General features: G+C 44.8%; 3 protein-coding genes across 12 annotated transcripts; 2 read left to right on the plus strand and 1 right to left on the minus strand.

Annotated features, from left to right (window-relative positions):
* Positions 1 to 14669: 14669 nt before the first annotated feature.
* ADAMTS7 (ADAM metallopeptidase with thrombospondin type 1 motif 7) lies at positions 14670 to 141937 on the minus strand. Of its 6 annotated transcripts, none has more exons than XM_067555458.1 (24): positions 141709 to 141937; positions 135791 to 136146; positions 127816 to 128014; positions 123311 to 123507; positions 120709 to 120792; positions 119657 to 119781; positions 118025 to 118174; positions 115036 to 115179; positions 105431 to 105575; positions 104860 to 104952; positions 103230 to 103375; positions 95231 to 95400; positions 94639 to 94772; positions 91958 to 92078; positions 90035 to 90279; positions 79469 to 79610; positions 68438 to 68564; positions 67332 to 67545; positions 60100 to 61983; positions 57895 to 58047; positions 56924 to 57097; positions 55267 to 55413; positions 54087 to 54246; positions 14670 to 16795 (listed from the first exon to the last, which is right to left on the minus strand). In XM_067555458.1, the coding sequence occupies exons 1-24, from the start codon at positions 141797 to 141799 to the stop codon at positions 16632 to 16634; spliced, it is 5565 nt and encodes a 1854-aa protein (XP_067411559.1). In that variant the 5' UTR covers positions 141800 to 141937; the 3' UTR covers positions 14670 to 16631. The 6 variants fall into 6 exon arrangements, with proteins under 6 accessions (XP_067411559.1, XP_067411561.1, XP_067411558.1 ...); XM_067555459.1 differs by lacking the exon at positions 14670 to 16795 and adding an exon at positions 38513 to 38712; XM_067555460.1 differs by lacking the exon at positions 56924 to 57097.
* Positions 141938 to 153386: 11449 nt separating this feature from the next.
* Positions 153387 to 184114, plus strand: MORF4L1 (mortality factor 4 like 1). Of its 3 annotated transcripts, none has more exons than XM_067555465.1 (13): positions 153387 to 153481; positions 158614 to 158660; positions 161600 to 161667; positions 164435 to 164521; positions 165365 to 165445; positions 168186 to 168248; positions 173185 to 173210; positions 173982 to 174070; positions 175225 to 175326; positions 176766 to 176854; positions 180655 to 180827; positions 181190 to 181274; positions 183411 to 184114. In XM_067555465.1, exons 1-13 carry the CDS (start codon positions 153442 to 153444, stop codon positions 183493 to 183495), a joined length of 1035 nt encoding a protein of 344 aa, XP_067411566.1. In that variant the 5' UTR covers positions 153387 to 153441; the 3' UTR covers positions 183496 to 184114. The 3 variants fall into 3 exon arrangements, with proteins under 3 accessions (XP_067411566.1, XP_067411567.1, XP_067411568.1); XM_067555466.1 differs by lacking the exon at positions 153387 to 153481 and adding an exon at positions 154380 to 154475; XM_067555467.1 differs by lacking the exons at positions 153387 to 153481; positions 158614 to 158660; positions 161600 to 161667 and adding an exon at positions 164272 to 164290.
* A 42322-nt stretch (positions 184115 to 226436) lies between these two features.
* UACA (uveal autoantigen with coiled-coil domains and ankyrin repeats) lies at positions 226437 to 283421 on the plus strand. 3 transcript variants are annotated; one of them, XM_067555468.1, is made up of 19 exons: positions 226437 to 226570; positions 257301 to 257434; positions 260205 to 260293; positions 261064 to 261128; positions 261574 to 261631; positions 262818 to 262888; positions 262999 to 263105; positions 264271 to 264452; positions 265094 to 265131; positions 266606 to 266689; positions 268445 to 268552; positions 270225 to 270257; positions 270927 to 271025; positions 271254 to 271290; positions 272462 to 272514; positions 275339 to 278086; positions 279230 to 279382; positions 280601 to 280666; positions 281384 to 283421. In XM_067555468.1, the coding sequence occupies exons 1-19, from the start codon at positions 226514 to 226516 to the stop codon at positions 281453 to 281455; spliced, it is 4254 nt and encodes a 1417-aa protein (XP_067411569.1). In that variant the 5' UTR covers positions 226437 to 226513; the 3' UTR covers positions 281456 to 283421. The 3 variants fall into 3 exon arrangements, with proteins under 3 accessions (XP_067411569.1, XP_067411570.1, XP_067411571.1); XM_067555469.1 differs by having other exon boundaries at positions 275372 to 278086; XM_067555470.1 differs by having other exon boundaries at positions 266609 to 266689; positions 275372 to 278086.
* The last annotated feature ends 4937 nt before the right edge of the window (positions 283422 to 288358 follow it).

Genomic DNA, 288358 nt, shown 5'->3' on the forward strand with positions numbered 1-288358 from the left:
TTGTTTTATAGCGAGAGGCTGGAGGCAGCAGTGCTGTCGTCCGTCAGACCATTCCGGAGAGGATGGTTCCCTGGGCTGCCTCTGTTCCTGCTCCATTATGTAAGGGTCACGGGATTCATTTCCAATCAGGAAACAAAGAGCGTGTCCCATCCCTTCCCTACCATGTGTAAGACATTGACATAACCGCCACTGGCTCCCGGTACACTGCCAAACTCCTGCCTTAGAAGAGAGGGACTACTCTCCATTCACGTACAGTGGAAAACGTTAATGAAAGCGTAATCCAAGCAAGAATACGCCAAACATATTCACGGTATTTTCAAGTGACGCGTGTGTAGATACTAAGAAAGATCTTCCACCCTCAGCCTATATTACAGCCTAAGCTCAGCTGCTGCAAATGGAATCGTACACTTTAGGAGAGGGAGGTTGGAAGGCGAAAGAATGAAGTGAGAACTTCTTAGTGCCAGTTAGACTACTGATGGCAATGGAAGCCGGATCACGCCCATTAGTGAGGCAGGGATTCTGTGGGCAATGGCTGCTGGAGAACTTCCCTTGTCCTCTGCCCTTTAAGATCAGTGGAAGTTTTGCTACTGATTTAAATGGTAACAGGTTTGCGCCAATATCATTGTTGTATGGATGGGTCAGACCCAACCTTCCCCACCCCTCATCTTTGGGGATTAGTATAAAAGGGATCCAGTATCTGAATCAACCTGGTTTTTTGCCACCCAGTTTTGCCCATTATAGAGAGGACAAAAGTGAACCTTTTATCCAACCCAAAGCCTCTTTCCCCATAAACTGTGATTGTCTGGGATAAAATCAAACCATACCTAGACTTGAATTTGCAAAACCCAACCTCCAGGGCTCATCTCTAATGACTTTCCTTGTGGACTTTGTATCTCACCTAACGTATAAAGATGCTGCAGCTGCATAGTGATTTCCCTTCCCTTTCTGATTCTCATGGGGGACTTCAATCACCCTGACATCTGCTGGAAGAGCAATACAGCAGAGCACAAACAATCCAGGAAGTTTTTGGATAGTGTCACAGACAATTTCCTGGTGCAAGTGCTGGAGCAACCAACTAGGGGTTGTGCTTCTCTTGACCTGCTGCTCACAAACAGGGAAGATTTGGTAGGGGAAGTAGAAGTGGGTGGCAACCTAGGCAGCAGTGACCAAGAGATGGTCGAGTTCAGAATCCTGACAAAAGGAAGAAAGGAGAACAACAGGATACAGACCATGGACTTCAGAAAAGTAGACTTTGACTCCCACAGGGAGCTAATGGGCAGGGTCCCCTGGGAGGCTAATATGAGGGGGAAAGGAACTCAAGAGAGCTGGCTGTATTTTAAAGAAACCTTATTGAGGGCACAGGAACAAACCATCCTGATGTGCAGAAAGAATAGCAAATATGGTAGGCGTCCAGCTTTGCTTAACAAAGAAGTCTTTGGTGAACTTAAACACAAAAAAGAAGCTTACAAGAAGTGGAAGCTTGGTCAGATGACTAGGGAGGATTATAAAAACACTGCTCGAACATGCAGGAATGAAATCAGGAAGGCCAAAGCACAATTGGAATTGCATCTAGCAAGGGACGTGAAGGGGAACAAGAAGGGTTTCTACAAGTGTGTTACCAACAAGAGGAAGATTAGGGAAAGTGTGGGCCCCTTACAGAATGGGGGAGGCAACCCAGTGACAGAGGATGTGGAGAAAGCTGAGGTACTCAATGCCTTTTTTGCCTCTGTCTTCACAGACAAGGTCAGCTCCCAGACTGCTGCACTGGGCAGCACAGAATGGGAAGGAGGTGAACATCATGCAGTGCTGAAGGAACGGGTTCAAGACTATTTGGAAAGATTGGACATACACAAGTCCATGGGGCCGGATGCAATGCACCCGAGGGTGCTGAGGGAGTTGGCTGATGTGATTTCAGAGCCATTGGCTATTATCTTTGAAAGCTCGTGGCAATTGGGGGAGGTCCCTGATGACTGGAAAAAAGCAAATATAGTGCCCATCTTCAAGAAAGGGAGGAACGAGGATCCAGGGAACCACAGACCTGTCAGCCTCATCTCAATCCCTGGAAAAATCATGGAGCAGGTCCTCAAGGAATCCATTTTAAGGCACTTGGAAGAGAGGAAGGTGATCAGGAACAGTCAACATGGATTCACCAAGGGAAAGTCATGCCTGACCAACCTGATTGCTTTCTATGAAGAGGTGACTGGCTCTGTGGATGTGGAGAAAGCAGTGGACATGATATACCTTGACTTTAGCAAAGCTTTTGATACGGTCTCTCACAGTATTCTTATCAGCAAGTTAACGAAGTATGGGTTGGATGAATGGACTATAAAATGGATAGAGAACTGGCTAGAGCATAGGGCTTAATGAGTAGTGATCAGTGGCTCCATGTCTAGCTGGCAGCCGGTCACAAGCGGAGTGCCCCAGGGGTCGGTGCTGGGGCTGGTTTTGTTCAACATCTTCATTAATGATCTGGAGGATGGGGTAGATTGCACCCTCAGCAAGTCTGCAGATGACACTAAGCTAGGGGGAGTGGTACTTGAAGGTAGGGTTAGGATACAGAAGGACCTAAACAAACTGGAGGATTGGGCCAAAAGAAATCTGATGAGGTTCAACAAGGACAAGTGCAGAGTCCTGCACTTAGGATGGAAGAATCCCATACACAGCTAGAGACTTGGGACCAATGAGCTAGGCAGCAGTTCTGCAGAAAAGGACCTGAGGGTTACAGTGGATAAGAAGCTGGAGATGAGTCAGCAGTGTGCCCTGGTTGCCAAGAAGGCTAATAGCATATTGGGCTGCATTAGTAGGAGCATTGCCAGCAGATCGCGGGAAGTGATTATTCCCCTCTATTCGGCATTGGTGAGGCCGCATTTGGAGTATTGTGTCCAGTTTTGGGCCCCCCACTACAAAAAGGATGTGGGGAAGTTAGAGAGAGTCCAGCAGAGGGCAACAAAAATGATTAGGGGGCTGGAGCACAAGACTTTTGAGGAGATGCTGAGGGAACTAGGCTTGTTTAGTCTGCAGAAGAGAAGAATGAGGGGGGATTAGCAGCCTTCAACTACCTGAAAGGGGGTTCCAGGGGGGATGGAGCTAGACTGTTCTCAGTGGTGGCTGATGACAGAACAAGGAGCAATGGTCTCAAGTTGCAGTGGGGAGGTCTAGGTTGGACATTAGGAAAAAGTTTTTCCCTAGGAGGGTGGTGATGCACTGGAATGGGTTACCTAGGGAGGTGGTGGAATCTCCATCTTGAGGTTTTTAAGCTGCGGCTTGACAAAACCCTGGCTGGGATTATTTAGCTGAGGTTAGTCCTGCTTTGAGCAGGGGGTTGGACTAGATACCTCCTGAGGTCTCTTCCAAATCTATGATTCTATTTGCCCAGTGAACTGTTTGTTCTTCTCTGTCTGTGTTCTATCCAGGTCACACCTTTTCCTGTTAGCTCCTACTGATCCGTTATTCTTACCAAATATTTATACTGAACTAGTGCCCAGAGACGCAGAGGTTCAGGGTTCCATTGTGCTAAGTGCTGGACACGTGCATTTGAAGACACAGTCTTGGTCAACATTACAAATTTAGGTCGATATAACTACGTTGCTCAGGGGTGTGGAAAATCTTCACCCCTGAGCAATGTAGTTATACCAACCTAACCCCAGTGTAGACAGCACTATGTCAATAGGCAAGCTTTTCCTGTTGACAGAGCTACTGCCTCTCGGGGAGATTGATTACCTACGCTGATGGGAAAAGCTCGCCCATGGGCTTAGGTAGCATCTTCACTAAGCGCTACAGACACAAACATAGACAATGGTTTATACTCTGTGCATATTCACACAGTCTGTAGCTTGTTACTGTGCTCTGCACCCAGGGACAGTGATAGATTTATATCTTCATGAGTGTAGAGTGAAAATACATCTCACCTACAGTCTGATCACTGGGAGCTGTTGGATAACACATCCTCAGCTAAGAACACCGGTGCCTCACTAGTCAGCACTCCCTTTCATGGGTGACAGGAAGTGTTTCTTCCCAAGATGGCCAGTGAATAAGGGGAAAAAACAGGCAGTATGAGAGATGTTTTCAAAATTGTTAGAACAGAGCAGAAATTATTTCTACAATATCTGAATTTTTCATTCTCTCCTTGGGATTTCTTCTGCTATTAGAGCCTGTCCAACTTCCAAAACTCCCATTGACATCAATGGGCATCAGATCAGGCTCTTCACACCTACAAGGTTCTCTTGGAGTTGGTCTGTTTGGGCAAGGCTCTTTAAGTCTCTCATCTCAATATGAACTGTTCTTACCCAGCTCTTCCAAAAGGACGTGTCCTATTAATAGACTATAAAAACTAAAGGCCAAGCGAGCACTTAGTTTCATTAAAGATTCAAGCCATGGGGTTACAAGGACACATTCAATTTGGTATTATAAGATACTTTTGGTTCATTACTTCAGAAAGGCTCATTCGAAGACCAGCTGCAAAATGTGTACGCATCAGCTACCACATAGTGGAGATGAATATTCCCACTAATTGAGAATCAGCTAATTCATCCCAGCAAGCATCTAGGAAGTCCATTCTGCAGACCTTTGGCCACTCAGTTTTAGTTAGCAATTCTAAAAATGTTTGGTTTTCCTGCCAAATGGTGGGAGGCCGCAGGAGAATTTGTTCTGAGATCCCAGCATTATAATTGCCTTCCTATGTTAGGGGCTATGAATAATGTATGTAACCATTGACAATGTGCTACAATGCTAAAATACCCTTTTTACAGTATGTTTACAATAGTCAATTTCCACCTCGTTTGCAGCTATGGCCTTGGATAAGATGAGTAGGGACCATGCCGCTATGTTCTGGTAACCTGTGAGCCATGGTAATTTTCTCAGAACCTAAGCAAAGCTGCAGTTTCACTTTTCCCCAATGTAAAAACAACATGAATAAGGCCAAGGAAGTGAGATAAGACTGCTAAGAATCGTGGCAAAATAATTAGTAATTAGGTGTGTTGGCCAAATCATTGAGAGGAAACTCTATATTCAGTGGAGTCATATTCAAGGATCGTAACCTATAGATTTCCTAACAGCACAGGACTGTACGATGAAGACAAAATATAATGCAAGCTATTTCATTTTAACATTTAATTGAACAAAATTAATTTTACTGTGAATTACAAATAATTGATTAATTAGCTTTTGTTTTTGTGTAGTAATCTGTTTTTTAATAAATAAAGGTAAACCGGCTTTCTTTTAAAGTAGCCCTTAAACACTTTCTGAGAGACCATCTTTGTTATTTCTGAGACTTTTTCAATTTATAATTATTTTCATGTATGTATTTGCAGACTTGCTGTAGCTATTCTTACTATAATAATGTCCCTCTAGCATCTGTGTACTGATAAAAGAAGGTCAGAAAACAAGAGAAATTTAATACAGTTGTTTGGCTACAAGGGGCAATTCAGAATGTGGCTATTTAACTGAGCAAAGCAAGTTAATACATTTATAAAGTTAGTTTCCAATAAACATTTGGCTTCTCTTCAACAGGAAATGATGAACTTTGAACTCAGAATGCATGGAAATGTTTACATTTCAATTTATTTTTTATTCTTGTTTAGATAGAAAAGTCTCCTTCATTACAACAGAAACTTAAGACCTGATTCAGCAAAATGCTCATCGTTTACTGGAGAAAATCTCTTCCTTAAAATCTTTCATTAGAATTATATTACCAACCAAAAAAAAGAAACAAAGAAAAGAGTCGTGCCCTGTAAAACTCCGACGAAGTGGGTTGCAGCCCACGAAAGCTTATCCCTGCAGAAATTAAATTGGTTAGTCTTTAAAGTGCTACAGGACTCCCGTTGGTTTTGCTGTATACAGACTAACACGGCTACCCCTCTGGAACTCTTCACAATTAGGAATTGTTACTGATAAATCTTACATCTTTCGCAGATGATTAATCTTTAGAAATGTAGAGATGGGGCCAAATCAAATTCTCTGCTTCTGTAAATGGATAAAACTCTATCAACTTTGATGGAGTTTGGCCTGTTTATATCAGTAAAGAATTTGGGCCACAATGTTTAGCTGTTATGGGTCAACTGCAATAAGCTTCATTTGTTTCTTACCATGGCAAAGGGGGTGACAGCAGGAGCCTTCCCGTGGCCATCTCTGCTGACCTTAAAGTGTGCAAATCCTGCTAAACACCTCGTACTACAACTTTCTCACTTCTCATTACTGCGATGCTACAAAGCAAAGGAAGACATGACATGACATTAGCATGTCTTAATGATAAGAACTTGCATCTAAGTCTGGACACCTGGGGTCCTTCCTGGGACCAGCACTGACTGTTCTTTCCAGAAACATCCAAGGACTGTCCTCTCCTAAACAGGAAATAATCACTGATATTTGCGCAAGACGCAGGCGCCATGTTCGCTGTCTACCGCAGATGCACCGAGAATTACAGGACAAACGACCCAATATTCTACGAATGGTGTTGGCTGTTGGGAGACTACACAGCCAGTATGTCCGTGCTATATTTGTTAAGCCAGGCATCAGGACTGCATCCACCTATAAAATGGAAGAGAATAATATGGAGCTTCTCACTTCTGAGCTCGACAAGATCTCCATAACATCCATCTACAAGCCACCAGAGATACTTCTCAATTTTGTCAATCTGCCGGTACCATGACAAAGTGTACCATGCTTCATAACGGATGATTCCGACAGCCATAGCACCACACAGAGAATAACGATCATGAAAGCTTGGATGAGACCTGGGCAGTCACTCCTCAGCTGAGTTGGAGTCATGGTCCAAAGCTACCAAGTTCTTTTAACAAGAGCTGGTGGGAGCATGGGTATGACCCTGACCTAGCCTTTGTTAGTGCTACATGAGCTCACATGTGTAGCGACATGGTGCTCAACCCAGGTCTGAGATCACAACACCGCACTATTGGAACAGAGATAAATGCTGCTGCTCTTCCTGTCTCTGTGTTGTTCGGACATCGCGTCAATTTCAAATGAGCAAAGTGGTTGGCAATCTCCAAAGATGTTGACCTAACAAATCAATTGAACCAATACCCAAGAACGCTGGCTACCTAAACTTCTGGCAGAAGTTGATAGAATCCATGGATGTGACCCATAACAGCATAAAAGCATGGTCAACCACATGTAGACTCTCCAACAATACAAAGATGGGCAGACATTTCAATATCTTGGCTGAGCAGATTGCCCATCAAATGCTACTCAATGGGAAGATTAAGTGGACCACTACCAACTGGTCAGCTCTTTGGCAAATACCCCGGATACATGCAGCAATCTAGATCTTACAACACCCTTCTCAATAGAGGAGCAAGATTCCAGAATCAGTGCTCTGAAAACAGGGAAAGCAGCAGGCCTAGATGACATAAAAAATGTTGGCCCACACAAGGAGAAGTTGCTCCTGAGTATGTTCAATATCTGTCTCATTCAGTTCAAGATACCAATAATCTGGCAACATGCCAATATAGTGGTCCTTTTGAAGCCTGGTAAGGAACCATCGGACCCAAAAAAGTTTTGGCCTATCTCACTGCTGTGTGATACTTTAAACTTTTTGAACAACTACTGTTTCATTGCCTTACACCAGTTATTGAACCACTTCTAATCAATGAACAGATGGGCTTGCACCTGAATCGGTCACGCACTGGACAGCTTCTGAATTTGACACAATAAATCCAATCTGGGTACGAAAGAGGACTGATATAGGAGCAGTGTTTGTTGATCTCTTAGCTGCCTATCATACATCAGTCATTGTGGGCCCCTTGCCATGGCACTAACGGTAATGAAGAACCACCACTTCATGAAGCTAATACAGACCATATCGGAGAACAAAAAATACTTCATGAACTTTTGTGGCAAATGGAGCTGATGGCGACAACCAAAGAATGGCCTCCCACAGAATCATGTCTTAGCACCTACTTTATTCAGCATCTACACAACCAACTAGCCATGCTGCCCTGGCACAAAGTGCTTTATCTGTGTAGATGATCTCTGTGTCAACACACAGCGCAAAGCGTTCGGCATGTTAGATAGTACTCTGGTTAATGCACTTACCACCTTACACAAGTACTATGCAGCCAACCAATTGCGTGCAAACCCAGCAAAGATGCAGGTCAGTGTGTTCCAGCTCAAACACTGAGAGGCCAAATGCAAACTCAACATCACCTGGCTTCGGATGAAATTACCTAGTTTAATAAATCCCGTGTACTTTGATGTTACTCTGGACCACATACTCACCTTTAGAGCCCCCACTGAGAAAACTAAAGACAAGTTAGCACATGAAACAACATTCTCAGCAACCTGGTTCCATCCAAGTGGGGTGCAGACCTGTCTACTCCTCTGCTGAATATGCCTGTGCCAGTGTGGGAATGAGCCCCTCACGCAAAGATGCCCAACCCTGTTCTTAATACCACCTGCTGCTATATTGCAGGATGCCTTAAGTCCACCCATGTCAACAGCCTCTACATCCCTGCAGGTATTGCTCCTCCTGATCTATACTGGGAAGTTGCTAGTAGAGGCCAGTGTACAAGGCAATCACAGATCCAGACCTCCCCTATATGCTATAACACCAACGCTGAGTTGACTGAAGTCCCAACCAAGTTTTATTTCCACCATTAAGCCCCGAACATTGTCACCCAGACAGACAAGGGCTCAGTTATGGCAAACAAGGGCAGAGAATGACTCTGTAGCCTGTGTACTCCAGCTCCGACCAGTCGAACACCTGGTGCAGATCAGCCCTGGACTACCTGCTAGTCTGTGGTATATAACATCACCCATGAGAATGGTACTTACTAGAATGACTGACTTGAGCTCTGAGGTCATTCTAAGGCATACCACCGGCCCAGGGCTTTTTGAGTGTCTCATGAAAAAAGCTCCCGTTCATTTTGACAGCACTCAGTTGCTGTCAAAGCTCACGGGGAGGGGGGGGGGGGGGAAGTTTCTATAGTGCAGGCTTATCAGAGCCACATGCCAAGTGTCTGGATTTGTTTCAATTTCATGCCAAGTTGAGGTGAGGCATGATCTATTGGCTTTCAAAAACAAAACTAGTGAGTGAGTAATTGCTTCATGGATGAATACATTGTTGCGAGGCTAGAATTTCATGAAACAAACTCATAATCATAATAAAAAATTCCTGCTATTGATTCTCAATGGGCAACCTGAATTTATGCCCCGGGGGGAGGGTTTGGTTAACTTTCACTCCTGAAACAATTTTCTTACACCATTGTATTTAGCAAAAGACACGAATGTATCGTTCTGCTCTGAAAAATGACTCTGTGAGCGGCGTCATGGAGTGGTGTCAGTGACGGCCAGTTCTGATATAGTAGGTTTACAATGCAGGTTATGGCGTCTCTACCTATCACTGCTGCAAGCTCATCCTGCGCTCTGAGAGTCATCCCGTCTTCAGCACCTGAAAAAAGGGGTCTGGAGGCAAAACGGTGCTGTCTCCTTTGTTCAGCCACGTTGCCTCAGTGACACCTGTGCACTGAAAGGATTTGCACAGGTGTTGTTGATTTGTCCTGTAATCTGGATCTCAGTAAACAATTCTGTTGCTGATGCACGAAAGCAGCTTATTTCCTCAGCTGTGTTTGCTCTGCAGAGCTAACATGGATAAAAAGTAGTAAAAAACCTTATTTTTGTTCCTAAAATCAATTGAAGTAACACTACACACAGGGAACAGGTCTGTCAACTAGAAAGGTGCCCTTCTTCGAGTCACTTTTCAGAGCAGGGATGAAAACGCTTGTCATGGTAGATTGGAGAAAAAGCTTTTCATGTTAGGCTGTGGAACACTATGTGTAATAGGGCTGCTGGTGTTTAAAACGGTAGAGCTGTTTCAGTAAATGACAGTCCCTTATGTTATACAAAGGCTGCAAATTAAATATATTTCTTAAGGACTATCATGCTTAGACAGATTATTTCCATGTGCAGAATGAAATGAAATGACATTTCAGCATGTGGAAATGGCTGCATGTGTGGTGCCCTGTACAATGATGGATTCGCATGACCACAATGGAGCTGGAACATTACAAACCCTTCCCCTGTAATAGATTATTATAAATGGCCAGGCAGCTTTGATGACTGGGTGGGAAAGAAGATACAGTAATAACGATGTAGTGATGGAAGGGCTCGCACGCTCTACCAAAGACTTATGAATGGGAATTTGCCGGCGTTTAGAACTCCGAATCGAGCACATAACAAATCTATTGTAATTTTGGTATCACGAAGATCAAAGGGAATAATTAGGAAAGCAGATTCTTTGGTTTTTCTTTGTTCTATTAAAATAATGCTGGTTAACGAGGAAGCAAACAATTTTGTGATAAGCTGTCTAGTTTTCAATGCAAAATATGCCACCAAAGAGTTTAATTTCACTTCTTTTGCTCTCCTGGGACATTTGAATAACTTTTGCTGTTTCCTAAAGAGACTTTACAATGCTGCTCCCCAGAATGTAAGAGTCAGGCTCCAGCCCAGCTCCTACTGAAGAGAAGTGAAACACTCCTGTTGACTTCAATGGGATGTGACTCAGACCCATAAAGTAATTAGGGACTTGATTCAGCAAAGCACTCAAGCAGATGCTTCACTTTTAAACTCCGAGTTAGCAGGGAAACTATCATTCTTCAGTCAGTATCACACTTTTTCAAAATGGATACTGATATTCTACATTTCCAGAGTCAGTGAGGACAGGCTTCTAAGAGACAGGAGTTGAATAAATTACATACTGAGTTTTCCTGTCAAGAATTGCAGTTTATCTCAGTTTCTTCAGATCACTACAAAATACCTTCTATTATTACTTTTGTTACCATCCATTTCTATTTGAATGTTTCTGGGAAGTCTGCCTTGCCATGTAGTTGGAAATCAAATGCAAGGCCTTTATGTTATGGATTCCCCATACAGCAGTTTAAAGCAGATAAACTCCCTTGCAGCATTTTAAGTAACCACAATGAATCTCTTCTGGGTTTCTGGCATGGTTTTGATATGTGAAGCTAGATTTGTTGCTGTGCTTTTGGTTTAAATTAGTCCCAACTGCTCACAATTTGAGTGCTTGGAATTTGCCTTCACCGGTTTTTTTCCCCCCCAAAACCATCTAGCATTCTCCTCCAAGTTGAGTATTGGGACACGTGGAAACAGTTGTATTTCTGAGGCGCCCAGCTCTGAGCTGGATATACTGAGCCGCTGAGACATTTTGTGGTTTGCAACTCTTGAAATATTCCGTTAACTCAGCTTGGAACAGGTCCCACAGGAGGGAACTGGCTCTCCTCTTTTGAGCTAGGCAGGAGCAACGTTTGATTGGAGCATCAGGGAGTATTTGGATGGGCTGAGATTACTAGAGTGAGATGACAGCGAAGCAGAGGCCAGAGGCTAATTCCCTTGCAGAGAGAAAAGGTGGGTGAGGTAATAGCTTTGATTGGATCCAACTCCCTTTTAGAGTCATTCCTCATTTCACCTCTCATGTCTGTGGAATGTAGAAATAATACCCCATGGGGGGGGGGGGGAGTGGGAAGGGGGAAGGGCGCTGGTGCTGGTTGCTTTATGCTGAAAGTTTGGATCTCAAAATGGTTCTTGATTTAGCGAGGCCCGTGCCATAATGCCATCGACGTCTGTAAGGCTGCAGGGCAGGGCTGGGGCTAGCTGAGTGGTCAGCAGTATTTATTCAGTGGTGCTATGCGTCCATTCGCTCCCTACTCCCACTGGTTGCTGGAGAAGAGCAGGGTCTGTCTTCTCTTGGCCCCAGCTTTCGGCTGCTGGGGAAGAAGTGTTTTTCCTACTGCTCCCTTCCTCCACTTCCCGGGTATTTGGAAACACCTGATTCTTTCCCCTCCTTCCAGTCTGTTTTCCCACCCTCTTCTCTTGTGCAGTTTGGCTGACTTCCCAGGGGTCAGCACCGGGAGAGGGGGTGTGTGTCTGAATGAGGCAGGAAGGTGGCCCTGCCCCTCACCCCCCTTAACGCCTGATGGCACCTGATGGGCTGTGCCGGGGGCGGGGTGCATGCTGCATCTTGTTCTAAACCGAAGCATAACAAGGGCCTCTGGGGAGTTCACCTGCTCCACCTTGCCTGGTGGCATCTTCCCAGCCCATTGCTCCCCCAGGCATAGTGCCTCCTGCCACGCTCGCATGGGCCGTGCACCAGTACCGCTCCTGCCTGCATCATCCCTCCAACCTGAAGAGGCGCCCGTCGTTTGGACCAGAGGATGTAAGTGGAAATCTAAAACCGTATTGCTTCCAGGTGCTCATTCATCCCTCCTCCCCCACATCCCCAGGCAGCTGTAGCTGGTGAAGGCGGTGCAAGGTGGGGATTCACCTTTACGGCTAGCGAACTGCATCCAGAGGCGGTGCTAACCCACTGGGGGCTCTAAGCAGAAATATTCCCCCGCCCAATACATAATAAAAACTGAACTGGGGGGAAACCCCTTGAGCTGCTCGAGGCCCTAAGCAATGGCTTAATCTGCTTATTCCTAGGGCCGGCTATGCTGCACCCACATATTTTCTAGCTGCCTTCGCTGATGTAACTCTAGTCTAATTGTTTAGCAGGTTCTCACTGGAAAGATTGCCAATAGACACTTGATTTCCCCCTCCATGGCTTCCCTCTGTGACCGGTTGGAAAGCAGAGATCGTTAGACTTTGGCTCCATTAACAGCTTTGTGAAATTCTGCCAGGATGTTATCCCACTGGAGTGTATGGTGCTCAAAACTCTCACATGTAACCTGCGTCGTCGGCTGTTGGGATACGTTTCATCATTATATCCCCCAAAGGTTTAAACGCCGCAAGGCTGAAGCATTTGTATGACTTCACGTCAACAGCTAGAGTGTTTCTGTAGTGACGCCGTCCAGACAGTTCCCCAGGTCTGCCTGGTTTCCATGCATGAAAAACTCATCTCTATCTGTACTGCAAACTTCATTGGAAATGCAGCGTGTTAATCAAAGCAAAGTCGTTGGAGAGGCTTTTGAGTCTTTTGCACTGGGTTTCTCTTTTAGCAGGCTGGCTGAAAGAGGCACTGGTTTCATGAGAGCACAGCATGAATGTTTCCTGTATAAAAGCACTATGATCTTGGTAATGCTTGGTCCAGAGGTACATCCACCATTGGATTTGTAGCTAACATTATCTCCACGAAAGGGTTCCCAGGGCCTGCTTACTCAGCTGAGTAATAGACATGTTTGGCAGCTGTAGTTCCTACACTAAGCATTATTTTGTGGTGAAGAGGTTATTCTTGGCACAGGCTATTTTCAGGCAGCTGAATCCCTCTGGATAGCTACAGGCTAGCACCTGAGTTCTTGGGCTAAGCACGCGGATACCACTGTCTCTTTTGAGCTATATAAGGTAAGGTATATACAGCTGGGCTTGGCGGAGGCGCTATCTGTATGCTACCAAGAGACACCAAACTGCTCTAGAAGTCTGATCTACTTTGTCAAGAATGTGAACTGGCCTCCAAAAGCCAACAACGAAGGGAAATAATTAAGACCTACCCCCGCTAGTGAATCTATGATTTGACAGGGAGTTCCGAACTGTCCTTGCACAAACATAATCCCGACAGCAGAATACAGCACTCGGTCAGAAACATTCCTGATGCTGTTGGTTTCATTCTGAATTAGAGGATGTAGAAAAACCCAGTGGTGGTTTCTCTACATCGCTGTTGAATTGGGAAGTGCTGCAGGAATATTTTTGTAGGGTGTATACAACCGCTTCTGCTGTAACTCGGTGTGCCAGTGTTGGTTGGTTTGATACTACGCTTGAATGAAATGGACTTGAATGAATACTTCTGTTGCGCTATTTCTTGTATGATGTCCTTGTCGATTCAAAAACAACGAGAGTCCTGTAGCACTTTAAAGACTAACAAATTTAATTTCTGCAGGGATAAGCTTTCGTGGGCTGTAACCCACTTGTCACTTCAGTTAGCTCAGAGTTTTGAAGGCTGCCACGTCCTTCTTGATGAAACGTGGCTAGTGCCACTGTAGCTGCTCACAGATGAATTAAAATAAAAGGCTTGTCCAATGATTATTTAACAGAGGGTTAGGTATTAAAAGGCAAGTTTTATAACTCTCATGCTAGGGAGGGTCACTACCGCTATGTGAGAATTCTCCATGCTGAGCAAAACCAGAATGGCTGGGAAGAAGCCATTATGACTGTTCCTTCAGTGTGCACCACGGAAAATAATTCTTTTTTACTCTTGATTTCTCTTCTTCAGCAGCAACTTACCAATATAAGTTTCACAGCATCTTGATGATTACCTGGACCAGTAGTAACAGCTATCAAACCTTCCTTTCACATTAAAATATATGGAAATACATCTATTTTAAAGGAGAATTTCAATAATTCTGGTGAAGTGTGACCATCTAGATTTCCAAGTAAGGTTCTTTGATTTGTCAAAGTGGCCAATTTTGACAAACATTAGTCATCTGTGTTTTCGACATCCTGGGCCACTTTGAAATTTGGACTATCATTGAAAATAATCCATATGGAACAAGGGGAAAACTTGCAAAAGCATCTAAGTGGCTTTGAAGTCAAAAAGAGTCCTAAGCTACCTTGACATTTAATTTTTTTACCCCCAATCATACTTCATAATTTAATCATAAAATTAATGATAATTTCCATCAGCAGCCTCAAAGGATTTTCAGAAGCATCCTGATTGCCGGTTTCTGCTATAGGTCAGAGGAAAGTCATGGTGCATAAACTTTTTCTATAGGGTTTTTAATGAAAAATTATTTGAATTTCCACAGAGAACAGAAAATCTGCAAACATTACATTTCTTTTGGTAACAGTTTAATTTAACACGCTTGTGAGTTACAGCCATTTAAAAAACAACAAACTTGGAAACTATTTCTTAGTAAAATCTTAGAGCCCTGATGAATGCAACGAAATGTTGCATGGGACGGCACTGTTGCTGGGAAATAAAACAGGAACGTTCACAATTTCTTTAAATATAAAAAATGTACATCAGATTGTAAAGAAACAACATACAGGTGGTAAAGTGATGGGTTGCATTTTACATACAAATTATACATAGGAATTTCCCTTGTCATCTTGGCGATTGGACTGAAAGTGACTTCACACAGTACAAATCAGTGTGGCACTAAAAAGTTTACTTACTCTGAACTGTACAATTGTATTGCACAACATCATTTAACTGATACTGGGCTCAATCCTACTTCAATTAAAATCAATAGCAAAATCCTACTTTCTTCAAAGCAAGTAGGATTTTATTCATTGTCTCCAATTACTTGATCATTTTTTATATCCCAGAGAGTAACATACAAATGAAGTTTTATCCAAACGTTTTGGACCTTCTTCCAGGGACCATACAATAAGTCCTTCCTTAATAAACTGAGGGATTAACATATAGTCACTATTGGACTCCTGACAAATGAGGACAATGCCTGCCTTGGTAATTATGTACCCTTTCCTTGTACAATATCAGACAGTCTAGTTAAAAGAATCAACTAACTTTAACAAAAGTAAAGCTATATAAGCAGAAAGAAGATTTTTAAATTTGTAGAAACAAAGACAAAACCTTCACCAACCACCAAACTTATACAAAATATTGTAATCACATGCAGAAATCCAGTTGTGCGATTAATAATCCAATTGGTCATGAGTGCCTTCCAGAGGAACAATGTAGAGAAGGTAAAATAGCAGTCGATGCAGTTTTAATACATCATTCATGAATTAGACTAGGATAGTAAACTGGGCTCTTTACAAATATATGCCAGGAACAATGTAATTTTTCCTCCAACATGAATTTGTCTCTTCATTCATGGTTTGAGGTCCTCTCCCCTCTACCTTCCATCAAAACACACTCATATGTACAATAACTTTTACACAGAAAACCAGCAGCAGTATTAAAAGGGTAAGGAATACTCACACGTACTGGAGGATCTGCAAGCTTAATACTCTTGGTGATAATGACTAATGCAGGTTTTTTTCTTCCCTGCTCACGCTAATCTGTCTCAGTTTCTTAAATTATGTGTAGTTAACTTCAATTTGTAAACATTCTTAAGTAAATTACAAAAGTGGGTTACCAACTTTGAGTCCCTCAAGAAAAAAAGGCAAAAGCTACACTGTTTGGAATGATAGATGCTCACTTATATATAATAATAATTAATAATAAAAAGTCACTTGGTCGGAGTTTTGTGCTGGCCTGCCAACACCAATCAGAAGCTGAAAATGCCAAATGATAGCACCAAAAACCTTTCAGAGCGATCTCCCCAAAATGTTTGCTATTCTGTTTTAAGTTTCTCTTTCCTAAAATATTCTCTCGTAGATTGTCTAACATTAGGCGGGACATGAGATATGGAAAATTGGATCTGTTTTCAACTAGGAAACAGTACATTTCTCCATGGTAACTAGCAGGGATTTCAGTGCTGTCTAGTGAGAGCGAGGTTCTGGTTTCAGACCGATCATTTGAGCACCATGTACTGTAGTTTAAAAAAAAAAAAAAAAAAAAAAGTCTTCCCTGTGTTTTTAAAGAGCACCATACAAAATCCCCAGTGGAGGAACTTGTAGCAACCTTCTGCATTGCTATATGAACAGACCATGTGGCAAAACCTACTTTTAAGGAGCTTCTTTGTTCACTGCATAATGTACATTCTCTTGACGCTTCTACAGCTCTGTTTCCCCCCATCTCCATGAATGTTTCTTCTACCCAAGCGGATTCACCTCCTGGAGGCACGTTCGTTCCCGCGGTCCCGAGTACTGTGACCGTGCTGGCGACAGGTGCGGCAGCACTGCACGCTGACAGTCGGAAGGTGGCATCGTCCCAGTACCCGTAGGGTTTGACAGAAACTGAAGGTGAGGCGGTCCCGCTCACAGACGAAGCCTGAAGGAGAGAGAGGGAAGAAACGGAAATAATGTTACCGTTTAATACAAGGTTGGTGCAAAAGTTTCTCTTCAGCTGACAGTGAGGTAAATACAGGAACAAAGAGAAGTGGAGTCCTGGAAAGCAGAATCCTCTTTTCCCCTAAGGCTGAATGTTCGTATTTGTTCTGATCTAATCTAAGTGCCAATGGACACTCGTTCATCGCAGAGAAGGTGATGGCACAGGTCTTATCACAATTAAGTGATGAGGGTTATTGTATTTATTCATTATTTATCAGTCTAGAGGCCATAAACCTTGAGTAAGCAGGATTTGCATAGATGGGGGGGCGGGGCTCTGTGCTGACATCCGAATCCTCCCGCACAGCTGCCTGTCTTTGGGAGCAGGGCCCCAGCATACTTTTTTTCGAGCCCAGTACAAACTTGTAACACAAGCCCCCTCCCATAATGGGGGTTGCAGCCTCAGCCAGGCCCCCCAGGGCCTCCGGGCCCTGGTAAAGTGTACCCTTCCCCCCCCACTCCCGCCCATGGGGGGGGCCCTGTTTGGGAGCTAACAGGCACAGGGTGGGGTTGAGTTTTGCCACGTTTGAGTTTCGCAGCAGGCTCTTCAATCAGACGAGTACTGCTGCGGTTCCCACTGAAGCCACTCGGAGTGGATGTCATTCAGCTCCTTGCGGGGATTAATTACTTAATGCCTGGAAGTGGCTTTGAAGTATTCAAGTGCTCTATAAATGCTAATTATTACCGTTAGTGGGACTGACGGAAGGTCTGTACCAACGTTTTTATCTGCCTGAGTCTCTCTCTTAACTGTTCTCTTATTTTTATGTCCAGATCAGTGAATTATACGATAACGGTCAATAATATCATAAGCATGTGGCCTGGTGCAGCGTTATGGATGCCAGACTAATGCTGCCAAGTGACTTCTGGGTACGCGGGTTCTGTCTCCAGCATGCCCTGTCTGTGTGGCACATTATTTTCACAGGCGAGTGTTGCGTTGTTTTACATTCTCACACGAGCACTGTGAAATAACTGGATGGCTTTTGATCAGACTAACATCAGCTTTCTGGCTATGGTTTAAGATGCTGTCCATTATGGATTACCTCATCACAAGAGCATTCCTTGACAATATAGTCACAAAACCCCCCTCTGAGCTAACTATGATCTTCCTCTAATCCTCTCATCTTCAAGCCCTAATTTAAACGCAGGAGTATTCCCCAGCTCTTGTTTGAGTCATGGGTCAGCTGTTAACAAATGCAAACAATGTCCCTTCTTGCATTTGTATACTAATACTTTGCCTGTCTCAGTGTGAACATTCGATTTATGCTGCACTGGAATCAATCAGCTCAGGGAGCAAGGTAGCCTGTGAATTCATGTCAGCCTCGCCAGATGGATGCTCCTCTCGCTGAACTGAAATACATCAAGCTCTCATGAAACTTCAACTAGCCAGGGGCAAACCTCAAAAGGCTCAGCGCTCTGGTTTGATTCAGTGAATACATAAAGCACTGCACTTCTATAGTGCCTTCACACTGGCAATCACAGAGTACTTTACAGGTTAACAAATGGAGCCTCGCAATAACCCTCTGAGGTGTGTGCATTTTACAGATGAAGAAACCGAGGCAAGGAAGAAACTTTCCTGCAGCTCATACAAAGTACAAAGTGGAAATCAGAAGCAGACAGGTGTTAGTCCCGTTGTTTATTTTTAGCTCTGGAAGGTGCTTAGATATAATGGTGACGAGTCTGGTGTAAGATCCTGAACAGCAGAGAATTAGTCAGAATCAAAACAAGGTTACAATGGGAAGCAAATATGAGCATTAGAAGATGGGTCTTGCGGCTAACGGGGGACTCAGCAGCTCTGTTTTCAATTCCCGGAATTGCCCAGACTGCCTGTGTCTAATTTTCCTGTGCCTAAGTCCCCATCTGACAAGTGGGGAGAGAACTACTCACCTACGACTGTATGTGTGGAGCTCAGATACCGTGGTGATGAACAGCACAGATAAACAAGAGATGAAGAAAAGCACCTTCCCCACACTAGGGACCGAGAGGGCATTCCGATTCGGAGGGAACTGACTTCTGACACTATTCTGATGGTCATTTTGAACACAATCCAGTTGAAATTATTGGTAACCCCTGCCACACTGTACCTCATTTCACGTCCCCAAGCTATTAGCTTTACCACCATCCACTGGCACTGGAAAAGGGTTAAATAATTTTGTTTTGGGTTGTGTGTGGATGATAAAAAAAACAACAACCCAGTTCATTTCCTGCAGGTGTCTTGCAATCAAAACAACAAAACTGAATTCTGCTTCACAGAGAGTCCTAGCTTTGGGAAATATTACTCAGCCTGCGTATTTTTAGACTTCTGCAGGGGGGGAAGAGGACTGGCCAGCTACAATGATGATGCGGAAAGTTACAGATCTCAGCACAGGACGTGGCTGAGTTACTCAGAGATGGATGAAGCTGCCTGAAGAAGCCATTTCCTTAAGCAAACAGTCTGGGAGTCAAAATGCCTGCAGAGAGAGAACAGTGAAGGAGGCATGAAAAGCTGGTGTATTCCGCTAAATGTTTGTCCAGCGAGACGCTTGCTCTCCTAAGGATTGCAAGGCAATATTGAACCCCTGCCCCGTACACTTTGGTCTGTGTGATTGTGGTGGTGGGGAGGGAATGCTTAATGGATGCTTAAAACAACATCTAGCCATTGCAGCTTTAATAAGTGTGGTGCCATCTAATGTCAGCAATGTTATGGAATTCTCTGACTTGCTAATCAGGGTCCAGCGACATCTTAGCAAAGGCCATACATGGACAGGGATCTGAAGGGTCTGCTAGGGAAGGGAGGAAAGGAGCCAAGAAACTAGCCGTGCAATGTGTCCATGGCTGCCAGATGTTTCTCGGGCCTGAAGGGGGATCTAACTCTGTGGCTCCACAACGTGGGTGTAGATACCTAGTCGCTCTGTGGCTTGGAATGGACACAGCCAATCTATTGCTGGACTGGGGTAAGAGAAGTGGGGATTTGTCAGTGACTGACTGAAAGCATTTGGGAGCCCCGATTGCTGCAGCTATTTTCAGGGACCAGAACCAATTCACCACAGAACTGGCAGGGCGTGCCTGTTGCGTTTACAGCATGGGAAGCCCTTCTGTGGTAATATAAGCAAAGGCAAAAATAAAAGCCTGAGTCCATTAACTTTACCCTGTTGCCTGAACATGCAAAACTGAATTTCTGGGGCTTAGTTCTATCAGCATGTGAGATGCAGATCCAAATAGCTGATGTCAAATAAGCCGGCTCCTTTCACCTAACAGCAGCAGTAGCTCTGATTAGTTAAGTGGGTGGCAGCGATCAACAAATAGACATGGTTTGGTAGTTGGTTTAGTTTTTGAGTCTTCCTAATACTACTTAAATGTATGTAAAAACAAGCACATGCCACTGGTAGCCTCCTACATCATACATGGCTACTTTAAACACCATTAAATCACATCACCTCTGTCTAGTTTGACTCCCTCCCATAACCTGTAGGAATGATTAAAGTAAATTGTGACTCTTACTTAAAGAAGGACAAATTAGACCTTCCCAAAGTCTGTCTCAGGTGTGGTACTGGTAATCTGCCAATTCTCTCTGGATTGTCTACTCTTGGGAAACACCTCTTATAAACTCACAGACTTTTAGGTCAGATGGGACCATCATGATCATCTAGTCTGACCTCCTGCACAGTGCAGGCAACAGAACCTCACCCGCCCACTCCTGTAATAGACCCTAATCTCTGACTGAGTTACTGAACTCCTCAAATCATGATTTAAAGAATTCTGGTTACAGAGACTCCACCATTTACACTCATTTAAACCTGTAAGCGACCCCATGCTGCAGAAGAAGGTGAAATCCCTCCAGGGTCTCTGCCGGTCTGACCTGGGGAAAATTCCTTCCCGACCCCAAACATGACGATTATTTAGATGTGGGCAAGACCCACCAGCCAGACACCTGGGAAAGAATTCTCTGTAGTAACTCAGAGCTCTCCCCATCTAGTGTCCCATCACCAGCCGTTAGAGATGTTTGCTGCTACCCATCACAGATTGGCTACATGCCACTGTGGGCAGACTCATCATACCATCCCCTTATCAAGCTCAGTCTTGAAGCCAGTTAGGTATTTTGCCCTGACTGCTCTCCTTGGAAGGCTGTTCCAGAACTTCACTCCTTTGATGGTTAGAAACCTTTGCCTAATTTCAAGCCTAAACTTGTTGATGGCCAGTTTATATCCATTTGTGCCGGTGTCCACATTGACGCTTATCTTAACTCCTCTCCCTCCATGGTGTTTATTTATCGAGAGCAATCATATCTCCCCTCAGCCTTCTTTTGGTTTGGCTAAACAAGCCAAGCTCTTTGAGTCTCCTCTCATAAGGCAGGTTTTCCATTCCTGGGATCATCCTCGTAGCCCTTCTCTGCACCTGTTCCAGTTTGAATTCATCTTTCTTAAACATGGGAAACTAGAATTGCACACAGTATTCCAGAGGAGGTCTCACCAGTGCCTTGTATAACGGTACTAACATGTCCCTGACTCTACTGCAAATACCTCTCCTGATGCATCCTAGGACTGCATCAGCCTTTTTCACGGATGCATCACATTGGTGACTCACAGTCATCCTGTGATAGACCTGGGACTATTGGTCGTTCTTCTCCTCTCTCACTTCCAACTGATACGTCCCCAGCTTAGAGCAAAAATTCTTGTTGTTAGTCCCTAAATGCATGACCTTGCATTTTGCACTATTAAATTTCATCCCATTTCTATTATTCCAGTTTACAAGGTCATCCAGATCTTCCTGAATGATAGTCTGGTCCTCCTCCACATTGGCAACACTCCCAACTTTGTGTCATCCGTAATGTTATTAGTGCACTCCTACTTTTTGTTGCAAGATCAGTAATAAAACTGTTAAATAATATTGGTCCCAAGACTGATCCTTCAAGAACTCCCTCCACCAGTCATCTCCCTCCAGCCTGCAGGATTAAATGTTTGGACAAGTCTGATCGTCTCGGCAGAAGTATGCTTACTAAACACAAGTCTGTTGGTTATTTACACTGTTCTTGATAGCAAATCTAGGCTACTGGGACCGAGTTGGAGGGACACAGTTCACTGACCATCATTTCACGTTGCCTTACCTCAGCGGACAAAAGGTTTTGTTTAGGGAAAGGCCAGTGCGACTTCCCATGAGAGAAAACGTGATGGCCAGTAGTTAATGGAAAGAATGTTGTGAAATGTGGAACACAGACACTGCTGTGCTCATTTCAGACTCCTCGCTCACCAGCCTGTCGCTAACAAAGCCAATCTGTTTTTTAAAATGAATTTCCTATTTCAGTGGAGATATTTCCTCTCTCTCTGGCTGTCCCTCAGCTATTCCTGCTTGGCAATAATTCTTTGTGGCTTGAAAAAACTGTTTACAATAGACTAAGCCCCTAAATGCCAGCCATTATCCATTAATTCATTTTGCTGGCTCACTCGTGAAAAGCTGTTTAAACACCCTCTCTCTAGTGTTCCTCCCCTCAGGGCGTCTGCTGAAAGGGTGCCCCCATGAGCCAAAAGCTGGCTGATTTGCATGGTTCCCATTTCCAGCCCCGTCAGCAGAGCTGTGGAATCCATTCAAACTCCTTGAAAGCTGAGATGTACTAAAATCACGGGCTGCTGGGAGGGAGAATTTGGACGCCGAGGCTGGGGTTTTCAGGAACGCTGTGTCAGTGTGTGTGAACTGGCTCAAGACCTTAATGAGCATCTGCGCCCCTCTTGTTTCTCTATGCAAAGGGCTGGGTTGTGAGTGGCTCTTGCCTGGGTTTATAGGATACCCAGAGCTGTCCACGGCCCTCAACATTGCAATACCCATGCCAGGCAAGCATCATAGCCTTTGTGGTGCTGCCGGGCTGCTTCCAACCTGTCCCCTGGAAGTGGCCTGCATCTCCCTACAGAAACAGCTGTCAGAGTGTGATGGCATTCAGTGCCTGCCGATGAGCCCAGAGATGCTCCATCCCATAAGCTGGCCCCGGAGCCAGGGAGTACCTATTTGGCCTTTACTCGGAATGTCCTCAGTCTGATGGGTATGAAGTGGATCTTTAACATTGCTTTAACTGGCTTGTTCAGCAGATAATTTAAACTCCCGTACGTGCAGCAGAACTGATACTACAGGAGACGTTACAGGACGTTTTCTACTGGCTCAATAGTCAACATGGGTGTTTTTTTTAGTAGCCAACATGTATTCCCAGAGGGAACTACAGGCATTTAAGAAAGTGCAGTAACTTCACTGCGATTGCTGCTTCAATGGCCAGAGAGTCACAGAATTCAAGGCCAGACAGGACATTACGATCAGCTGGTCTGACCTCAGCACAGCACAGGCCAGAGAATTACACCCTGCAAACAGTGCATCAAAGGTTAAATTCCACTGAGCTGCAGAAAAACTTTCCGAAAGACATCCCGCCTGGATTGAAAGACTTCAAGTCATGGAGTCTCCACCATGTTCCTTAGCGAGTTGTTCCAATGGCTAGTTATCCTTACTGTGGGAAACCCAACACCTTATTTCCCTTCTGAATTCATCTCGCTCCAGATCCCAGACATTAGAGCTTGGTTGCCTGTTCTTAAACGTGTCCACATCACTAGGCATTTAATTCTGAAAGCACTGCCTGGGAATGAGGGTGTCACTCCGTCTCCCCTCCGCACGGCACTTACCACTGCACAGTCAAAAAAACCCCAAACTTGGCAAAACCACTAAAAATCAGGGACTGGAGAGAGAGACTGGATTTACGGCTTATTACAACAATCTAGAATCCACTAACAACCCCCTCACCCATCCCTCAGCTGCTTCCCCTCTCCCTTTTCTTCCGTAGGCCTGGAGAGCTGTGTTAATGGGCCACTTCATCTTGAAAGGTCCCTTGAAATACTTACACTAAACAATCGGTTCCACCTTGTATTTAGCAGGGACTCTCTGAAGTAGGGCTTGGCTTCACCTACAGTAATGCAGCGACGCTTTAGTGAAGCCGCCACTATGTCGACGAAAGAACTTCTCCCATTGGCGTAGTTAACTGACCTCCCCGAGAGGCGGTAGCTGTGGTGAGGGGTATTTTTCACACTCCTGAGCAATGTAATTGTACTAATCTAAGTTTGTAATGTAGAGCTGGCCTTAGTTTCTCAGATCTGAAGAGGAGCTCTGTGTAAACTCTGAAAGCTTCTCTCTCTCTCCAACAGAAGTTGGTCCAATAAAAGAGATTACCTCATCCACCTCGTCGCTCTAAAAATGTTGCCACATTTCAGCCTGGAGCAATCCCCGTGAAAGTAAAGGTGCATGATGGAAATGTTAACAGCTCATTGACTGGCAGGGTTATAAAACTGGTTAAAACTGTACATTTGAATGCACAAGCTCATAATCTCAGTCACTTAAGCAGGCAAAACCATTTTACCTCTACTGGGTTCAGTAATAATTTACTCTTCAACAAGAGGCATGACCTCAGGGTAACCTGTACCTGCTGAATCTCAGGTTCCTGTGCAATGTCTCAGCTTTGCCTCTAAAAATCTCAGCACTTGCAGAGCTTCTGCTTCGAAAGTGCCATTGAATGGGAGAGAGAAGGAGCAGAAGATGAGTCCTGTGTAGGCAGGTTGCAAAGATGAAAGTTCTTGAGCTCTCCATGCTGTTTATTAAGCTCTGAAGTTAAATAGATGGAAATGAAAAAAAAAAAATATCCCAAAGAGCTTAAACAGCTTGACTAAAAAATACCCTGTGGTGTAGCTGAGCAGCGCTCTACCTAGCCAGAATTCCTGTAAGGTTTGTATTGCAACCCTGGGTAACTAGCACCAAAGTACCGAGGGGCATACTGACGTTGACATCCATTGGACACTGTGTATTTCAAGGCCAGAAAGAACCATCATGATCATCTCGTCTGACTTCCTGCATAAGACAGGCCAGATAATTTCACCAGCTGATTCCTGTAACAAGCGTGTAACTTCTAATTGTGCTAGGCTAGATCTCTTAGAAAGCCTTCTAGTCTTGCTTAAAAGACTCCAAGTGAAGGAGATCCTATCACATCCCCTGATGAGCTGTTCCGATGATTAATTACCCTCATTGTTAGAGCTTGGATCTTGTTTATAGTGTGAATTTCTCTCGCTTCCAGTCATTGGGTCTCATTATGCCTATGTCTGTTACTAACAAACCCTCGCTGGAGCACAGCAATGTGATAGATCTGAGCATGAAATCACCAGCCCCCTGGAAACACCACCTAGTCCAAGAACATGGCAGTGCATCTTCTCAGCAATGGCTACCATGAGCACATCAAATCTGTTCGCTATTCTCTGCACTGGCTTCCCACAGAATAGAGAATTAAGTTCTAGGTTCTTATCCTCAAGGTTCTCAATGCCTTGGGTCCAGGATAGGCTAAAAAAGCCTAAAACTCCAGGATGAAGATTGTGGTTGTCAACTCTGCTCCTCAAGCAAAATGGACCTTCCTACCATAAGGTGAAAGCTTGTCTATGCAGCAGACTGAGCATCCCCAGGGTCCGGCCTCAGGCTGTGGTACAAACTACCACAGGAACTAAGGACCATTACAAACCTACCCCTTCCACGCCAGCGACCAGGCATGCTTCTTCGTCCTATTGTCCTATTGTCCAACTTGACCAAAATGAAACAGTGCATTGCACACACTTCTCCCCCTGGAGTTAGGATGAGACTAATGCTAGGCATGTTTCTTAGTGCATTACGGGAAGGTGCGCAGAAGCTACAGTGATGGGGCAAGACCAGATCCTATATGGACTAATACATAGAATTGACTGGGCAGTGTGGGGTGAAGCTGGTGCTATTCGTTCTGTACCTGTTCTGAGGGTAAACAAAGGGCTTCAGTCTCCAGTGCTATCAGTCCAGCAGCTTTTCCATGCCCTATGGGGCTGATCCTGCTCCCGTTGAGTCAGTGCTGCAGGGTGAGACCACGAGTTCACACGCTCGCAAAAACAAACCAGTTCCTGTAGCGGCTGAACTGCAGAACCATCCTGAATAACAAGAGTGGAGCTCAGCCTGCACCCACTGAACCTTAGTTAGTATATCCTAGTGTCAACGTTTTCAGAAGTAGGCACCTAAAGTTAGATTCCTAAAAAGTGGCCTGGTTTTCAAAAACGTCTTCCACTGGAGTCAATGGGAACTTCTGGGTGTTTAGCACCTTTAGAAAATCAGGGCACTTCTTTTGCTCTGATTTTGGTGTTTACCTGTGAATTTAGGTGCCTAACTCAGTTCTGAAAATCTCGGCTGGGTTTGTGATCCTTCCTTAAGAGCCCTGGAAAGGAAGATGCTTGTTCTTGTGCTGGGAAAAATGTTTGACCTTCCGCAGTCTCTAGAGAGCGGGGCCATCTGCTTGTGCCCTGATTTCACTTAACCCTTTGTATTTCTTTCTTTAGAAGCCTAACTAGTGATCTGGATGTAAATCCCAAATCCCAAGTTTACTCCAAGCTTTAGTCTAGAGCAATTGCTTAAAAAAAAATGGCTGGCTTGAGCCAGGGCTATGCTGACACGTTAGAAACAGAAAACAAACCTTATTTTGGGTTTGTTTTTTTAAGTTGACCTGAAAGTCACTTTAAAGTCATTTAAACTGCTGCCATTCAGACATAGGAATTACTTTCATGCTGGGGAGGAAAAAAACATCCTGGTCCAGGTTTTGTAAAAACAAGGACAAGTTTAGTTTGGAGCTGAGTTGGCAAAACCAAAGAATTAAGCTTCTGACCTCTGGCCTTTGTGATTTTCGGAGTACCAGTTCTGACTTTGAAAAGTATTATCCCAGTCTACTGCCTCTTATATATTCAAAATAAATCTGCCAGTGTTCTATATTTTCCAAGGAGACTTCCACAGTTTCAATTTGGTTACTCTAAAGAAAATAATTCGAAGAAGAAGAGATGATTAATGATGTTAGAATGCTAACTAGAGAGTGTGGGTCGGATTCGTTACTGAATGGACTTGGGGATATTTTTCCTCTGGGTTGGACCTTGTACAGAAAAAAGTCCTGATCCGGCAATTGTCTCTGGGTGGGCAGAGCCCTAGGCTTCCATGGAGACCTGTTGAGTTCAGAGCTCTGCTCTTGTGTGGAGTCAGCTGCGGGATGGGGGCCTGCTGTCATTGCTCAGCTCCGCTCAAGTGTTTGTGAAATGCTCCAAATGTCACAGCTGTTGTTTTAAGAATACGTTTATGAGAGATACATTTATCAGTATGGAGAAACACATCAGTTTAAGTGTGACGAAGCCTATGTTGGCTCTATATATCTGAGGTCACACTCATTGGCAGAACTCCATTTAAAATTTGACACCAGCCCCCCAGTATATCTTTCTTTAATCCAGCCTTTGATATTGTCTTTAGCTGAATATATACATATTGTTCATTTTGGCAAATGTATATTTCTGTATGAGATTGAGAGAGAGAGAAAACATGCACTTCTCTTTATAGTTTTCTGACCTTTTAAAATAAACTTTGTCCTTGGTCACTATATGAAGAGGGAGAAGACAAAGTAACTTGGAGCATGCACAGCCATGAAAAGAAACGTATAAATTAAGTGATATAAGCTTCATGCAGCTCTCCTTCCTCCTGCATTTAGCTCTTTGGCCTTGTCAGTCTAGAGTCTGATTAGACTGATTAGAAACCGAGTAAATACAGAGTAACAGGGCAGAGGCAGAGTGCACATGGTATGCATGGAACCAGGAAAGGAGCCGAGCCTCTCTCGTGGGCTGCCACTGAAGAAGATGGTTTAACACCTTTGCTATTGATTACTTTCAGTCCATCAGGACTGATAACGCAGGCCCCTCTCCGTCTGTCTGCCTTTCTAAAGGGACTGTCACCATAGCGTTTAGGCCCCATCTCACACATGGACTGTGGCAGGCTGAGATGATGGAGAGTAAATACAGTTCATTTGTATGTGCTACTCACATCAGATCCCTGGAACGGATAGAGAGAAAAATAAAGACACGGCTTCCATTTCTTTTTAGATTCTGGTCTTGTTGCTGAGCCTGTTGCTACTCTCCTTGAGGGGGACTTTTTACATGAGAGACCAAAACTAGTTGACATCTGTCCCTTATGGTGTATAAACAGCACCCTGGAGCCCAGATGTCACTGGAATTTCTATCAGCTAACTGTCCAAAAATACTAAGATCAGGTTTTTTTTCAGTGGCCTGTATACAATAAGTTGTGGGTCTCAGTTCAGTTCCTAGTGGATAATTAATCCAAATGCACCACACATCACCACTACAAGTGACACTATGTGGTACAGTGGTAGCAGTCTGGGCAGAGAAACTAAGACTGCTAGGTCTGGAGACAGAAGTACTCTCTCATCCCTAGATGTGGGCAAGTCACAGTGGGAGACTGCGCAGAGAAGTGGGGGAAACTTTCATTCCTGTTGATTTATTCAGTCATTCATCAGCACTCTACCTTTAAAAAAGCTGATTGCTGTAGATTATCTTGCAATGACGTTCACATTTTTGCAGGGTCAGGAATTGCTGCAATGGTATTATATTCATCACTTTTCTTATTTTGGTGCGTGTCCTCATGCAAGCCTCCATTGGCCAGACTTATAAATTGGAAAGCCAATTCATCTAAGCCATAAAGAGACACTTCTGACTTCCCTCATGCTTTCTACAAGCATCTTGGGCTGCATGCTGCATACAAGAGTCCAAAACATGACACATTCATAGGCGCTGCAGTGCAGTGAATATCCTGTACTAGGATTCCAATTTTTTTGCCTCTTTAAGACGTGCACGATTTCTTGCAAGGGAAGTGCACACGATACAAAAAGGGGTGGTTTGCAGCTAACTGTAGAGATCTGAGCACTTCTTACAAGGAACTGTAATATATGAATTGTTTTGGGAGAAGCGAAGCAAAGACTTTTAGAAAGACCAGATCATCTTCTGTGTGTGAGAGAGGTTTAACAGACAGACAGTTAGCAGAATCTCCTGAAGACTTTGTGGATTAAATGTATTTCTGATAATAACCAAGAGAGTTTCATCCATGGAAACATGGGCCAAGATTTCCAATACTGGGTGTCTAAAGTTAGATTTCTTAGAAACCCAAAGTAGTGGGCTGATTTTCACAAGAGCTGAACATTCATCTCAACTTGTTGATGCTCAGCACTTTTGAAAATCAGGCCAATTATGCTAAATATGGAATTAGAAGCCTCACTTTAGTGATTTATTTCTGAAAATCTTGGCCATGATGATGTTCTACAACTCAATACAACTACACAGGAGATCTGGCTCTTGTTAGTCCATGCTGCATTATTGCTTCATGCAACTTACCATGTAACATTTTTGTTTGATTTTGTCACATAGGTGTTAGACAGCTTTATCTTTTCCTTTCTGGAGATGATTTTGAAGGAGAAATGATAGCTGTAAAATTGCGGACAGCTCAGAGCTGTGAAAAGCTAATCCATCAAATGGTTAAAGAGAAGCATATTCTAGAGGTGCCATTGTAAATAGAGATCAGTAGGTCTGCTTTTAAATTGGGTTACACATTAAAAGGAACAGCACCTTTAAACCTTGGCAGTTTCTCCACTCACAGTGTTTTCTCCCTTTGGCTTCCAAATAACAGAGTGATGGGCGGGGAGGATGTCACACATTAGACTCCAGAGAGAATAGTGTTTTCATTCTGAATGCAAGTGCTCTGTTCCCATCTAGACCAAGTGATGACATCACCAGGTCAGAGGTGACGGCAGTCCCATTCTCCAGCTAGCGCTGAACTAGGCGCAGTCCAATTATACAGCCTACATCTAACGCTTTCTGTGTGTCTGACTTAGAGAATTATAGACAAAGAGAAAATAAATGCCTGTGCCTTTTGAGAGGTTGAGGGATTATCCATTTTTCAGAGTCTGCGGATCTAACGACAGAGAGAAATTCTCCTTTCCCAAGAGCTGAGGCCGAGCCAGAACTGAAGGACTTTTCTTAAACTCATGAAAAATGAATGCCCTTTCTTTCACTTCATTCTCTATGAACAATAGGGGGAGAAAGAGCCAACTATGTCTAAACGAGTCACTTAACACGACCCTGTGACTTGCTATCCAAAATAGGAAACCAATTTGAAAGCATGTATTAAAGGAGTCTCAAAACTCTTGCAAGTTGAATTAACTCCAAAATGAGCAAATAATCATATTCTTATTGCAGCAAATAAATCTTCATAGGCAATCATTCTGCATCAGTGACATTTTTTATAATACAAAGGTAAAAGGGATAGTGCTATTTAGGCATTCGTTATTGGTGGCATGTACTGATGATCTGTCTGTTTTGACATCAGCAGGAGTTGCACACACAGCTGGACTGCAGGGAGCAGGATTGTTTTAGAGGAGGGGGAAGTGTTAATTAAAATTGGCTGAGTTCACTGCAGTCTAAATCTTGGGCAAAGAATGATTTCTTAAAATCAGGGGATAGGAGGAGACATGCTTGACGGAACACGCCGCTGTCTCCTAGTTAAATGAAATGTTCAGTGATGGTGAGATTTATTCTATGATCACATTATTGGCCAATCTTCTGGTTCTTTACTTTAGCTTTTGAAGACTATTTTAATAGATAATTACCCAGCAGATGTAGATCTGAACACAGATTTGATAAGTGTTACTTTGGGGGTGCAGTACATATTTTTATTCTTTGCTACTGTCTTGAACTCAGGCCCCTTCACCGCAAAAGCCCCTCTATTGTTTCCCCACTTTTTCAGAATCAAGAAAGAATTAAAACTCTGTGTACCAGAAAAATCGATATTATTCCTTTCCTCTGCTGAACCAGTGTCCCGTGGAGGTGTCTGGCCTTCCAGTGGGTATCTGGGGAAGAAGCTACTCCCCATTGCACAGATCCAGGAATGTATATACTTTGTTAGACCAGATGGGAAATCTGGGGAGAGGATTAACCAGGAGCTGTGACTTCAGCTCTTCTCTTCTCTCCCAAAAACGCCACAAAATGGAGCAAGAAAAAATGACTTTGGTGTGTTTTGGAATGTTTTCAAAATAGTGAAGTAAGGGTTAATATTTTGTTGCTCAGATTAGGCCTCACTTCCTCACTGAAAGACCTTCTTATCACAGGGTTTCAAGAGAGGCTCCTTTACAGAGCTCTTTAAATAGCCGGCAAAGGAGCACTATCACTGTAACAACCGAGATTCCTTTTAGGATGGAACTCCGGAACACTAAAGCTCCTTATTCATTCATACCGCATAAGATCAACAGAGAGATGCTTTCAGCCTTCTAACGGGTTGCACTGGGCAGTACTGCCCACTGGGATTTAGTTTTTAAAATGTTATCTGCACAGAGATTGTTGGGGGGGAGGGAATCTACTGGCCAAGTTGGTCAAAAAGCCTGGTCATTTAAATAAAAACTACACAAGATTCACCTTGTGATATGAAAAATCTACTGTTCTCATTAGGAAATGAAATACCTCTTTGCAGTTGAATCTGAATGATCATTATTAGATTTATTCCCCCCCCGCCCACCAAATAAAAAAAAGCTTCCCAAAAAGTTTACATCTTGATTGGGACCCGGCTGTGCTACTTGAGGTCTGGGTTGGCAATTTCCTGGGAAAAGCTAGCGTCAGACAGAAGGCTGTTAAATACCAGTTTAAGCCCGGTTTAAACCAGGAAACTGGGAAAAATAATTGCATTAGTGTCTAGCAAGTTCAGTAAGCACAAAACACATATGTTGAAAAGCCATACAGCCATTCAAAACTGAGGGACAGGCTTGGTCCATCTGCTACATCAAAGTTCGTGTTCTGCTACAGAATTCTGCATGGCCAAACGGACCTGGACTGGTATCTGCAACTCTGTATGTTTCTGATTGCTTAATGCTTCCAGCCCACCACGCCACATTCTTGGTGTTTTCAGATGATTGACTGTCTTTGACTTTTGTTTATATAATATTGAAAACTGAAATATTAGTCATGACGTGTAACTTCCTTGAGAAAAAAACCAAACCAAAAAGTATACAGCCATTCTGATGTTCAGTATAATAATTACAACTATTAGTATTATGCCCACTGCAGTTTTACTTTTTATTTGTACAACCCTAAAGTAATCTCTGAATCTACTGCCTTATATAACCACAATTCAAATATGTAACTAAAACTAAGTAATGTGGTGTGTACTAACCAAACAGTTTTTAAAAGAGAAAATGCCTTAAACTGGGACTAACTAGTTTTTCCCGGGGCAGCAAAAACCATGATTTTACCTGGTAAAAACCACCTCTGGTAAATACCATGCCAACCCTGCTTGCTGTAGAAATATAGAGGAAGACAAAGTTGCTGTTTTGAGGATGTGCTGTAGTTAAAAGGGGGTGTGTATATTTTAAACAAAAAATGTAGAAGCATTTAGTATCCATGAAAGATGCTGGCTTGATAGCTATATTGAGCGAAGTCGTCTTCTCATCTACAGGTGTTCTCCTATACCCTTGCATCAATACACCTCACCGCTGCAGGAATGAGCAGCATTCCTAGTTCAGCTACCATGCTCATCATGTTACTGAGTACATTTATAAATAGTTCTGAAGTGTCCACCAGGTAGTGCTCCTAAAGTAAACCAATGACGACAAATCATTTGGGAATCCCAATTCCTGACTGCATATTATCGGTATTTAGCAAGAAATAAAGGAAACTCAGTGGCACGTTTATTGCTATTTCCCCTTGCATGGAATAGGACACAGACTTCCATGCACAAATGATACTGAAAATTAGAACGTGCTGCACTGACTTCTCAAGGGCCTTTCTCAAAGGACAAATTTAGCTTTGTAGAAAAGTCCTTCATTATTTCACTGCCCCACCCAAACCCTACATTCATTGCCTTAACTGCTAACAAGTAGCAAGTGCAACAAGGCATTGCCGACTGTAACTAGCCTGCGGTAGAGGAAGGAACTAAAAACAGAATTCTAACACTGCCTCCGTTGTGATTCCACTAGCCCCCTTTTTAGAGTAATAAGAAAAGTTTCAGTAGCGTATACACTCTGTTACACACGTGAGTAGAAGATAGACCCAAATCAACCAACACCCCCTGCCCCACAATCCAAACACACACACACATTCAGAGCTGGATCCTAACGCCTCCAGACTATAGGCAGGTCTAGATCTAAAGGCCACCAAACCAGAGTAGTAAATTGCACACCTGTTGTGCATTCGCTTTGCACAGGGGTACATGGCTACAAGGGTGCAGGGCAGTGGGAAATCAAGCCCTTTAAAACTCTGGGGTTCAGCTCCCCATCTGTAAAATGGGGCTAACGATACTTGCTTTCACACACTTTTTGTCTGGCTTGTCTATTGACACTGTAAATTTTCAGGGCGGGGACTATCTCCATGTGTTTGTCCAGCCCCTAGCACAATGGGGGTGGGGCCTTTTGGGACTACTGCAGTGTAACTTCATACCAGTAACCTCTGGCTGTTTTAAAGGCACGTCAGACACACCAGACACACTACAGGAAATGAAAATCGGGGGGGGGGGAGGGGGTGGAATTAAACAAAAATGGTGTGAAAATAACAATGCTGCACCAAACTCTCCATTTCCCGTGCGTTACCCACTGCACTGTAACGGAGGGCAGAATTGCCCCACTGCACTCACAAGCAGTATAGATTGGTACCAGCAAGGGTCTCCACTGATTCTACAACTCAAAGAGATTATCAGAGACAGGAAATGCAACTGGGAGAGCCATACAAACCTCTGAGCTTCAGGAAGGGTCGGTGAGTGCAGCACAATCAGGGGGAAGGGCATTTGAAAGACTATCATCAAACATCTGTCACTGCAGGTCAGGGGTGTCCCCATTGTAAGCACAAGTTTCCCTTGAAAGAGTTTTCCAGGCCAAGGCTTTAGGGTTAGAGGTGGACTAAAACTAAACTGTGAAGGTTGGATTTGAACTCCTTGATCTCAATCTGCCCCCATGTTTTTCAGAGGAGGGATGTTCCAAAGCCAGAAGGTGTCTATTTCCATTTTCAAACTACCCTGGCTAACAGTTGGTTTCATGAGATGTATTATGTAGAAAGCACTTAAAATGTGCCAGGCACTTTACAGACAAAACCAAAGATAAGTTTCCTGTCCCGCTTTCTGCCATTTGGGACTGAAATCCTGCTCTCAGGTTGGAGCCAGAATGCCAGCTCTGGTTCACCCTTAAACACCAGTCAGCTCTGAGCATGCTTCCTCAGCTCATGTCTAATTCTGAAAGCAGTTCTCAGGGCTCAGTACCTTCTAAAGAAAACCTTTCGTTTCTTTTGGGCACAGGATTTCAGGAATTGGCATGGCTGGCCATCCCCCTCAGCTCTAAGTGAGCTGATAGCACAGGTCTTCAACACCCCTGAATTAAACTAACTCCAGGAAGTGAAATTTGCTAGGAAAAAGGCAAGTGGCGGTGCTGGGGAGAATCAGGGAAAGGAACCCAGAAGTTGATGACAACCTATAGCGAATGAAGTGTTTGGTTTCAATGATAGAATAGTTGACAAGGTTTTTTAATGATACTCTCTCTGTCTACACTGCTCGTTAACCAACATGTTTATACTCCTGAACAGGGTAATAATGCTGAGAGATCCCAGCTGCTTAACTTAACCCTTGGGCAACAGCTGATCTTTTCCTCCTGAGGCTATTTGTTAATACTTTGTGCACCAGATCCTAATTAGCCTTCTGGCTCCAAAGGAGACGTGGTTTCACTAATAGGTCCCCTGAGCAGAAACTCCACCCCAGAGTTACATATAATATGTAGCTACACTTCGAAACTTGCATTTTAAAAACATGTTCTTAGCCAAGGAGTGCTGGCTAACCTGGGGAAATGTGCATCTCTCCAAGGTAAGACTGACTTTAATTAAATCCTGGGAGATGGGGGGAACTGTTCTGTTAGAAAGCAGCACTGCCTAGTGATTTTGTGTCTTTTCGTGTCGTATGAAAGACTTTTGATCATCTCTGCTGTGTGTCCCGTGCAATGCGTTCGCTTCTTTTTAGGCCTGAGCTTTACGTTTCAGAGCTTTTGGGATCTGTGTAGAAATAACATAATTCCCCCAAAGAGAAAATGTTAGTTTAAAACACATTAAGGGCACTGAAAAGGCAGCCCAACCCACGCAAACCCTTAAAGCAAGGAAGTGCCTAGGTGGGGGAATCCGTCTTTAACACGCCCTAGCCTCACACAGCACGTGCCCTCACTCCACCCCTCTATCACGAAGTCTCACACACTTTCAGCAGGTGTGGTGACACTGCCGCCCTCCCAGCAAATTCTCAGCATTGCGCTATACTGCAGTCCTTAACTCTGACCGCAGCACACCAACACGTCTGTCAGTCTGGTGTCCGGGCACTGCCAGACTAAAGGGTATGTTCTTTTTCGATGGGAATACAGGAGGGTGGAGTTATGGGGCTATAGACAGCCAGATGCAATCCCTAGAGCAGCTCTGAGGCTGCCCCCAGTTGTGGCATGAGCCAAAACGGCCCCAGGCCAGCTCAGGGTAGAGGTGGGAATGACCCAGACATGATACAAAGCCACCTCTGCACTCACCTCCCCGTTGGGTCTGGTGTGAACTGGGCCCCTCCTTTTTCGCAGTGCCAAAGGGCAGGGGCAGATTTCCATCTGACCAAGTTGCTGAGAGCAAACAGGACAGAAGCCCGCTTTTATCAGAAAAGTCGGGCGCAGAGGAACGTGCCGGAGGGCGGTGAGCAGCGGTGCCAGCCCTGCGCAGGAAGGGGGCGGGCAGGCAGAGCTTTGGCAAGCAGCGACGCCAGCCCCGCACAGGGGGAGGGATCGGGCCAGTGGCTCGGGCCAGCCTGATGCAGGCGTGGAGTGGGGAGGAGGGTGGTGAGGGTGACTCAGGCTAGCCCCACGTGGTGCCCCTTTTCCCTTTGGGAAAGATGGTCACCCTGCCTATGCCGCCTCACCAGCATGACTCGTCTCTGCCTCGGGACATGCCCCCGTCACTATGCAGAGTCAGTCCTCGGCGGCTCTGTGGGGCCGCCAGCAACGTGGCCGGTTGGTACCAGTTTCGATAGTGGTTTCAGTGATCTGGACACCAGCCTGTTCTGAATTGCACCAGCACGTCCACCTTCCCTCATCTAAGTCCCCAGACAGACTCGTGTGTCTGACTCGCCCGAACACCCCCGGGGGTTGCAGCCCATCATGGCCCTTTGTTCTCAGCTTTGAAAACTGAACCTTTCACTCAAATCTGCGCCCCTTCCGGCAGCCCCCCTCGTGGGGGTCTGGAACGCTTTACTGAAACCGGGTGTGCCCTGGTTCGGAACCTGTCCGCACAGCTGCAGTTTGGAGAGGCACTTTACATCCAGCTGCAGACTGGGGTGAGGAGATTTTAAAAAAGCAAGCCCATAAAACACTTAACTGAATGTAAACCCAAGTGTTCTGGATCAGTTTAAAACGCCAGCGTGTCCCGACTTCTCAGCGGCAAAACCCCTGAGTGTCCCCATCTGTAAAATGCTGGTCTCGGGCACAAATTGTGCCGTCTGGTGTCACCGCACAGCTCTGAGTGACACTGAAGGAGAGTGATTGAGGGTGGCAGGGCGGCCAGCGCTCCCGGAGAAATCACAGCTGGGTGGGGAGGGGAGCTGAGAAGTCAGAAGTGACCATGACATCTCTGCTCAGCAGTCTGGACTGACCAAGCCTGGGCCCTGGTCCAGTGCCCAGGGAAGTCAGTGGGACTCTGCACAAGCCCAGAGGTCTGGGCTAGCACACCGTTCGCAGGATCAGGGCCACAGCACTGCACCATGGACATTTAGTTGATATTGATCAGAAAGCCGTGGCCAGAACAGATGCTCACTGGTAGGAGTGAATGGGTTAATTCACAACCTCATCACTATGTGTGCTATATTCTTACTGCTCTAAGAAATCATAATAAAGGGTCATTTTATCCTTGACAGATGAGGGCTGAACAAAAGGAATCTCATAGACAGTGACTACGCAGCTCCTGGCATTCTCTGCGGCATGAGGACCATGCTCCTCTGTTTACCCACTGACATTTTGCTTTAATATAAAGTAGCTGCTGCCTTTGTGTTTCAATCAACTTTGTCTCCTAGATAAAAGGCCTCCTGTTACTTGGGTCTCCAGTTACTGCACTGGGATCTGTTCCTTAGTTTGCTTCCACGGCTGTTATAAAACTAGATGCACTGCAGAACTCTCTTCCAGTTTAGTGCTCAGAGGAATTCTTATCTGATGGCGGAGTGGCTGAGATAACACTCTGTATTGCTCCTGGGCGCCAAAGGGTAGGGCACAGAAACAAGCTTTCCTGAGACATTTGCTGGCTCTCTGATCTCTCTGGCAGCCTTGTCTATAGTCCAGCAAATCTGCTCCTGCTCTTATCTTCCAGGAATTGGTGTCAGGGAGAATGACATCCAGATAATGTTCTGAAGGGCAACAGGAATTTGTGGGTTTTTCAGATGAAGGCAATGCTCAGAGCTGAATGTAAGTTCCCATCAAGCTAAGCAATTGGAGAAGATGAACATCTCTGCACTCCCATAGACATAGGATTTTGGGGGGTAAGGAGTGGGGGCCGGGAGATGGATTTTCTGATTGGAAACTGAAAAGGCTTCCAGCATTTGCAAATCGAAATTTTCCATTTACCCATGGACAGCTGCATTGCAATGTTTTTTACACCGCCCTCTCCAAAAATTTAGCTCAATCTAAGGGTGAAAGGCTGTTGCAGTTCCAAGCATTCCTAAAGCGGACACTCCTCGTCACAGGAGATTACACTGAAACCGGGGTGTGTTTTGCCCAACAGTAACGCAGCTATAAGTGGACGATGGACTGAGCCACATAGTTCCAGAACTAGACTTTGACTTGGACGTTTGGGTAAATGACTCATGAATAGCCTCCCATGTGTCTCTATTGGTTTGTCTATTGCCTCTTTGGAAGAGAAGCTACACAATGTGCACAGCACACAATACTGATCATCCATAAATGAGTGGCAATCTCAGGATCTGGTATCCGTGATGGGTAAACCTCCGAAAGTTTTAGTGACTTAGTGTGACTTGGAGAAGGAACTGAAAATTCAGATACTTATTGGGCACTTTAGAGGTTCGTTCTCCTGCCTTCACTTCTCACAGTTCTCTAGCTGGCTCTGGTTGTGAGGTTGGTTTGCACTGGCATGGAGTGGTACACACTGAACCAGCAATTGCTGAGGGTGGCATCAGTTCCCACAGAACTTGAGCTTTCATTTAAAAATAAATTAAGCTTCTAGTCCTTATGGTCATGATGAAAACTTTCCGAGTGTGATTTGGTGCAGAGCTGTTAGACCAATATAGTGCTTTAAGGACTACATTTTTATCTCTAGAAGATACCCTGTGCCCACCATCGTAATATGTAGTCTTCAAACATCACAGGGGGCTGGGGGCAGAAACAAAGGGTATTCTTGTGAAGTCAATGGATTGAAACTCAAAAGATCTTGGTTCAGCTCCTAGCTCTGCCACAGACTTTGGACCAGTCACTTAATTTCTCTGTATCTCAGGTCCCCATCTGTAAAATGGGGTAATACATCTTTACTGCCTTAGAGGGGTGCTGTGAGTATTCCCTCATGAAAGTCTGTGTGGTTCTCCGATACGTCAGTTCTGTGGGCCATGTAAGGACACAGATAGATACTATCATTTTTGCCCGCAACTGGATGGGGATGTAAAATTAGAGGCTGGCTTAAAAATAACTTCTGTACAATCATTAATTAATTTATACCATGGAGACCAAATAGGATTCTGGCTTTAATTAGTTCTGACTGTCTTTAATTAGAGTAGAGCTGACTGAAAGTGAGATGTTCGTTTGCTTTTGATCTGCTTGACGCCTCTTTTAAAAAATTAAAATGATTATATTTTTAACTTTTAAACTCTGCTGAATTTATTTGCATAGTCACTTAAAGAGGAATAAATAATTTTGCTGGTCTCATGCTTATTTTACAGAAATGTTCTTTATGTTCTTCTAACACAAACCCAAATATTGCAGCTTTTATGAATCCTGTTCCATAAAGGCTCCTTAAAGACAAAAAAAAAAAAAGAGAATATACGTTTATATTTATGCCTTTTTCTGGGAGCTTTTGCCTGTGGAGTTACACACCTCTCACTTCCTGCCATGCAAAGGTTTTGTTACTCATAGTTCGGCAGGAAATGTTTGTATTTCCCATTGATGTTTCCTGCCCTGGGCTATATTGAACATTCATGCCATTTTTAATCAAGAACTTCAGGGTTTGTTTGATTAAAATAGACATTTGTGTGTTGAACATGTACCCAACTTGGTGTTTATATGGCCTGCATCCTAGTCGTTTCTGGGTAAGTCTAGGATATACATTTTCTCTTTGTTTGTTCAGTTAACAAACACATTTCCTTACTACCATTACTAATTGCATTTCATTGAGCCTTCCATAGATGTTAAAGAACTACAAGCTTGATACAGATAGGGATCACCTATCACTAAAACAGAGCCACCTGTGAGGTGGGAGAACGTGACAGCTATTCTAGCCCTGCCAGTGACATTACAGGACAGTTATGGGACAGGAAGTAGAGAATAATTATTTATGTGGTTGCGTTTAATTGAAGCAACACGGGAGTTTCAGAAAGCAGAATGGAGTTCTCATCCCTTCAGAAACTGGACAGAAAATCTCTGCTTTTGGAATGGAGATAATTAATGACAAGAAGTCGTCAGGGCCATTGGTTTATGTTTCATCTGAAAGATCTGATTCAAATACCAGTAGTCAGTGGAAAAACTCCCATTAACTTCAGTGGGTTTTGGATCCGGACTCAGGAAAACTGCTACCTAACTACATCACAAACATTACTTCTCCTGTATCTTGTTCTTTGGACTCCTCCAATCCAAATACTGTATTAACCAGGTCCAAAGGTACTTAGCTTAATTATAGATCTAAGGAGATTAAGCCTCAGGTAGCATACAGGCCATGACTTAATGACAAAACTAGTCTTAAAAGTATGACACTACTTTAGTTGCTCTTCTCTAGTCTACATTACATCTATGATGTAAACATAAATTTAAACGTACAATTACATGCAGCAGTAGTGAAACATCATTAGACTTTAAAAAAATATAGATGTTAATTTTCTAATACAAAAGTTATTGCATCCAACGTGAAATAACTTTACTTCAGACCTCGTCATGGTGGATAAAGATAAATTAATCACTGGACTGTGAATTGGAGGTTGCCTAGGAAGCAGTGATCATGACCTGATTACATTCACTATGGGCAAAGAGAGGATAGTCCCAACTAGTAATGTGTATATATACTTGGTGATTAAAAAGAGCTAATTTCCCAAAGATGAGGAAAATTATGAGTGCAATGGACTTGGAGGAAAAACTTAAACAGAAAAGAGTGAATGAACATTGGGAGTTTTTTAAGACGAGCTGATTAGATGGCCAAAAAGCCATGATTCTACAATCAAGAAAAAGGACCACTTTGGCTAAAAGCCTATCCTGGTTCAGTGGTGAAGTGGAGACAGCAATTAACAATAAAAAACAATATGTAACAAATGGAAAAAAGCGGAAAGAGAGAGCAATCGATATAAATTAGAAGTTTATTCAGTGAAGAAAATTGATAAGGAAAGTAAAAGACATCAAGAAAAAATCCCAGGCTAGCAGGACTAAGGACAATAAAAGGATTTTTTTAAAGTATATTAGGAACAAAACAAACAAACAAACAACAACAAAATCCTAGCATTGGTATACACCAATTACTAGATGGGAAGTGTAAAATTATTAATAATAATGCAAAGAAGGCAGAATTGTTCATTAAATATTTCTATTCTGTATTTGGAAAGAAGCAGGGTGAAATGCTTGTATCACATGAAGAGAATGAAGTACTTTCCAGTCTGTTAGTAACCAAGGAGAATGTTAAATAATATCTATCAGGGATAAAGATTTTTAAATACAACAGGCCTATATAACTTGCACTTGAGTCCTAAAAGAGCTAGATGAAGAGATCTCTGGCCCACTGATGCTCATTTTTAATAAATCTTGGAATATCAGGGAAATTCCAGAAAATCGGAAGAGTGCTAAAGTTGTGCCAGTATTTACGTAGGGCAAGCAGGCTGACCTGGGAACTGGTTAGCCTGACATCCATCAATGGAAAAGATTATATCTGATTCAATTAATAAAGAATTAAAGGATAGCAATATAATTAGTGCCAGTCAACATGGTTTTATGGAAAATAGGTCCTGTCAGAATAACCCGATTTCATTCTTTGATGAGATTACAAGTTTGGTTGATAAAGGTCATTGAGTAGAAGTAATATATTTAGGCATGTGTAAGGTATTTGATTGAGTACCAGGTAACATCCTGATTTTAAAAAATTAGCACTATACAATATCAGTAAAGCGCACTTTAAATGGATTAAGAACTGGCTAACTGACAGTTCTCGAAGTAGATGTCAGTGGGGAATCATCGCTGCATGGGGGTCTTTCTAGGCCCGATGCTATTCAACCTTTTCATCAATGATCTGGCAGTAAATATAAAATCACGGCTGATAACATTCGCGGATGACAGAAACGTTGGCAGAGTGGTAACTAATGATGACAGGGGAGTTGTACAGAATGCTCTAGATTGTTTTGTAAGCTGGGCCTACAAAATGTGTTTTAATACAGCCAATTGCAAAGTTACACATCTAGGGACAAGGAGTGCTGGCCATCCATACAGAGTGGGGGACTGTATCCTGGAAAGCAGTGACTCTGAAAAGGGTTAAGGGATCAGGGTGAACCAGCAACTCAACATGGGGTCCCAGTCTGATGCTGTGACAGGAAGGGATGATGTGATCCTTGGCTATCTCAGCAGGGGAGGCGTGAGTGGCAGTAGAAAGGTGACTTTACCTCTGCATACGGCATTGATGAGAGACGAGAATACTGTGTACAGTCCTTATTTTTAAAAGGAGGTTGAAAAATTGGAAGGGGTGCAGAAAAGAGCCATAAAAGTGATTTGAAGGCTGGAGAAAATGCCTGACAGTGAGAGACTTAAAGAGCTCAGTTTGTTTAGTTTATTAAAAAGGAGATTGCGAGGTGACATGATTACTGTGTGTAAGTACCGTCACAGGGAGAAACTACTGGGTACTAACGAGTTAATCTTAGAGAAAGGCATAAAAAGAATCCACAGCTGGAAGCTGAAATCAGACAATTCAATCTGAAATAAGACACACAATTTTAACAGGGAGGGCGATTAGCTATTGGAACAAACTAGGAAGGGCAGTGGTGGAGTCTCCATCTCTTCATGTCTTCAGATCAAGACTGGATGCTTTTCCGGAAGGATATGCTTTAGTCGTAAACAAGTTATTTGTCTCAGTGTAGGGGTAACTGAGTGAAATTGAAGGGTCTGTGATACACAGGAGGTCAGACTAGATGATCTAACGGTCTCTTGTAGCCTTAACTCTAGGGACATGAGGTTATTTTCATTTTGCAAGTAACTCTGACCTCAGCAAATAAAACAACTGGTGCACACTGCTTTGATTTACTTTCTTTGGATTGCATGTGAACGACTTCACCAATTAACTTCATTACTGAAAATGTAAAAATGGGCAAGGTTACTTTTCTGGTTGTCTACTTTCACCAGGTATTTTTTTTTGCTGAAGATATGATCAATATAGGGCTCGTGGAGCATAAGCCTCTTTGCATCTTTTATTTGATATTTCTAACTTGTGTGTGTGTGTGTGTGTGTGTGTGTGTGTGTGTGTGTGTGTGTGTGTGTGTGTGTGTGTGTGTGTGTGTGTGTGTGTGTGTGTGTGTGTGTGTGTGTGTGTGTGTGTGTGTGTGTGTGCGCGCGCCATCCCTTCTGCATCCCCAGAAATGGCAGCCTGTGAGCAGTCATTTAGACTGCAGGGTTAGCCTCCCATTACACAACGTAGGCTGAATGCATTGCTTCAGCTAAACTTCTCCGCTCTAGGCACAAGTAGCAGCTATCACTACAACCTGCACTGGATCTAGCTTGTAATACATTCTTTGTTAAACAAAACTCTGAAGGGTTTAATGTTTCTTTCTGGGCAGACAAAAAGCTCTTTTCCAGACACATTAAAGTGATAAGGATGACTAATATTTAACATGCTATTATCAGTGACATCTAATCCTCTCCTTATGTTGCTTTTGCTTTTCAGCAAAGTTAACCCTAGCAGCCCCGCAAAGATTTCCAGCAGTCAGGAGATTGTCTTTATTCCTTGCTCCTATATATATTTTGTCAGACAAAAATATATATAGGAGCGTGGACCAGACAGACAAAGTGCCTGTTCCATAAAGGCACATTACGCTGGCAGCCAAGGTATGTAAATAAAGCCAGTAAATAGTCTGCATTGTTCAGGGTAGAGACAGAAACGTCCGGATCATCTAGTTCAACATCTCGTCAGGACCTTTTCTAGTGCTTAGTCCAGGTTTGTTTTAACCAGTCCAAGTGATGGGACGTCACCACTAAATCGAAAGGCTGTTCCACAATCAAACATATCTTAGTGTCGTGTCAGAAAGGAGTCTGTTGATATTCAGTCCCAACTTCTCGGCTCTTAACTACATCCCATGACTTCTAGTTCTATCTCCTGGAATCACACTAAATAATTCCTCTCCATCCTTGGGGCTACATTCAGGCCAGTTTTACATTGCTGTAAGCAGGCCCACCGATTGCAATTCTGGGCCCCAGCACAGAGCAGTCCATGGCCCCCTAGAAAGGGAGGACTCGGGGCCGAGTGGGCCTCTGCTGGAAGTTCGCTGATTTACTATGCGCCATGCTGGTTCCAGAGCAGCAGAGGAGGTGGTATCTGGGCTTCCCGGGTCCCTTGGATTCCCCAGGGAGATGGCTGATGAACCTGGGAAGCTGAGTAGCAGATACCACCTCCTCAGCTGCCTGGGAACCTGCATGGCACATAATAAATAAGCTCAGCTCAAAGGAGGGGCAGAGCGGTGGGGGCCTCGGGGGAAGGGGGGATTTGGCGGAGAGGAGGATACGTATCTTTCCTCCCATCCACCTGGCCCTTTAAAATCACTGGCCCCCTGGGCACTTGCCCACCTTGTCTCTTCTGCCCCCCACCACCTCTCCCCCAGGGGCTTGGGTGTAACACTAGTTCCTTCAGTGGAGTACCTCCTGACCTGCATTGATGAGAAGACAATCAGCCCCTTGCTGTTTGCAACTTCAGAGATTTGTAGGTGATTTTCATGTTTCCACTTAATGGTTGATTAGCCAAGATATCTATTTAGCTGCTGTGTAAAGCACTCCTTCCAGCCTCCTAATAGTGTTTTAATGCTCGTCTCTGAACTCTCTCAAATTTCTCTACGTCTGTCTACCCAGATCTGAATGCGATGGTCCATGGTACTGTCTCCCAGATTATCCTAAAGAAAGGTTATCACTACCCTGTCTTGTGCTATTGATACCTTTATGCTATAGCCACAATTGGATTGGTCTCTTCTCTCACCATCCTGCATTGTAAATCCATAGCTAATGCATGGCCCACTATCACACTTAGGTCTCTTTGTGCATTACTGCTTTTCAGGTTTCTGGCTCCCACTGAATTTCAGCTTGTATTTCTCCAGATAGATTCACTGGATATTACCAAGATGACTATCATTCTGTTATTTCCTGCCTTTCTTTCTAACCCCTCTATTACGTCTCTGTCCTCACTTCTGTTTGTATCGCCTCCTGATTTGGTAACTTCCATGAATTTCATTAATACTCTGCTAGCTCTTCGAGCTGTACGCTTTGCTGTTTGTCATTACCCTTGTATTTGGCACAATGGCAAGTTTCAGTCTGTGACAGGGCTCCTCCTTTCTGAGCCAAATTGATTTAATGTTGCAAATAAGATTTAATGAGACATTGCAACAAAAGGTTTCTCAGTTTGTGTATCATATATCTAATGCATTCCTTTAATTTACTAATTCTGAATTTTTATCAGAAAAGCAATCAAATGTGTCTGGTCTGATTAGGTCTCTATAAGTTCATGCTGCTCACTGCTCATGTTTCTATTATCCTCTAATAATTCACACATGGTCTCCTAGTAGTCTGTTTGATGAAGAGTTGAAATGAGTTGTAATTGACAAGATAATTTCTTTCCTTTTTTCTTGAACATCAAAACCACATTTCTCTTTTTCCAAGTGTCTTGTACATCCCAAGTTTTCTAAAAAAATCATTATTTTTATTACTTATATTCCTGTACTGCAAGAAGGTTCCAATCAGTATCAAGATACTATTGTGTTCGGTGCAGTACAGACACAGATCTAAGGGCTAGAATCTGCTGCTGTTGCTTAGTGTGCGTAGCACCTTATCCCCCAAGTAGTCCCACTGAGTGAATGGTATTGCTTTGCTGGGACTGGCCCTCGGAAGACAAGTGATGTGCAAAGAGTAGGAAAGAAAACATTCACATATATGCAATGTGCTTGCACAATTCTTTATGTGCAAGTATAGAGCCAGATCTTCAGCTGCTATAAGCCAGTGCAGCTTCGTCAAAGCCATAAAGCTACACTGATTTACACCAGCTGAGGACCTGACCCCTACATTTTTCTTGTCATTGCATTCAGCCTGGCCATCGCATGTTGGCTGATTTCTGGACATTCATCGCAGCAGGAGTAACTCTTGAGCAGGGTTTTAAAGGAGGAGCGCGCCCTGCTGCCCTGGCTGATTAGCTCCATGCATGGTTCCACCATTGGCGTGGAGGAAGGCACAAAGCCAGCTGGGGACTATGGGCAGGCGCATGTTTGAGGCTGGGGTTGTTGGCAGTGCAGAGAGAAGAGCGACAGTAGTGAGGGAGGGGTAGGGCTGCGAAGGGCCTCGAAGGTGAGGAAAACAGCTTGCACTTGACGTGGTAGATGTGGAGGGAGGATTCTTTGGTCTTCTCTGCATATCTGGAGATAGTGCCATGTTTTGAGAGCCACCCACCAGATGCCAGCTACACACCCGCCCACAGTCATCATTGTTCAGCAACAGTCGTAATTGTTTTCCCTGCTTTCCCAGATTCCCTGTGTTATGGAGAGGCAGCTCAGTTCATCACCATGCCTCATCTTTTGTGGCAGAGCATCTCCATCTTCTGTCTCGTTTTCGTATGTTGGAAACATGCCACATGATTTTAGCTAAGCCAAAGCTCCTTGTCGTCCTCTGGCATCGAGTGATGTTTTGCTTGTAAGCAGAAGTGATGCAGAAGTTCCAGCAAACTCCCACATGCTTAAAGCTGCTGCTAAGTGAGCTGACCTTTCCTGGAGGGAACTATCCAGACACATTTCATAAGAAAGAAGTTCTACTCTGTTCTTTTTACTGCAAAACTCTCTGGTGAGCAATATTCTGAGTCAAATCTTTCTTCCTGAAAGCAGAGTTTATCTACAGGTTTAAAGACTTGGAAGATAAAGCCCTGATCTACAATCCAGGATAACAGAGAGAGTTGAAAGACATGGAATGCAAGCACATGCATTTGGCATCTATTCTCTGATTTCCCTCCTTCATATGCCAGGCTTCCTCAAATAAAAAAATCACCAAAAGAGCAAGATGAGAGATTTGCTAGAAAGGAAAACTGCAAAGGGTCTGGTGTTTCTGCTTCACTCTGTATTAGGATTAGGTGGTGTTAGCAAAGTTTTTTATTTGAAACATTTATCCCTATTCACACTGAAGAGCACCTTACTCTAAAAGCCACCCCATTGATTTCAGTGGCATTACTCATGCTGTTATCCATTATTCAGTATGAGTAAGAGGATCACAATCAGCACCTCACTGAGGGTCACTAGTCCAAAAAGTGATCATTACTTTAGGGTACTTCTGATGGTCCCCTTCCCATACGTGATATCCTTGTCAGAGATGTTGAGATCTTTGAAATGTAATAAATAATGCACAAGAGAACTTCTTGTTGTGATGCAGGGCACCCACGTAAAATAACGACAAGCCTACTAACTCTAGCAATTTTCTTGCAAATACAGATGTGTGTATGTTGACATGATACATTTCTTTGGAAGCAGCCAGTTCACATTTCCAGCTCTTCGGCGCTAAGATACCAACATTCCTCTTGTAAAAGGTGAAGTGCCGTCCCCTTATCTTTGAGAAGATCAGCCATGCAGTCCCTGTGGACTGATGCGGTCCTAATACGAGACGGTACTGGGAAAAGTGAGGAGAAAAGGATGCGAGGATGAGCCTCACTCCTGCTCGGCAACATGCAGCCTCAGCAGCTCACACAGGTGACCAGGTGAAGAAGATTTCGTAGAACACAAATTAGTTCTGAATTCTGGCAGCCGAAGGGACCCCCTGCCAGCGTTAAACTTCTACTTACGGGGGGTTGGGAGAATTTCATTTAAAGCCTTATAGGCATTTGCAATTATATTATTTGAAGTTTTTTAAAAGTTAACTCTATAAACATTTAAAACCAATGGTTTTGACCCATCTCGATGTGCTCGAACAGTGTAGCACCATTTTGGTGTGTGCGAAGTAGGAGAGAGGAGACTGTTCATTCCTTCAGGTCCAAGAAAGGTACAACGTTGCATCATAATGGCGATAAATAATCAAAGGAAATACACGAGATAAATGGCACGAGAATTCAAGAAGTGATTTCTTACATTGTAAATGTTCTGGAGAGAATTATTTCTATGACTTGCTGATCACACGGGCTGCTCATCACGCTACCTGGCTACAAAACACCTCGGAGGGAATCCAAGTATAACTACAAGCACTGGATAATGACACTACAAGCACAAAACTCTCCTGAAACTGAGTCCTTCTCTCTGTGGTTTGTGCTATTAGCATTCCTCCTGGAATGGCCATCATGCTTCTCTCTCAAGGTTTCTTCAAAATGCCCCTGGGAATTAAGACACCCTCCTACAGCGGCAGGACAAATATGCTTCCTCCAGAATTTAAAGAGGTCCATAGCTGCAATTGTGGTAGCCCAGCTGCAGGGTGATGAGGGGTGACTGCTCAGAGTGGCAGAGGAAAGGAATGTTACATTTTCATGTAACACCCCAGAAGACCAACTAGCCTTTTGCAACCAGCTCCCAAGTGGTTATTTTGGGGGGAAATCTTGCCGTTTCAGGGCTAGTTTTCTGATTTTGTGTGTTCCCAACTGTTGGTTACCTGCACGGTATGACTATCCTAGAAGGCACCCTTTGCAGCTGTCAGCTACGCAGCAGTTAGGATATAGGAATGGAGTAGCAGAACAGGCTAGCTTACTGGAAATACATACATTTCTGTCAGTCTGAAATCTTGGACTCATTCTACCACCGTAAGTACTTAGCTCTGCTGCAGAGGGCTATCATTTCCTCTAGGTTATTGTAGAACAAAGCGATTTGCATTCAGCCGCAGAAATGCTACTGAGTACATTCCCATCATCCAGGAAGTCTGGAGAGAGAGAGAGCAACGCAGCGCAAAGAGGAGGGTTAACAGTCAGAGCCACTTGAGGGATAAAAGCTCCTCTGCCTCTCTCCATCTGGCTCTTAAGAGGCACTAAGCAGCCCAGACTCTCCACAGCCGCAGCTTCCCCCTCCTTGGATACATAAACAGGGCGATGCTGGGTAGGAGCAGGGAGATTATATTCGCTCTGCATCTGGCACTGGAAACTGCGTCCCGTTCTGGTATCCACAATTCCAGATGGATGTTGATACACGGGAGAGGGCTCAGGCAAGATTGAAGAACTGGAAAACTTGCCTTTGAGTGAGGGACTCCAGGAGCTCAGTCTGTTCAGCTTAACAAAGAGAGAGTTCAGCCGTGACGTGATCCCGGTCTCTACCCACCTACCTGCGGAACAAATGTTTAAGAATAGAGGGCTCTTCACTTTAGCTGACAAAGGCATAACAAGAGCCAATGGTGGGAAGCTGAAACTAGACAAATTCGCTATAGAAACCAGGTGCAAATTGTTAACAGTGAAGGTAATTAGCCATTGGCTCAACTTACTAAGGGTCAGGGTGGAAGCTGCATTACTGGAAATTTGTAAATCAAGACGAGACGTTTTTCTAGCAGAGCTGTTCGCGTTCAAACAGGCATTATCGGAGGGCAGCCCTATGGCTGGTGTAATACAGCAGGTCAGATTGGATGATTGCAATGGTCCTTTCTGGCCTTAGGAGCTACAAACCCTTCCTCCCCGGGGCTTGCCATGGGCAGCCAGCAGCCGGCCCGTTTGGCTCCCTCCCACTGTAGCCAGCTGGGGACTGGGGAGGGCTGCAGGTTTGGGGTAACTCCCTCCAGTCCAAACAGCAATCCACACACCTCCATAACTGGCTCCTTGACGCAGCTGTGGGGCCCTGGCCTGCTCAGCTTCCTGTCTGTATGAAGCAGGGAGTGAAGGCAGGGGGCTGGGAAACCAAACCAGGGTCTAAAATTAAACTCTGCCAGAGAAGGTTTACAGAGCAGGCTGGGAGCCGGCTGGTCAGAAACACTCAAATACTTTGTGATTTAAAGGGGAGAGAGACAGGCACTTTAGATAACCTAGCTATAAATCTAGCTGCTGTTTTTCCTCCTTCTCCTTAATCCAAGAAACCCTTGAGCCTCCATTAGTCCTAGCCACATTCCATCTCCAATCAATCGTGGGTTCCTCTGAACGGTGTTGGTTCCGAGATTCAAAGAGAGTTCCCCAGGTTATTCACCTGGGAGCAAAAATAACTTCAGCCACTTTCTTTGCCCTTTGCTGCTGGTTACTGCTGAAACTGGTTTGGATCATTTTTAGATCAAGCAAAATAAGAGAGCAGGAGAAATCCCGATTAACAAAGCAGTGAGGGTTATACTGAAAAATCCCTAACATACCCTGTGATCAAGCACTGCAAGCACGGTACGTGATATTCCTCATTCCTCTGAGTCCGTCAAGAATGTGGGCAAAGATGTCCCACCTCCCTGTGGCAGGAGGGGTAACGGGGTTGTATAGCTTTCCCTTTCTGACCTAGTTTAAAACGGTCAGAATTTAAGGGTTTTTCTTGTTTGGGGGTGGGGGACGGATGACTGGGGATAGAAGGAAGGCAGAAGAATGTTGACTTTTTCATATGTATCCGTCACTCTGTGCAAACTCTACGAAACTGTCCCAGCACTCCTGCGTTCAGAGTAATGATTAATCCCAGTGGTTTTGGTTTTACTGCATTTCAAAACACATGGCCATGAACTGGAACTGTTCAGCATTAACCCAGCTCTTAGAGAAGCCTCTGATCATTCCTGGGCATTAACCTAACATTTCTGGGTTGAAGCTTCAAAAGGCGAGTTCAATCTACAATGCAGGTAACTCTCCTGGAATCAGTTGGCTCTGGAATATTGAAACGCCATCTAAATGCCTGTATTTTAACCAGGCCCCACTGAAATCCCATGAACTAGCTTTGCACACCATCTCGTTCCCTTGTTGCATCCCCAATCAGTGTGATCAACCCGTTCGTGGTTTGAATTCTGTCTGGGTGAAATAAGAACATGATGGGAATGAAGGAGCACCGCCACCAGCCTGGCCCAAGGACCCTGTAGATTGGCACAGTTGTTAACAGCTGTAGCCCACGCACAGCTCTAATGGTGGAGAGAAATAATTGTCAGGTAAAGGTTATTTTAAGGGGTTTGTCACGGTACAGGTAATGGTTACCAGATCCACAGTGGGCTGGATGCTGTGGGCTAGGTTATGGCATTTACACTACCGCTATCCTGGGCAAGGAGTATTGTGGACCAACCCTGAAGCATGAGAAGAGCAATTTTCCCCACCTTGCTATACATGAATCTGAACCATGCCAGGGTTAATAAAGAGTGCTTCTTGTGCAGGCCCCAGCCAGAATCACTGTGATCTGTCCGTTAGTCAAGGAAACACAGGTAGGTGGCCTTTTGTTAAAGGTCCCCTTGCACCTTTACGACCCTTTTGGCACACGTTTCTCACTCTCTGTCTCTGGCCTGAGGCTTTGCTCCGCTTACAGAACTAATCTCAGTAGAGCGGGGAAGCTACTCATCCACATATGTATCAGTGCAGAGATATTTTGAGCCTCTTTATCACTGCTATTCAGGATGAGAACAAAGAGAGGAAAAGGAAGAGAACAATCATTGTATATTGCTGTATGATTTTCCATCCACAAAGACGATCAAGTGCCTGAGGCTCCATGTTGGCAACGTTTCTCTCTCTGCTGTTTTCCTTTTTAATGAAATGAAACTCTGCTTTGGACCTGCTTGCCTGACCTTACCCACGCTAGATATTCCTCGGTGCCAATATAAAACAACTCCAGGCAAGGAACCCGCACGTTATACACCCATCTGCTAGGCTATTCAGACTTAGAGCTGAAAAACACATGCTGTCCACAAACTGTTGAGAAAACGTGCACCAAATAGCTATTCCGTTTCACATGGAGAGGACTAAAACTTAGCTGGAAACTCCTTTTATTAATGGGAGAAAACGGCCTTTAGTGACGGGTGGTGAAGCACTTAAAAGGGAGGATACCCGCAGCCCCAGCTTGCTGAGGAGGTGCCAGCAATCTGCCATCATCAGTGCTCTGCACTGTAGTATTAAAGGCAAAACTGTCCTCTCCTATGACATTAGCATCCTTCGGAAAGCTTTGTTAGTTTCACAGGTGACACTCCCTTGCCCCACATGTAAATACACAAACTGGGCAAAACGCCTCCATTCACACCACTTTCCTGGCCAGTGGAGGGATCTGAAAGGGGATTAACCATTTCCCACTAACATGAAATAGTTCAAGTAGCGCACTTGGAAGAAGGGTGCAGGGAAAGAGACTAAAATATCAGGGGTTAATGAAGGTCCTAAAAATACGTTAAAGCCCTGTGGCCTCTTTTCTAGGTAAATCTACATAAGTAGAGGTAGATTTTCCTCTGCACAAAAGGAATTATGGCTGCTGCTTATAAATGTAATAAAGGAACAGAATTTGGAAAGGGCCAAATTCTCAGCCCACCAACCTGCCAACGTAGCTGGGCTGGGTTCTGGGCAGCACCAATGGGGTGGGGGAAAGAAATAACCCCCTTCCTCTCCCCACTGCTGTTCTGCAGCTCTGATGCTGCAACTGCTGCCACCGTGCTAACATGTCCCCTTGGCAGCGGAGGAAGGTTGGTGCAGCTTCTGGTCCAACAGCCCTGTCCCATGCACATTACTATGCTGGCGGCCCCTGCTCTGCGTATGTACATGCCACAGGGTTGCGTGTTCCTCCCTCCTTATATTGCTCCCTTCCTACACAGCAGAGCTGCATTGGCTCCACTTTGCCGGGCAACTCTCTACGGAGCCATGTAGGAAGGTGCAGATAGAGGACAGGATTTGTCTTGAAAAGATTCATTAGGTTTTTTCCCATTGTCTTTGCGATTCCCAGCCACGATCTGCTCCCTCCAGTTCGCTAGCCAGAGGGGTTCACAAGTGAAATGTGAGGATGGGATAACACAAACAACAGGAGGGTTTAAGTTCTGCTAGAAAAAAATATTTATATTGACAGAATCCAGAAAATGCACAGTGTTCCTCTACGGTTTTCAGTCCTCTTCAGGGCTCCACTTAGTAAGGGGCAAAGAGAGCAGAAATCCAAGGAAGTGTATGCCATTTAAACAGCATTTACCAACAGGGTGTGAAATAATGCAGCATTATATTTCCCTATACCTATTATAGGAAATAGCTGTGGAATCTCCGACCCTGTGGGCGAACACTGAATTTTTATCTAGCTGCTGTTTCGGTAAATGTAACTGGCTGGCACTGTGTGGCTTTCGCAATGTTTCCAATCTCGATCGGTGATATGGCAATATCGTTATTGTGCAGATGTGCCGAGGCCTGCACTGGAAATCTGCAACTTACTTCACTCTTTCATAAAGCTCACGAGTGAGGGGACTTCTCCTGTATGGTCGGACAATTATGTAAATCGATATGGCAAGTTCACTGCACAGATGTTTAGGAGGCCTGAGAACCTGAAATTTCATGTTATCTTTTAAGACACACGCTGCGCATGATTCATATTTGAAGTGGCATAATAAATCTTCAACATGCAATGCTGGACCCCTTGCTCAGTGAGTGGAACTGAAGGCTGACAAATGTCTATAACACATGGACTAGCAGTGTGTGTGTTACACACTAGCTAGCCCCAAGGAGAGGATGAGGAAAGGGAATGAGCTGGCTGGGGGTGGGGTCACAGATGGTCGGGTCAAAAGGCGCAGTCTGATTTCCCACCCCCCCAAGTAAGTTCAGATTTCTTTGCTACATTTGCTCAGATTCAAATACTCCATGTCGGGAACAGAAAATAAGTGGCTGGATCCGAGACCCATTAATGTCAATGAGGGGCTTTCGCCTGGTGCGTGTCCCCACTGCAGTCCACGTGAAATGCATTTTGACTTCTTGCAGTCAGAGCAGAGTTAGTCCAATGCCGTGCCCGTTTGAAAACCCCACCTGCAGAGCACAGCACAATGTCTACCTAATATCTACGTAATGCGGTTGGGATGCAAGTGGGATAACCTCATGCATCATCTGCTTTTCAGCTAGCCACAAGTTTAATGTCCAGCAAAACCGTGTTTTCTTGTAAAGCGACTGTGTTGAATGCCGACTCTCGCTGGACACGATGCAAAGCAAAATGCCACATCATGAGAACCACCTTATCAAGGGCTCAGTTCTCCAAGGCACTCTGGCCTGATCCAGCCACACACACAGGCATGTGCTTAATTTTAAGCCTGTGAGCAGCGCCATTGATTTAAACGCTTTGCTGAGTTGGGCCAGAATGTTCAGCACCTTGAAGGACTAACCCTCCAAAGCCTAATTCCCCCTATACCAGACTGGAACAGCTGAGTGGTTCTTAAAACCATCCCTAGTGGGTCATATGATGTCATTGGCTCTAAGGGGGAACAGCAGCACTGACATTATCTGTGCTTAACTGGAAAAGCCAGAGCCACAGCTGGTGAAAAGCAGCATTGCTCCATTGAAGACAAGGAAACTACGGCTTTATACAAGCTGAAGATGTGGCCCAGCTTCTGTGTATTGTGGCTGCTAGGAGACCTTTACAGGAGTCTGAGCATGGTTAAAATGAAGATTGCTGTCACGCTTTAAGATTATTAATGATTCTAAGTCACGGTGACAAAATGTGTTTTATGGTAGCTTTCTGAAAGGGTCTCCAAATGGTATGTGATTCAGATTGGTTTTAGCTATGACATCATTACAGGCTTATAAACATGGCTGCACTATCCCAGAGAAATGACTTCATGCAAATATTCATTCTGAATGCAAACCCCCACCAGATAAACCGGGAGAGTAGAGTTTCTTAATTACAAGCAAAGTTGAACTGTCTACAGTCCCTTGAGATTATAACCAAACCTCAGCAGAGTTCATGAAATGCAGGATTTATACCCTGGAATGCCTTGCACAAGCCCTCGTGCAGTTTGACCAGCTTAAAGAGAAAAATGTTTAATGTTAAGTTCACTGGCAAGAAGTATGTTGGGTCCCTGACTTTTCTGAGCTACCTTTTGGAAGCCACACATGGCCTTGTCTGAGTTGTTAAACGCTTACTTGACTCGGTGTGGTCGCAGTCCTGGGGATTGCACTTCTGGGTGTTCTCTGGCCACTGTTCATGGTCGCACAGGCTACTGTCCTCTTCAGCTTCCCCAGTCTTTGTGTTCACGCACTTCACCTGTCGCCGCTGGATGCCACCGCCACAGGTAGCTGTGCACTGCAGAGTTAATTCGCTGGATTATAATCAGCTGCATCCAGAATTAAGGTTTATTCCATATATCTTGCGGCCGGATTTGAGAGTGCACGTAAATACCTATACGCTGCATCGCTATCCACACGGGGAACGTGGCACCTGAGCAACATTCCCACACTGTCTCTGTAGAACGTATTGCTCTTTTAGCCCTTGTCTGCTCCAGCTAGTTCTGTTTCTATGGGACACAAAGGCATTTGTGCTGTATTTATCTGGTGCTGCTGTGCACAGGGTTAGCGTCAGCTAAGTGAACAAACCTCTCTTCATTCTGCTGACAGAGGAGGTGGGAGGCTTCTTGTTTGGCTGGACATCAGGAACATTTAGCAAAAATGTCCATTAACCTTTATGGTCTTCATAGCTGGCCTGGCTTGGATTCTGCAAGTCCAGTTTTAACAATGTATCTGGTCAAAACAGGACTTCTTTAGGACCAGAATTTCTCTCAGTTCCTCTGCTCAGCATAGCTAGTCAATGAGAAACTTTTCAGTGTGGCCTTATTTTTAAAATGAGTCACTCTCACGCTATGGCTCCATTCACTTCTCAGATATGTGGGCATGGACTGGGACATTGGTCTGCGCCAAAAAGTTTTACCACCATAACCACCTCAGACTAGGGGGTGTGACTTTTTGCCAACATAACCCTCGTCCAGACACAGTTTATAGTGGTGTAAGGTGATTTACACCAGCATTGCTTAGTTCACTTTGCCAGACCAGAATAAGCTAGGCTGGTAGAAGCACTTTTATGCATCTCCAGCAGGGTTGCTTCTTTTTTCTGCTTTAACTAAGCTGGGATAGTTAAAGCAGCAAAACGTTTAAGTGTAGACAAGGCCTTATAAACTCTGCTCTCAATTGTGTGGCTTGACTACAGAAACCAATGTTACAGATCACACTCAGTCCCTGGAAAACCGCTGTACAAAAACAATACATGTGATTAATTCCCAAGAGAAATTCAGCTGCAGGAGACATTTATTTCCCATAAACATTTGCTTACCTCTCCCCATGATCCCACGACCCATTTGGTGCAGGGATGAGCATTGCAGGGTCTTGTGTTGTTTGGCTTTAACATTTCTTCACACCGTCCAAATTCCGGACATGTAACTAAACGCTCCTGCTCACCTTTGCCACATGACTCCGAGCACTAAGAAGAAACAAACAAGCCATCAAATCAGGGAATCAGTCTGGAGTAACAGAAAGGGAAAAACATTCCACTTATTCATTTCTTCTGAAATTACGGTATGTGGTAGCCCTAAAAAAATTGGCCTCCAGTATTGAATGCCCATTGTTGTGATTATAACCATTGCCTGTGGTTGCTGTCTGTGGAAGTGGAGACACTAAACCGATTTGAAGTTTGGCTGTTAGGCACTCACAGATTTGTCAGAACACAGGAGATCTCAGTTCATACGCATTTACTACTCCCTGTTCCCAAATACTTAGAGGGTCAGATTCTGCCCACAACGAAGCCCACACAGTACTCCTGCTGACTTCACATCGTCACACAAGCCGCAGCGCGTGTGGAATCCAGCCCACAAACTGTCTAGGGCTACTGTTACTTCTGCTATAAACAGCCGTCCTACACTGCACTATGAGGTTAAGCAAAAGTAAAATGTCAGCAAAATGTAATTGCGGGGAAGGAAACGAAAAATAAGTGCTACTGTGAAACATCACATCGCAAACCAGACAAAACTATATTTACCAAGCATGCAGCTAAGAAAATGGATGGGGTATCCAGTGATAAATGAATCCAAATGAGGGAGATATTTGACTGAGAGAGTGGAGAGTAACCACAGATTTCAAGGCCTTCAGATTCCTTTATTTAGCTGACAGGCCACTTTTAAAGCAGAAGGCAAAAATGAACATGGAATAAAATGTAATGGGCTAATCCAATGCTGCAGTATGAGCATGGGTGTTACGAAAGCAGAGCTGTATGTGATGACTATGCCACGCTCAGATGGGGGGATAGAGAAATCAGTGAACAAATAACATTTAATTCATCATTTAAACATTTTTTCATGGAATCTTCCAGCTGAAGGCACTCCAGGATGCATAATTACATGTCTTCACAAACACCAGAAGTCCCCTTGTAATCCCAGAATGCCTCATTCTGTGACATCTTCAGTAAATGAAGAGAAAAGAAGAAAGGAAAACAAATACGGTAAAAGCTATCTTGGGGCTATGTGCTCTCACCAGCCTGCTCAGGTGACGCCTGGTGGGACCTGCAGGTGGAAAGCTTCGGCTGGATTCTCCTAGTGCCAACCTCCAGCAGGGTTTTGGAGCACAGCACCAGATACATTAGTCTCCTCCTTTGTGGGGCTACTGATCCATCAGTGGAAACCTATGGGGGCAGGTGGAAGAGAACCCAGACCAGCAGCTGCCTACTGGAATTTCCACTAGGACATTCAACACGTGTCTGAGATGAACCCAGTTTGTATCGGAGTTTTGCAATTCATCATTTAATAAACACGTGATAGCATTTGGTTATTTGCGACCAGCTGTTCAAACATACTGAAAAGAACTTGGTCGATCTGTCCCTTCATTTACTCCTTGCAGACAGGTCTGCATCAAGGCCCTCTGACCTCTCGTGGAGTTTGGATCAGGCCCATCTACGATGAAATATTGCATGCACCTTCTCTCTCTGGAAAGCCCCTCACCTCTCTCCAGGACGAGGTATACCAGTCCAGGCAAGGATTGGTTTGACAGGGAGTCTGCACTGGCGGCTTGTAGAAAACAGCCTGGCAATGAAAGGGCCGCAGAAGTCTCTGATCTCTGGTGTCAACGCAGTGCACATCCCGAACCTTCAGTCCCTCTCCGCAGTTCTTGGAGCACTGGGTAAACAATAGAATGAGTCATGCTGCGGGAGCGGAGGCAATAACAATGTCCAGACATGAATCTAAACTGAGATTAGCCAGATATTAAAGAAATGAACTGTCGAATTCTGGCTTTCGTTAGCTCTCTCCATTTTTGCCATTGGGTTTCTCCAGGACTGTACCTAGTCTAAACTGAGGAGAGTCCTATGCACGGCTACAACCACCCCTACTTTCAACTCTGGAAGGATTTGGCTTGCATTTTGAATGGCGACGGGTTTTTAAGGTCATGCTCCACAGCCACAGACCTCGAAAGCGAAGGCCTATTAAAATCATCTGCACTAATCCTGCCATTCCAGGGGTGTTGCCTACCATTTATTCTCAGTGGGTTTGTCCCGTCTAGTTTTAAATGTCTCAAGCTATCGGGGATTCTCATGCAACCTTCCAAGAGCCTCACACTCCCAAGGTATTCCCCGGTGTCCTTTGCTTAGCTTTAGTCCATGCCTCTTTTCACCACCCGAAGTAATTCCCCGCCTATTTTTGCTGCTTCCCTTCCAATCAGGGCTGTTATGTTCCCCTCAGTTACTCTTTACACTCACAAGGTTTCATAGCCTGGACTCCAACCCGAATGGGAATGTTTACAAGGCTGGTTTTTGTCCCGCAGCCAGCGTACCTGAATCAGCTGCCCCAGGCTCTGAAACATGGTCCTAGGGAGGTTTCTTTGCAATGCAGACATACCCAGAAGCACCAATAAAGGGCAAGGAGGAGAGAAGCCCAGACACCCTCCATACGTTTGGTTTGAGTATATTTATGTTTACCTTACTCCAGTTTCCAACACGCCACGATGAACATGGTTTCAGGTAACACCTTCGAGCAGGGACAGGTTTATTTGCAGCAGCACAGTCTTCATCCTTGTCTGTGCTACACCGCACTGTTCTCCAGCTAGCTCCTAAACCACAGGTTGTGGAGCACTGGAACGCAGAAAATAACACAGATCAAAAACTAACCCCTGTCTTCACCACCAGAAACCAAAGCTCAGCAGTCAGGAAACACCAAGCTACACGGGCAGCAAAGCAAACCGCTTATCTTTATGGAAAAATCCTATGGAATCCAACAGGCATGAAAACCACAAGGTTGCAATATAAATTAAATGGGTTTCTGCAGAAAATGTGCCTTAAGACCTGCAGGGACCAGTTCACCATTGCATTACTCTGGATCAGGGGTGTTACATCACTGGCAAACCAGAGTAATGCAACAGCGAATTAGAAGTGCAGAATTTAACGGAGAATGAAAGCCTCTCTACAGAACATTTACATCGTCCTATAGAATGTAACAGAGAAACTCTATCCCTGCTGGAGAAGGCTGTGTGTTAGTTTAAAAATTCCCCAGCAAGATTCTCCTTCTCTAGTCAATTCCCACAGGACCGCAGGCTTCCTTGTGTTTTGCAAAGAAATTCCTCCCCATTTCCTTTAAGTCCAAGCTTCCCTTCATTTGTAGTTCATGTCCCAAGTCTCTTTATGTGATACACGTGCTGGTAAACTTCTCTCTCCTATCAGCCAGCTTCTGAAGTGTAGAGCCTGCATCTCATTCTCTTCTCTGGGCTCATTTCTTACGTCTTATTCTCCAGAGCACACATTATTAGTGTGCCTTTCTGCTCCCTCAGACTGATCTGAATTCCACTCTGCTGCACTCTGCCTAGCAGGAATGTCACAATGTGCCGTGGGTCATATGCTGCCCAGTTACATCTGTCTCACAGCAATGAAACAGAATGATGCTGGTTTAGTTGAGAGCACAGTTTAATTTGCATGTGGCTCATCCGTGTCTGATGCAGGGCTAGACTAATGCCTTGTTCAATGCCCTCTTTTTTCATTTGATAGGCTGGATTGTCTTTTACTGATAGTAAGTGTTGTATGCAAACTTCTCAAAAGAGTCTCCTGGTGATTTGTCTTCAATGCTGCAGAACCTGAGAATATATTCTTTCTTTATTACCATGCAATGAAGTGCATCAGCCGTTTGTCTGCCATTGCAAAGTCTATCCAAAGACGAGTCGCAGGAAGCTATGGCTATATCATAAAGCACCAGCTAATGATTACTGACAAACTCTCAGGGCAGTCTCAGTGGTGTCTTTTCTCTCGTAAGTTGTAGTCTTCATGCACACACAATTCCTGTGATTTTTATCACGTTAAGGCTCTCTCGTGCAAAGGCACAATTGAGCTTTCTGGGGCAGGGTCTGTGTGTTCCTGCCTATCTATACAGTGTCTAGCCCCATCGGGCCCTGATCCTGACTTGGGCCCTGTGTGCTCCAGTAATACAACTGTAGAAGTGATTTGGGGCCAGGAGCATGTTTTCTTGCCTGCTGGTGCACTGCTAGCGCTATATAAACAGGGCCATTTGGGGCAATTAGACATGGGTGAGGTAGGGGGCTGGGCCACATCACTGCTGTGGAACTTGTGGGGAGGGGCTGGCTCTCGGGGTGACATAATCCTTCCCCAGGAGGCTTGGTGCACAATGGGACGGTGAAGGCTGCTCCACGCTTCATCAGGCTGGGACTAAGTAGTGGTGAGGCCTCAGCTGCCTGCCCAGTGTGCTGGAGGGAGGGAGGGAGGGGTCTTCTCAACCTACGGGCTGGCCTAACCACAGCCTTTGTGCTTGGGGAGCCCAGGTGGACGCACAATGGCCCCCTTTAGGTGCAGAACTGGAGTGTGTGCAGGGGAGGCAGGCAGCGCCCCGCAGGAGCGTGAGAGGCCGTGTGCTCACCTATGCACTGGGAAGCTCTGCCCAGCTTCCTGCTCTTGATCTCCATCCCCGGACAGGGCAGCTCTGTGCTCGACCCCATACTCGCACCCTCTAGCACTTAATTGTTCCTGCTCACACGTGGAATTGGAGCTTGGCCGGAGGAAAGAACAGGTCTGTGAAACAAGCCCCTTTTCTGTAAGCCAAACGAGAGTGCCCTGCTACAGACACAGGCCCGTCGGACAGACAATGCCCGGGTTACTCTTTTCATGGGTGCCGACTATACTTGCCTCGCTCCAGCGCCCAACTTCCCAGCTGGTCACTACTGGGACTGCTCTGGTAACAGAGAGCAATAGGAAAGGCTCCTCCTTTGCTTCTACCTCCCCCTGCTGCTGCTGCTCTGGGAGGCTGGGCGTGGGGAGAGATGTTCCAAGTCCTCCGTCGCTGTTCGCAAATATCCCCTGGGTGCCCCGTGGCGAGTTCTCATCCGGGCCTGTGCTGGTGGCCCCATGTGCATCAGAAAATGTATCCTTTGTATAATAAATCATCTTGATTTCATTTGCTGTGGTCAACTCGGCTGGCAAGGAGGAAAACGTCTCTTCTGGACCAGCCGCGGTGCTCTGAGCTGAGGATATTTGCTCAGCTGGTGTCTGGGCACCCTGATGGGCTAGACTGTTTGATGCCAGCGTCCTGCTTCCTTGTGTGGATGGCTCGTGCACATGGGGAGGCATGGATCTCAGCAGGGGAACAGCTGTCGTGGCTGCTTGTGTGTCGTGCATCTGTGAGCCAGCCGAGAAATCGTCTCGCTGGTTCTGTACATCCTCTGCATGGCTTGTATGGTCGGCTGGTTCTGTGCTCTCTGAATGATATGAACCCACAGTGGGATCGGTGCCTTCACTGCTGCCGCCTGTCTCCTGTTTAGAGCTGCGTTCAGTGGAGAGGGAAGGGGTGGTTTTAGCTGCAGGACGTGGTGGCTCATCTGCCGTTGGCTGGGGAAGCAGGTTAAGTGGTGGCCCATTCACGTCTGTACTCTCCTCTGTTGCAGTTACACCTGCCTGCACGGCTTCCTCTTTGCTCTCAGAGGCAGCGTCACCATCATTGACGGCAACCGAATCCATTTCATTGACATCTGTCTGGCCTTTCCGTGCGTCACCAGCCAGGCCATCGTCGTCGCTGTCTTCGTTAACAGGAACCTCTGTGTTTTTCCCATCCTCTTGTCTGCTTCCAGGCTCTCCCGTGCCTCCCAGAACGTCATACATCTCTTCTCCACCAGCACTGCCCTTGGCAACAGGCGGTGGTGGCGTCGGGGTGGCCAAATAGGGATAAGTGATAGAGGGGATGGTGACTGTCGCATCCTCTTCAGAAAGGGTACTTGTCAGCCGGTCTCCTGGGGTTTTATCAGTGGGCAGATTATCATGGCTGTTGATAGAATAAGGTCTTGTTACATTCTGAGTGGATGGATGATCTTTGGAAAGAGGCGTCTGCATTTCCTCCTCCGCATCTCTAATGTAGGGGGAGGTTATGTAGTTGGCAATAGTTGTCCTGCTACCCTCATGTTCTTCAGTTAGGCTGAAGAGGGTTTTACTGTCTGGAACCCCAACATTTTCCTTTTCTTCATTACGCACATCAGCAGAAGCATTTGTTTCGCGACTTGCTGAGTTTCCTCCATTGGGTTCCCCTTCTGGTGTTACATTATATGGAATGTTAGGAGATCTTTCATCAGCATCCTCCAGGTTATTAGCTGCCTCACCCCCAGCATCACTCTTTACTTCTTTCTCACCAAGCGGATCATAGGACAGATCCTCGTGGAAATTGATAAAATTATAATCATAGTAAAAATCATCAACAAACACGTTTCCCTTTTTGTTACTGCTGCTTGAAAAATCCTCCTCGGTGATAACATTCTCATCACTGGATTTTGGATTATTCAGAATCGAGGGGCTAAACTGGGAAATGTGATGATTGGGAATGTAATTTATTTCATTAAACAGTTCTTTGCTTGAAGATCCGCTGCCAGACCAGTCAGTATTGGCATTTTCTATTTTCTTCTGGCATTGCTGTAGGGAGCAAGGAGTTTCTGACAGTGGTCTTTGTGTAGGATCACAAGTTGTTCTAGTATTGTTACCGCAATAAACAGGGCGTCTTTGTGTTCCATTCCCACAGGTTACTGAACACTAGAAAAGAAAAAGAAATGAAAATATCAGAAACAAGAGCATGAGAAACTGAAGTCAGTAACTCAGAGTAAGGATGTGCATTATCTTACTTTTGTGGGCGTGGCTATGCAAATGAGATGATTTAATATTAGCATGGGAGTGACTATGCTAATATCAGTGCTAGCCCACTGAACCTGCAAAGTATGAACTAGAACCTGCCAGAAGCCAGAAGAGACTTGAACTGAGCAGAGTGTGCATGCAATTAATAAAAGTTCTATACCTCCTCCAACCAACTTGACTCAGGAGTGCTTTACTAAATATTACGGCACTTAGTTCTGCTGCTTAGAGAGACACTACAGCATAATCTGTGTATTATAAAAAATGTCTGATAATGAGTCTATAATTAAGGGTCATTTCCATTTCCATTACAAACTGGTCTATTTCTCTCCCAGGCTCTTTTGCTTCAGGCTGAAATTTGGCCTACATGTCAGCCAGGAAAGTTTTCTTGGAGTTGGGGTTTATGGAGAGGAATAGATGAGATCGTCTAACAGTCCCAACTGCAGTTGCCATGAATTCTGGCCCTTCTTTGGAAGAGATTGTTAAATAAAGGGATGATAACGTGGGTGTGGGCCTGTTAAATGGCAAAACAAAGATAATAAGACATTTTGTTGAGGAAAAGCACATAATGGGCCCATTGACATTATTCAGTATAGAAGAGACCCACAGACTGGAAATAAGGTCAATGAACTTATTCTACACAATACGTAAGTCATAATTCCATCAACATCACAGTGGCTCTGAATGAGCCACAGATCATTATGCTTAATTAAAACTGATTTATGTAGCATTAGTCAAGTATAACTAAGTCCCTTACATCACCAAACTAGAAAAGCAAACCTAACCATAGGTTCTCCCGTGCTTTCAACAGAAATACCATGTATGTGGATGGAAAACATATCCGCTTTGGCAAGAGTTTACTTTAGAGTGACCAAATCAAGGCGATCAGAATTCAAGGTGAACGGCACAGAGTAAGTTCTCAGAATACTGGCAGAGTTTATAGGCAGGGTCTGGCCAAGCTGTGCTTGGGGGTGGACCCAAGGGGGTGGGAGTGGACACGTGCAAAGGTCATTCGGTGCCAACTTTGTGCTTGCGCAGTTCCCCAGGGTGCTAGGGGCTTAGCTAGCCCTCGGCACAAGTTTAATGCCTTACAGAAGTCTATGTATATTACAACAACACTGTCACCATTATCAGCCAAACTTGTAATTTCATCAAAAAACAATATCAAACTGGCTTGATAGGATCTATTTTCAATAAACCCATATTTGGCATTAATTATATTACCCTCATTTAATTCTTTATTAATTGAGTACTATATCAGCTGTTCCATTATTTTGCCCAGGATCAATGTTAGGGTGCCATGTCTATATAAGTTCATGGAGCATAGGTCCATCAACGGGTATTAGCCAGGATGGGCAGGGATTGATGTTTTCTAGAAGCTGGGAATGGGCAGCGGGACGGATCACTTGATTTCCTGCTCTGTTCATTCCCTCTGAAGCACCTGGCATTGGCCACTGTCAGAAGACAGGACACTGGGCTAGATGGACCATTGGTCTGACCCGGTATGGCCGTTCTTATGCTATAATTACCTGGCTCATTTAACTGACCCTTTTAAATATTGGCATAACTTAAGCTCTCTTCCTGTCCTCTGGAACATCCACAGTGTTCCAAGACTTATAGAAAATCACCATAAATGGTCCAGAGAGCCCTTCAGCTAGTCCTTTTAAAACTTTTGGATGCAAGTTATCCAGGCTTGTTGACCTGAGTCACTCTTGGAATGGAAAGTATTTCGTCATCATCTGATATGAACACTTCACCTGTTTTTCCCCCAGCAGAAATATTTATTGAATACTTCTGCTTTTTCTGTATTATTATGGACAATTCCACCATTTCCATCTAACAACAGAGCAGTATCACTGTTAGGATTTCTTTTGTTCCTAATACACTTTAAAAAAATCTCCTTTTTATTGTCCTTAACTCTGCTGGCCATAAAGGTCTTCTTGTGTTCTTTTGCTTCCCTTATCTATTTTATACAATTCATATTTCTAATTTACATTCATGGCTATAAATGTCCCTTTCTCCCATTTGTTTATATTTATAAATTTCTTATAGCTGCTTTTACTTCCACTCTAAGACAAGTTGTTTTTTTAACCAGTGCAGCCTTCTTTATTGATTGTGGAATTGTGACTTTTTGGGCAACTAGTAAAATGTTTTCTAAAACAGTTCCCAATTATCATTTACATTATTCTGTTCACACTTTTATATTTTCATTCTGTTGTGTTTTTGGTAACAAACTCATTTTTCATTTTCTGAGTTTTCTAATGAATTTTAAAAATCAAAACTTATTTTTAAACTGGATATTTTTTAAAATGATTTTTTTTCTATTTGAAACTGTGGGGTTTTTTTTGGTTAAAAACCCAACCTGTGATTAAAGTGACTCATCAAAGCTGGAAATACAAAAAAAATCCCAAAAGGTTATATTTTCATTTTAAAATATATTTTAATGTTTTATGGAAATTTTAATGAAAATGTAACTTTGTGGGAATTTATATACATAATGAAAATTTCCATTTTTGAAAAATAGCCACATTTCAAAGAAAAAATATTTTACAGAGAAGTTTTCCCCAATCCCACTCTTGCTTCTGCCACCAGCTTTGGCTGAACTAGCTCTTTGCCAACCTACCCCACCTACACCCTGCAGCCTCTTACTGCCAGTGGGGATGGAGGAAAAACCAGTGCATTTCCCTAAAAGGGATTGTCAGTGCTGCTCAAAGAATGCCCACAGGGAGCACTGAAGACCAAGTAAAAGAAAATCATTTTCTTGCAGGAGACCCCAGTCTTGGCACAGGCTGGGAAACGGACATGCTGAGAGTGGGTAGCTGTAAGGCTGACCACAGTGCTACCAGCTCCCTATGCCAGAAGATCAGCCTAAAATGGGACCTATCTAGGCTGGTCACACAGGTGCAAAACATCCACACTGAGCTGGCATCGTTGTAGATACATAGATGTAGCTGCATTAGTGCAAATATCCCCTGTATAGACAGGGCCCTAGTTTTTGGACAGAAAGAGGAATAACATTACAAAGAAGACAAAACTAACCCAGCTCCCCTCAGAATCTACATTTTCACAGGCCTTCGGAGAACAATGGTGTTAAATTCAATCTGCTAGAAGTACTGTAAATAGAGCCTGCTTAGAAAAATACCTGTGGGATTCCTGCTTTGTTATACTCCACTTTCTGTTTTATACTGGCAAACAATTACAGTAGAATCTCAAAGATATGACACCAGAGTTACGGACTGACTGGATAACCGAACACCATGTGAAACCGGAAGTAAGCAATCAGGCAGCAGTAGAAGGGGGTGGTGGTGGTGGTGGAAGCAAATACCTGTATTATACTGTGCCCATATTGCATCTTAAAGGTCGGCAAACTTGGCATGCAGAACAGAAGCAGCCTGTGGTCTGTGCTGTTTCACTCCCCCTGTCACCCTACCCCACTGGGAGAAGGAAGCTGTTTTCACTACCACCCCGTCAGGAGGGTCAGTCTGGCGCAGAGACAGAAGCTGCCACAGGGAGCTACTGAGCTGCTGCTGCTGCAGCCAAAATCTGCCTTGGAGCTGGAGAGGAGGAGCTGTGCTCTGGAAGTGTTTTAAATGGCCACAGCCTGTGCACCGATGTGGCCCAAGCTTTGCCCGTGGCTGGACTCCTGGATCCCGCCAGCACCGCTGGGAGTGCAAGGGGCAGGGGAGGGAGGGGCCCTGGCAGCAGGCTGGCTCCAACCCCCGCCACGTGCTGCCTCTGGAGCCTGGCAAGCCGTGCACTGAGCAGGGCGGGCCCGGGGAAGAGCAGCTGAGAGCTGGGGCTTGTAGTGCCAAGGGTGTGGGGCAGGCCCCCGCCCAGTTCAGCCCAAAGGCAAGAAACAGGAATAGGGCAGGGAGCTGCTTGCACACCAGGCAGAGCTCTCTCCCAGCCTCAGCTGGAGGACGTTGACTGCAGGGTGCTGTGCCATCACCTTCTGTTCAGAGTTACAAACAACCTCCAGTCCCGAGGGGTTCGTATCTTTAGGTTCTACTGTATCGTCGAGATGATTAGCATGAGGGTTGTGGGGTCAAGCTCAGCAAACCCCCCCAGTCTTATGAGAATTCCTCTGCTACCTCGGTTCAGTCGCCTGATTGATCTGTGTAAATAGCCATTGACAGCAGGGCCTGGTGTAAGCCGATTAGCGAACAGTCTGGGCTGCTCACTATCTGTATAGCCGTACACTCTCGTGAAGTGTCAATTTCCTCATGTCCATATATGACAGTACCTGTGCAGAGAAGCTAACCACGCGGGGATGATGTTATGTCTACACGCTACATCGGGCTTGCGGGGCTGTTTAACTGCAGTGTAGACATTTGGGCTGGGGCTGGAGTTGAGGCGCTAAGATCCTGTGACGTGAGGGGGTCCCAGAGCTTGGGCTGCCGCCTGAGCCCGAAGGTCTACACGGCAATTAACCAGCCCCTTAGCCGGGCCAGCTGCAGGTTTTTAACTGTAGTGTAGACATTCCCTCAGTCTGCGCACACGCATACAAACTCTCCTGGCTTCCCTAAAACACCTTGTTGCCATGTGCTCAACACATTTACAGGATTCGGCCAAAGTTTAGGGTGGAAATGTGTGGTGCTGGAAAACATTGTAAAGGCTTTAAAAGCTTTTATTTCTGTAAATCGAATTCTTTGCAGGAAGCACTGAGTATTTCCTACACCCTGATGGAGAAAACAGCCCAATTTGAAGAAGGAAAAAAGATTATAACAGCCTGGGGCTTATTCTTATTTGAAGATCTGTCGGCATCACAAACCCGCCTTTCACTGGAGCTGATTTTTATAATTGCAGCTCCGCCAAAAAAAAAAAAAAAAAGAGCGTTACAATGAATGTTCATGTTTAAATTGTCAGGCTTCCAACTATTTCAGGAATGTCTGACAGGTGGAGTTAGAATGCGAGCCAGACACCTCCCCCCTGCCCAAACCTGTGTTTTCTGTTTCAGTTCCTCTCCTTTCCCCCTCTTTAAAATGGTTTAATCGGAGATAGCCCCTGCGCTGAGTGTTTCACTGCTGAGGTTGTTCTAGGACGTAGCGATGTCCCAGAGAATTCTCAGTTGGGCCCCGCGCTTTGCTGGCGAGTGCAGTGATGAACAAGCCACCTGAATCAAGGATTAGTTCTCGGAGATTCACTGTGGTTGCAGCAGAGCCCAATGCTCCCTGAACACGTTTATCTAAGTGACCCTTCAAACTTCCCAAGGAACTGAGACTAATGTGCTCTTTACCCTTTGGCTTTCTCACCTCAGACCAGTTGCCTATGGTCCATTGCGCAGGACAGAGGATATCCCTATTACAAGCAGCAGTGGCGTCTGGCTTGGAGAGATGCTGACATTCTGTGGGTGGCAAAGCCCTCTGTTCATCCAGCCACACACTCTGGATGCAAAGGACTGTCCTCTTCATGTACCCAGCTTCGCCACAAGTGGTGGAACATTTCTGCCATTCGCCAACCCACCACCTACGCAAACGAAAGGGGGAAAGATTGGTGCCGAAGTGAGCATTTAGATTAGCAGGTTTATTGCAATGTCTTTCCTCCTGGTTACAGCACAACACTAACCGTTACAGAGACGGGCTCCAGGCTCCCAGTTCTGATCTGGATTTTACACACTCCAGTCTGCAAGGGTATTTAGATCCTGGAGTTTGGTTGAGTTGTAAAGACAGAAGCCAGCTGCAAAACTCAGAGGCTACTTGGGACTTCAGTGGCTGCTCCTACTCCTCTGTCTAAAGGTCAGGAGGGCCATTATAAAGGTACGGGGCACTAGGGAAATTTGGCTCCTGATCCGTTTTGGATTTCAATCTCCCCAGCAGATTCAGGATCTGTGCTTGAGATTACATGCAGCATTGTGTGGCATGAGTTATTGTTACCTACTCGGCAACAGGAGAGCTCATGACCCCTTCCAGCAAGATCTTTACACAGAGGAGCTCAGGCCCGGATCTTCCAAGGTATTCAGGTGCTTCCCTTTCATTGATTTCAATAAGAATTAGGCCCCTCAATACCTTTGAGGATCTGGGCCTTACCGTCTATGTTCCCCAGCAGCCAATTCCTGTTCACGTGGGCATCAGTGAGGCTCTGCGTAGGAGCAAAGGATCCCTCCCATGGATCCAGTCACAGGATTGGGGCCATGGTTCTTACCAGACGCAAGGGTGGAGGGGGTCAGATACAGAACTGTGGAGCCTAGTGGGCATTTGGATACAGACAGGACAGCCCACAGGCAGGTGTAGATCAGCGTCGCTCCACTGACTTCAGATGCTGATTTGCACCGGCTGAGGATCTGCCTTCCATCCACTCTGGGAGAGGAATGAGAGCATCCAGGATTGGATGAAAAATGGAAAAGCAAAGGAAAGCAAACCTGGCTGGGCACGGCTCGTCGCTACACGTCCTCCGCTTGTCGTCGGGTCGAGTTAATGAGTCACAGTACCGCTCCTCCACTATCCCAGCCAGCTTTTCAACACACTGCACAATCTGTCTCTGAACACCTGGCGACAGGGAGAGGCAGCAAACACAGGTTCATTTGGACAAGCTGGGCCCTATCTGAAAATTGCTTTGGCATGTCAAGAGCTGAGTGTTTGAGCTGCACACCTGCAGGCAGCTGTTACAATCAGCCCCCAGCACGGACTGTTGTAATGAAGTGACCTCGGAGTGAAATGATTTGGTACTGAGGGCAGCAGATGTCAGGTTCAGACTGCAGCACACATGTACAGCACATATCGTAAAGTATTAACAACCAGCGCCTTTGTCTGAGCGTTCCCTTTGTTAGCCAGTCTGCCGGCAGCTCCCCTGCTCAACTCCCTATTTTAAATCAACCAAAAAACACCCAAAAGTAGCCTATAAAAAGTAAAAAATAAAAGATAATAATGCTGACTGTGTAGGAGGAATACAATTAACTCCCCACAATAGATCCTTTAAAACAGTAAGCTACAAAAACATCAGCCGGGCACTGGCATAGTGTGGTTTTTGTCCTCTTGTTTCATTAACCCAAATGTGTTTTGGTCATCAAAAATCCATTGCTAACACGTTACAACAGGAGGCCCTCATATAAACCTGACTTACTAAGAAGAAAAGAAAAAAATCCTTAAAAGCAAAGCTACTTGAACAGTCTGTTTCTGCAGCGTTTGTCCAGGATGCCTGCAAGAATTATTCACACAGTTCATGAAACTCAGACGTCAACTTTCCGCGCAGCAGCCACTTAATTTTGCTCACTCATCGAGGCTAGCACAGATTGTTGGTGGAACAATGCTTGCATTGTCCATGGAGTGAAGGGGGAAGAAGGAAACCCAATATGCGATATGTTGTCACAATCAGATGTATGGAACTGCATAGTCCCGGAAAAGAATCCTGGGTACACATCACCCCCTGGTCGGTGCAGCTTAGAAGTGAAGGGTTAGGAATAGTACCAAGCCATCCAGGGTACAGACACCAAGTCTCTAAAATAAAAAACACAGGAGGCAATGCAAGATTTTCCCCAGGGAAGCAGGCAGTTTGCCTGGAAGGAGATAATCTCTTAGATTCTGACTTTAGATCCATTTTAGGGCAATCCACACAGAAAGCTATAGGTCAATGCTAAGAAGATTTTGTAAAGTTTATAGTTTTCAAAAACAAACAAAAAAGAAATGTCAGATTATACCTTGCCAGCTCACATAGATGGTCAGGAAATAACACAGAATAAGCAAGGACATTTAAGTTTTTTGGTCCCTTGAAGAATGTGATCTGTCTGTACAGTAGGTGTTCAAACAAATCAGTTAGCTCAATAATGTAAAATGCATAAAATTCACTTTGCTACAGTTTATCCTTCACCCTGAGTGACACTTCACACTCCGTGTGCTACCTTACTCCATTCCAAAGAGCGAAGCGTACATTTCGCCATCTAACTGACTTCTCCTAGAATCGTAGAAGAGTAGGACGGGAAGGGACCTCAATAGGTCATCTGGTCCAGTCCCCCTGCACTCAAGGCAGGACTGAGTATTTTATTTCAGTTTAAGGAACTCAAGGAAGAAAGAACAAATATAGTTTCCATGAGAGAATGAACCCAGTGGCTCACTGTTACAGTCTGCATCTGCACTCTCACCGTTGCCTTTGCAGCACTCATTCTACTTTAGAGTTCCAGCACACAAAGAAGTGGTCTGCGGCTCCCCTCACTGCGCAGTGCACAGGTTTAGCTAATGGAAAAACCGCCTGTCATGTGGTTTAGTAATCGTGTAAGTTACACACCGCCTCTTCTGTCTGTGGGTGTATAAACTGACCCTCAATATCGAGCTTTCCAGAACAGCAGAGACTGAGAAACAATGTAGTTAGCACAGTCTGTACCTGCCACCATCTCCGTGTGACCCCGGGGTAAGCTCCCCGTGTCATGCTTCTGGGGCAATAATGGTCTTTCTGGAATGTGGTGTAATTATGATAACAACTCCCGTGGGGGAGTGTGATCTTCCCTAGAGGAAATCCTGGCCCCACTGAAGTCAATGGGAGTTTTGCTGAATTTTTCAGCCTCTCTAGGTTATTTTAACCCAATTGTTTGTTTGAACAAACATGTATCTATCGACTTACTCATAACCTCGACTGTCTGAAATAGGAAGCATCTGGTGACGGGGTAAGAAAGATCCCCGGCCGACTCGTCCTACAATGCACATGTTGTTCATTATTACCTATGACAACATAGTGTATGACAAACTTTATTTCCGTTCAATTATAAACAGCTGAAACATAAAAAACAGCTGCGGACCAATCTCTCTGCAGGTGAAGGGAACAGCACCATGCAGGGAGCTGAAGGGTTTCTTAATCTGCAATCGGTGATGGTTTTTGATCCTTTATGCCTATTATTTAATTGCCAGCTAAGACTCTGCAGAAGTCTACATGACAGCAGTGGCTATCTCAGCTTTCTGCCAGTTACCTGCTTTCTCACAGCCTTGTTCAGTTAATCCATGCGATGGGTTTCGGTCGTCTGGTGCCACTCAGAGGTATTTAATGCGCAGGAATGGAATGGCTATTCATTCGGAATAGCTGACATGCTAAGCAGCATTCTCCCCTGCATCACAATACTGGGCAAGCTGCTGTCAGAGCCTCTGGCGGCATCTCTGTGGCCAGACAAAAGTGAAGCCTGTAGTCTGAATGACAGAGACGAGTGTCGGGATGCTCCAGATTTCATGAGGGGGGACCTGACGGTTGGCTCACTTCCTGTCCTTACCAGATACTGCTCCTTGAAGAAATCTTAAGGGCGCAGGCTGGGGCAGGAATACTGGATACCTAACACTGGAAATTGGCCAATCGGCTACTCCCACCCACACCCCAGGAAGTGGGGAGAGAGATCCCCCCTCATTCTCTCCAAAGCCAAGAGGCCCTGCCAGCGCACCCTAAATGTGACCAAGAAACACAAGACAGCCTTCAAGATCTTTATCGTCACCTCGTCAGGCAACAGTTCTGCCATCAGCATAGGAGCCGCTTGTGGCACCTCTATGCAAACTCACCTCATCCACGCTCAGCTAGGCTGATGTCAATCATTTTCCTCCTCCCTGCCACTGCCGGATCTGTGCCTAAGTACGTTTTCCAGCGTTTTCTCCACACTAGTTTAAAGAATCACAAGTGATTGGACTTCCCGCGCTCTATAGACTTTAAGACCAGACGGGAACATTATGACCATCTAGTCCAGCCTCCTGCAGGCCAGAGAACTTCACCTAGTGCTTCCTGCATCATCAAACCCATAACATCCGGGTGAGCCACAGCAGAACTTGAAGAAGGATATCGAATTCTGATACGAAGGCTTCAGCCTTGGGAGACCATTCCACAGCCTATTCCACTGTCAGGAAATGTTTCTAGTATGCAACCCACATTTTCTTCTCTTGCTTAGTTTCAACCTATTACAGTTCCAGCAGCTATAACCCCTACATACCACACTAGAGAATTCTTCCCCATCCTTGCTAACACCACCCTCTCAACAGTGATAGACTGTTATCATGGTCCCATACTCAGTTGTTTCGATTTTGCTCTTTAATGTTTCCTTGGTGGTCAGTCCCCTAAGACTCCTGCTTTCCCTGATCATTTTTGTTGTTGTTTCTCTGAACTCCCTCCAGTTTATCGATATCTTTGGGCTAATGTGGTATTCAGAAGGGAATACAATATTCCACTGCAACAGAATAATATAGAGGCTGTCATCTCCCTGGGTCATGAACATCTGCCTTTGTACACACAACACAAAACAGCACTGGCCTTTCTTCCACCCATATCCTATTTCAAACTCATCTCTGGTCATCTCTAACACTCACAGCACCTTGATTTTCTAGGTTTCTCCCTCCTATCAAGTAAAAGAGTTTGGGGTTATTTCCCTCTAAATGTACAGCTTGCATGTTTCCTAGTTGAGTTTCCATTTATAACTTTCTGCCAGTGCGTCTAATTCCTCAAAATGGGCTCACAGTCATTTTGACACTTCTATTTGTTTATGCAGGACTTGCACACGCAAGAACGTTCACCAGTAGAGTGTTTTTTTTCTTATGAAAAATGTTTGTGTTCAAACCTAGCTAAGAACCACGGTATCTGGCAGGTTAGCAGAGAGCTGAGTTTATCCTGGGAGTTGTGTGCCCACCACCCTGAGTACCCCTGGATTAGTTAATCTCACCAATAACTGTCTATCTACATAAGAGATGGTGTAAATCAGCACAGCTTCAGTGAGCTGACCTCTGCTGATTTACCCCAGATGAGCACGTCGCCCTCAGTCATACTACACTAGATTGTTCAGACAGCCTGGATCACCTCTGAAACGCAAAAGGCCCTTGCTCCCACCAGACCACAACTCCATAAAGTGCAGGTTGCAAAAAACCTAAATAAATTCCCCGGTTCAATACCTGCTCGCTTTGTCCCAGGGCATGCAGCTGGAGGTAACAAAACCTGGCCTGAAGTGCAGATTTCATTTCCTTGAGGTGGTGACCTTTGCCCTACAGAGCAGGACCAGTGAATTTAACAGGATCACAAGATGGTGTCACACTGTTTGCACAAGCAGTCTGAGTGATAGCATGGCAGGCTTAGCCGCTAACCCGAACCTCTTCCCTGAGGTGGGAAAAGGAGGAATTCATCAACACATGGGAACCAAACTAGCACGTACTGCAAGGCCCACGCGGCTGAAGTTCCCAGCAGATGAAGCTATTCTGTTTCTGAATACAAAGTACCTGTTCCTTCCAGCCCTTTTCCCTGAAGCGACTAGAACTAGAAAGGAACATGATCTCTGGCATAAAGACACTCCCCAAGTTTGGTGCAAAAGAATAAATAAATCAGCAGTTCAATGTCCTCAGTAAAACTGACCATGGCTTTTGAGTCTTTCTGAGAAAGGTCTGGATTGAAGAATAGCCAGGTGGGCAGGACAAAATACTGGTAAAAGTTGAAATGGTCAGTGGAATATTGTCTTGCCTTGAGAGTGACTGGTCATATTCTGCTGGGGTTAGCACCTATCTACAAGATGCCAAAAGCATCCAAGATTGCCTGCAAATAAAGAAGAGCTGTTGAGTATGTTTGTCATTTGATCATTTAAATGAGTTGCTGGGACCACTAGTCTGCAGCCTTGACATCTCCCAGTTAGCAGGCTGGTGGCCTGTGCCGGTGCTTGGATCTCGGTTTTTTACAGCTGTGCTTTTGGCAACAGTATATCCGGGCTGCCAACAACACACATTTTACAAGCGCCAAATACCCGCAGAAAATCCTCAGTGGCAAAGTTGAGCCGAGTGGCTTGTGAGTTTCCTCTCTTTGGCAGAATTCGGGAATTCACTCTGTCCACTTACTGCCCAGTGAATTGTTTTCGTTGTTATTGTTTGCAGCTCTCCACAGTCATGGCATAAGTAAACGCTGCACGAATTACAACAGAGGCGAACAAAGTGAGGTCATCCTGAGCATACACCAGCGCTGCGGAATGGATGCAGGAGGCTTTCTCCCAGGATTTATCCATTAGCTGAGATTGTGGGAGAAGGCTGCCCATAAAGCAAGAGCAGGTTTCTCGCCAGACAAACTTACAGAACAAGCCCAACACCTGCTTTCCCACACCGCCGTCCTTCAAACCTGGCCTGCAGGGGCCTTGTCCAGACGAGGGGAATTCTGCACAAATGTCTCATTGTTGCTCTCTGTCCCCTTCCCGCGTTGCAGAGGAGAGGGTGGCTGCCATCACTGCTACTCCCTCTTCTGTGCAGGTGGCTGGGGGTGGGGGTGAGCAGCCAGCGCAGCTGAGCTGGTGCGGAGTGGGAAATAAGCTGTGCTGGGACTATGACTGATGCAGCTTCCCCCTGGAGCCAGGGCAAGGGCGGGAGAGAACGGTAGCGCTGAGTCACGGCTTACTCCAGAGGTTCTCAAACTGGGGGGCGGGACCCCTCAAGGGCTGCAAGGTTATTTTGGGGAGGGGGGGTCGCGAGCTGTCAGCCCCTGCACATGCCATGGCTGTGACTGTCAGCTCTGTGCACGACTGACAGCCAGAGCCCTTCAGAGCTGGGTGGCCTGGCAAGGGGGGGGGTCATCACAGCCTGAAATATTTTCAAAGGGGGTCCCGGAAAAAAGAGTTTGAGACCCCCTGGCTTAATCCCTGCTCTGCTCTGGACAAGCACAACTAGATTATGCCACTTCCTCAGGGCAGAGGCTGATACCGCAGCCGAGCCTATGGCTTTAGGTGGTAGCTACAAATGCCCTCTCAGACACGGCCCCCCCACTTCCCACCGAAATCAATGGGCCCGATTCTCATCTCACACCTACATTCCACACCAGTGCATCTCCATTGACGTCAACAGAGTGACTCCTGATTCACTCTGGTGTAAAAAGGATCAGGATCAACTCAGTGGTGCCGGTTGGGTAGCTGTGAATCTGTCTCACCATCTTATTCCCTCTCCCATCTATTTTGAAACATGATAAATTAAAACAAATAAGCAAACGCTAAAGTGAAACTGGTTATAAATAAAAATCAATGAGTTACGTTCTCCCCCTCTCTCATCTCTCTCCTTTACTACTGAACGGTGAGAGATCCAGTGTTAAAATCTGAGAGTTTGAGACAGGCTAGAAACCCTCATGTTTCAGGGCATACGCTAACCTCTAACCAGAGAGGGCTAGGTGCAAACTTTCCCTGGGGATAAGTTCTTACATAACTACTCAGCGTAGCGTTTCTCTGGCTAACGCAGCTGGCACAGGCCACTCAGTTACATTAAGAGGTAGGAGTTGTTGGGATAACTTTCTCAGATGGCAAAAGCATCTTTAGACTGTAGGAAACGTAAGCTGCCTTATGGCTCTGTGTGTGTGTCTGTGCGTGAGTTTGTGTCTATATAACACACACACATTATTCACCAACCCTGCTCCAATTAAAGATAATGGCAAAAATCTCCCATGAACTTCAGTGGGAGCAAGGATTGGGCCCCTTTCTCTTCACATACTTGGATCAGATGCTTTGTATTTTTGACATGTATTTAAAAGAGAAATCGCCACTTGGAAGTTCCAAAACTCTTTACAAGATGTGTGCCTACAGCTCTGGGAGACAGCTGTCCATACGGCTCAAGGTACAGTCTCTGGGGAGCTATAAGAACTGGCTTTCAGGACTTTTTAAACATGCGCAATTGATCACAAGAACAATTCAGTTACAGACAGATTTCATAGACCCCACTGCAGGACAGGAAAAGGTTTTTCTCTGGAGAACCCAGGTGCCTCGGAGCATAAAACATAACGTTCAGTTAACAGAATGGATATGGTGAGCTCCCTGACAGCTGATCATTAAGGCAGGTTTTCATATGTCCTTTCAAATACCGAATGTGTGCGAGGCAGCGGTTCAGCTTCTAATGACTTTGCACAAGGATTAGTGGACACACAAATGCTTTGTGTGTGAAGGACAAAGAAGAAAACCATGCGAGATTTTCCACAAACCTTCCATGTAACCAGGTCACTGAAACTCTCTCTTTGAGCAGCGGGAAATGCTGAACATAATAATTCTGTCATATAATCCAGACTGGCTCCTGACTAAGGCACCAGCAGTGCAGCGGTGCGTGTGTGCAAGTGCTGGTGACAGTCCGGGGAATCTAGGCTCCTGCTTTTGCAAACTGTGCACTCAAGTGTGAGCCTCTGTGCAAGGCAGCTACACAAAAACCGAAGTTTTACATGCAGCTGCTAGCCCGAGGTTCTCACAATAGCCCCATGCTACCCTGCCACTCCCCCTCCAGACCAATGAGAGAGGGAAATAATATGCCATTATAGAGCCAAAACCAAAACAAGAGACAGATTCTTCTCATTTCTGTTTATGGAGTAAAATAAAAACAAAAGTGAGAAGCTGGCAATGAAATAAAGAGGACCACACACACACACACACACACACACAAAAGCTCCAACCTCCCTGCAGAGCTGTGGGGTCACAGGACAGAAATGGAAGGTTCAAAGACATGCAGCAATGGACATGCCTGTCTGCTGCATCTGCTACATTTCTGTAACACAGATTTGAAAGTTCAATCCTCCTCATTTTGGACAAGTGGTTCTGTAAAACACACAGGCAGCTGTACACCTCCCCCACCTCCGCTCTGCTAACTGTGGAATAAATTGTCTCCCTTATGCTGCCAGCTTGGAAATTCATTGGAACTTGTAGTTTACATACAGCCTGACCAAGTGTCCTGAACTAGCATGCCAAATGTATGCCTGCAGTGTTTGGCCCAGGAGGATACGAGAGAGACAAGGGAGGAGAGGTAGCATCTTTTGTTGGCCCTGCTTCTTTCGGTGGAAGGTACAAGCTTTTGAGCTTCAAAGAGATCTTTTTTCAGGTCTGGGGAAGGAAACCAGTGTCTGAGCTGAGGTGGCTCAGATTGCTAAGCATAAGGGGTTTCCAGGTGCTAAGGGGACCATTTCAAATGAAGAGGGCAGTTAAGGGTTAGCAGGCCGTGGGGTGTGTTCCAAAGTGTGTTAACGAGACATGAAACCTTTGAGTCCGTGGTTTTTAGTGTCTACCAGAGTTATGAATTTACGTTCCCAGGCTTGCCATTGGAAGGTGCTGGGCAGGTTCCCTGGTTGGACGAGCACTGAAAGGTCAGACTGGGGCGATGGCTTTGATCCGGTGATAGGGTGTTTATCATTGTCCTGTGTGACTTCACTGGAGAGCGTAGGGACTGTCTGATTTCACCCACAGAGCTGCTGTTGGGGCAGAACATGGCTTTGCATTCACGATTTACTGCCCCACGCTTCTGGGGCTCAATCTGCAGCGGGAAAAGCCACTCATTAATGGGATCTGTGCAGCCGTTGTGCTACGAAAAAGCACACAGCATCCCTCTTCATCACCTGAGCTGGGAGGAGAGCTTCCTTCATTCACTGATGTGACACGCAAGGGCCAGTGAACCTGGAGTTCAAACCAGCACGGGAACAGGTGTGACCAGGAGGCTCCTAGCCGATGTCTGGGTGAGAAGGTGCTTGCCAAGTGTGGATACCATGACACTTCCTTGGTAGAGGCCTTGACAGAAGGCACCTCCTCCACCAAAACCTGGGCAGAATCCAGCCTCCAGCCCCAGGCTTTACTGTCACAGTCACGGTCCCAAAGCCACGGGAACCACGTCTGCTCCTCAGCCTGGGTCCTCGGCCGCGCTGCAGGGCCCTGAGTCAGCAGGAGGAAAGCTCAGAGCAGGAAAGGAAGCTGCAGGGCAGAGAGTGAGGATGAAAAGCTCTCCAGACGGGGAGGCGTGGAAGACACGCTGACTTACAGGGAAGGGCCTAGGAGACCCAGAGAAGAGAGGCAGGAAGTGGCAAAATGCAGCACAGGTAAACGAGCGGGCCTCGCTCTTTGGTACAGAGACCTGGACTGGAAACCAGAGCAGAGGGTGGGGGCGGGGTCCCCTACCAGTTGCAAGGAAAGGAGCCTACAAGCCCCTTGTACGGGCTGTGCCGCCCAGCAGGATGAGCTGAAGACTGGCTGCGGAAAAGCTCCAGAGAGGGCGGAAGGATTTCTGTTTCCGTTAGAGACATTTTTAGACTTGTTGTTTGGGACAAGTGGGATCCTGGCAGGGGTGCACGACAGATGGCAACCCGAGTTAGCAGGGCCGAGTTACCAACCCGAGTTACCAGGGCCTGGTGCCGAGTTACCAGGGCCGAGTTACCAGGCCGAGAAACAGCCCTGGTGCAGGAGTGACCATCGACAGGCGGGTGCTAGCCCAGCGAGAGAGCCGTGCTGCCAGGCCTGGCTGCGAGGGGCACCTAATGGTGAGCAGACCATCACACGAACCCTGAAACACAGGCTCTGGGAGGAGGCAGGCTGCTCACAAGAGGGGGGAGGAATGCATGGGGGGGAGCCGAAGGGGATGGAAGGCAACCGGAGGGAAGAGGGAAGGGGGAAGTGACTGATGACCTGGTGTGTTGACTTTGGGGAGGGGATGGGTGAATCACAGAGACCAAGGAACCGCGTGAGCTCTGCCCTGTACGCCGTGTGGATCTGCTGGGCTGAGGCGTTTCCATGGAATCTCTCAAGTCTGACCCTCTGGGGGATGTTTGAAATTGTCTTTTTAAAGCAGTGCTGTGCAAATCCAAATACAGGCGATTTGGTGTTTGTTCAACTTCTCTAAAGCCCTTTTCTCTGCCTCAACCTGAAGCCTCCAGGCCAGCAGCCTGGTAACAGTACACCAAGTTAAGAGGAAAGAGCTGATAAAGTGCAGACTGCCTGCTCCTGAGGATATTTATGATCCCAGCCGCTGTTGCTGTGTTACAAACCCACAGAAATCTAAGGCCAAAGAGCTTCTAAGACAAATGTCAGCAAACGGTTCTGATGTGTGTTTCCGAGATTGTGATGTAAAATGGGGCACAAACGAATTATTTTGTTTTTTTCCCTTTAAACATGATGTTTATATAGATTTGGCCAGAACTGGCATGTCTCAGGCCTCTTTTACAGGGGAGGTCACACTGTACTCATGAGAACTGGACCTTGACAGAACTAGGAGCAACGGTCTCAAGTTGCAGTGGGGGAGTGGATATTAGGAAAAGCTTTTTCACTAGGAGGGTGGTGAAGCACTGGAATGGGTTACCTAGGGAGGTGGTGGAATCTCCATCCTTTAGAGGTTTTTAGGCTGCGGCTTGACAAAGCCCTGGCTGGGATGAGTTAGATGGGATTGGCCCTGCTTTGAGCAGGAGATTGGACTAGATACCTCCTGAGGTCCCTTTCAACTCTAATTTTCTATGATTCTATTCTGGGACCTTAACTGGGATGGTAACCCCCAGTGATTATACAAATATGTTGGGGTGACACAGATCTGATCAGTGGACTAGCTAATAAAACTGATTTCAGATGGGATGTGCTGTACCGGAATGTTTTGGTTTGCACGTGCAGAACTCACCTCTGTTCCACTGACTGTGTAAAGCAGCGTGTGAGAGCAAAGCTACTGGTTTTCACCCTAATGCTGCATGAGAAGGCTGACAAACGTACCTGTCCCGCATGTGGCAGTGCACTTAGTCCACGAGCCGTATTGCCAGAAAAACTCTGCAGGCTGAATTTCATTCTCATGATCAGACTCCCTGCGGATAGTGTACTGGTATCGGACCCCGGGGTTAGTCTCCTGAAACAACAGCTGTGAGGAGACAAACGAACAATCAAAGTCACAGCAAGTTCATTCAGCAAAGTCGCCATTTGCCGTTGGCATTCACTGGGCTCTTCCGTATCTCTTATACGTCAAGAAATTGCTGTGCAGCAGCAGCATCACACGCACAAACACACTTGTGTGCAACACAGCCAGACTGAAGAGAATCCAGTTCAATGAACCAGGCCCTTGGGGTCTGTCTACACAGCAAAGGAAAACCCGCAGCTGGCCCTGGCTGGCCGATTCAGGCTTGTGGGGCTCAGGCTAAGGGGCTGTTTCATTGCCCTGTAGACTTCTGAGCTTGGGCTGGCGCCTAGGCTCTAAGACCCTGCGGCATGGGAGGCTCCCAGAGCCATGGGCTCCAGCCTGAGCCGGGAAATCTAGCCAGCAATAAAACAGCCTCACACCTGGAGCACTGCAAGCCTGAGTCGGCTGGCACTGGCCTGCTGCGGGTTTTCCTTTGCTGTGCAGACTGTAGCCCATAGAACTGGCCTGCTTGCTTACCTGTATAACTTCCCTTATGCAGTTATGGGTTGTTATCAATTTAATTGCTTGTTTTATGATCGTAAATTTATATTAAAAGTATTTTGGCTGTAATGCAAAATGCCCACTGGCCCCATCCTGTATGATAAGCTAAGGCAAGTTCGCATACATGTGTTCGGAACCTTTAGCGTAAATAAGCAATAATAAGCTAAAGGATAATATATATATATGGTTATAACTTTTACCCTAAATAATTCAGAAGGCATTAAAATAGGTGTGTGTGTGGGGGGGGGGGCAACCTCAGCTTATGCCCTCAGTAAACTTAACAGGTACACCACAAAAGCGTGGTTTGGTCAAAAATAACAAAGGTAAAAATAAGCAAAGTGTCTAAAAATATATATATAAATATATAAATATGTCATTAATATACACAAACATGCCAGCCTGTAAAATACGTGCACCTAATATTCTGTGGGCAAAAAAGCAAAGTTTAAACATAAAAAGGGGCACCTAGTGTTCAGGTTATAAAAGGGGCAACCCACCATGTTAAGAAAGGGAGTCTCAGGCCTTGTGTCTTATGCTTCGTGTTATCTCAGCCCTAGTCTTAGAGTCTTGCTCTAGCTCTTAGCTCTTAAGCAGTTCTTAAGCTCTCCACCTTCCACTCAGAAACTGAAAAACCTAAACGTCAACATACAGCGGCAAGGCTGGTCCTTGTCTCTTACCACCAGGTTATCAAACAAGGGTGTAAGCACATTCATCCAAAAGCGTTATAGTCTGCCATAGCACATGTATCTCCAAAACAATATCATAGCCTTTGCCAGTCTAATGAATCATTATCCATTTAATTATCATTCTAGTTTATCTCAGTACAAGTCTGGGAGGCTCTATTTTGGTTCTTAGTGGAAGTGCCCTGGTCATACAGCCCAAGAGTCCTTGCAAAAGTCTGTGGAGCCTAATTCTGAAACAAAAACCTCATTAGCTTCTAATCAAATCAACGGGCAAGTGTACAACCCCATTCTATAAACATCATTATTAAAAACCTAAAATCAGGCAAAAAGACAAACCCTGCAGGTTTGACTTTAATTTGCACATTAGCCTATTGCTATCTTTAAATGCAGAAAAGCTCAGCCAGAACACGCCGATTCTGGGCCAATTTCAACGCCAATATCCTGAGCGGAGTTACTTCATTCACACTGGAGAACATGAACTCGGAATCTGGACTTTTGCCTCTGGGTCAGGGGACCACTGGCAACAAATCTGGCATTACCATAGAGATGTCAACCCCTGGCTATTCAACTGCAGCAGTAAAGGAAACGAGAAGGCGGGCTTGGATAATTCACATTTATAGATTCGAATGCTAGGAGGAACCATAGTGATCATCTGGTCCGACCTCCTCTATAGCACAGGCCACAGAATTTACTCAGCTGGCCAAGTGCAACAAAGTTGTTATTATACGCTGCTTCCCACAGCTTTCAAAAGCACAAAAATAAAGTGATTATAAGCTCACATCTCGTCACGCACAGCCATCACAATTACACCAGCAACGGCGCACAGTGATTTTAGAAGAAGAAGGGAAAATTAGCAAATCCAAGTGAAGCAACAGGGAAAGTCAGGTGGGTGCAATGTAATTCATCAAACTGAAACCTATTCACATCTATGGGGCTCCCACCGCTAGTTTTGCCCCCTTCCCAATGGTCAGACCTGTGGGGCTCCCAATGCTAGTTTTGTCTTTCCTCCTCCCCAAATAAAAGTGCCATAGGACCTTTGACAACCAGACTGTCAGGACCTTGGTTTTATGTCTCATCAGACAGACCTCACCCCCAGAAGCACAGTGCCCCACTGCACCACAACAACATGGTGAAGGTTGGTGGTATTAACACTGGGCATTGCAAGGATATTATGGTTCTGAAATAGTTAGCATCTTCCCCTTCTAACCAGAGATGAGTCCAAGCTGCCAAGTGCAGGCCAGATCAGGACTTCCCAAAAGTTGCTGGTTGTTTGGTTCAGTTCCTTCTATAACAGGCAAGCCATGAAGTTCAGAGCCAAACTTTCCCGAAGGGGAGAAGGATTTTGGATCCAGAGTGTGAATTCAAGTACATCTTTAGTTCTAACTTAATGAGAGACAAGGAGAATGGGCCTCAGCTCACACAGGCTGTGTTAACTGCAGATTCAGTAGATGAACCCTTCCTCACTCCGTGGATTCCAAACTTTGCTTGGGTCAGAGGGGATCCATTGTATGTCTGTGTGACTACCCTGCTCTCTGTTGCCTGGAGGACAGCCTGTGTACATTACTTTTCCTGAGATCTCCATCGAGGAATTTCTGAGGTTCTCACTTTTCCTGGCTCTACAGGTGAGCCTGACTGTTCTCAGCCCCAGTGAAAGACAGAGGAGAAATGCTGAGGCGGCAGACCATCCAGGAAAGCTCTGTTACCGTGTGAACCACTAAAAAGTGACTTGTCTTATGATGGCGTGAGAAGGAAGCAGTAAGGGAATGCAAGTACAGGCTCTATTTTAATAGGAGATGAGAGAGCGAGCGAGCGTGGGAACAAAATGTTCTAGCAGCAGCATGGTCTAGAAGTGTCTGGTTAGCAAATATGATCTGTTGAGGTTATAGCCCACGGTGATGTGGCATCAAGCAAAGCAGTCAGTCTGGTGTGCACGAGAGTCACACTGACTTGCAATGGTCTACGAATTGCTAACACAGATAGATGGAAAACAGCTGAGATGAAATAAGTCCCCAGAACAATCTTCAGTTAGCAAAAATATACTAGAAAAAATGTGATGAATTCCCCCATGTGGAGTGTGGGGCTCATTCTCCACGTGACTGAAACGGATTCCCTGGTTAACATAAATTCAGTCCAAACTGCCTCAAATACCGTCTGTAGGACCACAGTGCTCAGGAACGCTTGTGGGCTTAGCCTTGTTTTCTTAGCCTAAGTGTTTCCATTATCGCCAAAGCTCTGTTGTTCTTGGCACTCTGGTGGCGCAGAGGGCATCCTTCCAAGAACCTCGGGATGAATATCGAAACGGTTTTGTCAGAAGGTTTTAATTAGGTTCCAAATCCCAGAAAGCTTTCCAGAGAGTTTCTGGTGTAAGGCATTCTGAACGGTTCACATTAAGAGAGGAAAATGATACTGAAAATATTAGGACAAAGAAACTTTAGGATTTCTCTTATTTCTTTCTAAAAATGTATTAACGCATCTGCTCACTTGATATTTATCAAACTGCCCTTTCCTTCAAAGCAGAGAGCAAGACCCAAGTACCATAGGTTGCTGCTTATCTAACCACCACTGCTAATCCATCATGGCAGACTGGTAGCTCCACCACGCAGGAAGAGGCACCTGAAGGGAGTATGCGGTGCCATCACGAGCCGGACAGTACCGTATAAAGAGGTCTTGAACCATTTAGCAAACCTCTGTAAGGAACTGGGAGGGTCCAATAACATGGCAACAGTCTCAAGCACATCTTATAGTTAATACTTAAATAAAAATCACCTAAAGAAAGAAAAGCCACTGGCTGGATTGTTAGGTGGCTTTTTCCAGGGTCTTACGCTGCCTGAGATTTTTGGCAATTATGCAAAACCTCTTGTGTGCCATGAAGCGTAAGGCAGCCCCTTCGGCCAGCTCGGCTTGGGAATGCAGGACTTGCTCTCCAATTCTCTTCTGCAAGGAAAGGCTTGGCTTTGCAAGAGCATGAAGAAGGGCATCCCAGGCTGGGCTGAGATACTCTGCCTCCAGGAGCTTGTTTACGGAGTAGAGACAGAAGCTAGTAGTTAGCTCCTGGAACAGGACTGGCAAAAAGTGGTGGTGGCATGTTGCATGATGGGAAACGTATTCGTTGTAAAAAGACAGTGCCTGTCATAACACTGAAACAGGCCAGGGACAACGAAATCACCAGGTGTTGAGGCTGCTCAGCACGTCTCGGGTTCAAGCGCTATGGAATAAAGATAATTGAACCCATTCAGGTTTAAGAATATAAGGCCTGGTTGTCCACTGCTTTGCCCCTTCTGCTGCCACATGCACCTGTGCAAAGTGGGCATGAACCAGCATCCAACCCGAATTCCCCACTTATTTGCACCAGCTATAATTTCAAATAGCCACGTGGCACTGAGAGCATGATCCTGCAGCACTGACCTCAGCAGGCAGAGGATCAAGCCCTCACCTTGCACAGGTGTACATGACTACACAGAGGGCAAGGATCGGGCCCCAGGATCTCTCTTCTCCCTCTGCCCCGCTCGTGGAAGGGAATGTCCTAAGGCTATGGAGGGTGGGACACATACAGCAAAGCTCTGCAGCCCAGGGAAAGGTACAGGCAGGCTGCCCATGTCGGCTTTTACTCTCATGACCTTTTACTCAGGCAGTCTGCAAAGGACATAAACGCAGACAGAAGGGGAAATAATTAAGTAGGGAAATCTGTGGTCTATGTTTTCATCTGCAAAATTACAAAACCAAGAACTCCTAGGGAGTCCCTCCCCCCACCTCCCCCATTCAGGTATTTGAGAACAACTTGCATCCCACTGAGGGAATCTCTTATTTCCTTTTTCCTTTGCTTCCCCCCACTTGCATTAACACAGCTGACAAAGCAGATGCAATCTGTCTTTCCATGTATTAAGGGGCAGTAAAATGGAATAACACAGTTTAAAATGGTCAACCAATAAACCCAAATGCCCACATGTGATTCATTTGTTGGCTTCATTTCAAAGCGGCATCATCGTATGCTGCACTTCGTGTGAACCTTTGAGCAACAGATTGTTCAGATGTGTAACTGCAGTCGTTAGCAATGAGCGGACCCAGTATCGCAAGGGTGTAAAGACTGCTCCTGCTGACACTAAAGTCAATGGCAAAACTGTCATTGAAAGATCCGGTTCACAGTCCTAAAGAGAGCTGTGCTCAAGTAACTCCCATTCAAAAGCGTCGAGAGGTTCTGTCAAATGGGAGACTTTGTGTTAAATCAACCAGGGCTGTCGTCCACAGCAGTGAAATATGTGCAGTTGCACAGCCAGGTTGACAGCTGAAAATCGCACTGAGAATTGGCTTCCGTGAAATCCGCATAGAAATCATTGCTTTAAAATTATTCCATTTCCTTGTTACTTTGCAGACCATCTCTGCAGACAGACCAATATCCCCCACAAAACCAGGCACAGCGAAGTACAATAGAAAGCAGCGCTGAAAAATAATACCCCCAGCAATGCTTTTACATTGAACTGGGTGAAAAGTAAAACGGCCCAATTTGTTTGCAGAACAAGGCAATTTTCAAATAAGCCCCAGCGCTCCTGTTATTGCCATTGGGAAGGGATTTATGGGGATTCAAGTCTTGCTCTTATTCAGTGTTCCTCAGATGCATCAAACACTCCTGGGGGACTCTGGACAAGAAAAGTGTTGTCAGGCTCCCTAACTCAGTACCAGAGAGCTCAGGATACTTGGGAGCTTTTGTTTTAGAACCCGTGAGTAACATACCAGCTGGAGTACACCTCACATGCATTCCCATCAGTTGGGAAAAGAAAAAAAGACTTTCCTTGTCAGTCTGGGGGGTGCAGGGGAATGTTAAAGTAAACAGCTCACCATAGCAATAAATAAACTCTGAAATTCATTAACTGCTACCTCCGCTCTCCTGGTTGTTTGCTCGAAGCAAAGAAAAGAGCCTGCTGAAATTAACATTTGAAATAACCAGGCAGAGGACCTATATCCACTCCTCCCCCACCCCTGCCACCCAGCAGACATATGTTTGTGGAGTGGATTTCTTCAAAGTTACACTGACTTTCTAGGTACCTGCACCACTACTAATAACCTCTCCTTCCTGCGGTGAGGTTCCCCTCGCTCATTCCCAGGACCGGATTTCATTTTCTTTTATGTCCAGTGACATCAAATGCACAGCTACAAACTGGGGAATAACTGGTTGGCCAGCAGTACTGCTGCCAGGGATCTGGGAGTTGTCACAGATCGAATCTGAGCCAACAATATGATGCAGCTGTGAAAAAGGCTAATATTATTCTGGGGTGTCTGAACAGGAGAGTCGTGTGCAAGACACAAGAGGTCATTGTCTCACTCTGCTCAGCACTGGGGAGGCCTCAGCTGGAATACTGCCTCCAGTTCTGGGCCCCACACTTGAAGAAAGAAGTGGACAAACTGGAGAGACCCCAAAGGAGAGGAACCAAAATAATGAAAGGCTTAGAAAAGCTGACCTGTGAGGAAAGATTAAAAGAGCTGCACGTGGTTAGCCTTGAGGAAAGGAGACTGAGGGCAGACCTGATAACAGCCTTCAAATCTGTTACAGAGAGGATGGTGATCAGCTGTGCTCCATGGACAGGGAAGCCCTACATTGCTATGATTGCCATGAGTCAATGAGTTCTGTTGTTCTCCCCACCACCTCCCACACGCAAGAGCTGACAAAAGCCAACAAAATTCACAGTTGAGGCTGAGTGCTGTCCTTCGCTCCTGCCCTAGGGAGATCGGATGACGGCAGGTCAGGATGCGGGCAAGGGGGAAGCTCAGGCTTTATTCTGAATGTCCTGGGGTCTTGCTGGTTTGCATTGGAACTTGAAGGCCAAACTCTACATAAGCATGTCCTCACAGCCGGTCCCCAATCGCCTTTTTAGGGCCAGACACAAAGACACTCTGCACGGCCACTGTCGATAAGGGCTCCTTTCCCCTCACGCCGTTGTCTCTGGGTGGCATTTTATGGGCCTGCTTCTCCACTCACATTGGTGTATATCAATTGTAACTCGGTTGAAGTCGAACAGAGTTACACTGGTGTAAAAGCGGTGTAAAGCGAGAGGAGAATTCAGCCTCCTGATCTCTGAAAGACTCACTCCAGGGCTGGCAGTTAAACTGCCAGAGCTCCACCTGGCGTGACATTTTGAGCCTGCGTATTCCGCAACCTGTGAAAATTGAGTCGGTGACTGTAGATAGCGACACGGCCCTTCCTGCAAAGTAGCGTTGCTTGGAAAAGTATTTACACATGATGGAGAGGGGACGGCTGGCTGCTCCAGCCAGTGCTCATGTTTTAAAAGGAAAAATGATGAAAAAGTCATGAATAAAATGAGTCTGAGTCCCTGAAAGACACAAGCCTCCGTGCTAGTTAGTGTCAGGCAGGTTCACGTTGAGGGGAAGCGTGGGCAGGAGAAACTTTGTGCCCCTCGCTAAAAGTAAGTAATTACATTAATAGATAAAGAGAAAGGACAGAAGTGAAAAGGACCCACTGCCCCGCTCCACACAGCAGCCTGCTGGATTACACAGAGCTCCAATTCCTTCCCGGGGTTCTGGTGACCTGCTGAATGACAGGAGCAAATTCTGAGCGGTTTGGATGGTAAATAATAAGCTTTTATACAGCACTTTTCCTCAGGAGATCTCCAAGCACTTCACGCGCTTTAATGCATTTCTCCTTGCAATACCCTTGTGAGGGGGGAAGGGGAAGTGCTGTTAGCCCCATTGCACAGACAGACAACTGAGGCCTACAGAAGCTGAGGTCTTGCAGGAAGTCTGTGCCGGAGCAGGGAATTGAACTGAGGTCTCCAAACTCTCAGGCTGAGGATTTTGGGGGATTCCTGTTCTGGAATCCCAAACTGGACACTGAGACGAATAATTCAAGCTTCAGCTGATTCCCGTGTAAGATTACACTGAAAGGTGCTGACGGCTGCCAGCAGCAGGCCTGGGCTCTAAAGACCATCACAGACCTGGTGAAAGCCGATAGGCAAACCCTGTAGTAAAACCGGCTGGGGACTGGGACAACACCTGGGTGTTAGGCTGCCTGGATGGTCACAGCTAAACCCTGTGGGCTGAGAAATTTCCCTGGTGGCAAGTGCAGGGGCTGTGCGCGCTGGAGGCAGAAAGACAGGGGAAGGAGTTGTGAGTGTGACCCTTACAGGAAGCAGAGGGCAGGGCTTCTTGGGCACCAGAGCTCCCTGGAGACGCACACTTGGGGATTTCTGAGCAAGGAAACTGCCCGCCACTGTTTGTTTTCACTGTGTTCAGGGAACCAGGATTCTGGGTACATTTTGTGTAAATAAACGAGATTATCGCATCAATTGATTATTCTAACAGAAGCAACCCTGCAAGGCCCTGGACTTTGGCTACCTGCTCAGGCCAAACGGGGAACCATAACTCAACATAAGAGTGAGGCAAAATCTTTGTCTGTATTTGCCTCAGAAAGTTCTTCGGTGCTGTTGTCACAGAGCCGTGTTCATGAGAGAGGCTCTTTATAGCCTCGAAACATGCTGAGGGGAACAGACAAAAACAACGAGAATCCTGTAGCACATTTCATTTCTGCAGGCGTGAGCTTTCGTGGGTTGTCCTGATCAAGAAATTCTCAGAGTTTGTGGTGTCGCCCTCACTCCCGTGAGCTCCCCGGGCTGACATTATCTGCAGGCAGTAGGCTACGAGCCTTGAACGTTGCCTTCCAAGTGTTATATTTGTACACACATCCATCAGCCCCCACGCTCTGAACGTACCCTGGTGCAGGAAGGGAGCTGACTCTCAGACCAGGACCCTGGGTTACAGAATGGTCGAAGGGTTGGCGAGATGCCACCAGGTCATGATACTGCACTGTAATGGGATGATGACATTGCATCACTGTGTTATGGCATTGCATCGCAACGCAACACAACACAACAACACCATGGCTCAACATGGCTGCCGCGTTTGGGAAGAGGCCTGGCGGCCCAGGGTTCTTATGTCAAAGCCCTGTTTTGTCTTGAGGGCTCTGTGAGAAATGCAACCTCCTTCTGCTTTCCCCATGAGATAAGAAAAAGGCTTCAGGAAATGGACATTTCTTTCAGTATTCTCTCCCCTGTGTAAATATTGTGAGGAATGCTGCTAATTGGCTTAGTTTCACTTGGGCTGGATCCACCCACCAATTTGGAAATATGCGCGTCAGATCAAGAGTCAGATCCTGCAGGCTGCTAATTACAGCTGTTCCCAAAGGAACATGCCCAGTGACTAGTAGCAGTCAAAGCACCAGTTTGTGCTGAAATTGTGGCCCGCCCCGTGAGCAGAGCAAGCGAGGCGCACTCTTCTCTCCCACAGAGCAGTGCCACTGGCAGCTGGCAGCTCTGCTGCGAAAGGGATTTCCTGAGTCGAAAGTATTCGATTGCCAGCACAGTACATCCGAGTTCCACAACGGGGATTATAGCACTTGAGGTTTGGCTCTGCAGACCGTGAATGCAAGCGCTCCCTTTTCTCAGCTCAAGCAGCAGCGAGATGGTGTGATAAGCAGCCCGATGTTTTCCTTCCAGGAGACTTTTAACAGTCTGTTGCTCTGAGCTCCACCAGACGTATACAGTACTGCACTTCGGGATGATCTGGTGGTAGGGTTTGCCAGGTTATGTTCTGCATAGCTGTATGCATGGTGTCTAACCAGAGCAACTGTTTAAATTGGATTCAGAGAGGAAAAAATCCTGGCTGCAATTACCATGAATTGCTGATTTGAAATCACACTGGGAGAGAACGTCCTCAGTTTGGCATGCTAAAGCATTTGCTCTGCTTTAAAGCTTCCCTAATTGAGAGGAAGGATGGTCTTTTGGTTAAGGCTTTGGCTGCTCTGGGTTCAAACTCCAGCTCTGCCTCAGACTTCTTGTGTGACCTTTAGTATGTCACTTAATTCTCTATGTGTCCCTGTCCCCCCTCTGTAAAAGAAAGATACGTCCTTTCTCCCACCCTTTGTCCATCATGTCTATTTAGATTGTAAGCTCTCTGGACCAGGGACTGTCTCACGAGGTGTATGCACAGTGCCTAGCACAATCGGGCCCAGCTCTCGGTTGAGATTTCTAGGCAATATCATACTACTGCTACTAATAATCAGAACTATGTCATCAGGGGACAAGAACTAACTACCCTTTCTAGCTGCCGCATGGTAAAGAGCTTTGCCGCATGTTGATCTGACCCATACCTCTGCACCTGTCACATATGGCTACATGGCAAAAAAAAACATACAAGTACCTGGATCCAGACAGGCTCCCCCGTGGGCCCAGGAGATGTAAGGTTCTCCCAGTTTCCAGTCCTCTCATAGGTAAAGGTTGTCCCAGCCACTCTGTAATCTCCATTCCACTGGATGGTCCACCCGCCATTCAGAAAGTATTTCTCTGGATCCTCACTCCTCAAGGCCAGGAAATTTCCTGCTTCTGCCACTTCCTCGATTCTAATCTCCCGGGCTCCAGCTGGGATCATCCCAATGTCAACGTAACCTGGGAATTTCATTGACTGTCAGTCTCAGGCAGTCGGACAAACCAAAGAACCCCCATGCCAGATAAACCAATCACTTCCGGTCAAATCGCTAGCGCAATAACAGCAGCCAAGCTGATTTTGTCTTTTAGCTGGTGATTTCAGCATCCATAGGTATCGGGGGGGCTCAGATAAAATAGCTCTTTCTTTCCACCGTGCCGCTTGCGGTATCTTACACAGAGCCAGGCTGGTACGTTTGTTTAAAGTGTAGACAACGTCTTAACAGCAAAGGTCTGTAAATGGATATTTTTCCCCCGACCAGTAAACACTGGGATGATAATCAGTTTAACATGTCTCTCTTCCAAAGGCTAAATCTTTGTCCCATTGAAGTCAGCTGCAAAACTACCACTGATTGTAAAAGGACCAAGATTAAATAGCAGGGGTGATTTCAAGTTTTTGGTCTCTAACTGATACAAATGGGAATGAAATGAATGATATTGACGTAATATCTCCCTTAGCTTCCTAAATGTCACAGCCAGGGCCTTTACGAACAATTGCACAGGCAATAATTTACCATCTCTTTATTGCTGACCCCACTTTCCCACGTGGAATTTCCTAACAGTCCTGTTACTGAAGGGTTCCTGTTTGCAAACCAGTCCTGCCCCTCCCCCCACATTGCTGATAACGGGGAAAATGAAATCTACAGATCAAGGGTGTTTGTTTTAAGAAAATCGTTTAAAACAACCAGCCACAATCTCCCCCCCCCCCCTTTCTTATTCAAATAGGCGAGATCTTTGTCTTTGACCTAACCCCATTCTGTCAGCTTGCTCACTTTTCAGTGCAAGGGTTACTTATTAGGGAAGTTTAGTTATACTTTCCAAAGTCCTCCAGTCATGTTTTTTTTATTAAAGGAAGTGCTCTCGCTGTCTATACCACGGTATAAAAACCATCTTGGCATTTTAACATCTCAAGCATGGAACGTAAACAGAGCGTTCCTATTCAAAACAAGCTGTGAGGGAATTTGGTGCTCAAAGATACAATAATAACAATGGTGTCCTGCACTTCTACAGCACCTTCTGCCAAAGGATCTCAAAGCCCTTTATAAACTCTGATGAATTACAATCTGCCTGTGCGGTTGGAGTTGTCCCTATTTCACAGGCAAAGACGCTAAGTGACTCGGTCTCGGTACCCTGCGTTGTCCTGAGTCAGGCAGAGTACCTGGAAGAGTACCGCAAGGACTCTGAAAGACCTGGACCATCCACCACACTGGCCCATGCACGGTGTCCCCTAAGTGGCATGATGATCCACTGAGTAGAGGCTTATCTATCCCCCAGCAAGTTACTACACGTGCTGCCCCCGCCAGCGTGAACTAGACAGGAGTCCACATGCCACAGCACATCCTCTCCCTGCCAGTCCGGCAGACTCCTGCCTTGCCCTGTGGGGTTCCTGGAGAAAAGGATCTGTGTGGTGGATCTGTCCCTTCCACACGCAGCGGCACCGTGCACCTTTTATTGCTGTATCTTAGCAGTATTTGTTTAACCCTTCGTGACCCACTTCCCCTCCTAAACAAGCCACGGGAGGGAACGTGGTGAGTGCTGGGCAGCCTCACCAATTTGTGCCATCACAAATGTTCCCTTTCAAAACGGGAATCAGCGAACGTTCAGGGACAGGCTGGCAGGAAGTTGTGAGGGACAGCCTTACCCAGCCCCTCGCTCTCCTCAAACGTCCTTTTCACCGTCTGACAGGTGGATCCGTCCCCGTGGCACACCCCGCACCGGTCCTCCACTGCGTTGGAGTCGATTTCGTAGTCGCAGCCCACGTTCTGAAACACAAGAATTCTCGTCGCTCACGCTCAGCAGTGACACGTGATGAGAGCAGGGCAATTTCTGCCGGCTCCAACCACTGTATTGTAGATGGAAAGGGTTTACTTGCATGCCCAGAGAGGCAGAGCGTGCATGCCAGCCTGTGGTAATAATAGCAAAGGGTCTGTTTCTCCAGCTCACAGCACATAGGTGTCTCCCAGTGCCAGCAAGCTGTGCACGAGTCAGAGTGTCACCATGGGATCAGCAATCCTACACAGGAAATAATGACTATGACAAGGACCAGCCTCCTCGTCGGGGCACCATTTCTCGCTGGTAGGATGGGAAATAAGGCAGGCAGATACTAGGGATACCCGGGGAGATTAAGGGCTAAAGCCCTGGCATGGGGGAAAGAGAAGAAGACCCGCTAAGATTGGCCGGCAGCCTGCACGGGGTGCCAGAGGTGAGAAAAAGTCGGCAGTAGCACACCCAGCCACGTGGAGGCGCTCCAGAGGTGAATGCCCATTTACCCTGTGCCAACAGGCGAGGCGTCCCATCTGGGTGCAATGCTGTCCAGGAAAACAGTTTTGTCTGTGCGATGTTACTTTTTCCTACTGCACTGAGCCAAGGCGTTAGTTTTCGTTTCGGGGTCCGAGATGAACACAGCGCCCGCTTTGGTGTGTGCAGCAAGCTCTGGCTGACTAACGTCTCGTTGGAACAGGGCTGCTAAATCTCATTGTGCACTTGTATGTGTCGCATAAAGATTGCAACCCCTTTGAGCCTGTCCTAAAAGCGGAGCCCTCTCTGCAAGGGCAGCTCGGTGGAGCAGCTGGGACTGGGCTTTTGAATCTGGCTCTGCTGGCAACAAAAAGCTGAACGTCTGTCTGTAAGGAAGAGTGAGACTTTCCGTGAATGGTTTTGACATAAGCAGCTGCAAAGATACTTGCTTATTGATTATTTCCCCATCTCCTTTTCCTGCCCTCTGGAGTGCAAAGGCTCAGCCGCCCACACAGATCTGGGAAAGTCCTGTAGCAGTGATATCGTTCTGCAACCATCTTCTTCCCACACACAGTAAGGGGAACAGGCGGCACCGTGTTTCCTCTTTTGAGTCGCATAATTTCTCTCCCCGACTGGCAACAGCCGAGACTTCAGTATGTTCAAACGCATGGGCTCAGCGTCTAGCTGCCTTTCTGCTTTGAGAGATGCTGGTGAGTACATAGCAACCCACATGAGCGGAAAGAGAAGGACGTATCTTTCCCTGCTTGTCAAGTGGCTGTTTCTTTTTTCTCCATTTCCCCCTGTAGGAACTGTAGGTCGAGTTCACTGTGGGCACAAGCGGGCGTATGTGCAGGTGGCTTCCCAGCCTTCTCCCAGTCAAAGCCAGCACATGATGGATAGAGCCCAAAATCACCCTCCTCCCTGGGGCTTGTCTGTATTCACAGGTTAATACAAAATAAACAGCAGCAGCTCCCGCCTGCGCCCTTTCCCAGGCGCCTAGGGACAGCTCAGTGCCTGACCCTGCTTTCTGGTCTGCAGAGCCACTCCTGCCTCCCGTATATCCAGAGCGACCCACCTGCAACACTGACTCAGGAGGCTCAGCGCGGTGGGTGCAAAGAAGGATTGTCCTGTTAGAGGGCATAGCTCCCTCAAACCACAAGGACGCTGGTGGTGAATTTGGCCTGCGTCTTGCTAGTAATTGGTTAGGTTTGTTTTGATTAATTGTAATGTTTCATCTGGCGGTGAAAGCCCTCTTGGAACAAGAGAGATCTTGGCAAGTCACTGAAGGAGCAGGCTGCTGACACACAAGCCTGAGCACGGCTCTAGCCCAGCTCCCGTTTTGTATGCATGCTGCTATTACACAACAGCTAACTCAGGCTGTACAATGCCAGGCCACGGAGTAACAGTGAAATGGTTGTGATCCCTGCACGGTTCGTTGCACTTGGTGGAATGGAAAATCTGCTGCTCTGTGGTCTGCGAATGAAACCATGTGCTGCAACTGTGAGAAGGTCTGGACAATGGACCCACAAACAAACAGCATCCATGACCAGGAATCCCCTAGTGGGAGAATCACCTCTGTGCAGAGCTCTGGGTTCTGTATCAAGATGAAAATGTTCTTTTTTTCAGACCTGTCCATTTTTTAACTTCCATTCATGAAGGCCAAATCCCAACCACAACATGGGTCCAAATACTGCCACAATGTCTTATCTTCATGCAACCCCATCCATGTGAATCAGGAAAAGACACCGGCATTCCCAGCCATGAAAATAATAACGTTTGTCAATAAAATGTTTGTTTTGGTGCGAGCAGGCAAAGCCCTTACACCATTCCTTCACACACTCCACACAAACAGTGACACCTGTCCTGGATTTGCCTTTATTTAACCAATATCTAAAACTAGTCTTATGCTTACAACATAACAGGGCTTTTCTCAGCCAGATTCCTGTCCCTCCCTCTCAGTCTCTGAGTTGAAACTAAGGGAACTCGCTGGCCTGGCTTCTCGCCTGAGTCAGCCAAATAGCTTTGCACCTCCCCATGGGTTCTCAAAGACACATTTCACACAGAGAGACTACAGCCAAAGCATACCTTACAGATCCCATTGATGCACATATCCCGGCTTGTGTTCCCTTCGAAACATGGAGTCCCGTCAATGACAGCATCCCGGAGCTTTTCTGCAAAGGATTCATGCTCTGGGCGGCAGTGCAACTCACACGGATTAACTGAGGGTTCCAAACAGACTGTGAATAAACCTGCAAGGCCAAGAGTATCTGCACACTTCCACCCATGTCTTGTCTTCTCCCGCTTCTCTCTGCTACACAACCAGGACTTTCCTCTGCTCTAATTAACCAGCTTTTGACACACAAACTAAACCTGCAAGTGCGCCTATGACCCCCTCATTTAAAGTGCTGCCAACTTAGCATGTCAGCGCTTTGCGGCCGGGACCGTCTTTTTCCGTTCTGTGTTTGTCCCTAGCACAGTGGGTTCCCAGTCTATGCCTTGGTCTCCTAGATGCTACTCTAATGCAAATAATAAATTAATAATCCCATGCCTTCTTTATGACAGCACTGAAAGGTAAAACGTATTGGCCTTAGGCCAACGAAAACAGATCATTAGTAAAAACCAATTTAAAATAATTGTCTAGCTTTGCAAATAACGAGAGTCAGTGGGTTGGACTTACTGTTGTTCGGCACTGGCATCCACTTAAAGAGTTTCCCTTTATACAGCATGGCGTCGAACTGGCTGCACTGAAAGTGACGGAAGGATGGTTTGTCTGGGGGGCATGGCTTCATGTTACAAACCCGGAACCGCTTCCGTTCTCCAAGGCAGTATTTACCGCCGTACCTTGGTCTGTTAGCAAAAGCGGGAGAACAGAGAACACAGGCAGGTGCAGCACATTAGGATGACATTCACTACATTATCAGAGAGCATAAGGAGCACATTTTTCAGTGTTAGCCCCATTGCTTGCTAATCTTTTAATTTACTGCATTGGGTCAGGTTCCCTAGTCAAGCGAAACCCTGTCAAAAGTCAATGGAGATTTGCTCAGGTAAAGCCCACATAACTTTGACATCCCATGACTTCATTTTTATTTACATGGAGCCAAATTCTGCTTTTATTTACACCAATATAAATCCAGAACAACTGCACTGTATTCAGTGGGATTACTCCAGCAGAGCAGAGAGCAGAACGTAGCCAGCGGGCCTCGACAGTTAAATGGAATGGAAAGCGTTACCTGTGCGAGAGATGGCACAGAGCATCTGCATTCTGCATCTGCAATGTCAGGGTTTGTGTGTATCAGTTTCGAGTCAGCGGCTTGGCTAGAGAGAAGAGCCAGAACTGGAGTTGAACTGTGAGGTTCTGGTTTGTTTGGATCTGTGGTTTTGATTCAGACCTGTTGTTAGGTTTAATAAGTACGAGTTTCCTTCCTCAGACAGACGCACAGCTGCAGCACGAATGAGGAGCTCGCTTTTTTGCAGTTAATGTATCCAAATGGGAAGTGCCAAGAAAGAAAGCTCTGTGTGACACATCAGACGGATGGCTGGGGTCTCTGCATGTGATAACCTCTCTGTGTGTCACATCAGACGGATGGCTGGGGTCTCTGCATTTGATAACCATGCCCCTTCCTCCTTTCTGCTGATGATACATTGCCAGTTATTAGGAAATGTCTTTAGTCTGGGGCTGATCCTCACTGAGGCTGGTGAGAGCTTTGCCATTGAGTGCAGTGAGTGACCTACCAGACTCTTTGTTAGTAAATCTGTGAGAAATGGCTCCACAAAAGCAGCAAACATTCCAGGTTAAACCCAAATCCATCATAAAGCGAGCTCTCTGCAATGAAATAAGGAAAGCCCCGAGGCCCTGCTACACAACTTGTTTCTAGATTAATAACCTAGCTGATGAGGTAATTGGCAGACGTGTCAAGGGGACCCATTGGGATTAGAACTTGACCTGCTCACGGTTTATTAACACGGCAGCTCAAAGATGGCTTTTATTAAGTGAACATTGTCAAACTGCATTTCTGTACTGAAAGACCGAGCTCTCTTGTTGGCAGGGTACGTCATCCCCCCCCAAAAAAGAGGCACCATTGTTTGCCATCTCGGGGAAAGCCGCTTTGCTCGTCTTTCAACAGATTTTGTTAACAAACAAGCCCATAGACGTCTGAATTTCAAACAGAAATGAACTGACCACCAATTAAAATCTAATGAAGCTACGATGTAATGCAGGCTTCCCTCCTTCTCTCTCCCCCCTCCCAGCCTGAAACAATAGCTGCATTCAGAAGCAACTTTCCCAAACAGCCAGTCTGCACCGGCTGTGAGAGGAAGATCTGAGGTCCTCCCAGTGGCTGTGTCACATCAAAAGGTGTGAGTCCTGAGGCTCACTGCTGTCGCGCTGGCTCCGTTTTGGCTGAACCTGTCCATGGACTCTGTGCATTAGAGAGGAATATCCCACCACCAGGCAGCGGTGGCAAAACATCTAGCATGCAGTGCGGTAACACACTGTTGTACAGCACAGCAGGCCTCCGGGCTTTGTGGCATCAAAGAAAAATGTGTGGGATCTGAGCTCTTTTCTATAACCATTTCAGTTATTGAAAGTGACAGTTTTTAAAGTACAATTCACTTTCACCAGGGAAGCTGCTTGTTTACATTTTGCATTTCACTCCAGTAGGACAATGAAAAGTGACTCATTCCTTCTGGGTTTCTTTCTAGACAATTTTACTTTGGGGGTTTTCATGCAATAGCAGAACATTGCAATGTCTGGGCTACAACGCTGCTGGGGAATATTTAAAGCCAAATGGGAAGGGGGAAAACTATTTTCTTTTACGAAATTAGAATCCAATACACTAAAGCACAAGTTAAATAATGTCTATGAGTCTATGATTCTAAAGCACAAGTTAAATAATGTCTATGAGTCTATGATTCTAAAGCACAAGTTAAATAATGTCTATGAGTCTATGATTCTAAAGCACAAGTTAAATAATGTCTATGACGTCCTTGTGAGATTGTTTTGTAAAACTTTTAAAAATCAAATTGACGTTTTGGACCTACCCCGACAGTGCGACTTTACTTTACGAATATGGCCAGTTTTACACCCTGGATTGATGATGCTATAAAAATGGCTATTACAGTTAAGCGTCAATGGTAATGTTTGATGTTTGCAGCCTTTCTTTCCTGTAATTGTAGTCAAGAATCATTAGCAACATAGGAACCTATAGTCTCAGCCATCTCCTCATCACTGTTCTTGCTCTTTGCTTTCACTAACTGACAAATGATTGCCATTTCTCAAGATAAAACTGGCTGATTACATTCCACCGAAAATAAAGCCATCTGTTTTGCATCTTTGCAGTTATGCCCTGATGAGATTGCTTTGGCTAACAGCATGGATTACTGTAACCATAATATTCCCCTACTGGACACACATTTATTGAAAATGGCCCAGCTATTGGAAACAATTCAAGAGAGATCTTCTTTTGCCATTGTCTATTTCTGTATTAATAAAATAGAAGGCACAGGTCCTGTCCTCTTTTCACCCCGGTATAAACATGGAGTAGTTCTATCCTTGTAATGAAGCCCTCATTGGAGTTATTTCAGGTTTACACCAGTGTAACAGAGATCAGACTGTGGCCCATTTTGGCTCTGTCTTGGAGGGTGCTATTCTTCAGCTTTCCCAAGGATGGGTCGCCAACCCCGGGTCTGCTCCTGTTCTAACTTGAATCAATGGCAAACCTGCCATGGCCTTCCGTGGGTGCAGGACTGAGTTCTTCATGCTCCAAGTGCTGGGCAAGTAGCATCCACCGCTCAACTGCCTTGAACCTACTGTTCTCTGACGGGGCCAGAGCACATTGTACAACACAGTTATTCCATCTATAACATTACACTCAATGACAGCACGTGTTTAGTTAACCGTACTTCTACTGGTGCGTGCTTTAGAAGAGTGAACATCTCAAATGTGCTAACCAAACATTTTGACCATCACACTTGATTGTGTGCGTGATTATTATGTGCTAAGTGTTTGCACTAATATAACACTGGAGAGACTTTTTGCCAGCTAGGATACTTTGACCATGTTTTCTCTCCAATAGGTGGTTGCAAGTGAACTCTCATTTGTCTCCATATTTTTCACATCACCACAGAAGGCTCCATATTGCCTATACCTCTGCAGTTTGCCCTTGGTACGTTTTTTGGCCAACAACCCTAGTAGAACAATTGCTATGACTATTTACACCTCAGGGAGAGTGGAACAGGCCCAAGGATCAGACACACATGAAGAGGTGGCAAGGAGCAACACAACGTTTTACTAATTGAAACTTATTTAGAATTGCATAACCTGACTTGAATTCACATCAGCTGAATAGATCTGATTCTGATCTCACGTACACTAGTTTTGTACTCGTGTGGAGTTACTTGTCATTGGGGAAGTGGTCTGATGTGTAATATATCCCATCAAATCCTACACACAGTTTAGACAGAACATCCACACACTAGCTAGAACTACTTTCCATACCCTTCCCTTTATACAATACGGAAAAGAAATCTTCACCTGAAATGATTGTAAAGGCTTTGGGGACAGGAACTGTTTTTTATTTTATGTTCAGTGTCCAACACAAAAGGACTGTGACCCTAACTGGTGTTTGTTTATAGGTGTTACTTTAATCAGAGTTGGGTGAAAATTTTCAGCTCAAACTTTCTCCGGCAAAAAATGCAGTTTGGGGACACCAAAATGTTTCACAAATTAGTGTCCATTTGCCCAAATTGCTTGTTTGAAACAAAAATCTGAAAAATTAAAATGTTTTGATTTTTTGTTTGGTTTGAAACAACTTTTTGTTTCTAAATTTCCTTTAATTTTATTGTAAAAGTATTTAAAAATGTTTAAAAGTGGTCAAAATCAGAACATTTTGTTCAACCTGAAATTAATTTTTTTTTTCAACTTTTCAATTTGCTAAAAATTTCAAAAAAATAAATGGTTTTGGTCCAACCCAAAGCTATTTTTTCTTAACTTTTCAAAATTGCCAATAAACTGAAAAATCTGTTATTTGCCAAGCTCTAGCTCTAATATAATAAATACTGAAGAGCCTGATACCAGCAGCAGAATTGATTTCATAATAATCTATTCACATATACAACGCTGGAATTCCTCTGATGCAGAAGGAGTTCCCAAAAGTTATAACTGTTTGAAGATGTGTTTAGAGCTAGTGAAAGAGGCTGGATTGACCATGCTAGACATCCAAACACTGTCTACATTAGCTTCACAAGAAGTGGTTGGAATTTTTTGGCAAACTATCTTTGGGATGTATGGAACAGAGTTGGACAGTCACAAAAAAAGAATCAGGATGCTGTCCGCCCTGGAAATAAAGATGTCAAGATGGTCAAATGGTTGGACACTCCAGGATAGGAAACGAAATGAGGTTGTGAGGAGCCTAACGTGGGTTGTACCAATGGCAGACAAGTTGAGGGAGAGTAGGCTGCATTGGTATGGACATGTCCAAGGGAGACCGGCACGTTATCTTGATAGGAATGCCCTTGCAATCATCATGGATGGAAGATGATCAAAGGTAGGCCAAAGAATCAATACATGGACCAGATATCAATGGATCTGAGCGAGACCAATTTCATGACAGCCTGGTGTACAATCAAGAATTTTGGAAGGAGGCTATAAAAGTCATTAACCTCAAGCAGGGATGTGTTGAAGAAGAGGCGGAGGAGGATCTTTTTTGGGGGGAATTGTCAGCAGTTGCAACCAACTGTCCCCACCACCTTTCCCACACTGCTCCCAATAGACCTCAGACCTACTCTGAAGGAACAACTGGCCTACTTGGCAGTTTTGTCAGGAGTTCAGGTAGGGAGGCCAAAGGCGGAATGAGCTACAGGGACCGAGCTACTTGCCCATCACTGAAAGGTGATCAGTCAAACGTGGCCATTCAGCAGAACCAGAATGAGCTCAAAATTACTGTAATGCAAAAAGGTCTGGAGGGATATTAAAGAAATGGGAAATGGCTGCAGCTGGGCTGCTCATGTGAGCAAGGACTGTGGGGCTGGAACATAGACCAGACATGAACATGTGTCTGGTGTTGAAAGGCCCTCCACCCCCAGCCCCACACCAAGCATATAGCCGAAGGGCATTTCACGAAGGGAATTGTAGTGGGATGGCCTGCGCCTTTAAGGACTGGAGGCCTGTAGCTGGCCAGCTCCAGACAATTAACCTGTCTTCCTGGGGTGAGGTGTGGGGCTTAATTAGAACCAGCTGGGTGTGGATCAGGTGATGCCCCTGTAAAGGGCAGCAAGCCACTGCTAGAAGAAAGGAGAAGCTCAGGAAATTGTAGATTCCTGCAGGTAAGACCCTGAGGCCTGAGGTAAGACCCTGAGGAGTTGCCCTGGCTAGGAGGGGGCTGGGTCACACCTGCTGAAGGAAGAAATCCCTGCGACACCAGGGAAGTTTGGGACAAGGCCCAGCTTACGGCTGGAGGGAAGATTTTTCGTGTTTAAAATTGAACTTTGTTAATAAACTGGCTCCTAAGGAGGCTGTTACTGGACTTGTAAAAGCCTCTTCTTGAGTTTACTGTGCAAGGGGGAAGGGACACTGAGGGTGGGGGCTGAGGCTACCAGGGGGCACCTGGGAGTTGGAAGGGCCACTCGATGCCAGATATGATTCAAAGCTCAATGGAAATCTTTCAGTTGATTCCCACGGGTTTGGGATTAGGCCCTCAATGCTCCATGCTGGTAAGTGCTAAGTGATGGAAACAGTTTTCACTGTGTGGGTAGGAGGCTCCAAGTCCTGCCTGGTTTTCCAGGGGAGATTGGGAAGGTAGTTCAAAAAAACCCAAAAAACTCCTTTTCCCAGTCCTTTAAAAAGAGTAGAACCCTTCTGCAGTGAATCGAGTTATTCTCAGATGTCTGGAAGCTCCCAGCATATCTGGGCACTGTTTGTAGCTGTTTCCTGGTTCTTAACCCTCTTCCAGCGTGAGTGTGTCGCGACGTTTTCCAGGGCACATTGCCACATGACCATAAGAAAGTTACACTTTCCTTAATCAGTTTCTTCTGGGAAAACTGAATTAAAGGACATAAAATTAGTGGTTTATGGCTATGGAAACACCTAAAGTTTACCCTAAATTACCCTGTTCAGATATGTCTTTGCTCCATCGGAAAGGCAAGGCCAAAGAGATTTACCTACAGCAGCCAAAACAAATAATTTCCTCGGAGGAGCTTTGCCAGTTTGCAGTGTTTGCTTTCCCACATGCCTGTGGCTGCCTTTAAAACACTCTGTGAACGACAACTGCACTTCTCCAGCAAAACGCATGTCAGACATACATTTTGCTCTTGACCTAGAAACAAGATCACATACTCTTTTTTTTAACCAAGTTCCATTGCACATGCTAAAATTATGTACTTATGAAAGAGGTTAACCAGGGACTCCACTCTGGGTTCATTAGAGACCTTTCTTTATCTGAGTCTGAAACTCCTGAAGCCATGAAAGGCTGAAAGCCACCCGACAAATAAGTACCAACCATAAAATTGCTCTTGTGGTTGTGACTGATTGTGTACTCAAACGACCTCAGGAAAACCAGCAGTGTGTGTTAAAACACTTAGGGCGGGAGTGCTGTTGAGACATGCACCTAAATGGTGAGACCTGTGTTGTTCTGCAACCTGGAATGTCATTTCAGCCCTCAGTCAGGACAGACCATTGTGAAAATATTCCTCTGCAAGGAACATGGAGGCAGAGGCCCTTCCTACCTTTTGCTCAACTGGTGCCATTGCCTTCTAAGCAGAATTTGTCACAGACTTAATGGAAAGTTCTGCTTACAAACGGGCGGCATGACATAGCCCCATATCCTTTAAACCCACTGTGTTGCCACAGTTCATCATAACTCCGGCTCCTCACCGTAGTTCCCGGCCTCGGACACAGTTACCTTTGGGAAAGCTCTGTTTCTAACACAGTACACCACTTATCTGGCAGGGGAAGAAAGCGGCAGCTGGGTCGACCCAGAAGTCCTGGAATGGCCAATGCTACACCAGAGTCCGTTATTCAGATGCTTTGATAATAGGGCCACCTTTCTTAGAAAGTTACGTCAGATTTGGCTGCTGCCACATGAAAGTCTGACAGAAAGAAACCCTCTGCTTGTGGCTCACACACCTTGCTATAACCTGCATGCAAACTGCTCATTGAGAACAAAGGGCAGTAAATGACGCTGGAATATTCCCCAGTGATTCTGCATCTGCTTAAAGGGGCATTTTTCCTTTTTGGCATTAAAAAAGTCATTGAATATGTGTTACATTCACAAGTGCGTCAGAGACCCATCGACTCATCTTTACCGTTGCTTTGAATTGGATCTCAGGTGCTTTCTGCCTGGACTAATCACGAGCGATTTGTATGTAAAGATAGGCAAAGAAAACTCTAACCCTCAATCCACAGACCTTCCCCGGCACAGATTCCTAGATAACCCCCTCAGCTGAACTGCCTGTGTTGTTTCAAAGGAATGCTGTTTTAAAAGAGACCCTCTCCATGGGTCACCTCTTTGGCTCTGATGTAGTGAAGTTTTGTACAGTGAAACGGTAACCCGGTGGCAGGGTCATGCCTTCCTAGATGACAAGAAGATATTCAGATATGTGCTGTGAATTGGGTTTTCCTAATGCAGTCATCGATTTAAGGAACCTTACCACATCGGGACAGAGCAAGAGCCTTAACTTACGTGGGGTTCTTGCATTGCCTTTCTGCATTCTGCACCCCAGCACCGCATGTCCGAGAGCAAGCAGACCAAGAGCTCCAGCTTCCCCAGCCTCCATCAATAGGTTCTGGGCGGTAGCCCACCTGCACGCACTCTCCATTGAAGCACCACTGCAGAATAACACAAACAGGCGTGAGGCCTGCGGACGTTTAACAAGGCACTCACTGGCAATAGTTTATAAATCCCTAACCCGGTGAAAGTGCCGCAAAGGGGAAAAGGACTCTGTGCTAGAGTGGCGCCATGGGGAACCACGGGACACGCGGTTAGTGTGAGGTATGCGCATGGGAACCAAACTGCTTTGGTTTCACACACAGTGGTTTCACCACCACTCCCGCTGAAGCTTTCTGGCAATGTCTCGGCAGCTCACGTTTCCCGCAGTGAGATTTATGGCGCGGGTTTCACAGCAAAAGCTCCGTCAGCTGGTCACCCAGTGTAACATGGGGAATGGGTAAGAGGGCAGGTTTTACAGGTAAAGCCTAAGGGGTCCTTCATGATCAGTAGAATATAACTAAACTCTTAGTGCCGGGTTACTGGGACCAGCCTTTCTGCATCTAGCCTCACCCAGGAGGGAGGGACGTGGAAAGTTCTTATGTTACCATTATTCTGTTTTCTGATCCCTTGAACCTGAAGCCACTATCCTGGTCCCAAGACGCAATTTAGAACAGTCGCAGGGTTGCTCTGTAATGCGCTCGCTACGATAGTACACGAAGGGTCACTGTAGCAGACAGAGAATGGCTGGATGAGGCATCTCTCTAGCCAGGCCCCTTTGCCTTAGCCAGGCCCCCTACACCCGGGATGGGGACAGGAAAGCTACCCTAGGCCTGTGCCAGACAGGGATTTCTCTGCCTGCTTTGTGCTGCGAAAGCCAAAGAGCAGGTGGAACAGGGGCCTCGCTCTGGCTGTTAGTTCTCCTCTTTCGTTCCAGCTACACTACGCGGGGCGGGTCAGTGAGGCTGCCGCTGCGTACGCAATGCTTGGAACGTCAAGGGCTGCCATGTGAACACGTCACATGACTCCGACTCCTATGTTCCTTCAGTAAGCTGCGGGTCCAATGGATGTAGGGCCCAGTCCTGTCGTTCTTACCGAGGCCAATCTCTCACTGAAAGCCACTGGGGCCGTGCCGGAGTAAGGACTGCAGGACTGGGCCCATATTAAACATCCTGATTTAGGAGCGTATTTTTGCCTGTAAAATTTTGGATTTTACCCTTTACCTTTAAAGTCAAGCAGAGGGGGACAAATCCCCCCATTCGCTCCCCACGCCCCTCCCCACCCCCCGGGTTTGCTGATCCTTGTGCACAAATTTCACCCCGTGTACATGAAAGAATAGACATAGCCTCTAGACCTCACCTTGGCAAAGCTGATTTGGCAAACACTAGCACCTGGCTGCCTCTCTGATTTGAAGCATAAGCTGATTTCATACTCAGCACCACTGAACATTGAAGTAATCACCAGGAGCTGTCGTTCTGATGCTGTGGAAATATCTTTTGCAAGGTGTCCTATTTCTCGACTTCCATAATAAAGCGGTGTGATGAAAACTGTCCCTGACCTGCAGAATGAATCGACGGCAGCTGCAAACACAGTTTACGCTAATTACCTTGTTCTCGCCACACTTTGTGCCGTCAACGGCAGCGTCCAGCTTGGAGTGGCAGGTGTTCCCCACTGAGCACCACAGCGTATTGCAGACGTTCTGCGGAAAACAAGTGTGGACACAGCACGGGGATTACAGAGCACTGCAAAGCGCCAGCCCCGCTCTGAGCTGTTCAGAACGTGTCCACACACTGACTTATCCCACCCATCTGAACAGTCGGCAAAGAAAGCCGCTGTCACCTTGTTGTCTGTGGAACTCCCTTTCTGGCGGTTTGGAAGTTAGCTTTCTGATATTTAGCCCCTTCCCCTCATTTACAGCAACCCTTCCTTAAACCAGGAGGAGAGCATGGCTGTGTGTGCTGTCAGCTTGGCTGCCGGGACCTACTGGAAGGGGGGCTCCACAAACAAACAAACAAACCGCTCTCCTAATTCAGCCAAGATGACACCGGCCTTCTCTTCACATTGTGGGATCTCTTCCTTCCTCAGCAGGGAGCAGGCTTCTGTGCAAAGACTCTCACCGTTCACAAATTCTATAATTACATTCAGGAAAACTCCAGGAACGCCCCGCCCTGGCTTACATCCATGTCATCGCAGAAGGCCGAATATGCTCCATACTGCAGCCGGCACTGATGGCTGACGTCATAGAGGACTCCTGGTGGCACCAAGGGGAAGTCTACCACTTCTTTGGCAGGTGGGTCATCCAGACACAGCCCCCAGCCTCGACTGCAAACATGAAAAGACCGAGTCAGAATCAAGCAGATGGAAATCAGTGTCGGACACTGAAAGGAGCCAGCAAAGTAGCTTCTTGCAGAACGTTAGAATTGCTGTTAAAAACAAAGGAAGAGTCACGACTCTCGTGCACAAATGGCCGCCGTGGGTCACCATTCAGCTGCAGGAGGTGAACAGCAAGAACCCTTTGCTTTGATACCCTGTGATTTCCTGGGAGTCTGTTCTAATGGGCTTTCCAGACCCAGCACAGCTGGTGAAAGCGGGTGCACACTCCATAAAAGTCAATGGAGTTACATCCACTTACCCCAGGAATAAGGCCCCAGAGGTTTCAATGCGCTCCAAATGAACACCCAGCCCGCCAGGTACTCATCCGAGCCAGAGAAGCGGTGAGGGTTGCCAGCCCTTACTGCTTACCCCGGGGCATGTCCATGCAGCGTTCTGCGCTGGCTGTAGGAGAACAGCGGTTCCCAAGCGTTACCTCATTGCTCTATTGCTACCTGTAAAGTATTTCAGCATGCGGGACCCATTTCACTGTCACTGACGAAACTCCCAGGATGTGGTTCACTTTGCGTGCATGTCTCCATTTAAAACTTAACCAAAGGGATCCCGCCCCCATTTAACATTAACGTAAGAGAAGAAAAAGCGGATTCCACTCCTAGGTCTGACTAGCAATAACTGAAGAGCCCTCCAGCCTAAAACTTCATTGTCAGAGATGGAAAGACAGCCTGATTTTTACTGTGGGACCTTGAAAGCACTTGAGCACGTTATTACTGTGCTTAAAAGAGCTATCCCAAAGGGGAGAACAAAACACTGCCCGGCACATGCTTAACCTGCCACGATGCGAAATGTTCGCTATAAAACCCACCTCCCTGAGAGCAGCTGCCAGGCTGTTTCTTGCACCAGGTTAATGTGAGAGGAAAGCCTGAGTCTGCCGCCCCTTCCTCAAGCCTCGATGGATACCGAACTCGGCCCTGCGCTGTTTGTTAGTTTTGCTCCTCTAGCGTTTGATGAGGTGGCAGGTTTGACGCAGACGGCCTGCACTTTAAATTCTCTCCTTGCGAGAGCAGATTGAAGGATTGAGCCCCTGGCCTCGTTCCTGTTATGGGAGACACTTTTCCCTGTTCCCACCATCTAGCTTTGTGCCTGACACTTCTGAAGCCATGTCGATTAATCCCTCAGTCAAGAAACCTGCACTCGGTCCCGCCCCGCAGCACAGCCATTGAACGATAGTTCCTGTTATCTGTTTCATTTAGAGGTTTCTGAGAGGGGTCATTTGCAGAGCAACGGTGGTTATGAAATGGAAGAGACAGCACCAGCTCTGTAGGGCATTTAACATATAATAGCTCACAGGCTCCTTGTCACAACTACCCTGAAAAGGAGCAAAACCTAAGGTCAAGAGCTGCCAAATCAGGTCAGCTAGAGAGATGCTGTTGGTGCCGACATGGAGATAAACAACCAGGGTATCTTATTGCAAGACAGGGAGGGAATATAAAGGAAAATTACTGGCAGACCTGATCAATTTCCAGTTAAAGTTGGGATAGCAATTTGTGGGTGCTTCCTATGTGGTGTAGCACAAGGAAGGGCATCGCAAATGTGAGTGTGTGGAAAAGACTAAGCACTGCTGCATTCATTTCAGTTGTGAGGCATCGGAGTGTTTATGTTCTCGTTGCTTACTGTTCTTTAAGACAGGCCAGCTGCTGCGTTTGAGAGGATGCCAGTGGGCGTAGGAGACCAAGCAAGTTGTGACAATGTTTATGTCCATGGAACCACAGATGTAGACAAAACTAGCAGCAGCTTGATTAGATTCAAGAACAAAATCCCAGTGGTGTCTCAGAGCACCACAGCAGGAGGGGACAGAGGCAAAATATTTTTAAATGAATGTTTACCCTCAGTTGAAAGAAATCTTTAAGGATGTTTATGTTACGATGGAGTTTAACCCCGCAGAGGAGATAAAGTCAGAGACAAAAAAGACAAATAGAATGATTTCCGCTCCCCAGCAATTTTTTTCCTCCTGCCTTGTGCTTCGTGGATATCCAGAAAGTTAAGTATGCAGCCATGCCACTGTGCTTGCATTGCAAAATGAGCGGTGATGTAGTTTAACCATTAGAGCGCATTATTTTGGGGCAGAGGTGGTGCATTTAGAGGAGATGGATGGTATTTTTCAGCAACTATCTGGACGAACTTTAATTTCCTTTTAAGTGTTGTATTTTGGAGAAGGGGAAATTTTAGGGCACACCAGCAGTAGCACCTTCCTTTAGACAGTGCTTTCAGAACTGAAGGATCTCAGTGCAGTTCACATCTACGTTCAGCCCTGCTCAAACGCAGCAGCCTCCGAAGTGGAGGGCAGCAATGAGCCACCAGGCACCACAGGGAGCCAGGGGAGATTTAGGCCAAGGGCATGGGGACAAACCAGTGCCGTAAGAGTTTAAGGACCATGCAAAGCAGGCAGGAACTCGGCATGAAGGCCTGGTCCAAGAGACCCACGCATAGGAAAGTGCACTCAAGTCATTTCGTCTCCTCTCTGGGGAAGCAGCCCTGATCCAGGATTTAACTCTGTCATTCCAAGGAGCCCAGCTTACACCCAAACACTTTGTCGTACTGTTTAAACACATCTTGGCTAGTATTTATTTATTTAGAAAAAGCAAGTCAGAAGTATCCTGACTCTTCCAGAACAAAACAACCTGGAGCACAGAGCACGAGCTCAGATCTCCTTCCAGTTCTTTTAACAATAGCTTCTGGAAAAATGCCCCCACCCTCCCCCTTGGCCTGTCCTGGAGGTGTGAATACTCTTGGAAAGGCCTGGGGAGGGAAAATTTAGCAATTGGCTTTCCCCATGCAAACCGAAGCTCTGATACCCTCAGCATGGAAAGAAGCCGAAGCTCCTTGGCCAGCACACGTGATACATGCACTTGCTGGAAATGTTCATCCGCTGTCCCTGAAAAATATGCTAATTTACTGAATACATGGACAGGGCGCCTAGATGCCATGGGGGAGGGGGGTTTCTCAATGGGACAGATAAGGAAAGAAAGAATTAAACTTCGGTCATTTGAAATGGGCAGATGAGGGTGTGATGCCAGGGGATCCTACGGTTCTCTGATGTGTAACAAAACAAGGCAACAGCAAAGAAAAATCTTCCAATGAGTCTCGAACCTTGACATCAGTCCAAATCCTGCTGTCCTTGGGAAAGCGCAAAGGCCTCCCCGCAAAGGGACTATATGGACCAGAGGGTTCTGTGTGGGGTGTGAGGGGCAATTTGGCTACTTAAACCTAGTTTTGCTTCTCTGGGTAGCTCCTAGTTTGCTGGTAAGAGGGATGAGTCTGCAATATTCCTGCTGGAATCATGTTTGGTTGCACAATCCTCTCCAGCCTTATGACTTAGAATCAGCTATTAAGTGCAATAATAAAACAGACGCGTGTAGCAATCGCCTGACGAGACTCGAACGCCCAACTCCTAGTAACCTCCTTACCCAAGCCACAATATGAGCAAAGAGCTCTCCTGTGGGAGTTGTTATAATACTGCAACCACTTCTTGCTTCATCGTTAGGTTCGTAATTCATGTCGGTTTACAAAACCCTTGACTCCCCGCCTGATTAGCAGTCAACATGACAAGTACTATTCGCTTAACTGAGCATCATGCGTCTGTCTCAAGATGAACAAAATGAGAATCCCACTCCCAATCACAGAGCATCTCAGCAACTCCCTGAAGGAAGGCAGCCCATGTCACATTCACCAGGAACAAGCTGTACAATGAGGTCAGAATCAAGTTCCTCCCTCTGGGGAAGTCATGACCTCCATTTAATCACGTATGGGGAAAGGGTCTCATTGGAGCAAACCTGCTAAAGGCAGATGTCCTCGTGCTTCATACACCGTGGTGACCCCATAAATGTCGCTGCAAATATTCCACAGCTAATGTCAATGACCTACTAATACAGACAGACTAGGTTGTCAGCATTAAAGCTCCCTGTCCCATATCTCTGCATCTCCAAGCTACAACCGTCAGAAAGGAAGCTGACAGGAATGGTGGAGTATACCTTTAAAGGAGGTTGCAGGTTGGGGTTGGTCCTGCTGTGAGCAGGGGTTGGACTAGACGATTCCTGAGGTCCCTTCCAACCCCCATCTTCTATGATTCTACGATTCTATGATTTCCATGGCTACTGATGTATGCATTACATGATCTTTCTTGGTCCGCTAATGGTCCTCTCTGACCGCTTTCCCTGTCTCAAAGCTCATGTTTTTTACTTCTTGAAACCTCCAGGTCTTTCTATGGTTACTTAGGAAGCAAAGAGAACCAGGGTTGTTGACAGTGGATTTTCAGATGCTGAAGTCTTCAGACGTTAGTAAAAGTCAGTGAGGCATGAGGGGACGTTTATAGGATGTTGGTGGGCACTTAATTCTGGAATGTTCCTGATCCGCTTTCAGTGCCATCAAATGCTTTTGCTGTATTACCCAAGGGCTTGTCTATATGAGCAAGTGTCGCCGGTTTAACTTTAAGGAGCTTATTTAAACCAGCTTAGTTCAGCTGATGCAAACCCCTTTAAGGACATTCTGATTTCAGTGCATTATAGCAGTTTAGCTTAGGGTGACTGGGAACAGGTTTAAACTAACCCAGAATAAGACAGCCTTAAACCAAAATCAGAGCATCTGCACAGGGGTTTAATTATACTGATTTACATGAAACTGGCGAGCCTTTCTCATGGAAACAAGGTCTCCCACTAGCTGGGGTTACAGCCCATCACACAGTCAGATACACTTCTGCATGCTGTACATTTCCAAAGGGTGTAGCCGGGCCTGTCCCAGCCAGAACTCTCCCTCTGGCCAAACGCACAGTGTCTCTGTCCATCTCCTCACCCTTCCTACCGTAGCACCTTGGCTTTGCAGCCCCAGCCAGCTCGTCGGAAATCGAATGATTTAAAATGACATGGATCTTTTTCCACAAGCAGCTTCCCAGCGATTCTCTTCTTGGGAGAGGTGCCAAGCACGTTGCTTTTGCACAGACCGTAGGTTTGAAATGCGTTGTTTCTTTCCAGCACCATGTATCTACGTCTAATTCTAGCTAGAACACACTGTCATCTATGCCATGCTGGAGAGGACTGGCTTTCTGAGAGTACTACGGCGTTAAACTGCCATGAAATGCAGAGCTGATCACGTGACGGGAGGAAATATTGTATTCCTGCTGCAAGTCTTAAATTCATTTCTGAGTTCAGCAAAGTCGCTGCCTGGCAGCTCCAAGCTATTTGGTTTCCTTGCTTATGGAAAAACCTCAAACGAGTGTTTCTAGAAAGGGAAAGAATGCATTCTTTACAGCAGAACGTCAGGCACCCATGGCATGGCATTGCTGCTTCTCAAGACTGGTTTGTGTCTGACGTGAAACTTCAGTCAAAAGAAGAAGGGCAAAACACCCTGCTTCTGGATTTCCCCAGGGCATTTTGTACGGCCTCTCAGTCTGCAGAGCACACGGAAAAGGGGAATTTAGCTTTGCCATCCACTTTAGGTCTCTGAACTTTAATCTGTCTTTATCTTCTAGGCAACACTTCACAGCTGTCTGACAGGGACGGGTATTGGAGCAGCTCCAGGCTGGCCTCAAGGTTTTGCACACATGACTAACGGTGCCAGACAAAAGTTGACAAGCCTTTCACCCTGGCCTCCATGCATTCTGCATACGGAAGTTAGGTAATTGGTTGCCCAGGCGTCTTACTTGCATCCAAAGGTGGTCGATTCCAGGAGCAAAACATATGCAAACCTACCTTTGTATGAGCAGAAACGGAGCATGAGGCTACTGAGGCCTGGTGGGAAATGTCTCATCTTTCCCTTTTCCTGGCTCTGCACTGCATCTTGAGCCCAGCCTGCAGTTACCACCACCTTGACTCAGCACAGCTCTGGGCTACATTCCCCTCCCACAGCTAAGCTCTCTAAATGCCCAGTTGCTGTAGGAGACCAGGAGACGATAGCTGTGATTCATTCAGCCAGAGATGTGGCTGTAAGAAAGTCACACGATACCACGTGGGCCCAGGAAACACAACGCTAAGGAAATTGCACTCGGTCCACTTATCGACATCCTAGTTACTTACACCTCTGAGAAGGTGAAGTCAGAGGAGTGCAAAACTGGAAGGGACCCTGATAGCTCATCGAGTCTAGTCCCCTGCATGGAGGCAGGACTGAGGATTATCTAGACCATCCTTGACAGGTTTGTCTGACCTATTCTTAAAAACATCCAGTGGCGGATATTCCACAACCTCCCTCGGTAACGTGTTCCAGTGCTTAACTACCTTAGAGTTAGACCTTAGGAGAAACTTCCTACCCTCAATCTGCCTTGTTGCTATTTAAGGCCATTACTTCTTGTCCTGTCCCCAGTGGATAAGGAGAACAATTTTTTACTCTTCTTTTTATCACAACTTTTTATGTCTTGAAGACTGCTATCCTGTCCCCCCTCAGTCTTCTCTTCTCCAGACTAAATAAACCCATTTTTTTTTCAGTCTTTCCTGAAAGGACTTTTTTCTAGACTATAATAATTTGTGTTGCTCTCTGGCTGCATTACTAGCAGATGAGCGTGCAGCCACAGTTCCCCTATCATTCTTTCTTGCAGGCCCCCTCATTCCTTTCCAGTCTCCCTTCAATAATGAAGAGAAATGTCCCAGCAGCGCAAGGCACTAACTGATGGCTGCAAATCTCTAGGCCCTGTTCGTAAGAACCCAATGACGAGTCTGCAGTGTGGTGCTAAAAATAAACAGCCCTGCAAAAGAATGCGGCTCAGCCCAGTTTCAGCGTGTCAGACCGCTTGCCCATAGACAAACAGAATCCGTTTGCCTTGGAAAGTCACTCAGCGCAGAGCGGAGGGTAAAACCAGGAAGGCTTTGCTAGGAGCCCTGGCACGTGGAATACCAGGTCTCAAGAGCATGAAACAGGCAACCGGGCCAAACCCGGTGAGTGTGTTTCTCATCTCATCTTTTCAGTGGCGTTGGGAACGCCGGAGAGGCAGAAAAGAAGAGATCCCAGACACTCTATTCCTATCACTCGCCGTGCGCTGCTCTGGCCCCAGATTGCTGCCGGCCAAGGCAGTCTGGGGGTGGAAAGTTTCCGACTGAGGCATCCCCTTTTTCCCTTCTTACATTGTGCAGGGCTGGGGAGCACAGAGTGGCTACATGCCGCCCTTCAGAGGGGAGCAGGCAGGGCCTTGAATTTACTCCAAGCAGCCAGTCACAGCGTGAGCCCTCCCCAGAGCAGCAGGGAGACGGGAAGGAGCTTGTGACTTCCCACGTCATGATCTGCCTCCTGGGCTGCTCCCTGGGCAGCGCAACAACACGCTGCCCCGTACTCTGGGCTGCAGTGTGAGGATCTAGCCATGGTGAGTCATTCACTTCCATGCCTCTTAATGGGGAGACTCTCAAAGGTGCAATAGGACACTGGGCCTCGGCACCAAACCCCCCTTTGTGCCTTTGAACATGCCCCCCTTTGAACATGCCCTGGTGTAAATGAGGAGTGACTCCAGTGAAACCACTGGAATGACACTGGTGTGAGTGAGAGGAGAACCAGGGCCAGTATCTCTGGGCATGCACGCACGTGTGTCAGCTGCAAGCGTGCTGCACTTCTGAGTATCCAGACTACTAATTAACCAGAGAGAGCTGGACGGGTCTTAAGGCTGGAAAGCGAGAGGAGTAATCCAACACGTACATTCCAAAGGGCGTCTATTATTTTATAGTGCAGCGGGTTCTTTCGTGCAGGATCCGGCACGCCACCATGCGTTTATGGGTCAAGACAGCAGGACAGGTGATCCAGAACATACTGTGTGATTGAAATGGGCATTAGCCATTGGGGTTAGCAGCCAATGGCACAAGGCAATGACATTGATAAAAGGATGTAAGTGACATTTCACACAGCGCAGGAGCCCGCGAGTGAGTTTAGACCAGGTGGCTGGGTGGCAGTCATTGCTTGTGTGCTGCAGGGGGAAAGAAAATAGGAGGATCTGTAGCGAGGAGATCAGTGGCTTCGATCCAACGCTTTCCTTTCAGCGAGAGAAAGGAATAATCCGACAGTGAAATCCTGGCCCCAGGGACGTCAGTGGCAAAATTCCCATTGGTTTCAGTAGGGCCAGGATTCCACTGCTAGTGTCCAACCACCACGCCCTCTCCCCATACCGGGTTCGAATGTTCAGCCCTGGGAATGCCCTGACATTCTTGGCGGGCCTGATTCGGCAAGATGCTGAGATGCAAGGGGAACTGAGGGCAGCTTTCTGCATCTCAAGGTGGGGCCCAACAATTCAGAGGACTGGGCCCACGATGTTTGCTCTGCTTGTCTCCACAGTGCCCACGTCCCATCATTTAACTCCTCCTGTGGGAAAGCCCTTTGGGAATACACTGGCTCTGAAAGGCGCTGTACAAAAGCAAATTCGTTTCTACTCCACAAACTGTTCCCAGTCAGCTGTCAAAATTAGACACAAGAGGGCCCATTAACGATAAACGGAGGAAGAATGAGGTTGCACATTTCCACTCACCCACAGTTCCTGCACTCAGATCTCATTACATAGATTGATTTATGGTCATGTCAGCAAATTGGCCCCATATGAAAATCTCAGTGATTTGTGGTAACACTGGAACAGAGTTATGACTGAGGAGAACATTTGCTGAGGAGAAAGGAAATGCTTCAAGTGATGCATGTTCTAGAATATCAAAAACATCTGCCGCCAATTAAAGAAGATCCTAACCATCTGTCCCATCCTCTGCCTTGATCTTCCAATATCAAGACCATCTGCAGCTCATTGCTGAATGGTCCTTTGCACATGACCCACCCCCAAGACTGAAGCATTTGAGATCTGCCCTTCAGTGAGAAGCCGTGTTGCAAGAACTCCGATCCTGTTTCGAACAGAGGCTGGAGCGCTATCTCCAGAAGCTCGAGTGAAAAGGAATAAGCCTTTTGTCCATTAACAAAGTGTGTGCATTTCCCTTTTTAAGGCACCCAGAATACAGCACAATGCAGATTAAAAATGCATCCCGAGAATTTGAACCATGAGAGATCAGCAGATGAGAGAAGCCGTCCTGGAAGGCCTTACGTCCTTGCCAAGTCTTGGTGTCGCGTTGGTCTTGCTGTGGATGGATCAAGACTAAAGAGGCCTCAAGTCCATCCACAGTTCAGACCTGTTCTTCCTCCTCCCAGAAAATGCTTCCTCCCAGGCAAATCCACCCTCACTCCCACCTCACCCCTACATGGGAGCTTGTCCCCCGTCCACTCTCAAGTCCTTGATCTTCCTACCAACGACCGAGGCAGCCCAGCCAGCCCAAGCCCACACTGACGGTGGCCAGCCAGTAGCAATCAGATGTGTTCTGTACCAGCTGCTCTGAGACCAGCTCTTCCTTTCTTCAAGGCCCCCTCTGACTACTGTCCCTGCCTCCCGACTGACGGCCGAGCCCTGATGTGAGCAGAGATAGCGAAGGAAGGTAAGGAGAGAGGGTGGGGGACTTACTCGAGGAATCGTGTGACGTACTCCCTGCTGCAGCGGGACCAGGTGAGTGGAGAGGTGTCATACAGGAGCTGTGGAGACATGATGAAAGGTCTTTTCCCAACTGGCTCACAGTCATTGCCGCTTCCATCATGCTGAATCCCAAAACTGTGTAAGAGCACAGCCCCACAAAGGGGAGGTGAGCCACACGCCTGGACACAACCACACAGCTGCTTTGCGTTCTGCACATTTACATCAAGCCTTACATTACAACCGTCTAAGACAGCTTCCCCCAGAGACTCTGTAACGAACCCACCACTGCTCCGGACAGAGACTCTACCTCTTTGTAAACCCCAGTGAAGCCAGATCCAATGCAATAAAAATTATGTCACTGTCAATGTGCACCCACCTGGCTCAATGGACTGGGCCATGGACTGGGAACCAGGAGACCTGGGATCAATTCCTGGCTCTGCCATTGATCCACTGTGTGACCCGGGAAAAGGCTTCCCCTCTCTGCTATGTCTATTTAGATTGTGGGGTAGGGACTCCTGTGTGTATGTACAATGCCCAGAGGAAGGGGGCTCCAGCCTCAGTTAGGGCCTTCATGCATTATTGTCACTTAATGCATTATTGTCACACACACTCAATGTGTGGAGAGGAGTGGGTGGCTGGGTGATGGGGGAATCCCCTCGTTACTGCACTTTTATGCAAGGTCCCCAGGAGCTGGAGCAGGGTACGGAGACATGAGTTCCACTGCGGCAAGTGGGGGTGTGGACATGGATGGATTTCCTGCCTGTCCAGTCAGGGCCGGGTGGAGACCAGGCCAGCACGTACAGTAAGCCGAGCTGAGTGGATAATATGCAACAAATGCTGCGTCATTCAGTTAGCCTCTTTCTGAGTGCACAACACCTGTGAGCAGTTTGCAGTTTCCTCAGATGTTGTTAGAAATTTGATGCATTTTCCTGTGATTATTTATTTTGACCCCAGAGAAAGTATTTGATCCTTGCTGCACGTGAGTACGTTTGGTTAGTTCTGACTGGTCAGATAGGTCACGTGGTATGGTTCCTGTTCCTTGACTGGGCAAGCATGCTATACTCATAAGTGTCCATTTAACATTTGGTTTCCACAACTACTTGTGCATTCAACTGTGCAATTTATTTTCTGTGAATGCGGCTGCTGGTAAAACACGCCTGCACCAACGATCCTGAGAAGTGACTGACAAAGGGCAACGAGCGCAGACTAAGCAAAGTCGGATACAATTCCAGCAGGGATTTTGTTTTGCAGCAGTGCCCATCTCTCGCAGTGAAGCGGTGAGTGCACACTGGTAAGACTGCACAGCTCCTACTGTGTGGAGTCCCAAGAGGCGGGGTGCACTTAACACTGGCCCCGTGAGTTGTTCTCTGACATATGTAAAAACCGGAAAGTCCAGGGTGCAATTTTCTAAAGCGCCAAGCCCCACTGTCAGTCATTTAGGTGGTTTTGAAAATTTCGCCCACAAACAAACTAAAGAGGATTTATCCTTCCAGCCTCGAGGCCTGCTGCTCCTCTCACACTGGTGTAAGTCAGGAGTACTTCCACTGACGTCAGTCGAATTACACTGGCCTAAATCCAGTGCAAGCGAGATCAGAACGAGGCCCAGAGAATTCAGTGCAAGGCTGATTGGCTAAGCCTGAAGGTGAAAATGAGCTTGTTTCCAACTTGTTCTCTATGAACTAATATTTGCCTCATATAATCCCTGCGTATGCCAGAGCACAGGAACGTACTGTTCACAGTCTGAACCTTGGGGAGCCATGGCCTAGCTCCTTGTTCCCGCACAGGGGGCATTATGTGCTTTTCCAAATGCACAGCCTCCAAGTTTAAGAATTCCTTTATTGTTGCTTTCCCACTCATTAAAATGCATGGGCTCCGAGATGCATTTATTACGCACTTTCAGCAGTAACTACATCGAATATGGAAAGCTCCTGGGGGCAACTGATATAAAATACAATGAATCAAGGTGCTGAAAGGGACCACAGAACAGCAGTAAACGGTGTTGCTTAATTTAAAGGCTGAGGTTTACTACAGCTGTCGAGGCAGTCTGTAAGTTGCCAGTTTGACACATTACTCACATCTGTATATTTCTGAGGCATTCACTGAAAATGTAATGGAAATAACGTGCAAGAAATACTGCCTGCAAATCAGAATGTGCGTGGTGGTGTTGGTATCATACCCAATGGGAAATGTAGACAGGGGAAAATGTAAAGCAAACATTTAATGAATGGATCAATGAATCCAAAACGTAACGCAAGTCAGTGAATGTTGTGACATGGGCCTTTCCTTAAGGTACATTTTTTATGTAAATGTAGAAGAATTTTGAAGTAGTTTTTCTTACTGCAAACCCGAACAAGAAAAAGATGAGAATACTGAACAAAACTGATTGAATTGAACTTCAGGTAACATATACTTACCCAGAGAAAGATGATATACACAATATGAGATTAAATTAACATTTAAAATATATAATGGTTTCCTGGAACTGTATTAATCTTATATTTAAAAGATCTTTCCAAAGGTTAATTGCATTAAACAGATTGGGAGAACAAATAAAAAATTTGTCACCGATTCCAGAAATAAACTAAATTTGAATAATTCTTAATTAAAAAGCTTTGTTCAAAACATTTCACGAATTCTAGTTTGATCTTGGGCCAGACCATTTACAGAACACCATTTAGCTTCCCTTGAAGTCAGAGACATTGTGTTCTGTCAGACTGGATTTGTCATAGAAATATAACTGATCTGGGACTCCTGGGAGTGTGCAGAGACAGTTTAAACTCAGAAAATAATAGTCCTAAAAAGGAAACTCATGAGCAAATTCCTCCAGGTGAAGTCAGAACTGCCACTGACTTCAGAAAGAGTTTTGCCTGAGTAAGACAAGGGATATTTTCCCACCTGCACTTTTTAAAGTAATAACTGAGCTGTGAGTCTTTCCAGGAGAGGGGTCAGGAAAGAGATGAAAGAAACCCCTACAACGTACCAGTGTCCGAGTTCATGGGCCACGGTGAAAGCCAGGGGAAGTCCTGTATCCTCATTTATATTGCAGCTTCTGTGGGGCTGGCACATCCCTGACACGTGCGAGAGACCCAGAGTCTCACACGGCCTGTTCATCGCAGCACAGATGTCTTTCCTTTGCCAGTCAGGGAGGAAAATGAAACAAGCACACGGGACAAATCAGTGGTTTAAATTACAGCATCTTCCAAGGTGTCAACATGAAACTGGACACAACTGTTGTCTGAAAACTCTGGAGTGGGCTCAGCAATGACATTGAAAGGGAAACCCTGAATGTTGTAAGCAATGCAAGGTTTGTATTGAGTAGGAGACAGTATACATCTCCCGGAGTAGAAGGGACTCTGGTCTCACTTCAATACAGTAGACCAGGCCCTCTCCGCTGAGTACCTGATGAATACAACTTGCACAGTGCAATTGTATCTGCAGCCTATGGCTGACTGGGTGCTGGCATTCCATCATGTGACATGACATAAAATCTAACTAACCCAGCTGTAACATATATAGTGTGCATATAAAAGGTGACAACATATTAAGTGGCTAAACAGAAACAAAGAGCGGATACATCTGAATGTGAGAGGTTTATGAGCCTCTTTTTCCAGTTGCTCTCCCAGAAGCCTGGTTTACTAAGGAGCCTGATTAATTTAAAATCAAAAGCAGCTTGGTTACATTAAGTCCACTTTAAAAGTACAGCTGGGGCTGGGAATAATTAAGCAATGGGACAGGCCAGGCCAGTGCATTGCTTGGGAGATGGCTCCAGCCCCAGGTGTGCAGTTCTGTAGTCTAAGGCCAAGTGACCACAGCCACCCAGGAAGAACAATAACCCCACAGGCATGAGCTGCCCTGGAGTGTCTTATTTCTACTGCAGAATAAATTTCTAGAGAAAATAAGGGTGCCGGGAGAGATGCCATGCTTGTGAATGTATTGGCAATTACTGCAACAACTGAGATATCTGGGATGATTTAGCTGAAGTTAGTCCTGCTCTGAGCAGGAGGTTGGACTAGATGACCTCCTGAGGTCCCTTCCAACTCTATGATTCTACGATCACCAAAGACCAGACTGCAGTGGCTTAAAGCCAGCAGATTGTACACCTTACCCACTTGGGCTGGGATTCTCAAAGTAGCCTAAAGAATCCGGATGCCCAAATCCCACAGGATTTCACTGGGAATTAGGCACCCTCCCTGAGGCTCTTGGCCTTAATCCATAAAACAAAATGACAAATTTATACAAGTGACCATCCCCTATGGGAATCAGGAAACCTGGAGACTGGGTTAAACCAAAACCTTGCGTTTGAACAGCCACAGATGCTGGTTAATTTGAATCCATTGCCACGTTTAGATCTGAACTCTGTGGCTAGCTCCAACCTCAGGAATAGGCTAATCTCAGAATAGCGGCTGTATCTCTCATTACGTGTGTAAATGTCAAAACAGGACCCACCAGGAAAATGGAATTTAAATCGCTTTCTCTCTCTCTCTCTCTCTCTCATTAGGTCCTACTGTCTCTCTCTAGCCATCTATCTCCCAGTATTGTAGGTATTTCTAACTACCTGCTCAGCTGCTGAAATCAGAGAGGTAGCACAAGGATAAAGCACCAAGCAGGATACCTGGTGAGCAGGACAGCTACATCGTGATGCAATGGGTGGGCGTCCCCTTTCACATTGATGCTTTTCTGCCATTTGCAAAAACTTTTCAAGGTGTTGTCCGCATGGTGGGTAATTTTTAAATCCTCCTGCCAACAGAAGTAAATAAAAGTCTGCTGTAATGGCATTGTCCTTTTGGGGGGCAGATTCTGATCCCAGTTACACCACACTCAGATCAGAAGTAACTACACTGATTTAGATGGAATTACTCCACAGAGTTGACATCAGAATCCTCCTCTTTTTCGCTTTCATTTGACTGTGAGTGAGTTGAAATGTTAGACAGCCTAATGAAGGGAGTTAAAAAAAAAAAAAAAAAACCTGCAGGAAAATATTCCTCTTAGGCTGCTGAGTCTTTTACAAGGACACAGCTGTGGGAAACGGATCAAACAGCTGAGCAACTTCAGGCTTAGCTGAGAAGGCTAACTACAGCTGGGAAGCACAAACAACCAGCATGTCACATTCATCGTACAGTGCTGCTAGCTGGGATGCTCCTCTGGGACTAATCCAATCCTGGAAACAACAGTCAGAAAGAAGACTGCCACATCTGCTGGCATTACCCTAACTCACAGCTGTATCTCTGCCACCGTAGAGCCATCCCTCCCCTAATTTCAATGGAAAATGCTGCCAGAAGCAAAACTGCACGTCCAGCTGCCCGAGGCAGTCGGGTTAGTTCCCGTAGGTTGCAGGATGGGGAGGATAATGCTTGTATTTTGTTGGGAACCCTTTATGAATTGCTGAATAAGTGGCTACTTGTCAATATAAGGGCCAGATTCTAGAGCTTCTCTCCCTGTGGAACTCGCAGTGACTTCACAGAGAAATCCACCCATGCAGCAGTCACTGAGTCAAGCCTCTAGTGTCTGGGTTTATTCTGCACAAGATCTTTCTGGCCAGCTACATGAGGTAAAAGTGATAGTTTATGGGCTTTCATGGCCAGTTCCCAACTGACCATACAGAAGCAGAAGCTGAGCTGCCAAGATGGAAATGGACCAAAGACATTAGTCATGTTTTCTTTTTACCTCATCTTCTTCTAACAGGATAAGACGAACTATTGCAATGTTGATAGGGTTCCCAATGCTGGCATCATGGAATATACCTGCCACCTGCAGAAATAGAAAAGCCAATAAAACAATGGCCAGGAGAAAGCAACCACTCTGCTTGCAAACATATCCTATAGAGAAGCCTCGTCCTAAAAGACACCGCTGGGTAACGTAGCCCCAAATCAGAAGTTCCTTAGAATGAGGGGTGGGTCCAACTCTCGGGATGTTCAGACCAGAGCTGGACCTACACATTTATGCCATGGCTGTATCTCTATTGATAATCATTGAAGCTGTGGATTTCAACCAGTCACGTGCATGGGACCATGCTTACTCTGCATAACCAACGTATATGATTTCTCAAGGAGAATTTCCCTTCCAGCTTGGTCCCTATTGGAGATGGAGCAAATGGTGTTGCACCCGGGTCTTCTGCCCCCACCACCCTCTGCTCAAACCACTAGCCCTTTCTGAAATGCAGAACTGTGTTACTTCAGCCACAAAAGAGGAGCAGGTTAATCGTGCCAAACTGCCTTGTGGTTTTATGAGCTGAGCAAATATCACCAGGGGACTGGCCTGAGATCACTGCAGTTCATTTCACTGGTGACCTCAGGCAAAACTGAACCCCGGCCTCTGGCGGTGAAGGGCTCGCTCATTAACCCAAGACGCCACCTCCCTTCCAGTAAAATATGTCTCTGAGCTCCGAATGACTCGGCAGCAATGTGAGCCGGTGAGGAATTTGAACCCCATTACCGTAATTAACTTTTAGAGCCTGCATTTAACTTTTATTACAGCCCTTATGGTGCATAACATACACCCTCCTATTTCCAGGCCAGGGTTTTTATCAGCCGTTACTGGTTGTTTTACTTGACTCTTTCCTTTTAAGTGTTCACAGTGACATGTTCGCTTATGCAATGCTAGCCAGGCTAATGCTCCACTCTGCCCCAGGGCCGCCGGCACAGCTGAGGGTGAGAACATTGTCTGGGGGGCTGCAGGAAGCTGCTCCGAGCTCAGGTTGCTAAACACGCCTGTATCTTCTCTACAGCCCCCGTCTTACGTGTGGCATTGTCATTGGGATTGTCCTGTGCGCAAAGGGCTGGATCCAACGCTGTGCCACTCTGTGTCTGAAAACAACACGCCAAAAACCCCATGTTCACCAGTGTCCTGTAATGATGAGATGGTCTGCGCACGGCACGCCTTGTTTAGCATTATTTCAGAAGTCTTGATCTGCTAAATCCTGTTGGATTGTGTGTGCTCCACAGCATGGGAAGTTATCAAATGTTGTCGTAAGTGCTGCCAGAACATGTTGTGAGGTGGGAACCACCTAAACCAGCCTTTCAGGGACCCCAAGGAGTGGCCAGGCAGCGTTAATGGCTCTCTCGCACCCATTCAAGGACAGATTCCACTAACAGGGATTGTTTACAGGGAAGGCTTTGCTGTAGGAAGCACATTCGCAAGGGGGCTGGACTGACCGATGAGGACGACCCCACGGGCCACAAGCCTGATTGTTCTAGCAAGTTAGAACAGACGAATAAGGGGGAGCGTGACATCATCCTTGGCTTCTCTCTCCCCAGCTCAACACCTGAAGGGTCCCCGGGAAGACAAAAGGACTTTGAAAGGGGGGAGGGGAGTCCCAGGCAGGGAAGGTTGCACAGCCTGCGTTTAAGAAACTGCTTGTACCAGCCAAGAAGGGGTGAGACGTGGCTAATTCAAATCCTGTTAGCGTGTAAAACTTGCGCTGCCATCTTTTGTTTATTTCTTTTGGTAACTACTTTTAATCTCTTTACACTTGCCACTTCTAATCACTTACAAGCTATTTTCCTGTAGTCAATAAACTTGTCTAATGTTTTATCTCAACCAGTGTGGCCTTGAATTGGAGTGTGTAGAAATCTTAGCTCAGTAACAAAAGCTGCTGCCTGCCTTCCCCACAACAAGGGGGGAGTGGACCTATTAATATAGTTCTGGGGACAGACTCCTTTTGGTGCAGTTCTGACAAACTGCGGGGGAGAGGTAATTGGCTGGTGCCTCTCTGTTGCTGGTTTGTGAGTGGCTAGACAAGGCACTCATATAACTCAGATGGGTGTGTCTCTGCCTGTAATGGCTGTGTAAGTGCAGCTTGCTGACAGCATCACAGAGTTAACATTCATGCGATCTAGCTGGGCATGGTGCCCTGCATGCTGTTGGGCCAGGTGATAACAGCGCCTGGAGGAGCTTGCTGCTGGTTGCTAGCAAGGCATTGCAAGGGACGGCCCAGGCTGGAGTGTGAAGAGGGCCCGGCGCTCCCACAGTTTTCAGGTTGCACCCCGGGGGGACCCCATAACACAAGCTCTCTCAAGTCAATGGGAATCTCTGCATCGACACCAGTTGCCTAGGGTCAGGCCCAAAATGAGGGCAGGTTATAATCTTGCATTTACATATCAAGCATAGAATTGTCTGGTGCCTTACATGGCTGCATGGGGGAGTGAGGGAGACTTAGCCACAGCCTTTCTCCCCTGCACAAGCAACTGGCATGATTGGAAAAGTCGAATGACCTGTATATATGTCACTGGCCTGTATGAATCTCATGGCCATGGAACCCAGCACTCACCATGTTCATTACGGTCAGCACGTACTTTTCTATATTTTCACTTCCGTGATACTCCACCATCTTAGTGTCCGCTACCACCAAGGTCTCCACCCACTTCTCCTTGCTGATGGAGCGCTGCTTTATTCTTCGGTGCCTCTGCTGTTTCTGTTCCCATCTCTCTCTCCGTTTCTCAGACTGCTCCAGGCTTTGCTGAGATTCTGAAGAATGGAGAAGGGAAGAGGGTTTTGGAAGTGGCTGAAAGAATAATCCCATTGGTCTCAGGGAATATATGACCTATTCTGGTTTCAAAAGACCACTTAGAAAAAAAAGGAATAATCCCATCCAAGCAAGGGTCCTGAACCTACATTGCACAGTTAATAGTATTTATATGCAACCATCAAAGAGTATCTGGTCACAAAAATCTGAACTGAGCTGCCAGGGGAACACAGCTCCCTAATACAATAAATTCCCTGCCCCAGATGCTGGATTGATGGCTCACACCAAATCCTAATGGTCTCCAAGGGTCCTGGCCAAGTTTGAAAAATCACTGAGCCCTAACCGCAGGCTTTGTGGGGTGCACGGGAGATTGAATTCCCGTTCCACTGAGAATCTTGCAGTGCCTGCCAGTAGGAGCGTCACTGTAGGGAGAGGCAGCAAGAGCGTTCATGCAAAAAAACTGGGAGAAACGATGGCACGATGATGAAAGGAAGCTTGATGTGCCTAATGACATAGAGCAACTGTGCGTCTCATGCGGAGATTTCTCCTGTGATGCTGCCCCCGTGTCAGAGTCAGAGTCAATCACAGGCTGAATAAAAGCTTTACAAACCACATCATAAACAGCTGGGATTGCTTTTATGTCCAGTCTTTAAAAGTTCAGGATTACCTCATTAACAATAAACTTGTCCATGTTTACGGTCTGCATTGTGCTTTAAGTAATGAGAGAAAGTTTGCCCTCTAGTCCTAAAGAATCCCAAACATCCAGATAATTTGAAAAGTCTCCAGTGCTAAGATACCATCATGAAAGTTTAATGAAAATAACTTGGAACTCATTTTTGTTGCAACCTTTCCTTTAAGGCTTTGACTTACGTGGGTCTTATGATGTGGGGTGACTGGGAAGACATGGGTGCAGAGGAAGTTCTGGACACCAAAGAAAGTGTGTCTATAATTTTAACTGCAAACATCCTCTTAAACACTCACCCCGCTGTACGTATGTGTTCACTATATGTAGCAGAAAACAATATACATGGTGAATGTACCATCACCTGGCTGTGTATTGTTCTATAAATAAAACCAGTGCCTTTATAATACAAAGGGGTCAAAGCAGAGTAACGGAAATCCTACAGATTTTCTACATGTTCTTTCCCAAAGCATGACTGGGATTAAATCAGTAGTCCACACTCTAGTAGAAATTTACATGCATCATCATTTGGCCAAACTAGGCCCAGGGGGATTCACTCATTCATTCAGTATCATAAATGAACAGAGTTGGAACACCAAAAGGGAACATTTGGTTGTAATGATAGTCCAAAGATGCTCAGTTTATTTAGCTTAACAAAGAGAAGGCCAAGAGATAACTTGATCACAGTGTAGAAGTACCTACATGGGGAAAGACGTCTGACGGTAGAGACCTCTTTAATCGATCTGATAAAGGCTGAACAAGGTTCACTGGCTGGGAATTCAGTTTAAGGAGCAAATGTTTAATAGTGAGGGTAACTAATCATTGGAACAACTTTATCTAGGCACAGAGGGATTCTCCATCATTTGCACTTGAATGTCTTTCTAAAAGATGGTTTGTGGTGTGCTAGCCGTGTCAGTCCCAGGATATGAGAGAGACAAGGTAGTTGAGGGAATATCTTTTATTGGACCAACTTCTGCTGGATGCAAGATATAGTCTTCCAAACTACACAGAGTTCCCACAGATGTGCTCTGGATCACCCAGAGATTCTGGATTCCTAGAAGCAGAAGTCATGGGATGAGGTTTTCTGGCCAGCGTTATGAAGGTCAGACTAGATGATCATATTGGACCCTTTTGACCTTTAAATCGATGAATTATCTAGTCTCATCATCTCATCAGGCTATAGAATTTCACCCAGTGATTCCTGCCTCAAGCCCATAATATGTTCAAAATATGTTAAAAGCATCTTAGAGTTACACATCACCTACAGATTTACTGCGCCTCCGCCACCTACTGTACCTTGCACAGGGAACAAAATGCATCTCCTGTCCAGTGCTGCTCTGTTCTGTCCACTCTATGTCCCCTTGGAAAGAATTCTACCATGTTCCACAGTAGCAGGATGTGAACAATATTAGCTAATATTCTTAACCAACCCTTATCCCTCTCCTTCCATGTCAGAAGGACGTGTAATTGTGCTGATGATCCTTTCTGTGGCAGCAAGTGCTGAGAAGATATGAGCTCTGGACCAGGAGAGGTCTCGCCTCTTCTGCAGTTGCTCCACTATACAGATTTTCCAAATGAGCTAGTAGCCAATGAACTGTGCATTTACACCTTTCTGCCTTGGCGCACAAGGTAGATAATGTACCGTTTGCTTCCTGTCCTTGCAATTGAGATGTCTGTCTAAGAAACTACACAGCCCCCACTACCACAATAACTGAGCACCTCACAATCTTTGATGTATTTATCCTCACAACACCCCTGTAAGATAGAAAAGTACTATTTTATAGATGGGGCGCTGAGATACAGAGAAATAAGTGATATGCCCAAGGTTATACAAGAAGTCTGTGGCAAAGCAAGGAATTGAATATGGGTCTCTGAAATCCCAGGCTAGTGCCCTTATCATTGGGCTATCGTCTGCCTCTGAAGAGAGTGGCAGCATCTTTGTGAAGGGCCTCTGAATGTCATAAGGGACTAGATGCAGATATCCTTCTCTGAGGCTAGTGTAGTTTCATTACCAAGCCTGCGAAATCGAATCTGCTCTAGTTACTGCCCAATACAACAGGAAATATTTGAGGTAAAAAATGCCATTTGGAAAATCTTGGGTGATGCTCTAGTGATCATGCTGTGATAGTACCAGGTGGGGAGAACATGCGGATAGTAGAGGGCTATTTAATCTAGCAGACAAAGGCATAACAAGATGCAGTGGCTGGAAGTGAAGCTAGATAAATTCAGACTACCATTAAGAAGCGAAGTTTTAACAGTGAGGGTAACGGACTGTGGGGACCGTTTACTGAGAGATGGGGTGGATTCGTCATCGCTTGAAGTCTTTAAATCCAGACTGAACATCTTTCTAAAAGATATTTTCTAGCTCAGGCACGAAGTCTGGGCTTGATTTTGGAATAGCTGGCCCGTGCTATTCAGGAGGTCAGACTAGATGACCATAATGGTCTCTGCTGGCCTTAAAACATGAAATGTATTAAAACCATGGTCCCAATGGAGGGGACCACTGCTCCTTCCAGGCACGCTCAGTTCTTGGAAAGGAATGCTGCTGATTTGAGTCTTCACATCCCTCCTCTTGTAGATCAGCTATTCTAGAGCAAATCATCCCCACCTACATTCAGAAAGAATGTAGAAAGCCAGCTCTGGAGAACTGAACTGCCCTGGAGCCAGTATTTCATTCTGAAAGTCCAAGCAGCTGCAAAGTCCCAACAAACTGATATTTACACGTGAAGTGAAAACAAATCGTCACCACAAAGCAGAAAGTGCACATCGGAGCAAGAAGAAAAACAGGGCAATCAGTGGCTTGTGGTTTAGGGTTGCAACGACTGAGCACACATACATGAGAAGCTTCAGTAAATGCAGAAATATTGTCATATGACGAGAAAAATGCTGCACTCTAGAGTAACCCCTGGTACTTGTGGGACTCGAGTCGTGAATGCCACAAAATCATTGCCTGGTGCTGGGCAAGCAAATTCTTTAGCGGCTGTCGCTCACTCGCTCACTCGTGCAATTTGAAAAGTGATCACCCTTCCCTAATAAAAATGTCTGCGGAAATGATGTTTGTCTACAGTTCTGGAAACTGAGCGCTCTCTCTGTGCCTAACCACCAAGCTATTCATACATCCGTGTATCTATCACAGAGTTCACTGTGCTATCCAGACTGTAGTATCTGAGCATCTTCCACAGAAAAAATTCTTTAGCGTTAGTGGACTTCATGAAGTCTCTGGCTCGATCCCTTTTTGGGCATAGATGAATTTGCAGTTGGGGTGTATCTTTGCTGGCAATAGTTTGGGTGGCCTAAAAACTTTTTTTTAGCTAACCTATTGCTGATTGGTACACTTGACCTTCAGTACAATAAATTCCAGGAATAAACCCCCAAACTTTGAAGTATGATTTAGCATCGAATTAATGATCAATTTCTACCCCTCTTGCAGACAGAGTTGTGTGTGAGGATGCTAAATGCGTTAACGCAGGAGGTAGATACTAAGCTTTGATCTCAAAAGCACGCAGCACCTTGCAGGATTGGGCCCCAAGCGTCTATCTTTCATTGTCCTTGATTGACATTATTAAAATCCATTATCCTCTAGTTCTTTTTGACTCACTATGGACCTGCCATAAAGGAGATACAATACCTTGGACTCCACACGTTCCCAAGGTATTGGACTGTTTCCTGTCTTGCTTTCTGCTGGTTTCCACTGTTGATGCTTCTTCCTTATATTCTGGAGCATGACGTTTATAAATCCTGTGGGGATGGGCTGTACCGTCTTCATGCTTATTTGTAGCCAGAGGTTCAATGAAATAGTCTTCATTCGCAAGCCGAAATACACCTCTCTGGAGGGGGGAGAGAAAGCCAGTGTCATTTGTATGAAGCATTGCCTCGCAGGGAAGAAAATTACAGTAGGGTGGGTATGCAGAATTTTTCATGCAGAAATAGATGCCTTGTAAAAAAGTTGCTTTTGCCTCTCTAGCCGTGTTGAGAACTATCGGCTCCCAGGCACAGAAAAACAAACCAGCCTGGACTGAACATACTATCCCAGATCTGAGATTCAGAAAGCAAAAATTCATGCATGCACTGTACAGTTAGACTGCCTCCAATTAGAAACAAACTGAAGGGATGCTTGATACCGAGGTGCTCAATAACAGTAAGGATTTAGACAGAGACAGACGGAGAGCCTCTGAAGACACGCAGACACAGAAAACACCAAGAAAGAACAGTAAGGTCATGCGTGTGAGTCTGTTCTCTCCTATGTTAAAGTCCCTCTTTGCTTCTGCCCTTATTTTAAAAGTTCTCTGTTGTTCTTTTGTGACAGTCTAACCTGCTATGCTTTATCGTAGTGCTACTGCAGTATTTTGAGTGGTTATTGTGGAAAACTGACGTGTTTTGACATCCCTTGAAATTCAAGACAGTGCTGCTGCCCATTTACAGTCTAAGCCTCCATGGTTTTTAACCACCCTTAACCAAAGTTCCAGCCTCTGGCTTCTTATGGTCACTCATCAGAACATCTTTAGAGAAGCTGAGGAACAGAAAGTCTTAGGGGTGCAAGGTCACTGCAGGATCAAAGACGGGAAACTCAGAGCTACTCGCAGAGACAAACAATTGCACTGACGGTACAATGAGGATGTGCTATTGGCATCTTTCCTTTGGCAGGAAATGAAATCCTAATGCTTTCATTTGTTTAATGAATTCTCCCACTCCTGACCCCGCTGGGACACTGTGTTTGAGTCTCAAGTTCGCGATATCAAGCAATCTCATCACTAGTAACTACTATCTGGCAATGCTCCTATTCTCCTGGCTCGAACCTCGCTGAATTTGCTCTGCGTCTCCCTTTCATTCCTAGAAAGGGCGAGTTTTGGAGCAGGAGCTGGTAGGCTTTTCAGCAGTGGATGATCACTCAGCTGCGGGAGGGGAATGTGATTTGAATGTATCTTCATGTCCTAGCAGAACTCTGGGTTCTGAGCTGAGCTAATTGCCTGGAGTGGCCTTGCTCCCAGTCCGCCTTTCCTGACGTGGGCTGTTGTGCAGGATGCTTACATAAGAACCCATTTGTTTTCAGCTCTGTATGTTACGCTTTTGATCTGACATTTTCATTACTTTGGCATGCCACAAGCAGAAAAAAACCGAGGGAAGATTAAAATGTGGCACAATAAAGCCTTGTTAGACTCTCCCGTTTGTTCCAGGAGGCATTTCTAAGTGTGGTCATCCATTCACCATGCTTCACATGCCACTGAGGCCTGACTACGAGCAATTAGCCTCTCCTTGCCCCAGAGGGCTATTTCCACACTGCGGAAGTCTTCCAGCCACATGGCATGCACAGACAGACACGATGCAATTCACCTTCGCGGCGGCTTTCATAGCTCGTTCTGTGCTGTTTGCTCTTGTAACAAAGATGCTAAGACAGGGAATTTCCTGACACTTATGGCTCCTTGTTACAGGGCGGCTTGCCTCTTGAGGGCTGGAGACTTGGGGCCAGCCAACCCTGATTACTGAAGAAACGCGTCTGGGTATGGATCAGGTGATTTCCCTATGAAGAGCAGAAGGAGAGTGCAGCGAAGGGGTAGTTGTTACTGCAGGAGAGCAGGGACTGCTAGGTGTGGGCTGGCTGGCTCCGGCAGAAAGTCCTGGGCCTTGGCGCCAGCCAGGTCGGGCCTGGGAGCGGCAACCACGAGAGGAAGGCTGGAAGAAGGGTGACTATAGACTAGGAGTGCAGACTCCAGCAGAGAGTCCTGGAATAGGGGACTGAGACGACAGGCGGGAAAGGGCAGGGAGTGACCCGACAAGAGGGTGAGATGGACGGAGTTTATTTTATCTGAATAAATCCCGACTCCAAGAAGGGGTGTCGTGAACCGACAAAAAGGATGTGAAGCGTTTCCTTAAGGAGTGCCTTGGGGGGAAACTGAGGCAGGCGGCCTGTAGCATGACTCCGGGTGTAGGTCACTTGTTCACACTACTCTCTTTCTCCTGCTACCTCATCCCACAGGGAAGCCAAAATGCGACTCACCGTACTCCAACCTCACATGCCCGTGCTGGCTCTGGTGGAGTCCAAGAGGAGCTGCTCACCAGGCTTTCCCCCCAAAATTAGGCCCTGATCCTGCAACTGGACCCACAACGGCAGGTCCCTATGCACATGCAAGGCCTCATTGTCTTTAATGGGGCTTGGTGCAAGGGTCCAGCTGTATAGATCCAATTGCAGGGCTGCGGTCTTAATTAGCGGTGGTAACTCGGTGGTTTCCATGGAACTCACTATGAGGCTGTGATTTTCCACATGCTGAGAACCTACAGAATCCACTGACTTCAGCTGGGGCTTTGTAAATCAGGCTCAGGGTGCCGAAATTCATTTCTTACGGTGTCTCTTCTCTTCTCTCTGCAGCTAACACCAGCTTCTTGTCCTGGCTAGTGCTACCTCCAGGATGCCTCCTGCAAACAGAATGACCCCTCAGCCCTGGTCTGCCTGCTGCCTGCCTCCTATGACTCCTACCACCCTTGGGGCCCACAAACGTTCATCAAAAAATCAATCGTCCAAACTTTGGAGGTGTCTGTATTTGGACCACAGAGTCCCAGCTGGGCCCAGCTCTCTCAGACAGGCTAACAGGGGGGTTAATGTTGTCTATGCAGGAGAATGGTGGTTCCACTGCAAATTCGAAGGCTGGGACACCAATGACAGCTTGGCTGTCCGGCTCTTGTCCGCATGAGCCATGTTCTTTAATGGTAGCTCATGTGATCTTCCAGTTGGTACTTGCTTGGTTCCTTTTTTGTCGGTGTGATGACGTGTCCACCCCTCTCTGGCCCTGAAGGGATTAATGGAGGCCAGAGGAGCCAATTAACCTATTAGGCAGCAGGCTGGGAGAATTAATGCCGAAAGGAAGACCCTAATTAGGGGAAGCTCCCCTGTGCAGGAACAGGATGGGTTTCTGTAAAGCCAGGAAGCTGAGAGCAGAAAAGGGCTGCAGAGAGTAGGTTGCAGTCACTCCCTGGGAGGAGGGAGTTTTGAGGCTGGCAAACCCAGAGGGGCAGGGAGAGCCAGAAGGTATGGAAGAAGCTCCGGGAAAGGTAGTAAGGTCAAAGAGGGAACAAATCTTGGCTACTGAAAAAGGGTCCCTGAGCTGGAACCCGGAGTAGAGCTCCAGCCTGAGTTCTCCTCCCCGCTGCTGAGGAAGTGGCACCAGCTGGGCTGTGAACGGGAAGACTGCCTGAGCCCTTATGGTAGGAGAGCCTTTGGTACCACAGAAGGGGAAACACGGCCAGTGACCTGGACAGAGGGTCACATCACACAGCGGCGGCTGCAGCGCCCAGGGTGAGATGGGGACTGCAGAGAGAGAGTGGCAGCAGGGTGTGCACCAAGCAGCAGAAGGGGATCTTGGACCTGGAAAGAGCTGGTGCGGCCAGGAGGAGGCGCCGTCTGCCATGAGTGGCCCCTGTGATGGTCTGCAGCTATATTAACCAATGAAGGCCCAGAGGATTAGTTCTTAGCACTGCCAGTCTGACCTCACTTGTTTTCTCCTTCAGGAATGAAGCCATTCATTTGTCAGGTTTCTGTGTTTCCAAGATGTATCTTCTGGTTGAATGACGCATTCATGCTGTGCTTGTGTTGCGTGGCAGGGAAACAGACACAGGCAGTAAAGTGCAGCTAGCCTGTGGGGGTGTAAGGGAGGATTAGGACACCCCTAGAATGCGCTGTGAGGATTTCAGCTCTGGAACTGGGATGGCCCTCTGTGTTGACAGCACAACGTGCCGTTCCTGACGCTCCTGCAGTGCAGTGTGCAGGGAGGAACAGGAATGCCCCAAGTGCATTCCTTGCAAGTGTACCAAAGTGAATGAGAAACATGGGATATTAATGCTGTCTCTGGGAAGATTATTACAACACACCAGTGGCACAGCCACAGCGGTGCTGAGATGGGAGGTCCAGGAGGCATTGTACCATATGCAGTCCTATTCCTTATGGAGCTTTCAATTAGTTTTTTTATCTGTTTTATTCTGTCTCGCTCCGCAATGGGAGGTGGATGTGTATCACAGCCTCTGTCTAATAACTGCCCAGAATATCCTTCAAAAGGGACGTGTTTCATCACAAGGAGATTTTATCCTGGTAAAATATTTTAAATAAAAATTAGCAGTGAATGAGAGATGATCCTGGTGGGATTGTATGTTTCACTTCAATATTTACAATTTAATTAATGCTTTTCATATTGCATGCGATCACTCCTTGTTTTAGGTCAGTAATTCCTGTACAGTGCATAGGACAGATTCTATTGTCACTTACATTGGTGTAGACCAGAAGTAACTCCACTGAACGTAATGAAATTACACTGGTTTTCTGCCAGTGTAAGAGAGAACAGAATACAGCTCTTAACGGCAAAGGAATAAAGATTATTTTATTCTAATTTTCTGGACAGCAAGGATCTGAGGACGATGGTCTTTTTTTTTTAAAAACAGTCTGTTAAAGGTGAAACGTGGTCATAAAAACACAAGGTTAGAAAGGCAGGGGAAGGGTACTAAACGTGTAATTACTATAACTTACACAGAATAACCAGTGCTAGACCAGATGTTGATCAAAAGATAACAGAGGTATTTAGCCTTGAGGAATGCTAATTACACTTGATCTTGAAGTCAGGTCACATGTATATTACAAGTTGGAATTGCAGAGTGCTTTCAGTGGAAGCAGAGTTCGGTTTAGAATGGAAGGTATTACCATCCTATAGAAAAGTGAGCCACTGTGCCCTACCCCTGTAGCTCTAAGCGTCCGCAGAACAGTTCTGTCTTCCTTCTTTACATACTGTAATTCTTAGCATAATTCCAAATGATATGTGATTAATTCTTTATAATGAATCTACAGCTCATGCTGCATTACTTTCAACAATAATTCTATCTGACATTATATATCGTTAGTGTAGCATTGGGTGTTTTAACATCTGTCTGCTGAAAACTTTAGGTTTAGCTTTAAAATATATAGAGAAAGCCAAGCGGAAAAGCTCATTGATTTGGGAGCAATAAACTGTCTGTTCTCTTGTGATTCTAAATAGGTTAACAATATGAGAAATGGTTGTTCATCAGGCCTGCTAAACTACACGTTGTGAAGTTGTTGTTGTCTCTTCTGGTCTAAAACTGTTCCCCGTCAATCATTACTGTAGTAAATCTGCTTTTAAACAAATAATAATAATAATCCTTAACATTTACACTGCACTTCTCTTTGTCAAGATGCTTCACAAACTAGCTAGTTAGTCCTCTCTGCACCCCTGTGAAAGGAACTGAGCTGGCTGAGTTATTCACAGCAAACAATGCATTTGTTGATATTTGTCCCTTCTTCTGTTGGTGGATTATCTGCAAATAGACTTCAATTTTCACTCATCTGTTTCTTATTTGAATATTATTTGATGAATCATTCATGTGAACATAGTTCAGCCTATGAACTATTTACAGTTATTGCTTTGAGTATTTGTTTATGCCTAACTCCTGCTATGGGGCTGGTCATCTAAGTCACAAGGTATGTTTCTGTTTCCTGATTGGATAAATCCACCTATAAATTGCTTTCAAGATAGCCATGTGAACACTTCCAGTGTGCCTACATATTTGCACAGGGTATCCGTGTAGTTACATTCACATGAGTATTCAAGACACTTCATTTCCATGAACATTCTGGCAATCCATATTTCACTCATACAGACTCCTGCAAAGAAGTGACTCAAAGGATTATAGGTTCCTCTTAAAGGAATTCATCTCTTTTATCTGAATGAATGCTTGTGATGACTTCCCCCCTCCCGCTCCCGCATTTGTCCTACTCAAGTAGTGAGTAGTTATTACTACCTCAACTTCATAGGTTTGGAAACCAGTCGAGACCACAGAAAAAGTCAGTGTAAGAGACAGTGTCAGAACTCCAGAGACGTTGGTTCCCACTGGGGTGCTCAGGACACTAGACTGTATATCCACCCCACTCTCTTTACTCAGCAGGCTTACATCTAAAACCAGAAACTGGAAAGTTCAAACTAAAGGGCCTAATCCTGCAATGTAATGAGAGATGCTGAGCAGACTCAATGTAATGAGAGGTGCTGAACACTGATAGCTCCTGGTCCCTTCAGTAGGAACTTAAGACCCTCTGTACCTCTCAGCACCTTGCAGTATTCTCTCCATGATGTACCCCCTACATACTGTGATCAAATCTTTTCTGATCTCTGTAGTGATTCGCTGACACCTTAACCATCTCCCAGATTTTATTCTTAAAGTCCAAACAACAACATAATGTCATAGCTATAAATATTGGATCTTCGCTGTTAATACCTTCACCGTCTCCAACAGATGAACTGATGCTATGTGCAGAGTTCTGTCTGCTGCCCACTGCTTACTAATCTACAATATGGCTGTCAGGGCCAGAAACAATGAAGCTACACTGATTTGAACCAGCTGAGCATCTGACCCACAACCTCAGTGATTTTACCACAGAATTTCAGTGGCAAATGTCTAAATTTCAAGTTAAAAAAAAGATCTGTCACCTGTCCAGGTTATTGATTCTAAAAAAGCGTCACATTCCGAAAGGCCAATCCAATGCACAGATGCACATTGTTTTTGTTTAAATACATTAAGTTTAAAACATGCTGCAAGAAAACAGACATGATTACGAGATGAATCCCACATACACACAGAGCCTGTTGGGGAGCCATAGCTAGAACCCTTCTCATCTCCAAAACCACAGGATTTCCCCTTCTGTAGCAGTAGTCAGTCCCTTATTCTGTCTGTGGGCTAGGCACTAGAAGGCAAATTCCACTGCCTCCTGTAAGACAGTCTGAATATTTGTCACCCCAGGACATCTGCATGGAAACAGCAACGCTTGGCTATGATCATATTGATCAAGATGGAGGGTAATATTTTCAAAAGTGCCTAAGTCATGTGAGACTCTAAATACCATTTTCAAAAATGACGCAGGAGTTCACTGAGGCTTTCACATCAACTCCTAAGTGCCTGGGTCATTTCTGAAAATAGGATTTAGACTCAGTTAGGCATTTTTGAAGTTGAGTTGGTTAATCCTCCGCAAGCCAGCCAGGCTTGACTCTGTTTTAATAACTAATGGAAACAGCCTGGATTTATTGTCTCTTTTATCTTTCCTTCACTGGAAAGGTCATTTTATTTCAGACCCAAATTTAGCTGATTCTCACAAAAACCTAGTGTTTTCATTGACTTAAATTAGTTATAGTGGAGCGTGACTTTGACACTGATGTCCAGAAAATATGATGAGTTTCATCCATGAATTGTTTCACCATAAATATCGTTAAGCTTTCTGCACAGACTTTTTTAATGGTGTCCTTTGTAATCCCACATTTGGGCTATAGCAGACTAAGGAGGTACGAGATATGACAGTCTTCCGTGGGTCACACCTGAAATATGCTTTCTACAGACAAGAAAGCAGAGTCCCAAAATGATCCTGCACCACTGGAGTCAGTTGGAGCTTTGACATTAACATCAATGGATGCAGCACCAGATCTGCAGGGTGAAACCCGGGCCCTCCTGAAGTAAATGAGTTTTGCCATTGTCTTCAATGGAGCCAGGATTTCACCCATAGTTTCTAGTTTATTGATATCGCTGTGATTAAAGCCTTCTTTTTCTGGATTCAATGGAACACTTACCAGCCCATCACACGTGCTTAGAGCTGCTAAACCACCTTTCAGCGCCCAGTTCTGGACCTCTCCAATCATGTGACAAGAATTGTGATTGTAAGACCGGATCTTGGCACGGGTGATTCCTCCATATCGTCTCTCACTAACAAACCCAGGAGCAAGGAGGTTGTTGTTAACGCTTAAATTGAATTTGAGGTGCTGTCCTTTGTAATGCAGCTCATAAAAGGAGAGCAAATTGTTCCTTGAGGAAAGGGCCCTTTTGTGAATTGCGTGATGAGCCAGATCGTAGGACAGAAAAGATCCACTCTCGTCAACTCGGATTGGATGAACAACGTCATAGCCAGAATATTGCTGGCGGATCGTCTCTGCGAAGAAAACATTTGCAATGATCAGATATAACGATGACGATAATCTTTCGCCCCAAAGGATCCCAATGCACATTATGTTTATTGGTTCTACGAATTCCCAGTAGGAAGAGATCATTCTTCCCACCTCTGCCCAGGAGCCCCTATGGGATGATAGGTGTCAGCTGTCTACAAGAGCAAAGGAATACCCCACAGTAATTCAGAACAGCAAGTGACTCTGGTGAGAGAGAGAATTTAGGCAGGCTAAATTACATGAGCAGATATAATTATTCAAACTGGAATGATGTCAGGACACCTAAGTTAACACCCTTATTCTGACAAAAAATGCCAGAAGAAACAATCCCAAATCAATATAAAAATGTAATTAGACCAGTAGTGGTGAAGAGCAGACAGTCTCTCTCTGATATAAGAAAAAGTGTTTTCTGGGTGACTGGTTGTTTAACTTGAGTAAATTTTTAAATTCTCGTAAGCAATAGAAGCTCAAACCACAAATGTAAATAGTCAATCTTCAATAGATAAAGAAAGTGGCATTTGATTGTTTTAATTATAGCTGTTTGAAAACTACCACCCAAAAATTAATACAAATGTTCCTAAGCAAATTCTAGGGTTTTTTTCCAGAAAGAATAAAATTTTCAATTAAAGGTTTTGACAAAAATTCAGAAAATGTCACCCAGTCAATTGGAGAGGGACATTGAGCATGAAATTCATTCATATACATTCTTTGTCTTCCCTACAGCATTAGTGAAACACATGATGTCAGAGAGAGTATAGGAAACCAGCTGTATTAACACTATTTATGATGAGGAGAGTGAGGAAGAGAAAAGAATTTAAAATAGGAACCTAGATACAGATCTGAAATTTGCAAGTGGCTACTTTTTTTTATAATGGTCTGAGCCAAACCTCCAGATCTGAGCACCCATAAGAATGGCCATAATTCTGGGTTGGACCAGTGGTCCACCTAGTCCAGTATCCTTTCTTTTGACAGTGGCCAGTGCCAGATGCTTCAGAGGGAATGAACAGAACAGGACAATTATCGAGTTATCCATCTCCTGTCATCCAGTCCCAGCTTCTGGCTGTCAAAGGTTTAGGGACACCCAGCACATGGGGCTTTGTCTTTGACCATCTTGGCAAATAGCCATTGATGGACCTATCCTCCATGAACTCATCTAATTCTTTTTTGAACACAATTATACTTTTTGCCTTCACAACATCCTCTGGCAATGAGTTCCACAGGTTGACTGTGCATTATGTGAAGAAGTACATGCTTTGTTTTAAACCTGTTGCCTATTAATTTCATTGGGTGACACCTAGTTTTTGTGTTATGTGAAGAGGTAAATAACACTTTGCTATTCATTTTCTCCACACCAGTCATGATTTTATAGACCTCTATCACATCTCCCCTTAGTCATCTCTTTTCTAAGATGAACAGTCCAAGTCTTCTTAATCTCTCGTCATATGGAAGGTGTCCCACACCTAATCATTTTGTTGCCCTTCTCTGGACTATTTCCCATCCTAAAGCCAATTTGCCAGGTACTGAAGTTAGGCTTACCGGCCTGTAATTGCCAGGATCAGTCACACACTTTGAGGTGTCTGCCAAATTTTGCAGTTTGAACCCATCTCGGCATTTTATCTACTGTGGTAGCACACATTATAACACCAGCTCACTTGACATAATTCTTCTAGCTCGCAGCATGTTTTCACTAGCAACTTTTATTTTCAAATGACAGGTCACCAGGCTCTCTTACCCTTCCCTGAGACTTTGCAAGATGTCACACAAGTTCTGTATTTGGTCTCCAGTGAGGGTTATGTTAGCTCAATGCCTGCAAGCTGCATAGAAACTATTTAAAAACACCGTAATAGGGGCTCATATTAAACATATATCCCAAATAATAAATAAATAAAACAGTAAGAGAACCAGAAAAATGCCACCATGGCTAAACAGCAGAGTAAAAGAGGTGGTTACAGACAAAAACACATACTTTAAAAATTGGGAGTTAAATCCTACTGAGGGCTGGTCTACACTACAGAGTTTTGTTGACACAAGTCAGCTTTTGGTGACAAAACAGCGGAGGGGCACACACTACAATGTTCCCCCTGCCAACAAAACTCCCCTGCTTTGGTGACAAAAATCCACCTTGACGAGAGACGCAGAGCTTTTTGCAGCAAAGTTGGAGCGACAAAGCGACAGTGTAGATGCAGTGTGCCGTAACTGGGCTCCAGGAGCTATCCCACAATGCTCACCCTGACTGCTCTGCTCACTGGTCTGAACTCTGCTGCAGTGCCCTGCACTCCAGCTACACAGGCATGCGCCCCTCTCCTGTCAAAGCCCCGAAGTTTTGAAATGGCTCAGCCTGGAAAGCTCACACAGCTACTGCCCAGGCCGGCTCCTGGCAGCAAACATGCCCCTGCCTGGGTTGCTCCTACTTCAGTAACAGGCAAATTAAACTATAGTAAAGAATAGAATGATCAGGCCCATAGATTAACATGCTATTTTGGGGAAGAGTCAACACAGATTTTATAAAGGGAAATCATGCCTCACCAATCTATTAGAATTTGCTGAAGGGGTCAACAAGCATGTGGACAAGGATGATCCAGTTGATATTGAGTACTGGGACTTTCAGAAAGCCTTGGCAAGATCTCTCACTGAAGGCTCTTAAGCAAATTAAGTGGCATGAGATAAGAGGGAAGATCTTCTCATGGATCAATAACTGGTTACAAGATAGTAAACAAAAGGTAGGAATAAATGATCTGTTTTCAAAGTGGAGAGAGATAAATAGCAGGGTAACCCAACGAACTGTACTGGGACCAGTGCAGTTCAACATATTCATAAACCATCTGGAAAAGGGGGTAAACAGTGAGGTGGCAAAGTTTGCGTATGATACAAAACTACTCAAGATAGTTGTCAAAAGCTGCCTGAGAAAAGTTACAAAAGGGTCTCACAAAAGTGGGTGAAAGGGCAATAAAATGGCAGATGGAATGTTGACAAATGCAAAATAACGCACACTGGAAAAAATAATCCCACTATCGAAACAAAACCAGGGGTCTAAATTAGCCGTTACCAGTCAGGAATTAGATCTTGGAGTCATCATGGCTAGTTCTCTGAAACCATTGGCTCAGTGTGCTGCGGCAGTCACAAAAGCTGCCAGAATGATAGGAAGCATTAGGAGAGGGATAGATAACAAAATGGCAAACACCATACTGCCTCTGTATACATCTGTGGTACGCCCACACCTGGAGCACTGCATGCAGTTCTGGCTGCCCAAACCCAAAAAAGTTATGTCGGAATTGGAAAAGATATAGAGAAGGGCAACAAAAATGCTCAGGGGTGTGGAACAGCTTCTGTTGTTGAGGAGAGATTGAAAAGACTGGGACTGTTCATCTTAGAAAAGAGACGACTAAGGGCAAGACATGCACAAGGGGGAGCGGCAGGGGCACTGGGCCCTCCAATCGGCAGGGGCACAGAACTCCTCTGACCCAAGGCGAGGGCGGGCACTGACAGAGCTTTGAACTGCAGAGCTGGGCAACCAGATCCCCTCCTCCAGGAGCCTGCATTCTCCAGAGCTCATCCATCTGCCTCCACCAATCAACAGCAGAGGCAATTCAGAGTGACAATCCTCCTAACCAATAGTAGTGGGGCAGTGAGCAGAGCCTCTGGAGGGTGGGGCAGGCAAAGAAGGGGTCAGTAGAGGGGGGTCAGCACAGGGTCTCCCAGTGGGGCCGTGGGGGGAGAGTTAGCTCCTCCGGCCCCTGGGCTGTGGCGACAACATAGAATGTACCCCTCCAAAAGGGGTCTCATTTCTATCCCTGTGCATGCCTCTGACTAAGGGGGTGGGGGTGGGGGAGGGGGTATGATAGAGGTCTATAAAACTATGACTGATGTGGAGAAAGTGAATAGGGAAGTGTTATTTACTCCTTCTCATAACAGAAAAACTAGGGGTCACCCAATGAAATAATAGGCTGCAGGATTTAAAGAAATAGAAGGAAGTACTTCACACAACACACAGGTGACCTGTGGAACTCATTGCTAGAGGATGTTATGAAGACCAAAAGTATAACTGGGTCCAAAAAAGAATGAGATAAGTTCATGGAGGATAGGTCCATCAATGGCTATTAGCCAAGATAAAATGGTGAAGGACACAGCCCTATAATCTGGGTGTCCCTAAACTTCTGACTGCCTAAATCTGGGACTGAATGGGATGAATCACTCAATAATCGTCCTGGTCTGTTCATTCCCTCTGAAGCATCTGGCACTGGCCACTGTCAGAAGACAGGACACTGGGCTAGGTGAGCCCTTGGTCTGACCTAGAGTGGTCATTCTTATGTTCTCCATCATTTGGAGGACCAGCGGACAGAGAAAAACATGAATCGTGCAGACCAGTACCCTAGGGAAATGTACTCTGCTTCCCTAAGAGTGGAATTCCAGAGAAGCCACGAAGCATGAACCAACCGCAGAACTTTTAAAATCCGTTGTCAACAATTAGTAGAAATGAGCAATGCCAGAAGAGAATCCCAAACTCCATTATAAAAGGGACAAGACACAGGATCCAGCACACCTCCCTCGAAGACAAAGGGTCCTTTGGTCTGTCAACACAGCACGCACCCGAGAGTCCATGTAAACGTGTATTACAAATAAAAACGACGTCAGCCCTAGCAAGACTTCCTGCAACGCTCAGGGATGCCCTGTCGCCTGTCTCACCAAACGGGACAAAGTAAAAAGTGTGCAGCAATTGCCTAGAAATCACATCGGAGCGGCGGTGACTTCCGCGGCCAGGTCTTTGCTCGGGTGAGCAGGTCAGCGGGGGATACTGACAAATGCGGCGGCCGGCTCAGGCTCAGGGTCCCACCTGTCCGACCCAAGCAGGGCAGCTCCCTCCTGGGCAGGCAGAACAGCCCCCTGAACACCAGTGCATCTTCCCAGACCTCGGAGCTCCTGGGGGTCTGAACCAGTTTCTCCTCTGACTCTGCCGGTCTCTGCTCTGAGCGGTGGCGGGTCCTGCCTCCTGGCTGGCTCTGGGGCCGGGGGACTCGCCAGGAGCCGGAGTGGGGCCAAGCCATCCTCAGTCCTGCCTGGAGCGCAGGGGCCTGGCTGGTCCGGCCCAGCCCCCCATGGCAGGACAGGTCGCCAGCCCTCAGGCTCCTGCCCAGCTCTTGGTACCTCGGGCAAGCCCGGAGTTCAACCGGCCGGACTAGCAGCGAGAAAGGGGAGCTCGGAGCCGAACGCCCGCGGGCCGACGGGGGGCCGCGCTTCCTCCCGGTGCCCTTAACTCTGCCCCGCAGCCAGCCCCGGGCCGGGGCAGCCGAGACCAGCCGCCGGGGCGCTCAGGAGCGCGGGGGGCTCCGAGCTCGGGGGAGCCGGGCCGGGGTCCGTGGGGCCGAGGAACGGCTGCATCCGTCGCTCCCCCCCCCCCCCCCCGGTGCCAAGCCGCTTTTTGCAACCCTGGGGGCTCCCAGCGAGGCGCCCCCCCCAGCCCCGCTTCAGGCCCCCCCCCCCCGCTTGCAGCGCTGCCCCCCCCCGGCGGGACCGGCACCGGCACCGGGACCGGCACCGGGCCGGGCACTGACCTGTCTCCGCGGCTCCGTCCCCCAGCGCCAGCAGCGCGGCCAGGAGCAGCGAGCGCCGGAGCGGGCCGGCGGGGCGCGGGGCGGGCGGCATGCTGGCGGGGCGACGCGGGGCTGGCTGCCTGCACGCCTCCTGCCCCCCGCTCGCCCGGCCCGGCTGCCTTTGCACACGGCGGGCCAAGGGCCGGGGCTCTTGGCTCGCCCCGGGGCGGGGCCGCCGCACCTCGGGCGCCGGCTCCGCGTGTCCGCCCCGGCTCCGCCGCAGCGCGCCGCGCCCCCCTGCCCCGGCCCGGCCCGGCCCGTGCCCGGCCTCTCTCCATCGCCGCCCCGCCGGCCCCGCTCGCCCTGTCCCGGCCCCTGCCTCCCGGGCCTGGCCCGGTGCGAGGGAGCCGCCTGGCGGCCCTGGGACGCACCCGCCGCCGCCCCCCGCAGCAGGCGAGGAACAGCCGCGCAGGAAAAGCCCCGCGTCCGGGGACCGGCCCTGTCCGACCCCTGGTTTAAGGGTGTCTCTGTGCCGAGGAGCCCGCCTGGGGCAGCGGGTCTGGTCCCGGAAGGTCCCGGGCCAGTGCAGACGTGCGGTCTGCCTGCAGCCAGGTGAGGGCGCGGGTTGGCCTCTCTCAGGGTGTTGGCTGGCTGAGCACAGCTCCCCAGAGAGCAGGGCATCGCCCGCCCCTGGCACTGCCCGCCCCTGCCCTGGAAGTGAACGGGAACATCTGGCGGAGGAGCTGTACGTATGAGTCCGGTCTTCATGTTACTGCGCTTTACCTCCGGCCAACCCGCCACTCGGTGGTTGTGATGGCAAGGGCCTGGACTGCAGAGATCTCACTTCGGAATGAGAAACCATTTCAAAACACAAGGGAAGACAGAGAGAATGAAACTTCCTGACCATGGTCCCTTGAATCATTGCAGCACATAGCAGACCTGGCTTGAGAGGGTTAGTAATGGGCTACACACATGGGCCCAGACCCGAGCTGCACCTGAACTATGCTTTGCCCAGGGCAGGAGGGTGCAGGGCATCTTGGAGGGGCCACCGAGCATCTGGGAGTAGCAATAGACTAGATGCCCCCTTGTAAGATAGAGTAGCCCCAAATCTGCTCTAACTTGTGCCCATCCGCCCACCGCCCAAGACAAGTATGTTGGTCTGATGGGAACGTGCTCCAAGAAGATTGGCACTTCTGGCTCAGTGTCTCCAGAAATCGGATTTTAAAAATGAAGACAGCATTCATTTAAATAATACTAAACAGCTTCTCTTCCTCCTCCGGTGTGGGGGGGAGTGGAGAAATGTCTGACAGTATTGAATCTTATTTGGGAGAGTAGAATGAAACAAAGAGCCTTTCCTAAGGCTGGGATGCAACGCAACATCAGCCTGGAACTCAGGAGTGTGAGTTTAATTCATTGCTGTGCAGCAGACTCCAGGTGTGTGACCCTGGGCAAGTTACTCTTACTGTTTATCTTGTCAATTTAGATGGTAAACTTCAGGGCAGAGGCAGCATCTTGCCATGCATACGTACAGGGCCTAGCGCAAGGGGGCCCGGATCTCAGTGGTGGCCTGCTGTATGCACTACTGTACTACTATTGCTATGCTGAAAGGTGCTGGTGACTGCTTAGATCAGTAATGTCTTTGAGGCTGGGTGTGGACAAACTGTCAGGGTAAATTAATCACAAGGTCCCGCACCGCCCAGGGACAAAAGGGGGCTGTGAACCCACCCAGGAGTTTTCGAAGGAGAGTGCAGAAGAAGACTTTTGCTCTATATTGTTTTGGGTAAGGTGTGCGTGTGTCAGAGGGACAGGAGAACGCACAGAAACAAAGCACAGGCTGGGAGATGGGCAGGAGGAGCAGCTGAAAGAACGGTACCTGAATGGGGACGAAATCTGGGGCGAGGTTTTTGGGACACTGAAAAGAGTGCTCTTGGGGCTGTGGGCAAAAGAAGCTGATTCCTGCTCTTTGATTCTTTCTGCATTCAGAGACACACAACTTTGTACAATCTTTGTAAATAAACAAAGCCGCATTCTAGAATTACCTGACAGTCACCAGTTGCTGCTCCCAGCTGGAACGCCCACAAACCCCCAAACTTTGACTAACCACTTGGGTAAAAAATGGGCAATGTTATTATGGATGATAAGAAGCAGGAACCCGTTCCAGTAACCAGGAATAGCGAAAGCTGAGTCCCTCCTTTTCCCAGGCACATCACCTAGGGATCCAGTCATGGGAATGGCTAGCACCTCTCTACATTAGCTTTATCTCACCTGTGGTCTCCCCTTCATTCCCAAATAGCTGGTTATGTGGTCTTTGTGCCTATAGAGGTGCAGATCTCAAAATGCTTTGCCCAGGTTAACAGGAGTTAGAGAAATAGCGTTATTGTCCCCATTTTACATATGGGGAACTGAGGCACAGAGAATTTAAGTGTCCACGGTCTGCAGCTGATATGGGAATAGGACACTGATCTCCTGATTCTTAGACCTGGCCTTTCTTCCATCCTTCCTTACTCCTTTGTCCTACAAAAGACTGCTCAGCGGCTGGAATTTCTATGGATGCTAATTTAACTAATGCTTATCCCAAATCCGCGAATAATAGGGCAACAAATACATTTATTTTCTATAATGTACAGAGGTTTCATGGTGAGCGGTGAAGGTGCTCGACTACAATCCTGAAGGTTGTTGATCTGAGTCTCGTTGGATCTCACGCGGAAAGGCCACCTGCAGCTCACCCAGCTGCAAAATGGGTCCATCGGGTTAGGGCAGTCAAAGGCAGTCAGGTGTGATGCTGGCCACATCATTCCTCTGTGCACCCTGGGCTGTGAAACTGACGGGCCTTAACTGTGTCAGGCCGATGACCCAGTGGCTTGGAAGAACTTGGACTTCGAAAGCTTGTGCAGAATAATGCAATAAACCTGTGTCTCCAGTGACCATTAGCACTTGGGAGAAGGTCTGTAAATGTACTGGAGTACACTTTTCCTTCCCCTCCCCACAGAATCGTTGTACGGCGTATGTAAGACACTTTGGGCTGTACATACCATTGTCATTCTGTCACTCGTCTCAAAGTTTAAGGGGAGCTGGGGCCAGCCCCACCTGTGCCAGAATGAATCAACGGCTTTCCAGCCTGAGGTGGTGGGATTAAGGAGGATCAGGTGATAAATTAATGGACACTGGGGCCTTATGAAAGGGCTGAGTGAGCTCAGCTGGAGGTTTGAATCACAGGGAGAGGTAGGTTTTTGTGAAAGGTCTTGAGCCAGGGTCTGCAGGAGCCAGCTGAGTTCTCCTGGGGGCCTGGCGCTCTATCCTGGAGCAGGGAAGGTTGCATGGAACAAATGGTACTCCAGAAGAGCCAGTCTGGGGGCTGGGTACTCTTCCCCAGGCCCAGAAAGGGGCTGGAAACAGGGCCCAGAGGGTGGGCTGAAGAGAAGCCCCTGGAGGGCAGAAGAACCTGTTTGTTGGGACCTTTTAGTTGGACTCTTGTGACCCCAAAAGGGGTTGAGTTAGTTTATGCCTTGGCTGGAGAGCTGAGCCCCGTCTCCAGCACAGATCAGTGTGTGGAGAGCCGAGGAGACCCAGTCTGGGGAAAGACACGGAGACAGTGCCATGCTTGGCTAACCGGCGGTGCTCTGGGTGGCTGTGCTCCACAGCACCCACTGAACTAAAGGGAGTTCTGCCCAGAGACTGTGTAGGATAAGACCCATGACACAGCCATAGATCAGAGTAAATCTGGGGTGACTCCCAGATGAGAAATAGCTAAAGAATATGATCCTAGGCTCTGTCTTGCTAAGTATTTATTTAGTTTTATTGAAACCGCTGCTTGAGCACAGCAGTTGGAGCGCAGGCAATTATACGTCTTCATTTATTAAATAGATGCAATTCTTTTCTTAAAGTACCAGGGTTATTCTATTTAATTGTGCCGCCTCCATCCCTCCTTCATTGCTGATGTTCATCACCAGGCAATCTCCACTCAGGAAGGAAGGGGAAGAGATTTAATGAATGGCAAAAACGTGTGTTTGGTTTCAGAAAAGGAAATGCTGGAGGGTTATTTGGGCTTTTTTAAATGCAAGATTCTCATGAAAACAGGATGTTCAGCTTTTGTTCTGTTGGACCCACAGACATTTTTTATGAAAGTACTTCATTGCCAGAGCTATTGGTATTGCTACACACCATTGAGCTGGTCTATGCATTATGTATTATTAAAGCTATTTTGTAGGAGTGACAGGTATGCAAGTATATTGACACATTTTAGGCCTGATTCTCTATTCCCTGCCGCAATCCCCTAATGGACAAACAACGAATGCAGGATTAGCGTTACTGGTTAGGTTCATGGCAGACACCCCCAAGTTAGAAACCCCCAAAACACTCATTCTAGAAGGTTGCAGTGTAACATTACTGTATTGCTTTGGAATCCAGAAACTTAACACAATCACCCAAACCAGAGAGACCAAACAAGCTGCTCCCCCAACCAGAGAGACCAAACAAGCTGCTCCCCCAGCCTTGTTCCAGGCTAGCTTTTTGCAGAGGGCCTGAAAAGGAGCCAGATCACACAGCTTCCCTCAGAGCCCCTTAGGCGGCAAGCAGGACCAGGAGACCCCTTACATTTAAAGTGATAACTATGTTCAAATTACCAGCTGTCGATACACCACGCTATTATTTATTGCACTGTGCTGAAGGAATCTGGTCAGAGCTCCGTTGTGCTAAGCACTGTACAGACCGGCAGGAAAAGGGCAGTCCTTGCCCCAAAGAGCTGACCGGCTACATTAGGACAAGAAGCAACAGGTAGAGGAAATAACCAACGAAGGGGGAAAGGAGGGGTGAGGAATGGTAAATTGAGCCAGCTATACAATAAGCAGCGGTCGAGCTCACTACCTGTCTAGTCATTGCTAGGGTCAGGCTCTTTCTTCGCTCTGCAAACAATAAAGAGGCGTGACATTATTTTTAAAAACCTCCCAGAATTTAAGATAATATAAAGCCCAATAACTGTTTCTGCTGTGGGGATTGATCCTGCAAGGTGCTGGATGCCCTTAGCAAGGGACAGAACCACATCAGTGCCCATGGACGCTCCGCACCCTGCCGCCGCTGGCTCATTCACTGCCTAAGGTGAGATTTTCAGTGTTTTACCCAAAGACGAACTGGAAGCCTTGTCATTTGTGCAGACGCTGCCCTTTGCTGTAATACTTGTCCTACAGGGGAAGAGCATTATGACTGACCTTTTTATTCTGCATAGAAAAGATCCTTTCTGTTGTATCTAGATGAAAGGTTAGAAACATCTGAGAAGACAAGCAGCTGAGCCATTCCTAAATTTCACAGGGACTTACGCTAATGAAACATACAGGGATCCGTCCTGCTCCCCGCCGGCCCCCCGGCTTTGTGGCACATGCTCATCCGACCTGCTCCCACCCCAAGTCCCCTTGCCTGTGTCCGGGGCTGTACAGAGCAGCGGTGAGAAGAGAGGCCACATATGAGAGAAATCAGTTTGCATGAGCCAGATTTGCTAGAGTCAATCTGGGGTGACTCCTTTGAAGTAAGTAGTGTAACTGACGGCAGAGTCTGGCCTTGCGTGCTTGCACTAAGAGTAGCTCCATGCAGGAGGGGTGGGAGTAACCGGACCATGGCAGCAGATGCGTGGTTGGTTATTTGACAATGAGGCCATACACTAAAATGTTTGTTAAAGAAGAAATTGAGCAAATCCCTGCTGGACTGGAGCCGGGGGTCACAGGCAAAGTCAACAGTCAGGTGAAGCAGCAGGACTTTGAGTCTGATTGACAGATTTCCTGTCTGTTATAAATTAACTGACTGAATCAGGCATTCGGGCCCTCTGCACACGGCTGATTGTCACCCTCAGAGCTGATGTTCCAGCAAATGGGAATCGCTGCAAAAATACAATGGATGAGATTTTTGAGAGCGCTTAACTTTGGCCTAAGTCTGGCTTTCGTGGGAACAGAATTAGACCAGTGCTGGGCAATTAGAATCATAGACCCACAGAAGATTAGGGTTGGAAGGGACGTCAGGAGGTCACCTAGTCCAACCCCCTGCTCAAAGCAGGACCAAGCCCAACTTAACCATCCCAGCCAGGGCTTTGTCAGTCTGGGCCTTAAACACCCCTAAGGATGGAGATTCTGCCATCTCCCTAGGTAACCTATTCCAGGGCTGAAATTCTGAAAATCCAGCCATTGTTTCATGTTTACATAAAGAAAAAGATTTATGATAATTTTAAAACACATTCAAAATGTTTGCTACACTTTGGCCAAATTTTATTCTCAGCTTCCCCGGGCTAAATGCAGAGTCCTACAGCTCACTGTATTTTCATTTACACGGGGGAACGGGTCTGAGAGCAGAATTAAGCTCCCTTTGCTTTCTGATTTTCAGGAATATTGTTTTGAAAATAACACTGATCACATTTTAAGGTACCATATTTTAAAATGAGCATGACACCTGGTGGGGAACCAAACTATCACAGTCTGTTTAAGGAATTTATGCTCTCTCCAAATAACCACCTATCACATACGTGGAAAATTCTGTAGCGCATGAATTGGACTCCTCAGCCATCTTAGATCTCATCTATGACTTTCCCCCTGGCAGACATCATCCTTGTATCAAGGGATAGCTGACGACGATATATATATGTATATATGAATTCATCAAGTAAAGCAATAATGCTTTAGTGTTGCTGATATTTTACAATCCAATCATTCTAAAAATGTGTAAGTAACTATTCCCTTAGAAATTCAAACTATATATTTGGATATCTCTTGAAAAAATTAAGGCATTTCTGAAACCCAGGTCACATATTTCTAAACTCTATTATCTGTCCAGTAGCTTTCCCATAAAATTCTTTTCTTTGTGCCTGTTTGGGTCCTTATTTGGATGATGACTGAAATGTGAGAAAAGGTCCAGAGAAAAATAAAGGAACCACAAGGAGAAATTTTACTGCAAAACGGAAAAATGTTTAGCCACAGCCATTAACAGTTGGATAATTAGACATTTGTTTTTTAAAAAATTTGCCTGATTTCACTAATGTGTCAAATTACAGTCCTTTTAACCTTATAATATGAATCACTCATGTCCAAAAAGCTAACAGAGTGATGTGCACCATAGAAATATCTAGGTAGATAGACATTGGCTATGTTACGTGTGAGAGCTCTTTCAGTGCTTTTATAATATTATAACCCAATAGTGTGCTTGTGTTTTGGTAAAGGGCCCAGTCTGAGGCTCCTCCACACATGGCTACAGGTTCAGTCCCATGGCTGGGTCAAGGCTGAATCCCTCCCAAAACATGCTCTCAGAAAGCAAATCTCCTACATCTCTCCATACCTCGTAGAACATTGCTATAGAATTCATACCTTCTAGAATTGTCATGGCTTGTAATAAAACTCCTTGCTCTGCTAACTGAAAAATTCAGAGATAACTCATTAGTCTTACCTGTTCTGTCTTAAAGGTTGACTTGCAGAGTTGTTAGTTACAGTCTGTCATTTGATGTTAGAACGTGTTCATCTGAATTTTAAAGAAGGGATTGTAAAACACGTGTTTACAGCTAGCTATAACTAGATAGTCTTTCATCAAGTAGGGTTTCTACCTTTTACAGACGGAGTGAATTCTGCAGTGGGAGCTGGATCAGTGGAAATTGAGGGTGCTTTGCTCTTCACAGGTGGTGCTTAGCACTGGGAAGCATTGAGTTCTAAGGCCAGATTTTCAGGAGCTTGGATCCCGTTTAGGCATTTAAATAAGGACCAGATTTTCCAGAATAATCACCCCCCAGCAAGTCCCATTGTCACCAGTTGTTCAAAAGAATTCAACACACCTACTGTGCTGAACTCTTTTGAAAAACCTGGCCACAATTGTGTGTGCTGAGTTCTTTTGAAAATTTGGCCATAAATCACGGCTAACCTGAAATGTAGCTGTTCTTGGACTAGAGGAAGACAGCTACTTTTCCCCAATGACACTACACAGCTGTTTTTTGAGGTGTGCATGTGGAGAATAAATTTAAATTAGGCACAATGTTGAAATGTGCCAGGTCCGTACCCCTTCTTTGCAGAAAATGATATGAGATGATTTAATGGCCAGGCACTTGCATTTATCATTTATCCATAATGCAGCATCTCCAGCAGGCCAGGCCCTCCTCTGTCCGCCAACAACCTCAGGTTGGGATATTGGGTCAGAGCCGATTCAGTAGAAGGCATGCCAACCAATGACTCACTAACACCACTTTCTGTAGCACCTGGGTTCTAGTCAGATGTCTCTCATCCCAGCACTGAGCAGGCCTAGTCTTACTTAGACTGGGAAACCTGCTCCCAGTGGAGTGGCTGATGGTTAATTAAAATTGCCTTTAACAGCTGTGCTTTGTCACAGATTTGACAGCAACTTTTATGAACTATTGTTTATTTTTACCAAGAAATCTCCTTCCCCACTTCACTCACAATACAGAAAATGCTTGTTTTACAATGCTCTCTCTAGCTAACTATGGTATTTATGACCAGTCACCATAATTTTTAATCTAAGATAAGGAACATTAGGATCAATTGTAAATTATTTTCCTCACCATGCAAATTACATTAATATTTAAAGACCTCCTTTGGATTTTCTCTTACATAGGAGCATGATATGATCTTACCAGGCACCAATCAGGGAAATCTAGGGCAACTGCAAGCAGGCATCCCCATTACTGCCGCCATCGAGTTGCTTTACAAAGCAAAGTTTGACAAGCACCGAGGAGGAAATATGTACTGTTATAATTGGGCATGAGGAAACAAACGGATCTCATGATAGCTTCAAAAACCTGCCCTGGAAACTGAGGACATGTGCAGAGGCAGGGAGAGATCTCAGGTCCTTTTGAAGCTTGTGGGAGGGTCTTATTTTCATCACACTAGATATGAACAATGCGTATACAGCACAATGATAGAGAAAACTCCCTTTCCACTCAGAATCTTCTGGCTGAAGGATAGCTAGATTAAACTCTGACATGAGATGTATGTGGGTTTTATCTCAGGTTCTAATCATACATATTTTAAATCAGTATCAAACGAAATACACAAAACCATCCTTGGAGGAGGGGTGGCACAGCAATGGCTCCTGGTGAGGAACAATGCCTGTGACAAGCTAACCTTGACTTAGATGGACTTGAAGCCTGGCAGGCTGCCTGTGCGTTAGGCAGAGGCCGCTCCAGCAATGTTACCACTCTGGTCCATCTTTTAAGATGCGGGAGGAAGGTGCTCTGTGATTCACACCCACAGCTGGGCTCCCAGAGCCTTGGCCCCTCTCCTTTGCATGCCAAGGTCCTGGAGACCCATCCAAGCCGCCTTGTCCCCTGGGCACTTCGCGAGGTTGGCTAAGAATGGGCTCCAGGCGGAGGATGGCCGGGCTGGCCCCAGTTCACCAGTCAGAACCAGACATCATGCCCGGGCGCTGAGTGTCTCTCTCACCAGCAACCCAGCCTCACACAAAGGAGTTCATTCACCCAGGCAAAGCCAGAGGGCTGGGGAACACCGGAATGCGGACAGGCAGGAGGAGACGCGGGCCCAGGCAGGCTCCCGCCCAGGCAAGCTCCCCGTGGGAACCCACCCCGCCCTGCGCTGGGCCCGGCTCTGATTCCCACGGCCCTGCCCCCGCCGGGGAGCCGAGCGCCCGGCCGAGGGGCTGCCCGATGCCCGGCGCTGGCCGGCCCGGGAGAGGCGCCTGTGCGCGGCTCGGGCTCAGCACCGCGGACAGCTCCGTGCGCCCCAGGGAAAAGGCGGCTGGGGACGGGCCGGCCGGGGGCCGCCTGTGGCCAGGGGGGGCCCCCTCCCCGTCTGCGCCTCGCCGGCCGGCCACCTGCTGGTCCAGCTTCGGCGCGGGTCGTTATAAGGCACCTTTTGATTCGGGAGGCGCCGAACGCCCTTTACAAACAGATGCACGGCGCTGCCCATTCACAGGGATGGTTTCACCCGCCGCGGAGAAGCAGCCGCGTCTGGGGTGGAGCCGGGCAGCTGTCGCAGGGCGAGCAGCAACACCGCCCCGGCATTTCACCACCAGGGGTAAAACGACCCCTCCCCCTCTTTCCACCCGTCATCGATGATGGCCAAAGTCTAGAGAAGCAGCCCGCGGGGCTGATTAAGCAGCTCGAGCAATCAGGCAAATGGGCAGCAGAGCCCTGACCCAGTCCACACCGCATGGGATTAGGCCCCAAAACGCAAGGGTCACAGAATTTGTGGATGTTCAAACCAGTCCTGAGACCCCAACATCTTCTTGTCTACCTGATCTCAAATGTGTGCTAGCTAGCACACAAACAGTCTGATCGCAGCTCATCCCAGGCTGGCTCCTTTTAATCTAATGACTGTACAAATAATAATAAAAGCACAGGCCTGGATGCATTTTGATAGAAAAGGGATTCACAGGGTAAACACAACGTTTGCACCAAGTTTGCGATTTCTCACATGATTATGAACTTCATTTTGGTTTCTGAGGCACCAGTAGGATTTTTATCTCTGAAACTGGGACCTCTTCCGTTTCCTGACCCCGTAGGACTTCCGTAGTGGTGCTGTACGTCAGTATAGACAGAAGGCAAATCTGAATTATTAAAATATGGATCCGTTGAACCTTAGAGCATGTCTACAGTTGGTGGGTGGGGGATTCCAGCTGTGAGCCTGGCTACCCCAGGGATGCTCCCAGGAGGAAGCTCCACTTGTAGCAGACAGCCTGGGCTCTCAGCCCCCTCCTCCCACTATCCCATTTAACTTGGTGCCAGGGCTCCAGGTGAGGATGCGCATGGCTGCTAGAAGAAGGACAGTGTGGACACGTAAAACGGCAGTAATGACTGCAGTGGCTGTATGTTGGCTGAAGTTTGTGGTGTGGTAGACATGCCCTTAGTTCCATGCATCCCGCTGTTCAGAAGGAGTGTTTGCAGCATGGACTAATCTATCTTTTTAGAAAGCTGCTGCTTTTTATTTTTTAAAAGGGAGTAAGATGAAATCCATCCTCCGTCAGTTTGTAGGAAACATTTCGTACTGGTGAGCAGCTCCTACACTGATGCAGTCAGGGACGTGTAACACAATGGCTTTATTTCCCCACTGTGGCACAAGTGCTCGGGCATTTTAAATTACTGACTTGTATTCTGTTCCTAGAAGAACTGATGCAGATGGGCCTGATCAGGAGCAGGGCAATGTGTCGGAACAATCCTCTGGAAAAGCACGGCTAGATTAAGCTGGGCATTTCCCCACGCCACCCCCTGCAGAAGCAGCTTGAGCTGTGATCTCTGGCGGGGCCATCACTCCCCACAGCTTGGCGCCCACCCACGGGGAGCTTCCTGGGCCAGTCCCTGCTTCACCCTGCAGGCCGCCTGCTCTGAGCCCCCAGGCTGCAGCTAACCAGAAGAAGGCTGTTGCTTTGCATCCACTGCCCGAGGCAAAGGGACACAAAAGGCCGCCCGTTAAAGCGGTAACCGTATGCCAGCCTGGTTTTATGCAGCAGCCTGAAGATCCTGCCGAAAGCTCTCGACACCCGGCCTTGTGCAGGAGGGGCTGGCCCTTGGCAAGGACTGCAGACCTAGCCCAGAGCCTGCCAGGGGATGCGGCTGCACGGGGACTACAAGTCCCAGAATGCCTGCGGCGGCGCGCATGCGCGTGGCCCTAGCCTGCCAGGGGGCTCCGGCGGCCACGGGGGGACTACAAGTCCCAGCATGCCTCCGCCGGCGGCGGCGCGCATGCGCAGGGAGGAGGCGGCGGCCGCTATAATGCGGCGCAGCGGGCGAGGCCCCGCGGGGAGGGGAGGAGGGAGAGTCGCTTATAAATGGCGCCCAAGCAGGACCCTAAGCCCAAATTCCAGGAGGGTGAGTGCGGGCCGGGTGCAGGCCTGGGTGGGGCGGGGACCTGGGGTGAAGTGGGGGAGGGGAGGCCGGCTGGGCCATGGGGGGGGGGGGGGGGGTTCATGAGGGGACTGACGGGGCTGGGCCATGGGGGGGCTGGCCCTGGGGCTGTGGCGGGGGGGCTGGCCCTGGGGCTGGCCCGTGCTGTGGTGTGGCACGAAGCTCGGGCCGGGGGGGGGTCTGGAGATGGCCCTTGCTGCTGTTTGTTTTCCTAGCTGCAGAGGGGGAAGGGCTGAAAGGAAACGATGTTCTCTTAAAAAAACAAAAATAACCCCCCCCCCCCCCAAAAAAAAATCAACCCCCCCCCCCCCGCTGCTGCAGTGGTGGTAGGTGGGGCCGCCCCATGGCTCGGTCCCCGCACAGCCGGCCTGCCCCGCATGGCTGAGGTCAGTGGGACTGACACACACCCCAGCAGGCCAGCGAGGGCCCATGGAGGTGACCCGTCCTGGCGGGGGGGTGATGCTGGTGACGAAGCTCTTGCTCTGGTGGCCTTGCAGCTCGGATTCAAGGTGGACGGTTCCCTGCTGGAAGCTGACTCCTCCAGCCCCCCCTTTGTGGTACAGCGAAGGGCTGCTGCAGCATGTCAACTCCATTTTACAGAGCGCTCGCCGCTCCTTGGCAATCTTTCGATGAAGCCCTTAGCGAGGCCAGATTTGCTTTATGGTAACCGAGAACACAGGCCTTCAGGGTGTTACAGCTCCAGCCCTCAGAGAGAGGGTTCGGAAACGCCAATGGCCTTTTGAAGACAGTGTCGGCTGTTTGGTTTTTTTCATACTTCTCAATGCTCTCAGCTCACCTGTGAGACTCAGGACTTTTCCCTTTACTCAAAATATGCTTGATTTTTGTTTTTCTCATAGGTGTGTATCAAAGCAGTCCCATGGACATCGGTGGGCATTTAAGCCATTGAAAGATTTTTTTAGTAGGACTGTCAAGATTTTTCCCTTCTTGAGGTTGAGAAGTATGTTTACTTCATTACTTAAAATATCTTTATAAGATAGCCCGGTTAGGGACCTTGAATCTTGCTTTACAGCATGCTCTTTATTAAGTATGCCTTAAGGATATTGTAAAACACAACATACTGATTATAGTGGTGACTTGCAACATTGCTAAAGCTGTGGTGGTCTCTATTCATCACAGAGCCCCTCTTTTTGAGACATTTAATGTCAATGGGCATGTCTACACTACAAATTTAAATCGATCTAGTTTACATGGGTATACAGACACCTCAGTAATTACATCGCTTGTGCGTGTCGATGCTTCGCTCTTTCTGTCGGGGGTGCGCATCCTCCGCAGGAGTGCTTGTACCAATTGCACGCTCAGCATGGGGCATTGTGGGATGGCTTCGGAAAGCCCGTAACAGTCCATCTAAGCAGTGGAGTGTCTACGCTGATCCTGCATCCATCTAACTACATCAACATTGACTCTGTGTGGAGTCAGTGTGAAGGTGGAGTTAAGTCGGCATAGCGGAGCAGGTATGTTGGCAGGAGTGAAATTTTAGTGTACACAATTACACAGTTAAGTTGATGCATAGCAGCTTATGTTGATCCAACTTTGTAGTGTAGACCAGGCCTTAATTCTCATGAGACTGAAACATGACATACACATTTTCATGAAAGATGCAATAAGTTGAATAATATCTGGTTTAAAAATAGGTGTGGTGGTTTTAGAATACACATATGATAATTGTAGGGGAAGCTTTGTTGGTTTCAGAGATGAATTCTGCACAATACTGAAGTCTATCCTTAAAGAGCTAAATGGAAAAGAAACAACTGGCTAATCAACAGTAACTTCAAACAAATAATAATTATACGGGCTTTGTAGTCATTTCTCTTTGAACTTTTTTTTTTTAAACACTCATCAACACTCCATTCCAAACTTCTGTATCTAGTATGGATATTAGGCAAACCTCAAATTTCTGTGGGTCTGTGGTAGGATTATGTTTTCATTTATATCAGATTGAATGGAATGTAAAACCTTGTATAACAACTTCACAGATGGAAGTGAGATGTTTCACTGTTAAAGAGCACCATCGACTTGAATTTGGCTCAAATTAAATGTTATAATTTTTAGGAGGCCTAAGATCAAAATAAATACATTCACCATCCTAAAAAATCCAAAGTCCACTGAAAACCTTTAAGAGACATTTGCTACGGTGCATAAAAACTCCAAACATGACAGCACTAAAAATCCAAAATTAAATCAATTTAGCTGATTTTCACTCTGTGCTGAGAACCTCCTATTAGTAAACAGAACACAAGTAGTGACAGATTTGACTTTTTTAAAAAACATTTTCACTTGTAATCTAAGAAATCGATAAACAGGTATATTTCCAGTTTACTAGGTAGGTTTTTGCATTGAGTGTCCCTTTAAGGTTGGTGGTTTACTCAAATGTATCCTTTATCTAGCTTATCTGAAGAAGGTATCCTAGTGGGAATGTTTGGGGGGAAGGGGAATGGTGAGAAGAGAGTTTTTTTGCTTTTTACAATGGATTCAATAGAACTTAAGAAAATGGGATATTTTATTGATATTTAAATATGTAATTTGACAGATTGGTAGGTTTTTTAAATGCACAGATTGAGATGTATTCATATAGGTAAGAGAAATGGTATCAGAAATGCTGATATTGTGAATTTCTGGTGTAGTATATGATCTGACACTCGGTTTTTTATTTTAGCTTTAGAAAAGCCAAGACACCAAGTGATTTTTAAAAATTTCCCCTGGACTTAGCAGCATTTACTCACTTATTTTTAAAAAGCAGATTTGTCTTGTAAAGTTGTCTTTTGCATTGTATCTGGCAGCTGATACTTTATCGAAACGCCATTGAAGTCAGTGGAAAGACTTCATTGGAAATTGGATCAGGTCCTTAATGTATATACTGGAATCCCAGGGACTACATGAGACATTCTGCATGTGAAACAAATGGAACATTAAGCATTTAATCCCCAACCCTGCAAGTTCTTTTGCTTATCTGTATCCCATGGAAACCAAGATGGTGCCATGTGGGCAGAAGATCTTGCAAGCTTGGGACAGCAGTGTGAATTGACCAGCACTAACTTGAAAACTAGGAGCAACATTAGTAAGCAACAAAAACATTTGGCATAATTTGGCATCCAAGAATGTTGACAAAACATGCATCTTTTGAGAGCTACTTAGACCAAAAAAAGGCTTCAGTCAAAAATTTCTGAATTCAGGGAAATCCGAATAAATACAGGAAGCGTCTCTCAGTACTCTCTCATGTGGGTGGGAGGACAGGGGGAGAAGGTTTGTCAAGGATTTCTCAGTACTGGATGTCTTGCAGGAATAGAGCCACAGAATGTTTTTGGTCTGTGTTTATGTAAAGAGCCTAACTCTTAAAAATGAACATTTAGCCTAAGTTTAAAGAACAAGTAAATGGCATGTTTTCCAGTAGTGTTAACAAATAGTGCAAAATAGTGTAATCATAATTTTTAAATAGCTGTTATGCATGCTGAGTAACTGGTTTTAAGATTAAGTATATATAATGGAAAACACATTTTAATAAAAATACACAAGAGACTTCGAAATTGGTACTTTCTCTGCACAAATTTTTTTTTAAATTGGTGCCTAGAAATGTCATGCCAGTCTTGGCAAATGACTTTCAAACAGATGTTTCTTGACGTAACTTTGTACGAAACTGTTTTCTTGGATTTGCCCTCTTGTAAGTGAATCTTTTTTTCTGACCCTTTGAGCATGAAATTCCACTGATCAGCATTTACAGTGAACTCTCCAAATCTATTCTCATGCCACTGTATTGCATTTGGGAATGAAGTATTAATTGGAAAAGCAGTTCAGTAAATTGATCCCTAAACAGTTGGTGCAGTTAAAGGATTAGTAAAACTAGTTTACTCTCTAGACACTAGAGTAAGGAATGGCAAACAAAGCTAGAAGTGACCTTCTTGCAAAAGGAAGGTAATGTAGGGTAGTTGATAGGGGACTATAATCCTGTAAATTACTGTCACAGTTTAATCACTTTGGTATGCAGAACTGGTCACCAATGTAAAGGGCTTGACCATTATTATAAGGGAGTATTGTATGGGAGGAAACATCTGTCCTCTCAGGTCTTGTTAGATAAATTAGACTTGCACTTTGTAAACAACTGCACAAAAAGGATCTTCTAGCTGCTGAAATCCTGATTGTAAAAACATTCTGAAACAGCCTCTTCCCTCGCTACCCCCCCAATATCTTCATTCAAACTGTGCCTTTTTTTCCCCCACTCCTTTGGGGAAAGAAAGAACCTGGTGTCTTTATATCTAGTTTTCTTTAGTTTGTTCTTTACAATAGAAATGTCAGGTCCTGAGTTTCCTCCAGGAAAAGGAGAATTTAAATATTAGGTTTCTATTGCACCATAATTTTAAAACAAGGCAGTAGCTTGGCTTGATAAGAGAGCATGTTCCCTTTCTCAAAACAAAACTTAATGGAACCGAGCCCTCTAAAAGAATCTAACTCTGTTGCAACAAGACTGACATGTTTCTACTGTACTATTTCCTGCTTGTACATTCAGGCTGAAATTCAATCCACTCATGCAAAGCCAGAGTTTTAGGGCTCTATGCAGCTGGAATGCGGGGAGACTAGGCAGGTGGTATCTGCTGTGCCACTTCCTCACAGCTGTTGCCCCAGGCTGGGGGCTGGAATAGAGGTCTCTGTGCCATTTGCATCCATTATGTATCTGCATAAACAGATGTCTGGGGCAGCCCAGGATTCCGTACAGTGTGGCCTCCTGTGCCAGCCTGTGCAGGGATTGCCCAGAAGTGCTTCTTGCAGAGCACAGGGATACTCAGGCATCCCTGTTTGGCTGTTCAGGCATCCACTATGCATATCCCTGATGAGGGGTTTAAATGGTGCCTTGAGCTAACCTTCCATTCTTCTTCAGAAAGCACCTGCCTATAAAATGGAAGTTAGGGCCTTCTTTGGATTACTTTCTAGCTTAACAGTATGTAGGTAATATGTTGCAACTGGACAGTTTCTTAGCACAGCACTCTTAATGATGTATTTGATTTCCTGTGTTCTTTTGTAAAATGCATGTCTTTTTATGCAGTATTGTTCATTAATATGACTAATCAGATGTCTTTTTTTTCCAGGTGAACGAGTGCTGTGTTTTCATGGACCTCTCCTTTATGAAGCAAAGGTATGTCTGGGTTCTCATTTTTGCAGATGACCGCAAAAAGTAACATTTTAAATAAAGAACACAAGAATTGAATGGATTAAAGTAGACAACTGGCAAAGAACTAGATTGGATTGAGTCAAGAATTCACCCGTTCCTCTGGTCTACTCTTTTATCCTTCTGTGCTCTTCAGTCTCCCTATGGAAGTCAGCTAGGAATGTATAGAAGGAATGATTTTTCTCTGTAACTGAAACTAATTCAGTCTGTTTCTATAAAAGAAACAATTCGTCAGGTGAACATCTTGGTTCCCAAAATTTGCCCCTCTAATTTACTTGAACCTCAATTCTAATGTGTTCTTCCCTTAAATGCTTTGTAAACATTTCTTAGGGATGAATGTTTATTTTTAAATCAGCAGCCCTGGATAACTTGTGCTCAAGAGTCCTAAAAGAGCTGGCTGAGGAGATATCTGGCCCACTAATGTTAATTTACAATACATCTTGGAATACTAGGGAAATTCCAGAAGAGTGTTAATGTTGTGCCAGTATTCTTCCCCCCCCCCCCCCCCAAAAAAAAAAAAAAAAAAAAAAGACAAGCCAACTGACCTGGGTAACTATAGGCTGGGTTAGCCTCACCTCAATCTTGGGCAAAAAGGAATTAAAAGAATACAGTATTAAAGGCTAGGAATATAATGACAGTCAAAAAGGTTTCATGGAAAATAATTAATTAAATAAGGCTGATTTCATTCTTTGAGAAGATCACAAGTTTGCTTGATAAAGATATCTGCAAATGTAATAGACTTTGCCTTTTGCAAGGCATTTGACTCAGTGCCATACAACACGTTGATTTAAAAAATGTTAGCACTGTAAAATGCCAATAGAGTACATGTTAAATGGATTAACAACTGGTTAAACGACACATCTCAAAGTAGTTGGGGAGGTGTCTTAATGGAGTTCTGGGCGGATTGACACCAGGTCCAACACAATTGAATATTGTTTTCATCAAGGATCTGCAATATAAAATCACTGCTGATAAAATCTGTCTGCTTCTACACTGTGAGCCCGGGGGGTGATTCTCCTTGTTGCGTCCACATACTTTCCCTGGCCCTCATTGAGCTAGCACAAGTCTCACTAGCAGTGTAGCTGCAGTAGCAGGGCAGCAGCAGCAGAGGCATGACTGACTTGTGTGAAGAACAAACTTGCCTGAAACCTGTGGGTATGTACTTGGCACACCACTGGCCATGCTACCAAAGCTGCACGGCTAGTTATACTCTTACGAGGTTGACCAGAGCTAGGGCGAGTGTGTGAGAGACCAGGAGAATCACTCCCCTAGCTCACTGTAGATATAGCTAAAGATTGGTGGAGTGGTAAATGATGAAGACACGGCAGTCTGTGTCCCCAGAATCACTTGACAACCTGGACCCATTCAAACAAAATGTGTTTTTAATACAGCCAGATGCAGGGTCATATGTTTAGGAGCAAGGATTGCAGGCCATACCAACCAAATGGGAAACTGTATCCTGGAAAGCATTGTCTTTGAAAAGGATTTAGGGTTCATAGTGGTCAAGCAATTCAACATGAGCTCCTGGTGTGATACTGTGACACAGGAATAATAAGGTACTTGGTGTAGGGAGGTGATTTTTACCTCTGCCTACACTGTTGGTGAGACTGATACTGCTTCCAGTTCTAATATCAACATTTTAAAAAGGATGTTGAAAAATTGGAGAGGGGGGTAGAAAAGGACCACCAAAGGGATTTGAAGGCTGGAGAATGTGCCTTACAATGAGACTTAAAGAACTCAATCTGCTTAGTTTATCAAAAGGAAGATTGAGAGCACTTGATTAATGTGTAAGTACCTTCATGGGGAAGAAACACTAGGCACTGAAGGGCTCTTTAATCTAATGGAGAAAGGCGGAACAAGAGCTAATGGCTGGAAACTGAAGCCAGACAAATGCAAATTGGAAGTGAGGCGCACATTTTTAACTGTGAGGGTTATTCACTGTTGGAACAAGCTGGCAAGGGAGGTGGTGGATTCTGTCTTTTGATGTCTTCAAAGCAAGACGGGACATCTTTCTGGAAGGATCTGCTTAAGCTGGAACACAAGTTATTGGGTTTATTACAGGGGTAAATGGTGAAATGTAATGGCCTGTGATGCACAGGAGGTCTGACTTGTTACTCCAATGGTCCCTTCTGGCCTTATTCTATGAATAGTGTGTGGTGGAGAAACTTATTTTATGTTTTACTTTTTATATTCGTTACCTATGTTTTATTATGTTACACACTTTAGCTGTTAGAGTACAACGATTTACCTTCACCTTGATCTGATATTCAGGGCTTTGAATGTTTCTCTTTAGTGTGGTATAGTGAGAACAAGCTCAGCTTGGTTCTCCTTTCCTTAAAAATGTTTAAGCCTGAGAAGCACCTACTGCAATCATTTACTGCTGAATGTAGAGCTTGCTGTGTGACTGCAGAAATCCAAAAGGTTACTTCCTTTACTTTTGAGAAGTCCTATGCTGTAACTAAATTCCCCTTCTGTGAGATAGGGATGTGCATGTGAACGAGTGATCTAGTGAATGGCTTGATAAAAACCTAACTTCTGGTTAGCCATCCAGTGTATTGAAGAGGTTAAAGTGACCATCTCCTTGTGTCTTCTGGTCACCAGCCTCTTCTCTCTTGCTCTCCTCCTGCAGGAAGCTAAGCCCTTTAGCATCCTCTGGGTAGTTGAGTAGTAGTTAGTTGTTCTGCTTATATGGCCCTTCTGATACATGAAAAACACAGCCAATAATAATGTATCTTTTTGCTGGACAATTTATATTCTGTAGTGACATTGCTGCCAAATATTTCAGTGGCTTGCATGGGAATCTTTGGATTTAGATTGAAAGCTTTTAGCCAGTCTTCCAGAGTTTTTTTTTTTTTTTTTTTTTTGTTCAAATCATATTGCTAACCCAACTTTCTTCTTTATTTCAGTGTGTAAAGGTTGCCATAAAGGACAAACAAGTGAAATACTTTATACATTACAGTGGCTGGAATAAAAAGTAAGTAATAAGTTTCTGAAAACAAGATTTCATTTTCCTTCATTGATTAAGCTAACACACCTGCTGGGGTAATGGACTGACACTACCAGGCATAAGTCAATTCAGGAAGTTTCATTAGCTCAGAAATTAACTGGAGCTTAAATCAATGTATTGCAGCAAAGCCTAACCATTTAAAGCATAGAATACCACAAAGCTAATGTTGCTTTAATAATAATTTTGTTTTAAAGGCACATTTCCTTTGGTGCATCAGCTGGATAGCCAAACTAGCTACAGTGTCACTAGATTAATTTGATTGCTTTATAGTAGCAGTCCAGTGCACAGCCTGCCCATTTTGGGAACTGTTTCCATAATTTCTGGATTATGAAGACATAGGATACAACAAGCTTTTTGTTGTATATTGGGACATGGGACAGCCCCTGCTTGTTGTATAATAGAGCAGTGCTTTCTCCAGTCAAAACCTCCTCTGTTCTATTTATATAGCCAAATATTACTACAAGTGGTAGAAAAGGAAGTAGGATTAATCAGAAAAAAGGCTGCTCTCCGAATAGGTAAGATGGTGTCTGCCCTAAGTTCTGATAGGTAGGGGGGCTTTCAGTCTCTCTTGCAGCTGCTGCCTGTTGGGTGGCGGGAGCTCCCTTGACACATACCTGAGGTCAAGGGTGAAGGAAAGTTGTTGTAAAACTTGTTACGAGGTTTTCTCCTTTCTGCAAAAATTATGATTTGAGTAGAGGAGAAAATTGTAAAGAATTAACACTTTTAATTCGTATCTTTAAAGATTAAAGAGATTTGAATGAGCATTTTGCTTTTGGAATTGCAAGTATGTGTGTTGAGTTTTCTGGGTGATACGTTTTGATTACAAGTTGTTCCTATTCTTGGTCACTGACTTTCTGCAAACAATCCTCATGCAGCAGCCATTGGCTGATTGTGGGTTGCTATGTGCTTTTATTTTCAAGAGGAGAATATTACTCTACTGCTCTGTTTTATTGCTCAGTTCAAGTTCTGGTATATTATACAGCCTAACACTGAGTGTAGGAGCAGTAAGTACTTATTTTTCCTTAGCAGCTGATGGAATACAAAAAGCTGCAAATTCTAAACCGCTCTCAGAGACCGCAGTTTTCAAAGAGCCATTTTGGTTCTTGTGAACATTACTGCCATACACCCTGAAAAAGACACGTTTGGACACAAAAGGCTTAGTTGTTTGTTGTCAGCATGTAGCAAGGTCCAAGTTAAACTTCAGGTTTTGATATCTGGTGTCTTTTTTATTTAAAAAAAAAAAAAAAAGCTTCCCCCAAAGCAGCGAATAGCCAGAGGAGTGTGTTAATGTAAACACTTGTGTGACGAGGATCTTGAACTCTTGTGCCTGCTGCTAAATTCATGCGTACTCTTAAGGATCCATTCTTTTCGATTTAATCGGTAGTGGTGGGTGTCGTCGGCTCTGTCAAATGACTTTTTCTCTTGTCTTTCTCCACTTGCACTAACTATTTGCCTTTGATTATTTTCTTGCTTTTCCAAGCTTCCAGTTATCTACATTAAAAGTGGCATTGCTGCAACATCTAGACAACTGGGACTGTATGGCTTTTTAATTTTATGACTTTACAATTCAGTTACAGTTCTCCATAATACATTAAATGAGTTCTAAACTGCTTGGCTTCTAATGTTTTTTACAAGCGTTGGCAGTAAGTAGTTTTCACGTCATATATGGTATAATACATTCACACACAGTTGTACAGTGTGATTCTATTGAGGGTTTCTGACAACAGCATAAACTTTGGGAGCAAATATCAAGTGCTCAAATATTTCACCAAGGCCTCATCCTAAATATATTGTCTCTAATAATGTACAGTTGGATGTATTTTATTTTTGTTTTTTATAATATTTACTTACCACACTAACCTTACCTTAGAATCTTGAAGACCTTGTGCTCTATACCTTATGGTGAACTTGGTTTTTACCATATTGGCGTTCTAAGCTTAACGACTTTTGCAATGAGATCATTACTGCACCCTGAAATGCCAGGTTGAGAAACTCTAATTTACAAAGCTCTGTATGTTACATATGCATTTATATACATCAACATACAACTTGATATATTTTGGAAAACGTGTACATAATTTCACATGGCCATTTTTAAATGTGCTTTTAATTTAAAATCATTTGTCAAATTGCTGAAAGATTATCCATCCACTCTGCCAAAGTGGATCGTTCTTGCTCACAATGGCAATTTCTCCAACATGTTTATATTCAATCATTTACTTTAGATTCTTCAAATGTTTCTGCCATCTTGGTTTCCTTTACAGATAAATCAGAGCTCTTCTATTTACAGTAAGATCTTACTGCTGAAATTTTTCACCTATAAAATGTCAGAATAGATGCAATAAATACATTTATCTTGCTGCATAAATTAGCTATGGCTGCAGATTTCCCATGTTATAGTAAGTGTAGCACTTTTAAAAAAAATATTGACTTTTTTTTTTTTTTTAAATTTAAAGAAATTTACCCTTCTCTTTTAAGATTAGGAGTCTGTTTCCCAATTGGGAAACAATCTGCTCAGGAAAGACTGAAGATTTCACTTTACCCTAGAGAAATGGTTAGAGCTTCAATCAGTGGGAATACATTTTATCCGGTAACTTACACTTTCAATCCTGACAGTTCATGACTTATCACAAAATCAAAGTTGTTTTCAATCCTATGAAGCCTTTAATTGATTATTGGGAACAGAATCTAATTATATAGTTTTTTTTTTTTGAATGATGATTTAATTTTTCAGCTGGGATGAATGGGTTCCAGAAAGCAGAGTGCTCAAATACGTGGACACCAATCTGCAGAAACAGAAAGAACTTCAAAAGGCCAATCAGTAAGTGTTTTGTGACAGACTTGATTTGACCAGGATTTCCTTTTTACAGAGCTTCAGCCCAAGAAATAAGCCTCCAAGGGAGTAGGTAGGTTTTAGATTTCAAGGGATGTGCTAGTCATTTTGTCCTCTTTCCCTGGTTTTTTGTGCCTGTCTTCTTGAGACCTCTAACATGGACATGCCCTTATCTTCATAATCTTTTAGCCAAACGGATTGCCACTCCTGGACTTCCTGCTATCTTCTAATCAAAAACTGAAATATGTGAATTTTAAGTTCCGAGGAAAAGGGGTAAAATACGTTTAAATGAAGGAGATTGCTTGTGGTATCTCAGAACTACATTCTGAAAATAAAACATAAGTATGTAATTGAGTTGATGGCATATTATGTGATAGCCACTTAAAGTATGTTGTAAAATGCCCTTTATTGAAGACTAATTTTTTATAAGATGGCTCTAAATGTATTGATCCTTCTGAATGTCTCTTTTTGTATTGTTTTGGAAAAAAGTGACATCTTAGAATAAAAGTATTTCTAGCAGGCACATTTCTGAAGCCGCTCCAGTGCATTTTTCTCACAATTCGGAGCATTTAGGGAGGGGAGTGAAGGAAGGGGAAAGAGTTGGGGGTCCGTATGTAGGTAAAAATGGTTGATCAGCACTGTAATTTAGTTAAATCTTGTCAGTTGGATTTCCCCCCTCCACACCTATACCCCCTTGTTTATAAAGGCCTCACTGTCCTCTTTAAACCTATTCACTACATATTCTCTAAATGTGTGCGGTCTGTTACATTTAGAAACATAAACATAGCTTCTCTTACAGTAAAAATCTTATTGCTGAATTTGTTTTTAAAGGGAACAATATGCAGAGGGAAAGATGAGAGGTGCTGCTCCAGGCAAGAAGACATCTGGTCTGCAACAGAAAAATGTTGAAGTGTAAGAAGCTTTTTTTAAAAAATTCTTTGCTTGTCAATCATTACACTTAAAGATCTTAAGCAGCATGCTTTTGTGAGGTTCCAGAGATTAAATTTAAAGTGCAAAGTCCTTTGTTTAAAAAAAAAAATGCAAAGAAATATCAGTTTATACACAGTGTTTCTATTGTGACAAAAAATACTTATCTATCCAGCAAATCTTTCTCATTATGCATGGTTAACTAATGCAGGATCCATCTGTTGCTGAATGTAAATGACTGGATGCATTTAAAATTATGTTTTTAAATTCTGCTTCAGTCTTTACATACCATTTCTCTTAAATTACTGAACAAAGGGTCTTATGGGGGCACATAATATCTCTCATGGTAGTTCTTAGTAAAACTGATAATTCTGCTGGAATGAGAGAATCAACCCTGGTCACACAGAGTGGTAAAAAATCTTTGAGGACAGATGTTGCTGAAAAGAATACATTGCATATTTCTTTCATGGTGTGTATTTATTAAAACAGGGTTTAGGATGCAAATGAACTTTTGTGATATTCTGCCATTCACAAAACACTAGCACATTTACCACAGGTTGCATTTATTGCATTTTGTTCTTTTTTTTTTTTTTAAACTATTCGATTTCTTTGGACAAAAGTAATGCTAAATATGTGTGTGGGCTATAAAACAAAATGGCTTTGCAAAATTGCAAATTTTAAAATTTGCAATTGTTAAAATTGCAAACTTATAGACCCAGGTCCAAGCTCATGTGTGTTAGAAAACAAATGTATTTTCACAAGTAATCCACAGATCTCCATTCCATCAATTGGGTTTCAGAGAGTAGGCTTACGTGGTCTTGTATCTAGTCAATTAGATCCAGTCACTTAATGTTAGAGTGAAACAGCAAAATTTGCTCCAGACTGGTATCCACAATGTACTATTTAGTATTTTATTTGAGAAGGTACTGGATTTGCTTAATTTTTGAAGGTGTTCAGTGCTAATGTCATATTTTGAAAATTTTGAGCTCCTAGCTTGATTTGCTTTTTGGTCTTTGTCAAGACAGAGCTGGCTAAGTTTTTACCTTATTTCCTAAAAATTAAAGGTATTTGATGGCAGTCTCAAAACTTTTTTTTTTTTTTTGTTTAAAAGGTCCTGTTATCATTCTTTTTATGATGATGAGGATGATGGATATTTTTTAGTATTATGAAATGTGCAACTTTTATTTTGACTTCAAAAGAGTTATTTACACCCTCTTTAGTGTAATACCATTAAAAGTTACCATCATAAATTTAAACTGACCGGAGTTAGTGTTTCTGTCCAGGGCCTACTGCAGTAGATTCTACGGACATTAAAGTTGGTGGGAGCACAATTGGGTTCCTGTGTAGCTCTGTGACCATAACAGAATAATTGCTACTAATAACATGAATAAATATCAATGTTTTTGAGATTAGTGTTCTGATTTTTTTTTTCCCCCTCCCGTAATTGCCATGGTATCAAACACCAGCTAATGGTAACTTTAGGGACCAGATCCTGCTAGCCTTACTCACAGGAGCAGTCCCAGTTGAATTCACTGGGATGGCTTGTGTGAATATGGTGAGCAGGAGTGACCCCTAAAGATTTAACTCACTCTCAAAAGCTATCATAATCCCCTCGATCACTCTAAATTATAAAGGCACATTAGGTATGGGCTTTCTTTAAGAGCCTCAGTCTAATTGTGTAATTTGAAGCAGTGGCTTTGCTTCCTGGTTTGAAACCTCATCTGAGGGAAGGGCGTGTCTCCTTCTGTTGCCACTAGAACTGGGCATGAGAAACTGGGGATGATAGCTTCCCAGCTACTGTGGGATACTATCGTAGGTAGATTAATTCTCCTCCTAAACCAGCTTGATGAGAGAGTCTCACTTTTGAGGTGGGGAACAGTTCATCAATGATGGATCTTCAGATCTTTAAGAGGAGTCATTGAGAAGAAGATGTCATTGGAGTAGTGAACTGGCTTTTGATGCTATTGTTCATCCTATGGTATTAAAGGTACCTTTCATCATAAGGTCCTATGTACCTCTTGCACTGAACTTGCCTTTCCTAGTCTTTCATTTATGCCAGCACCCTTAGTGCTTCCTTCTCAGCAGCTTGGTTGAACCACTGCTTCCTCCAACAGCAAAAACTCTCCCTATCCCCTTCCCCTCTCCTGATGGAGACTGAGGAAGAGAAGTCTTACCTATGACAGTATCCGAACATAGTGCCTGGGACTGTAGGGCAGATGATATTTGCAGAACAATGGGCCTCAGACCACTAAAACCAGAAAATGAAGATTGGCTCTGGGAACTGCAAATATATAATCTCAAATCACACTACTAAAATAAGGGTTTTTTCTTTTTTAAAGAAACCATAACTGGCCTTTAAAAAAATAAAGGGGCATTGGAGATGCATAGTGTGGTTAGTCGGGAGGGAGAGAAATTGATCTAACCATATTTTTAAAGGGGTAACACTGTCAATCTGTTTAGGCCTCACAATTTACCTTCTGTAGCATCCTTGGAGGACGCCGGTAATGTAAAAAGACCAATTTAATTGAAACAAACTTGGCTCCTCAGTGACCAAACAATACTAGAAAGGAAATAACTGTATAAATGTGTGTATCATCCTCCAAGAATGTGGAATGAGTTTTTAACATCCTCTAAAAGGTAAATTTTTGAAGCTTAAATAGATTCTCTTAAAGACTAAATATCAGGTCTGACACTCTGTCCTTAACTCAACCCCCATTGTGCCTAGATTTTTCAGACGAGATGGAGCGCATACTGTTTGCTGTTTGGAGACCCCTACAATATCGACGCGGTGAGTTAAGGATGGATTGTCACACCAGGATTTTCATCCTGAAATCCAAATTTCCTTGCTTTTGTAGATTTCTTTTATAGACTCTTAAAGTCTTTAGTTGCAATAATGTCAGGTGCTGGTGATAACACAGGTAACTCTTACTTTGACAACATCTCCATAAAGTGCTGCTGCTACTTACAATTCTTTTTAAAAAGTCAGCTTGGGCTAGTAGCTCTTATGCATTACAAAACATGTGCAGTGTGCCAGCTGAAGTATACAAATGGTGTGATGTGCACTCTTTAGTAAGAATTCAGTGCATCCATTTAAGAAGGAACTGCAGACATTTAACTTTAAGACTTCTCTTTATTGTTGTGTTAGAAACTGGTGGTTTTAGAAGACTAGATTTGGTCTGCTACCTGTTTACCATAGGGTGAAATCCTGGTCTAACTGAGATCAGTGACAAAACTCTTATTATCTCAGTAGGGCTAAGATCTGGCCTTTGCTCATAGATGGTGTTGTGAATGTAAGGTTTGGTTCACATGTAAATATGGATTTGGGGACTTCCAAAATAGTTATTCTGTAAACTGCTATAGTTTGTAAATTGGAAAAATATGCTGATGGTATTAAGTAATTTTTAACCGAATAAAATGATTTTTAATGCCCAGGTTGTATTAATAGTACAAATGTGTTTTATGATGATGGCTGCCTTACTGATGGGGAAGAATGCCATACAAGGACAGTTGGCTATCAAAAAAAAAAGGCATGAAGTTTTCTAGAACAGTGGGTCTCAACCATGGATATGCATACCACTGGGGCTACACAGACGTCTTCCAGGGGGTACATCAACTCATCTAGGTATTTGCCTAGTTTTACAACAGGTTATATAAAAAGCACTAGTGAAGCCAGTATAAACTAAAATTTCATACAGACAATGACTCGTTTATACTGCTCTACCCACTGAAATGTAGGTACAATATTTATTTTCCAATCAATTTATTTTATAAATGATATGGCAAATGAGAAAGTAAGCAATTGTTCAGTAGTAATGTGCTGAGACACTTTTTTGTATTTTTATGTCTTTTTGTAAGCAAGTAGTTTTTAAGTGAGGTGAAACTTGGAATACGCAAGACAAATCACACTCCAGAAAGGGGTACGATAGTCTGGTAAGGTTGAGAACCACTGTTCTAGAAAGCTTCTCTGCACTTTTCTTTGCAAAATTGCAGCCTCCTGGCAGCTGTCCCTTGATTCCTCAGGGGTGCTGCCCTTTGGACTGGCCTGATATGGCTGACCTTGCTACAGAAGTTTTCACTTAATAAAACAACTAACTGCAGTCAAAAGGAGCCAGTGCTTTGGAATGTGTAAAGAAAGGCATGCTGTACTTCTAGGGAATCCGAACACAAGAGCCAGCAGCAATCTTTCAGAGAAGTCAGAAAATGGAAATCTTGTGGTTCTTTTTAAATAGTATGATTTGCCAAGGCTCTGGCCAGAAGTGCTACCAAGGCAGATACCTTAACTTTAGTAACCTGGGGATTGGAATTTGTTTAAATTTTTTCTCCCTTTGATAGAACATTCAGGCTTCAAGCTCCACCCACCATTTGAAACATGTGTATGTTTCAGGTGTCCACCTTTGGCAAAATGAGGTAAAAGCTTCATGAATAATGGAACTTGGTTCCCTAAGATGTGAAGCTAATATGAAAGTTAAATCTTGAAATTATTGCCTAATCCTACAGCAAGAAGTTGTATATTTAACTCAACATCAGCCTTTTCAAATTCAACTCTGACTTCCTTTTAACAGGCAGCTGTGGCCATGTATCAGTTCTTTGTTCTGGAAGTCACATGGTGGGAAGCAGTTCTTGGCATATATACTTTGAATTGTTTGACAGGTGGCATTTCTGAGCTGGCTGACTGTCATCTTGTTGCCAGGTGGCACAATTTGTGACATTGGCAGAATGGGAGCACAGCATGGGATTGTGAAATGAAACAATTTTAATGTTGAGCATTTTGAAAATGAAATCTGACTTAGTAGTTTTTTCGGTTATCAAGATGTTTGAGTTGTGGAAGATGGGAGCCATTCAAACTCTTTTGCCCACTGCTAGAAAAGAACAGAACATTCCTGTTTAAAATTCTGCATCTTAAAACATTGACTTCCGTTTCAGTTGAAAACCAGACATCACTAAAAAGCTCTAGAGCCCTGTAATTTTCTGGACAGTCACTAAAATGGCATTTACCTTTCAGTCTTTTGTTGGCTGCAGCGAGGTTCACTTCTTGTACTAAACTGTAATGCTGCTAAACAGCTGCCATGTTCAGGCTCAGAGGTGTTTCCATTTCAGTGGTAGGTGAAGTTTGTCCTGTATGCGTAGCTTGTAAAGTACTTTGAGATCCTTCAGGATGAAAAGTACTGAGTAAATATCAAATTGGAGACTCAGATCTGAGTGATGTTGACAGTGCTGCTTCATCAGTGGGCTTAAAGCCTATTCTCCTACAGCTGTGGTCACAAAACTTTGAATTACTTCTGTTCATAATAAATAAACTTTTCACTGAGGTGTCTTGCTTAAGTTGTTATATAGAACAATCATTAATGTAGCCTTATACAATATATACAAATATTTCAGAAGACTGGCTGTTACAAAAAACTGAAATAACAGCTACTTTTTAAAAACTAACTATTACTAGTGAACTATTTTTAAACCTATTTCAGCAGGAGATCTTGGTGACTTGCTTTTCTTTTAGTAGTTCCCTGATGCACTGACAATCTGTTAGACTTTGCAAACTGAGAGTCACTTTGATCTAATACAGATCAATAGCTTTGAGAGATGGGAGAGCACAAGGAATCTGCATTATACTGTACATATCCGTGGTGCAGCAAACAGAACAGATCTGGACCTTGGAGTGTTGTTTGACAAATTGCAGTGGTTCTTAAAGTACTTGAATGTATATTCCCGAATTATCACAAGTGCTCCAGTTCTTTTATGTATTATAAAGACCCCTAGGCCTCTACTTTTAGCTGGTGTGTTTAAGAGTAACTTTTTTGTTTTGGTATTCTGGTCAGAATTCCAGTTGTGACATTCAAACTGTCTACTTCTATTTAACTTTCAGTCTTGGGTAGGCATGTCTTACCCTCCTGATAGACATCTGCAAAACACTGATACTTCCCCTTCCCGCCCCCCACCCCCACCACCACCTGGGATGCTTAAAATGTAACTCTTATGATACCTCTTCTTCCCTAACCCCTCCCGCTTCTTTGGTGACTCAGCTTGCCCTCTGTTACCTAGCTAATGCCTCATCACATACAGGGTAAGAGTTCAGAAGCTGGCTGCAAACACCATGCACATGCAGCTTCACTAGTGACCTGATTGATTGCCCACTGAACTTCAGTGGATGTTGAACTGGGCCTTAAACCAGTGTAAATGGAGGCTGCTTCGTGAGAAGAAGTTCTGAATGTGGGCGCTGACTTACTGATGTTAAACTACGAATAGAGTGAAACCTGACCTGACACTATACTGATTTTTTGAAGGGTCGTTCTTTCTTACACTGAACCTTGTTGTGATTTTGTTCCACTGCTGTATGAAAGCTCATTTGTTAGTCACAACTTTATAAAGAACAATGACCCAGACAGGCATGAAAAACTAGATTTGGGTGACAAAACAAGAATTATCTGGACTAAATTATGGTGTTAATATTAGAAATCAGCACTCGATGATGATGGGCAAATATGAATGTGACAGAATTAAGGACGAGTCTTATTTAAAATTGTATCCTGACAACTCAAACCAGTGACCTGACCTAGTAGATGCTTATGTAATACAGACAGTTGTTTATATCCTAGAGAACAATTTTGCTTGTATGTGATTGATTTTTGGATTTTAGGCATAATTTACAGGATTTTAGGTATGTTCTGCATTTGTGAATGTTAAGAAAAATAGTTGAAGGGGTTTCCATTTAATATAATCAATGTATTTGGGTCTCGAGGTATTCATGGAAATGGTTTCTCTATGCAATTCTGTATTTAAAATAAAAATGAAAAGCTGTTCTGAAGTGTAATGGCTTTAGAGAACAGTTTAAAGAATTGCCTTTAGATTAGAAATGTGAACAGGTATATGGAATAAGGCAAGTGCTGAACAGTATTTTCTGTGGAGGTATGCGAGGATGGCTGTGATGGAGGTGTGACGGACAATCCATATTGGCTTCATACAGCTTTATTGTTCTAACATTGCCATTTATTTTAACTTCTTCTCATTCTCTGCATCTATAGCAATAGGCAAAAATGGCAATATTTTACTGCTAAGATTAGACTGAGATTTAACTAATTTATAAACCTCCCTATCAAGCTATATTCCCTTGACAGCACTGAGCTTACGATAGGCAATATCTGAGATGCTGAAACTGGCCAACTACAAATCTGTAGTTACCCTTAAAGTATCACCTCTGCATGACGCTTTTGATGATACTAATATAAATTGCAGCATCTCTTTTGTTGGCCTCTCTCTCGTGTCAGAGAATTCTGTTAGTCATGCACTGTGTTTAAACCCCCTCCCCACCTGTATAATCTACTTTCACACTACCATTCCAATCAAAGCAGTCTTGTGAAATGCCCTATTAATTGGGGGGAAATGGCATAGGATTAACTATGGTGCTAAGAGCATGCCATCAATAGTTTTTATCGGTTTAAAATTTGTTGCCATTTAACTTTATTGGTTGTTCTCTTCTTTATAGTGGAGAAGGTAAATGACAATGCCTTACTGACTACTCCCACCTTTCCTTATTTTATTCGTTTCTTCGTGCTATATAGTCAAGTTGCTTGGTGGGTTTTTGTTCATTGTCCTGGGTTTACTGGGTCAAAATTGATTACAATTTTAATACATTTTCATGATCTTTCTGTGTAGGTGTCCCCAAGAAATAAGATGCATTACTAATGGTACCTTAAGACTTGAAATAATGTGTTTTTCCCTTTTTGCAGGAAAACAAAAAAGAACAAACAGAAAAGTAAGCATATTTTTATTCATAAGTTAGTTTATTGAATACATAATAGAAGAGCTACAGATACTCAGCTGATGTATATTGCTATAGTTCTGTCTTCAGTGGGGCTATGATAATTTACTGATTGAGGATCTGCCCAACTAAGTTTATGAATAACTGTTGCCTCCGATTTGAGGCTGTTAATAAGGTGGAAGCATTAAAAAGGTACAAATGGAAATGTCTGTCAGGGTCAGGACTGCTTACAGATTTATAAACTACAAGACAAAGTGTTCGCTTAAAACCGTTCTGCAGTAGAATCATTACTCAACATCTATGTAATCCGAGAAGGACTCTCTTTCAGTGTGGAACAGTTGTGCAGGCATAGATGCTGTAATGTAGTGGAAACATAAAGAAGTAAGAGTGCATCTGCAATAGAACATACATGGCATTGTAACCTATAATTTTCTTATGTTCATTGCTTCTAGTATTTTAGGGCAGGCTTTGTGGCAAGCTGCCAAATGCCATCTAATATATTTACACCTAAATTTGACAGCTTGTAAACTTTCATAAACCAGCCTTAAATGGCTGTTTTTTTTAATAGTGTCCAAGTTAAGAGTAGGGGATTTTTCAGGAGGGGAAATTGTTTTCAATCAAAAATCATGAATTCATCAGCCGTTTGAGGCCTGTGTAAAGTCAAACAAATCCTTTAGTGAAAATGTCGGTAAAAAGGAGGCTATTGTTAGTGCAGATATAAAATGCATCTACAAACAAACTAATGGCTGTGTTTTGTATACTTAGCTCCTGGAACCGGGGAAGGCAGCAGTACCAGCGAGACTCCCCAGCCTCCTAGGAAGAAAAGGGCTCGAGTAGATCCCACAGTTGAAAGTGTATGTATTTTAACTCTGAAGTAACTCTCCACTTAGTTCTATTTCAATCAAGATAAAACATTCCATCTTTGGTTACCTTATTTTTGACGACAAGTTCCGGTTGAGGTCTACAGCTTTGGTCTGCTTTACTCCTTTGCTCACAAATGCATGACAAATGTGTCAGTAACTTAAGTGGGAGGAGGGGAATTAAGAAAATGTTTTTTAGAATTTTCTGACTTAAACTCTGTTAAGAATACACTTAAAGCCCACTGGAGAAATATAGAAGAGCAAAGCTAAGGTACTCCAAACCACCTTCGCTCTGCCCCTGGTTTACCCTTCAGGTAAGGTAGATATGTGTCTGGCAAACATGTATGCTCTCTGGTGGGAGAGTTTTCTGATGCCTTGGAAATCTGGTCAGGAACACTGGCAGCGGGGAATGCCTTCTCCATTATTTCTTGGCATGTTACCTGTGCCCAGCAAACATCTTAAAACTGGATTAACATGGTTTAAGTAGCAGAAACTGTGTGTGTAAAGTTTGTCTTTCACCACCAGAAGCTGCAAACATCACCAGTCCTTTTTTAAAAACAAAAATCTGTTTTCATAAGTTCTGATATTTAAGTGGTTTTAAATTAAAAGCTTTTTTTTGGTTGGAGGAAAACACTTAGTTTGTCAACTGACCAATTTAATAGCGTCTCAGGTATATCAGACGTGGGTCCAGAGCTAGAAGTGCCACTGAGCCATCAGCACAGCGTGAAGACATTTGTAACTGAAAGTGAAGTTGCAGTTACATAACTACTTAGAACCTAGCTTATGATTAGCTGTTTGTATTGACCATTCTCTCATGCTTACAACAACACTTAGTTGAACAGAATTAATGACTAGATAATGTAACAGAAAAGAGAAGTTATGCTCCCAAGTGCAAAAGCTGGTTTTGTAAGGTTAATATCTTCGACTGAAAGTGCTGCCATAGTGATACCTTATCTAACAGCTGAAATACAGTTAAATTCTAGCAAGGTTGAGCTGTCTCTCTCCATAAGATTTTGATGTGACAATAGCAGCTGCAATCTTGAATCTTTTGACAGACAGTTGTGTAATGGCTACATTTTTGGAAAACTGTGACTTACCCTGGGTATAATAACCAAGGAAGGATGACTGTTGTTCTCTTGATTCTGCAGGAAGAAACCTTTATGAACAGAGTTGAAGTAAAGGTAAAAATTCCAGAAGAGCTGAAACCATGGCTTGTTGATGACTGGGATTTGATCACCAGGCAAAAACAGGTAACCCTTTATATTGTGAAAATTATCCTTTTTTCTATAAGCACGTATACTAACTTCAACAGACCGAGTTGGATTTCTGCTCCTTCCAGCCAAGGGGAATGTGGTGGTCTATTTTTCGAGGCAAACTTGGCATTATGCCTACTTGAGGCTTATTTGACTGGGTTGTAGGTGCCAGCTGGTTCCTTTTCACAGGTCTCCTGTGGGTATATGTTCAGCAGAGCTGCATGTTATTGTCTGAAGCACATCCTGGAGTCTCCTCAAGTCTGGGCAGGCATAAACTAAAATGTCAACGTGCCCTTTTAAACTAATAATGTTGCCTGCAGCTATTTGTTGGCCTTGTTGATACTACTGGGACCAGTGCTGTTCAATGTGTATTCATAAATGATCTGGAAAAAGGGGTAAACAGTGAGGTGGCAAAATTTGCAGATGATACAAAACTACTCAAGCCTGCAAAGAGTTACAAAAGGATCTCACAAACCTGGGGGAGTGGTCAACAAAATAGCAGATGAAATTCAGTGTTGATAAATGCAAAGTAATGCACATTGGAAAACAGAATCCCAATTATCCATATAAAATGATGGGGTCTAAGTCAGCTATATCCACTCAAGAAAGATCTCGGAATCATTGTGGGTCGTTCTCTGAAAACATCCACTCAATGTGCAGTGGCAGTCAAAAAAGCTACCAGAAAGCTGGGAATTAGGAAAGTGATAGGATATTTTCTGTCCTATGAACTATTGCCTCTTTATAAATCCATGGTACACCCATATCCAAGGCTATCAGCTATCAGATTTAGAATAGAACACTTTATTTAAGATAAAATAGTGGGCAAAGTTTGATGCCTAAGGATATCCTGGGTGCTTCCTATTCAGTGCTCCATCTTGTCACTGAGTGGGAGAAGTTCTGCAGTTCTTATCCAGGTCAGCTAGAGCACATATGGATTTGTTTGCCATTTGCTGGTGTTCTAGAATTCATTGCCGCATATTAGTCTGCTCAGTCAAACAGTAAAAGATGACTTTTGAAAAGCATATAACATGCAACAAGAGAAGCGGCAAACACGATGGAATGGCTAGCTCTGATTTACAGTGTAACCTCAGTTACAACACCAGATTTACGAACTGACTAGTCAACCACGCACCTCATTTGGAACTGGTAGTATGCAATTAGGCAGCAGCAGAGATTTAAAAAAAAAAAAGGAAAATACAGTACAGTACCGCATTAAATGTAATCTAGCTTCTACTGTAATATCTTCATGGTCAAAATAACTGAGATACTTAAGTAAAATCCCAGTTACAAATTCTCTTAACAGCTGAATATTGTATAAAAATTCGGTTCTACGAAGGTCCTCCTTGTATCTGTGAGTACTTAAAACCAGCATGCAGATGCCAGTATTCTGCAGGTGAGACTATTTGCATCAGCTAATCTATGTATCTTTCTTATAGCTCTTTTATCTCCCTGCCAAGAAGAACGTTGACTCCATTTTAGAGGATTACGCAAGCTACAAGAAATCACGAGGAAACACTGATAATAAGTAAGTGATGACATTTTAAAAGGCATGTGTTAGAGCCATTAAAATGGCTTTCTGCTGTTGACTATTACAACCTGTCCCAGTCCCCCTCTCTGGATGGGCACCACTTCTTTGTAAATGGACCCCATTCCTGGTCCCAGTTTAGCACAGGAATTTCTTAACCGCAGACCCTTACTGTAGAACAGCAGTAGAATGTGTTCGATCTTTGGAAAACTGCTAACCCTGAAGACAATCTCCCAGATTTGGTCTCCCTGCTCTTGTCAGTCTTGGGTTTGTTCAGCATCTTTAAGCAAGGCAGACAAGCCTTGCTGCCTTCCTGTTTCCAGCTCAGTCTTCTGGCATCTTGTGGTGGATGGCTTCCCCCTCACAGACCCATCATTAAAGTTTCTCATCTGAGGTCAGGTGGTCAAACTGCAGCCCTCTAGGTCTCTGCTTAGACCAGGGAGTTCCAACCCCCTCCTCTTAGACTGGTTTGTGTAGAGTCTGGTCAAGTCAGTTGTGCCTCGTGGTTCCAAATGCATTGTTCCAGCAGTAGAGAGTTAATCAGAAGTTGATGCTTCTCTCAGGCTCTCATTGATAGTTGTTCACCTACGTAACTAGTCCCTAGCACAAAAGGGATGCTCTAATCCCCAAATGAAGGCTGTAGCACAAAGTGAAAGGTACAATCAAAATGGAAGTTGAAATACAACCTGGTCTTCAAAATTTGATCCAAACATCTCCCAATCTTACTGTGACCAGGTACTCTAGTTACCTTTGTAACTTTAACAATTTCTGTGAAGTGCAAATCAAGGACTGAACATGAATACAGAAATAACTTCTGTGCTGCCAAGTGTCGGGCTGGAATTTTCAAAGAAGCGTGATTCCTTGGCTGCTTTGAAAATGCCAGTGCAAATGTGCTTTTGTTTCTCTCTCTAGTTCTATTGGGATATGTAACACAAGATCCATTTGCTAAAAGTGCTCTTCATAAAGGCGGCTAATTTTGTGTTCCTGCATATGCAAAATCTAGGTGGATACTTCTGAAAACTGGGCTCTCATATCTTTTATATATAATCAATTGTTATAGTTGGAGTGGTTCTGAGTATAGTTAAGGTTGCTTAGTGTTTCTCTTATGACACCCTGTTGCTAGTAAGTGGTTTAGCTTTGCCCCCTGTGTATACACAATGCCATATTTAAGTTTCCTGTGAGACCCCAGGGTGACACTTTCTGACTTCTGAGTGCTTAATTGTGCAATCTTAACTATTAACTCTTCTTTAGTGGATTTTTCTAGAGCTGGACTGCTCTTCCATGCACTTTGAGGCCCATGGGGAAGCTCTTCTAAGAAGCTGCACAGTATCTTACCCTCTTCAGTGTTCATCTTGTAACTGCTCCTATAGAGTCCTCCCGGATCCAGGGCCTGATCCAATGGACATGGGAATAGAAACCTAGGAATGCGAGCCAGGGTCCATCTAGTCTAGTATCCTATCTCCCACAGTGGCCAGTACCAGATGCTCTAGAGGAAGGTACAAGAAACCCTGCAGCATGCAGATATGGGATCGTGTACTCTGAAGTTCTTACCTTAATCACGAATAGAGATTGGTTTAAGTCCTGAAAGGTTTTTTGTTAATATTAACTGCTAGAGCTCTGTATTTCAAGTAAACGGTCCAGTCCCTCTTTCAGTCTTCTTGTTTGCCTCATTAACATCATGTGGCAGTGAGTTCTCGTCTAATTAAATTGTGTGGAAGTGTTTCCTTTTATCCGTTTTGAATTTGCCATCTTTCAGTTTCATCACATGGCCCTTTGTTTGTGTTCTGAGATAGGGAGAACAGAAGTTCCCAATCTCCCTTTTATATGCCATTCATTTTATATACTTCTGTCACATACCCTCTTATGTCTACTTTCAGTGGTAAACAATCAGTCCTTCAATCGCTCATCCTATGAGTCTTCCATGTCTTCAGTTGTTCTCATTATCCTTTTCCGAAAACGCCTTTAATTCTACAATATCTTTTTTGAGATTGTGACTAGAATTCCAGATGAGGATGAAACCATGATATAAAAATCAGTACGTTATTTCCATGTTTTCCACCCTGTTACTGATGTGTCCTGACATCTTGTTTGGGTATTATATCAAACTTCTTGCAAATTGTCTGGAGAATAGCATGGTTTAATGCTATGGTGAATGAACCCTGTGGAAATAAAAAGAACTTGAGTGGAAGAGAATTTCTTCTCAGGATGGTACATCTTTTTCCTTCCTTACTCCTACACAGAACCCAACATGTTGCCACCAATGTTAAATGTTTTCTCTTTGATGTGAAAGGCTTGTGTTCTTTGCTAATAGTACAGAAGTCTAACGTTCAAGCAGTAGCTTCAACATTCTGAATTTCCTTATGGGGTAATGACGGAGTTATTTCTGGTAGAAGACCTGCAGTAATTGATAGCTTAGCCTTCTGTACAAAAGATGTGTGACGAAGTGGGAATTGTTTATAATTTTATGAAGCCTATATGTGCCTCAGTTTCCTGCTAAACTTTGCGTAATTAGCCAGTGTGGGCGGCGGGGGAGGATTCAATTATCTGAGGGCAGACTGATGGACAAAAGGGTGTGGGGGGTCACCTCCCTATTTGGGTGGAACGAAGAGTCATTAAGGAACTGGTTGAAATTTACCCCAGGTCAAGAAGGGGGTAAGGGAGACAATGAAAGCTCCAATAACTCATGGATTTCCCTTCATCTCAGCAGGGATGCTCAGCAAAAATCCCAGCTTGAGAACAGAAGACTGAGAGGTGGGGAGGGGGGCAGGGAGGGCAAGTGTGAGCTCTGGAAGAAGCTTGGGAGCTCTCACTTGGGAACTGACTAAGGAAGTCAGACTGACACCTCCCCACCCGCCCCCCTCCGAAATGGGGTTTGCTACAGCTTGGCTGGGCTTTGGGCTGACCAGAACCCTTTAACCTTTATTTCTCTCTGCTAACCTGAGAGCATCCTGTGCTGTGTTCCAGCTGACTAATAAGACCTGCTGTTCTGAAATTGCCACTTGAGTGTCACTGTAAATACTGGGTGAGGTGCATTAATCCTAGAAGTGCATACAGGTCTCTGCCAGGCGTCCGTCTCCGTTGGACTCGCCGAACAGAGCTCATGGTGTAAAGCAGGTGTTCAGATTCAGGAGGCGATGAGGCTGTGTGGCCTGCTGTGAAGGAAGCGTGACCCCTTGATGTCTGGCACATGGAAGTGGTTCCTCCACAGGATGTTCTAAAGCTGGGGGCATAGCACAGATCCACAGGATCAGTGCACACACTCTAAATGACTTTGTGATACATAATGGAGTCAAAGACTGGTAGGCCCATATGTATTCTGGCTTTGGAAAAATGTGTGGCTAGACGTGTTAGAATTCAGCGGCATGAATTACTGTTTGCTTTTTTCATCATGGAGTGCAATACTGCTTTTGCTATCAGACCCAGCTCTGACTTGATTCCAACACTGGTCATGGCTGAAATTAGTAATACACTTGTCGGTTCTGTGCCTTCTGTATCTGCCAAGATTTTAAGAAAATTGCCTTTTCATCGTGTTTTGAATGTGCTGCTTTATCCCAGCATTTGGATAAGTATCGTACTGAAGTGGGAAGGCAAAGTTTGCTTTTAGTCATTTTTTCTTAAAACTTAGTTTGCTTGAGACATGTCTTCATGTAGAGCCAGAATAGCCCATTTTTAAAAAAGCAGAGCCACTAAAACTAGGCATTTTTGTTTCTCGGGGCTGTGTCTTAGAACTCTGAAGATCCAGTTTTCATAAAAGTTAGGTGCGCAACGATTCTCAATATTTCACGTTTCCTTTCTGCCAGGGAATATGCTGTTAATGAAGTCGTTGCTGGAATAAAAGAGTACTTCAATGTAATGTTGGGGACTCAATTGCTTTACAAATTTGAGAGGCCACAGTATGCTGAAATCTTAGCAGATCATCCTGATGCTCCTATGTCACAGGTCTATGGTGCACCACACCTATTACGATTATTTGGTAAGTATGGCACCTTGATTCTACCATAAAGAGGAACAAATGGTTAAATTACTCCAGCTTCTTTTCTGTCCTGTTTAATTGGAAAGCGACAGTGAGTCAGAGTAAAATGTCAAAACAAATGACTCAGTTCTATCACTTATATGAAATGTTCAAAACCACATATCAGCTATTCAAAATGGACGTTTTCAAAACTTGAGTTAGGCAAGTTTGTGCAGGTAAGAATGGGAGTCTGAAGTTAGTGATCCATGTCATACAGATCTTGGCCTTCTACTTATGTATGGTGAAACTTGTTACAGTTGTGAAGAATAACGATATCAAATATATACTTTCATAACTGTGGCAATGTATTCATTTCTTAACAGTACGAATTGGAGCTATGCTTGCCTACACCCCTCTTGATGAGAAGAGCCTGGCTTTGTTGTTAAACTACTTGCATGATTTCTTGAAGTAAGTTCAGCATTTCATGTTTATGTGTGAAAGTTTTTTTTTTTTTTTTTTTTTTAAACTGAGGCCCTAATCCTGCAAACACTTATTTATATGCTTAATGTTAAGCATGTGTTTGTTTATAGGACTGTGACTTACATGTTTTTTACTCTAATCTTTTTTTATTACAGTACTTTGATTCTCATATTGACAGTGTCTCTCAGGCTGAAAATTAATCTGCAGCACTAATTGACAGAAAGCACTTTGATCTCTTGACAACCTTTCTTGAAGTTTTTGTAGTGGGTCAGTTATGCATAATTACTATTACAGCCCTGCTGTGCATTTTTAACAAATATTGGACCAAATTGTTAAAGATTTCAAGACCCAAATTTACCCAAAGCAGCTTAATTTTTTCTGTACTAACTAAACAATCGGCGGGAAAAAAGGTTGCTTGGTTAATATTGCAGCGAGGCAGATCTTTGTAGCTACACTGCCTTGGTAGGAGAGGTCTTTTACTGGAAATTGCTTTGGAACGCTTCATTTGACAAAATTGTTCCTGATACTAGAAAAGTGTGTTTTTGTTTTTTCCATTGAAGGCATATAACATAAGTGAAATGCCTGGTATTTTTGCAGTAGTTTTCCTGCCATTACTAAATGTGAGTAAAGTTCTTTGACATCTGAAGTATACTGTAGTTTAAAAGAAATCAACCATAAACCATTTGGGTAGAAAAAAGATCAGTTTTTGTTTATGCATAGGCTGCTGCAAACTGCTAACTCAGAGCGATTCCATCAAGAGTTTCAAAACCTATTTCATCTATTATCGCCTTAGTAAAAACCATCTTTACATTTATTTTTTGCAGCTGTATATTATATTAGTCAAATGTGTGGAGGCCCCAGTAAAGACTGGCACCCAGCTTTACATACATGCAGTAAGAGATGGTCCCTTTCCTGAAGATCATGTCCAAATAGACAGCTCAGACAAAGGTGCGGGGGAGGAGGAGCATTATACCCATTTTGCAGATGGGGGAGAGAAGGCAAATGATTTATCCTGAGTCGCACAGTCTATGGCAGAGCTGGAAGCTAATCCCACTCAAGTAGCTGAGCTACGTGACCATCTTTCAGTTCATTGAAAGGCAAAGCTCAAGTCATTTTGTTTCTTGATGTTTTCTTCCAATACAGGAAAACATTAGGCAGTGTCAGTTTTGTAGGCAATTGAAACACTTAATTCGTTTGAAATTGCTTGGCTTTGTGTCTTAATAATCCAGAGGCATACCATTATTTTCTGTCTGTGTGCGAACTACCTGCTTATATACAGCGCTTTTACTACCACACACTCTGTTGCTTTCTCTTTATTCAGTCGATAAAACAATAATTTCTTTAACATTATTATGAAGAATAGAGAACTGACTTCATTTCATAGGTGAAATACAAGATAATATAGAAGCTGTTGGTAGCTAATCCATAATGTTTGAAAATGTGCTAGTAAATGAAATGAAGTAAGGGATTAAGTTACTGATTCTCCTGTGGGCAGGAGGGGCCCTTACACAACCCTGAGAATATCCCCCACTTAAAATGTAAACGCTTGTGATTAGGGAGGAAACCTGCCTCTGCCCTCCAAAGAAGGCATCGGTGTCACTATGCAGCACTGAGTTTGTAGCATGCCATGGTTACTGGTCACACGTCTGCTCACCTTGGTTATAAAGCTTCATCTAGGACCTGGTCAGAACCACATTTGTGTATGATACCGTAGGCTGCTTCTTACCTGCCTGCTTGAGTGAGTGACAGGCATCAGGAAAGGACAAACATTTGACATGAAGCTGAACCTCATAATTCATATTGTATGTCAGTGTATTTGAGGTCTTATTGCAATGCTCTGCTGTAGTCAAATTTGTTTGACAGTATTTCACCACTTGCAATTGGATTCCAACATATGCTGTTGAAAATCTGTCCTTAGTCCTTGGGCTGTGAACAGCGCAGAGAAATACTGAGTTTAATTCTTGAGAGAGGTGTCAGACGTGTTGCACTATTGAAATCCTGCATCTCTTAGACCTGTATATCCTAAGTCACAGTCTCATTCGTATGTTTGTGTACACTGACACTTAGCTTTTGAGATGATGCCCCAAGCATTTTAATTTTGGAATGTGTATTTTTCTTTGATAGGTATTTAGCGAAGAATTCTTCCACGTTGTTTAGTGCCAGTGACTATGAAGTAGCCCCTCCCGAATACCATCGGAAAGCAGTATAACAGCATGCCTCTGTATAGCGAAGTGATGCTTGGATCTCCGTAACCGTACATTGTGTTCTTTGTCCTTCCATTGCACATGTCTCTTGCACAAATTATGTACATTTAAAGTGAATAAAGTGTGTGTTATAAAACTGAACTGACATTTGTAAGTTCTAAAGTTTTTTTCTTTTGTTTGTTCTGAAACAGAAGCCTAAAAAGCAGACTTTGGGAACCCATCCATGATTGACTTGCTGTCAGTAGGATGTAGAAAGAAATGCAGTCAGTGTATTTCATTGTCTGAGCTCCTGAAAGCTTATGGGTCCATTGTTTTGACACTAAGCTCTTACCTAACCTGTATTATTGCTTAGTGATGACAAGTGTGCCACAGGGGTTGTGATGCCCTAATTTACATGCTAGGAATTAGTCTGACTTTCAAGACTGTTTACTTTATTGGTGTTTGAAGTATAACATTTGTTGATCCATAAATTCATTCCTTGCCTGGAGAGTTGAAGGATTGTGACTTTTGTATTCTAACATAATGGGAAAATGCGTTATTGTATCGTGGTGTTCTGGCAATGTTGGTCTTTCAAGGAGCTATTTTACAAGTCTTCAAATAAACTTTTTTTTATTTCAAACTTTACCTATTTCGACTTTTTAATTGACCTGTGTTTTGCTTAATCTGTTGGAGCATTTTCATGTAATCTAGCACTCGGTTGTAAATCAAATCACTTTGTCATAGTTAATATTTTCAGGATACTTCATACTAGATCTGCCGTGTAAATTGGTGATTTTTTTCATTCTAATTTGGAGTGGCTGTTCTTGAGCCGTGTCCAGCACTCCTTACTCATCACTGAAATTAGAGTAAAAAAATGCCACGTTGTTTCGTTTTAATAAAGAAATCAAACTGCTTGGAACAGTGACAGAGCTGTAAACGAGTTTCTAAGAAACATAGAGCATTTTAAAACAGACTACCTCTCCCAACTCATTGCTGGTCAGGCAGCAGAAGCCTGAGGATTCACAGGACTGAGACCCTGTAGAGAGAGAGAATCTGAAGTAAGACTAGCATATTTTTCTCAAAGCCCCCATGTGCCTCTTGTTGAGTAAACCACGTTTTCCAGTGGTAAACGGGCATCATTTTTCTATTGATGGACTAGACTTCTCCCTCCAGTAGGGCATAATTCAATTCCTGTCTAATGATAAGGCAGTTCAATATACTCCAATATACTTGATTTTTAAACCAAGTTGGACAGATTAATAGGGCAAACAAGGCACGAAGAAACTTGTACATCTACAGTGGCTTTAATCCAGAACTCCTGAATAAACATAGTTCCAGACAATATGCATGAAGTCGCAGTTGTAGTTTTACGTAGATTGAGAGCAGTGCGTTTTACTTCATGCATTTCTTTTGGGATCAGATATACTCTAGGAATAAGGTTTTAAAACCGTTTAAAATCTATCAAGTATGTATTAATGACTTTTGTCTGAGCAGACAGCAGAAACTAAAATTTCTGTTAGAATAATGTATTCCCAAATTATCCCTCTTCATTTTGTGTCAGTATCTTTAATCACTGTATATTCATACAGGGTCGAAACCCGTGAACGCATGTTGCCACGCAATGATGTTCGAACATTCAAATCTGGTTCACACGTGCAAGTGCTTAGTCATTCTAAGCCTAGTGAATAGTGCAAGGATCTAAATGAGGCTTAGCCTTTCAAAGGACATCTCCTCCTTTATCATAAGTATATAAGGGTAGCACCCAAAGGCCCTAATTCAGGTTAATTATCCTGAATTATCACTGCAAATTCATAAGCCCAATACTTCGATTCTTAATTATTTTTATAGTCACAAAAATGTGCTAGGGACTTCAGAGTTGTGGATCTTGACCCAAATAAGCTTCCAGTCTGGGCTCATTTTGAAAGGATTTCAGATATTTGCAAGAGAAAATATTGGTCTGGTAGAATTGTCATGTGAATACGTAAAGCCTTCCTCAAATAGGCAGTGGATTAGTGTCTGGTCTGAAATCGTTGACACACCACATAGGCAAAACACTTCTAAAAGAAGAACAAAGGAAAACCTAGCTCTTTCTAGAAAATCATCAGAATTGAAGCTAGTTTCCTGTCTTAACACCTGACACTATCATGGCTGCAGTCTGGCTATTAATATGATCTTAAAGCTTTATCTGGAACAAATAGTAGCATTAAAAACTTGCAATTCCATGCCTACAGCAGCTACTTGCATATCTGCCTTCCCCCGCCCTTCTGTCACTTAAATCAGTCTGACATGGGGACCCCTGCAAATGGATTATTTAAAGAAAACTGGTTGTTTACATTTTTAATTGTGCAAAAAATAAAAACTGGAACAGACATACATTTATAGCAAAAATATACAACCTGAAACACTTTATTTAGCCTTCGCTGCAGCTGTGTGCATCCTGTGTTCTAAAACTTTTTGGTGTTCCTGATTTGGATTCATCCTTCCATTGATGCTACCTCTGGTGTTTCGATAAGGTAAGGAGAACTGTCTTAACTGTACACTTTTCATGAGGCTACCTACAGCTGAATTTTAAATGTTGAGAAATGTGAATACCATTTAGACGGCGAAGCCTCTTGTAAAAGAGCACATGTCAGCATATAGTGCGTTAAGCTTTATTAAATAGGCTTTCAATACTGATTTGACCACGTTTCCATTTCCTTCTGTTCTGTCACAGAAAAACTTTCTTCTGACTGTTGGAGTGACCGAATAATGGGTCTCATCTTTGCAAACAACTTGGTTTTGTAGCAGTCACTACTACTGGAGAAGACAGAAATCAATACGCTTCATGCGAGTTATCTAAAGTACATAAGAACAGCCATACTAGGTCAGACCAATGGTCCATCTAGCCCTGTATTTTGTCCCTGCAGTAGCCCATGCTGGAGGGAATGAACAGAACAAGGCAATAATCGAGTGATCACTCCCCTGTTGTCCAGTCCCAGTTTCTGGCAGTCAGAAGCGTAGGAACACCCAGGAGCATGGGGTTGCATCCCTGCCCAACCTGTTTAATAGCCATTGATGGACCTATCCTCCACGGACTTACCTAATTTGGTTTTGAACCCAGTTATACTTTTGTTCTTCACAACCTATGGTTGCAATGAGTTCCACAGGTTGCCAGTGTGTTGTGTGAAGAAGTATTTTCTTATGTTGGTTTAAATCCTGCTGGCTGTTAATTTAAGTGGGTGATCCCCAGTTCTTGTGTTATGTAAAGGTGTAAATAATGCTTTCTCTACACCATTCATGATTTTGTAAATCTCTCCTATCCACCACCTGCCCTTGGACATCTGTTTCCTAAAATGAGCAGTTCTGGTCTGTTTCAATCTGTCCTCGTATGAAAGCTGTTCTATACCCCTAATAATTTTTGTTGTCCTTCTTTGCACCTTCTCCAATTATTGTGTCTCTTTTGTGAGGCAGGGTGACCAGAACGGCATGTAGTACTCAAGATTTATATAGTGGCATTATATTTTGTTTTATTACTGAAATTAATTAGATAATGGTTTAGATAAGTGTTTGCTTTGTGCCTACTTGATACTGATGTGATCAGTATTTTAGCCATGATTTACTTAGCAAAGGAGTTAAAGTGGTGTGAGATTGATATTTTGTCATAGTCCGTGTAAGTGGTCACTAACGAAGTAAAGATTGCACAAGTGAAACGATTAGAATATATTTCCCCCACCCCACCCCTCCACATCCCCACACTAGAACTTGCCCATCATTACTTTTCTCTTGACATCACTGGAAGCTCATGATGCTAAATGATTCCCTGCATGTCCATGTTTTACGGCCAGCTGAGGTCCACTACAGAAAGGAGAAACTGAGGGTGTGTGAGTGCAGGTATCTATAACAGGCTGCATGTGCGTCTTCATGTCACTAGAACACGGCTGGAGGGATAGCCACAATCTTTCTGTTCCTATCAGATCTTTCCCTGGAGGGGAGTTTGGGATTTCCCCCCTGAATGGACGACTGATTCAGTCTACTAACCAGCTTTGCGTGTCTGAAATGTTGAACATCAACATTTGGAATCCATTCCCCCAGCGAAGCAGTGTTGCTTTGGTGCCGGGACTGATGTGCATGCCATAGAATAATGAATGTGGCTTCCCAGCCCTCCTGAGGGCGATTCCTGTTGCTTTAATCAGAGGACAAGTCAAGTGATGTTCCTATGCCTGACGCACAGGCATAGAATTTAAGCTTTCACAAGACGTCCAGGACGCTAGGAATACCTGGAATGCAGGAGTTGCCTAATATCTATTCCTGTGCACTAGTGGTTCAAGCAAGCCATGAGACGAGGTTGTGCCTGTGATCAGCAGGGCATTTCCAGGAGGGGTCCTTGACTTTGCGAGTCACACCGTTTACTGCCTCACCCCGCCTTGCTCCACCAGAGATCAGAGCTGTTCACCAGCGGGGCATGCTGCAAAGTGGGCAGTGTGTGGGCTGGGGCTGTGGGTGTGGCTGTATGCCTGGGTGGTGGTCTTGGACGTCTTTAATTACACTCTGGGTGCCTAGAGCATCAGCTTTTAATACATAAGTTTTGAACACTTGCACGTCCCTTGAGAAGTGAAGGATGTGAAGGGCCAGCAGGCATCTCTTGAAATGGAAATAAAGACACTGAGCAATTATGTCTCTGCAAGTTGCTATGGAAACTCTCAACTCTGGGGAGCAGCTTGTGTGTGTGAGAGAGGCTGGTTTTGGGGGAGTTGTAAGGGGCTCAGTTCAGAGGGGGCCATTTGCCCTGGTGGGGAAGTTGATGGTGGGGAAGCTGGCTGTAGACTCTCAGGCCAGGCCCAGGGCTGGCTGTGGGTCCCCTGGGCGGGCTGTCGGAGGAGAGGCTGGGTGGAGTCTCTAGGAGGTGCCGTGTGCAGAAGAACGATCTCTCATGGCTTGGGCATGGCTACCAAGCGTTGTGCAGCATTTAACGACTCGCTTTGGGACTGGAGTTATGTAGCATGGCTATTCCCCGGCAGGAGAGCCGAGACTGCGTTCTGAGGTCGAGCAATGGGCTGGCAGTTTGCCAGGCAGCCCTTGCGAGGGAACGCGAGGTCTGCCTGCCGGCCCATCCAATCTGTGACCCGTATTGCGTGCGTGGTGCGTCGGGTCTGTGGCAATCACCCCTTCGTTATGTTGGTGTAAACAGAGCCCTTTGTGCGCCACTTGGACAAACCCGCCGAGCAATGCAACTGGACCGGAGCCGGGCCATGAGGCCCAGCAGGAGCATTTGGTGTCGGGAATTCAGATTGGCCTGGAACCGAGATGAAGCCAATTTCAGGGCGACTAATGAAGCAGCAGTGATGATTTTCTGATTGAAAATGCTCTGTGCTTTCTTCCTTGCTTGTCTTGTCAGGGATCCGTAGCCAAAGCAGCGGCCGAGTACTGGAGGAATCATTGTCTTCTCCTCTTGCCCTGTTCACACACAGCTTGCTGAACAGCGGTGCCTGGCCTGACAGCAGGCTAGAGCGGCACACAAATGATACGACGCGTTCAGAGCTCTTTATGAGGCTCCCCCCCAAAGCACTTTACAGAGGTGAACAAATAGCCTCCTTTTACGGAGATGGGGAACTGGTCCAGCATGGTGATGACTTCCCCGAGGTCACACACGCAATCCGCTGCAGAACCAGAGAGAGAAGCTAGTCCTGACCCCAGTCCGATGCGTCTGGCCATTGGACCATCCCGTAGCTCCAATTGAAAAGGGAGTGGGGAGCGATCCTTATATTTAGCTTGTCACGATCAAAAATCCTTGTCTTTCATTTGGGGAATTCTAATACTTCCTTGGTTTGCAGCAGAGCTCTGAAATGCAGCCGGGAGAAAGTCCTGGGGTTGGAGAAGTGCCTTTTCTTTGTCCCATGAAATTCCATCGAGGTTGGGCTGAGCGATGAACGGCTGAAAATCACCGTCTCCCTTCTCTGCCGGGTGCTCCCCCGGGAGATTTGGGCAGCCGGCCAGCGTCAGCCCGGAACGTGGCCATTCTAAAGAGCCGGGCCCCTGCCACCCTCAAACAAAGCTGCAGTAGCGCCACTGTGCTAGCCACACCTGGGAGCTGCCAGAGCGGATGATGTGGTGGTGGGGGTGGGGGGGGGGGAAAGCTGTGCTAAGCAAGGCTGCCCCCTCCCCCCCAACCAGCCGCCCATGCTTAGGGCAGGTCCTTGGCTCCAGCATCCCATCAACCCTTGCATGCATTATGTTGGCCTTGAATGACATGATCACATGATTTTATCCGCTGGAGCCTGCCTCGGCCAGCGCACAGGGTGGCTGTAGCACGGGGCAGAATCAAGGCTGCAGGAGCAATAGTAAATCGAGCGTTTCCGAACTGTGGCGTGCTTGCCTTCCAGTCTACGTACCGGGTTTTTAACGTCGTCTTCGCTCTCCCTAGAAAAGCTGCTGTTAAAGAATCAGGGCTTTGGTCACTTGACGGCACCACGCGTCACAGGAGCTGGTCCGGAATGTGGGGCACTTCGCGCGCAGGACTTGGCTGGTGCGGTTTCGGTTGTAGTGGGTCATTTTGGTGGTTTGTGTGTTGGGGGGCGGGGGGAGTCAGTTGTCCCAGTGGAAACCGCAGGGCCCTGGTGGCTGTTGCTGGGCCGCTGCTGGGTGGATGACAGCTCGGCATGGCGCCAGGCCGGGAGGGGAGCGGTCCTGAGACTGGCTGAGTGTTGGAGGGAATAGCGCGGAGCACGGACACACGAAGGCGAAGATCCCGCTGGTGGGAAGCCAATGGCTGTGATGGAAGCAAGCGCTGAATCTGAATGACATTGGGGGGGGGGGGGCAGGAATGGGACACAGCGCCACCCTCCGTGTTCTGTGACTTTATCCCATGTTTGGTTTAAATAGTGAAACAAGCATCCGATCCCTTCACTGCCCCCGCCCCCGGCCTGTCCTGCAGCAGGCTGTGCTGAAAGAGCCCGGCTGTGAGCAGCTCCCCATCTCTCGCTGCAAGCCGAAGTCCGCCCCTGAATCCAACCCGCAGCTCCTGACGGGGCGTTCCTGCCCCTGCCTGGCAGGAGCTCCCACATCCACCTCTGTCCCGCACAGCTGCAGCACCGGGAGGTGGCCTGGGAGCTGCCTGGCAGGTTCCGTAACTGACTAGGCGGGTCTCGGGTGGTGCCTGGGCGTTTCGGGAGGGTGGGGCTGGCCCAGCAGCTCCCTTACGCGGCAGCGGTAGTTTGTCACTCGCTGAAACTGCCTTGACAAGTGGGCAGATCATTATAATCCCAAAGCCCTTCGTGTGGGTGAACTTGAAACGCTGCATAGTGAGCAACCTGCCCCCAGCCCCGTCGTCTTTCCCCTTCGGGTGGCTTGCGAAAGAGGCAGGTTTTCAGTGTGGTCTGAAAAGTGATGGTGTGACAAATGGCCGTCTCTTAGTCTGAGGAGCGGCTCCTGTGTGAATTCAACGTCCCGGCTCGTGACTCTGGTCTGTGACAGGATTAAGCTCTTGCATCTTTTCACCTTCCTAGCCCCCCACTTATCACAGCTAGGGGCTGGATTCCATTGCATTGCATTGTGCACAGACTTGGTCACCCCTATGCACCCTGTTGAAGACAAAGGGATTCCAGGGGTGATATGCAGAACTCATCGCTCTTTGGTAGCGACGCACAAGATGGAAAGAATCCCAGCTGCAGGGGACGTGTTCTGGGCCCTTAGAGCTAATCTAAACGGTTCTGGCTAGGTTTTTTTTGTTTTTTTTTCCTGTAAAAGACACAACTGCGTTTTGTTTGTACAAATGCTACCATAGGAGAGCCCAGGGGACTGTGAATGTGCTTTGATTTCATGACAATAGTGTTTGGCTAATAGGCAGTGGTGCTGTTTCTTCCTACACTGAACACCGGCATGGGTCGAAAGGAAACCAAGTCTCAATGATCTGTACCTGGCTCAGCCAGAACAGAGTGCTGTCTCCCATGTCAGCCAAGATAATGGCCCTGTGCTGGAGATCAGAAGGGCTCTAGATCAGTGATGGCAGAGCTGGGGGAGCAAAGGGTCCCGGGAGCTTTGCCCCTGCACAGCTCTTACACTCCACACCAGTCAAAGTGCAAAAGAGCCTCTGGATGTGTGGTGTTCATACCAACTTTAAAACAGATCTTGTCTCCTTTGTTTGTTCCACGTGCTTACAGCGATAACCACTGCACACACAGCTGCTGCTGAGAAGCAGATTCCCCCCCCGCCCCAATTTCTGCTTCCAGCCATAGAAGAGGTTTCCAACCATCCAAGGAGTGAGGTTTTGGGACAGCCTCTCGGCAGGAGGAGTCGGGGACAAACCACCTCACTAGTTTGAAATGGAGCACGGTACGTTTACGAAGGGGATTATGAGACGGGGCTGCCTGGGAGAACAGGGGACTGGCTGGGGTGACCGTAGAGGTCCCTTCCGCTCGCAGGGGCTGTGTTCATCAAGGTGAACATTTTATAGTGCTTTGTTTGCCTCACCCTGGTTCAAACAAAGCACCTGTGGTTCAAGAGCCTCCCCCACAACCCTCTCAGTACATGCCGACGTCTCCACGGGGAGCCAGGGTGTGGATGGTGAATTATCTCCTAGTGCCACTCGGAGGGGTGCCCACCCCACCCAAAGCCAGGAGGAGTGAAAGGGGCTAGCCAGGCCAATTCACTGCCCAGACTGCACCTGAAGAAGGAGATAGGCGCAGGCCCCTAACTGGAAATTAGCTGAGCTGGGCAGGAACAGGAGGGGTCTGTATAAAGCCCAGGAGCTGTGAGCAGCAAGGAAGGAGTCTATCGCCGCTCCTTGAGAGGAGGGCGTGAAAGGGGGGAGCCAGATAAGTAGGAAGAAGCCCAGGGGAACATAGCAGCGGGTAGGACCATTCAGACCGTGGCTGCTTGTTACAGGGTCCCTGGGTTGGAAGGTGGAGGTTGGGCCTGGGCTCCCTGGGAAGTGGCGCAGGGCGCTGGAGACACCAGCCAGACAGCTGGTCCGGAAGGACTTTGATTTCCCTGGAAGGGAAGGCCCTTAGTGACCTGGCCAGAGGGCCAAGCTGCAAACAGGAAGCTGCAGCTCCAGGAGCGAGAGGGGGCTCAGGGTGAAAGAGACGCCAGGCAGAGATGCGGCGATAGGAGAGCAGCACCTGGCAAGAGCTAATCCCCAGAGCCGCCAGGAGCAGGCGCCACTTGCGGTGAGCGGACCCCGTGGCAGACACCTTGCTCTGGTGGCCTCTCAGTTGGAAAGCTAGCGTATTAGCCAGTTTCGATGTAATCTCTTGCCTGCGTTTTTGTTCTGGCCAAGTTCCTTTGCCAACCCTTGTCAGGCGGATGCTTCACAGCGGCATGTGTAATATTTAGAAGTAAGTGCACTGGACATTTTGTCCTGCGAGTCCTCGGGTGGGAGTTTTGCAGTGAGTTGAAGGTTTACATGACGCTGCTACAAAGGGTCCTTGCAAATCATTCATGTGTCTTCTCCTGGCACTAGCAGACAAGTGGTGCACAGGGTGGGATTCCCTGCAATGCCAGGTGATCAGGTTGTTGATGGAAGTTAACATCTGCTCTTGTTATTTCAGGCTGCCTGGATCATTGACATTGCTGTCGTCGTCTAAGCTCTTTCCTGAGTGAAGCGATCGCCCGGGTGAGTAAAACACACGATAAAACAGGAAGGGGAGAGATTATCCAGGCAGTTGTGATGGGTGTTAAGGCTATGAAAGCTATTGGGGTGTGATGGAAATAGGAAGATCACAAAGAGGACGTATCTTTATTGGTACCTGTTTGTCGCCTGGACACCGACTTTGATTCCTCCGATTGAAATGACTAATATGGCTTGTCTCCATTCATTTCAGCCATAGGGAGCCTCACTTCTGGTTTTCATTTTTCCAATAAAATCCCTCGGCTGCAGATTGTGGCGTGTAGGAGATGGAATATGGCTGTGGAGTGTATTTACTTGAATGATTTTTAGAGGCTAAGCACCCTCGGCTCCCCTGAGGTTGAGACAACCATGCATTGGACTTGGATGAGTGTTTAGCACCCCTCTGGCCACCAGAGTGCAGAATTGGAGCATGCACCAGTGTGAACTGCCCGTCAGGGAGAGCTCTGTGCATGTGTCAGCCCATGTAGAGGTTAACAAGGGCTGATGCAAGCCAGAGCCTGGCGTGTGTTCGCTGACTGGGGAAGGGCAGGAAGGCCAACCCCATGAGTTCAGAAAGAGGATGACCGAGCAAAATTCCTCCATGGGATTATTTCCGGCCCAGGTTGCAGGGTCTGTGCTCTCACCCCGTACGTGCATGATGTCACCTCTGCTAGGACCACTGAGTCCTGAAAAGAGCCGGGGCTAGACTCTGGGTGGGTCTGGCTGCTGGTACGCTCCCTGGTCCCAGTCGGCAAATACTGCTTCCAAGTTGGCTTTGCTCGCCCGCCCCTTGCTACTAACAGACGAGCCTTCGGAAGCCCTCGAGGAGCAACCTTGCCCCTCTATCAACGTCTAGATGCTCTTAGCAAAACCCGTAGACTGTAGGTCACCGTTCAAGTGGAAACTGCGCAGCAAAAATACTATAAAATGGTAATTTCTGCATCCATTGGGTCACTTACCGGATTCTCTCCCGCACAGCGCTGCCCTATGTCAAAATCTGCCCCTGGGACGGGCGGGGTGTGAAGTAACACTTGCTGGCTTCCCTGGAAGGAAAGGACAGTGAACCCGGGATGGCACGCCGGCTCTCGACCCTTGTGTCGGTGTGTTGGGTGCCCTCAGTTTGCATGACCCCGGACACGGAAATCGATGACAAGCCAGTTAAAGCAAATATCAGCCTTGATCACAGAGTTGGAATAAAACACCCGGTTCCAAGCAGTGAACTGAGAGCAGCGTGGGCATACCCTTCCCCACTCGCCCACTTTGGGAATTTCAGGCAGAAGCAATTTTTTCTCCCCAGAGTGTCGACGTAGGGGGGTCTTTACAACACCTGGGAATCGCTGGAGCGCCAGCCTCTTGTCTCTCTTCTTAACCTTCCCCTGTGCCATAGCCCTCCACAGCTGGTCACTTGGGCCAGCCTTAAGGTTGCTTGGTGCTGCTGGAGTGCTGCAAAACAGCTGGATTGGGCCCAAGGATCTGGCCCGTTACCAGGGATTTACTCAGGCACTTGCTGTGCTCGTCAGCTAGTGGCTCAGTGCACTTACTCAGGCTATTCCAGCTCCTCACGCGCTGGTTGATATGGCTGTGAGTTCGGGACCTAGCTAGGTGATCCCTGCAGCGCGTGGCTGGGTTGGTTTCCTCAGCAATGAGGACACTGGCCACCTCTGGAGAGTAACGCTATGGAAGAATTTGACTGTATAAAGCATTGCGTAATTCTACTGCTAAACATGGCAGGCAGCTGAAGAGATGAGGGGAATCTGCCACCTCTTTTTTCCCAGAGACGCCCCCCCACTGATCCATCACTATGCAACCTTCATTCCCCCCCTACACACACACACACACACACTTCTGTGTATGCACAGTGATGCCTTCTGATCCCATCTTTACTTATATGATCACACACGGTTTCCCCCAGGACTCTGTGAGCGGGTGATGCTCCATCCCCACGCTCCCATGCCCCAGGCGCTGCTCAGACCACTTCCTTTCAGTGATCTGTCTGTATTTTATTCCAGACCCTTCCACCAACACCTGTACAGTGCAACGTCAGGGTTTGTAAGCCCTGTGTCTTTCCGGTCTTCCTCACCAGGGCCCTAGGACAAGAGCTCTTTTAGTCTGGGCTCAGCTACCCACTCCTCCCCCTCTCCTAACCCTTCCTTCCTTCCTGGCTTTTATCAGGTTTAGCTGAGGTCTAATTAGTTCCTCACCTCCCCAGCCTCTCCTCCTGCTTAGCTATTTGTTCAATCAGCCAGCACTGGGGAAACTAGTGGAGGCTACAGGGACCAGAGTGATGACCTACCTGGCAGGCCTCAGCCCTCTGTCACAGACTCTTCCAGTACACAGGATGGGCCAGCAGTAGGATGAGTTGAGGCTGTCCAGAGAAGGAGACTGTCATCTGTAGGGTTGTGACCTCCCAGACTGCCCATAGTCAGCACTGTGATATGATTGATGTGTTTTGTACAATGCATGCCTTGTGAGGTATCATTTAAAAAGTCTTGGTCTGTTGAACCTTAATATCCTGCCGGATTGTGTGTGCTGTCGTGGTATGTGAAGTTCTGAAGTATTTGCTCCATGTGCTACTGAAATATGTTGGGAGATGCCCACAGCTGGCCTTTCAGTGGGTAGCTATGTCGACCAGGGGGCTTCTATGGCGCGGTCCATACCAAGGTTAGACTGGCATAGCTGCGCCAGATTTTTCACACCCCCGCCTGGCGTGGTTATACTGATGTAAGTTTATAGTGTATCCCTGGTGTCAGTGAGAGTCGGTGCATGACAAATCTGCTAGATTTGGGAGGCAGAACCACGCCGCCCTCTGTCCCCCCCACGCAAAGGTGCCAACTCAGGACACCCAAGGGCAGCAGTGTCTTGTTTGTTAGCCTCCATTCTAGTATCTGGTTCCTGTAAAGCCTCGTGGCTTGGCAGATTTGCCAACCACAAGCCGTGCATTTAGCACCCAGAGCCTTTCTCTTTCTTGTTCGTGGCTTTTGAGGGTTTTTTTTCTTTTTAAAAATGGAGTGTTCTTCTCCAGACGCAGGTCATTCGTACACAGTCTGTCCCATATAAACCCGGGGGGGAAGCTGCCCTCAGCTCTGGTGCTGCCCTCACTGAATACGCACTGGCTAGCAATAACAACCCAAACACGTTGCACTTTTAGAGCATCTTTCTCAGAAGATCTGGCTGGACCCGTCAAGCCCTGGGCCCACATCCCCCACTACAAGGCTGGAAATAGTCTTGTATCATCTCCATGTCACAGCTGGGGCCACTGAGGGGAAGGAACTTGGTTAAGGACGCAGAACCTCGCACCAATCCTGACCCCTGGTCCCACGCTCTGACCACTCTCTGCTGTCGTCTCACAAGTTATGTTCCCCTTCCCCCACAGCCAGAGCAAGCAGCTGTGACTCCTGCATCAGCAGAGGCCAGTTACCCTGGATGTCTGCACTCCCTCTTCTGGTCTCTGTCCCCCATTTCCGGATCACTCTGACATGAGCTGCCCTTCCTGATCAGCAAAGCCCGGGCTGGCCGGAGCGACGGGAGCAGCCGTGTCTCTCTCACTGGCCTGGCACAGTCACTGCTCGTACGATAAGCTCATCCTTTGGACAGGCAGCGGGCTCCATTGTGAGCGAGCGCTAGCGTAGGCTGAGGCGCTTTAGGCAGGTTATTTACACTCACTGGGGATGGCTAAGCCCTGGCGTCGCCCCCGTAATGCGAGGACAATAGCTGCCGTCGGGGCTGCCGTAAGTGGAAACAAGTGTGCTTATTTCCGCATGTTTGCTCTTGGGTTCTAATCCCGCCTCCGCCACTGACTCACTGCATGGCCTGGGGGACGTCCCGGCCCCTCTCCGAGGTGTGGCTAACGGGACTTGCCTCGCAGGCAGGGCTGCTGGGAGGGGGTCGGGTCTGTCGAGAGCTGTCAGCACGGCCAGAGCAGCTGATTGTTCTGAATGATGGAGTTAGGCCACTGAGAACATTGATTTTCACTTTTCTGGGTCGGTCGTCCCCACTGGAACGTGTCTGTCAGGGGCGACCACTGGAGCTGGCCTTTCATTTATAAATATGCTGAAAACATTGGGCCAGCGCCTCAGTTAGCTAGAGCCGCTGGCTTCAGGGGGGCTACACGGATTGCATCGGCTGTGGATTTGGCTCCGTGAGTGCAGTGGTGGCGGGGCCAGTGCGGGGAGTAAAGACCCCTGGAATTTGTGCCAAATGTGCACAGAGTTACTCCTGCTGCTGCTGCTGCTGCACAACTTCCTGGGGGACCTTTGACTGAGTGATCAACTCCTGAACGAGACTCTCCAGCTAAACCCTGAGACGCGTTGGTAGGAAAGCTGCGAGGAGAAAGGCTTTGCTTTCTGAGGGTGCCAATCTAGCATGAGTCGCATGCACTACATTGGCTCCAGGGGTGTGCGTATGGGGCGGGGGAGAGATCCTCCTTCGGATGAACTCAGATCATGCAAGGGTGCAGCATACAGGGGAACGTCTGTCATTTTGGCTCCGCAGCAGCCTGTGGCTGATCTGTTTGTCAAAGGGCGGCAGCAGCCCCCGTTGTGAGGTAGACAACGTCTGGCTCGCCAATGAATTTTGCGCTTGTGTCCAGCAGGACTCTTTAATGACGCAGAAGCTTGTCTGCATAAATACATCCGAGCCGGGTCAGCACAATTCCTGTTATGCGGCCTTTGTTTATTACTCCAGCAGTGCCCCACGTAGCTGAAATAGAAACCGTGTCCTTCATCATGAGTTCCAGACGTCCCCTTGCGAGCAGCCAGCGATCCAGTGTCACCCGTGCAGGGGCATGCCGCGTTCCTGTCGATTCTTACCCGTTTCTGAAACGCTGCTTTATTTCTGTACGATAGCGAAGAAAAAATCCCTTACTCCCCAAGGCCGTTGATTTAAAAAGAAAAGTTCTTTCGCTCAAGTCCACGACACTTTGCTGATTTTGGCCTTTCATAAGGATGACCCACAAAATTCTGCACTACTGGCGAATCGAGAACATTTGGTTTTTAATTTAAATAACAGCCTGGGGTCAATGTAGCAAGGGGCCGTACAGCAAACAGGAGTGCTGCTGCCGGCACTGTCCGGCCCATCCTTTCGCACAGGCAGAGTGCTGCCCTGGGAGAAGGATGAGTCCCTCCTCTGCGGAAGCTAGAGGCTGCATTTCTTTCAGACCTACCGACTTGGAATTTCAGCAGGCTGCGAATTTGTTACGTTCACGGCATGCAAATAGTGAAATTTAAATAAACCCTCAAACCCTCTGGCTTGGAGATTGCACCATAACATGACTTTATTTCTCGGAATTCAGGGCAATAGCCCCCCCCCAGAGCCCACCAAACAGAGAGAGAGGCTGCTCCTTAAAATAGGTAGGCCTGACTCATCCCATCTTACTCTAGGCAGACGGGCTGTACTCTGACTCTGCCAGGCACAGCTCATGCACTGCTCAAGAGGCCCTGGCCTGTAAATGGGACCGCAACCCTCCCCCCGAATATTTAAAGTGACAGCTTTCAATGTTGATACAGTTCTCAGCACCCCCAGAATTGGCGTCCAACCCCTGCAATGGCCAGAAGGGGGCCTTCAAGTGTTGAAACATACAAAAGCTGCCTAGGCAAGTCTCCCACGCTGGGGCGAGCGTTTGTGCATGGCTAAAGGGACCTGAAGCATGTGCCGAAGGTTGCTAAAGAGTTTTGGTTGGTTGTTTAAAATCATCCATTTCCAGAGTGACCCAAATGGTTCCTTTTCAGTGACTCTGCAACCCCCCGGACCCATAGGTCAGGCTGCATCGCAGTGGAGGGTTAACACGTTCTCTCTCTTTGGCTTATGCAGCTGTAATATCCTGCCCCATACATTGTTTCACCTTTTTCCTGCCTTTGCTCTAATCTGATGGTGATTTCCTGCCTTCTGTGCAGCTGGGTGCAGCCTAATTTTGTTTTTAACTCTCTGTTGTGTCATGCTGTCTTTGCTCCCACTCGGCATAACAAATGAAGTGTTGTATTAAATCAGATTATTCCTCTGCCCTCTCAGCTTGCCCTGTTCCATGGAGCTCTCCTTCCCCGGAGCTGGGGTGCCATTCGCTGAACTTCCATCCTTCTCCCCTGTTTCTCCGCTAGGAATGATCTTCTCCTTTGTCATCTGTGGCTCACCCGCGAACGGCTGACTGGAGCTACTGATTTTCCCAGGGAACTGACTTGAAAGGCCAGGCTGGCATCTCGTGTATCCCAAAGCTCAACCATGGCGTCCTTCTGGGTGAGGCTGAGGTTTCTTTTGTTTCCTCTCCGATTGTGCGCTGGGTGCAGCGCATGTATGACGATTTGTATGTGGTGGTCGGTATGTGTTTGCTTCTTTGCTTCCTGGGGCCCCCAGGGCACGCTGCCTCTGCAGTTTAGCTGGGGGTGAAGGAACCCAGAGGGTTTAGGCCATTGCCTGCCAGAAAGGAATTGTTGTTGCTTTTCTTTGAACAACAATAATAATAATAAGTGTACATCTTTGTCCAGAGAAATTGTTGCATAATCAGGTCTGTTGGCTGACAACTGTGAACATGTACAACAAAGCCACTTTAGGGCACTCCAGTGGTCTGCAGAAACAAGCAGCCCAGCTCCTTTAGTTAAAGATGCAAATTGAGTTAAAAGTTGCTAGGGAAGGGATGAATTGGAGGGACGCAATTTTGAGCGAGCGCACGGAGCTCCGTCCCCTGGGGTTGGTGGTGGGGCTGTTCCCTGCATGCGGCGAGAGAAGGAAGATAAGCCTGAGAATGAAGAAATAATACCTACACCACCGAAACCCCTCCTAGGGGCTGTATCCAAAGTCCATCGAAATCGGTGGGAGTCTTTCCATTGACTTCAATGGGCTTTGGATACACGCTGGTGCCGTACGAGAATTAGTCTAACGTCCTGCCTATTCAGTCACGTTAATGACTCCCGTGAAATGAATTGGCTAGTGCATGGCATGTGAGACGTGTCTGTAGAGAGAGTGCCTTGGGTGCCCAGATGTTGTAAGCAACAGGGGTATTTCTGCAGAGCAGGCTCCAAACCAAACCTCAGTTCTCCTCGGTGTCCGTGCCACGGTCCCACTGGTTTCTCTCCAGAAATGCAGCTTTGAGCCATAACTCCAGCAGTGACTAAGCCAGTGGGCAGCTTCTATCACATGAACTGTATATGCACTTCAGGGCTTTTGCCTAAACGGGTCTGAGCTGCTTATGAATTGGTCTCTACACGGACGGCTGAAGAAACTGTATTAAGCTTCTCGCTAAATAAACCAGCAGAGGTTTGCAGTGTTACTCTGTGGTGAGATGAAAGCAGTGGGTGTATGGAATCTACTAGGGAAAGTGTTTCTCCTGACACAAGTTCCCCCGGCTCGTGTGACTGGGGGAAAGTGAGGTGATGTCACTTTCCATCATCTTCTCTCATTTTCTTGGCATAATTTTATACTGACCAGCACAAAGAAGCTGGAAAAACAGAATCTCTGGATCTGAGGACCATTGTATTGATGGAGAGACGCCGTTCTTTTCCTCCATAGGTCTAGTCTCTGCTATTTGGTGAGGTGGTGAACAGCTGTGAGAACAAAACGGTCCTAGTTTTTAATCAAACGGTACAAAGCCCCTGGAGTTGAAAGCTTTAAAACTTCCCTGGCTTTCTATTAAATATCTGCATGTAAAACAGTGCGCACACTGTTTCTCACTGCTTGTATGTGAGCCAGTAAAACTCTTGCACCACTGGGAATTGAGGTCTTTCTCTCTCTCCTGGGCTACAAATCCATCTCTCTGCAAGCAGCCAGTCCATTATCTCGGCTGCAAGCAATCTGTGAGGAGCATTATTTGAAACATTCAGCAACTCCAGCCAAAGTGAGTTGGCATGTCAGTTATGGGGCTAAGTGTAGCTGTTTGAATAGAATAAGAACCCAATCCGAAACATGGGTAGGTTAAAAAAAAATGACATGAATATTTATTGCTTTGGTGGTGGTTGTAGTTTCACTTCCCTTTGCAATGGCTGGTTTCTTCAGAGACGCAAGGTCTCAGCATAGCACTGGGCTCTGGGAATGGGGTGTGAACAATGAGAAGTAAAGAGGGAGATGGGAGAACCACTCCCAGCAGCCTCGATGGTGTTTGTGTGATGGGGGGTGACCAGGAAAAGAGCCAAGCGACGCCGCTTTCTCGGTAGCTTGGAAGGGCGGTCGAGGGGAACGGAGGAAAGGTGCGTGGAGAATCTCAGTTGCTCTCCTTGCTGTATATCCTCAGGTCAAGGCTGTGTATGTTCAGTCCATAATCGTGTACGGGTCTTTTTGCTGAGCAAGAGATGACAAAAATCTAAGCAATGCTTTCTATCTTGCAATGCATCCTCCTCTGAGATGGAAAACAAGGCTAACGCTGTTCTGAACAAATTAAAAATCGGGCATCGCAAGAACTTTTTGTGACTTTTTTGGCAGAGTCCCTGCGCAGGTCAGGGCATTCAGCGTGCAGGGGACTTTAAAAGCCACGTTAGCGATGCAGAGTCCCTGAATGAACGTGCTGTTCCACAAGGAGTGGGTGGATCTCAAGTGAATGGCGCTGCCCAGAGATGTCTGTAGAGTGGCTGTAGCTGTGGTGGTCCCAGGACAGTAGAGAGACCAAGTGGGTGGGGTAATATCTATTACTGGGCCAACTTCTGCTGGGGAGAGACCAGCTTTGGAGCTTACACAGAGCTCTGCTTCAGGTTTGCACTGCAGCTGGCTGGGAGTTGTGATTCCCAGCATGGAACGACAGACCTGTGCTAACTTGGTCACGCTAACGGTGACGTTCTCCGCAGAGAGCCCAGAACCGTACGCCTCTGTGTTACCTCGCTGCCTCAGCGAGAGAGAGCATTGCTGGCACTCACTTTCATACACGGCGCTGAGATGGCTTGCAGTAAAAGTAAGCATGAGTTTATTAACAAAGAGCATAGATGTCAGTGATGCTGAGCAAGGGAAAGGGACGGGGCTGGTTACAAACAAAACAAAAACTCCTTAGACTTTAGCAAGTTACTGTCTTTGTCTAAGCTTGCAGCAAGTTATCGGCATCTCCAGCTCCTCAGAACCAGAGGGTGCTGGTCCCTTTGTCCCTGGAGTGATGGATAACAAAGGAGGCCCTTTGTTTCCTTTTATAGTCCAGAAAACCTGTAACACGTATTCATTCACAAGTAGAGCCAGACCGAGGTTTTCTCCCCTGCTGGGGGACAGATGCCGTGCCCCTTCTTCATCTTCTGCTCAATTTGCTTTCTCAATTGGCTTGATCACTTTGTTTACCTTTGAGGCAAATGCCCTGTCGTTGTCCTGGGCTTGTAATCAAGCCATGCTGTTTCCTCATCCGCCTGTCGCTTGCTCCATGCAGGCTGGTAAATCCACGTTCCTTTGACTAGGGCAGGCTTCATCATTAACCGCTTCCACAACATATTTTAAGAACAACCTGCAGAACTCGCTGTGCACCACCCCTACATACATCACACCCGGATATTCATGATCAGTGCGTCACCAGTTTCCGATGGTACATTATTTGGCTAACTATTCTGGCGACAGTCTGTTGAGTGCACCCTTTGTCCGTTAGCATAAAGGGGCTTTTAGGATCACACTAGCGGACTGAAAATAGCAGGGTGGACTTGCAGCCTGGGTGGCTCAGGCTAGCGGCCCAAGCTCAGACCCAGGAGGTCGGGCAGGCTTGGACACAGGTACCTAGTTCAAGCCACTACCGGTGCCACAGCGTCCCCGCTGCTATTTCTGGTGTGCTAGGCTGAGCGGAGCTAGCGTGGGTCTGTCTACCTCCGCTGGGAATCAGGGCTTCTAACTGCGGTGTAGTCGTACCTTGTGCAGCCCCACTGATATGGGTACGGGGGTCTGGCTGTGTGGCTCTGATTGCAGAACTGAAGCCATAGAGCCAGACACGGTCCTGTGCCCGAAATGTTCCATTAAAAGCGAGCCGGTCCCATGGTGCAATGGGAAGTGATGTTAACTCACTTTCCCTGGAATAAAACCAAGCAGCCTTTCCACAACAAGCAACGGAGGTTGCTCGCCATAGGGTTAGATCTGTGAAGCTGTGTATCTTCTCAGGTTCCCATAGTAACCACTGCCTTGGGCTCCGTGAATTTTATATTCCGTTACTGGTGGGCAAAATATTGCTTAACGCATGGTTTGGCTTTAATGTGGTTGCTTGTCCATTTATCTACTAAGATTTTAAAACATTCAGAGGCATAGTTATTTAAATGTAAAACTAGAGGGTTTAAAAAACCCTCTTTTAAAGGAGAGGCTTTGAAAAACATACCATTAAATGCTCAAAATAGGGTCTGTTTCTGGCTGTCATGCCAGTTCGTTCTAAGATGTTGTTTCAGTCCCAGCAGAGCCATTCCTCCCAGACAGATTTCTGCCCAGCATGGCAAGGTATTTCTGGCTTGTAGATGCCGGATAAGGCGCAAACTTCTTCACTCCAACAAACCCTGGGTGTAACACATGTGACCGTGCCTTCTAGTGACTGTGAATGTGGTGTCTGGATCTGCCACTGCTGTGGTGCATCTGTCCTCTACAGAGGTGGAGCTGGGGTGGATATTTCACTCTGTGGTTCGTCTGGGTAGAGGCTAACACCCAATGGGAAGAGAGAGGAGATCCTTTCTAATAGTTGCCTGACAGCTTACGCTTCAGGGTCCTTAAGAGACAATGCAGGAGTGAAGTAGCCTTAATATCTCCAACTGGCTCACAGGGGAGCACCCAAACCAGTTTGAAAAGGCAGGTCAGCCTGGGTGACTGAGAGTCCTTCAGACACAAAGGAGGCCCTGGGCTGGCTAGGAGAAGGTAAATTGGTTCTGTTCCCGTATCTGAAGAGAGAAGCCAATCTAGTTTAGCTTGTAATGAAGAGTAAGCTGAGCTGAGATTAGAAGTGCGTAGGCTGTTGGGAATTTTAAAATGCCTCCTTTTCTCTCTGATGCTGTTGTCTAACTGCTAAATAGAAATATTTTGCTTTAAGGAAGCTGTTGGTCACTATATCCCTGGATGCAGCTTCTCAAAGGGAGGAGAGACAGGTGCTTGTGAAGCCAGCATGGTCTGCTGGGGGCTAGGCAGTTGGTAAACACGGGGCAGCGTGCCCAGAGCCTGGTCTGAGGGGAGAAGAACCTCAACGTTTACTGTGAGACAAGCAAGGGCGAGATGCCCAACACCCGACGGGGTGATCTCAGAGAGCCCAGACGGACCTGAGTGCAGCCAGCCCTGGCACCAGGACACTGGGTTTAGATTTCCATTATTTTTCAGGCCTTGTTACAAACCCCCCAGTCTGCGCCGATGCCGGCAGCTGAACAGGATGTACGATGGGACCTCCCCACCCCTGTATGGTTAAGAGCCGTGTGTCGGTCTCCTTCGAGCCGGCTGTGTGTGACTGTCTAGTGCGACGTTGACTGGGATGCCCCATGGTGTTTCCACGGAGGCGAGAACGTGGCTGCAGATGCACGCTGGTCGTCCTGAGTATTCCTAGGAGAGGCTGCCCGGAGCTTGGGATGCTCAGGGGTGGAACTGCCCACTGCCACTGAGCCCAGTTCGGTGCTGAAAGCAACCAGCAGTTTGGCTGCATGGGCAGGAGGACGTTAGCTTGGAGATTTTCTCTGGGCTGGCCAGTGCAGGACATGGAAAGTAAACCATGTTGCTGAGCGTCAGATACCGAAGTAACGTGCAGGAAGGGCGGGCAGTGTGTCTGGAGCTTTTCATACACGTTTGCATGGGGGAATTCCAGGTCATTCATATAAAGCTGGTCTGTCCAAGGCACTGATCTGGCATTTGCACAGCACTTGTGCACCTCCCAATCGTTCACGTATTTATCCTCACAACCGCCTGTGCAACAGGCCAGGGCCAGAGCGGCAAAGTGACCTGCCCAGCGTCACACAGGAAGCAGAGGCACTGTGACAGAGCAGGGCACTGAACGCAGAGCTCCCACGTCTCAGGCCATCCTTCCTCTCGGCCCGCCTTCCCCAGCCTCGTCACCACAATCCTGTTCGTGGCTATGCAGCAGACAGGAAGAAATGACACACCGCCTAGCACGCCAGGCAGAGCTGCGCAGAGTGGAGAGCAGCGTGACAGACAGCGCCGGCCGTTCAATCTCTGCTGCCAAGTCCACAAACTAACTTCTCGAACACGGTGCTCAGCTCGGCCCTTAATGGGCAAACTGCTCCTTGACCCCCGCCCTTTCTCTCTGGCTCCTGTCTCAGCTCTGGCCTTCAGCAGGCTTCATTCTTGTCCTCGCCTGGTCTTTGGTGTATGACTCTTTCGATTTTGCATGATCCTGCCTCTGGCTTGGCGCGTGTTGTGTTTGATGCATGAGCATCCTGCCACCGGCCCTGCTGCTGCAGAATTGTTTCAAATGGCCCTCGGTGAAACATACGTCGATCCTCTTTGCACAATGTTTTTGCTCAGCCCGCTCATGGGGTGCTCTTGGGCTTTGCTAGTTGGATGGCGGTGTGGAGTGTTAACTGCTCATGGGCCCCTGGGAATGACTGAGTGGGGTCTGCGCCTCTCCGGGTAGGTAGCACAAGCAGGTTCCCTGAGATCCCTTTGACCTGACCTCCATCATACAGAGCATGGTAGCCAACAACTCCCCCCTAATTTCTGTGAATGCCTGACAGCTAGAAATAGCCAGAGGCAAGTGGCTTAGAATGGCCCAATGGTTAATTTCACATCCCTGCCGCCTCCCTCCGTGCAGGGAGAAGGTGCATAAGATGGCAGGGCTTCCCATGGGACATGAGGGACTGGATGAACAAATGAGGCTGAGATGCTGCTAGATGTGTGAGATCTCTCTCCTAACAGGGAAGCTGCTTCTCGGAAACCGACAGCACGTTATCTGTCATCCGCTCACGCTGCTCAGTTCAACCTGCTTAGTTTGGCTGGGAACACAGGAGACCGGCTGGAAAAAACTATTCCATGTTTCCTTAGAAACAAGAGTGTTTTTTATTGTCTGCGCTCTCTTGCTTAATCAGGGCTAATGAGGCTTCATCTCTTCATCACGCTTATCTCTTCTTTATCGCTGAGTACTCCATGGAAACAGAGCCAAGCATGGTGACCGGTGTTATTGGCTTTGCCTTCGAAACGACGTTGGTAGTATTGTTGAATTTACGTTGGGTGGGTGGGTGGGTGTGTTCTGGAGAAATCTTTAGGTTCCCTGCAGCTTCCGGCTGCAGAAATGGAGTCTTATTCCCCCGCCTTGCTCTGTACAACCCTAGCAATTAGCCTGCCCCCATTTACGTTTTCAAGGTTAAATCACAAGGAAAAGGCTAGAAACGTCCCCTTCTTATGAAAAAAACTGCTAGCAGAGATTCTTCTTTGTAGCCCTGGAAGGTCGTTCTGCTAACAAGGGACTTGTTTCACTGCCGGTTCCTGCTTCCTGAAGGGGGGCTCCAAATGCAATTTCAGTAATCAGGGCTAGAGTGAGGGACAGAAGTTTAAGAGCTCGTCCCTCACTTAGTCACCAAAATAAAGGTCCAGATTTTCAGAACAACTCGGCGTGTTGGGTACTGAGCTCTGGAAAGCCTTCCCAGGAGGGTCTCGGGGGGAGCTGCTGGGGGCTGAGCAATCTTGAGAATCAGGGTCATCTTTAGCTGTCTACATGGGAGCTAATTGAACACCCGACCCGAAGTGACCTGCCCAGCTGTAGTCACACATGCACCTGTGTCAGCTCAGCCTCCCTCCCACAATCATCACACGCCTGGTTTCTCAGCTGACTAAATGAGGTGACCTAAAAAAGCAGAGAGGCATTGACACCGCCGCTGGGTGTGGTGCCTCTGAACCACTTTGTTAGTTCACAACAGAGTGCAGCTGGTTTAGCAGCCACCAGGTGGCAGGAAAAATAGAAGTGCTGCCCTGCAGAGTTGTGGTCCTCGCAGCACGGGCCGCTTGCGTGTCCTCTGGCAATCCTTGCAATGCTTTGCCAAAGGGACAGCTGTCCCCGTGAGCGAGATGCAGAGGAATCTGCACAGCGGACAGAGCTTTGTGACATCAGGCTGGGGACAGTGACACCGAATTTGGCCCTTTAAGGTCTGGAGTGACTTTTCTGTTTGTAACTCTCCCGTGATTTCATCAGTATCTTGATGGGGACTGGGCCTGAAAAGTTGTAAAGCCAAATTCTGGCCTCTTGTGTGACTGTTCTAGGCCCCACATACAGCAGAACCCACGCAGCTCTGCTGAGCAAGAGGGGACAGCCAGGATTTGCATAGCCTCTGCACAGGTGCTTTGAAGAGCCCAGGAGCAGTAAAAGGGGAGCAACGGCTCCCGTTATCTGTTGAACATGGTCAGCAGCTCAGAAAGCTGCCCCGTTCCAATGGCACCTGGGAGCCTTTGCTTACAGAAGTAGAGCAGAGTGCGCCATCCCGTCCAGCTCTCATGGGCAGGCTCGGAAGGATTCAACTTGAATTGACTGTCACTGCTCAGTGATTTCTTCCACCCCCGCCCCAGGAAACAGCTCGGGAAAAAATCCATCTTTGATAGTCTACATTTACGGAGCAGTAACTGTTCAGGGCTAGGAAGTGTGTGTGTGTGTGTGTGTGTGTGTGTGTGTGTGTGTGTGTGTGTGTGTGTGTGTGTGTGTGTGTGTGTGTGTGTGTGTGTGTGTGTGTGTGTGTGTGTGTGTGTGTGTGTGTGTGTGTGTGTGTGTGTGAATGGCTGTGCCAAGAATTTGGTGCTCTGTAATTCTCAATGAGGCTTTTATATGAACTATTAAAAATTCATATTTAAGAATTGTTTATCAGATATTTCATTTATGAGCCTGTTTGAATCTAGACTTCACTAAATTATGAATAAACAGCAATTGGGAGCTGAGGGTCTTTTTTTTTTTTTTTCCTTCCCTGGTGGTGCGGAAGTTGCTATAACAAACAACGTTTGGATCTATATGGCATGGTTATCATGGATGGTCAAGTTTATCACTAAATATTTGCACCAGGGCAGCACCCAGAAGCCTGAGTCAGGTTGGGCCTTGTTCATATGTGAATGTATGGTCCCTGCCCTGCCGAGTTTATCGGAAGTAGAAATGGAGAGCGAGATTTCCAGAAGCACGAGTGACAGCAAGGCACTTCTGCCTTTTCGTAATTGTCTCCCTAGATCCTGAAAAGCTGCACTTCTCCCCAGCTCTCTGTGCCGAGGAGATGTACGCTGACTGCTTCTCTGGACTGAGAGCAGATTTGTTAGGGTTTACTCCCCATTTTTCCCCCTTTAATTTCATTAAATCACAGGGGAAGGATGGTCTTGTTAAAGCACTCGACTGGGACTCCAGGAGACCTGGCTTATCATCCCAGCTCTACTGCAGACCTTCCTGAGTGACCTTGGCTAGTCACTTTGCCTCAGTTTTCCCATCTGTAAAATGGGGAGGATGATAATACTTACTTGTTTTCCCAGACGTGTTGAAAGGCTCTGTTCTCTAATGTTCACGAAGCACTTCGAGATCCTTCAGTATCGGGTACTATAAAAGTGCAGAACATTTTTTATTACTCTTATTTGTACTGGTGTGTCCGCGGGGAATCCCAACAGGGTGAGGAAACCAAGGGCAACTGTACGAAAAGTAAAGGGAAACTGCATGGAAACTACCAGCCAGAGATGATGAGTTTTAGGGGAGTCAAACCCACGGAAAGATTTGTAAGAGCCGGTGACCCTCTGCCTGACTGGAGAATTGGGATTGCAGGCTGGATGTCTGAGCAGGGCGAGATGGCAGGGGGGTGGGGCAGCTCGGCAGCCGTACTGGACTGGTGATTCCTCTGCTCGAGCCCCGGTGAGGGTGCGTCAGGAACTCCTCATCCGACACGTGGCTGTAAAATGAGCCCAAGCCTCATTCAGAGAGCGAGTGAGGTGCAGACTCCTACTGTGCTCACATGAGAAACCCCAGGCGATCAAGCCTTTCCACAGCCAGTCTCACCGGCAGGGGCCCCACCTAAAACACGCCTCAGTGCCAACCCATTAGCCAGCCGCTGCTGTTTGTCTCTGTGACCTGCTCAGGGCCGGTCGCTCTCCACCCCACACGTGCTGATACATCCGGGCTGTCCCTCGGGGTCTCTGACCCCCACGCTGTGTGGGGCTGGGACGAGGAGGAAATGCGTTGGAGCTCCGAATCTTCCCTCGTCCACAGGACTCCACCGCAGGCGTCCCGTTGCCTGAGGAGTTCTCACCCGTTTCTTACTCTCCGGCCTGGCCTGCCCTGCTAATAAAGGCGTGTTTCTGCCGCGGGGCGGTGAACATGCCTGAGTTATCCCAAGGGAAGAACACGGTGAGGTGGAGGCACCTGAGTTTTTTTCCAGCAGGTAAACAGCCCTAGGTAGGGCTGCCACCTTTCTAAATCCTGGTACCTGGACCCCCGGCGCCCTGCCCCACCTCTTCCCCCTAAGGCCCCGCCCCCTGCCCTGGTGTGGGTTAACGACCCGACGCTTCCCCCTACCCCGTGGTAGCCGGACTTTTGGTTCGGGTGCCAACCTATCCCCTTTCCTCTCCACACTGCCCCCTACCCCGTTCCCTCGTCCCTCTCTCCCCCTTCCTTCCCCATTGTCTCCCACCCCGCCCCCCACGGGCACTCACCGTTGTACAGAAACGGGACCCGGCCCATTAGGAGGGATGGCGGTGTCCCAGAGGGGGTCTGAGCCAGCCCCTGCAGCGTGGGAAGGACAGAGCCCCCGCCCTGAACCCCCAGACAGCGCTCCCAGAGATCAGTGGTGGTGGGGGCGATGTCCCCCAAAACGATGCCCGTGGCTGGCGCGGGCTGATGACCCGTGGCCTCCCCCACCCGGGGTAACTGGACTTTTAGTGGTGGATCAGCAGTGCTGGCTGGACCCTGCCAGGTTCCCTTTTCGACTGGACTTTCAGGTCGAAAACTGCGGTTGAAAACCGGCCCCCTGGCAGCCCTAGCTAGGGCAAGCCAACGGCTGACCATGGCGAGTTTACCTGGCTGTCAAACAAGGCCTATGAGCCGTCGCCGTGACGCTCCCGAACTTGCCGGAAGGCGTCTGAGGAAGGCTGCTTTGCCGGTGCTCACCATTTTACTACAAGGCTCACGCTGTTGGCTGGTTTTTCTCAGAGTCTCAGCTCTCGTGTTTTGTTAAAAGGAGGTTTCTAGCTCTCCTGGCTGCAGAGAAAAATCTGGAAAACCTGTCCTGAATGCAGCATAAAGAACAGCTCAAAACCCCAGATGACAAATACAGACCAGCCAACATTTAGGATTTTATTGATGGCTCAAGATTTTTTAAAACCTATCTCATGGGACGCGGGGGGGGGGGGGAGCTGACTCGTGATGTCTGAATGGGTGGGGCTGGCAGTGCTGTGAAGGTCAGGGACCCATGCGTGGGCGTGAATGGGACACAGGACGAGGTATGCTAAGTGGCAGTGTAATGATACCTCGCCGTGTAGAGATGCTCTCTGCACCATGGCAACACCCTGGGAAATGGAGGAATCCAATGATTCTATCACTGTGGAATGTCCCTCGCTGAGGAAAACTCGCTGTTGTAATGATTAGTGTGTTGTCTCTGATATTTACATGGCTAAAAACTTAAAACTTTCTAAATAAAGACATATACTTTTTATTTAAAAAAAAGGAACAGCTGGCTCTTTTCATTCATTGCTTTCAAAGCACTTTACAAGGAAGTCAGTATCATTATCCCCATTTTACAGTGGGGAAACTGAGGCACAGGATGGGGACGTGACTTGCCTAAGGTCACCCAGCAGGTCAGCGTCAGACCCAGCAGTTGAACCCAGGGGTCCTGAGTCCCATGTCAGTGCTCTGTCTATTAGGTCCCATTCCTTTTTCCGCTGCAGACCCGCGTTGTGCAGTAACCTAGCTCGTCTTTAATAAGTTTGGCAGAGCCCAATCCCCCAGAACTCGATGCATTTGTGCACAGTTTGCCTCTGTGGAGAAGCTGAAGAGTGAACGGGCAGCAACGAACACTTAGGATAGGTGGAGACTGGCAGAGCTGGGCCTGGGATGTGACATGCCCGTCTCCAGCCTGTACCAATAGTCTCTTGCTTTTATACGTAGGGGTGGTGGGGGGAATCCAAGAAACATGGTTCAAATTTTAGCTGACCAGACTTTCAGATGGTTTCCTCTCTAGCTTTTGGAATCCTTCCTCCAGTCTCTTTCAACTGCCACCTACTTTCTAACCTGAGCAGCGTCTCCCGCTGTGTTTCCATCCAGCTGACATATACTCCAGGCAGCGTGGGTATTTTGATCCCTAAACTGGCCCAACGCTCTTTAAGAAGCAGGCCTCAAATTTCTGATGCAGTGTGTCACACGGCGTGCACCAGGTCAGGTTACCGTGATGCCTTATTTGTATTACATGCCATCAGTAATGTAACAAAATACTGTACGATGGGGAAAAAAAGAGAGAGTAGATGTACTGTAGCTGTCTCTGGTATGTTACCACCAACTCCAAGTAGACATAGGTCAGGGAAAAAGGCTGGGGACATGGCATCCATTGGCATATTTCTACTTTTAACATGATAAATATCATGTCTGTAACCTGCTGTAATTTTAGGTCACCGTATATCTGACCTGAATTCCTAGCATGGAAGAATTAGAGCGGGTCTAAAATTAGCAATGGTATTTCTGGATTGGCGGTTACCAGCGCTCCATCATCGCGTAGTTCAGTGCCTACTCATGCTTGTGCTGCTGCCCAATAAACTTGGACCAAGAGCTTTAACACTAACTCCCTGCAGCTGATGTATAAAATCAAAATTGTGGTCTCCAGGCAAAGGTTCGGACCGGGTCTATGCTGAGAAGGTAGGTCGACAGACTGCGGCTTCCGTCGACCCCATAATGCGTGTGTCGTCACTGGCTGGTCAGTTCCGGCGACGTAAATCGCCGGGAAATTCGACGTAATAAAACCACCTCGGCAAGTGGCGCAGTGCTGAAATGGAATTGTTTGGGGCGAAGGAGCGGCAGTGTAGGTGGAGCGCAGCATCAGTCGATGTCATCGGCCTCCGGGAGTTATCCCACAATGCTCTGCTGTGACCGCTCTGCATGGTCGCACTCTGCTGCACTGCAGCTACGTACGTGGGAAACAGCCCCTCCCCTCAAGGCCTGGGAAATGTTGAATCCCCATGTCTTGTTTTGTCAGCGTGGAGAGGGCTTGTCAGCAGAACTGCGCAGAGCGATGGCACAACCGAAACGCACTCCAGCCTGGAGCTGACCTGCGGTCTTGGAGCCCATCGGTCTGCGGGGTGCTCTGAGCCAGCAAAAAGAGTTTAGATATTTCGAACAGCTATTGCGCGGCATGTTGGGAAAGGGGCACAGGAGGGACGCGCAGCAGTGCTGCGTTAAAAGCCAGGAGCTGAGGCAGGCGTCTTAAAAACCTCGGGAGGCAAACAGTCGTTCTGGCTCATCACCGAAGACATGCCGCTTTTATGAGGAGCTGCATGCGATTCTCAGTGGCGACCCCACCTCTGTGCCACCACGCAGCAGTCAGACCTCAGGGGAATCCAGGACGAATGAGGGGGACTCTGTGGATGAGGAGAAGGAGAACAGGGGCCAGGCGACTGAGGAATCCATTCTCCCTGAAAGCCAGGAGCTGTTTGTAACCCCGGAACAGCCCAGCTGGACGCAGGACAGCGTGAGTGACCGAGATGCTGGGGAAGGAATATCTGGTGCATGTGTGCTGCTAATCTCATTTCTAGGGTTATCTCCCCAGTCCAGCTTCTTGTCATAGCGAAAAAAACCCTGAGTGGTGGTGGGGATGGGCTTCCTCATTGTCAGGTCACCTAAACAAAGGGTCTCCTCCCCTCCCCGGAAAAGAATGTTTATATGCACAGGGATGCTCTGAGAATCCTCCATGGATATCTCCAAGAAACTTTCATTTAGGTACGCTGTGATCCTTTGCAGCTGGTTTTTGGGGAGAGCAGCCTTAGTTCTTCCACCGCGATAGGACACTTCCCCCACCTCTCTCTTATTAATCGTGCAGGCATCATCACGGAACACAGCATAGCAGCATAAGGGCCAGGCCTGTAGGTAGATGCTTGCAGTAAATCCTCCCTTTCCACCTCTGTTCCCCTCAGGAGACTGATATCGCTCATGGTCACCTAGGGAAGATGGCACAAATTTCCACTCCCCGCCCCATACAATCTGGTTTTTTTAAACTCTGCCATGGGAGGTTTTTTGGGGTATGTAAACTGCAAGTTACAAGACAGCACATAACTGCGATGGGTCTTAGAGGTCATGAGTGCCCACATATGGTTTTGCGCAGGGGAATTTCACCCCGCCACACACCCTCTGTACTGCCTTTTCAAAAACCAATTGTTGGGAGGGTCAGCGGGCGCAGCAATCCTGCTGGTTGGGGAGCTCTGGATTTATGCAGCATGCACTACTGGGATTTCCCTGAAATGGATGCACCAGCATCTGTCTTACCATGGCTGGAACGGCACTAGGACTCCTGCAATAGGTAGAGATTGGTATGTGGATCTGCCACGCCTTGGGAATAGAAAGGGGCATTCTTTTTACTTTGTAACATTGCTTTTCGTCTGTGGGACCAGCTAACCATGGATACCTTGTGCTTCGCTTGCCTTTCAGGCAGCACGGCCTTCAGCTCAGCATCTACTACTCCCGCTGACCGCCAGTCACAGATTAGAAGGCGAAAAAAAGAACTCGGGATGACATGTTCACTGAGATAATGAATGCCTCCGCGGCTGCTGACACAGAGCTAAGAGCCTGGAGGATTTCGTTATTGGAGAAAATGAACATGGAGATGGAGAACAGGAAGGCAGCCCAAGAACGTGAGCATGCAACGCAGGATGAGATGCTGTGCATAATGAGGGATCAGTCGGACACGTTGAGGCATTTGGTTGAGCTTCAAGAAGAGCAGCAGCAGGATAGATGCCCCTGCAAAGCTCTGAACTCACGCACTCGTCCCTAGACCCCCACCCCTAAGCGATGGAGGAGGAGGTTGAGCAGGGTGCAGGACCTGTTCCATTCAACGCTGGGTGAAGAGAGCAGAAAAAGGCCCCGGCTTCTTTAAGAAATGGGATTGTGTTTGCTGTTTGCACATTGAAACTTTGCTCTGTGTCCCCTCACAGCCCCCTTACAATGCATGGACAGTGCTGAAATAACTTCCTTTTCCTCCACTGTTAACAGCCAACAATAAAAATTTACTGCTTTAGAGATCATTACTCATTCTTTATTGAGACCACAGAGATTAGCGCGGTGCTGTATTGCTGTATTGTTGGGGAATGGGGTATGGTGTGATCACGCTCCTGCGACTTCTAAAATTCAGCAGATGAAAGTCGATTTAAAATATAGACTTCACTCCGCAGTGTAGACTACCATTGCAATAAGAGGAAGCCATTGCTATGCATAGATCTGCATTAGGATTCCTATGGCATGGTAGGCTTTCATTCATGGCTGCTTTAGCTAGCACGGGATAAAGCGGTGCTTTTAATCACATACCATTAAAAGAATAAATGGCATAATTATGGTTTATGGTACCTGCCATTACTGAAAAAAGATTCTATGAAGTCATTAACATCTCAGCATAAATCAGGTGTAGATATAGCCGCAGTTGCATTATCAAGAACACTAAACGTGTATAAAAAGTGGACCCGTTTGTGGAGGGTTGGCAAATCGAGTCTCTTTCTTGGTGTCCATTATCTTGCACTCCAGATTCTAAGCTTCTCTTTAAAATCTCCCGAACCGGTGTGACAAAAACCTTCAAGATGTGAACTAGCTGTAAGTCAATGCAAGGATCTTTACAAAAACTGAGAGTTATTTCTGGAGCTTGTTGATGCGAGTATAAACATCACTGTTAATTTCTGTTCGGAGCATGAAAGATGCAAGAAAGCAGGATGATCCCCTCATGGAGATGCACACAATCAAATGTGATTGGCATGCCAGGCTGGTGTCACACGTGGGTAGAGCTTGAGTTCAGTGCAGCATTGCGAGTACCCCAATATCTTCCCCCAGCCTGACTCTGTATAAATAATCATATAAACGATCATTAAACTTGCAAGATAAGGTAAAAACCTTAGCCCTCTCCATCTTGTTTCAATCAGGAGTGTCCAAATGTAACCAATAGTTATATATACAAATTAATGACTTAAGAAGAGGACACTTTGTACTGTAAGAACTAACATTTTCAACAGAAAGTTTGCCTTAGGCTAGAGTCAGACCAGTACTTCTTGAAGACTTAGGGCTTGTCTACGCTACAAAATTAGGTTGACTTAATTTAGGTTGACCTACAGCCACCGCAGTACTTCAATCAGCTGTTGGTGTTCACACCACCCTCCTGCTGGGGGTGCGAGTCCTCACCAGGAGAACTTGCACCAGATGAAGTGGGGCATGGTGGGTCCCTGACAACCGGATGGGACTCACAGCTGGAGCCCCCTAACCCTGGAGTGACAGCCTGAGCGGTGAGCTGGCCCATCTCACAGCATGGGGTCACATTCACCTCGATTTCACAGCTCCAGCTGTGAGTCCATGCTCCAGCTTTGTGCTGAGGCAGTTATGAAACCAACAGGAATGAGAGCGGAGGTAAGTAACACAGTGTCTACTACCCGGACACTGCGTCGCCCGAACTATGCCAACATAAGCGCTATGCCTCTCGTGGAGGTAGAGTTGTTATGTCGGTGTAGCAGGCCACTGGCTCTGGTGGCAGCAGCATTCTAGTGCAGACAGTGACATAATTAGGTTGACACAAGCTGTTTTAGGTTAACCTCACGATGCAGCCTAGCCTGTCTTAATTTTTAAAAAGAAAATCGGAAGTGTTAACGACATAGCTTGTGGTTTATTATAGGGAGATCACTACGTCTGTTCCACTGCTCACCTATTTCCCAGTCCATGTGGTCACAAGGACAAATCTTTACATTCACTGCAGTAACCCAGACTTTACCACGTCATTCGAATTTGAAATGCAGAGCGGAGCTAACTGTTCTGAGCGCTCCGTTATGGTCCTGAGTAAAGACAGGGAGTGAAACCCTGTCCTCGCTGAAGTCAGTGACGCCAGTGGGGCCAGGATTTTGCCGCACGATTTCCACTCACAGGCCAGGTTTACACTAGGAAATTAGGTCGGTGTAACTATGTTGCTCAGGGGTGCAGGGCTATCCCTAGGGGGCTGCAGGGCCCGGGGGCAAATGACACTGTGTGGGCCCCCCTTAATACACTGCGGGCCCTTCCTGCTAACTGCAGCACCCCATGAGGGGTCTGCGGGCCCTTCCTGCTCTCACCCACTCCCCCCCATCAGCGGCGGGGGGAGGACCTGGCTGATGTGTGGGGTCCCCTAAAGTGTGGGGCCCGGGGCGGTCACCCCTATTCCCCATACCTTAGTGAGAGGTCTGCAGGGGTGTGAAAAATCAACACCCCTGAGTGACACTTTAAATTGACCTAACCTCTGGTGTAGACAGTGCTAGGTCGATGGGAGAATTTTCCTGTTGACCTAACTACTGCCTCTCGGGGGTGTATTACCTACAGGAACGGGAGAACCCCTCCTGTTGGCATAGGCAGTGTCTTCACGGATGTGCTACAGTGGCACCCTGCAGTGTTTCAAGTATACGTAAGCCCTGAGTTAATGGGATTTTTAATGAGCACAAAAAGCCAAGAAAGAGAGCGAACAGTGACTTGCAGTTATATATATATTTTGGTACCGCTTCTGCCTGGCTTGTTGGTAATTTGCTCGCTAAGGAACGTACTGGGGTAGGGACCTTACAGAACCAATTCTCGAAAGGCTTCCCGGAAATGCATTTCAGAAGCTCTGGGAGCAGAGAAAGGGCTGCATTTATTAAATACATTATATAACATGAATTATTCACTCAGCACTCAGCCGTAACTATATTTAAATGTGCTAAATAGTAAAGAGAAATAAAGGCCTGGCCATAGGCAGGGAAGTGCCCAGCCACAGGTACACGCTGGGCGAGACAGCACTGTATAGGAGTCCTTGAGCAGGTCCTGACTGTGGAACTGGTTTCAGGCACCAGCTCCATGCTGCACGCCAATGGGAAGCCACAGGAATGGGCAGTAAAGGGTGAGATTCTTTTCACAAGGAAGCAGAGTCAATTCAAAGATTTTGGCCCAGGTTCTTCCCCTGGTAATTACAAGAATTTGGGAAAACCCGTCGTTCACTGGCTTTCAAAGAGCACAGCACAGAACTGGGCTCCTGTCATGCAGGTTTCAGAACAGAACATGCGGGGATCTTGGCCAGCTCACGGCTCTTTACTTGTGGTGCCCACGTTGCTTCTCTCTCTCAGCGCCTGCCATTGTGTATTTATGGGAAACACACCAAAAGAGATGCAAAGTCCATTTTCTTTCCAGGTTAGAACTGGACCCAGGGTCTCCAATGCTGCAGCCAAGAAACCAGACCTTTTGTTTCGTCCAAGCAAGGGTTCCCTTCTCAAAATAAACGAGAGCGCGCTCAAGATAACGGAGAGCGCTGAGGTCAAATCCCACTCTGACTGACCCAGTAAGAGGAAGCTGCGATCCTGCCTGCTGCATCCTTTGCTACAGAGATTCATCCGGTCCGGGCAGGAGTCTACAGAGAGGCCCAGGACCCCGCCCTGGGGGGAATTCACTCCACTGCTCTTCTGAGCAGGAGAAACCGTGTCTGACCCCCTCTGCTGGGAGCAGCATATGCAGACGTTGGACAGAGCCTGCACAAACTCGCAGGCTGGGACGACCCACTGGAGACCTCGTGCATTGGCTGCTGCATTAACTGACCTCCTCTCCCAGTGCATTTCTGTACTCTCTGGAGTTATCCTGCCTGACGGCCTGTGGGGAGGGGCTCCCAAAGCCTTCTCTCCCCTTCCCCCCCCTTCGGCTCCAGCACGGCCCTGCTCCTTTTGAAGTCAAACACTCCTGCTGAGGTTGGTGTCACAGGCTCTGACCTCGTCTCAGTGGGAGGGCAGGATTCAAAGCTGACTGGCTCTGTAGCTGTATCTACACTACAGCCTCGTCTCTGCAAGCGAATTGACTCTCTGCTGGCAGAGGCCTTGTCTACACTCGGTCTTTTCCCTAACAATCTCGCTATTGCTACACTCCAGCAGCCGGAGCAGTGATGTGGGGGGGGCACTGGAGGCTCCTGGCATTTTAACCACAGCATCGGGTAGATCTCCTGTGAGCAGGGTTAGAGGACATGGTGGGTCAGACACCAGAGTTGCTTGGAGCCACGTCCACCCAGCATGGTAGCCGGGGGGGAGGTTTTTAGGGTAAGAGGCTAGTGCAGGCACAGCTGAATGGAAGGAATTGGTCGTTGGCCCATACGATATCCATCTCCAACCACAATCCGTGGAACTATGCCAGGCATGAATTTAAGGGGATTCTGACATGACAGTGTCTCTCTGGTACCCCAGGGCTGAGCTTGGTACAGATGTCTGGACAGACAGCTATGCAGAACGGGCTCATGGTGTCAATATATTTGAACTAAAGCCTCCAAGAGAATTGTTCTCAGCTGTTTGCCCCGTCTCCTTCCCCTTACTTTTTTGGTGATCAGTGTGAATTATGGGCCATAGTAAAACACCTCTCAACTTCTCTTGCTTTGCATAAATGTTCTGCTTATCTGAGAACAACTGTGTCACAAACAGCTTCCCGTGTGGCAGCCAGTCAGAAAAAGTTCCCACGTTAGAGGGCTCACCGTATCTGCTAGAAGCTGGTCTGTGTTATTGCTGATAGCAGGAGGTAGCAGAGGACTCCACCTTTGTCTGTGCTGGGAGCCAGAAACTGATTAGTTGTGGAGATTTTCTGATAGATATGTCAGTTTACGAGGGAGTTGCACTTACACCCATTTCTAGGTCTGGCTCTGCCGTCTCCCACAATGCACTCTTGGTTATGATCCAAGAGTTGGATACACTGAATTCAGACACGTTTTTTTCTGGGAAGAAGACTGCAGGCTATATGCAAATAATCAGAAAGCTGCAATTTGTACAAAAACAAGCTGTCCATTTCTTTTAACAGCTTGTTCATAGCCAGCACCTTTTGCAAGCCAGGGGGTACATGCCATTTCTTCACTGACGAACAGGCTTTGCCCGTAGGTAGTTTTCCTGATCCTTGGCACGAACAGTCTCACGCTGTAACGCACTGAACCAGGAGATGTGGGTTCTGTTCTCAGCGCAGACCTAGCATGTGACCTTGGACAAGTCAGGTGCCATCTCTCAGCCTCTTTCTCCTCCCACCCTTTGTCTGTTCGGCTCTTTGAGGCAGGGACTGCTGCCTCTTGCTCTGTGTAGGCACAGTGCCGACCACACCACGGCCCCATTCCTGGTTGTGGCTGCGAGGCACTCTGGTAATATAAATCTGCTGCTGCTGCTGCTGCTAATGAATCTAGCCCCGCTGACAAATGTGCTCTTGCCAGATGGAGCTCTGTGGGAGCTGACACGCAGCTTGCCTTTTCACAGGTCAACACTGAGCAGAGCTGGTCCAGGAGCACAGCCCATACGGTGATGTTCATCTAAATACGGTCCCACCCATCTGAGAACACAGGGCTGAACGTGGGTGAGGTGCAGAATGAAACTGCACAGGTGACAATCAGCTGGGACAGGTGTGGGGAGTGCACACATGGAAGAGCATTTGCATCACCTTCTTTGTGTTGGTTTATGCTTTTTTTCCCTGCATGCACAGGGACTGGAAGGTGGGTTTACACAGGCAATGAAACAGGATGGGGACAGGTGACTTCAGAATGGGAGCCCCTTTCTTCTCCTCTTTCTTTGCCCCCACACACTCCAGGTCAGTCTCTGTAGCAGATAGACACAGTAACACCCTTCCCCTCTCCCAGCCTCCTGGTTCAGTGGGCGAGGCCCTGGTTTGCGTGGTCATTATTTCCTAGTGTGCCTCCGTCAAGAGCAGAACCCCCCAGCAAGTCATGCACTGTGGTTGACTGAGGCATGCCCTGAATGGGTGTCTAAACAAGTCCCAGGCCCGGTAGTACTGAAAATGGCTGTAAATCTGGGGACAACGCAGGGTTAAAGTGGCAGCCGCTGCTGTGAGAACAGGGCTTTCCTGGGCTAACGGCTCCCTGGAATCAGGATCCACCCCCTGCGCGAGGGGAAGATACACTCGGTTCCTCTCACAAGGTTTGGCTCATCTGCCAGACATGGCCGCAAGCCCCCTCCGATGGTCAGGGCTGCCCCGCAGTGCAGCAAGCTGCTGGGGTTGTTTGACGAGCTGGCTGTCCATAGAAAGAGGAGGGCGTTTCCCTTTCTTTTTCTGCTTTGAGTTTAAACTTTCCTGCCTCCTGACAGAGCGTGCTGAGAAGCTGAGCAGTGGAATACGAGCAATACCGCTCTGCTGCTCTGCCGTGTGAAGGAGGGGAGAACCCCCAAGGCACTGACAAAGGGAACTTTCCTGTGCTGTGACTTGCCGGTGGTTGCTGAACTGTCCAGCTTCCTGTGTGGTCTGATAATGGCCATTGGCTTCGTCCAGTGCCAGGCCCAGGCAAAATCACCTGTCTCTGGAGAACACCGCCCTTCAGCTGTGTCCGCTCAGGGAACTGGCTTCACCCAGCAGCACGTCCCCGTTCAGCTGTCTTGATGCAACGCTGGTTGGTTGGTGATGCTCTTCTTCCAGACCTGAAGAGGAGCTCGAAAGCTTGTCTCTCTCACCAACCGAATCAAAAGATATCGCCTCAGCCGCCTCGTCTCAGTATCATTGTGAGCTAGGGATTGTTTGCTGCCTCAGTGGGGGAGGGTTACAGAGCTTCCCGCAGAAACTAAAATCAGTGTGTGCTGGGTTTATTAATGCAAAAAATCCTTGGCGAGGCAAACAGCTCTACAGAAGCACCATCCCTGGGGACTCGGATAGAATAACGTTGACCCGGTTCAAGAGATAGCAAAGAAGGACTGGTATACAGGCCCCCTGAACTTCTCAGAGGTGGCCCTCCCTTGTTCTACAAACCAACAGGAGACTTTATCAAAAGGGCAAAACCCTGCTGGAAAGGTTTGAAGGTCTTTTGAAACCCACTAGGGTCTCCGTGTGGAAGATGGGTGACCCCTGGTCAACTAGCATCTGTGCTGATTCTTTGTTTTACCGTGGGTTTTCCCTGTAACGCTTTGGTCTTAAATAAATGTCCCATGCTTTGTGAATGCTGGCTAATCACTGGGAGCCTGTCATAGCTCCTGGGAGAGAGCAGAACTGCAGGCGCTGGACTAAGCTCACGCCTGCTGGGATAGTCACAGTGAATTAAAAAAGGAATTGCAGCCTAAATTCCTGGGCTGGAGGGAGAGGGACATGAGTTTTCGCTCTGAGAAAGGTGACAGTAGAGGCCTGAGCCTGTGTGGGGGGCCCTCAAGAAGGCCATGAAGGGGATAGAAGTGCCAGTACCCCGGAACTGTGACACAGAGTTCAACATCACTTCAGCAGTTCCTGTGGCTGACAACTGTGGGCAGCAGTGGGTAAGTTTGCGTGTGTAGACAAAGCGTAAGTTACACAAGATGGTTATTTATCACTTCTATTGCAGGAGTGTTTAAAGGCCACAACCAGCTTAGGCCTTGTTGTGTTAGTTGCTGTGCAGCCGTAAAGACCAGTCCCTATCCCTGTCCAGTGTGAAAGTCAAGAGATCACGGGTGGAGGAAAAACACCTAAGGAGGGTGGAGTGGTGGGGGATTGGATAACAAGTATAATAAAATGTGCAATCCTTCTGGTCTCCACCCCTGGGCAGTGATCCCAGCTCTCCCTTGCCCAGCTATTAGCAGGTTGTACTCTACTGTCTGCATTCCAGCAGAGCTGAGTTCTGAAGAGGACTGGGTGGAGGACCGGGTGGTGGCTTTCTGCGGTCTGACTGGGAGCTTGAAGGAGGGTGGCCAGGGAGAGTGCGTGAACACGCTTCTCAGCACAGCGGGGAATTGAGTGATGGAGACTGGACTTGCTGGTAGAGTGACGGCGGGAGCTGACCCCGTGAAGCGTTAATAGGTTGGAGAGATAGGGTAGGGCTAGACTGAGGAAGCCTTTGACAATAAGGACAAAAATGTGGGCTTGTTGCATTGGAAGAGGGGGAGCAATGAAGGGACTTCAAGAGAGGATGGGACGCAGGGGGAATGATAAGCCAAGAAAATCTTAGCAGCAGCATTTTGAGGGAGGCAAGATGGCAGGCATGGAGGCCAAATGGGAGGAAACTGCAGCAATCAAAGCAGAAGCTGGTCAGGTCTTGGGCAAGAATTCTAGCCATGTAGGCAGAGAGGAAAGGGCAGATCGTGGAGACATTGTGCAAGAAGAAATGGCAGGATTTAAACCTGACTTGGATTCGTGCACCAAAGGAGAAGGCTGAATCAAAGAGGAAGCCAGGATTATATGCTGAACTGACAGAGAGCATCGTTGTGCTGTCCACTGAAAGTTGCAGTTTTGAATATATTCACATATATAAAGCGACTCCTTGGTAATTAGCGGAGACTTTAGTGGCTTTTGTTGTGATATGTATGTAACCCGTCTGCCAGGCAGAGCCGGCAGCAGCAAAGGGCTGGGTTCTATATCTAGGGGTTCCTGTCAATGATACAATACCAAACCGGCTCGAGCCCCTGGGAAATCACACACTATCCTCTGGGTGCCCCCAAAAGGCAATACTTCCCCTCTTGCAAGCACAGAGTCTGCGTGTAGAGAGTGAACCTTTTAATGACAGGAAGGAAGTAACACAGCACTGGTTTTGGAACCAGTGCAAACAGAATTCATGAACTCAATGAGCTGAACCCACCCCAGAGTATGGGGGCGTGTCCTTCGCCTCTCCCTTCTTGCTTTCCCCTCTACTGACCATTGTGGTTGCAATGTCCACCTCTTGGTTGGGGGCTCAGCCAGTTGCCTTCTGCAGGCTTCTGCTGGATGTGGGCTTGACCAGGCCCTCTCCGCTGCTGTCTCCTGCTACCTCTGGGCCTTGCCGAGTCTGTGCTCTTGGCTCCCGCCGTCTGCAGGCATCGACCGCTCGTGGCTCCCGCCGTCTGCAGGCATCGACCGCTCGTGGCTCCCGCCGTCTGCAGGCATCGACCGCTCGTGGCTCCCGCCGTCTGCAGGCATCGACCGCTCGTGGCTCCCGCCGTCTGCAGGCTCTGTTTAGATGAGTGAATTTTTCATCAGAACAGGCTGGACACAGATCTGCTGCCATTGCTGCTGAGCAGGGGGAGTGCCACGCAGACCTTGCTTACATATAGAAGGCCCTGGGCTCGAATCCTTCGAGGGATGGAACTCTCTGCTTCCTCCATAGGGGAGCAGCCAGCTTGAGTCAGCCTCAGTTACGTGCACGTAGAATGTTGCATGCCCATTGTTCCACATGCCCTGTTTGGCTGCTTAGCTGGGATTGTTACTCATGGAAGGGCACAGGAACTGTGCAGGACATGCTGTGGAGGAATTGGATTACCCGGACTGTACCAGGAGTGTGCTCTGGTTTGGAGAGTGGTAGAGGACCTGTTTGAGGCAGCAGGAGCTTTAGCTCCGGGAGCAGCGACTCCGCCTGAGGTTCCTAATACTTTCCTGGAGATTCTGAGCCCCGTGTGGAATGATTCAGTGGGATGAGGTGGGCCCAGGAGCGGTGCTGACTGCAGAGTAAGGATCAGACTGGGCTAGTGGGGGTGCTGCGCTGACTTTTCAGCAAGGCCCCACTTGGACCAGACGTGGGAAAGCTGACGTCACAGACCTGGATCAGGTAGCTGCACATTGGAGTGGGGCTTCATGGAGCAGCCTCTTGGAAAAGTTTTGTACTGAAAAATGCAAAAGCTGCTCAGTTTATTCTGGCCCGTTCTACTCTGGGTCAGAGAGGTTGCTAATTTGAGGCTAGGCTGCCTGCTGGGGAAGTTGGGATTCAAGAGTGGCCATGATGGGTTTTTTTCCCCCCTCCAGCTGTCTGTTTATGCATGTACTTATGTGGTCTTCATCACCATAGTATCTGAGCGCCTTCTCTGAGCTGCTGATGCTCAGGTGTGCTGTGGGAATGAGCTGTTCAGGCTTCCTAGCCCTGTCTAACTTCCCATTATTGTTGATATCCTTTCATCTCCACTGATGTAACCGACCCTGGGAGCTCTAGTGCAGAAGGGCTGTCAGCTGCCGCTGGCATTTTAACCATCATGTCAGTTAAACCTGTTCTGAGAAGGGTTAAATGTTGTGCTTAAAACACTGGCAGCAGCCAGTAGCTTGCAACACCAGGAATCCCAAGACTGGAGGTAGCAGCCATGGGAAACGTCTGTAAACTTTCCCCAGTGCCGACAAGGGTACAAAGGAAAGTTATGTCTCGTTTATTGCACAAGTGCTTCTGGTTGGCTGGCTCACAGAGGCAATGCTGTCTTCTCTGAAGAAAAGCAGGGTGTTGGTGTTTGTGACAATCCCATGAAGCGCAGGACTAGAGGTGTCCATGGAAGATAGAATGGGGGTTCCTAAGAGAAAAGGAGAGGGACTCGCTTGAGAATCAGCTTTGAATTAGGCTGGTACTTGGTGGTGAGCAGAAACTCTGAGTGCCTAGAAAAGGGAGGCAGAGATGGAAAATCTGGCCACTTGGCCTGAAGTGCTCATGTTCCAAGAGGACTTTAAACTCTGTGCAAAGGCTGGACTGGATTCCTTTTAGAGAGGGCCAGACCTGGACATTAAAATTGCCTTTCAGTAATGTGGCCAAGAAAGTGGCAAAGCTTTATTTCATTGACTAGGGGATGCTGCTCCATATGTCGGGAGTCTCCAAAAGATTCTGTTCCTCTAACCTAAAACAGCAAACAGCTAATGCACACCCAGTGTGTGGGTGTCACTGTTCCAAAATTCTCCTTATTCATTAATCCGTGTGAGTAAAACAGTGGTTTGTTTACTTATAGGTATCTCCAAAGACAATCAGTTACCCTTCCAGCCAACCAAAAGCTTGTTTGGCAGAAACAGGCTGACTGTCTACGAAGATATCTGAGTAATAGAATAAACTGTGTATTCAAATGGATTAAGGAACTGTTTGGGAGATTTTTGGAGCAATGAGAGTTGCCACTCACTGTGGTGTCTAATCTACCTAGTGACACACCATCAGGCTGAGTTAAACCCCACGTTTCTATTTGGTATGACCAAGATTTTACAGAACTGACCATCAACCACAATTGTTGTTGCTGGAAATGATTGTTCCCATGCAGTGTGCTTAATCCAAAACTTCACAGTACAGTGCTACTGTGCATCCTGGGGTGCTGAGTAAAGAGGTGAGAGGGAGATGTTAAATAGACTTCATGCAGAATAAAGCTGTGCCAAAAAAACCACCCCAAAACACCCTCACTGGTTCTCTTTCTGAGAAAGTGGGTTGCTTTACAGGTTGGTCTCTGTATTTCTTGTGGAATTTCTCACAGACATCAACAGGCTATTTTTGCGGAAAGAAAACCATTTGCGGGGATAGCAATCAGTTTGCACCTCCCGTTTGTGGTAAGTTTGGGACAAGGACAATTGTCTCCCTCCTGTCACTGTAACGGAGTGTGGCCACTGGAAAAACCAAAGGCTGTGCTGCTAGCAACAGAAATGACGGGTTGTTCTGGATCAAAGCGAAGGGGGAGGAAGAGAGTTCTCTTCATGATGCTTACGGTTCTTGTGAGGTGGTGCAGGTTTTCAGGTTATTTGAGGCAAAATATGAGTTTTTTGCCTCGGTCAGTTTGCCTGGAAAGTCAGGGACAGGCACCAGCTGTCTTTGGTGAACCTTGCACAAGCACAAAGCCGAGTTTGAAATTATTCTCCCTCCCGCGGGGAGATGCCCCAGTTTTTAGGTCACCCGACACGCTGCCGCCTCTCGCTGCCGCCGAGTGACATGCCTTGACCGTGCAAAGGTGCGGGGTGCCCTCCCGCAGGTGTTTGTGGTCTCTCGGGGGCTGTGTGTACTGGAGCCCAGCTCTCCCCTCAGCCCCGTGCCAGGATCCCAGCCGGTGGGGGTGAGGTCGGCCCAGCTGCTCCCACAAGGCATAAAGGGTGATTCTGGGGTGCTGTGGTGTGTGTCTCTCTCTCGCGCGCGTGCACACACACACACAGCACAAAGGGTGATTCTGGAGGATTGGGGTGTGTGTGTCTATGATGTGTGTTTCTCTCACACGTGTGCACGCACACACACACAGCATGGTGTGTGTGTGTCTCTCTCACACACACACATAGGTGATTCTGGGGTGCTGCGGTGTGTATGTCTATGGTGTGTGTGTGTGTGTCTCTCTCTCTTTCTCCCACACACAGACAGACACACACACACACTGCACAAAGGGTGATTCTGGGGGCTGGTGTGTGTGTGTGTGTGTGTGTGTGTGTGTGTGTGTGTATCTCACACACACACACACACACACACACACACACACACGGGGGGGGGCACTGCAGAGAAGGCGGGGGCCCCCTGGCGGCCGCGCTCGGGCCCTGCAGCGGCTGCTGCCCGAGGGGCGGGGCCGTGAGCCAGGTGCGCAGGCCCCGCCCCCGGCCCAGGTGAGGCCGGCCGGCCCTTTTTCAAAGGGGGAAGTCCCGCCCCCGCGCTCCGTTTCCATTGGCGGGCGCGGCCGGGCCGGCGGGCGGCGATTGGCGGCGAGTGGCGGGCGGAGGGCCGGACGGCCCGGCTGGAGCCGCGCGCGGACTCTGGCTCGGCACGGGCGAGTCCCGCTGGCGCAGCCCCGGCCGCAGCATGAAGAGCCTCAAGTCCCGGCTGAGGAAGCACGAGCTGTCGGTGGGCGGCGGCGCGGTGAGTCCCGGCCGCTGACCCTGCCCCGCCCCCCACCGCAGCGCGCAGCGGCCCGGGGGGCGCGGCCGTGAGTTGCGCGGGGCGCTGCGCGGGAGGGGGGCTGGGCTGGGCTGGGCTGGGGGGCGGTAGGGCAGGGCTGTGAGGGAGAGACGGGGATACGGTGCTGTGGGGGGCAGGGCAGGGCAGGGCTGTGCTGTGGGGGGGCCGTGGGGGGCACGGTGCTGTGGGGGGCAGGGCTGTGCTGTGCTGTGGGGGGCACGGTGCTGTGGGGGGCAGGGCTATAGGGAGGCACGGGGGAGGGGTGGGTTGGCCTGGGTTGTGGGGGGGGGTGATGGAATTCTCTGCCCCCCTCTCCCCCCCCCAGCTCTCCAGAGTCCCTGTGCTGAGCTCTGTCACTTCTCTGAAAGGTTACTCGGTGTTTTTAAAAACCCCGCACGCAGGTCGCTGTCAGTGTGTTTCTCTCTCTCAAGGAAACGCCTGTGCACTGCACACATGGAAACGTGACTTTTGTGAAAGCGGTGTAGACATGCTCTGACATACATGCTCTGACATACATGCTCTGCCGTTCGGAGAGCTGTGCCCTGGAAGCGCGCTTGGTGTAATGCTGGGTCTTCTCTGTGTGAAAGTACCACGTTTAATGTCACCCAGCAAATAAGTTCAGAAGTGTCTTTAAGCCTGCGGTGTCATGTATAACCTGGCACTGGTTTATGGTACTCATTGGAAGTCCTCTGTTACAATAGTAGTCTCTTGCTTTTTCCGAGCAAGTCTAATGTGGTGATACTTAAATGTTAAGAAACGCTTTAGAAATCCCAACAGCAGTATTCAGTAACTCATGATTTTGTGGGCAAATATGAAGATATGGGATTTTGGCCAAAGTACCCTCCCACCTCAAATAAATCTGATCCGTCTGCCTCAACAAGATATTTTTGTAAAGTTGAGATCATTTTGATTTAGGACTGTAAATTGCTTTTGTTGAGATTAAAACATAGAGGCTCACGATTAAGCAATAACTAACTTTTTCTGAGAAGGAACAGGGATATGAAATGGCTATTGCTAGCGTGATTTGGCATGTAGAAGTGAAGAAGTTCCTTTTAATAGTCAAAGGAAGACGAGAGGAGAAGCTGATGATACGGTGTTTTGGATAGGTATCAGTGTGCCACAAAATCAACTTGTGTTGCGGGTACTAGTTATTAAATTATTGGTGTGTAATTTTGAGATAATCGGGCCTTGACACATTTACCAGATATATACCAGACTCTAGCTTTTAAATTTACTATGAAAAATTGTGTGGGTGGGTGTTAATACAAGTAAAGTTAAAAGGAAATGCTTTGGAGAATTCCAGGCCCTATTCCTAACTGCTGTGGAAGGGAGGGAAGAGGGTAGGAATCTGCTAAGGTGCTGTCCCAGGATCCTTCTTGGGAACTCTTTCTTATGTATTAGTTTTTGGCCAGTAGGTGTTCAATAAATTCAAAGCTCTCCTACCCTCGTCTAGCCCCTGGAAAGGAGAAAGATCCTTCCTAACTCCTCGTTTTCTGAGCCTTTTTCTTCAGGTATGGGTCTCTGCTACTCTACGTCCTCCGTAGCTTCTATATTTTGGACAGTAGTTCTTCATGAATAGCTTCACTGCCTGCCTCTGGTGCTTTTCATAGCTTTCTCAAGTAGTAGCAGAGTGAAATGGATAGAATTAGTGTCAATTCTACTTTGGTCCACAAAGTTTTGAATAACAGTGATGTTATCCAGTCTTGTTAACTTCTTGATGCTGTTGCTGCTCGGGAAAGCTTTGAGGAGCCCCTCCAAACATGTGAATGGTCTGCAGACTCAGATGAACAGTTCTGTTTCACGTTTGGGAGGTTAACTTTGCAACTGTGTAGGGTTTAGAAACTTCCTTAAAATGAAAAGCTAAATTCTACATAAATTGAGGGCTCATGCACCATCCACTATCTGCAAGGAAAGTGCCTCATTCACCAATGGTACATTGATTTTTTTGTTGTTGACGTTCTCAAGATGAATTTCACTTTATAGACTAGGTTACTCACTATTAGAGGTGGTCACAGCAGCATTCCACCCTAAATATTCTACATTCTTGAGATTCCAAAATGTTCTGATGCTGTAAATGTCTTTGGGAGGTCCAGTTAGTGTTCAGGGACTGCATTATTGCAAGTTACACTAAGAATTCAGTGAAGAGACTCATCCTCACTTTAGAACAAATGATATGCAAAAGATTAGTTATGCGTCAAGAAGAAACAGTGGCTCCTGAATCATGTCCCATACCCCCTGGAATTAGAGATTGTAAAGAGGATGTGTATTAGTTTATTTCATCAAGTTTCTTTATTTGTGCAAGTTATACTCTTTGGGACTGAAAATTTGTCTGGTATTCAGATTTCTTGTACTAATGTTATATGCTAATAGTTATTACAGCATCATAGACAGATTTTGTAATTTTACTACAAATATAGCCACATGTGCCCAGTCCCAGTGAGAAATATGACACACACAACACTTCTGGAGACGGAAGGTGAAGGGGTTATTAATAAGAGGGTGGAATGCTGGAGGAGGTTGGTTTGAGGGGGAGGAGAGCTTGTAAGGATATGGAGCATGATAGTCATAAAGCTGATTGCGCAAGGGAAACGGGAGGAGTTAAGTGGGAGGGTTGAGAAGTGTGTAAACAAGGAGGAATGTCATTGCACCAATGTAGAAATATCTCTCATAATGGAAATCCTGGAGCAACCTTTAAACTTGCTGTCCTCCAGTCTAGTTTTGTCTTATAGTTTCTCAGACTTTTAATAAAGCTGTCTCTTACAGAAGCTCTGTGAATTAATTTTTTGATTGTTTTAGTTCTGACTGGGCTGGAATCAGAATGCTTTTATACAATTTCATAAGTGTTTCTTCAGACAAATGACTTTTTCATCGAATCATGTAGTTTAAAAGTACTATAGCCACTAGCCACTAAAACTTTCTCTTTAGAGTTAAGTTGTCATTCTAGTAGCTGAACCATCTGCATCAGTTCTGGTCATTCTTGTTTATATGACTTCCAGTACGTTAGGTTATCTTTTGCTATTATGTTATATTGTGGATTTTTTGTTTCCACAATTTATATATTTATAATGCTTTTTGAAATATTTTTATTCAGTTTCATAAAATTTACCTTTTGTGACTAAATTTAAAATAGTGTTTTATATTGAGAACTAGCCACTACATTTTAGGTGGAAAAATTAATATTTATTGAAAATATCTCAACCAGGCTGAACTAAATATCCTTTAGCATTGTATTTTTGGAAATACTTCAACATGTCTGTCACTTCTAAATAATCTGTATTGATACTCTAGAAATGAGTGGACAACTTCCTAAAAATGAATTTAAAAACTGAAGCTTTAAACATATTGCAGGATGGGGCAGTGTGGATGGCAGATAAAACTTTACTTGTACAAATGTAAGGTAATGCATGCTGACAAAAATAGCATAACCTTCACGCGCATACTAATGGGCTCTGGAGTTTCAGGGGAGAAAAGCTGTAGGAAATCATGTGGATAGGTCACTGAAGATGTCTGTCGATCATGCAGCAGCAGTTAAGAACATATGGAATGCTTGGATGTGTTTAAGAGAAACTACTGAAATTATATCACTGAATGGTGGTAGGTCCACATCTGGTTCCAGTTGTTTGCCTCACTCAAAAGATTTAATGGAGGGTGAGACACTATAGAGTAGGACATCAAAGGTGGTTAGAAGCTAGTGAAATCTGCACGTATGAAATTTCAATAATCTGAATTATTTAAAGGAGAAGAATTTAAGGGGACTCTGAGAGATTTTAAATAGCAAAGGGCATATTAAAAACAAATTACTTTATTTAACTCTTCCTATAATACGAGACTGTAGGGAAAATATTTGGGAGAGGGGAGAGAGAGAAATAATAAAAATTAAACTACCTTCAGAACCTATAAAAGGAAATGTTGCTTTATTTATTGCACAGTCTGAGAACTCACTGCTGTGGAAGGTCAACTTGTATTCTATGTAGAATGTTGAAAAAGTGGTTGCTGGATAATTACATGACCACTGACAGCTGCTATCCAAGATGAGATAAGAGTGTGTGGGTTTTTTATTTTAATTTTTTAAATCTTCTTGTCTAGAGGGGTCAGGAAAGAATTTCCCACCTTGGTATGTAATGTTCCACTATTGTCTTGGTGCATTGTGAGGTTTTTTTGTCTTCCTCAGAATCTTAGGTGCTGGTCATTGCTAGGTACTGAATAGGTGGGTGTATGGCAGAGCTCAACAAATTTTGTTTTGGAGCATGGAGCCATACAACGTGGGCCCAGCGGCAGGGTGCCCTGGCCGTAGCGCAGCGGCCGCTGTCCACTCCCGGCCCCGCCCCTGCCCCTCTCCTACAACGTGGGCCCAGCGGCAGGGCGCCCTGGCCAGAGCGTGGCAGCTGTTCCCCCTGGAAAAAAACTAGGCGCCAGACTTCAATTTCTAGGCGACCCGGCGCCCGGGGTTTATCGAGCCCTGGTGTATGGTCCATTCTGAAATGGTAAACCCCTGTCAACCTTTAATCGAGTTGTTCGAACACTATCCTAGATCTTACTCTTACTATGTTAATGTGCTGATAAGAATGAAGTGCCAACAATTTTGGTTACTGACATATGATCATTTCTCAGAACAAATTGTGGCACGCTTTATTGTACTGTTTACTCCACAATGAACTAGATGGATGAAGCTTCTAAAACATATGCTTGGCCAAATATAATTCTGTTTTGCAAAATGTGGTTTCCTGTCTGAAAGGTGGTACTCAAAACTGAATCAGGTCCTTCACCAGATTAAAATGGGAAATATCTCCTCATTATCTTGGTTTTAATTAGTTATACTTTTGTCAGGCATGTGTGTGTTTAAAAAAGCTGTATTCCTGAAGGCTGAGCTGTAAATTTGGAACAACTAGTGATTGGATACTTACATAAATTGACTTTAAAAAAAAAAAAAAAGTCACAGAATGCCTTGTATATAATTAAAATGCCTATTCTGATAACAAGCTTTCTGATGCACTGATAAATGGTAAATAGTTCCTGGTGTTTTGATGATTCAGCATAAACAGGCAGAGAGATAGACCTTTAGTTTAATAGTTTGCTGGCTGATAGGTTTTTTAATGATGATGTTTTAAAAATTGCTCTCTCATCACCTTCATATATCCAGAATAAGCAGAATACTGAAGGAGGCATGGAGGGAACAATTCTCAAGTCTCTGCCAAGGATTTTGTTATGGTGGCTCTTGTCTGAAATTAAGATGGGCTTTTTCACAAGCCTATTTGCACTAAATTAGGTTTCCCATTAGTACCTTCATGCATTAATCCAAATTAATACATTGATTATTAAACTGTAGTCTCTGAGCAACCTCCATAGTTAGTGACAGCTAAATGTTCTTAAAGTTATGCGTATGAAAAGCTAATTCTGAGGATGTTGCTGTACTTCATTATATAGATAACTTTTCCTCCACATTTCGTTATGTAAGAGTGGAACTCCTCTTTATCCACTGCTGACAGTAAAATGACTGAGTGCAATCACACAATCTGATCTGATCACTCCTTTATTGTTATCAGAATTGAAGTATGTTGTAACCAGTTGGGATTAGCTAGTTAATTAGCAATGACATGCATTTGTCTGAGGCCCTGTCTGACTCTACACTATAAAAATAACCATGTTTTAAACATGAGTATAACAGTAATGTGTTAGCGTGGTTTATTTCTGCCATTGTAGACTGGAAAAATACATGGTAAAACCATGCTTGAGAATTTTGATTTTAGTTTGGTTAAAATGTTCTTTCTGGCCTTTTTTAAATTAAAGTTTCTGCTGTTGCTGACTTTGGTGAGAGGCTGACCATCAGCACTTTAACCTCCGTGTTCTCTAGCCCTGCTTGTGGAGAGCATGTCTTGACACCATGGTGGTTAAAGTGCTATTGGCCGGTCAACATTAGTACTCCCATTGTTGCTAGCAGTGGTAAGAAATCTGAGGAAGAGTTTAGTGTAGACACAGGCTAATGTGGGACCACCACGTTGTCTTCTGTCAAGGCAGACAAAAATAAACGCTGTTATACTTCTGGCCAATATATAGATCGTCTGCACAATCAAAAAATAAACACCCCACCTCTTTGTTAGTACTTCGCATTCAACTAAACAGATTTATTATGAGTGCTGTCCTGGAAGTTGACATGGCACAAATGGAGGAAGATGACTCGTGCCCTAACATTCGTAGTTTAAATCCGAAACATGCAATACAGTTAGACAAGATGTGTGTGTTTCAGGTAATACTGTAGATTCTAAAACATCTGTTAGAGGTGGATTATAATTGAAAAGCTTAGTGGAAGGAGTGTTTATTTTAATAAAATGTATGGAATTCAGCAGCTCTAAAAGAGAAGAACTAAATCATCAGGCAAGCAGAAACTCATTGTAAAATATTGTTGGTAACTTTTCAGGATACTTACTCTGTAATCATGTATTGTTAATCTGAGCTTTTTAACTAGGAATGGAAAGTGCTTCCAGCTTGTTTGAACTCATCTCTAAATTACATATAACAACAGTTAGCATTTATATGGTGCTTTATAAAAAAGCTAATCCTTGCAACGGTTGTCCTACTTTCCCTCTGCTTCATGAGGAAGTACCTTCTGCCAGGCTTGTACCTGGCACTGTGTACTTCACCCAGCACGCTGGCGTAGTTGTTAAGTTGGGGGTTCTGCCCACTCTCCATCCCTCTCTCCCTTTGTGTGTTGGTAGTGGGACTCCCATTCTCCTCCCTGCGGGATGGGTAGCTGGCGCAAGAGAGCCTTATGCCTCTTTGACTCCCTGGTGTGGCCACAATCTGACCCTTAAGAAGCACGTCACATTTTTATGTAAAAATTCAACAAATATTAGTCTGCTCCCAACCTATGTAGAAAGTACTGGTAACATCTTGAAATGATTCAGTCTGTATCCTGTAGCTGAGACTCATTCGTTATATATTTAGAAAAATATATACTGAAGTATCCTCTGTTGATAGATGTATTAGAAATCACTCTTCTCATCTGCTCTGTGCAGCCTTGGAGACAGACCAAACCTGTTACCTCCCCTATCGATGATGTGGCTCCTTCTCTGAGAGATCCCTAGATTTCATCCGACTCTCCAGCTTTTGGCAGACATAGACCAGCTGCTCCCTGCTGCAGAGCCAACTTAGAAGAAGGGGGGGGGGGGAGGAGAGGGGTTTAAAATCTCCCAGCTGTGAGAATCTGCCTCTACTGCCAGAGAGGATTCCCTTACTCCTGAGTTGCTGGGACTCTTGTCACCCCTGTTCAACTGTGTGGAATGCAGCATGGCGGAGAAGGGGAAAATCAGATGTCTTCTGCACCTCTCCTGATGATTAATTGCCTCCATGGAGACCTGTGCCCGTTCTTTGGAGACCCTGGCTCCTCAAATGCTCAGACTGGGTAGGGTTTTCAGCAGCCTTCCTCGTCAAGCAGGAGAGACCCCAGGAAGCAGTGGCAGCCCCTCATTGGCACAATCCCCTGTGCCTGGCACAGATGAGTGCAGCAGCAGTCCGGGACCAGCAAGCAGCAGCTCCCTCCCCCAGCCTCCTGTGCAGGGGATGGGGAGCATAGTATCACAGTATCAAAGGCCGAGGGAAGCTTTCCACCCAGCCCAAGGAGTCTGCATTCACAGCAAGTGTCTGACTAACTGCCCAGCCCCTCCCCTGCACTGGTGGTGGTGGCAGGGAGCTAATGACAGGGATGCAGAGACGGAGCCAGGAGAGCCTGGTAACGTGTTGTCAAGCCCAAACCCTTCCTTCGTTCTGCAACATGCATCCCCTCCACCGGCTCTTGGCTTTTCTCTGCCAGCAATGTCAGCCCAGTACTGCCTCCCAGTGTGGCAGATTGGCTAAGGACCAGGGCTGGAGCTTGGGGACTGCCTATCTCCAGGCCATGTCCAGGAATCTCACCTGAAAAAAGTGTGGGACACTGGGAAGCCCCCTTGTAGACCCAGTCCAGCACAAACACCCTCTTTCTCAAGTTACAAAAGCTGCTCAAAAGAGTATTCACAAGGTTCCTCCCCCACCTCCAGAGAACCATCAGGCTGAAATTTCTCTCATCTTCTGAGGAGGAGCAGGAGGGTCAAGTGGAGGCATAAGAAAGAGGGGTCTCAGGTGTTCAGTTCCTTCTAGTCTCCCCAACATAGAGTGCATACACAAAAAAGTCCCCAATCCTTTCCATCTTCTGAAGAGTCTGATTCAAGGGATTCCTCTAGGAGGTGCTTTAAGGGTATGTCTGCACCACAGTAAAAGACCTGCGGCACAGCCGTGGCCAGCCTGGTCAGCAGGCTGGGACTGCAGGGTTAAATATTGCAGGGTAGATGTTCAGGCTCGGGCTGGAAGCTGGGTTCTGAAACCCTGTGAGAGGGGTGGGTCTCAGAGCCCAGGTCCAGCTTGAACCTGAGGCCTAGTCTACACTTACCTTAAAATTCAGCGGCAGTCGATGGGAGTTAAGCAAGTTACTCTGCGTAGCTTGCGTAAATCCTGTCGACTTCTTAACTTCCGCTGTGCGCGGCGTCTTCACTGTGCTGCAAGCTTGAGGAGGTGGTTTTAACAAGTTGACTTCCGGATCGATTGAGCGGGTTTTCACTGACCACTCAATCGATCCGGAAAGATTGCTCTGACGGTGGTGAATTTGATGCCGTCAGTGAAGACATACCCTGAATGTCTACACTACAATTTTTAGCCCTGTGGTGCGAGCCTTGTGAGCCCAAGTCTGTTGACACTGGTGCTGAGAGTTGCTGCTGTGGGTTGTTTTTTTTTTTTTCGGTGCAGTGTGGACGTACTCTAAGAGGCACAAAGAGAAATCGGTTTCCCTCAAACTCTGTAAATCTGCAGAATGCAGATAATTTTCAGCACCTGATTCCCATTGACCTTTATGGAGTGTAATAGGCTAGGTATTCAGTATCTGCTCACCTTCATAAAGTGCAGCATGGGCGATTAATCATCAGTGCTGGGTTCCCCTCAGAGATTGCAGCATTGGCAAATCAGTAGTGACACCAGGATGAATGTTGACTGGTGCACATTGAGGAGTGTTCTGGCCTTACAGAATGGAGGACCAAGAGGCCCCTCGCTGCCTGCCAGTTCTTCCACTTCTGAGCTACTGTCAACTTATCACTCCACAGCCATCTGCTGGGAAAAGGAGGTGGAGGCAGCAGTGGGGTGTGGTAACCTGCAACAGAAGCTTGCGAGCAATAACCAGAGCCATGGGTTTTGTGACAATTAGTTGACGTTCTGTGTAGGCCCAGTCTGAGTGGGGTTGGTCATTGTCCTGTACTAAGCTGCTTATTGCAGGAAAGACAGGAGAAGCGGAGAAATCTTATCAAAACAATCAGCCGTTCAAGGGGAGTTCCCATTCATATGCTTCTGTCTCTTCTGGGATCAGTGGTCTCCATATGGATATTCTTAGGCAATCTGTGCTCACATGAGGCTACTACAGAACTTCCTCTTATCCCTAAGAACGGCTATACTGGGTCAGACTAATGGTTCATCTAGCCCAGTGTTCTGATAGGGGCCAATGCCAGGTGCTTCAGAGGAAATGAATAAAAGAAGTAATCATCAAGTGATGCCTAAATGATCTCTTATCCACCACTCAGCAAAATGTCTCTTACCCCAGGAGCATTCTCCAGTCATTTTCCTGGGGTCAAGGACTGTCCAGGAATAAGAGCAAGCACAGCATCAACTGGTGAGAGCTCATGGCAATTCAATGTGGTCTCAATGCTCTGCTTCCATATCTGCACTTATCTCAAGTGCCCATCAGACAATATCTCAGCCATGTCATTCATCAACCCACAAAGAGAACGAAGTCTACTGTCGTTCAAAGAGACGCTCACTTCCTGATGACTTGGGCAAAGGAGAATGTGCAGGCAATTTGTTCCCTTCACATCCAAAGCAAATTGAATATTGTTGCTGACTGACTCAGCAGACCAAAGTTAGATGATCCAGAATGGGAACTACACTTAGAGGCATTTCTCAGTTGCTAAAGAAATTTATTCTTTCAGCAATAAATCTTTGTCTACCCCCTGAATCACAAGGTTTCAGTTTTATTCTCTTACCAGTGGGCTCACAGAACCAAAGTTGTACATTGCTGCAAAGATGGCCAAAAGGGACTATTACATGCCTTCCCTCCCAGAATGCTACAGAAGATCGGGAGAGAAGTAATACTACTAATTCTGGTATCCCCATTCTGGCCAAGAAGGGCTTAGTTCTCTCATCTCCTTGGCAGGGTACAAAGGCCTCCCATCTGCTTTCAACCAGAAGGGATATAATATTACAAAGTCCAGTCATGCATTAAAATCTAGACAGTTTGAGGAAGTGATCAGAGAACTAAAAATTAACAGTAGCTTCAGTACAAGTGATCATGACTTGATCATTTTTATAATGTGCAAACAGAATAAAACCCAGACCTCAGAGAGAGAGAGAGAGAGAGAGAGAGAGATTTGCTTTAAAATGGCTGATTTCATAAAGCTGAAAACAAATCATGAGCCTAATCAGCTGGGAGGATGAATTTAATAAAAAAAAAATGTGAATGAGGGGAATTGTTTAAGAATGCTTTACTAGATGTCCAAATAGCCACAATCTCACAAGTGAGGAAGAAGGCCACATTGGTGAAAAAACTGACCTGGTTTAGAGGGGAAGTGAAAGGCAACTATAATATGTAACAAATGATGGAAAGGGGAAGTTGATGATAATGAATATAAATGAGAAGCTAGGAATTGTAGAAAATTGATAAGGGAAGCAAAGGGACAAAAGGAGAAACATATGGCCAGTAGAGGTAAAGACAATAAGGAGTTTAAGTATATTAGGAACAAAAAGAATCCTAATAATGGTGTTGGTCCACTACTAGATGGAAATGGTAGAATTATTAATAATGCAGAAAAGATGGAAGTGTTCAATAAATACTTCTGTTCTATAGTTTGGGGGAAAAACAGAAGATATAGTCCTATCAGATGGTTGTAACATTCTTTCCATTCCACTCATATCTGAGGAAGATGTTAAACAGAAGCTACTAAAGTTAGACATTTTAAAATCAGCAGGTCCAGATAACTTGCATCCAAGAATTTTTTCAACAAGTCTTGGAACACTGGGGAAGTTCCAAAAGACAGGAAGAAAGCTAATGTTATGTCCGTATTTGAAAAAGGTAAACGGGAGGACCCGGGTTATAGGCCTGTCAGTCTGGCATTGATTCCATTCAGGATAATGGAGTGGCTGATGTGGGACTTCATTAACAAATAATCATATTACTCTCCTTCAATTAATCCCAAACAATACAAGGTCCCAGAGTTTGGGCCTGAGTCCAAATGTCTACACAGCAGGTTTTCAGCCCCAGAGGGTGAGCCCGAGTCAGCTGACCCAGACCAACTGCAGGTTTTTTGTTCTCATGTAAACGTTCCCTCATTGCTTTGTCTTGAAGCTGTACAGAGTTCTCTGAAGCAGGGAGTGCCGTTACGTATCTCTTTTTAGCTGAAAGAGAAAACAGTGAACATCTTGCATGTCTTATTTATCCAACCATTAGCAAATATCTTAACTCAATATTAATTACAGGGTGAGATCTACACTTAAAGCATGTCACTCTACAACTCCACTGTAAATGTCAGTTCTTCATTAACATAGTTTGATAATGTGAAAATGCAGCAGGCTTGTGAGTCTTTGTACCAGTGTGGGGGTAGGGAAGGGAATTAGTTGATGCTGTTGTGTACTATGGTAGAAAGCTCAGCTGATGGAAATACCAGTGTTTGAAACAGTGTCAGTTCTCATGACAATCTCAGTCCAAACCTCTTCCTCTTTATCTCTCCAATCTAATGCAAGAGGATTTTTTAAAACCAAACTTTTCATTATTCTTTCTTTTAAAGCAATAGTATAGAATAATTACTCTCTCTAAATTCACAGGTGAGCCTTTCCCATGTCATTTTTATTCTACGGCAAAATGTACTCTGACCTTTGCAGAACATATGCAGTTTATTGCCCTGTTCTTAGTGTAAACTGATTGCTGATAGTGGAAAAAGCAAGTCTGCCACAATCTCTGCCTCTCTTCTGTTCCATCCCTTTCCACTCTCTCATAAATGTTGGCAATATGTGAGCTGACTTCTGGTAAGGACAAATCCAACTAATTGTTCACTGAAAAAAGAAAGTGACATCTAAGGTTGTAGAGTTCCATTATTTTGGATGCAGTAAATTTTTTTTTTAAACGCAAGGATCACTGGTGAAAATGACAATCTATTTTTAAATAAGTGATCAAGAGAAAGGGACAGGTCAAAATATAGGAAAAGGATACATACGCTACATTTAGTGATGAAAGGAAGAAATGCCACATAGTCCTTGCTTAAATGGAAAATGTAACTATTGACTTGTGGTATAAAGTAGTAACAAATGTACTAATGTCAAAATCTACAGTGCGTTTGGATATTTATGCTTGTCTGGTTTTCATATCAAGTCTAATGAGAAAGTTGAGTACAATCAGTTGAGAAGCCCATTGGTGTTGCCATCTTCTTTAAATAAAGGGTGGTGTATGCTGATTGAAACTTATGCCAGAATGAGTTGGCAGAGAAGTCACTGAACTGCTACCAAGCCCCAGAAGCATGCAAGTCTGGGCCAGCAAGTAGGAGGAAGCAAGAGGATGTAAACAAATACCATTCATTTCTTGGAGATGCTAGCAACACATTGTAAAAAGGGAGGAGTTGTGGTGAGATTTTAGTTCAAAGTTGATATTAGAAAAGTCTTTAAAAATAAAAATGAAATGACAAGCACTGACCCATGTGTTTTATATGGAACCCAGGCCCTGTGTGTTCTGGAACCTGCTGCAAAATTCATCCCTTGTTGCAGAATTTGCTATAGCATCTGAAGTCTTGAGTGGTTTTGTTGTCTTGAGTCTGCGGATGGCGTTGCCCAATACCAGTATGAGGTGTGAACTATTCCTGCTTATCTCAATCCCGAAACCTAAAATGTCAAATGTACAGTGCTAATTAAGTTATCGTAGACAAATCCTGCTCTGTATAGATTTACTCATTCTGTAATATGGATGAATAGAGCGTCCCAAAGCCACACTTTTAGCTGAGACTCTTGGGATCACTTCTGCTGTATCATGGAGTCAGGTGGCAGTGTGATAGAGCTTTCCTTGTGAATGAGGATTCATGTGCTTGCTGCATCTTGGAAACCCAGCTTGGTGTTTTTTGAATGGCTCTAGCTGTAGAGAAAGAGCAAATGCCTTCCACGTGATGCCTCTCTTGGAACAACCTCTTGCAGGCTAATGCCAGAAGAATCTTGGCCAGCAGGCAGCAGAATGAGAGAGAAGAGATGGAGAGAAGAGACCCACATGGTGCACCCCAGAGTCTGATCAGCGTTTTACTTTGTCACAGCCTTGGCAAAGCTCCCTCTGTTTGACAATCACCAGGCTGCTGTCTTTGAGTCCCACCACGCTAGATGGGTTGAGACTGAGCTCAGAGTCCTGAGTCAGCACTGTCTCTTTCATTGGCATGTCAGGGACACTTCCTGGGCACAGGCTTTCTGTTACTCCTTCATGAAAATGAGACCCTCTGGTCCAGCTGCTCTAGGTTCCCAGGATCAGTGCTGACTCCCCATAGACACCTCAGTTACGTAACCACATACTTTCCCAGAGCTCCAGCCTTGGGGGTACTCTGCCTTGCTGGTGATGGAAACAGACAAGGCTTTGTAGTGGGTGCCTAACCCAATCCCTCTTTACTTTAGGCAGCACAAGAAATATACAGATCTAGACAAAACCATAAAACACCTGTACACATTTCCCTGCTTCAGTTTCCTGCCCATTCCTGAGTACACTTTGGGTTTAGGTCAGAGTCTCTTAGAGAGTATCCAGGATCCTTCCTCTCCTGCACGTCTTCCTTTCTGAATCATAGTCTGTCTCTGAACCCGGCAGTCAGTGACCTTCTGTGGGCTCTAAAATAGTCAGTGAGAGACCCTTCCTTTTATGACTTCCCGTCCCCTTTGTTAGGTCACACCCCCCTCCATTAGTTTCCCACCAGGTGATTTGTTGCCTGGTTACCACCCATTTGGAGTTCAGACTTGGAAAACTGGTTTGCCCCCGGGGTGGCAGCTGTTTTTGTCCAAGAGTACTCCATATGAATAGACCATGACCTTCCACTGTTATCTTTATGCCAGGTGCAAGAATTTCTCCTGTCATCTCCTGCTGGTTTTAGCTCCATATGGAGGCAAAATTCAGCAGAAAAGGCCTACAAACCCCACATTCAAAATGGAGTTTGCAGTCTGACATAGATACCATAGAGAGTCCCCAATATCAAATAAATAAGATGCACATTCCCAAGATAATCACAGCCATAAAGAATGGTGAGCCTTGCGGAGCGGCACAAAGGTTTATGCCTTTCTCTCCTTGTGTAGAACAGTTTAAGATGGTGGCGGTGGTGGGGAGGATAAGGGCAGACTCTGGCATAACAGCTGCATTTGAGGAGCTTCTGGCAATATGTTGTCTTACCTCTTACACTGGTACTCCTTGGTGGCTTGTTTCCCTTCTGCTGGGTGTCTGCTGCTACCGAAATCTTATGTGGCTCCTAATTGGCTGTTTGGTTGTGAAGTCTGCCCTGATCCTGCATGCAGGAGAAGGGATATTTTCTGCTACCGTCATTGTCATCTTTGAAGGCATTCAATGGTGGGGGGCCATCTCAAGATCATAACTCAAACAAGTAAGTAGGCAGATGCTCTGCTGTTAACTGTCTCTGCTGAGCCCGAAAGGTAGACCGGGGTGTGATTACACTCCAAAGCATCTTGCTTGAGGACATTCTGCTACGTCTTAGTCTACTACTGCAAACTGAAGCCGCCTGGGTGTGGATGCGTTGTAAATACAATGGCAAACTTGAGTTCCACAACATTTTAAAAAACTGGTTATTGGCCCTGGTAATTGCTGCTGTGATGATCCAGCCTGAAAAACTTCTACATGTATAGTCTATCTAGGACTGTTTTGTTGACATCGCCCTGTGATTCTCATTCCCTACCTTCTCAGCAGCTCTATGCTCTTTCTGTTACCTCTGGTAACTTAAGAACATGCTATCTCTTTATCCAGCCCAGTAAGAGTAATCATCCTACTTGGGGTCATATGTACTGTGAATGCCTTCCAAGGACCTCTACTGGCAGGCCCTGTAATACATTGTTTCCTTACCCACCCATTTTAAATACTTAATTGAAATAGCCCCTTTGCTATTTCAATTAAGTGCTTTGATGGTCCCCTTAATTCTAGAGGGACATAGTTAGAGCAGGGTTGGTAGGGTCAGACTTTCTATCTTTTTTAAAATGCTACTGTTTAAACTGTTGGTCGTCTTTGCACTCTTCTCCTCCCTCTGCCCCCCCTAATTAAATGCTGTAAATGAACTCTTGAGCAGCACAAAGTCGGGGGAGGAGGGAGAATGTTTCAAAGCCGCAAGGAAATGAGAGAGAAAAACACCTTTGGGTACCTCTCAAGCTATAATATGCAGGGTAAGCTTAAATTAGTGGCAGCTCTCAGCTGTAAATAATTAGAGGGGATTTACTGAATAGTTTTCATTTTCTCACCTGTAGGCAAACAAGTGCCTTAAAAATCCATTTACTACCAGCTTAAGCTGTTGTATAATGCAAAAAGCATCATCATGCTGGACTTTACTTGCCCTTTAATTTGCTTTATATGTCAATTTCTCATCACCATGCCTGCACTGGTTTATTTTTAGATCATTTTCCATTTTTTTAAAATGATAGAGAAGACTTCAGGCACCAGTTGGTGTTTATAGTTCTTTCAGACAGTTCCTATTGGTTCCCATTTAAGATGTGGAATATAATTGTGTATTCAGTTACCTAATTCAAGACACCAATTGCTGAGAAGCTATTTTACTGATGGACCAATTACAACCTCAGTTTCTTTTATGGGTTGACTTTTTAGTACCAGGAGTGTACATATTTGATTCTGCTGTTGAGGTGTGACATCTGTGAGTTGTACTGAGGTGGTTCCTAAAAGGGTAATTTTAAAAGCTTATCCAGCCATCAACCACTTTCTCAGACTTGTGGCTGTTCAGTTCAGACCTCACTGGAAATACCCTAGTCCTCATCTTTTGAGGGTGGAGCAGAGTTGGGCTACTACAAGTCATGTGATGAAATTCACCCCTATGCAAAGGGCCAGTACACACTAGAGAACTTAGGTGTAATATAGACATTATGCTGGCTCTCTGCACAGGCTTGAATTTCACCCTAAATTTCTAAGGCACTAAAAAGAACAATGGAAAAGCAGGAATGCCACACAAAACAAGGTGTAGCATGCATATTTAAAAAACTAGTCAAATTTAGGAGAGTGAATTCGTATCCATAATATCTAAATAATGGGGTAAGGAGTGAACTTACTTTTGCACTACACAATGTCAAGTATGCTCATAGACTCAGACTTTAAGGCTGGAAGGGACCATCATGATTATCTAGTCTGATCTCTGCAATTGTAGGCCACAGAACCTCACCTGCTCACTGCTGTAATAGACCCATAACCTCTGGTTGTGTTACTGAAGTTCTCAACTTGATTTAAAGACTTCAAGTTACAGAGAATTCACCATATGCTCCAGTTCAAATCATCAAGTGCCTGTGCCCCACTCTGCAGAGGAAGATGGAAAACCCCACAGTGCCAGTCTGACCTGGGGGAAAATTCCTTCCCACCCCAAAATATGGCAATCAATTAGACCCTGAGCATTTGTGTGAGACCTGTCAGCCAAAAACCTGTGAAAGAATTCTCTGTAGTAACTAGAGCCCTCTCCCTTCTAGCCACTGGAGACATTTGCTAATAGCAATCGTGGAAGGGCCATATGCCATTGTAGGTAATCTCATCACATCATTCCCTCCATAAACTTATTAAGATCAGTCTTGAAACAAGTTAGGCTTTTGTCCCCATTACACTCTTTGGAAGGTTGTTTCAGAAGTTCATTCCCCTGAGGGTTAGAAACCTCCAGCCTGACCATTCACCTTTCAGCATGACTGACTGACTGATGCCTGCCTCCCTTTTAACCAGTTCCTTACCCACCTTTCGATTCTTGTATTAATCCCCATGTTTTCCAATTTAACTAATAATTCCCTATGTGGAACTGTATCAAATGCCTTCCTGAAGTCTGGGCAGGCTAGATCTACTGCATTTCCTTTGCCTAGAAAAACAGTTTTCTCCTCCCCCAAAAATTCAAAAAATCAGCTAGGTCTGGTACAATGTACCTCTTTGTAAAACCATGTTGTATTCTATTCCAGTTACTGTTTACCTCTGTCCTTAACTACTTTGTCTTCCAAAATTTGCATACAATTGAGGTCAGGGTAATGTGTCTTTGTTTCCTGGATCACATTTTTCCTTTCTGAAATATAGGAATGATATTTTCAGTTCTCCAGTCATAGGGTATGACCTCTGAGTTTATGGATTCATTAAAAATCCTTACTATTAGACTTGTAATTTCATGTGCCAGTTCCTTTAATATTCTTGGGTGGAGGTTATCCTGGCCTCCTTATTTGGTCCCATTAAGCTATTTGAGTATCACTTCCACTTCAGATGTGGTAATTTCTACTTTCATAGCCTCGTTGCCATTAACCATCCTGTCACTCTCCCTAGGCTTCTTACGACTCTTACTCAAAACCAAGGCAACGTGTTCATTCAGGCATTGGGCCGTGCTTGGATTATCTTTAATCTCCACCCCATTCTCAGTGTTTAGCAGTCCCACTTCTGCTTCCTTGTTTTCCTTTTATTTATGACTAAAGAACCTTTTACAATTGGTTTTAATTTCCTTTGCAAAGTCCACCTCTGTGTGGTTTTTCCCAGTTCTCACTTTCTCTGTACCCTTTCTGACCTCCAGAGGTAGCTTTCCTTGCTGATCCATCCCTTCTTGTTCAGGGTAATTTAGGACAGTGTTTCTCAACCTTTTAAGTAGCAGTACCCCCTAACTTCTGAGAATTTAAATAAGTACCCCAACACTCAATATTCCACCGGATTTTGTATTTACAGACTAATGAGAGCCATATGTTGGAAGAAGGGCTGAATATATAAGGCTGTGATATGACAGATGTCAGATCTAGTGTGGGTAGGGTTATCACCTTTACACCAGGGGTGCACAACTCAAGTATGTACCTGGGCTAGAGGTGATGTTGGCCAAAGCTAGGAGGCTTTGAGCAGCATGCCAATGCTGGGGAATATAAAGCACCGTGCTAAATTTTTTGTCATAGATTTGAGAGGAGGAAGGGGTGAGAGAGAGAGAGAGAGAGGAAAAGAGGGTAACTGGTAAAATCTGGGGCTGTCATAGTTGTCAATTTCACTGTTCAGCTAGAGCAGTGAAATTGACAAGTTTTCTGGGCACTGAGCTTTGAGCCAGGGAGGGGGCTGCCACCTGGGCATATTGCAGGCGGCTACCGCCTGGCTGCCAGCCCGGGAGGTGGGCGATTGCCACCCAATCTGAGCTGGGGTAGAGGAGGCTTTCAGCCCGGCTGGGACCCAGGGATGTGGGCAGGCACCTGCTGTCTGTCTTCAAGCCGGGGTGCTGGAGGCTGTCTCTTGACTCGGAGCTGGGATGCGGGTGGCTGCCACTCAGCTGCAAGTCCAGCTCGCGAGATGCAGGAGGCTGTCACCGGGCTCCCACCTGGGAGCTGGGACCTGGTGGGAAGCAGAGAGCTGCCTCCCGGCTACTGCCCGCCTCCCAGCTGGGAGCTGTGACTGGGTGGGAAGTGGGCAGCTGCCACCTGCCTCCCCTTCACTTTGTTTTTCCCTGCGTACCCCCTGCCTGTGTCTCGCGTACCCCTGGGGGTACACGTACCACAGGTTGAGAAACTATGATTTAGGAGAGTACACAATGAACTAGTCTGAATGTCTAGACTGGCTGCTGCATGCTTTTTTATTTTGATTAAGGGTTCTGATTTGCTGTTAATGCTTCAAGGTGAACTTCGACATTGTGAGGTTGAGCTATTTTTATGTGGGCTTGAAGAGCAGTGAGAGTGAAAACTATGAACCATTCTGATTGATGTGTGATCTCTTACTATCAGATATATTTTTTTTAAATGAAGGAAGTTTATTATTTGCGACTTCCAGCAGCACTGGAAGTATCAGTGTTTTGAGGTTCAGCCATTGTCACGAGGAAAAGATTATAGCTGTAAAGAAATTATTAGATGTCTGCCCTATATAGCTTCTCCAGCTGTCTTCTGCTTCTACGGAACAGAATGCCAATATTTCACTGTTAGGAGGTGATGGAAGCTAATACATAAAAACATTCTTCACCTTTCAAATGTTACCTTTGCATTTTGGTGTAGACTGTTCACTGCTGAGTTTCTTCCTAGAGCCTTGCCCTGTGGAGAAGATCTGTGCTACTCTTTAGAGTTCTGAAGATGTTGTATTGCTTTGTGCTGAGGTCAGAGGACTAGGAAATGCTTCTGAGAAGGAAATATTGTGTGTGTGTGGGGGGGGGGGGGTGGCGAATTCAGGAAGGGGATCTATCGCGAGCTCCCACTCTGGCCAGCAAGCAGCCAAAGAGTGGAGAGAGCAGGGCTGGTTCTATTCAGAAGGAGCTGCTGCCAGTTCTCCCAAGTCAGCATTCTCCCCCAGGGGGGATAAGGGAAGTCATGGGGATTCCTTACAAGCTGCCAGGTCCCTACATTTGTGTGGCAAACTTTTAAGTTCTGGCTCTGAGGTCTTCACAAACATTGGTTAATTAGACCCAGAACTTTAAATATAACCTATGTATTTATTAAATACCTATTACCGGGTTGTGGTCGTCTTGTTCCTCGTGTCAATCCCATCAAACGGGGTCTTCTCTGTGAGCCTTCTTCCTACAAAGTGCTCTAATTCCCTGGGTGCAATGATCTCAAATACTTTATGGGCTTTTAGAGCACCTTGCATCTCTACGGCCTTCACAAACAGTTAATTATAGCTGAAAGGTATTCTATGATCATAGGCTTGACATTTTAAACATTTTGAGTACATATAGGAGGGAATATTTTGAAAGTAAAGCCAGTGCCAGATTTATCTGGGTGTAACAATTTCAATGTCAGATATCTATTTTTAACTTAATCCAAAATTTGCATCACAAGCTAATAGTTTGTTTACTTAATTTTTTGAGCAAGTAAAATCTTTATCCACTCCAACTACTTCTTGATACACTGATTTACAAAGGATATCTGGCAAAGCTGTGCTCTCTGAGACCACCTATTAAAACAAAAAACAATGTTGAACTCTGTGGAAGTAAAAACTATTTTCTCTGTGACTAACTTTTGTTTGGCACTATTTAAACTTCATGTGGTTTACATGATTAAATGGGATCAGAATGCAGAGTGTACGTGCTAGAACAGCTAAAAACAGCTAATTTTGAATTGGGAGTAGTAATTGCTACAATGTGGATGCATGCCTTAATCATGAAATGCAAAGCTGAATTGTCTGTTTTTCATAAACCAGCCTGTTTCACTTGGAGCTGTAAACTAAACCAGAAGGGCCTGTTTACAAATTAAATAGGATGAAAACATTATCTTGCAATTTTCCATATCAGTGTTTATCCTTTGAGTTTAAATGTACATGTTTTGCTGCCCTGGGGGTGGGGGTGGGAAATCTGTAATTACAGGTTGGAAGTTGTGGGCAGAAAGAGGGAAACGGTATTGCTGATTATAAACTCATTCTCTGTTTTTAATCTTTATAGATGTCCTAGGGCTTTGTAGTAGCTAATCCGTCTTCTGTTTTTGTAATAGGTAGCTTCATGATCATATCCTTGTTTTTGTAAAAATAGAACTGTCAAAATACTCTTTGAAGTATATGTAATACTTTTGTATATTAAGGGTTTGAGACTGGTTCTGCAATAGACTTTTTTTAAACATACTGCTAGTGGCAAAAACTCTGTGCAGTGAACATCAGGCAACCTAAACATTTTTGTTGTTTTTTCCCCGTTTTATACCTGCTGAGTGTGGATTTTAAGCAAACAATCCCCCGCCCCCATGGCTGTTTTAATTCCTGTGCATACATGTTCCAGATCATACACTTTGTTTACAGCATAAGGAAGAAATGTATGTACAGGAAGTCATTCTAGTCAAAAATTATATTGACATCAATGACGTTTCCATGCATGAAATGAGGGAGGAGAAGACCCACTGTGTAGGTGATTGGGATTTTTCAAAAGCACTCTCCATTTGTCTGCCTGTTCCCAAGAATGTGAATAGGAGTTTTATTTATTGAGTTCAATGGGAATAGAGTTAGTCCAATATAAAGATATTACTTTCCTTTCAAAACAAGGCTTTTTTCAAGAGTAAAGGTATCCGGGATTTGGCAGCTGTTATTCCTTTAAGAACCATGTTGTTACACCAGAGCTTTAGGTAACTTTTGTTTTCATATTTAATCAAATCCAAATGTGGAAAGTCAAATCAATTAATCTTTTTGGTCAAAGCCATTAAGGCCTCTTGTTACACTCATGCTGATTTATTTAGTTCTTTTTATAGGGTAAATGTTGAATCTTTGCATAATACTGCATTGTTTGAAAAATATTTGGACATCAGTGGAGACATTTTAGCTACTTGGATAAAGTACATGAGCTGCATTAAAGGATCAGACATACTGGGCTGAGAAGCTTTGTTTTTTTTATTTTTGTTTTTAAATCCTAACAGCTGGTTCCTAGCAATCTCTTTTATTTCTGTAAGACTTATGAGGGTTTTCTTGAGGGGGGAGGGACATCGTTGTCACTTACTTTAAAAACTTTGTGGGAAGCTGCATAAATTGCAGAAAGGATGTTGTTTTTCTTAAAGCTCCCTTAAGGTTGGATTTTTGAACAATGATGTTAGCTGGCCAAACCTTTTCCCTTGTGACTTGGTTCCTCTGTAGATCTCTTAGATTGGAATGCTTAGAAGGGAGAAGGGAAAATAAACACAACAAATGACTAGGCATACCATCCTTTTAACCATTGTCTCACCATATTAGCATTCCGTCCTTCCCCACTGTGCCAAATAGTGTATCAGTACAGCTAACATAGGCATTATACCTGCAGTAGAAATCTGTAGAGCTAGAATGAGAGTAGATAGCCGTTTCCCTCCCATCCTCTTCTGCTTTCTGGGGCTGTCAGACTGATGCCTCTTAAACTGAATGTAATGCTGTTATCAAACTGCCCTTTCATATGGTCTCTCTCCTGCAAGCTGGGTTTCTGATTATCTAGTTTGGACAGCCCCAAGTGAATAATGGCACTGTCAAGCTGTTGAACATCAGCACAGGTTAGCATCCTATAATCTGCTTTGTTCTGGAACAGAATAAACAGTTTGAGTTCTTCGCTCTCACTCTTGCTTCCAGAACTTTCTTTTCCCTCAGTTTATTTAGGCCTCTTTTGAAGGGCACTAAATAGGCTAAGAGAAAATTAATGAGTATGTCTCTGTGGCAAGGCTGGCTGGGTTTGTCACTCGTGTTCCAATGACCTTTAAAAACTCACAGGAAAGGAGTGGGATTGCAATATTTCCTTCCAATGCTGACTAGCCAGTCCAGTGCAGTTGACTCCATGCCACCAAGCCCCTATTCCTCTTCTTGTGGGATGTGCTAAGACAAACTCGACCCTCTCTTGGAATCCCCTCCATGCTGTAACCGGTAGTGCATCCAGAATTTTGCAACTAAGATAAGGGGAAAACAATATGCAAATTAGCAACATTTTAATGAAAGAGTGAAATCACACCTGTGCACCACTCATGTTAGTGGTGCTGACTGCCTCGTAAGTAGTCACTTGCACTTCGTGTCTTTAGTCAGCTCTCAACAAATAAACATCAGAGCTAATCAGCTCAAACATTTTGAGACTGCAGTGCAAGGAGAGTGGAAAATGGACATTTCCCCAGTCGCCATTGTTACTCTGCCAGCAACTAAGCCTTAGCAATACACAGATACTGCCATAGGATATTGGGTCACTTTCAGCACACTTTAACTAATGGTCTGTTCCTTGGCAATATCGCCTCCATTGTTCATCAGTGGACTTGATCTTGATTGTTGGGTAAACAAAGATTAACTACAGCATTTCACCATAGCTATATTTGCTGAAGTGCGTAGAAAGCTGAGCAATAACATTGGAGGTAACTTCACTGTAAGTTCTCCAACAGCATAATGGTACCTTTTTGCCAGTCGGTTGTTTGATAACACACCATGGAAAACGCTAAGTCAAACTGCCAATTTTTGTTCTGCTTTTGCAAGGCATTTGTTGACTTGTTCCTCATGTGAGGGCATCTCTAATAGCCACTGATGCTCCTAAGAGTTTTATGTTTTAATATATTGATCACTAGTGCATGTCTGATTTACTTAGGGCACTTATGTGCAAGCAACTAGAAAATACATCATACATATCTTTTTGAGACAATCTTCCTGATTTTGAGGAGACAGAACTTTAAAAATATTTTACTGGCAGATGCCAGTGAATCTACTTCCCAGATGTTTTCCAATCAGTCCCTTCTCCTTGACTTTTAAGTTCTTGGCCCTTACACCCACTTAGCAAAACAGCTGCTCTGTGTTAAGTGAGTCCTGGCACATATTACCCTGCAAAGAAACAACTTTGGTCTGTTGGCAGTTAATTTAGTAGCTCTTGATTTCTCCACTGTTTTCATATTTGAAGACAGATTCTGTTCCAAAAAAAATTCAGTGCTATAATTTTAAACTTGTTTGTACAGAGAGAATGTGGCGGAAACATCATCGATGGCTGTGTTTAAATTCTTTCCATATTGTTTTTTCTTTGCAGAATGTTTTGTCTTGAATAAATTCCCATTAATCAATCAGCTTTTTAAAATTTTCTTTGTACCCCAATTGATGCCATTGGTAAAAGATTTATACAGAGTTTTGTTGCTGCTTTAGTTTTTCACACACCATTTAACACATCCACGGTGTAGGTACTCTTTAAAATACTTTGCAGATTTTTTTTTTTATCCCTAGTAGTGCAAATCTAAAAAGTCATTGTTTTTTTTCTTTTCTTTTTCCCCTTTTCTTTTCTTAAAATGAGACATTGTGGTGCTTTTGGGAGTCTTTGAGAGAGGAGGCTTTTTCCCCCCCTATTGTTTTGCACTCTTCAAGTTGTCTAGAGCATAGTGTCTCAACCTGTGGTACGTGTACCCTCAGGGCTACGCAAGGAAAAACAAAGTGAAAGGGAGGCGGGCGGCAGCTGCTCACTTCCCGCCCAGTCACAGCTCCCAGCTGGGAGGTGGGCAGTAGCCGGGAGGCGGGTGGCAGCCCTCTGCTTCCCACCGTGTCCCAGCTCCCAAGTGGGAGCCTGGTGACAGCCTCCTGCATCTCGCAAGCTGGACTTGCAGCTGAGGGACAGCCTCCAGTGCCCCGGCTTGAAAACAGACAGCAGGTGCCTGCCCACATCCCTGGGTCCCAGCCGGCCTGAAAGCCTCCTCTGCCCCTGCTCAGATTGGGTGGCAATCGCCCACCTCCCGGGCTGGCAGCCAGGCGGTAGCCGCCTGCAATATGCCCAGGTGGCAGCCCCCTCCCCGGCTCAAAGCCCAGTGCCCAGAAAACTTGTCAATTTCACTGCTCTAGCTGAACAGTGAAATTGACAACTATGACAGCCCCAGATTTTACCAGTTACCCTCTTTTCCTCTCTCTCTCTCTCTCTCTCTCTCTCACCCCTTCCTCCTCTCAAATCTATGGCAAAAAATTTGGCACGGTGCTTTATATTCTCCAGCATTGGCATGCTGCTCAAAGCCTCCTAGCTTTGGCCAACCTCACCTCTAGCCCAGGTACATACTTGAGTTGTGCACCCCTGGTGTAAAGGTGGTAACCCTACCCACACTAGATCTGACATCTGTCATATCATGGCCTTATATACTAAACCCTTCTTCCAACATATGGCTCTCATTAGTCTGTAAATATAAAATCCCGTGGAATATTGAGTGTTGGAGTACTTATTAAAATTTTCAGAAGTTAGGGGGTACTTGCTACTTAAAAGGTTGAGAAACACTGGTTTAGAGTCTAGCTAACCAGGAGATCTTTTACTATCATTCCAATTGGCTGCTGGGAAGGGTTCATTCAAAGCTGTCTTGTGGTTGATACCCTTTCCGAGTCTCGTCTACAACTATTCAGCCTTTAAGTGGGCACAAAATAGGAACAGAATTTTGTGACATCGGACCCCCAAAGGCAATGTTTGGCAGGGTTCCTCATGGAGGAACTTGCAGTCTGAGAAGTTCTTGGCAGCCACAGGAGAAGTGAAGACCAGGAGACTTGGGATAAATACTGGTCTGCCAGCAGATAGAAATGGGAGAAAAAGCAAAATGTTTGGTTGGGTGAATTTGAAAAGAGAAGCAACTGGCTGTGAGCCGGGCACAGTCTTAGCTGAAATATGCACCAGGGTGATACATGGAGCCAAGAACTTTATCTAGCCAAAATTGTCGTCTTCACCATGATACCTACCTCAGAAATTAATCTTTGGCTTCAGCTCTTGATTTTCAGGCTGCTGTTGAGGTGTTCCTTTAAGCTTTGATTCATGAAAGCGAGGGTGCAAATTTCTTCCTGGATCTTGTGGACTATTGATGATGACAACCCTTTTTAATTGGTCTATTGGACTCTTTTGTCCAGCCCACTTTGTGGACCGAGCAAACATTAAATTCCTGTTACTACTTTCTTCTGAGAATACTACTTATGGCCGTACATATGTTGTAGTATTCTCTCTGGTTCTGATGGCCTGCGCTGCTCCCCAGTGGGCTGCCTGTTGTTGATACTGTAGAACTGGCTAGCATGATTTTTCCTGCTCCTTTCTCTTAAGGATTTCCTCTTTATAGTATATCCATGTTCATCTTGCTCAAGGTTGAAAATTCACACACATTTTCTAAAGTTCTTTGGCATGCTGGTGTGTTATGCTGTTGCCAACCCACCAATTTGACCCATGTGTAACCTGTTTTGATTTTAGTTGTGGTTTTAAACATATCCTTTTCAAAATAAGAGCGCTAACTTTATCTTCATTTAGCATGTTCAGTGTAGGCTGTTTTTCTAAAATGCCTTTTATAGCTGTAAGGATGTCTGGTTTCATGGTCATAAGATAACTGCTGGCATGACACACACAGTCTAAAATTCACTTAAACTTTTTGTTGTTGTGGTTGGAATGCTCCTGTCATGTGGAAACTTTGACTGCAGATAAACTCCCTGGAACATGTGCTTTCAAGAAAAAAAAGTGGGTTTTTTTTTTTTTTGGGATAGGGTCTGTTGCTCAGAAGGCAGATAAGATGAATGAATTCTTCTTTCAGTATTCTGTGAAATGATTGCATTTTTGTGTGACAGCAGTTGCATGCACAGCCCCAAACGTGGGCAGAAGGAAGATGGATAGTGTACTGTGAAATGTCTGTTTTCCAAAAAGGGTCTCCACGGAAAATTGTATTTGTAGTCTCACTGACTGTGTATGTTTAACAGTCTTCTGGGTGTCCAGCATATTTTCTTTTTTTATTACTGTGCACCACGTTTATATCTCTTGCAGACAAAACAGTCAGTCACGATGTTGACCTAGTTCGCTAAATATGGTGTTTAGGAGATTTCCACCGTTATATTTAAAATGTGTGAAAGAGGACCCTACCTCTTCTGTACTGTTAATCATTACACTGTCTATTTAATGGTTTGACAGCTTCTGTGGCTCTTCTCATTTAACATGTTGGGGAGACAGACTGGCAGCAGGAGTAAGCTGAAACCTGGTTGTATTCAGGATGGGATTCATACTTGTAAAAGGAGAATTTTTTTTTTTTAAAGCAAAGGCATGTGTTTTTTCTAAATTAAAATCAGAGACATTTTTGTCAAAATAGAATCACTCAGTCCATGTGCTGTGGACTCATAACTTTGTCTAAAATCAGATGACCATAAAGCCGAGTCCAGCTTTCAATGTCGTTTGGTGGAATAGCTAAATCTGCTCCTGCTGTTATTTGTTACATCCTGTTAACGGTGCTCACTGTGACCCTCATGCAGTGTCAGTCAAAAGTTAATTTGACTTACATGTTTGTTCCTTTAAGGCGAACGTTTGCACATCTGCAAAATGTGGCACCATGGTGGCCGAGTTTCACACATGTTTGTCTCATTTGCTACCCATAAGCATAAAATGTATTACTCACAGGGTGAGCATGCATAGAATGTATTATTAGCTATTCCTTTCTATCACTCAGCTATCAAGTACTGGACAATCAAAAAATAGAACTGGGCTGATGTGAGACAGTCTGCATATTGTTTACAGGATATTTCAGATCTGAGGAATATTACTGAGAGTCTGAGTCCTGGTGGCAGTCTGCTGCAGCACAGAGGCTGCAGAAACAAAACCTTTATGTAGGGTTTTCATGTGAAGTGCCAGAAAGGGACAGCGTAAGCAGTCAGTACAAAAGAAGGAACTCCTGTACCTGTCTTGGGCTGTCCCGGGCAGTCTTTAAGGGAAGAAACTTAGTTTTGTAAGAGTTATGAAGTCTGAAGAAGATTCTGAAGATGGAGAAAATAGAGTTGGGGACCCAAGCTAAGTGAAGGATGGAACAAAATGAATGTAGGGCAGAAAAAAGAGTATATTGCTTAGAGCAGCCTGTTTTGAACTCTAGTTGGGTGCTTACCTGGTAAACTGCAGCAGTTTGTAATTGAACGTGAGGTGAATTATTTGCTGCTGGCAGCAAGAAGCTGCAGGTTCTATGATGAGTTGTTGGTTTTCCTGTGCTGCTAAAAACACAGTAAGTATATTGTATTTCTTATTAATGGAAGACATATTTTTGTAGTAACCCTTTCTGCACATGTTGAAATTTTGTAAATATTCAAGTTGTTCCTTATTTTTTATTTAGCATCAGTTATGTCTGTAGCCACTGTAATAGTGTTCATAAATTGTTCGTACTTGGGAATTTCAGCTATTAAAAGGTTAGAATAAAAAACAATGCTGTGAACTACTTCTTAATTGACAATTACTTGGTTTAATGGACCATAGTAAATTGACATAATTGAAAATAATCTGTGTGGAAATCACTAACCCTTATATTGTACATTGTTTTTTACGACTTGATACTAAACATTTTTTATACTAATTATTCTAATCTTGATTTGAGTTTAATGACATAACAGTGGTTTCATTTGGAATATTTTTCTCACTTTAAAAGGAGCTTTACTGAAGAGTCTGAATTTGTTCACACTTATAGATGTAAGAGCTTGAAGGTTAAGTCTGAAGCTCTTTGACAATTTAAAGCAGCTATCTGCAGACAAAACATTTTATTGAATTCCTTTTGAACTGAATATATTAGAGCAGTGATTTACAATCTTTTTTTCATTTGTGGACCCCTAAAAAATTTCAAATGAAGGTGTAAATTCCTTTGGAAATGTTCAACGTAGTTTGCAGACTCCTGATGGTCTGCAGACCACAGGTTGAAAACCACTGTGTTAAGAGTATTTAGAGGCAGCAAAGAGGATGCTTCATACATAGTCTTTAAATTATATAATTATAACTTACACATGCAAAGATATTTAATGTGACAAGAAAAATTGCCAAGTTTCAGAGCAAAACAACGTATCCTCCCCAGTAATAACATGCGTGCACACACAGGGTTAGTATGGAAGTGATGACTGGCCCTAGCTAAACACCAAAAAGGCAAAGGTGTTTTAATACAATAAAATTTTACTAATTCAGTTTGACTGGGAGAGAAATTCCAAATAGATTTTAATTAACAAATCAGTGAACAACAACAAGCATGTGTGTAAATGCATTACAAAACAAACTTCACTTCAACAGTTGTCTACTTGTACTTATTTGATACTTAAGGTACTAATAGTAACTGTTAGGATGTTTAGTAAAAGCAATTTTCTCCATTACCTATCTTATTACAGTACAGAATAAAGGTTCCAGTCATGCTTTCAGCTCCATTGTATAAGGCATTCTGCAAAAAGAGTAAGAGTCATTTCTTCAAATAGCAATATGAGACCTTGCTGCAGCACATTGGTATTACTAGAGAGGTTACTAGAGACAGCTTCTTCTTGTATGGATTATCTGTACACTATTAAATACACTTGGAAAGACCAATGTTCTCTAATGAGGCAAAGTTTTTAGAATTCTAACAGTGCTTTTATTCTGCCCAAAACCTAACTTAATTTTTTTTAAAACACTTTTTTTTTTTACGTGAATACGTATTCTTGTTTTATATACCTTTTTCTTGTTTTCCTTCCTTCATGTGCATATAAAGACTGACCAGACTTTCCTGTTTAAAGATCCAGGAATCATAAATTAATGTTTTTGACAACTTAAGACTGGAACAAAATATATTTCTTACAGAGCATAAATTTTAAATGTTGCATTAACAATGTCAGTTTGCAATGTTTTTATATGAGAAAACAAAAAAAATCATTCAGCCTTTTTTCTTTGGAAATTCAGTTAAGTTTGCTGAAGGCTGGTTTAGTGGAAGATGTGGTTCTCGCTAAATCAGGAGCTTTAAAACTTGTATTCAGTGACCTGCAGCAGCTGGAAATAGCTTTAAGTTACTGTTTTTAGTGAATTATGTAGAGAAGCTAGTCTCTAGGTACCCAAACTTGCAGCCAACATTCCATTATAATCCTGATTTGGGACAGGGGACTGGCATTTACCAGACGATAGTTGAGTCAGGCCCCAACCTGACTGAAGCTGCTAGGACTCTGCCACAACATAAATGTTGGATAATAATAAATAAAGATGCACTCAAAGTGTTTCTTCATAGTTAGCTCAAAACACACCATGCAATTTAACTGCTTCGCTGGGTGGTATGGCTCTTGTGTTAAGCTCTTGTTATCATGGAAGTCAGTTTTTAAAAAAGATGACAGTATGTACGTAAACTTTCATGTCCCCGCCCCCCAACCCCGTTGCAAAATCCTTGTTTTGTGACTACCTCCATCTATGTATTTTTCAAAAGTAAAACCAGTCTCATAACTTGAGACTTGGCATGGAATCTTAGCTAACTTTTCTGGAGCTCCTAACCTATTAAGAGCTAGTCTAAATGATACTAAATTTGCATCCTCATGGTGCAGAGTGTTACTGGGTCACATTTTCATATCCTAGATATATATATGCAAAAGCAAAGATGTGGAGTCTGTACATTATGCATGGAATCAAACTCTAAAATGAATTTAGGATGTTGATGACTGCAGGCTGCAAACTTTTAAGTCCTTATCAAAATATCCTTCACTAAACGTCTTTGTCTTACACGTAAGAAGAATGCAGCATGCAGGCAGGAAAGTTGGCAGAAGCAGAATTAAGTTTTTTTAACCTTATGCCCTATGACTATTTGCGTTAAAAGAATAAAGTCCAATATGAAAGTATGAAAACTTATTTTTTTAATTTCTGAACATCGTAGCATCTGGGTCTTCAGAGAAATCTTTTGAATTCTAAGGGGACTTTTCCCCTTAAGTATGTGATATTCTCTTCTATATAGTTCTTATGATGCCCTCATCACTGTAGTATGTAGGCATTTTCCTGTAGTGAATTAAGCAATGTGTCTACATGTCTGTCACATGTGGTTTGTTTTCTCTTATGCTTTCTCTAGTGGGAGAACTGTGCATACAGGAGCGTGGTGTCTTTTGGTAGGGTTTTTAAATGTACATGCTTGTGTGTGTCTATAGTAGATATTGACAAATTAAACTGTAATTTAATGAAGATTTCTTGCCTGGGAATAGGAGCAAATTATGAGATCAACTGTTTTATAATGGCATTCTTAATGGGTTCACATTATGCAGTAAATTCACTTGTAATGGTGGGGTTTTTTTGTTTTTTTTTTTAATTCTGTCTTTATGCAGCTGAATACAGATTGGAGCAAATATGATGATCGGTTGATGAAAGCAGCTGAAAGGGGAGATGCGGAAAAAATTTCATCTATCCTTGCCAAAAAGGGAGTCAATCCTACTAAACTGGATGTGGAAGGGAGATCTGCGTAAGTAATTCCCAAGAATGCAGTGGAGGGTGATGGCATGAGTGGTAAGATCTGGCTAGGCTGTAAATCTTTCTTCATTATATCACTTGAAAGTTTTTTTTTAAACATTTTTACTGGGGTGTGTGTGTGTGTATGTATTAGACTCCTCCCCACCTGAAACTGTCCTCGAGACATCAAATTACAGAATTAGCATTCTAGAGTTACAAATCTAGTAGAGGATTTTAAACAAAAGAAGAGTGTATACATGTTCTATACTTTTCTAAAATAAGCTCCCACTGTACCATCCTAGTTGAAATTCACACTTCATCTACCCACATACCATTGTTTTGAGGGCTGTCAAACTCCTGTCAGTCAGGTTCATTTAGCAGTACTGCTTTTAAAGGAGGAGAGAAAGTAGGAATGGGTATTCATTGACAGCCGTCCTTTGAAGAGATGAGTGTAGTCCTATTATAAGAACTGAACAGGCAAAAAGGTGCAAATCAGCATAGTTTAGGACAGCAAAATTTGAGAGTGTGGTAATCTGAATGAAGGTAAATTGCACTGAGAGTGGTTTGAGGGGTTTGATTAGGTAAGAGTTGAGAACTCTACAGTATTAAGACAGGGAGGCATGAAAGCAGGAAGATGGGGAAAGATAAAGAAAACCTACTCAACAGAAATCTGTGATCCATGTTTTGATCCCATGAATTCAGGAGTTTGCGGCATGACGGAGGCTTGCCCATAAATTCAAAAGCAAGAGATCTAGCCAATCCAGAAGTGGCTGACTGTAATTTTTATTTCCTTGTCATTGGACAAACTAAATCTATATATGTAGCTGGGTTTTCTTTTTTCTGTGTTTGTATGTAAAGGTGTATGGCATAATTTATCTCAAACGTCTTTAAAACAAACACCTTCCTTCATCCTCTCCCCACCCCCCCAAAAAAAACAAACAAAAAAAAAACACCCTCTAAATCTAAACAGATCCTTTCCTATGTGAGTCTTTTTTAAAGGTTTCCTAAAATCCTTTTGGGTTTGCTAATTTAATTCTTGTCATAACAGATGTTAAAGGAAAATACAGTTGGTATTTTTAGAATCTTCAAAACCAAAAACAAGATTTGAAAAGCATTATCCAGATATTACTGCCAACCATTTTGTCTCAAATTACAGGTGTTAAGACCATATTTCTAGGTTGTTCAACAGCATTAGTACTGTATGATTTGTGGTAGGTAATAGTAGGTAAAAGAAATATGTACGTTTGGGTGGAACATTCCTATAGCCATCACACCTAGCCAAAGATTATGCTGTGATACTATTACTTTTAACTATGTGCCTGATTCTGCTAACCATTTCAGGTACTTGAATCATCTTGTATCAAAATTGCCACATACACCAATAAAGTAGAAGTACAGTGGCCTTCAGATATTGTCTCACAAGCTGCCATTCTTTAATTCCTATACATTCTTTGTCCTACTTGTGTTTTTCCACTACTGCTTATGTTACTCTGTAGTTACTCTGGTTTAGTGGAAATCTGAGTGCATGATAGTATGGTTTACTTCTACTTGAGGATTAGTGATCTCTTAGCCTATTTGTGCACCAACGTGTAGGAGCCAGTCCTAGCTTTTATAAATAATTCCACAGATGAGTCAACCCTAGGTGCAAGTATTTTATGGAAGAGTCTGCTTGTGTTGTGTTGTGCATCTACCTCCTGTCTGAAATAGGAGGGATTCTGGTTAAATATTGAAGTCTGAACTGCAAGGTGAAGTCTGAACTCAGAGGTGGACCCAAGCCCAAAAACTCCTCTGGGTTGATGCAGACTTAACAGACTATTAAGGGAATTTTCAAGCCTACGGCATACCTGACCACTCAGCAGCCCCCCAGATTTAAAATTGTGGGATGCAGCTATGCTACGTTTGGGCCCCAGTGCCACCACGTGCTTTTCCTGGGCCTCTCAAATATCCGGGTGCATGAACAAATACACAAACACAGCTGGAGCAGGGGGTGGTCAGAGCGAGAGACTGCCATTTGAAAAGCCAGGGAACTAGACAGTAAATACAAAGGGAACTGTTGGATTTTGTGGGGCAGGAAAGGTAAAGGAGAGAGGAGGATAAGGAGCAGCTCTTTACCAGAACTTATCCTCCATCTTTAACATTTGGATTGACAGGAAAATGTTGAGTTTATAGCAATCAGCTTGACCCTCCCTAGTCAAGGCATGTTCACAAAAGTTAACAGGAATCCATTGGCTGCAATTTCAAACTGAAGTGATAGAAGTGTCATTGATTTGACTATGCTAATACTTGAGTCTAGTAAATTTGAGCCATCATTTGGAAATGGAAAGCCTATCAATATTTCACTCGTTCTCTGCCACAGACACAAAATACTGTACTGGTTTTATTGAAATAAATAATGGATTTATGGAAAGAAAGCATACTTCCTCTCCCCTCTTACATCCCCCCCCCCCCCCCCCCCGCCTGGATGGACAGACAGACAGATTGACACGCACGCGCACACACTTCCACTCCATTTGTAAGATTCATACCTGGAGCAGAAGTAAAACATTATGTAACTCTTAATTGGGTCAGGGCATGCTACAACACTAGGCTTTCCAGGCTTTCACTAGGTGAAATCTGGTTTTAATGTACCTAGCACTTCACTGTACAACTGTGGTTTTTTTCTTGTGAACTCTGCCTCTGCTGGCAAATGTTACCCTTTTATTTTTGTTCTTCCATGCAAAACTAGTCTGTTATGCCAAGAAATACATAGCATTTTCTTTCTTCCCTTCCTTTTTTTTTTTTAGATTTCATGTTGTAGCATCAAAGGGAAATCTGGATTGTTTGAATACCATTCTTGTACATGGGGTTGATATCACAGCCGGTGATGCTGCAGGTATGTTTCCTTAAAGTTTAAGGGTGAAATTTTCAAGAACACTTGGCATGGGTCTGATTTCTGCCCCCAAACAAAATCTACATTAAATGCTTGTAACTTGTCCCGTAGGATGGAAGAGGCTAAAATAGATTCAGACTTGAGTACACATTGAATATCTGCTTGAAATTCTTTGCTTTCTTGTGGCTAGAAACATGGTGTAGAGTACATGCTTCAGGCTGTCTCTAATTCTATGTTGGATATAGGTTAGGTTCTCTGAATTGAACAGATTTCCAGGCAATAGAAAAGTTTAACTCAAAATAGTGTAAGTAAATCTTAATACATAAATTTAAGTAAAATAAACCACATCTGTATTGGAACAGCATAGTTTATGGAGTTCGGAAAAAGTGCTTGGAGAATTTAAAAAAGTTTGGTTCTAAGCAGTATGTAAAACTATGCAGATGCTTCTCTGAATTGTCTCTGGTCCAGAAACCAGCTTGGAAATCTCATGGGATTTTCATAACCTTGACATTCCATCTAGGTTCTGAATTTACCAGTGAGGCATGTGGAAACTGGAAAGGTGGTGAAAAATAAACAAACAAAAATTTGGTCAGTTATTTTCTGTCAATTTTCTTGTTCCTTATGAATTAAATGGTGCATTATGAATAGTGATGCATCTGGATAACAAGGGAAACATATTTTAGATGTCTTTATGGTATATTTTACTGCATGTTCATAATGATAGCTCTACTGTAGTTCCCAGTTTAATGCTTTTATGTATCTTTAATCCATAGGGAGAAATGCTTTGCATCTAGCTGCAAAATATGGACATGCTCTTTGTTTGCAAAAGCTATTACAGGTACTGAAGACTGAAAACCAATCTTTGTGCCACATTTTACATTTAGACGTAAAAGAAAAGAAGGTGTTCTTCAAGAGATGTTGTCAATTTTAAATCTAGTCAGTTTAAAATAAAAATGAAAAGTATTTTGTGATACTGCACCTGCCCCTAAATTCCCCTCTTGGTTTCTATAGTCTTACAAATTACGTTTTCCTACTTAAAAATAATAACAATTTTTTTAAAAAAAGGTTGTCTGCCCCGCTGCTACGTGAAAGGACTATGCAGTGCTTTTTACTGAAACTTTTAACATTTGTTAGTATACTTTAAATCTGTAAAGATTTAAAAGCTTTCTAGTTTAGCAATTTCTAACTTTTACTTGTAAGCTTGAGTGACTTGTTCGTTATAAATATTGGAACTACATTTTAATTGATACATCTCTAGTAATTAAAGATGACTGTTTTAACAGTACAATTGTCCAACTGAAAATCTGGATTTGCAAGGTAGAACTGCGCTTCATGATGCAGGTAAGCAGTGTTTTGCCATTCCAGGAACTGTTGTAAGCAACTGTTTCAGTTCATTTTAAGAGGTTTGCCTTTAATTATACTTCTCACATTACCATAGCGTATCCTTTTCAGTGTCTGCTGTAGAAGAAATTGGTAGAAAATATTTATCTGCCTGATTTTTTGTATTCTGTCACTCAGCTAATATCTGTAGCATTATAACTGAGAGGCACTCAAACACTAATTCTGTTTTCAGGTGCCTAAGATTTTGACAAAAGCCCTTTGGTTGAATAACTCCTGATTCTATGATCAAGTGTGTGTGTGTGTGTGTGTGTGTGTGTGTGTGTGTGTGTGTGTCTGTCTGTGGGGGTAAGGGGAGTGAGGCTTGATAAAATTTTATTCATTTTTAGATCAGTGTGAGGAACTGGATTACTGCTTAAGACATATTTTTAGATGCTGTTTTGCTTTCTTACAAGTGGCTTCTTCTTAAAACTTCAGAATTGTCATGGACTTTGTCCTTATAGAGGAAAATGTGCCTTTGGCAGGTCATCAATCAGTTTAGAAACAAGGACAACAGAGGTTAGAAAACTTTATACAACAATGTTTTCCACTGAAACTTTAACAATGGTGCAAGAGGTGATGCTCTAGAACACTGGCGTACAATGTTAGTAAACTAAAAGCTTAGTTTTGATCAGTCTAAATCCTTCCAATACTCTCCTTAATATTTTGGATGTGATTGTGTGTTTACTGCAAATGGCACACGCTTTCAAGAGCATAGCACCAGAGTTCACTGAATCCTAAAAGCATGAGACACTCTTCTGTATGTGTGCGTGCATGATTTGACTTTTCTGAGAAACAGTGTATTAGAGGTTGGAAGCTGGCTTGTGGTATTCTGGGGGGCTCTTACATCTGTATTGTTCTGCATAAAATGAAATAGGAGTCTCTCATTTGGGTTTGATTTCTTGCTCCATATGCTGTGAGCAGCACTCCAGGGGAGTACCTCACGCTGCTCAGCAAGTCCTCTGGCTCATTAACGGGCAGCGATAGGTTCCAGAGTCCTGTCGGGTCCTGCTGAGCTGGAGGAATGTGGGCTGCACAGCGGAGCTTGGCAGATGAAGGCTGGAAAGTGGAATCCTAGGCGTACTTGGCACTCCATGGAAGGCTCTCCTCAGACACTTAAACCACTCTTTCTTTTCTTTGTTTCCAAAAGCTATGTCAGACTGTCCCTCTAGTATTCAGCTACTGTGCGATCATGGTGCCTCAGTCAACGCCAAAGATGGAGTAAGTCACTAGTGATTGCTATCCTTCCTTCTCCTCAGAACCTAGTTGAATGCTGTGGTTTTTTTTTCTCTTTGAGAATGTGCCCTTTCCCAATTTTTCCTGTTTTCCAGGATGGGAGGACACCCCTAGTGCTGGCCACTCAGATGTGTCGTCCAACAGTGTGTCAGCTTCTGATCGACAGGGGAGCAGATGTTCATGCCAGAGACAAACAAAACAGGTAATGCATGTCACTGGGATATGTTGGCAACTGATCTATTCTTAAACAACAGGGCTATCTCTCAGCTTTCAGACTTTCAGGTTGTCAAATGTGTTCAATAGTTCAGCTGAAAAATATCCCAAATTAAGACTTACTTCAAATGTTGATTAACCACTTCAAGTAATACAAATAAATAAGACTGCATTCACAAAATCCCATTTCCACCACAAAAAGTCCATAATTTCCATGACAATCTTCTAGTTTTCAATGTATGTCTTCCTGGCTTATGCAGCTGAAAGATTGTTGACTTGTGTTGAGAATGTAGTCTGCTGCTTGTAATGAGTTGGAGAGAAATAGAAGTTGACAGCTGAAAGGCCAAGGGAAAGGGACTTCCTTGTCTCTGAACTCAGGCACTTCTGAAAAATTTCATCTGCACGACATATCCCTTCACTGTGCCCTGTGTTGCTATGTCTGCTGCTCCTGCCTAAGTCACATTTTTAAAAGCACCCAAGTCCCATTAAAGGTTCTGAGTGACTTAGGCACTCTTATCATTTTTACCTTGTGCATTTACATATCTTCATTCTGATTTTCATGCACAGCCACTTCTTGCTCAAATATTTCTACCTCGATTATAAATATGCTGTGCTGGGGGTTGGGTGTGGGGACTTGTCTTGGCCAGAGTATGGGAGTTTACAACAGTACTTTTGAAAGGTGCATATGCACTTCTTTGAGTGGGATTACAGGTTTCCAGGCGCCGTGCAGAATTTGGTCCCAGGGTTTTTTGTGAGGCTCTTTTGATGTGTTTTTTCTATAGTGTTTGTAATTTGTGTGCTGAACTTTTAAAAAAACTTGAACTGAAGGATGAGATGATAAAAAATAAACCTGTATTTTGAAAATCATGAGTCTCTTGAGGAAAATCAGAGTTGGGTTTATTTTCCTTTTCTCTGTAAATAGAGCACATTAGCTCAATGGTTTTATACTCTGCAAAATAATACTTTACATATTGGTTAAATAGAAAAATCCTATTATGTGAGGATGCCTTGAGGAAAGGTTCTTTTTTAACCACAGGCTTCTGTGATTGAGTTTACCAAAAAGTAGAGATTTATGCCTTCAAGTAAGCGGTGCATTGCAAATATTGTCTTCTCCTTCAGAGTCTGATGTGTGTGGTCTTTCTCCCTGCCCCCAGGACTGCTCTAATGTTAGGCTGTGAATATGGCTGCAAGGATGCAGTTGAAGTTTTACTCAAAAATGGTGCAGATGTTAGTTTGGTTGATGCCCTTGGTCATGATTGTTCTTACTATGCCAGAATTGGTGACAATGTTGACATTTTGGCCCTATTAAAGACTGCCATTGAGGATTTCAGCAAAGGTATGAAAAGCATTTCTGTATTTGGGAGAGATTTCTCTTCTCAGATTTGTTCTCATGCTTATTATTCCTCTTAGTGAGTGTCTGTTCTTGAGTGGGTAGATTGTATTAATATAAGCATTGTAATGTTTTAAAGAAAAAATTCGTATCTGAATTACATTTTGTGAACAAATGATGTCTTTTTGGAAAGAAGTTTATTCAATATACGGATATGATATTGTCTCAGTATATGGTACGCTAACCTTGGAGGACAGACTTTGCTTACATACAGAATGGGAGCATTAAAATGTATCTAATCTTAGGATACTCCATTGTAATGTTATGCTGTTACAAAAAATAACTGTATATGATGTAAATATGTTCTACATTTGGAAAATAATCAAAAATGGAAATAATCTATTTTAAATAGGACTAGTTGTTTAGACCTGTTGAAATTGCTATAGCATTATCAATGATGATGAGAAACATTCAGTTTTATTAATAGTAAAACTACTTGGATTTGTGGTGATTCTTTCAGGTTAACAAATCAGAAATGCAAATTGGTAAATAGATATTTCCTCAATCGTCACTGTGTTAGATCAATGTCTAGCTTGAAATAAGTCTGTATAAAAAAACTAAAAACCTAATCTTTGTTGCTTTTTTAGCAAGGGAGGCTATGAAGAAAAGACAGCCTGAACAAAAGGTAAGACTTTTTTCTATGCTAAATGTCCAGTTCCAGTCACTGAGACAGCTCATGTGTTCATATGCATTACTGACATTGCATGTTCGTTCTATACTTGTAAAGATTCCACTCTTTGGCAAGGTGTTGACCCCTGTCCTCTTTGTCCATGTCTGATAGTTGCCTAAAAAGAACACTCGGTTGTGATACAGCACTTCTCAGAATCCCTCTTATTCTGGTCAACCTTCTTTGTCAATAAAACCTCTTCTGTTGTCCAGAGCTTCATGTAAGCTACTGCTGAGCCCAATGATGGTGTTTGTACACCATTACTGCACTGTCACAAAGCTCATTATTTTGCTTGTGTGAAAGACACTGTGTGAATCTAAATTGTATTCTAAATCCATCCTCAGTAATACTTTCTCTAAGTTTTTGTTCCATCTCCATAATCCTCTGTGGCTAATGCTGAAATGATTATACAGAATGTGACCCCCAGGTTATTCTGGGATTTTTAATTTTTATTAATGTGCGATAAATGGTAACACTGCTTTAAATCCTATCCAGTGGTCCAAGCCATTAAAAATAATTCATTAGTTAAATTACTATGTTTGCTAAAGCATTTTAAAAAAGGTGCTATTGTATCTTTTCCCCCCCACTTGCTATCAATCCAGTAGGATAGTACGAGTATGTGAAGCGTTTCCATGCTCCCTCATAGATAAACTCACTTTTTGAAATGTGCTCAATAGTACTTCGTGTTGTCCAGTAGTCTGATTTTTAATTACTAAAATTGCATGGTCCATATAATGGGAAATAGTCATATTATGCATCTTTGAGCATAAATGTGGTTTTCTTAATTTCTATGTGGTTATTTGGAAGCTTAGCTGTCTAACAATCTGAATATATTTGAAGCCTGATTCTCCGATCTATTAAATCAGCTTAGAGAGCAAATTGCTGACTCCCTAGCACAGGGGAATGCCCACAGTGGTGTCAAACCAGAATAGTGGCTCATACCCCATGTTTGTCCAGGCCACTAATGTACTTAAGGGTGCCTGGGGTGAAGGGGATGTGGCATGGCATGGTGATCTCTGACTGACTGCTGGGACAGGCTTTGGACAGCTGGCATAGAGTAGGCTCAAAGCAGCTCTAATTAAACATAGGCACTGGTGCAGAAGTGACCTCCTTCTTCAGCTGCGTTCACTGGATGTTGGTTGTAGATGACAAGCTGGCCCTTGCTATTTAAATGATATGCATATTTATTAGTTTGGGGATTTGAAGGATTTAACGCTGTAGATTAGATTGACAAATTATCTGATTTTTATCCTCTGTGAAATACAGCATAGCAGAATAAGCATGAACAAATAGTAACACTGCCCCCCTGTGGAATATATAACAAAGTAGAAATGCTGCTCACAGTTGGAAAGCACTGGGCTTACCTGTTGTATACAGAAAGCAAATGAGTTTAGTTTGCTTAAATTTACTGTTTTATGTTTTAATGCAATAGCAGGTTACTAATGTGTCACGGAATGAGCTGTATGCACAAGAAATGAACTTCAGGCATTGTCACAGGGAACAGCTAAGCATGCAGGTAAATCGGAATAAAAAGAACAGGAAGGGATTTGTGCTTTGTATATTTTGTGTTAATCAACAAGCCGGATTACAGATTAGAGTTTGGTTATAAATCACACACTCTAGTCCCATAACAAGAATGCAATATTTCAGTTTTCAATATTTAATTAAATCTAATGTTGCAAGTGTGTGAGTTATCCCTCTGTTAAAAAGAGATAAAAAAAAAATCTCTGCAGTGTTTTTATTGGACTAAAAAGTAATAAGAAATGTCTTCCACTTAAATTGAACTGATTAACATGCATTTTAATCAACAGCCTAATGTTGAGCTATTAAACATTTCTCTTCATGTAGACGCTGATTCTGTTAGATGCTGAGTACCTTCTGTAGAGTGCAAGGTGAAGGTGTCCACGACTTTTCAGGATTGGGGTGACAGTGAGGGAATTACTTGCCTTATGATGGAGTCTCATACACTGCAGAGAAAATGTAAAAGTGAAAAAGCAGGAAATAGGCCTCACAAAATTCACCTAGCCTCTCCTGATGATTTATGAGACACTTACTAAGCCCACCTGAGCAGGCATTCTTTTACCCATTTCTCCCTTTTGTGCCCTACGTCGCATGTAATGTCTATTTTGCAGTATGTTCTGCAGAGGCTTTTATTAGTTAAAATAACTAGATTCTGTAAAGAACACTCAAATATTGATAAATGGTAGTGCAATAAGAAGCTAACTCTTGTTTCAACATTTTGAGAATTTCACTGAATTAAGGAAAACGTAAAACGTCTCACTAAAATATAAAATAAAATAAAATACAATGTCTTACTAATAATGAATTTGCTTTCTACAATTGCAAGGATAATCAATGTCATTTCCTTCCTCCGTTTAGTATGCCAGTTTAGTTTTTTTTAAAAGTTAACTAACATTGAGGGGCTAACTTTTTTTTTAAACGAGGGAGGCTGGCCAATTTAAAACTGAGTCTGCTGTTATGAAATATTTTAGTATACAACAAAATGACTTGGTCATAGTCCCCCAAATTGAGACTCATGCACACCTTACTGTAATAATTCTACTATTAAAGATCTTACTGTGTGCATTGTGAGATGTTACTGTCATAGTAGCTTTAACTCTGAACTTTTGTCAGTTTAAATAGGTCCTTATTCATTTTTTTATATATTTATGAAATGGTCTTTTAATAGTGGGGGGAAAAATTAAAATAGCCAATAAAGAACTTTAATTTGAAAGCATATGTTTCTCATTCTGATAAAGGGTACTATGCTAACTGGAAATATTGCATTTTATTTAAGAAAAGATGGTGAATACATTTGTTCTGGCTCAATAGACATGATTATAGTTACATCTGATGCACTTCAGACATTCAGCATGTTAAAAGGCTATCATGATGCCTCATGCAGATGAAGAGACTTTTACTTTACATCTTTGAACACAGTGGCTGTGTTTCAGACCTCTTTTTTTTTTTTTTTTTTTTTTTTTTATGTTGACAGCCAGGCGATAAAAGTAGCTCTTGAAGTGCTGTCAGCATTGGAGTGTGGACAGGGAAAGATTATATTAAGAACTGTGTGTACTATATTCAGGGGCAAGCACTCGAGTGATGGAGAATCTGAAAGCCCTTTAAATCATATACCTGTAAACACTTTTTGCAAGTGAAACTTATCTAAAGTGAGGCTACAGATAGGTTATAGATTTTATTAACCATGTGTTGGTATTCTGAGTGGTCATTATAATTAGCAGTTCAGACACGTACATTTTCTTCATTTAAGGAACTGGAGACAGAAAATGAAGGTTTGAAAGACCGACTGAGAGAGCTTCAACAGGAACAGAGCATGCTTTTGGACAGAGTCAATGTACTGCAGCTACAACTGAATGAGGTGAAAATAGATTTTGTATAATCACATTTAAACCCTATAACGAACATCTAACTTGCATAATGAAGGTTTCCTTTTGAAGTTGACTTAGTACATAAAAATGGCTTTGTCTCAAGTCTTGAAATGAAAATTTCAATAATTTGCAGTGAACTGCACTTTAAAAAAGGAACCAGGGATTTATTGGTGGGTTGCTAGTTTTCTTAAATCAAGTGTTTCACCAGGAAATCAATAGCCTCTCTGCTCTTATGTATAGCCATCTGTGGGAAATGGAATTACTTAATTTAACTTTAAAAATACCCCTGCTTTGAACTTTAATGTTCTTTGATGAATAACCAGTGCTTGTTTTGAAAGGAATGCATGTGGGAGGGCTGTCGCTCTCAACTTGCGGAAGGATTCTTCATTAGTCATTTTACTTTCTTAGTTTAATGGGTGGCTCAGATACATGTCTGATTAGGGGAGGGGGAAATATAGATAACTAAGCTCTGTCTTTTTTTTTTTTTATTGCTTCCCTGTGAGCCATTCATGTTTTCTCACTGTCTCTTGGCTTTTTGCTGCAATACTGTATATTCATAGGCAAGGCGACCTTTTGATACTGTGGTTGTTTCTAGAATGTGATGAAACGTTGCCGTTAGAAGCAGTTTGAATGATACACGAATCTGAGCAATAGCCTTTACAGTAGATATTATGTCACAATCAAAACTCTAGAGCATGTGATGGTTCATGTTACAGTTCTAGGAACAAATTCTAATCTCAGATGCATGGCGCAGATATTCTACCTTTAATTGTATTGTCCTTTCTGTATTAAAAACACCTGGAAAAAAATCAAACATGATTATCCATTAACTAGTAAATGGATTGCTTCTTGCTCATGGTTTTGATACTTTAGTACTCAAAACTGGTGGGGGTGACTCAGCAGACATGCAACAGTAGGGAGCAAATCTGCAATCAGCAGAAATCAAAACTAAGATACCCAACCTGGGACTCACCCAGCTCTGTCAGAGTGAGTATCTTCCCTCCTCCCTCCCCCCCTTACAGCACTCTAAGTGCTTGTAAAATGGAAAAGGAAAATAAAGCTGGAGTTGATCCATTGTTTACTGGGAACCAGGTTTTGCTCCTGCACTTTCTTAGCAGGTACTTTAAAAACTTAAACCACAGTAATCCAAATAACCCCAAAGTGTGTACATTCTCTCATCAGGTATATGCATAGCTTACTTCCAATGTGCTATAAGCATCCATTGGTATGTTCAGACCTGGTGATCATGATTACAACAAAGTGAACCGTTAACTACTTTGAGCAACAGCACCAAGAGAAACTTGCCCTACCATTTGTTTTCCTCCAAAATCAACGAACCTGTGTTAAATCACTCTGCATAAAGGTTCTTTCACTCAAGAAAGGAGATATACCTCAATAATTGGGAAGCACAATCTGTCTAATTAGCATGCATGTTTCAGATTTGAAAACTACTTAATTCCTGCTTTTTTATGTGGAATATGGCAGACTGCAGGTGCTTCTCTGCCAAAAATTAGAGGAATGTGGAAAACAGATGGAAAGATATGTTGGTAGCAAGGATCATTCTGGAGTGAAATATAGTGATTTTATCAAATACACATGAACCCCTGTAAACATATGACTGAAATGATTTTGTGGGGTGTGGGATTTTGGGTTACCTTCTAGGAGCAAATGGTTGCAGATGATCTTGAAAGTGAGGTAGGACAACTTATTTTTCACCTCCTCCCCTTCACATTTTAATATTAACTTGTAGCTTAAGTAAAATATTTACTTCTCTTAATTCATCTTATTACATTTATTATGATGCGTATTTAGCGGTTTTAATGATTGCCACTTTAAAACTAAAGTGCTACATGTTCACCTTGTAATACAAAAGTTGCACCGCTGTATTTTGTCAGAACAAGTTATTTTCCATTTTTTCCACTTGCGTACAGTGAAGACAATAGCTTCTGAGAGCCCAAATTATATAAATCTATTGTGGCATTGCAGTAGTTATGTAGGTTCCTGGCATCCTCACCATAAAGCTTGTCTCAAGAATGTTCTGTTTAAAGCATTCCAGTGCGTCTTTGAACTAGAGTGTCCATTTCATAGATCTTTCAAGGCTAACGTAGTGACTCTCAGTAACACAGCAGGCTTCTTATGCATGCAGCCATGTTCTCGATGTTTTGTCTGTTATTCATAACATGTACAGATGTTAGTGTCAGAGAAATCTATGAAATTGGGAAGTAAGGGATTCTGAATGCTAACCTCTAGTGGGAGATCCTGTGAAACTTTAACTCTGGATTTTAATAAGTGTTCTAAATGGTTATGGGTCTAGATATAGTGATGGATAGCTGGTTTCCAACACAAAAATCTCTTATTCTTCAGAAAGATGAGCTGAGAAGACTCTTAACAGCCAAGGAAAAACAACAGGAAGAAAGCTTTAGAAGTATTGAAGCTCTGAAATCTAAACTTAGACACTATGAGGTATGCTGTATTTCAACTCAAACAATAAATATATCTCTTCATAAATATTGGGGCAATTATTCCAGTTAAATCCTTGAAAATGAAAATATAATTGTTCTGAAAGTCATCCTATGCTACTTAAACTGTAATTGAAAATTAGGTATCAGCATCTCATTCTGTATGTACAATTAGAACAAAATGAATGTTTTATTTTTATCTAAATTGCTGAAATCTGTTTTTTCATTTCAGGGTGACTATGTGGGCTCTGGAAGTGATTTTAGTAATAGTAAGTATAGTTTATTTTTAGAATTTCTCTTTTAAGTGCATTATGCAATCTGAGAAAATTCAAGTGAAAATGTTGCCCTTCATTTCTGTTTTTCTTTCTGGTCTCATGCTAATCTTAACTATATTTGGATTTAACCTTGTAGGTCTCATTTCTGTACACTCAAATTTATTCTTTGAGGGTAGATGTTCCTGTCCTGAATAGGTATCCAGAACTGATTTTAAAAAAACCACAAAACACAGCAAAGGGTGTTCTAACATTTATCCTCTGACTAGTTGATAGGGAAGGGCATGCATATTCTGTAATAATGGGGGTGCATTTTGGTAAGCCCACTAAAATAAAAAAAATCAATAGTTGATACAAAACAACTTCAATGGTTGTGTTGTAACTATACAAAGATTGTGAACAATATCTAAGATCACTAGTCTTTAGGTTCTTGATTAGTCAAGTTTTCGGTTCAGAATTTATATTGGTGTTTGTTGCTATAGTATCTGAGCTCTTGTACTACTGTATGTAAATTAGTGATGTTAATTATTTTTAAAAAGAGATTTGTGGGCCCCATTTAAAAAGATTTAAAAAGTCCAGTGGTAGTTTTGTAAGTCAATATTATGTATGGGTGGCTGATAGAATATTTATTAAATGTGAATTTCTATACAAATGATTTAAAAGCTTTGGTGCAATCCATATCTACAAGTGTTTTGTAGTGTGTGTTCTTAAGCTGTTGAGCTCTCAGATCACCCCTTTTTTGACTTTAGTATACTTTTAATTTGCAGTTTTGATTACCGCACTAATCTGGGTGAGCACAGCATTAATATTTATGGAGTTTAAAAAAAAAAAAAAAGGAATTCATTACTTGGTCTGTCATGAATCTGTATATAAGTCAGAGGGGACTAGTCATTGAAGTAAGGTGTCCTATGACTATTTCAGAGAAGAGGTTATCTTTTTTGACAATGGGCTTATTTTCTTTGCCTCTCAGAGGCTTGCCTTTTTTAATAGGGTTCACGTGTGAAATAACTAAAGAAGAGTTGGTTCGATATTATTAATTTATGAGCCAAATTAATCTCTGATGCAACTCTGAACAGAACAGAATTAGACCAGGAATTAATTTAGCCCCTAATGTGTATTTTGCTATTTTTAAACTAATATTGTAAATGGTTTTATTCTGTTATTCTAGGGAAAGAAGATATGCTGCTTAAACAGGGTCAAGTATTTGCTACAGAATCACAGGTAAGGTTTACTTTTTGAGACTATATTAACATTTAGTGTGTTGATACTTGTGATGTATCTCTTTCTACACTCATTCCTGGGCATGTAAACAGTGCTTGAAGTAGGTACAGTTGTAAAACAGAAATGTATTCTATAATAAACGCTAAATCTCACTAATTTGTTTTTGTAACTATTGGTGCCCCCTATAGGAAATGTTTTGGCATAGCTGTTTAATTCATGGCTCAATTCAAATGGAGCCTGTTAATGTTGCTGATATGGGACTCAATGTAAAAAGAATTAAAGGAAGGTAATATTATGGGGTTATGGAAAACAGATCCCTGTCTAACTGGGTATCATTTTTGAGATTAAAAATTGGGTTGATTTAAGGTAATAGTGTTTGACTGTGGTATAATTACATTTCTGAAAGGTGTTTGACTGGGTACCCCATGAGATTTTGATTTAAAAAACTAGAATGAGATATAATTAATCCTTTCAATGTGTGCCATGTTAAAAGCTGGCTAGCTGATAGGTCTCAATGTAACTGTAAATGAGGAATCATCAGTCCATCGAGCAGATGTGTTTGTAGTGGGGTCCTGCAGGGATAGGTTCTTCGCCCTATGCTATTTAACACCTTTATCAATGACCTGGAAGAAAACATAAAATCGTCACTAAAAGTTTTCAGAGGAGACAAAAATTGGGGGGGAGTAATAATAAAATAAAGATGACAAATCTGGATCAATCTGGATCACTTGATAACTTAGGCGCATGCGAACAATATGTGTATTAATATGGCTAAATGCGAGTACACGCTACTGGGAACAAAGAATGTAGGCCATACTTACGGATTGGGGACTCTATCCTGGAAGGCAGCGACTGCAGAAAAAGATTTTGCGGTCATGGTGGACAATCCGCTGAACATGAACCCCCAGTGTGCCTTGTGGCCAAAAGGGCTAGTATGATCCTTGGATGCATACACAGGAGAACCTTGAGTAGGAGTAGAGATGTTATTTTACCTCTGTGTATGGGACAATTGGAGATGGTCTGTGGAAGAGCCACGACATTGATTGAAGGGTTAGAAAACTTGCCTTATAGTGATAGACTCAAGGAGCTCAATCTGTTTGCCTTAACAAAGAGAAGGTTAAAGGGGAGAACTGATTAGTCTGTAAGTACCTACATGGGGAATAAATACTGGATAATGCGCTCTTCAGCCTAGCAGAGAAAGGTACAACACAATCCAATGGCTGGAAGTTGAAGCTAGACAAATTCAGACTGTACATTAACAGTGAGAGTAACTAACCATTATCAACCAGGAGTCCTGGTGGGTTCTCTCTCACTGACCATTTTAAAGCCAAGATTGGATGGGGACGTTCTCTGGCCTGTGTTATGTAGGAGGTCAGACTAGATGATCACAGTGGTCCCTTCTGACCTTGGAATCTCTAAATCTATTAATATCTGAAAAGCAATATTTTCCAGTTTTGGCAGCACTGGAGGAGGCCATGTCATAGCATTAAAGTACCATCAGCTGCCTTTCTCCATAGATTTTCTCCTTTAAATTCACCTGAAGTTCAGCATAATTTGATTGTCCATTGAATTCCAGTGAAAACAAACTGCATCTTTATTGCCCAGTTCAATTTATAGTGTCGTCCAGTGGGGATCTTTTCACTGACTCTTATGAGAGTGGGCTCAGTTCCTAAATTATGGAAAACGTACATGCATTCAGTACACTCACATTTATTTTATACTCTATCATCTTCATATTGCTATGCTTCTAGAGATGTTCGAGTGATGGCTATAAGTGAACTTGAAGTTTCTCTGAAATATTAATGATCTGCTAAACTGAGACATACTTAGGTAGAAATAAAATACACTGATTTGGAGAGTTCTTAGGATTTCATTTTTTAAAATTACAAATCAATCCATATTTATTTTGCTGCTGAAGACCTAAGCATAGCTCAGACAGTATAATTGGATAAACTACTTGTTGCTGCTTATATTATTATTCATTAATATTAGTATATAGTGTGTTTAACACTTCATTTTAGCACTAAGTATATTTTAACATTTTATATTGCAGTAGTGCTTAAAGTCACAGCCAGGTTGGGCCACGTCATGCATCATACTGGACAAATGTAATAAATTACAGTCCTTGTCTCAAAGATCCCTGATGGAAAATGGCACCAAAGTGGCAGACCAAAAATTTCTGACAGCTAGATGGCCCGTGTGACATGTTGGCGGCATGTCTAATTCTCGATGGATTGGTGTCCACATCCCATAATTGCCATCACAGTTGGCACTGAACTGGAATCTTTGTTTGAATCTCATCAGAGGCTAAAAAGTATGCAGGGTGAAGACTGAATGTCTCTTGTTAGAGGGAGTCCCTTGACTGGCCAATACTGGCAAAATTGCCTTCTTGCTGCCCATTCATTAATGCCGCAGAGTGTAGCTGTCATACCCCAAGCTTATTGTTCTGATACCTTTTACAGGTAGTACTGCGCATTTAAAAAAACCCGAATGTCTCTTAAAACTAATTACAATCCTAGCTGATGAGCCAGTAATTGTGACCATTTAAAGGAAAAGTGTACAAATAATGTACTGGAACTAGACTTATAGAATCTCTTGGGGGTGGAGGTTGACACTTATACTTTTACTTTATAAAAGCCAAAATATATTTTGAGCTCCTGGTCTAAATTACCTGCATTAATTGTTGCTGCTCACAAACTATAAATTGTTTGTCAATCTGAAATGTATGATGGAGGTAAAGCTTACACGTTTTAGAGAAGCATAGTTAAATAAGTAACATTTGAAAAAATATGAAGAGTAAATTGAACACATTTCTCTTTTTAAGCGTGTATCTATTTCTGTGCCAACAAATCTGCAGACCAAATCTATGCTGAGGCCACTGGAACTATCCCTACCTAACCAATCCTCCAGTTCTGAGAATGAAATTCTAAAGAGAGAGCTAGACAACATGAGACTCTGTTATGGCACGGCAAAAGAAGAAATAAGCAAACTTCAGAAAGAGTTGTCTCATAAGGTAGCTGAATGCAAAGCTTTGGCCTCAGAATGTGAGAGAACCAAGGAGGAATCAGACGGACAGATAAAGCAATTGGAAGATGCTTTAAAAGATGTGCAGAAGAGAATGTTTGACTCAGAAGGCAAAGTAAAGCAAATGCAAACCCACTTTCTTGCACTGAAAGATCACCTGACTAACGAAGCTGCCATAGGAAGCAATAAGTTAACAGATGATCTAAAGGATCAGTTGAAAGACATGAAAGCAAAATATGAAGGAGCTTCTGCAGAAGTAGGCAAGCTACGGAACCAAATCAAGCAAAATGAATTGTTAGTTGCGGAATTTAAGAGAGATGAGGGGAGGCTGGTGGAGGAAAACAAAAGGTTGCAGAAGGAACTTGGTATGTTCGAGATGGAGCGAGAGAAGAGTGGGAGAAATGTCCTGGAGCTACAAGGACAGCTAAAAGAAATGGCAGCGAAGTTAGTCTTCTCTGTACCAGTTGAGAAATTTGAAAATATGAAGAGTTTATTATCATCTGAAGTGAATGAGAAAGCAAAGAAATTAATAGAGAGGGAAAGAGAGTATGAACAACTGCAGGCAGAGTTTCGGCTCTTAAAGAAGGAATTTGAGGGTCAGAAAGCCAAATTTGCTCAGCATGTGAGGCCAGAGGAACATGAACAAATGAGGGGCAGATTTGAGCAAAAAGCTGAAGAACTGGAGAAAACTATTTCTGAATTATTGTTGAAGAATCAGACTTTGCAGAAGGAGGTGGAAAGGGTTCACATGGAGGACAAGCTGCTTAAGCAGCAACTACACTCGCTAACAACTGAGATTAAAAGCCAATATGTGCCTTTAAAACTGAATGAAGAGATGAAAAAAACAAGTGATCTGACTATTAGGGATCTGACCAAAAAGCTTTCTGAAGTAACACAAAAGTACAATGAAAACAAAGCAGAAGTTGAGAAGCTGCTGCTGGAAAAGACCAGTTTAAGTGAGAATGTAAGTCACATCCAGGCTGCGTACGTGTCTCCGGAAAAGCACGAAAAAGAAGTGGCAGCCTTAAAATCCAACATTGTGGAACTTTCAAGACAGTTTGCTGAGCTTCATCACCAATACAATGACGCACAAGCAAAAGTCTGCAAACTAGTGTCTGAAAACACAACTCTGAGGAACACTATGAATGATCAGTATGTACCTGCCATAACGCATGAGGAGATCAAGACAGTCTTGAACAGCACATTAGAAAAGACTAACAGAGAGCTGTCAGATCTGAAAGAGAAAACTGAAGACATAAAGCAAGAATTCATGAGAGTGAATGAAGAGAATGGAACTTTGAGAAAGAAGCTGAGACTGTTACAGAACCACATGCAAACAGAGTATATAAATATAAAAGATCATGAGAGTAAGGTGTCTACTTTAAATAAAAGCATGCAAGAGTTACAGGACAGCAATATTGAGACACTGGCTAAATATAAGAGAGGCCAAGAGGAAATTTTACAGTTACATGCAGAGATTGAAGCCCAGAAGAAGGAACTTGACACAATTCAAGAATGTATTAAGTCAAAATATGCCCCAGTTGCCTCTTTTGAGGAGAGAGAGAGAAACTTTGAAGCCAGGTTGAAAGAACTAAAAAAGCAGTTACTCGAGCAGACACAGAGATGCAGCGAATGGGAGGAGGAGACACAGAAATACAAACAGGAAAATGAAAAGTTAAAGAATGGGTTTTTGTCCATCCAGAATGACTTGCAACAAAATTACATTCTTGCTGAGAAATCACATGAAATGGAAAAAATGTTCACCGGCAAAATGGAAGAACTGAATAAGCAATTGAGAGAATTGCTGCAAAAATATACCGAGATAAAACACGAAAAAGACAAGCTCCAAGAAGAGAGCGCTAAACAGATTTCTGAGGCCCTTGCTGTGCAAACTCGCATGCAAGGTCACTATGTTCCAGGAGAACAGTTTGAAGCCTTGAAGAGAACACTTGGCCACACGATAGAGGACCTAAAAGAAGACCTCAATAATAAGAAGGCATGTTATGACAGAGAACTAGAAAAAGTAAAGGAACTGCAGCAGGAATTAGCGAATCTGCATAACTCTTCAATATCTTTGGCAGAACATGCACAGATGAAAGAAGCATTTGAAAAAGAAATTGTAGCAGTCAAAACTAGCTTGAAAAAGGAGGTGGAAGAAAACCAAGCAAAAAGTGAGGAAATCTCTAAACTCCAGTCTGAGATTCAGAGTACTAAAGAAGCTTTAACTGAACTGGAGAGCAAAGAAGTAGTTGATATGTCAGAGTATAAATCCATGAAAAGTGCTCTACAGACCCAGCTTACTAGCATAGCTGGAAACTTGGCCAGCTTGAATAAAAAATATGAGGAAATGTGTGAAGAGGCTTTGCAAGCCAAAAAGGAAGAGCTTTCTGCAAAAGATGAAAAAGAATTGCTACAGTCAAGAAGCTTCAGCATTGAACAAGAAATTAAGGACCAGAAAGAGAGATGTGATAAATCTTTGACAACAATTACTGACTTGCAAAAAAGAATACAGGAATCTGCAAAGCAAGTGGAAGCAAAAGATAACAAGGTAGGCAGAAAGTGTCAAATATCTTAACAGTGTTAACTGCCTTTGTTTAGATCTAAAGGCCAAATTTTCAAATATAATTACCTAAATAGACTCTCACTTACATGCCTAAGTTTAGGCATGTGAATTTGGGTCAAATTTGCAAAACTGAGGATCTATTTTTTGTGTGATGTTATCCAAAGTGCTATCTAATTCCTTTACTGTTTATTTTGTAAATGAATTGAGGTGTTTCATAACAGAACTATACAGAAAATTTCTGTTTTACTAGAGTTTCCAGGTTCTAAATTTATATTATTCAAATTCAAATAGTCAGACTACATTCACTGGCAGACTTCTTTTTCAGATTACTTTATTTAAAAAAAAAAAAAAGTAATAAGTAGGCTTTTTCATGATTCTCAGCTTCCTTTGTGTGTTGTCTTGTCATTTTTGACACTGCTGCTTGCCAGTTTAACACCAAAAGATATTGGGAAGTCAATGTAAGAAGGAAGATTTAAAGCATCATGAATATGTGATGAAAAAGACTTGCAATTTTCTTAATGCTCTTTGATAAAGATTCCAAATTGTGCCTTTCCATTTTTAATGAAGGTATTTTAGTTTTAAAACAGGAAGCATTATTGTTATATAATGTACTAGGATTAAGGAGCATTGCATTATAACTTTATCCTACAGTATCTTTCTCTATTAATATTCTGTGCACTTTATACCATCCAAAGAACTAGATTTCCATATCTAGTAGTAGTGACTAATATTGTAGTCAAGTGTGTACCGTGTGCACTCTTCCTCTGCAGAATTGGATATCTTTAGGGCAAAATTTCCTTAGGGCGGTCTTGCTTGTGGGCATTCATTGCCCCTGCAAAAAAAGATAAGGGTGATGCCCTGCTTTTTTGAAATCTGGGTTTTCTCTCCAGTGTGAGAATTAGGTAGGTGACTGGTTAAATCATAGGAAGCAGGGAGCAAAATAATAGAATCTGACATATTTTCAAAGCAGCTCTCTTACAATCTTTTCTAGTAACCCTAGCTTGGTGGGCTACACTGAGAAGTCCAAATGTCATGATACTTTCATACACTTGTTGATCTTGCCAACTAATATTCTCTGTTAACTTGTTTAGAAAATGAAACATTATAATCTTTGTATTTCTCTTAAAGATAACAGAGCTGCTGAATGATGTAGAACGACTGAAGCAGGCTCTGAATGGCCTATCTCAGCTTACGTACACCTGTGGGGTTCCCTCAAAGAGACAGAACCAACAGGTGGAAATGCTCCAGCAGCAGGTGAAAACCCTGCAGCAGCAGCTGGCTGTAAGTAATGATATAGAACTTTGCTCCAGAGTTCAGTCATGAGGCGTGTTACTATTTTTGTCAGAAGTGGTGGAATAAGCTTTAATATATGTTGTTTAGGAGCAGGGCAGTGGGGCGGACAGGAAGCTAGGGTCCTCCGAGGAAAAGAATGGCATAGTTTAATGTGCTTTCATTGTGACTGATCATTTTGGAGGTTTCCACTTGCCCCACCTTACCAGTGCCACGAGGAGGAAGCAGTATCTTGGAAAAGCCTGTGCAGAGGAAGTGGACACGAGAAATGATTTATCCGGGGAGACTTCGCTCTTATGATGATCTTTGATTGCAGTATTAATCCAAGATCATTGAATACGTCGTGTGTGCAGTGTCTGCAGTAATACTACTTACTACACATGCCAAGAGTGTACTCCGTGCATATAACACAGAGGAAGGTAGTCTCTGCCCCCAAGGGATTAACAGTCTCAGGGATGTCTACGCAGAAGCTTGGAGAGCACTTCCCAGTGTGGGCACCACTGACGTGTGCTAGCTATTGTGCTAAAAATAGCTAGCAAGCCACACATTGGAGTAAGTGTTTGCAGGCTTGGACACAGCAGCCCAGAGGATACCTCCCAGCACAAGCAGCTGCGTCCAAGCCTGCAAACCCTTACTCCAGTGTGTGACTTGCTGTTATGAGTTGTCCCGTAAATAGCCGCACTGGAGTTCATGGTAGTAAGTACTAGGGCTTCAATATAAATCTGCATAAACGTATCTTTATTCATGTGAGTAGCCCTCTTGATTTCAGTGGAACTACCCATGAGAGTAAAATTACAGCACGTGTATAAATCTGCATAGAAGTGGGTCACATTCCTGGCAGTGTTTGCAGCATTGCCACATAACGGGGCAAAGTGCGTTTAAATTGGGACTTAGGTTAAGGGCCTTTGAACAGAAGTCAAAATCTGTCCTTGTCAAGGAGATTGGTGGTGGTAACCCCTGGGTTGGCGTGGAGATCAGGGTATCTTTTTGATAACCCTATTTCGAGGCAACACCCTTCAAGATGATGTTCACGCTGTAAGGATCTGTTATTCGGTTAGGGTTTTGTAAACGTTAATCTTGAAATTCTAAAGTAAGGTGACACTTAAACAAGTAAGCCAAATCAAACAAGCAAAGCTGTAATTATATGAAGAATTGATGTTAAAAATATTAACTTTCTTCTTTCCTGTTCCCCTATCTTTCTACTTCCAGGATGCTGATAGACAGCACCAAGAAGTAATTTCAATTTATCGGACACATCTTCTTAGTGCTGTGCAGGTATGTTAGCTGGTCTATAAAGATGAAGCTACTCATTTTTGAGGAGTCAGTCCTTTTTTAAAAGAAAATTCTTTATTTCAAAGTAAATGTGTGTGAAATGAGTAGTATCTAATGTCAGTGCTTCCTGTAAGCATATTAAAATAATTTTTAAAAGCCTTTTTGTGGTGCCTATGTATCTCTAGAAGGAAACGGAGATGCAAAATAGCAACGTGGCATGTTGAATTTAGTGTTTGCCTTCATCTTGTCACTTTTTCTGGACATTTTTTATGGAGGAGTTGTATGAGTGTTGGGAACTTTCTCCTGTTCCTCTTGAATAGAGAATATGAATTTATGCAAAGACAAGTAAATTTCCCCCCGAAGTACTGACTGCAGTAACTTACAGTAACATGGTTCAGCTGAGAAACTGGGCAATTTCAGATCCTAAATATGACACTTATACTAGTCACCAGTTATAGCTGGGCACTCTAGATAACTGTGAAGTTGCAAGGTATTCCAGAAGATATGAACAGCAACATCTTTTAATCAAAACTGATTTCAAACTGGAAACTTACCACTGTGCTGCAAAGTTGGAAATTATTAATTAAATTCAGTTTTACCAACTAGATGGTGATTGACCATGCATTCATTTTGAGAGGGTGTTTGTTTTAATTTTAGTCATGAATAATGCAGTCTGTTTTTTAAAAAATTCCTGATTTGGCTTTTCTTCCCCACTTCCAGGGCCACATGGATGAAGATGTTCAAGCTGCCTTGCTCCAGATCATTCGAATGAGACAGGGGCTTGTTTGTTAATATGCTTCAAGCTGGTTCTGTAGAATGGCTGCTGCATCCTGTAGGAGTGCTGTGATTACAGTAGTAGGAACCTTTATCTTATTGTGGTGTGGTAACTGTAGAAAGAACGCACTCCCCTCCCGCCCCAGCAAAAAAAATTATTCCAAGTATGGAAAAAAAGTTAGGAGGCTGAAGTCATCTACCCCTTATAAAACAGAACAATTGGGCAACTACTTCAATTCAAATCAGACACTTCAAATATGTGGATTATAAATTTTGACGAGTTTATTTTACAATTGGTGTACAAGCTGGCAGTCAAAATGATGACATAATAGTTAAATTATTTTAATGTCGGATTGACCATTTTAGAACAAATAAACCATATGCAACACTCCCAAATTGATCTTATTGTTAATTCCCAAAGGGTGAATGACGGTGATCTTAAATTAAAGTGACTGTGGCTGAAAGACTGTAACTGTTTGATATTTTTTTCTTTTAATAGTAAAAATGTGCTTTTTGTGATCCTATTAAGTTGATCAAAATCTGTTGCCAGATTCATAGTAGATCAACTACAGAACAAGGTGGATAGTGTCAAGGTATACAGTGTAGCTTGGCTGGCCAGGTTACATCCTTTATTTAAGTAATTTAAGATTCAGTGCCGTAGCTTTCTGCTGCAGGTACAAATCAGCTTTTTTCCAACAGACACTAACTTTTATGCTTTTTTACAAGAGATATTTTTTCATTAATGCTTTGTAACACTGATTAGGCTAAGAAACAGCAGGACTGGAGTGAATCATGAATGTAGAACAGCATTTTGGTCTCAAATGCAATAGTCTAATTTTTGGTTTTACGTAATTTTTCATACTTTATGCATAAAGTGGATCTAAATTGTTTGAGTAACGCATTTGATAAAGTTGTACATTATCAAATTCAAGTATCAGATGGTCAACCATTTTCCAGCAAAAGCTTGAGGTTTTCCTGTTTTAACACACACTGTAAATTATGTACTATAATCAATTTTTGATTATTTATGGGGAAAGTTGCAAATAATAAGATTCATATAAAGATAAATCTAATTTGGAATTCGCATGTTGAACAAAACAGAGCTTCATATTTTTTTAAGTGAAAGTGCAATAAATGCCAAAGAATGAAATATCTACTACCAAATTTTGTGGAAGAAAATACAAAATTTGGGAACATTCAAAGGAAAATGGCAGTGAAACAAGAGTCTAACCACGAAGTCGCTGTATTTTTAGTGTCTCGTAGAATAAACAGAGTAGGGCCTGACCCTATAAATACTACTTATCAGGTAAAAGGCTCCTTGCTGCCGTGAGTAGTCCCACTAGCTTCATACGACACTTGTCAGTAAGCATTTGCCCATAATTAGTAAATAGGAGGCTGTCATTCTGGCACTGCTGCAGGGCAGGACAGAACAGAATTCAGCTTCTGTATTCCTGAAAATAGGAGACTTTCAAGGTTGTAGAGTAAATTCTATAAGTGCTTGATCTAACAACTGTTCTATTAACTGAGTTTAAAATACAAACCACAAAACTGTACCTTGCAACTTTTAAGCTTCCTGTTTTCCTAGAGTTTAGTCTCTCTGCTCTTGAGCGTGGCCCTCCCGCTGTATCATTGAAATGGCAGCCCCTAAATAATGGAAAAGAGGATATTGAGACGGGTATTTCTAAAACAAACTGCTGTGAAAATTCGTGTTTAATATACTTAGTAAATATTTAGCTATAGTGAGAGGACTGGTCACTCTTGTTTTCCTTCAGTTTCCTAGAGGAGAAGCATGAGTTCACCCCAAGTGTACTTTAGTTTTTAGAAGTTCTTTTCTAATCACATTACTGGAAGCTCTGGTTGGAGAGAAATTGATTGTTTTGATATACTAATACTGGCATATTTTGGTATTGTATTTTCCTTACTGGGAGAAGTTTTATGTATTTTTTTTCTCCTGTATTACATATCAATAAAGTGTTTTATCTTATTGTAATAGTCCATTGGTAAGTGATAAAGCCATATAGTATCTCATAGTTTATTGGCAAAATAGTCTATGGGAAAGAAATACTAGTCTTTATTTTGACAGGAAAAGTGTTTGTGTGGGCGGTGAGGGGCGGGGTTTGCATGTGTGGGTGATTTGCCAAGGCACGTACTGGGATGACCAACTTTTCAGGTGCGTTTTCAGAGTTTGTGAAAGGTATAAAGTGACAGAACTGGATACAGAAATTCAGCAGGGTGAGCATCTACAAAGTGGCCAATCAAAATAAATCTCCTTTGACCACCTCCAAAACTGAGCAGTTTTTTTCCAGTCAATCTTGGACTACTAAGGATACAGCCAACGAACGTGTCAGCTGTCTGGACGGTTTGTGAGGTGGATATGTGTCCATTAAGACCACTGCCTCACTTCTTGGGGGTAAGTGAACAACCTTCACATGCTCACTCCTGATTGCTGCCAAAACAGGCTGGATTTGAACTGGTGACCTGGAGGCAAAAGGCTCTGTGCCCATACCTAGACCCAAATACTAGCTTCATATTCGTTTCCATAATCTATTCAGGCCAGGTCCACGAAGGAAAAGGAGTAAAGGAGGGAGTACAGAAAGTTCTTGGGGAGAAGTACAAAGTGAGTCCTGTGATTAAATGATACTTTTCTCTTAGAACTTTGGAGATTTTACAAGGGTGGCTCAGAACTGGGAGTGTAAGCAAGTACTATGAAAACTTTTTTTCAGTTCTTCTGATACACCTCAAACCTGAGCTGAAATAGCTCTTGCATTTATGTCTTTCCTAAAGAGACGTTGCCAGGTAGGTTAAAAAAATGTTGTGGTTTGATGTGTCTAAGTGTCCTCCAAGCAACAGGTGTTATATCTGTTAACCTTACTATGAGAATCTGCTAATTTATAACGCTTGCTACTCAGACCTCATTTGGAAGCTGCTTTCACTGATTTACCAGTAATCTGCTTTATGCATTCTCTGATGGATTTTTAAATAATTTCACCTAGGACCATGCTACCTATTTCACATTGCAGCCAGTTATTTTAAAGCTTTGGAATAGCTATCCCTTACATTTTTTTATGAAGCAAGTGGATTCTCTTCTGCTATAAATGTTTCCAGTGGGAGTCTTTTTACTTCTATCTTTGTTTTTAAATAAGATAAAATATTATTTAAACCCTAGCTTGAAAATTTCCTTTCAAGTAAGATGACAGTGAAAGATATTAATTCTCTCACACTCTTCAAACTTACAATGCAATGGAGATTTGGAAATGCTGCCCATGTATACTCTAATATCAGTAATATGGAAGCATAAAAATCAAGAATACCGTGTAATCCTAAAATTCTGAAGATCTGCAAGCAGCAATTTGTTCAGCAAAGTAGAAGACAGAAATGTTCAATGAACTTTTAGACATTACAGTTGGAGATGTAGAATTTTTGCAGTATCTGATGTTTCTGCGGATTGTATTGGCTAGGCTTCTTATATTTCCTTCGTAATCCCATTGAAATCAATGAGTTAAGGTACTACTAGTCTCGGTAAGATGTGAGAATCTCATTTTATATTAGTGAACCCGTTTTCAAGATGATAGGCTTAATTGCTATTGTAATTGGTTCTGCTGATGGAATGCCAAGGAAGCACAAGTACGGACTACTGTGTAATGTTTCTTGGTTTGACATCGTAGCAGCAGCTACAGAGGTTGAACTGAAAGGAAACTGGAAAAATGCATATATGTGAATAGAAAATCTTTGATACAATCTGCTTTAGAAGATGTACTGTGACAAGTTGAGATGAAATTGTAGCTACTGGTGCCTGCCATGTGACAGGGATATATAACCCCTACCATGTGATGGGGGCTAGGAAATAAAGATCTGTCTTTTATAGTACTTCTGTCACATCTTTATTAGTGGTAAACCTTAATTAGGAATTAATTGGTGCTATCTGGGGGTTACAGTGGACAAGAAGCTGGATATGAGTCAACAGTGTGCCCTTATTGCCAAGAGCTGCATTAGTAGGAGCATTGCCAGTAGTTCACGGGAAGTGATTATTCCCCTCTATTCGGCATTGGTGAGGCCGCATTTGGAGTATTGTGTCCAGTTTTGGGTCCCCCACTACAAAAAGGATGTGGATAAATTGGAAGGAGTCCAGCGGAGGGCAACAATAATGATGAGGGGGTTGGAGCACAAGACTTATGAGGAGAAGCTGAGGGAACTAGGCTTGGTTAGCCTGCAGAAGAGAAGAATGAGTGGGGATTTGATAGCAGCCTTTAACTAACTGAAGGGGGTTCCAGGGAGGACGGAGCTAGGCTGTTCTCAGTGGTGGCAGATGACAGAACAAGGAGCAATGGTCTCAAGTTGCAGTGGGGGAGGTCTAGGTTGGACATTAGGAAAAAGTTTTTCCCTAGGAGGTTGGTGAAGCACTGGAATGGGTTACCTAGAGAGGTGATGAAATCCCCATCTTTGAGGTTTTTATGTGCGGCTTGACAAAGGCCTGGCTGGGGTGATTTAGTCGGGGTTGGCCCTGCTTTCAGCAGGGGTTGGACTAGATACCTCCTGAGGTCCCTTCCAACCCTCCTCTTCTATGATTCTATTATCTGAAACAAATAACCTAACAAGTTTTGATGCTTATCTGAGGCTCTTGAATTTGCAGAATTGGGTTAGGAATATCACAACAACATTCTTGCTGGGTTTCTGGTACTCTGATGCTTGTTGGATCAGAAATACTGTGAGAATCGCTCTCTGAATATTTTGGTAGTGAGTTTTCTGGTCCAAGAAAGAGGCATTGTCAGCATAGGATCTAGGAAATCTGGAGTTCTGGCCCCAGCAGCAGTATGGACTCCCATAGGGTGCCTGGTGTATCCGTGTTCTCTGTCTTTCCAAAGTGAAAGCTCTTCCACTTCCAGCCTAAAGAAACTTATTCTCACTCTAACCTGCCTGTCTGATTTCCCTAGATTGCAGCATCTTGGCTGAGGGTGGGTTTGGGCCATGCTTCCTTTTGCCCTGAACTGTGTCCTCTTTACTGTAGCTGTGTTCCTAACTGCGCCTGATGCTAATCTCCTAGCTATTCCACTCCACTGACTTTTTTGTACTGATGTGAGGTCACGATGCGTCCTGTGTAGAGTGTAAATAATACCCCTACAGCACATCAGAGGGTGAACCCTTTCCTGAGGAATATCTCTGCAACTTCAAATGAATGGGCACTGTGAAAATTCTAGCAGCATTTAGCTCCAAGTGTGTAATGTTGTAATTCCCACTAGCAGGGCCTCACTAGCTGAACGGTAGTTAGACATGTCCACTGTCCTGGAAGAGGACATAAACTAGGGAGAATGTCTTTAAAGTTAAAAGGGGAGCAAGTCTGAATTTGGTTTAAAATGCATAGTGAGTGAAAATTCCAAATTCTGTGTAATCCAAAAGAATCTCTTGAGTGGGATCTTCCCTTGAGTTTTAGTGTGGCTTTTCTCTTGGGATTATGCTGTGCTGCAAGAAGTTAAACTTTTCATAAGATTTAAATCTTAATATTTGACCAAGAAAAATTAAAAAAACCAAATCGCACATCTCCACGCACAAGACTACTGAAACAGGTGAAGTTCGTTGGTGTGGCCTGTCTGAGTTTTCACTTAAGTAACTCATGAAGGTGGAGAGAAAATCTGGACTGGTTCTGTTCATTTGCCAGGCTCTCACTGCAGTGATGATACACAGGTGATGCCACATGCTTGATTATGCTGAGCACGTGCATTAAAGGACATTTTCATTTACGTCTTTGAACAAACATCGATGATAAATTAATTCAAGCAAAATGGAAGGTCACAAAAATGTCAGATGTAAATTAAATATATCCAAGAAGTCCGAGGGATGCTTCAGAGGGGTGCTGTGGGTTGTGATCTGTTCCATGAAATAACGAAAGCAACACCAGTAATTAATGCAGCTTATTATTGATTGTTGGCACAATGTTACTATACATACTGGCTCTTTTTTTTTATGTGGGTAGGCGAAAGGTTTTTTGGGGATAGCTGGCTTGGGAATATCTTTGAATTCTGGAAAGCCTAGAGGTTATTGCTTTCTTAATAATTTAATGCTTGTATTGCTCTGCCAACTCAGAAAATGAACTTTTAATAGAAAAAAATGTATATATAATTTAGTCACAGCTATTATATCAGATGGGTTTTACATTAAGTGTAAAAGATGTGGAACATTTTAAGGACCATTAAGCTGCAGGGCTTTTTTATTATGGGAATCATAGGTCTCCAAGCCAGCACTCTGCTGTGAAGAGGATTTATCTTTACATTTATGGAGGACATTACATGATGGGAAAGGCACACATTTTATAAGAAAATGGTATGAAAATATGATTCTCCCCTCCCCACGCCATTGTGAAGAGCTGGTTTTATTTCAGAATAATTAGTTTTACACCTCATTAAGTAGTGGTTTTTCTTAAATGTTGTAAAATACAATGGAAACCACTTTAAAAATGGATACCTGCACAAAATGGAGTTAGAGTGCATGATAATGGAATGGGGCCGTGTCACTGCAAGGAAGCAGCTTTTTAAAATAGCTCCAGTGCATGGAGGATCAACCCTGATGGGGAGGGAACTATTTTTAGGTGTAAGGAAGTTCACACTGAGGGCCTGATCCTGCAATACAGTCTCTGAGCAGGGGCTTGAGATACTGCAGTGCATCGTCTGGGTGAACAGGATCACAAACTATACGATGAGTATGTATTAAGTAGAGCTGTAATGGCCTTGTTCGTGATAAGGTGGGTGAGGTAATATCTTTTATTGGCTTGACTTCTCTTGGTGAAGTGGCTTGTTCACCACCTCTTCTGTCACAGCACTTCACCTTGAATGGTTTCTTACAATGTGTGTTAACTACTTAATCTGTTCCACTTTGTAGTTAGCTATGTATTTAGCCCTGAATTTCTTTCCCAGACCTGAAGAGCTCCGT

This window comes from Emydura macquarii, unplaced genomic scaffold (genome assembly GCF_026122565.2).
Source record: "Emydura macquarii macquarii isolate MOO-44397 ecotype Brisbane River unplaced genomic scaffold, CSIRO-AGI_Emac_v2 contig_1644, whole genome shotgun sequence".
NCBI classification, from domain to species: domain Eukaryota; kingdom Metazoa; phylum Chordata; order Testudines; family Chelidae; genus Emydura; species Emydura macquarii.

Bases quoted from the DNA above. Each gene is read 5' to 3' on its own strand.
- ADAMTS7 (XM_067555457.1), bottom strand. From the start codon at position 136,264: ATGATCTCTTCCTACTGGGAATTCGTAGAACCAATAAACATAATGTGC. The intron at 105,576-115,035 runs GTAAGTCCCCCA...TCATGTTTGCAG, and splicing joins TACGTCACACGATTCCTCGA to TCGAGGCTGGGGGCTGTGTC. The intron at 54,247-55,266 runs GTAAGCAAATGT...TTAACTCTGCAG, and splicing joins TCGTGGGATCATGGGGAGAG to TGCACAGCTACCTGTGGCGG.
- MORF4L1 (XM_067555465.1), top strand. From the start codon at position 153,442: ATGGCGCCCAAGCAGGACCCTAAGCCCAAATTCCAGGAGG. The intron at 174,071-175,224 runs GTATGTATTTTA...TTGATTCTGCAG, and splicing joins TAGATCCCACAGTTGAAAGT to GAAGAAACCTTTATGAACAG. The intron at 180,828-181,189 runs GTAAGTATGGCA...ATTTCTTAACAG, and splicing joins ACACCTATTACGATTATTTG to TACGAATTGGAGCTATGCTT.
- UACA (XM_067555468.1), top strand. From the start codon at position 226,514: ATGAAGAGCCTCAAGTCCCGGCTGAGGAAGCACGAGCTGTCGGTGGGC. The intron at 262,889-262,998 runs GTAAGTCACTAG...CCTGTTTTCCAG, and splicing joins CAGTCAACGCCAAAGATGGA to GATGGGAGGACACCCCTAGT. The intron at 265,132-266,605 runs GTAAGACTTTTT...TTAATGCAATAG, and splicing joins AAAGACAGCCTGAACAAAAG to CAGGTTACTAATGTGTCACG.